The 253,764-nt window shown below is 42.2% G+C and overlaps 1 protein-coding gene and 1 non-coding gene across 4 annotated transcripts; both read left to right on the top strand.

Annotated features, from left to right (window-relative positions):
• Positions 1-10,607: 10,607 nt before the first annotated feature.
• Positions 10,608-10,882, top strand: LOC130868724 (small Cajal body-specific RNA 13). Its single transcript, XR_009056542.1, has one exon. It is a non-coding gene; the product is annotated as a small Cajal body-specific RNA 13 (non-coding RNA).
• Positions 10,883-42,933: 32,051 nt separating this feature from the next.
• Positions 42,934-233,396, top strand: Dock11 (dedicator of cytokinesis 11). 3 transcript variants are annotated; one of them, XM_057759067.1, is made up of 55 exons: positions 42,934-43,220; positions 97,044-97,160; positions 97,245-97,334; positions 98,230-98,312; positions 99,397-99,466; positions 100,021-100,116; positions 115,292-115,426; positions 117,984-118,161; positions 118,539-118,618; positions 119,771-119,854; positions 123,678-123,818; positions 125,261-125,473; positions 129,610-129,732; positions 130,957-131,039; positions 133,604-133,726; positions 133,910-133,986; positions 135,941-136,125; positions 136,213-136,278; positions 138,241-138,333; positions 141,058-141,181; positions 146,539-146,660; positions 147,236-147,322; positions 148,796-148,885; positions 154,774-154,892; positions 157,295-157,364; positions 157,451-157,576; positions 158,601-158,672; positions 160,518-160,664; positions 161,911-161,994; positions 163,192-163,303; positions 163,781-163,819; positions 165,425-165,603; positions 167,092-167,208; positions 169,191-169,266; positions 169,829-169,938; positions 172,092-172,203; positions 178,936-179,002; positions 180,896-180,943; positions 182,904-183,046; positions 185,078-185,193; positions 189,193-189,330; positions 192,922-193,104; positions 196,986-197,099; positions 199,175-199,390; positions 199,474-199,531; positions 204,647-204,753; positions 214,343-214,465; positions 216,040-216,153; positions 217,573-217,719; positions 224,020-224,230; positions 224,588-224,778; positions 225,224-225,324; positions 227,192-227,330; positions 232,766-232,783; positions 232,947-233,075. In XM_057759067.1, the coding sequence occupies exons 1-54, from the start codon at positions 43,119-43,121 to the stop codon at positions 232,769-232,771; spliced, it is 6,147 nt and encodes a 2,048-aa protein (XP_057615050.1). In that variant the 5' UTR covers positions 42,934-43,118; the 3' UTR covers positions 232,772-232,783; positions 232,947-233,075. The 3 variants fall into 3 exon arrangements, with proteins under 3 accessions (XP_057615050.1, XP_057615048.1, XP_057615049.1); XM_057759065.1 differs by lacking the exon at positions 232,766-232,783 and having other exon boundaries at positions 232,947-233,396; XM_057759066.1 differs by lacking the exons at positions 163,781-163,819; positions 232,766-232,783 and having other exon boundaries at positions 232,947-233,396.
• The last annotated feature ends 20,368 nt before the right edge of the window (positions 233,397-253,764 follow it).

The raw sequence follows: 253,764 nt of genomic DNA, 5'->3' as shown, positions 1-253,764 counted from the left end.
CTTGGTCTTCAGCTACGTTGCCCCCTTTCTTTAGAAAGTGCTCTTTCTCCTCCTTCCCTCCTTGTCCTTGCCCACCTCCCCTCTCCCTCTCCCCTTTCTTCTCACGTTTCCTAGCTCTCACACTCTCCTATACTCTAAATGATGAATTGTTATGTCACTGTCTTTCCAACTAATCATAGGGTTTTGATTTGCAGTTTTTTTAGTCTTAAGGTCTGTGTGGCTGATCCAGGGACACTTTTTTAAAATTCAGTCTCCACTCTGAAACTCTGAAGCAGCTTAGTGCTGACTACTTCTTTTCTTCTCCTTTTTCCTCTTTCCTCTTCTTTTTCTCCTCCTCTTCCTCTTCTTCCTTTTCCTTCTCCTCCTTCTTTCTTCTTTATCATCCCCCTCCTCCTTCTTCCTTCTTCTCCTCCTCTTCTTCTATTTTTATTTGTTTGTTTTTTGAGACAGGGTCTGCCTAGTCCTATCAGGGAACTCTATGTAGAGCAGCAGGGCAAGCTGGCCCCAAACTCACAGAGATCCCTCTGCCTCTTCTTCTGCCTCTGCCTTTAAAAGCTAGGATAAAGGCGTGTGTTACCGCACCTGACTTTGCCTGACTTCTTTCAGAGTACTTCTGTCTTGCTGGGTGTTTCAACTACAGATAATCAGGGTGTTGCTATAAGAATACTTCCTGATAGCTGTCACACAGTTGCTTAGAGAAAAGGCTAAACTAGTTGCTTAAGTACATAATGCTGACACCTCCAATTGCTATGTAAATACTCTGAAGTTATAAGTCAGAAGGTGCATTTGCAAAGGAAGCATCAAATACAAAGAAGCTAGGCAGGGTGTGTACACCTATAATCACAGGTCAGGCAGGAGGATCATAGGTTTATGGTTTGTCTGAACTACAGAGCAAGTTAGTTCAACTCCAGTCTGGGAAACTTTGACCCTGATTAAAATGAAAAATAAGAGTGTGGATATAATTCGATGAGTAAGTGCTTCCTTAGCATGTGGAAGACTCTCTGTTCAATCCCACTACTAAAAAAAAAAAAACTAAATAGAACGATGTATATGAAGATCAGTTGAACACCATTCTCCCTAAAATGAGTATTAGAAATTCTCTATTGTGTGATGTGATTTAGGAAAGAGCAGATTCTAGAGTCAGATAAACTTCCATTCCTTGGCCAAGTTATTTATCCGATGTTACTGTGGTTTACCTTGTATGTAATATGGAAATAACTAATGCAAAATCCAAAGATTCAGTGATTAAATTGCATGTGTGAAACATGAGATCTAGCTAGTAGGTGTACTCAGTAAATGTGCATATTTCATTGTTCTTTTCAATTCCCCTTCTAGACCAAACAAAACATTTTTGCACACACTTTTTAAATGCATAGATTCATGGACACGTACACAATCATGCTTTACTTTTCAGTTAGTGCCTTACCGTGTGCCCCTGCATGGTGTCGACCAGGCTGCCTAGAACTGACAGGAGATGCACCTGCCTCTGCCTCCTGAGTGCTCGGATTAAAGGAGGGCACCATCATGCCCAACCAACAAGAGCTTTTCAAGGATTAACATGGGACTTTTTAAAAGGACCAACCCCGATTATGAGTGAGTACATCCCATGTTCCTCTTTTTGAGTCTGGGATACCTCACTCAGGATAGTGTTTTCTATTTCCATCCATTTGCATGCAAAATTCGAGAAGTCATTGTTTTTTACTGCTGAGTAGTACTCTAATATGTATATATTCCACACTTTCTTCATCCATTCCTCCATTGAAGGGCATCTAGGTTGTTTCCAGGTTTTGGCTATTACAAACAATGCTGCTATGAACATAGTTGAACAGATACTTTTGTCATTTGATGTGGCATCTCTTGGGTATATTCCCAATAGTGGTATTACTGGATCTTGGGGTAGGTTGATCCCAAATTTCCTGAGAAATCGCCACACTGATTTCCAAAGTGGTTGCACAAGTTTGCATTCCCACCAGCAATGAATGAGTGTGCCTCTTTCTCCACAACCTCTCCAGCAAAGGCTATCATTGGTGTTCTTGATTTTAGCCATTCTGACATTAAGCATATAATGTGTGATCCTATAGAAGCTAAATAAGAAAGTGAACCCAAAGAAAATCATATAGTCATCCGCATGGAGAGGGGGAAGTAGACAAGATTCCAGGGCAAAAACTGGGAACTTGCGGGTGAGGTGGCATGGGGCAAAGGGGAAATGGGATGAGAAATATGAGAAGGGGAGGATGGGAGGAGCTCGGAGGATTGGGATGGTTGGGATATAGGAAGGATGGATACGGGAGCAGCGAAGTATATATCCTATCTAAGGGAGCCATCTTAGGGTTGGCAAGAGACTTGACTCTTGAGGGGTTCGCAGGGGTCCAGGAATATGTCCCCAGCTGGTACCTTGGGCAACTAAGGAGAGGGAACCTGAAATGACCCTATCCTATACTGATGAATATCTTGCATATCACCTTAGAACCTTCATCTGGCGATGGATCGAGGTAGAGACAGAGTCTCAATTGGGAGCAACGGTCTGAGCTCTTAAGGTCCAAATGAGGAGCAGAAGGAGGGAGAACATGAGCAAAAAATCAGGACCACGAGGGATGCACCCACCCACTGTGACAGTGGAACTGATTTATTGGGAGCCCACCAAGGCCAGCTGGTCTGGGACTGAATAAGCATGGGTTGATTCCGGACTCTCTGAGCATGGCGGTCAATGAAGACTGATGAGAAGCCAAGGACAATGGCACTAGGTTTCGATCCTAATACATGAACTGGCTTTGTGGGAGCTTAGCCTGTTTGGACGCTCACCTTTCTGGACGTAGATAGAAGGACCTTGGTCTTCCCGCAGGGCAGGGAATTTGGACTGCTCTTCAGTATCGAGAGGGAGGGGGAATGGAGTGGGGGGAGGAGAAGAGGAGTGGGGATAGGGGGAGGGAAGTGGGGGGAGGGCAATATTTGGGAGGAGGGGAGGGAAATGGGAAATGGGGAGCAGGTGGAAATTTTAATTAAAAAAGAATAAAAATAAAAAAAAACATATAAAAAAAAAAGATATAAATACAAAAAAAAAAAAAAAAAGGACCAACCCCAAACCCTTTTTATTTTAACTATTATCTTCTTTAAAAAGAAAGAATATTTTGATAGGTGAAAACAAAGTAGAAACAGTGAATAAATCTGGCTTTTGAAAGAAAGTACTTTTATTCCTCTATCCCCCCCCCCCCTTTTTTTTCATGAAAATCTCATTGTGTTCTGCGGCAGGCTGAGAACCACCACGAACAGACTGAGTCTTTCATTCAGGGCTCTTTTATGGAGTTGTATTGAGTCTTCATCTTCATTCTCTTCACCTAAACTGGGATGCAAACTTCACAACATAATTTTACATGCCATTTTCTACTAATCTTCAGATAACACAATTGGGCAGTAACTTTTATCCTTTGAAATGTTTGCTTTGTATTACATATCCATCCCTCAATTTCTGTTCTTAACTTCATGTCTCTCTTTATTGGAATGAAAAATCGAATTATTAAAATATTTTTAATTACTTCAATATAGCAACATATTTGAGATTGTTTCCTCATAGATTTAGTCTTCTTTTTGTTGTTTTATCTTCACTTTGTTCTTTTTTATATTTTCCTTTGTGTGTGTGTGTGTGTGTGTACACATGTTTTGACATGTGTGGGCATTTGTGTGGTGTGGATGTGCATATACCTCTTGATGTGCGCATAAAGCCTGAAGTTGATCAAGAATTATCTTTGCCAGGCATGGTGGAACACGCCTTTAATCCCATCACTTGGGAGGCAGAAACAGGTGGATCTCTGTGAGTTCAAGGCCAGCCTCATCTACAAAGTGGGTTCCAAAACAGCCAGGGCTGTTGTTACACAGAGAAACCCTGTCTCAAAAAAAAGAAAAAAAAGAAAAAAAATCATCTTCTATTACTTTCACCTTATTCTTTGAGGCAGGATCTCCTACATCAAACTCAAAGCCTGCCGATGTGGCTAGTCCTGCTAACCAGCTTTCTCTGGGGATCCCTTGTCTCACCCTTCAGAGGTTGGTATTACTGGCAGGCCACTACATCCACTTAGCAATTTGCATGGCATGGCTTTTAGAAGATCCAAACACCAGTCTTCATGCTTGTGTGGCAAGCACTTCAAATATTGAACTACCTCCCTAACCTGCTTTTAAGACAGGGTCTTATGTAGCTTACTCTCCTAATTGGGGTTTCTGTTGCTGCAATGAAGCACCACTGCCAAAAAGCAAGTTGGGGGAGAAAGGGTGTACTTGTCTTACACTTTCATATCATTGCATCGTCAAAGTAAGTCAGGCCAGGAACTTAAACAGGGCAGGAACCTGGAGGCAGGAGCTAATGTAAATGGCACGAAGGGGTGCTGCTTACTGACTTGCTCCCTATGGCTTGCTCAGCCTGCTTTCTTATAGATCCCAGGACCACCAGCCCAAGGATGGCACCACCCACAATGGGCTGGACCTTCACCCATCAATCACTAAGAAAATGCCCTACAAGCCCAATGTTGTGGAGGCATTTTCTTCATTGAGGTTCCCTCCTCTCAGATGACCTTAGCTTGTGTCAAGTTGACATAACACTGACCAGCAAACCTAGGCTGGATTCAGACTCTCTATGTAGTAAATGATGACTTTGAACCCCTGATCCTCTTTATCTCTAAAGTGTAATGATTACACCTGACTTCACAGAAAAATTTCAAAAGAAAATTTCTGCCAGTCGCACTAGTTTCTGACTTCCCACTTTGCTCATTAATCACACAATGTGTATTAAGTACCTACTGTGTACAGAAAACTGCTAAGTGGAGACAATAAACAGGCAGATTCATGCACCACACGAGCTCTGTCTGGAGAGAAGACGGCTGAGAAACGAGAAGCTTGCAACTATCTTGTGACTGTTGCCTATTCCAATCCCTGTGTGTTTTTTACCCTTAGTAAATTGTGGGGGACACTAGGTTATCAAGCTGAACTTTGCTAATCTCATATAAAGCACTAAGGATGATATAAAGCACCCAAAATGGAGTATCACCCAAGCCGTCAACATTTTCCTTAGTCTCTGGCCCTTCCCCCTTTTCCAGCTGTGAGAACCACTGGCTTCCTTAAGAATCTTAACCATCTCTGTTTTGAGAGAACTCAGTGGTTAATAGATCTCCCAGTTGCTTTTGTCTTTACATCACTTCTTTTTTTTTGTTTTGTTTTTTTTTTTTTGTTTTTCAAGACAGGGTTTCTCTGTAGCTTTGGAGCCTATCCTGGAACTAGCTCTTGTAGACCAGGCTGGCCTCGAACTCACAAAGATCCACCTACCTCTGCCTCCCGAGTGCTGGGATTAAAGGCATGCGCCACCACCGCCCAGCTTTACATCACTTCTGAAAGCTGGCCCCTTTTGGTTTTGTTTTATTCTCTAGTTTTGGGTCATCTAGTTTCCATTGTTCACTGCGGCCACTTTTTTTCCACGTGCACAGGAAATACATTTGCACTGTTCTAACAGGGATATTCTTATGAAGATTCCTATCAAAGGAAAGACTTTACCACAAAGTCCTAATCAAGCCAGGTGCCCTCGTGCGGGCTACCAGAGTGATCCAAGTAGATTTTTTGGTACATTCATCTACCTGCACTACATTAGTTTTGTTTACTTTACAATCACTTTTGATTTATAGAAATGTTGCAAAAAGTCGAGAATTCTCAGAGACATGCTTACCTAGCATGTGTGGAGTCTCAGCATAATCTTCAGCATCATAAAATTATAAAATAATAGAACCGGGGAGATGGCTTAGTAAGAGTACTTGGTGCTGCAGCACTAGAGCCTGAGTTCAGATTCAACAACCCACGTGAAAAGGCCCAGCATGGCCACATATGTGCCTACAACTCCAGTTCTCTAGGGAGCCGGGACAGGAAGATCCATGGGGCTTGCTGGCTGCTGGCCTAGTTCCGGTTCGGTGCTCTACACAGAATAGAGCAGGAGACCGGACGTATTCCTTTGCTCTGTGACTCTGCGGAGGTATTCGTTCCTGCATATATGTGCATTCGCCACAATGCTCATTAGACACATCTGTAATAAAGACAGTAGTTCTCCTTCCCCAGCTTCCCTTAGCGTTTGTCTCATCTCACCAGAATGCGTTAATCGGAAGTAAGAAACACCACCAATACATCATTATTAGGGAAAAGTCAGATTCTATTTGGATTCTACCGGTTTTCCACTGTTCTAAGATCCAGCCTGGATGCCATGTTGCCTTTATAGACATCATGCTTTTTAAAATGTCAAATTTCAGATTTTTATAGAAGTGGAAAACCGTACCTGTGTCCACCTACACCCACTTCCCCCTATTGTTAGGCTTACATTAAGATCGTATTTTCCCCCACAATTAAGAAATTGCGTGGGCCAGCAAGATGGTTCATCGGATAAAGGCACCTGCCACCAAGCACAACCTGGTTTGGTTATTTTGTGAGTATCTCGCACTTTGGTCTCATCTGCTACGTTTCTCATGATGCAGTTAAGGGTTATGGACTTCTGCAAAGAAGACCACGGAGGTAAATATATCACATCACTCAACATGACTTAGCACCTGGCTGAGGTAGTCAGTAATTGTCCTCTCTCTCTTCAATGCAGTTAAAGCTCTTTGGAACTTCTGTCCCTCAGCTTCCGGGCACTGTAACAAGTACCCGAGGCAACCAACTTTAAAAAAGAAAATGTGTTTTACTCACAAGTTTTAGAAGTTCCAGTCCCTGATAACTGGGCCTGTTACTTTGGACCTGTGGTGAGGTAGCTCACTGTAGGAGGAATGCTGTGGCAGAGTGAAGCCTTTTACCTCATGGGAATGGAGCAAAACGGACAGAAGAAAGGGCTCAGGCCATTAGCGTCTTCAGGGGCGTGGCCTCAGTGACTTAACTTTCTCTCACCTGGTCTTGCCTCTTAAAAGTTCCACTGTAGGGTTTGGAGAGATGGCTCAGTGCTTAAGAGTGCTTTCTACTGTTGCCAGCACTCACGGTGGCATACGCCTTTAATGCCAGCACTCGGGAGGTAGAGGCATTTGGATCTCTGAGTTCAAGGCGAGCCTGCTATACAGAGAGTTCCAGGACAGTCAGGGCTACACAGAGAAATCCTGTCTTGAAATATTTTTTTTAAGTGCTTACTGCTCTTGCAGATCTGAGGTTAGTTCCCACCACCACCACAGCAGGTGGCTCACAACTACCTACAACTTCAGTTCCAGGGAATCGGACACCTTCTGCCTTCCGTGGGTACCTACTTGTGCTGGAATATACACATATACATAAAAACAAATCTTTTTATGTTTTGTTTTTTACAAAGTTCCACCATGGACTCTAGGGATTAAACCTCTAACACGTGGGACTTTGGAGGAAAGATAAGATCCAAGCCATAGCGGAAGTGAGTCACTTAATCATTGCCCAATCTCAAGGGCTGGAAGGGGTTTAAGGGCCACTTCCCTTTTTATTTCTACCAAGTTGGCAAGCATTTCTTTTCCATTTTTCCTGTTGACGAACCCCCAAAATAACATACATGGAGTAAAAATCCTTGTTATGCATTTTCTGCACTGTTAATTTTCTCGACCTTGTAGGTATAACTTGGGGTCCAGTTGATCTATTGGTTTGATTTTGTTGTTGTTGCTGTTGTTTTTCGAGACAGGGTTTCTATGTAGCTTTGGAGCCTGTCCTGGAACTAGCTCTTGTAGACCAGGCTGGCCTCGAACTTACAGAGATCCAGCCTTTGCCTCCCGAGTGCTGGAATCAAAGGCGTGCGCCACACCACACACACACCCACGGCTGGGTTGATGTTTTCCAACAGTTTGTACCTCAACCTACCTGATGAACAGTTCCCGTCTTCAAGCGTGGGACTCGCTGCTACTCTGGCAAGAGGACATTAGCATTTGGCTTTGAGACAACTATAAAGCAAAGCAGAGCTTTGGCAATGAAAGCCCTGATTTGTAGCTTTTTTTTTTTTAAAGAGAAAATAAAGTCTTGATCATCCTGAGTTCTACAGTAGTTTGGCCACTAGATGGAGCCATTCACTGCAGTATTCTCCATTGCCGCCTCTTTCCTCTTTTCTGCCTGGGGCTCTGAAGTTCTAAGGCCTGCCTACTTTACTCTTCAGTCTCCCTGGAGATAAGGGACGCAAGTGAAAGGGTCTGGAAGTCTACCTGTCCCATCTAGCGTTTCCAAAATTTGACTGAACTCAGGAGCACAACCAGCGGCATTCTGTGAAATCAAATATATGAGACTCAGTGGAAAGCAGGTCTCACACACGGAGTAAGAACAGGACCTGAGTTCTAATACTGTAGAATAGTAACAGTAAGGCAGCTTGTTCTCCATTCCTATTTTTTCTCCAGCCTTTTGATGCATTCATTTTCACACTTACCTTGTTAGTGGTCATTGCTTTGAAATAAAGCTTGTGAGAAGCTTCCGGGTGGGCTCATGGTTAAGAGTGGGTTGGGTTCCCAGCACCCACAGTGAGTGGCTCACAACTACCTATGACTCCAGCTCCAGGGGTGTGCCACCTCCCTTCAGGCCCTGGGGGCACCTGCACACACTAACATGCAAACACAAATACATTTAAATCTTAAATAAAAATTTAAAATACATCCTTAAAACATGAAAAACCTACAGAATGCAATCCCTTCCAATAGATTTTAAAAGAACAAATTTATAATTAACACTCCGTAAATGATGTAACTATTGTTACATTCATAAATCTCTTGTGTGACATCTTTCTTAAAAAGCAAAACAAAAAAACCACCACGTTTCCCTTTGAAAGAGTTGATCTTACTGTTTTATTACACAGTAAGAAAAAGTTTTTAACTCAGGGGATTAATAGGATAGAAAGGAAAGACATATTTTTTAAAATTCCCATAAATTTATGAGTCTTGTTTTTGGTTCTCTGCTTATTTTGTTTTCTTGAGACACAGCCTCGCTCTAGCCTGTAGCGGCCCAGAGCTATGTAGATAAAGCTAACCTTGAATTCACTGAAACCCGCCTACGTCTTCCTTGTAAGTACCAGGATGGAAATTGCACACTACCTTGCCCAGGACAAGCCTTGTTTAATCATATTAAATGCTGTTTCAATCTTGATCCTTAAGACACAATTGATTCCATGACCTACGATCTGTCTTGGAAGATTAGATGGTTGCAACAGACGTGTGCACAGTCGTTAAGAAGTCTTGTTTGGAGCCAGAGTGATGACCCAGAAGTTAAGAATGCTTACGGCTCGTCCAGAGGATCTGATTTGGTCCCTAGGACCCAGATGACAGTTCACAACAGTTATAACTCCAGCCCCAGGACATAGAACACATTCTGCTGGCTGCTATGGGCACTGCGTGGCCATGGTACCCAGACACAGATGTAGGCAACACATGTACACATCAAAAGTAAGTTAAAAGATAAAATTAAATAGTGTACTAGGTATCAAGATAGCATGTGTGTCTCTCTTTTTAAATATTTATTTATTATGTATATAATATTCTGTCTGCATGTATGACTGCAGGCCAGAAGAGGGCACCAGACATCATTACAGATGGTTGTGAGCCACCATGTGGTTGCCGGGAATTGAACTCAGGACTTTTGGAAGAGCAGGCAATGCTCTTAACCACTGAGCCGTCTCTCCAGGCCCAGCATGTGTGTCTCTTAGGCTATCAAAGTGGGCATGGCAAAGATAGGTGTCCACTAATCTGTGTATATGCACACTAACCTGTATTTTAAACTAATATGTGTATATATGCACATTAATGCACACATGTAAATATTTCTGACCATTTCTATTAGAGTTCTTTGGTGCACTGTATATATACACACTAATATGTGTATATACACATATCAATGCACATCTATAACTATATCTGACCTTTTTTTTTCTTTCTTTCTTTTGGTTTTTCAAGACAGGGTTTTGCTGTTGCTATCAATCCTGTCCTGGAACTAGCTCTTTTTTTTTTCTATTTTTCTTTTTTTTTCTTTTTTATTGAAAAAAATTTCTGCCTCCTCCCAGCCTCCCATTTCCCTCCCCCTCTTCCCACTCCTCTCCCCCTCCCCCCACTCCTTTCCCCCTCCCTCTCCAGTCCGAAGAGCAGTCAAGGTTCCCTGCACTGTGGAAAGTCCAAGGTCCTCCCCCCTCCATCTAGGTCTAGGAAGGTGAGCATCCAAACTGGCTAGGCTCCCACAAAGCCAGAACATGAAGTAGGATCAAAACCCAGTGCCATTGTCCTTGGCTTCTCATCAGCCCTCATTGTCCGCCTGGAACTAGCTCTTGTAGACCAGGCTGACCTTGAACTCACAGAGATTTGCCTGCCTGTGCCTTCTGAGTGCTGAGATTAAAGGCGTGTGTGTGCCACCACCGCCCAGCATATCTGACCATTTCTATTAGAGTTCTTTGGCGCATGAATTACTGTAGCACCCTCTCCTTGCTTATCGGAAACCTCTTCCTCCAGCATTGAAAACCAGCTGACACTCACCATCAAGTTACTTATTTGTTCAATTCCAACACAGCTTATTCACCAGTTTCAAGATCACCAACTTGTACCCTACCCTAATAAGAAACAACTTGGTCACGCAAAAAATCAGTACCTGTTTATTTATATTCCGTTTTAAATATTAGGTTTTATCTGTAGTGTTGGATTCACATTGGGTTGGTGGTAGCCTACAGTACACCAGATTTGTGGGAAAACCATGCTCTAGAGGAAGCTGAGGCACTCCTGCTTGAGAGCCAGTGGTTCCATGTGCAGTTTTCCTCTGATGGGTCCTGAGTACTGTTGCCATGGAGATAACAGCTGTGCTGTGTCATTATCGATCCACCAATAGTCAGAGAAGCTTTGCAGTCAGGATATTGTTTAGCAGGCAGAGTGGTTTCTGATGGACACTAATGACTGCTACAAAACCGTGAGTGGCTAACATTGCAGGAAGTGAACTGTTTGCATCTGGAGAGCAAATGTAAAATCAGAAAGTCCACACAAGCGAGCAATGGAAACTAGGAAGACAGATGGAGACACTGCCCAACTTGCTCCTTTTCTAATGATGAACACCAATTTAAAATCTTTTTATTTTGCCGAATAAATAAATATTCAATTCAATTCAGCTTACTAGTTCCTCTAATGCAACCCTTTGGGAGTCGATCATCTACAAAGTCAGACTATTTTCAATCAGCAGTACTTGGTAAATTAGATTCACAGATCTAACCACTATCCTGCGGCAGTTTGAAAGTACTGAGGTTTTTGTTCATTCAGCCAATAGCAAGCGCTTGCTCTGTGTCAAGACCTTGAACACATCTACCTGGGGAAAGACACTGCCTGGAATATATATTTGCATGATGAAAGGGCTCTTCTGGAATTTTATTTTCTGTGCCATGGCTCAAGTGTCCATGGGGGTGGGAGGGTGCTAAGACTCTGGTTAAATAGGAATCCCGTTCTGTAATTAAGTGTTCAGTCCTCCTGGTGAAAAGATAGAGAGGCAAAGCCACTTGAATGGGTACATTAATCAAAAGTTCAGGATGCAGCATCTCTCACTGTTATACATACTCTAGCCTGGAAGAGCCATAGGTTGGTGGCAATGATTTTGCTATATTCATCTGCCAGGGCTGCCACAACCAAGTATCAGGTGACTCGCTCCTCCTCTGGCAAGAGAATACTCTTTGTTGTCCCTAAACAGACCTCTTCTTGTATGTCTGAGCCCAGTCTCCTCTTTTGGTAAGGACACTATTCAACTTGGACAAGGTAGGGCTCACCCCAGAACGTCATTTTAATTTAGTCTCCTCTTTAAAGACCATTTCCAGTCCATAACACTACCCCAAGTAATCATTACATTCCAAAAAAAAATAATAATAATGAACAGGATGTTGCTCTATTGGTCAGGCTGATCCTGAACTCTGCAGCTAAAATGATCCTTCTCTCTTAGTCCCCCAGATTGCTGGGCCACCACACTCGGCTTTAAAATAAAATCTTAGCGTGTTGAGACTGTAATGACAATGGTAAGCTGGAAAATTGTAAGTGAAATGAAATAGCCTGTGACTGCCATTTTGGCTCAGGGTGTACGGCTGCATATGTAATACATCTGAATCAGACTAAGTTGAGGCAGGTTGACAGCACAGAAGGTCAGGGTTTATGAGGAGCGGAGAAGCATGAGGTTAGACACATACAGATACTGAAAAAAAAAAAATACCTCAAACCCCAGCTCATTCCCCCAGGTGCGTTTAATAAAACCTTTGGTGTTTCTTTATGCACTGCAAAAAAATATGCCTAGTTAAAGTAGACCAATGCACTGGTTCCCGCACATAATCAGATTTGTACCACCATCAGTCCTAACTTTAGAATATCGTCATCGTTCCAAGAAGACACACTGTACCCATTAGCAGCCACTTTTCCTTCTCTCATCCTACTAATAAACGGCTTGTCTCCATGGAAACTTGCTTACCATGGCCATTTTATGGAAGGGGAATGAAACAACATGTAGCCCTCTGTGCTAGCTTTTTCCGTGAGTACAGATTGATACTTAATTCTCCCTAATTGCTAAATAGTGATTCACAGCACATTTCGTTTATCCATTAATCAGCTGGTAAGCAGTTGCTTCCGGTCTTTGGCTATTATGAGTAATATTGTTCAGATCATTTCATGCAAAAGTGTTTCATGTGGACATTTTCTTACATTTCTCCTGAGTATGACCTAGGAGTAGAGTTCCTGGGTCATATTTTTAATTTTTTTGAGGATCTATCAAGATGTTCGTCACAACTCTGACGTTTTGCATTTCTACCAACTGTATAAATAATGACCTAAAATACCATTAGAGATGGTCTTACTATTTTAGAATTTTTAAAGATTATTTATGTGTTTTATATATATATATATATGGTGTCTTGAAATAATTTATTTATTTTTATTTTATGTGCATTGGTATTTGTTCTGCATGGATGTCTGTGTGAAGGTGTCAGATCCCCTAGAAATGGAATTATAGACAGTTGTGAGCTGCCATGTAGGTGCTGGGAATTGGACCTAAGATACCTGCTAGAGCAGCCAGTGCTTGTAACTGCTGAGCCATGTCTCCTGCCCCATGATACTGAATCTTATAGGCATAATTTAGGCAACCTTCTCACATTCAATATCCACCTATCTGTTCCACTGTAACAGTGGAAGATAGAAACAATGAACCAGGATTTATTTATTTATCTTTTTGCTGTTGTTGTTGTTGTTGCTTTTGTTTTGGTTTTTGGTTTTTTCGAGACAGAGTTTCTCTGTGTAGCTCTGACTGTCCTGGAACTCACTCTGTAGACCAGGCTGGCCTCAAACTCACAGAGACCTGCCTGCCTCTGCCTCCCGAGTGCTGGGATTAAAGGTGTGCGCCACCACCGCCCGGCAGTTGTACCAGGATTTCTAACAGTTGACTTGAGGTAGATCTTTAAAATATGAATGTAAAGCAGAACCCCATAGGGAAAAATAGCGCTGCACGGTTATATAAAACTCCTGCGTGTGAGTTGAGACCCCTGGTTTGAAGTCCTGGTTCTTGTAATTGGTGACATTTAGAATCCTTTTTTTTGTTTGTTGTTTGTTTATTTTTAGAGACAGGGTTTCTCTGTATATCTCTGGCTGTCCTGGAACTCACTCTGTAAACCAGGAGGCTGGCTTTGAACTCAGAGATCTGCCTGTGTCTGCCTCCTGAGTGCTGGGATTAAAAGCATGTGCCACCACATCGAGCTATCAATTAGACTCCTTTAGTGCATGTTATTCATTACCTGGATAGTAAGACCAATGGCAGAATGTAAAGTTGCTGCAACAAAATGTCTTCTATGCTCCCCATCCCTGGTTAGAGAAGCAGGAATCCTGGAGTAGATGTTGGTACGTTGCTTCCATTAGGATCACCACCAAACAGAACAGGAGCCAAACAGCAGCAATGAACTGGCCCTGTCTTCTGATGCTCAAAGAGACTGCAAATTAAGTTTCTAGTGAACCATGAAATTAACCCTAGCTATTTAGTCAAGTGTGTAAACTAGAACTGAACACTTCCTAAATGTGTTAAGCATCAGTAAGACTCGACAATTAAAATGATTGCCAAGTGTGTCATAATCGTAGCTCTTCAGGAGGCTGAAGGAGAGATCACAAATCTGAGGCCAGTTTGCACAACATGGCAAGATGCTGTCTCGAGGGGGGGAGGGGAATGTTTGGTCAAAGAAGATTTAAGTAGAACCTAATCTTGTTCAAGTCAGAATCCTTAATCAGAATAGTTTTCCTCAAGGTAAATTTTGGATGCAACCGGAGGGCATGCTTACTTGGTCCTGAAGATGCTCTGTGTATGGTAAGATCAGAAAAGGTAAATGCTGCTGGAGGTGGGGGAGTGGGTGCAGGCAGACTGTAGGAGAAAGAGCAGCAGCTGGGCCAGATGCTGGCAGCAGCGGGCGTGGAAAGTTGTGGAAAGCCTTCAAAACCACTGGGAGTCAAATTGAAAGGAAGAAAGGAGAGAACTGTCTCACACGATTATTGATTTTCTGGATGAACTTCACCCATAGAAAGTATCTGAAAGCCAGTCATCTGGCCTTAGAAGTAGGAGTCACTCCACAAATGTCCAATCCAAAGATTATCTACAGTAGTGCATAGGGAAACAAGAAAAGTTAGAAAAACTGAAGGGATGCCAACAATCCCTCTGTGACTCCATTGGCTTCAATTTTTACCTTGTTGTGGGCATTCACCAAATCAAAAGAATGGGCCATTGGAAGCTGGGGTCAGTCAGATGACCTTTCAAGCTTCTCCATTGGGGAAATAATTTGTTTCAAGCTTATAAATATAAACAACCACATAAAAGTATTTTATTGTCTTGCATTATTGCCAAGAACAGGGCATTTTGTCTTTCCTTTTTTAAGATCCTCTCAGTCTAATGAGCACTTCTCAACTGCTTCTCTCTCTACATTAGCCTTTTAGAATCCTGAGTTGGGGTGGTGTGGGAGGTCCTTCTGTATATGTGTTGCTTTTATTGGTTAATGAATAAAGATGCTGCTTTGCCCTGTGATAGGGCAGAATAAAGCTAGGCAGAAAAACTAAACTGAATGCTAGAAGAAAGAAGGCAGAGTCAGGGAGAAGCCATGTAGCCGCCAGAGGAGAAAGACGTTGAGTCACCAGCCAGAACCTTGCTGGTAGGCTACAAGCTTCATGGTAAAATATAAAATAATAGAAATGGGTTAATTTAAGATATATGAGTGAGCTAGCAATACACTTAAGTTATTGGCCAAGCAGTGATTTAATGAATATAGTTTCTGAGTGATTATTTCAGGTCGGAGTGGCCAGGAATGCACAAACAGCCTCCAACAACATTGGAGGAGGTGGGCTTGTTAGCTTCCTGGAACACAATGAGTCCCAATCTCTGTAGGAAGGGAGGTGGGGATCGGTCTCAACAATTTTCCAGGGAATTGTTTCACACATTCAAACTGAAGAATCTGCAAGCTAGGAACAGGCAGACTGGCCTCTGCATTTCTATTGGAGTGCAAGCTCTCACAGCACAGGCAACCAGTAGATAACCGAGGGAGAAAAGCAGTGTTCAGAATGCAGAGTCCCGGGCCTAATAATAGAGCTCTGGCCTCAGAACCACAGGGAACAGGGTCTGGAATGTGTATCCTTAGCCTCTCCAAGCAAATATGGTCAGCACTCAAATTTAAGAATCCCTGGATTGAAGCAGCTGGAAATGACAAGGACATATTCTTCTGAGGAGGCATGACATCTTTGGGACAACCCACTCTGAAAGAATCAATTTCCAGCTCATTCTTCCATGGTCTCAGATTTTTCTAAAAGCTATCTCCTCAAGAAAGCAAGTAACAATCAGAGTTTCTCTCTCCTTCCCTTTTGTGATTTTTTTTTGTGATCTTCCCTGACAAAAGAAAATCATAGCTCTCAGCCATCCCCACAACTCGCTGTCTGTCTCTGTCTGTCTGTCTCTGTCTGTCTGTCTCTGTCTGTCTATTTCTCTCTGTCTCTGTCTGTCTCTGTCTGTCTGTCTGTCTGTCTCTGTCTCTCTGTCTTTCTCTGTCTCTCTCTGTCTGTCTGTCTCTGTCTGTCTCTCTATCTCTCTCTGTCTGTCTGTCTCTGTCTTTCTCTGTCCTCTCTCTGTCCCTCTGTCTGTCTCTGTTTGTCTCTCTCTGTCTCTCTGTCTGTGTGTCTCTCTCTGTCTATGTGTCTCTCTCTGTCTGTCTGTCTCTGTCTGTCTGTCTCTGCCTCTGTCTGTCTCTGTCTCTGTCTGTCTCTGTTTGTCTCTGTCTATCTCTCTCTGTCTGTCTCTGTCTCTCTCTGTCTGTCTCTCTATCTCTATCTGTGTCTGTCTCTGTCTCTCTGTCTCTCTGTTTCTCTCCATCTCTGTCTCTATCTGTCTCTCTGTTTCTCTCCATCTCTGTCTCTCTCTGTCTCTGTCTCTCTCTCTCTGTCTCTGTCTCTGTGTGTGTGTCTCTGTGTGTATGTGTGTGTGTTTACCAGGCAGGTTTCTTCATTTATTGTTTTCAAACCTAATGACTTCTTTTTTTCTCTACTGTTTATGGGCCACTGCCTAATTCCAGTTCACTTCCACTAGAGGGTAGCCAGGGAAAGCAGAAGAGGCTCAAACCAAATTCTTGTGTTCTTCGCCGTCAGTCTCAGAAAGGGGGAAAAGGAAGCAGAAGAAACTGGTGTTACCTGGAGGACAAAATGAAATTGAGATTTCTGATTTCTGTATTAATCTACGAGCCTGTATTAACCAGAGAAAATATGAGGGACGTGTTTTACATAATTTTCTTTTTAATTAATATATAAAAAGTGTGTGTGTCTGTGTGTGTAATGTTTTCAACCAATAAATCCATAAATCCAATGTTTGTAAGGCTTGACATCCATGAGGACTTCTCATTCTCTTTATTAGAATTTACAACTGCGAATTTCTATCATAAACTTCATGCTTCCCCCATGTGATCAGCTCAGAAATTTCTGGCGCTCCGGACAACTTTCTTATCAACTTTGTTTTCCATTACTCTCTAGAAAAATACCTTGCATTTCCAGGAAAGCAGTTTTACATAAAAATCCAACAAACATAATCTTGGTGCTTGTAAGATTGATATTGAAAATAATCTTACCCAGTAATCTAATAAGGACTTAGAGCTAGCCAGATGGTGGTACACGCCTTTACTCCCAGCACCTGGGAGACAGAGGCAGGCAGATCTCTGGAGGCCAGCGTGGTCTATAGAGCAAGTTCCAGGACTGTCATGTTAGAACAAAGAAACCCTGTCTTAAAAACACAAGCAAGAAAGCAAACAAACAAACAAAAAAAAAAACAGAAACAAAAAACAGAAATAATAAAAGAGAGAAAGAAAGAAAAGAAAAAACCCGTGTGCTGAAGTCCAAAGATGGTATGGCACCAGAAGTAACTAGCTGATTCCACTGCATGGTGATGTAGGCATACGGGGAAAGTATTGTTGGTCCAGAAATTACAAGGTGCACAAAGTAAGTGATGGGGTAAATTACAAGGGCATGAATCAGCTCGAAGGGGGTCATAGGCTAAAACATGGAACACACAGAACTAAAACCAAATGAAGTACAGCAATACACTGGGAAGTATTAAAAATAGAAAATAGGAAGCCATGATTCCATACTAATAATATCCAGATAATAGCTCAACAAATAAAATAAGGTAAGGGGGGAATCTTGCTTACCCGTGTTGAGTATGGAGGAAATGGTAGAACTGGGCAGCCAGAATTCTGTGACCATCGTGGTAAATACTGATTCAAAAAAGAATGATCTTCTTTATAACAATCCTACAACATGGGCCGGGGAGACTGATAAAGCATACAGAGCACACGTGTTCGGAACTCTTGATTCCAGAGCCCAGATCCCATATAAAGTCAGGCTGAAGGGGCTAGAGAGAGGACTTGGCAGCTGGGAGTACTTCTGCTCTGGCAGAGAAACTGGATTCAATTCTAGGAACACACACACACACACACACACACACACACACACACACACACACGGCAGCTCATAAATGTAACTCCACTTCCAGGGGATCTAGTGCCCTCTTCTGGTCTCCATGGTCCCCAGGCATGCACATGGTATGCAGAATATATTCAGGCAAAACAAATACATAAAATAAAATACCTTTTATAAAACCTTAAAAGCCAGGCCAAGTGGTAAGCATCTCCAATCCGATGTTTCTTCTGCCCAATGGCAGGTGGAGCCAAGAATCACCAGAAACCCACAGAGTAGCTAGTCTGGCACAAATAGAAGGCAACGCCCAACCCTCCAAGGTCATCCTCTGACCTCCACATTCACTCCCATGCACACATAAACACATATTTTACAAATATACAACACACACACACACACACATATATATATATTTAAATCAGAGAGGGTAAGACCTTACTTGGAGAGTCAACAAAGTCTGGTATACCAACTTGAGGCAGGACTACCGCCGCCACACCCCCCACTCCCTGCCATCAAGACTGAGCAAGGTATCCCTCTATAGCGAATGGATTCCAAAAGGTCAGTTCATGCACCTAGCATAGGTCCTGGTGCCACTGCCAGGGCCCCTCCCAAAAGATCAAGTCACATAACGGTTACCCACATTAAGAGGATCTAGTTCGGTCCCATGCAGGTTCCCCACCTATCAATCCGTAGTCTCTGAGCTCTTACTAGCTCAGGACAGCTGTCTCCATCATGCTCTTGACCCCTCCCCCCCCTTAGCCCAGGTTGGCTCTGAACTCTGGGACTCACTCTTTTTGTTCCTGTCCAAATACCGCACCACTCTCTGTCTGGAAGACCAGTGCTTCACAGTTCTGTCAGGAATGCCCTGAAATCATTTTGTAGAACAGAGGTCACTGTGGAATTTAAGGTGAAAATGTTAGAAAAGTGTCAAAGCCAGTTTAAGAGACTTTTGAAAGGGGAACCAACAAGCTGGCATTGTCTCTGCGAGCACAGACTGAATCTGGAAAGCCTGGATAAGAAGGAACTTGAAACTACACTTCGTTTCTGTCATCATCAAGTAAAGTCAAATACAAACATGTCTGTCCAAGACCTCCTGACAAAATTGAGAGCGTGGTGATGGGGGAGAAGGGAGGGTGGAAGAAGAGGAGGGGAGAAGGGGAGGGGGAGGAGAACTTGGGGGAATGGGATAGTCGAAATGGAGGAAGGACAGAGATGGAGATCAAGGAAAGAGATATCTTGATTGAGGGAGCCATTGTGGGGCTAGTAAGAAACCTGGCTCTAGAGAAATTCCCAGGAATCCACAAGGATGACCCCAGCTAAGACCCTAAGCAACAGAGGAGAGGGTGCCTGAACTGGCCTTGCCCTGTACTTAGATCTTAAATGTCACCATAGAATCTTCATCCAGCAACTGATGGAAACAGAGGCAGAGATCCACAGTGGAGCATTGGGCTGAGCTCCCAAAGTTCAGTTGAAAAGTGCGAGGAGTGACAATATGAGCAAAGAGGTCAAGACCATGATGGGGGCACCCTCTGAGACAGTTTACCTGAGCTAATGGGAGCTGACCAACTCCAGCCGGACTGGGAAGGAACAAGCATAGGACCAAACTAGTCCCTCTGAATGTGGGTGACAGTTGCATGGCTGGAGCAGACTGAGGGGCCACTGGTAGTGGCACCAGGATTTATCCCTACTGCTTGTACTGGCTTTTTGGGATCTTATTCTCTTTGGATGTATTCCTTGCTCGGCCTAGATATAGTAGGGAGAGCCTCGGACCTTTCTCAAAGCAATGTACCTTACCTTCTCTGAGGAGTGGATGGGGGTTTGGGGGATAGGTGGAGGGAATGGGAGGGGAGGAGAGGGAACTGGGATTGATATGTAAGCTGAAAAAAATAGTTGGTTTTCTTTTTAAAAAAAAATAAAAAAGAAACCTATCTGTCCTTCACAAAAACTCCAGGATACCAACCAACTAGGCAAGGGCGAAAAATCATTGCACAAGTTTTAAGGGGAATAAAGAAATCATGGCTGTTCATTTCCTTAGTTACACTGAATTAATCTTTTTTTTTTTTTTGTCTTTTTTTCAAAGTCAGGATTTCTCTGAATAGTGCTGGCTGTCCTGGAACTAGCTCTGTAGACCAGGATGGTCTCGAACTCACAGAGATTCACCTGCCTCTGCCTCCTGAGTGCTGGGATTAAAGATGTGCGCCATCACTGATGCCGGGCTACTGAATGAATCTTAACTTGATAAATAAATGGCACTCATTCTCTTTGAGCCTCTCAGGGACCCTAAGTAGTCACAGAGAGATGTTTTCATGAAGAAAACTGCTCCGATCCAGGAAGAAAATGAACGCCTGCCTAGGACTTCCCACCGAACTTCCTGAAGACAGATGTACGAGTTCTGCTGCAAGCGCAAAATTTGGTTGAAGTTTTATGTTTTATTTACAAAATCTATGCAATTTTTTGCATTCTCTTCCATTGCACAACCAAGTTTTGGTGGAATTTTGTTTGTTTGTATTTGTGATGATGAGTATTAAGCCCGGAGCGTGACTTGTGTTATAGTCAAACATTCTATCATAGAGCCACACCCCAGTTTCCAAGTTCAATATAAAAAGACTACTTGAAATTAATTGCTGTCTCATAAAGTCAACAGTCCTGAAAGACGTCCCTTACATATGATCATCTCCTTCCCATCCTGATCAGCCCTTTGCAGGCCTCATTTAGTCTCATTTGACAAGCAGACTTTATTTAAAATAACTGTGCTTTTGATATCAACTGGATTAGTGAATTTATATCTTCAAGGATACACCTTATATCAAAGGGTTTCCCAAAAGGGATGCCACAAAGGAACTGAAAGGCACTTTGGCAAGTGGAAACCAAATGTTTACAGTCAATAAGAGCAACATTGCCCTAAGGCTTGGGGTACTCCCCTAAAACCTCATTTCCTTCTGTATTTGCTTGTTTGTCTTGTGTGGGGCTGAGTGTACATGGCGTGCCTGTGGAAGCCAGGGGACACCTTGCAGGAGTCAGTTCCTTCCTTCAACCACGTGAGTCCTGGGCATTGAACTTAGGTCCTCAGACTTGGCAGCAGGTGTCTTTACTGCTGACCCATATCGCAAGCCAAAGAAATTCTTTCGTGAAACAGAAAGGAGCGGAGAGCTATTCTGTGCCCCCGGCCTAGTTGGAGAAATCAGAACAAATCATGCTGTGCTTCTGTCATCGCCGTGTCTGGAGAAGTCACCAAGGGTTTGCACAATGGCAAAGTCTGTTGTGGTATAGGTCACTCTATGTGACTAGAGCAAAGGCTGCTTATTTTCTTGGTGGTGGTAGGAGGGTGTTTGTTTGTTTTTTTTTTTTTGTTTTGGTGGCTACAAGAGTAATTCTTATTCACTAACAAACATATTAGGAGGAAAAACAAGAAAATATAATCTGACAGCCCAAAGCAATCTATTTTGTCAGATTTTCCTCCAGATTTTCCTTTTATTTCATTTATGTGAGGGATCACAAGACACAAATTATTGTAGTTTTATCACTTAACGTTATAGCGTTTTCTCCATGTCCATAAAGAATCCTCTAATGATTCTGATTGATGAATACATCAGTGTCCCAGTATGTAAATGTACCCAAATTTATTCAACCTTCCCTTTAATGTCAGAGGTTTAAATTGATACTAATTGCTCAGTTTTCTAAATTGAAACTTAGGTGAACATCTTGCACACAAAATATTACCACAGTTATGAAGTACACGTTACCATGGAGTCTTAGAACAGGAATCAAAAAGACTTGCATGTTTTAAGGGTCCGATCCATAGTCGTTTTTTTTTTTTTTTTAATTTTATGTGCACTGGTATTTTGCCATGGGTATCTGGTCTCCTGAAGTTAGAGACAGTTGGGAGCTGCCATATAGGTGCGGGAAATTGAATTCTAGTCCTCTGAAAGAGCAGTCAGTTCTCTTAACCACTAAGCCAGCTCTCCAGCCCCCAGTCAGGGTTCTTAGGCACGAATAAGAAGCCTGATTGGGGAACACCGAGCAGAGTAGTTTACTAAAAGATTCCGAGTCTTTCCCAGACTTATGGGGAGGGCTAAACTACCAGAAAGGATGCGCCAACCAAGCCACAGAACTAGCATCTTGAGAAAGCCGTTCTAGCTGGCAAATACCTATAATCTCAGCAGCACTCTGGAGACAGTGACAGGAGGATTGTCAGAAGTTCATGGTCAGTCTTGTGGATGTATTAGTGAGTTCCAGGCTAGCCAGGGCTACAAGGCTACATAGTGAGCCTTTGGGTCAAAACAAAATTGTAGGGGTGTGTCTATCAAAGTCTATGTAAATGACATTCTGTAGACTTGTACCACTGGTGATCTTAAACCTCGTTACGAAAGAGGATCCCCCTGCACTGATGCCACTTTCATCTTGTGAACACCTGGATGAACACAACTGGAAGTCCACGCTGAAGCTGGTTTAACCGTCTGCCTCACTGTGCGGACGTTCTGAAAGCTAAGCTAAAGTCGGCACTTGCAGGCTAACTGCAAAGGACCCTGAGAGTCTCAGAGGATGTCCTTGATACGATACAGAGTGCTAGGTCAGCTGTGACGGCACAAGCCTTTAATTCCAGCACTCAGGAGGCAGAGGCAGATCACTGTAAGTTCCAGGTCAGCCTGGTCTCTATATAGTGATTTCCAATCCAGTCAGAGCTACACAGTGAGTCCTTGTCTCCAAAATAAAGAAAAAAACATGATCCGGGATGCTTGGATTCCTGGAATAAACTAAGAGAAAGCCTTTCTTCAGAGGGAGCAGCACTTTCCAAGGGATGGTCCAGAGAGAAAGAAGTCCAAGGATAAAGCTTCTTTGCCCTCCTAACCTGGACTGAAGATCAGTGGGAGGCTACAGGAATCTTCTAAGCCTTCAGGATCAGAATGGGCCCACTGAGGCATCCAGCTTCATGGGCTGAGAAGCCACCAGGTTCTTGGCTTCTTCATGTATGCAGGTGACCATTTTTGGACTACCCAGTCTCTCTTGGGAAAACTCAACAAACACACACACACACACTCACACACACACACACACTCACACACACAATCAGTTATGTTTTTCTAGAGAAATCTGCCTAACACACTTACCACAAACAAGGTCCTGACTTTGATTCTCAGCACTAAAAATAGAAAGGATACTTAGGTAAATGTGAATTTTAGATAAATAAATCATTTTTAGACATAACCAGACCCAAAATATTTAGAAGCAATTATAATTTATCTATCTTTGTGTATGTGTGTTGTGTGTGTGTGTTGTGTATATGGGGAGGGACACATGTATGGAAGGCAGAGAAGACTTGTAGGAGTTGGTTCTTTTCTCCATGTGTGTATGAGGATTTGAACTCAGATCATCAGGTTTTACAGCAAGTGCCTTTATCCCATGAGCCATCTTGCTAGCCCATAGTTGCCTTTTTGTTTTGTTTGTTTGAGGGTTTTTTTTGTTTGTTTGTTTTTCACGGAGATTTCCCCCAAGGCTTTTCTCCCTGCCCTATCCTTAGAACAGTTTCCCCTGTCTAGAGATCATCTGATATTCACCCATATTTTTCTAGCTTTTTATATTTGATTTTTTCCCTGCTTAATGTATGTGGAGAAAGATGATAAGGAAAAAATTTTTTCTCAACTGTTAACCAATTATCCTGATAGTATTCATTGAACAACCCAAAGAATTTCTTTTCTCAAAATATTTCTTGGTGCCGGGTGGTGGTGGCGCACGCCTTTAATCCCAGCATTTGGGAGGCAGAGGCAGGCGGATCTCTGTGAGTTCAAGACCAGCCTGGTCTACAAGAGCTAGTTCCAGGACAGGCTCCAAAACCACAGAGAAACCCTGTCTCGAAAAAAGCAAAAAAAAAAAAAAAAAAAAAAAAAAATTTCTTGGTGTAGTTGCTTTTTTTCTTCCGTTATCTGACAGCCCGGAGTTCTTTCATTTCCTTCTTTTAGCATTTCAGTGTGCGACTTTAAAACAACATGTGGCAATAATAACAGAAATCTCGCTCTACATCCTTGGGTTTATAAGTCAAGAAGGTAAAATGTTCTCTCTTCAGGACGTGTGTAGCAGGGCATGCCTGTGATCTCCATAGACAGAAAGCTGAAACAGAACGGTGTCATGTTCAAAGCCACCCTGGGCTGGAGACTGAACACATAAACACACAAACAATTAACAACAACAAACCTTCTCTGTACACACTGGAGAATCACACCTGATAAACCCAAACGACGATCAAGTTGTATTTTTTGGTATCAAATGACCTTCCTGGTTGGTAGTCAGGGTCTGAGTCGAGTGTTTCTGGGCTCTTATTAAAGAATGGAATGAAAACGCACACAGATTGCAAAGTCGCTAGGTTCCACCCCAGCAAAGCGAACTGAAGATTGAAAAGATTCTAATGGGTAAGATGTGCTGCGAGAGAGAAGCAGGTGAAGCCAGCCTAGGAGTGGAGATACCGAAGGGGCCCAGTGCTCTGATTATTGCATGTGATGCCTTTTATGGAGTTCAGAGGGAGGAACTTGGATGCTAAAGGCTGTAGTGTGGTGATTTTCTAGTCTGGTTAATAGATTTTCATTATGTAAGACTTTGGTCACCACACACATTACTTCCCATAACGCATATCATTTTAATCATCTCCGTGCCTGGTTGGGCAGAGGCATAAGATGGCAAATGGGAGATTCTCCCTAAAAGTACACCCAGAGGACACAGTTTGACTTACTGTGCATGCAAGTAAAACCAGTGCAGGCCAGATTGCCTCTCTGACACTAGCACCCCCTTAAATGAGCAATAAATTTGCGTAGAAACTGTCAAAGTGTGATAATCTGATCTTTAAGAGAAGGAGGAACTTATTACATTGTTTTAAAAACGTATACACATTCTGATTGCCTTGGTTAGGATTACTATGGCTTCAATGAAACACCATAAACATTGCTGTTCATGCCCTAAGGCTTTCAGGACAGGAACTCAAACAGGGCAGGAACCTGGAGGCAAGAGCTGATGCAGAGGCCATGGAGGAGCTCTACTTATTGCCTTGCTCAGCTGGCTTTCTCACACAGCCTAGGACCACTAGCCCAGGGATGGCAACACCCACAGTGAGCTGAACCCTCCCTGCTGTGGTTTGGAAAAAAAAGTCCCCCACGGGAAGTGGTGCTATTTAGGAGATGTGACTTTGTTGGAGAGGGGTGTGGCCTTGATGGAGGAAGTGTGTCAATGTGGAGGAAGGCTTTGAGGACAAGTCACACCCAGTGTCTCAGTCCACATTCTGCTGCCTTCAACAATCAATATGTAGGACTCCCAACCCCAGCACCATGTCTGCCTGCACGCTGCTGTGTCCCACCATGATGACAAACAAAGCCCCTGAAACTGTAAGCCACTCCATTAAATGTTTTCCTTTCTAAGAGTTGCCACAGCCATGGCGTCTCTTTCCAGCAGCAGAAACCCCAAGATACTCCCCCCCAATCACTAATTAAGAAAATGTGCTACAGGCTTGCCTACAGGCCAATCAAGTGGGGGCATTTTCTCAGCCGAGGTTCCTTCTTTCCAAATGATTTTAACTTATGTAAAGTTGACATACAATTAGCCATCACACTCCATATGCCAAATTTTAAGTCCTATTTAAATATTTTTGGAGGTATAAAAATGGTCTTCTCACTAGATGTAATGGCATGTAATTATAATCGCATGATTGGGGAAACTGAGGCAGGAAGCAATGAGGATATCTTATACCACAAGTCAGCCCAGGATATGTAATCAAACTCTGCCTCAAAGGAAAAAAAATGAAAAGAATATATACTATTTGCTCACCATAAGGTAATTTTCAACCTATCTTCTGACAAAATGTTTAAGGACCACTCATCTTGGCACATTCTCATCTGAACAAACTATAATTTTTTTAAGGTTTATTTACTTATTATGTATACAAACATTCTGCCTCCACGTATGCCTGCAGACCAGAAGAGGGCGCCAGATCTCATTACAGATGGTTGTGAGCCACCATGTAGTTGCTGGGAATTGAACTCATGTCCTCTGGAAGAACAGTCAGTGTTCTTAACCACTGAGCCATCTCTCCAGCCTCAAACTATAAATTTTTAATTTGGTTCCTTATCAACAAGGGACTGTTGTGCCTCATTTTATGTTGTCTCCGTCATTCTGGTAGGAAAAGTATTTGATTCCAGAAAGAGAAACTATTGATCAAGTTAATTGTCAACACTCATGCTGGGCAGAGACCGATCCTGTTACTGTCCATTGGTGTATGAATTGATTGCATAAATTAAGTGCCCATCTTTGACCAATCAGTAGCTACCATTAAGGCCACTTGTTTCAGCAGGGAATTGTGGGAATAGATGAGAACAGTAGCCATAACTGCTGCTGAGGTTCATATGTCTAATAAAAGGGGCTAGAAATTTCTTTTCTCTATCATTGGATACTCTATGCCAGGGCTCTTTCAATTTTTTGTGCTTACAATCAATTTATGCCTTAGATGGAAATGTTTATGGAAGCCCAAATGGTAACTGATAATAAATTGTAAAGAATTTTATCTTAAAACGATTTTGGAATATAATGTATATGTGTATATATAGGTAAGTATATGTGTATATATGGTATATATGTATATATAATTTGACCACTTATTAAAGATAAAAGTGGATTTACATTCTGAGATAAATGTAATTGTTTATTTTTATATAAATAATTAAATCTTGGCTGAACATTTGATTCTGTGGGAATGTTTTACAGAATTGAATGATAGTTTGATTTTATAATCGCCAATGCTGAAGACACTGCTTCATCTAAATATGTAGCGTAAAATGAAAGAAGTATGTTTAGGAACATTCAGAAATTATTGAAGATTCTATCCGAAAACCAAGCCAAAATTAATGATGATATTTTGATGAGATTCAAGTCAGTAACTTAAACAGCAATGTTTAAAATGCAGTACTCTAACACAATGTAATATAAAGATATGCTGATTTGACTTCAACATAATGAGGGATGGCGGTAGGAAAATCCTGAAGGTCTTTGTTTTCTATAATTAAACTATGATGTTTCTTGAAGAGCAGAAAACCTTATGTGCACAGTAAAATGTCATACGCTTTAGTCCACAGCATACAATATTCCCAAATCCAAACCAAGACATTCCAAACTGTCTTCGCTGGTGATTTGTGTCTTGACAGCAGTTACATCACAAACTGCATGGGTCTTATGTTCAGAACCTAGGCTGTAATGAAATCACTAGGTGTGAGGTGTTACCTGGCTGAGTGCGGCCCAAACCATTTTGGATTCATTGTCTGGATCCTGAATAAAATCTTCAGTCACTGCATCTTAGAAACCTTTTGCCTTTGGCAGTTTTCCTTTGCAACACCACCATCCAGATGTGTGACCCCATATGGTTCACAACTCACAGGTCAAGAAGCTGTGTTGTACAGTAACTCTAAATAGACATGTGTGTGCATGAATGCCATAGGCAGGAGTAAAGAGGTCTATCTGCTCTCACAGAGAGAACTTCCAGTCTTACTTTTATCATATATATTCATTGTGCACATCTTGTGTTATATAAGGGTATCTTGTTACAAGTATGTATTGAGCATATCTCTCCCATAATACCCCTCACACTTCTCCCTGCTAACTCCCATTAATCTCCATTGTTCCCCTAGGGTCTAAGTCCTAGACAATTTCAGTTCTACACACCCCAACCATTTTTAGAGTCTCATGTCTGGGAGTTTTCCTCACTTCTTCCTTCTTGGTCCTGACATCCATTCTTCAACAAGTTTTGGCTGGCTTGTGGTAAATGTTAAAAATGCAGGAGACAGACCAGCGATATGGCTTAGAAGTGCCTGCCACCAAGCAAGATAAATGAAGGTCAACCTCGGGGACCCAAATGGTAGCAAAAGCGAATCAGTTCTAAAAATTTGTCCTCCAGCTTACACACACACACACACACACACACGCACGCACGCATACACACACACACACACACACGCACGCACGCATACGCACACACACACAATCGCTTACTATTTAAAAAATTCAGTAATGTTCTATGTACCTATAGTAAGTTACCAAATAATTGAAAAAGATTATATTCACAGTAGAACATACATTATTAAATTATAAGCTTTAAAAGATTTATAAAACCTTTGTGGTATGTATGATTATAATATGATAATTCTAAAAAGAAAAACCAAATATCCAAGTACAGGATGTTCAGTGATAGAAGGAGTAGCATAATAAAAAGATCACCTCCCTTCCAACTGGCATAGAAACTCCCATAATCGGACTCAAATTTCTACAAAGCGTTTGTAAAATTTGGTGAATTAATCTTCCAACAAATATTTAAGAGAAAAAAGTGCCAATTCCAATCCATTTTCAAGACAACATGAGGATGTTTTCTTTATTATAAAAGTATAGCAAGGAAGACACAGTGGCATTGGCATAGGGGTAGATCAGAGAAACCAGGACAGACCTACCCCAAGTTGGAAACTTGCTATATGACAGAGATGGCTTCAATGAGAAGAGAAGACAGGATGGATTCTTTAGGACTGGGGAGATGGCTTAGTTAGAAAGGCATGTACCTTATGGGAACCTCAGTTCGAGAGTCTTGGAACCCATGTGGGGAAAAGCCATATGGCACGCTCTGGAAATCCTGGCACTGAGGGAATTGCTAGAACTCAATGGTCAACAGACCTAGCCTACTTGGAGACTTACCAAGAGGAAAGACACTGTCTCAAAGGGAACAGCGCAATACTTGAGGAATGACAGCCAACATTGTCCTCTAGGTTTCCACATGCACCTACACACATGCGAACGCACACATGTGAACACACATTCACACACACAAACATGAAATGGTAGACTATGATCTGGTGCCAGAACAACTGGTTTTCAGAGGAGATTGATAAGTGAACCTAAGCGTGTGTTGTGCACGCACATACACCCCAGGTTAACTAAACACTTGGATATTTTAAAACGACTTCTAGAAGTCTGGTGATAGCACTTGGGAGAATGAGGATAGGGAGAAATCGGAAATGGAAAGTTTTCAAAATTATACGGTATACTGCCATATCAAGGAACAATTTGACAAGAGATGAGAAAGGTGAGAAAGGGCTACATTATACAAACCCAGAGAGACTCTCAGATATGTGCACAAATATTTAGAGTTCTAGAGAGTGTGTATTTGTGGAATCGTCTAAATGGCTTAGGTATCTTTGTCAATTTGACACAGCCTCGAGTCACTGGGAGGGAAATTGCATAGATCAGATAGGCCTGTTGGCACGTTTGTCTGGATGAATCCTGTTCGCTAATTGCTGTGGGAGGGGCCTAGTCCACTAAGGGCAGCCACCGTTCCCTGGGAAGGTGGCCCTGGGCTATATAAGGAAGCTAGCTAAACAGGAGCTGGGATGAGACAGCAAACAGCATTCCTCCATGATTTCTGCTTCAAATTCCTGTCTGTGTTCCTGGCCTGACTTCTCTCAGTGATGGACTGTGACCTATAAGCTGAAATAAACTTTCCTCCCCTAAATTACTTTTGTTCAAGTTTCTTATCACACTGACAGAAAGGTAACTAGAATGAAATTAAGTTCAACAGAACAAACTAGATGTAAAAGTATTAATTAATTGATTAAGATATTTCCTCTGGAATGAAACATTTCCCCCTGGGAGGGAGGACTAGAGGCTCATAAGACAGGATGCTTATGAAACTTAGGAGACAGGAGATATAAGACACTTAGAGAGCTATATGATTCCCAAGGCCCTTCCCCAAGGTTCTAAAAAGCAGTAAACAGTCTCTTCCAGGACCTGAGGCTCTGGGCTCTGCTGGAGCTGCCTGCGGGTTAGGCAGTTATGTTTGAGTAATGAGTATAACCCCAATAAGTAACCCCAATAAATTCACTGATTCACCAAGCTAACCTTAGAATAAAATTGTTTCTTTGTTCTGTCATTAGAGCCTCGTCTGTGACAATAGGCATATTCTTTCTCTCTCCCCAGAATAAGGAACACCACGTTTTACGAAGCAGTAGGGACTCAGACTCCTTATGAACAGTATGGGCATAGTTCAGAGGGAGAGCTCCAGCACAGCATGCACAAGCCCATTTTTTTCCACTGCCCAAACAAACTACAAGCACAGGTTATAGAATGCTGTGCCCCAAAAGCTATGCAAAATGTAAATACACAGGAAGGGGCTGGAGAGATGGTTCAATGATTAAGAGCAGTTGTTGCTCTTGCAGAGGACCCAGGTTTGACTCCCAGCACGCACGCCATGGCTCCCAACCATAGGTTAACTCCAGCTCCAGGGGATCTGATGCTGCCTTCTGACTTCCCTGGACAACAGGCATAGAGGTAGTACACATTCTTACATACAAGTAGAACACTCACATGCATTAAATAAATCCTTAAATTTTTAAAAAATGTACACACAAAGCAATACTACATGTGCTATATGGATAAATGCACATACAGTTAAAGTATAAAATTTTGCTTGGAAAATATATGCACAGACATGAGATAGTGGTTTCTTCTGAGCCAGGCAATGTGGCATAAGCCAGCACTCAGAAGGTTGAAACAGGAGAAAAATCAAGTTTGGGGCCAACTGGGACTGAGGTGTCTCTTCAAAATAAAGAAAGGAAGGAACTAAGGGGAGAGAGGAGGGACAAAGGAAGGAAGGAAGGAAGGAAGGAAGGAAGGAAGGAAGGAAGGAAGGAAGGAGAGATGTATGAGAAGGAGGGAGGGAGGGAGGGGAAGAGAAAAAGGAGAAAAGAAAAAGAAGCTCAAAATTACTTCCAAAACAGTGGCGAAGAGAAAGGAATTGAGGAAGGCACAGTGAGGTCTGCACATGAACTGAAAATGCTTGTTATGAAAACTGGGTGCTGCCGTACAGGTTTATTCCATCCTTCGTATGTTTGAAATAGTTCATAATTCAAAACATTTTTTAAGAAAGAGTCAACAAGAGGAGATGATTGACAGAGTGTGGGTGTGAAGTCAGGAAGGGAGTCAGGGCTGACTCAGCTTGGATATCTGGTGCTGATGTCAGTGACACAGAGAGAAGTGCAGAAGCTGGCTTCATGAAGGATGCTGAGCTGGAATTCAGACAAGATAAGCGTCAAGAAATAATAGCGCTGAGATGCACGCCAAGGTGTGTCATGCTGGGGGTCGGCACAGGAAACCACCTTGCAAAGATGGAATGACAAATCAGCTCATTCCCCCTGAGCGCCAGTGTCTCATGTGTCCCAAGGGCCAGGCCAGAGAGGAATTTAACAGAAGAGAGATTCCAGAAGGAGAGGAGGAGGAACAGCGATGAGCTCAGACAATGAGGACTGAGGAGTGGTGACTGATTAACAGTTCCAACAGGCCAGGTGACAGAATGCTCCAGGGCATGTGACAGCAGGGGGAAGTGGTGGACCAGTCATTTGAGAAGGTGGGCAATGAAGAGTAGGCATTGTTATATATTGCTTATGAATATGGATATATGTAGTAAAAGTGTAAAAATATTATAGTTCTGGGAAGTATAGACTATGTACAAGAATATACACATGTGTAAGCTACATGAATTGTATATCTGCTTATATATATACATATACATTGTGGAATATGTTTTCATTACTCCAACACTAATTAATATGCCCTCCAAAGTCTCTCACAGTGAACAAATACATACATATGCATGACTGTGTTATACACATGATGATATAGGTCCATGTAAGATGTTTTGCATTTGGGATGCCCTAAGGCCCTATGTTTGCATGCTAGAGAGAGTTAGTCTTGGAAAGCTATTTTCAGAGGTACTGCAAAGAGGACTAGAAGGGAAAAACGCATCGACTCCGAGGCCTGTCCAGCCATTTCAAGAGAAATAGGAAACTGAAGTCAATAGCCACGAGGAATCAGAATCCAAAGAAACAAGTCCTTCGAGAGGGAAAACTTGAAAATGGCGCCCTAACTACCAAAGGAAAGGCCACACCTGGAGTGAGGCCGGCACCAACCAGAAGAACGTGTTGTTAAATGAAGTTAAATGAAGTCCCCTGGGCTAGAGGGAGACAGGCAGCAGAGGGAAGAATAAGCCCAGAATTTAGCAACAATTCTCATAGCTATGTAACCAAGGGGCACTCCCTCACCTCCTCTCAAGATATTAATTTAATTTTTTATCTTTATGTATGTTTGTGACTGGTATATGCATGTACTCCAAATGTGTGCAGAGCTCTGAAGTTAGAAGAGACACCAGATCTCCACCCCCCCATCCCCCCAAACCCAGCAAAGGCAGTAAGCATTTTGATTAAGCTACGCCCCCAATGTCAAGGGAAACTTATTTGCTTTATTACCAATTTTCCTGTCTATTTATTTCTCTGAAGCTGAATGAATTCAGTGGAGGGCAGAGGACGACAACTCGTAGGAGTTAGTTCTCTCCTTCCAACATGTGAGTTCCAGAAAATGAACTTGGGTCGTCAGTCTGGCAGGCACGCACTCTTAGCCGAGGAGTTTTCCTGCCAGGCTGTGCCAGCCAATTGTTCTGATTGTCAGAGACAGGGACTTACCGTGTAGTCCAGGCTGGCCTACTACTCCCTTCTTATATCAAGTTTGCCTAGAACTTAGGATCTTCCTACTTCAGCCGCCATGCACGAGCTGCCACACTTGGCAAGGGACAGTCTTGAAGTTAATATGTACAGCTAGAATAACACCAGGAACTCAAGATATAATGCTCATTTGAATTATAGTAGACAAGCAAGCAGTGTTTAAATGAATACAGTTTATGTGTGGTTATTTCGGGTGTAAAGCTAGCTGTGCGGAGAGCCAGGCGGGACGAAAAGCAGGCCTGCCCACAGATCCGTCAACAACTGAGAATGAATTGTTCTTCAAAATTATTACAGTTTGATCCACTGGCTTTATAATTTTCCTGAGACATCAAAATACATAAGGGAACATATGTAAAATATTGAATGATATTTATAATTTAAAAATGCATTAACTTCCACCATCTTGTGTTTTCAGATTTTTTTTTAAATAAAATATGATAGACAAGAAGAAATGTTTACAAATGGCACCACAGGTTTTTGCATCTTCTCAGCACACATTTTCTAAACATTATAAATAATCGTACTGGGTAGGCATCTTCAGTCCCCCACGTCATCCGACACATGTGCGTGGGGCACTGACGGTGTGCCAGTACTGTACCAGGTGCTGTAGCCACCTTAATGAAGCAGACGAAAGGTCCTGCTAACCCAGAGATTACACTATGCTGCGGGGAAATCAGTTTGCAAACCATTTAAGTAGTGTGTGCTGTGAGGAGTGGAGAGAACAGGTTAGCTGGAAAAAAAAATAGCAAGCCTCAGGGGAGGGAACCGGTTGCCATTTTAAAGGAGGTGTTCAGGGAGAGCATGCTGAGAAAGCGCATTTGAGTACAGGAGAGTGGCCAGAGAGCCTCACAGCTGTTGGATGGGGGTGGGATGGGGGTGGCGGTGGGAGTGACAGCATTCCAGACCAAAGGGGCAATCAATGTAAAGGCCTGAGGCTGGAGCATTCTCCACTGGTTGATGAAAGAGCAAGGAAGCCAGCAGGCCTGACACAATTTGGCCAAGAAGAGATTACTGGGGCAGGAGGCCACAGTGGCCACAGGAGGTGAGGGTACAGAGTCATCCAAAGGATCTGGGGGTTTGCCAAGTGAGAGGAGAATCATGGCAGTTTCTGATATGACTTGCATTTGGTCCTTGTTTTGTGGCCACTCCAAAGGGGCTAGGGCTGCAAGCCACAGAGGCCTTTGGGGCGGCTGGTATTTTCAATGGGAGATACGGCCATCTCAGAAGAGATAACAGAGCTCTGGAGCCTAGCATTAGCAGTGGAGTGAGAACTGCTCTTCCGCTTTGAAAGTAGAGCCACCAGGGTTTCTTGATAGATGAGATGCAACCTGAGGAAGATGAGTACAGAAAGGCCCAAATGGTGATGGAGGTCTCAGTAGCTGAGAAAAGTTTGTGGGTATAAACTGATGTGACTGGCCATGGGCACGTCCACCTGCAATCCTGGCACTCAGCAGGCTGCAGCAGAAGGATTTCTGGGACTTTAAGTCCTGCCTGGGCTGCATAGGGAGCCCCTGTCTCACAAACAAAACTGACAGAGGAAAGGGAGTTGAATTGCTTCTCACATACCTATTATCCGGCTTCAACAACATGTGCTTTTACAAGATTTATTTTATATGCTCAAGTGTTTTGTTTGCAGACACTTACACACGCTACATCCATGCCTGATGACCACTGAGTTCAGAAGAGGCCTCAGATCCCCCGGAAATGGAGTTACTGATGCTGTGAGCCACCACCTGGGTGCGGGAACCAAACCTGGATCCTCTGCAACAGCAATACAGGGTTTTAACCGCCGAGGCGTATCTCCAGTCCCACGTCTTTGGCTTTTTCAATGCAATCCTTAAAGAAGTTCCTCCAGGTTCAGAATATAGTGTGATCATATCTACTTCCCGCTCTCATTCCTTCCAGAGCCACCTCTCAACATGTCCCCTTTCCAATGTCATATGAGCCCTTCTTTAATTGTTTTTTATTTTTAATATTGTATGTGTCTAAGTTTTGCTTCAATATATTTCTGCCTATCACATGTGTACCTTGTGTCTGTGGAGGCCAGGAGTCACAGACAGTGTTTGGGAGCTGCCATGTGGGTGCTGATTATTGAACCCAGGTCCTCTGGGAGAGCAGTCAGTGCTCTTAACAACTGAGCCATCTCTCCTGGCCCTCCCCCTTCTTTTTTAAAACATAATAACCCACGGAGTCTAGTTGGTGCTTCCCTCAGGTATGTGGGCGTAGATTAGTCCACTGGAACATGGACAACCTACCAGTGGCCACACCCCCAAAGAAAAGAGGCCTTCTCTCAGCTGCCAATTGTTCCTCAAGTAAGGGTAAGGCTTTGGGAGGCCCTGTCTGATCCATGCTGGGATTCTGGCTAGCTTGATCTTGTTCAGGCAACCCCGGCTGCTGTGGCATTCTTAAGTACGACTTTGAGGTGTCCAGAAGACAGTATTTCAAAACAGCATTCCCCATCCTCTGCTTCTTATGTTGTTTCAGCCCTCTCTTCCTCAATATTCCCTCCACCTTAGGGGAGGTGTTGATGCAACTGTCCCATTTAGGGCTGAGCGCTCGGTCACTTCTTAGCAGTCTGAGCAGTTCTGGGCCCCTGTACTAACCGCTGCCCGCTGCAGAAAGAGCCTCCCTGAGCAACGGCGAGAGGAGCACAGGTCCACGACTAGAAACATCAGTATTTGGAAGGAGGTTTGAAGGAGTAACTACTTAGCAAAATAACATTAGTAGCTTCCTCTAGCGCCTATGATCTCCCTTGCAGGCTTTCCAACATCAGACATGAAATCCCTCCTCTGGAGTGAGCCTTATAGAGAGTCAAGAGAGAAACTGGTTGCCTTTATAAAGAGCTTTGCCACTATTTTTTTTTTAACCAGTAAGCACATCTGGCTTGGCAGGTTGGCATTGTAGAATTGTAGCCCTGGGTAAGATCATTGATGTCCCCGCCCCCAGCATCCCACAGAGCACCTTTTCTCACTATGGAAGGAAGTTAGCTGGCACGGAGGTGTTCCCAGTCCATTCCAGACTGATTTCCCTGTGTCTTGAGACCCAAGTGTGTGTTGTCTTAAGCATCTTACAGTGGGCAAACAGTCCCAAAGCCTGAGTAATATACAAGCCAAAGAAAAACTGCCATGAGACATACATACGAATACTGCAAGCAAAATAACAGAACCAAAGCACCAAAATAAGACGGCTTCATAGATTGCTGGCACAGCTATGCTGAATTGAAAGATGAAGTTCTCAGACCCGTTCGCTCCCAGCAGGCTGCGTGTGGGGTGGGGTGGTGGGAGGGAGGGGTGAGCTGGTGATTGAGGCTGGAATTGGATACTTGCCAAAGCTGGGCATGCATTGCCTTCACCTCATGTACTCACGAGGGGCTCTCCTTGTGGGTAGTGTCACTCCCTGCATGGTAGACTCGGGAAGGTTAGCTGGGCTGTTTATGTGGCAGCCAAGGGCTCCATCAAAGGTATCCCAAAGAGCACCCAGGTACTAGCCCTCTTTTTCTGTTCTGGTATCAGACTCAGTCACAAGTCCACCAAGGCTCAGAGATAACACAGACCCCTCCTCCCTCTGTTATGGGGGTTACAGGTGTCGCCACCTGTGCCGTCCCATTGGGCTCCTCGCTCACACGATCTGTGCATTTGACTTAATGCTCTCTCACTGTTGTCATGAAATTTGAAATAAACTATGACCATGGGTCCCTGAGTTTTCATTTAACCTTAAGCCTAGCAGATTTTATAACTGATTTTGCCAAGAAAGGAAAAGTGCCACAACCGCATTTTAGCAGAGCCCACGAGATAGGAGGTACTGTTGCCGATATCTTTGGGAAACACAATTTGCCACAGTTCATCCTTAGATGCTTAGTGTGAGCTAGGGTATTTTATCTTATTACGTTTCTATAACCATGTGAGCCAAGTCCTTGTAGTCTAGTAGAGGCTGGAGGAGCAGGATGTGACCCAGTACAGTGCGAGCCTAGCTTCTATTGCTTACCAGTGACATTGCCCTATTCATGTTGATTAACAGCGGCCTCAGTAGGCCCTGACCGTGTGGGTTGTGTCTGTGCTTGGTCTCTAGAGTGGCCGGACAACAGAAATTCTCATATTGCCTGGTGCAGAGTAGAGCTTCAGTAAACTCTTAGTCCCTCCCTTTCCTATGGTATAATCTTGCAGTCTGTGGGGGTCCTTATCTCTAGGGCTTCTCTGGGGTATCAGTTTTGGCCTTCATTAATGAAGGTTCTATACCTCGTGAGAGTCTAGCTAGCTTTTTCTCCTTGTCTGTTGGCTTGTGAGGTGGTCCCACCTTCTGAGTGGTTCATGTTCCTGTATCTAGATGAAACCTAGCTTTGACTTCTGTACAAAAAAACACACTTTGTCCTACCAACTAGTCACCGTATAATGTCTAAGATCTGTTCCAAGGTCTACAAATTCACCTTCTCTGTCTTCTTATTTTTGTTTTGTTTGTATTCTGAGACAGGGTTTCTGTATGTAGTTTTGGAGCCTGTCCTAAAACTCACTTTGTAGACCAGACTGGCCTCAAACTCACAGAGATTCTCTTGCATCTACTTCCCAAGAGCTAGGATTAAAGGCAAGTGCCGCCAATGCCCAGCCCCTGTCCTCTTCTTGCTCTGATCCTAGTTCCTGCAACTATCAGGGAACAATGCAACTGTTCCCAAAAGGTCCCTGGAAGTCCTCCTTGCTCTGGTCAGCTCTGCCCCAGGGTTAGTGCTCTCATTTGTTTTCCGTGGCTGTGAAAACCATGACAACTAAAAGCAGTTTTGGAAGGAAAGGGGTTTATTTTACTAACAGTTCCACGTTCACAGTCCATCATGTGGGAAGTCAGGGCAGGAACTCAGGTAGGGCAGGAACCTGGAAGGAGGAACTGAAGCAGAAGCCGCAGAGAAGTGCTGCTTACTGGTTTGCCCTCCACGGCTTGAGCTGTCATTTAGGAGTTTACGTGTACTTTGGAAAAAGCATTCCCCAATGCTTTCTGTAACATTTGAAACACATAAGAAGCACACATTGACATTTTCTTAGACCTATTACTGAATTCCTGGAAGAGAAAACTTCATCTTTAAATCTACAAAGTACTATGTGTAGAGACTACCTTTATTTTTTTTATGTTTTGGTGTGTGTGTGTGTCAGAGAGAGAGAGATACAGAGACATAGAGACAGAGACGGAGAGAGACAGATAGGACAGGGGTATGTGTCAGTGTGAATGCATGAAGAGGCCAGAGGAATACCTTGAATGCCTTCTTCCATTTTGCTCATAAAGAATATTCATTGCTTTAAGACAGGGTCTTGCTGTGTAACTGAGGGCAGTTCTCCAGCCGCAACCTCTGAGTGTTGGGGTAACTATGGCTCACTGGAGTGTATCTTTACTATGCTCTTTGAAGAAAGTGAATTTAGAAAACATTAAAACATTTGTAACTTTTTCTGGAAAAAAAAATCACCCATTATACCAAACCATACAACCATCCAATAGTAGATACTCAGTAAGGTTCCTATTACTTTAAATGAATGCTATATGATTGCAATGGGGCTTTACATACACATCTTCATACAGTGCATATATTATTAACATCCAGTCTGACACCTCAGTATAAATTAGTAACGATGAGTTCACAACGTCTAAAGTGTAATGGATTTGTTTTCTGGAACAGTTGGATTTCTGGACACTATATGGTATATCTGCAAAAGACCTCAAAGGCCAACTGCTGTGTGATTTATCTTCCTTGATTTCTTCATCCATAAAATGGGGGGAAAATGACCTCAAATTTTCCCACTTCTCACAATTGTTCTGAGGACTGAGAGAGATATGGACATATGGACCTCAGTGATTAAGAGCTCTTGTTGCTCTTGAGGGGGACCCAGGTCCAATTTCCAGCACCCACGTGGCGGCTCAAAACCTTGCGAATCCCAGTTCCATGGGATCCAATGCCCTCCTCTGCCCTCGGCAGGCATCGGCCATGCACATGGTGCATACACATACATTCAGACAGAATGCTCATATTTACTAAATAGATACATAAATCTAAAAAATGAAAAAGAAAGAGATATAGACATGAATGTGTTCTGGAGACTATTTGGCTTACCAGAAAGACCATTCAGTTGTTATAAAGGCCTCAAAAATGCTCAAGAGGTAGACACAGCGTTATGATTGCTTATGCTGTTTCAGTTTTCTCATTCACATAACAATCACTGTGTTTTCATTGGAAAAGGCCCCCCCAATTTTGTCCTGAATAGCTTTTATGCTCTTCTAAGCGTGCCCTGCATTTGGCTGTTGAGCATGCAAAAGGTGGCTCATGTGAAGAAGGAATGGAATTTATAATGTAATTAAATGAAGATATACTTAAACATAAAGCCAGCTGGGTGGAGGTGCACACATTTGAAGTCTCAGCTTGATAATAAAATGTAAAGGCTCATTGGCTCTTACCAGCCTCTTAATTCACATATAAGGACATAAGTATATGCATGAATTATTTTCCATAAGCAAATAGTTATTCAGCCTCTTCCCCCTCCACACCACCACCTCCTCCGCCCGCTTCTGAGACTGACTCCTTTTATGCATTCCAGGCTTGTCTCAAACTGCTATGCCGCTTAAAACTTCGAACTCAATCCTCCTGCCTCAGCCATCTGAGTTCTGAGATTGCAGGCATGCACCACCATGTCTGGTTATGACAGAGTTAATGTGAAAGGTAAATTTGTAAGAAACCGCCAAAACTACTTAACAAATGTAGACACGAACTCAGCAAATGAAATGTCCTCTTGCAGGCTGGAGAGGTGCCACTACAATTTCTTTTTATCATGTGAGTTAGTGAAGTCCTGCCCACATCCACTCATTCTTCAATGTCCAGTTCTAACGGCTCCTTCTTCAGAAGTGCTCCAGAGGTGGGATATCTCCTAAAAGAAAAAAAAAAAACCTTGGCCGAGCTCCTTATCACAGCCTGCCTCGCATCACAAACAACACTCTGAAGAAACTTCAATTCTTCCCATGAAAGAATTGGACAGTGCCATTAATTTCCTCATGCTCTCAGCGGATAGCTCCACTCTCGATGTGTAAGTAATTAAACAGAAGTCCTAAGGCAGAAGATGTAAAGCCTACACCCTCATGAATGAGCGGGGAGACTGCACAATGGCCAGATGGTGTTTGTGCACCATCAGCATGACATATGCTTCCCATGGCTTGCGAGGCTCTGTAGAAACTGCTACTTCTCTGCCTCCACCTCTTAACCGTTTGTCTCACTTCAGTCCTTCGGCCTCCTGGGCCTTTTTAAAAAAAATCTGATCTTCGAATACATTAAGTCTCCCTCCTTCTTCAGGATATTCCCTACATTCTCGCGCCACTCACAGGGCCCACCTCCCTGGGATTCAGCTCAAAGAGGCCGTTCTAGACCAAACTGTCTACACTAGGCGCCTAACTCCAATGACTCTGAAGCATATTGCTTTAAATCTCTGTATGGAATTTCTATTCCTGAAGTAAACACGCTCATTGTTTATAGTGGAATGCCAGCTCCATGAGAAGAGAGACTGTGTCTGTCATGTTCATTGCTGTGTACCTTTTGCGGCTGCAAAGAGTCTTCGGTACTAAGGATGCTTTTGGCTAAAGCTAACAGACTACTTGACTACATAAAAGTAACACAAAAGGCTGGAGATATCACTCATCGAGCATGCACAGAGCCCTAGGCGTGAGCCCCAGCCCTGCATCTACCAGGTGTGAGTTCAAGGCAAGCTGTAGCTACCTGGAGAGTGTCAAAGCAGCCTGGCAGAGAGAGGGAAGAGGCACTGATTGACTCAAGGGTTTATTTTCCCTCCATAAAAAGGAACTCAGAGCTATGTAGTATGAGAGTAGATTTGATAGCTCACCACCGCTGAATTCTGGCTTGGCTTCTTTAAGGCTGTCTTGGACTTCCCTCTTGGTTACAGTACAGCTGTCCAAGGCTGACCCTTCACACACAAAATTATATTGCTCTAGAGAAGAATAAGAGGCAGAGGGCTCTGTCTGTCTGTCTGTTTGTATTTTATGTGTGTTGTACATGACTGTCCATCAAGCTTAACTGTTGCTGTCTTCAGGAGTTCAGCAGGGCCTGTTCTCCAAATATCATCAAAACTGGGCATGTTGACTTGTGGCTCTTGGAAGGAATGGGTGTGGAAGGTCATAGGCCCTCACTCAAGTGTCCAGTACTCCCTCCCAGCCAGTTCTATCCTAATTGCACATGACCTCAGGGGCTCTGGGAAGGACTAGAGGATATGGGTAGGGAAGGATGAGTATGGGAAGGGACATCTGTCTACACTACTGTGTCAGGGACGCTATAAACTGGAGATGTGGACCCTTCATTGTGACTGCTTCCAGGTCACCCACACTCTTGCCAGAACACCTCATCTCTTGCTTTGTACAAAAGCCTAATAAACTCTTTGGTTCTCTAGGTGAACTTTGGTGGAATGGCACCTTTGATTGCCATGGGAACCTTAGTGGGAGGGTTAGATGTTTTAACATCTTGCCCAGAGAAGAACTTTTAGCAACAGCATGAGTGCGTTTGACCCGAATGTGTATGCATGTACGTGTGTGCTTGGTGGCCAAAGAGTTTAGGAGCACTGGACGCCCTGGAGCTGGAGTTGTGAGCTGCTGGGAACTGAGTCTATGTTCTCTGAAAGAGCAACCAGTGCTCTCAACCTCTAAGCTGTCTCTCCAGCCCCAGAGGGGACTAGACTTTGCATGATCTGAGAATTGAACCTATGGGGTAAGAAATGAACACCCTTCTCTTTCTATCAAAGGGGAGAACTTCCCCAGCAGTCCTCCCAGTCTGCTGTCGTACACCCCGTTGCTCCAAACTGAGCAGGAGTCTAGGCCATCCTACTAGTAAAGGAAGGAGGTTAGCATGGGGTCAGTATTCATCAATTATGATTCATCTGCACCTAGAGTGCAACCTCTTTTAAATCCTGTGCCTCTTCCTTGTCCCTAAAGCAGCAAATATGGGCTCTTTTAGCAAGAAAAAATGCTGGAGCATTGTGGAGGTCACCAATCAGGAGTCAGGCATAAAACGTTCTTCATTCATGGAAGACACAGCATGAATTTATGCGGATCCACTTGCAGACAACAGTTACCACATTTCTCTCTCTCCTCTCTCTCTCTCTCTCTCTCTCTCTCTCTCTCTCTCTCTCACACACACACACACACACACACACATCATGCCACACCCTGTGAAGTCAACATTTGTGACCATGCCTGTCCCTTTAGAGGACTTCTACATCCCAGGTCCTGCAGGAACCCTCCGTCTGTGCTTTAATGAGGACCCATGTGAAAGTGGCTGAAAGGACTTTCTGCAAAGTCTTTTCTGGGTTCATGGAGTTCATTCCTATGCCCTTGTTTCTATAACAAAATCCTCCTGTAGGTGTGACTGTCTGCTCTTTGAAGTCAGGAGAAGTGTGGACAGTGCCATATGGGCACTGGTGAGAATCCTCTCAGATGGGCAGCTTGGGTCCCTGGTGATGGACCATTTTCAAACTTTTAAAAAATGAAATGGGCCCTTTCATTTCAGAGTTAAGTCTTGGCAGCTCTTAACTAGCTCTCCAAGATTCTTCTTGTTCACGTTTTAAGTATGCACACTTTACACCTAGTCAGATGTTCTTTGATTCTTTGGAAAAACAATTTCTTAGAAGCTGGAGAAGCTAAGGCAAGGGCGAGGCGGTTGCAGGGCAAATGTAAAAGCTGAAAATTGATAGGTTCTCCAAAGCCAAGGCCATGGCCTTCTCAGCACCAGGGCCACCCATTTCTGGTGGACTCACTCCAGAACTCAACCTGCCACAGACTCTGGTACCCACCACCACCCAGCTCGCCCCGCCTGGGCAAGTCACATTTTCAGAAGCCTGTTCCCTCCTTGGAGTTGCCCTGTGAGGTGGATGCCTGGGCAATGAAATGAAGTGTGTTGGGTGTGAGACCCAGGCAAGTCTGTCTTGCAGCAAACCTGCTCTTCCTTCCTTTGACATAGGCGAGACCCAAGCAGGCTGCATACACAATAGGCGGCATGCAGCTCCATGTTGTTTCCCAGCCTCTAGCCGCCTGGGACCTAGGGGCTTGCTGGGTGGGAGCAAGGGAGACTTCTCCCACCCATTCGCTGGTCCTGCAGTCTTTAGGGAGGCAGAGGAGCCTTGGGGCATGGCACACCCTAGTCTTGGAGACATTTCATCACCCACCTCTGACCCCCTCCCGCCCCGTACACAAGAAAAAGAAGCAGCCTCATCTCGCCTCCCGGATGCGGCTGCACCAGCAACATCAGCTGCGGGCGGAGCCCGGGTGCTTGCCACTTCCCCCCTCTTCCCGCGTGACCCTCGCCCCCACCTCCAGTACTCCCTCCCCCTCCAGCAGACACACCCTCCTTCTTAGGCTGGTGGCTCCTCTGGCGGGGCCCCGGGAGGAGCAGAGGGAGCCGCGGGTTGAGCTAGCAAAAGCTTGAGAGAAAAGGAGGGAAAGAGGGAGGAGCTGCGCGCGGGAGGAGGAGCCGCGGGAGCTGGGCGCGGGGCGGCGAGGCGAGCTGAGATGTGGCCGGCCGGCCGGCGTGTAAACACAAGCAGCGGCACAGGCAGCAGCAGCGGCCTCGGCCGCCCGGGCCCAGGTCACTGAGCGCGCCCGCTGAGACCTGCCCGCCGCCACTGCCATGGCCGAAGTGCGCAAATTCACCAAGCGGCTGAGCAAGCCCGGCACGGCAGCCGAGCTCCGCCAGAGCGTGTCGGAGGCCGTGCGGGGATCCGTGGTGTTGGTAAGTGGCTGAGCGACGGGGAGTCAGTGGGGGGGGTCGGGGGGGGACACGCGCTCGTGCGGAGAGCGGCGCGGTGACTTCCCGCGCGCGCGCTGGGGACGGCGGGCCGGATGGACGCCTGGGCGGCAGCCCGGTGCACTAAGAACTCTCTTTCTCCGTGTTCTAGTTAAGTTTTCTCTCCGGCGACTGGCTGCCTTGGGGTGGGAGTCCCCGGCTCCAGGGGACAGCGCTCTGGCTGTCCCACCAGCATGCGCCGGGCTAGAAGCAGAAGAGAAAAGCGGGTCGCGGACAGCTGCGGATGGAGCGCGGGTTCCCACCCTGGGCGGGGGCGGTTAAGAGCTGCAGAGCGCACCTCCCACTCCCCCGGACCCCGCACAAAGAGCTGGGGGCGAGGACACGAGGAGATCTGAATCTTCTTGGGAGGGCACCTGGGGCAGCCTAGGCGGAAGGATGCGATGAGCCTCTTGCACAGACGCACTCGAGTGCGGATACACATTGAACACACACACACACACACACACAACCCCACCCAAAAAGCCCGGGGCGCCTGAGCCCTGGCGGGTGGTGTGGACAGAGGAAGCACAGTGACTTCCTCCTGCTACTGGGGAGAGGGAGGGCGGTGGTGGATGTTGAGGGGTACTGCCCAAAGACAGAGAGAGGGGATTAGAAACAACGGGGTTCTGCGCCTGAGTGGGCTTTGGGTTGATCGCCTCTGAGAGAGGATAGTCCCTGAGACTTGCGAGAGCTTGGAGGCAAGAGGATGGGGGAAAGGTGGGGTGTGCCTGTGTTAGGATGAAGAACCTAGAACCAGACACCTACCGCAGAGGGCTGGGGTTGTCTTGGCGGCGGGCAGGGCTGGGGGATGGGGATTGGAGCGCATTCTGACCCCCCTGGGAACACTTCCAGCACACCCTCAGCCCTGTTCAGATTGTCTAAATCTGGAGGGAAGCCGTGGGTGGTAAAAGGGCACTTGCTCCTTCGATTTTAAAGACCCTCATTGCCATTTTTTTTTTTTTGGACTAGGGATAAAACCTTTTAAATAAGCTGTGGGCTGGTTCATTAGCGGGCGTTTTGTTACTTCGTTTTGCGGGAGATTTGCTGGCTTTTGTCTCATTCCACTCCTATATTATTTTGTGTCATTTGCTGTGTTTTAAATCTCGCCAGTTAAGAGAGGGCCTTTTTGTTAGCACAACTTATCCTGGGAAGGGAACCTTGCAGCTTTCCCTTGTGATTTTTATGTTGATCTTGTAGAATCAGCAGTAAAACCAACATTAAAGCAAGGCAAGGGGCCTGATCCTAGCAGTGGAGAAAGTTGACATTAGTGGGAGTTCTGGAGGAGGATCAAAGGTAAAATATGTACCTTTGAGATAAAAATCGGATTTCTAATAGCAGCAACTGTGCAGAGCCAAGTGACTTTAAAGAAATCTCTTTGTCGTGGCTGGACCCTTGAAGTTTAATCCTGCTGTTTGGTGAAGCTAAACCCAGACCTTTAATGTTGTTTTAATGGATTTGGCTTATTGTATATTTCACTTGGATTTTGGAGCGAGAACCTGTTGAGGTCAGATGAGACCCTCACTTGTCATCACAGCCAGTTAGAGAGGACCACAAGCTGTGTGCAAGGCATTTATTTCTCCCGGGCCATCTTCTCCGAAGCTTATTAGCAAGTGATCCAGACAGCCTAGCACAAGGATGGCTTTTCTAAAATCGTAAAGAAAGAAAACCTTCCCGGAGCAGTGGTGTCTGGTCACAGACCACAGTACGTGAAAGGAGAGGGCAGACGGACAGATGGTAGCAAGAGAATAAATGGGACACAAGCAACCTCGGCTGGGATTTGACCAGCATTTGACTAGCTTCCTGCAACAGTAGAAAGTTAACATTCTTTCCCAGGTTTTAGGCTTTAAAAAGAATTTCAGTTTTGAGACAGGGTGTCCTGACTGTAGCCCAGGCTGGCCTGGAAGTCTGGCCTTGTGCTTGGTGGTAGTCGTCCTGCTTCAGTTTACTGAGTACTAGGATTAGGGACGTGTGCCTCCAACAATTTTTGTGCAGCCCAGGTGCAGTGGTTTCGCCGTTCTTGACAAAGCTTGGGGGAGTAATTCTATAACAGAGAAAGACTCTTCTTGTTGCTCCAGCCAGGGGCCAGAGTTTCCTGATCAGCTTAGGGTGTGTGTGTGTGTGTGTGTGTAAGGTACTAATCAGTCTTAGGGTTTTCCTAGGGTTCTCAATAGTGCTCTTTGTTAATTAAGAAATAAATAGCTTTAAATAATCCGCGCCGGCTCATGTATTCCTTCTCTTCCTGTGTCTCTCTCTCTCTTTTTTTTTTTGTTGTTGTTTTTTACTTCACAGAACTGTTAGCCAGGGATAGGAAAACCATGGGTGATGGGAGAGCCAAACGGCCATGTTGCAGCTGCTGTCAACTTCTGGTTCAGTTCTGCTGCAAGCCCCAAGTGTTTATTGAGAGACAGCTGAGGTGGGATTTACACTTGCTGCCCTAAACCCAAGACAGCGGCAGGGTTTCAGCATAAGTTGGAGTCATTAGCACAGCGGGTCATGCTTTCCTCTCATGGAAGTCTCGACAGAACTTGGAAGCCCTACCAAGCTGAACAAATATACACTATTTCCTGTTTAGTTTTTTTTTTTCTCTTTTACAGTTACACCCTTGTTGGCATGTCCATAACATCATTGAGTTTTGCTCACTGTTCAAAAAATTGAGAAGGCTTGGGCCTTGGCTGTATATTAGCATGCCATTATTAGTACTTCCATGAATCTATTAACTATGTAGTGAAACAGGCAGAGAAAGAGACTGTTTCATGGCTGCATGTTCCTCTGAGTTCAGCATTTTTATGAAGGTCAATTTTAAATCAGGGAAAGGGATAATTACTGAATTGCCATTGACCAGGATTTCTCAAGAGAGCTTTGGGAGGAGCGTCACGATATCCCACCAGTGAGCACTGGGGCTATTAGACAATGGTCACATACATGCATGTTTAATGTGCCATGTTCCAATTGTCTTTTTGTTATACTTCAGGTTCTAGTAGTCCGTGGTGCCTGGAAGGGACCAAAGACATTTCAGAAACCTGCTGTATCCTTTAGGAGGTGTTTAAATGGTGCTTGCTACTTACCATCAGCAAAAGGTTGTTAGATATTACCACTCATAGCCCCTTGAGGCAAGGAAATTTGGGCAGGTCCTTTGACTGGCATGAAGGGATTTTGGGAGAGGAGCTCTCCAGAGTTGAGAAAGGCTGACAAGGGTCGGCAGCTGTTTACTCCTCCACCCTGCCACTCAGCACTACCTTTGAGCAGAATGGTTGTCATGCTTGCCTTTAGGCAAGCCCTGAGAAACCCAGCAGCTCCTCTGTTCCCTCTTCCCGGGGCAGGTGTGTGTGGGGGGGTGATTTGGAACGTACTTAATATAGGACAAAACTCACAGCTGCATCTGCAAGGAGGTGACAGCTTCCACTGTGGAATAAAGTCTATTTCAACTTGGGCTTTCCCCCTTAGAAGCTGGGAACAGAAGTCAGGACCCTGGATCAGGCTAGGCGTTATTCTACCAACTGGCCACACTCCTAGCCCTGCTTGGGTGTTTGCTTGTTTCTCAAGATTTTAAGTCATGATGCTCCTGCCTCAGCTTCCTGGATGCTAGGGTTTTATACACCTGGCCTCAATTTTGGCTTTTTGAGCATGCCTTTCCAGTTCTAGGCCTTAGCTCATCTCCCACTGAGCTGAGAGTGAGAGAGATGAGCTATACCCTTGGCTCCTGACCACATCCCTTCTCATTCTTCTTTCCGGTAGCTTCTCTTGGTTGGAAGGGTTCTGGGAGACCCATTCCTCTAAGGTTTGTCCAAAACACCAACTCAGTTTGTTATAAAACCAGAGAGGTCACCTCACTAAGCCCTCACTGGAGCAACCGATAGAATCTCCCTGCTCTTTTTGCTGTGCGTGTGGATGCATGTGTACGCAGGCGTCCTCACCTCTGTGCACCCATGCGGAAACCAGAGAACTTTGGTGCCCTGTTCGAGAGGGGACATGCCCCTTAATTCCCTCGAATCCAGGTCTCTCACTGACTGGAACTGGCCATTCTTTGGCCAGACTGATCTGCCTTCCTGTCTCTGCACCCTGTTCCCACCTACTATGCCCACGGCCACACCTGGCTTTTTGACGTGGTGCTGGGAAATCCAAACCCAGGTCCTCCTACTTGCCCAGCAAGTGTTCGTACACTTCGCTGTCTCCCCAGGGCTGGCATTTGGTGTCTAAGCTTGACGTGTCAAACCCATTCTGCAATCTTTCTTTAAACTTTTATTGCTTTACCACTTGAACATGCATAGTCATTACAGCAAAATTTGAAAAGAAAAAGATTGAAGCGTCACCATCTCATTGCTCAGAAGGAACTCTGTTAATAGTCTGCTGTGTGTATTTTACTTCTATATATGAATTTCAGTTTTGTTATCATGTGGTTACGCCAAGCCATCTCACCTGCCCCTAAATAACTTCCTTTACCACTGGCTTATTAACATTCGCTCATGTCCATCAACATCCCCTTAAGCATGCTTAATAAGATTGCCAACAATTATATTAGGAGTTTTTCGTAGATAAATCGATTTTAGATTTAATTTATTGGAGTGTGTGTATTGTGCATGCACGTGCATACGGGCATTTGCATCACAGTGCCTGCATGGGGCGGGGTCAGAGGCCAGTTTTCAGGAGTTGCTTTTCTCCTGATTTGTTAAGGGAGGGCCTCTTTTGTTTCTGCTGAGCTGTACACTCCAGGCTAGCTGGCCCAGGAGCTTCTAGGCAATTCCCTTGTCTCAGCCTCCCATCTCTCAGTGGGGGTGCTGGAATGACAGGTGAAGGCCCCTGCACCTGGCTTCTCCTGTGTGCGGTCCAGGGACAGGTCATCATGCTTCCTCTGCAGGCACATTCACCTGCTCAGCTAGCTCCCTGGCCCGCTGCTTTCTAGTCTTCTGCAGCCATAATCATGAGCTGTCCTCCACTGTCTTAGATACCTTTAGATTTTGACTTCTTTTTATTTATTTATTTATTTATTTTATTTTATTTTTTTTTTTTGAGATAGTGTCTTTCTGTGTAGGTGAGGCTGGGCTTTTAATTTGTAATCCTTGTGCCTTAGCCTCCTGGGATGACAGGTGTGTGCTACTCTGCCTGACACGTCTAAATGTAACTGGGCCGTAGTGGTGCACACCTTTAATCCCAGCACTCACGAGGCAGAGGCAGGCGGATCTCTGTGAGTTCGAGGTCAGCCTGGTACAGAGAGAGTTCCAGGCCAGCCAGGGCTAATACACAGAAAAACCCTTTCTGGAAAAAACAAAAATAATAATAAATAAATAAATAAAAATAAAAAAATAAAAAAATCAATTCCTAAATTGCCCTTGACACAGCTTCTTAGTAGCCACATCCACATGTGACTACCATATTAGACAGTGCTAAACATAGCATTTCCATCACTATAGTCGGTTAGCACTGGGCCAGACATCTTAGAGAGGATCGTTTCAAATGTGCTAGATTTTGCCCATAGATTAAATTTCTGACTATCAAATTGCCTGTTCAAAGTCCATATGCATTTTCAGGGTTGAAAATTTCTCTTAGGGGTGGGGATGCCAGGCCTTGAGGTCCATCTTTAGCACCATAAACAATGCCTGGTAAATAAGCCGAACCAAACCAAACCAAACCAAACCAAACCAAACCAAACCAAACCAAACCAAACCAAATAGCGCTGTAAACGACACTGCAGAAAGTTGCTCCAGCTTCTCCCGCCATAGCCGTTGAGCCTACATTTCTCTGCTCCCATGTTGACGCTGCTTAAGGCTCTTCATCTTGGTAATCTGATAAACTCTTAATTTGTGTGTATCTTTGATTATTGTTGAAACTGAATAAAGAGTGTTTCCTATGTTGATGACCCATCCATATTTCTTCTGTTAAGGCCAGGGAACCTTGACACAGAATCTTCCTTCTTTGGATTCTTGAAATAACCATCTTCACCCTTCCCAGTTCTGTTTGGCTACGGCAAGGGTGGGACCGTGCGTTCATATTCCTTTAGGTCCCCTCCCCGTGATTCTGATGCACCCAGAAATGCTAATCCAGGCCACTCATCTCTTCAAGGCAAGAATGTCCCTTAGATACATCTCTGACAAAGGCTTGTTTGGGTTCTCCTGAGCCCCCTCTTCACGTTAGAAGACTGTGTTGGAAAACTTAAGCCGAAATTAAATTGACTCTCCTGAGTTCTATGCTGGCCTGCACCAAACTCCACTGTTTGGAGCAACATGGAATGTTTGCTTCCTCTTTCACACAACATTCTTTGACATGTGGGGACCACCACTATGCCATTTGAAACTGCACTCTTCTCAAGGCCGGAGAGCCTTCATTGCTTTCCTTCATTTCTCACACGACTTGGTTTCACGATTCTTCACATCGTGGTCATTCTCTTTGACTCTGATCCAAGTGTTCAGTGTACTCCTAAATAGCAGCGGCAGAGTACCAGGACTAGAGGGAGGCCTGGGTCCTGGTCACAAGTCTGCTTTCTGTTGCCACTTGCATTGTGAATGAAGGCAGGTAACCTTGTCTGTGAAATGGGGACAGACAAAAGTAGCTCCATTGTGAGGAGTAAAGAAATAATGTATGGTCGGGTGGTGGTGGCACACGCCTTTATTCCCAGCACTCAGGAGGCAGAGGCAGGCGGATCTCTGTGAGTTCGAGTCCAGCCTGGTCTACAAGAGCTAGTTCCATAGTTCCAGGACAGGCTCCAAAGCTATAGAGAAACCCTGTCTTGAAAAACCAAAAAAAGCCGAGCGGTGGTGGTGCACACCTTTATTCCCAGCACTTGGGAGGCAGAGGCAGGCGGATCTCTGTGAGTTTGAGACCAGCCTGGTCTACAAGAGCTAGTTCCAGGACAGACTCCAAAACCACAGAGAAACCCTGTCTTGAAAAAACCAAAAAAAAAAAAAAAGAAGAAGAACAAATAATGTATGAAAATGGCTGGCGTATACACGTGGTTCATAGGGTTTTAAAATGAAGGTCGAGGGAGAGGCAGTTTTCCTGGTAAGTTGACCACATTCCGGTGGAAAACCACACATTCAAGAACATCTGGGCAGCCCAAAGTGGTCTTAATGGGTTTAAAGTAAAAAGGACACAAAGTTGAGTGGGTAGGGATGGGAGTGTAGATCTGGGAAGAGTTGGGGGAGGGGATGAACATAGTCAAAGAACATTATATGAAACCCTCAAAGAACTAAAAAAAGAAAACTAAGACAAAGTGAAAAATAAATAAAGAGAAGGTTGGGAGGGGGAATGCCTCAGTGTCTGCCACAGAATGTTCCCTACTTATTATGGGTCTGAGTCCATCACATGGCACCTGGAATGCAGTAGGCAGACAGTTTACATTCTGTGTATCTTGGGAGAAGAGCCTGGAAGCAGGAGACTAGTGAAAATATAGAGTCCAGGAGAGTGATAACAGCGGGTTTAACCAACCAAAGCCTTAGCTGAGGCAGTGAGGATGGAGATAGAGACAGTTCAGTGATAACATCTATAGCATTAGGTGATTGTTGAAGGGGGAGTGGGAGCAAGCGGGAAGGGAAACAAAGGGGAGGAAGAGAAGGTGGAGTCAAGCTAAAGTTGAGGTTTTTACAGCTGGGGTGGGGGGGAGCAGAAGGAAGGTGATGGAGGAAGGGCAGAGAAAATGAGCAAGCTCTGTTTGAGAAAACTGTGAGGGCAAGGCCAGGTTTGGTGAGAACATTCTAAGGGGAGGCTGAGCAGGGAGAGTTGTGTTTTGGCAAAAGCCTGGGGTTCTTGAGGGCAGAGAGGAAAGTGTTCCAAGTGGAATCAGGAAAGGGAGGAATAGCCAGGAAAGGACCAGGGCTCACGGACAGAGATGAGATTGTAGGTGTGATTAGCTGGTGGAAGAGGCTTGCCCCTCTGGGGGCGATTGGGAAGGAGAAGGCAGGGTGGGGAAGAATAACCTGGAGGCTAGCTCTAGACTTCCCATTAAAATGATAGTAGAAGTCCACACACACACACACACACACACACACACACACACACACACACACACGTGGGGTGGTGAGAGCTTGTTTTAGTAGTTGGCTTTAGCAGATCATGGGACCAAGGAACTAGTGAGATTTTTCTGGGTGCCCAGAGAGGCTAATGTACTAGTCTACCCTTAAGGGACTCCTGATTCAGACATGAAGATGGGATACCCAGTAATAACTGATGTAGAGAAGAAGGAAAGCAGTGAGGATGCCATGGCTATGGTACTGTCTTCTAGTTTCAGCTGGTTCATCCTGTCCCCCTTGTCCCCCTCACCAGTACTTAATGATTTGTTAAGACCTTAGTAGTAGTCCCTTCTCGTCTTAACAAGGCCAAAGAGGCTTTTACTAATGACCACTGTTAATCTTTGTGGCTTTTCCTGTGGCGTTCCCTTCCCCCATGCTTTCTGGGAAAGAGTTAACAGTGAGAGTTAGCGGTGACCTGAAATGGTGAGAAATTTGCCAAGCTCACCTTGGCATTCCCTGGCTTGACCTCTGTGGCCCCACACAGTGGTTGTTACCACGCAAAAATTCCACACACCTGCTTTTAAATTCATAAATTTAACATATTAAATTTTTTTATTGTGCTGTGTGCAAACGCATGCACACATGATGTGTCTGTGAAGGTCAGTTAGCTTGCTGGAGTTGTTTCTTTCCTCCTACCGTGTGAGTTTCTGGGATTGAACTCAGGTCAGCTGGCTTTCGTGTAGTTTGCCTTAACGTGCTGAGCCATCTTGCTAGCCTACTCTTGCTTTTAGAAAATATTTAACTTTGAAGTCGTTTTGAGAACTTCATACTTGAGCAGTGCAGACACGTAACTCCTATCCCTCTTAACTCTCCAACTCCTCCCACTTCCCCCCCAAATTCTTTACCTCTTCTTTAATTATTGCACACAGACAGACAGACAGACAGACACACACACACACAGACATACAACCTACGGAGTACATTTAGTTTTACAACTTATTACAGAGGATTGATTCACCTGCCGGATTTTTTTCCCTCCTGAGATACAGAATCATCAACAAGATATGCTGAAAAATGTATTCATAGTTTCTAAATTTTATTTACCACTGAAACCGGAAACCACGGGAGGGAGGAAGCTCAAGCAGTTCCTCCTTTCTTGAGGTTTTTGTTTAGTTTTATGATTTGTAAATCTTAAGGGTCCTTTTAGAATAAGTTTCTCCTTGGGATTTAGAGCTCATAATTTCCTATAGATGTTGCCAGGAGGGCGGAAGAATTCCAGGCTAATATTGGTCTGCTATTTGTATCAGCCTGGAGCCAGATGCCCTTTCGATTCTTTGCACAGCCCCACCCCGGAGGCTTCCTGAGCAGAGACTGGAGTGGGGCAAAGGGACCGTCTTGCTAAGCTGCTACTACCTCTAAGCCCATGCCCATTAGAGCTCCTGGTGAGAGCCCAAGTTTTGGGAGCATACCACAGACATGCTCAGAGTTCAGCCCAACTGCTTGCTGGCGGGCTGACATTAGGCCAGTGCGTACAGGATACATCAGTGAGAACATATGATCTGTATGAATGTTGTGTCGGGGAAGATAGCTTGGTCAGTAAAATGCTTAGATGAGGACATGACCTTGATCCCCAGAACCCACGGGAGAAAAGTCAGGTGTGGTGGTGCACCCTTGTCTCGACAGTTCCAGGGAGGTAGAGACAGGTGGCTCATGGCCTACTTAGTTAGCTCCAAGCCAGTGAGAGATAGTTGGGAGGGAGGGAGGGAGGGAGGGAGGGAGGGAAGGAGGGAGGGAGGAGGAAAAGACAGACTATGAAAATGAACCCAAGAAACCACAACCCTGCCTGTTCCCTGCCTCCATATGCATGGGCACGCATGCTCATTCTCACCTTCCTGTATACACCTGTGCATACGCACATACACAGATTCACACAAAGCGTGTCTTGTTGCTTCTCACATCATCCCAGGCTTTACGTCCTTTTCTGCGGTGTCGGAGATAGAAAGGGCCTCACAGATGCTAAACTCGCGTGCTCCCTCTGAGCTACAGCCATCACCCCAATGTCCTGTCCTAGTCTGCTAGTCAGGTTTAGTAATAGCAGGCTGGCTTTGTTAAGGGGGGCTTATTCAGCTTCCCGGTCAAGTCAGCCTGGAAAACACGGCAATCATTCGAGCTCCACGTGGTTTCTCTATTGTTCGTCTGCAACCTTGCACAATCATACCTAACTTTTGCTCTGAATGATTTCCTGTGATTCTTGGCTACTTGAGTTTTTATTGCCCATGGAGTTTATCATCGCCAGGAAGTTTCTCCCTGCTTTCCTGACAGCTCCTGTTGGACCGTAACTGTTTCAAGGCGGTGAAAAGGGTTAGGAGGAGATGTTTAGGGTCTTCGGTGTCCCCACCATATTGTTTTCTCTAGTGACTGGCCAGATTTTACTGGGCAAGATGCAGCTGGAGATACTCTGAAGTCCCTGGACAGAGTATCTTTATCTGAAGCATTTCAGTACTTTGCGACATAAGTCCAGCAAGTTCCTTTGCATGGAATGTTTTTCAGATGATGGCCTTATATTTCCATAGCCCCATTAAAAGTACTGATTTGATTTTATGTGTATGGGTATTCTGCCTACATGCGTATGCATATACCCTGGAACTGGAGTTATGGACAGTTGTGAGCCACTATGGGGTTGCTGGGAATCGAACCCAGGTCCTCTAGAGGAGCAGCCAGCGCTCTTAAGTGCTGAGTGATTTCTCCAGCCCATTTGGGCCCAAGTTTTAAGAAGCGTCCAAAAGACTGTTATATCTGTGATGTCATGAGGTTACAGGTCACTGTTAAACACATTCCATGTTGTCATCACTCTAAATGGAGAAACAGAGGCCTGGTTTCTGGTGAGATAGCCACAGGCCGTCTGTCATTTCCAAGTGACTGGCCAGGTAATGAACTCCAGGTTTCTCTGTGCAGCCATGTGAAAAAGCACCCGTGGCGTGCCTACCGGATTACACAAGCAAGCAGGGGAAAGAAACTTTTCTTGTGTGGCTTGCTGATGGCTTATGGGAAGCCATATTTATTTCCAAACAAGCTTGCTTTCTTTAGTGGGAAGGTAGAACTTAAGGGCAAGATTAGTTTTTGAAATATGGTGAACTGCTTTTAGTTTGCTGTTCTTCATTTCTTTACTATTGGAATAAATATACAGAAAAAGAACACTCTAGAACTTTATCCCTGCAAAGGTACCTGGGATCGTTTTCATGGAACTCCTTTTAGGTTACCACTATCCAAAAATAACATAATATATATTTCTTTCCATGCCTTTTCTATCAGTAGTTTAGTTTTTTCCTTGAGAAATGGCCAGCTTTATACCTTACAAGGCCTGTTGCCGCAGTGTTCCCGCTTTTTTAAAAGGAGAAAGAGTTATCTTGCATATCGAAACCGCTGAATTTATACCAGATGACACAGAGTTATGCAAGATAACTCTTTCTGGTGTTGGCATGACCAGTTTCTTTTCACAGACTAGCGAGTTCCCAGTGCACCAAATGACTACCTAGAGACCTGAAGGAAGGAATGCCACCTTCTGAGGTGTCTACCTGACTATCAAGAAATGGCTGACATCCAAGGAGACTCGGCATCAACTGTTGTGTAAACTGCACTGAATTGTTCTTTAAGATCTCACAGGGGCCAGTGGCTCTCATTTGGGCCCATTGGAGAGCTTATGACACACTCTACCGCTCTGGAAGCGAAGATTGCTCTCCTTTCAAACTTGTCCCCAGGAGACTTGTTCTGTCACTTCTAGTGACTGACCTGACTGCTCACAGAGGAAGTTGGCCACAGTCTGTCCCTTCCAAATACTCTGTCAGAATTCTCACTAATAGTGCCAAAGTGTCGCCAAAGTGAATTCAACAAGTTTTCTAATATATACCCACACGAGCTTTCTCCTTGCTTCTCACTCTCCTTCCTTTCTCTACTTAGAGTCCAGTCTTGCTCCAATACTGGAAGCATCAAGAGTTTCTCACATTCTGTGTTCAGGTCCTAGGTTTCAAGTTGTCGAAGCTGCTGGTTGTACCCTGTATGTTTGTGTGTATTTATTTATTTGCTTCTATTTATTTCTCCATCCATTCACTTGGAAACAGGGTCTCATGTAGCCTAGGCTGACCTCAAACGTAAAAAGAAAATATTATCATCAGGTGGTGGTACACACCTTTAATCCCAGTATTCAGGAGGCAGAGGCAGGTAGATCTTTATGAGTTTAAGGCCAATCTGGTCTGCAGAGTGAGTTCCAGGATAGCCAGGATTGAACAGTGAGGCTTTGTCTCAAAAACAAAACAAAGGTGTGTGTGTGTGTGTGTGTGTGGTGTATGAGACAGAGAGACAGACAGACAGACAGAGACAGAGAGAGTGCATACCCGTTCTACAGTGCTCATAGCGGTCAGAGGACAACCTCTGTCTATCATGCAGGTCTCAGGGGTTGAAATTAGATCATCAGGCTTGTAGCAATTCTTTTAACTCTGCGCCATCTCGCTGACCCTAGTCTCAAACTCGGAGTAGCTAAAGCGACCTTGAATTTCTAATCCTTTGCCTCAGCCTCCCAAGTGCAGAGGTGACAGGTGGACACCGTCACAGCCAGCTCTATTTTACTAGTCATTTATTTTGCTGGTACTAATGACTGAATCTGGGACCCAGGGTATTCTAGGCAAGTGTTCCCCCACTGGACTCCCCAGCTCTAGCTTTACCTTTAAGTTTTAGACAGGATCTTGATAAGTTGCCCAGGCTGGCCTTGAACTCATTCTTTAGTCCTGGCACATCTTGACCTAGCAGCCTTCCTGCTGTTAGCCTTTTGAGCAGCTAGGGTGACAGATCTGTGCTGCCAGACCCAACATCTACCCTGTCTTTAAAATTAACTTCTAGTTATCTAGTTATTGGGTTCTGGTGTTACTTTTTGTCTACCTTGTGTGTGTGTGTGTGTGTTTGTGTGTGTGTTGCCAGATATGAAACCAACAGACTGCCATACATTGAACAGATCATCTACCAAATGTACCAAATTTCTAGTTCCTCTGTCCCTAACCCAGTCCCCTTACCCACCCATATCTGATCCCCTACTTGGTTTCCTGGCAGGTTACCATGATGTTCCTCTACAAGTATGTCATACAAGAAGTATGACTTCTTGTCATACTGCTAGGTCTCCTGAGCAGGATGCTGTGCCTTTACCATGCTTCTTCAGCTGCGCAGCCGTAGCTCTGTACAGTGGAACCGGACTGTGCGCTGAGGGAGGGAGGAGGCTGAGTGACCGACCAGGGGAGGAGCTTCAGCAGATGGGCCTTATTGAGAGCTGGACAGTAGTCCACATGGTGGATGAGTTTCCCATTTCTGCTTTAGTATATTGTCACAAAGTTAGTGTCTTCAAAGTACAGACTTTTTATTAATTTATTGTTGTTTGTTTTTCTGAGACAGGGTTTCTCTGTGTAACCACCCTGGGGCTGTCCTGGAACTCACTCTGTAGACCAGGCTGACCCCAACCTCACTGAGATCCTCCTGTCTCTGCCTCCAGAGTTCTGGGATTGAAGGTGTGTGTCAGGTTATTTATAATAAATTTATTTATTTTGAAAATAAATTTTATCATGCAATATATGCTGATTGAGGTTCCCTTTCCTAACTCCTCCCAGATCCTTCCTACTTTCCCACCCAACCACATCCCAAATCCATATTCTTTCTCTCATTAGAAAACAAGCCTATGATGATGATGATGATGATGATAAACCAAAGCAGAATATGACAATACAAACAAACAGGAAAAAAAGAGCCAAAGAAAAAGTACATAAGAAACTCATATAGATGCAGACACACACACATTCACATATACAGAAAGTCCATAAAAATACAAAACCAAAAACCATAGTATGTAAGCCAAAGACCTATAAGGTAAAAAAGAAAATTTCCAGACAAAGTATTATGAGACAAAAAAAAAAAAAATCTCCAAAAATACCACTGAAGCCGGGAGGTGGTGGCGCATGCCTTTAATCCCAGCACTCAGTAAGTAGAAGCAAGCAGATCTCTGTGAGTTTGAGGCCAGCCTGGTCTACAAGAGCTAGTTCCAGGACAGGCTCCAAAGCTACAGAGAAACCCTGTCTCAAACAAACAAAACAAAAATACCATTGAGTTTTGTGTTAGGCATCAATTGCTTGGCATGAGGCCTGCCCTTAAGTGTGGTTTGTATGCCCAAAGAGACTGTTGTTGGTGAAAACAAATTTTTTCTTTGCGAGTGGTTGTCCATTGGAGATAGCTTCTGAGTTAGGGACGTGGGGGGGGGGGGCGGGAGGGGGGGCGGCTTGTGTCTACTTCCCCTCTCAGGGCTGGCTTCCCATCGGACTTGCAGCTGTGTAGGCCCTGTGCACGCTGCCCCAGGCTCTGGGTGTCCATAGTTGTGTCTGAAGGCCACGGTTCCTCTGTGTCCTCCATCCCCTCTGGCGAAGCCCTGAGGGGAGGAAGTTGTTGGAGACAGCCCAGTTAGGACTGAGTGTTCCAAGGTCTGTCCCTCTGCCCGTTGTCTGGCTGTGGGTGTCTGTGTTTGTTCCTACCGTCCTTACTGTTTCTAATGCAGGGGAAACTCTTATGTGGAGGGCTGAGCACAGCACTTATCAATGAGTATAGCAGAATAGCATTCATGGTCATTGTAGCTCTACGTTCATTTTATTGCTACCTTCCTTTAGCACAGTGCTTCTCAACCTTCCCAATGCTGGAACCCTTTAATACAGTTCCTCATGTTGTGATGAGCCCCCAGCCATAAACTTATTTTGTTGCTACTTCATAATCGTCACGTTGCTACTGTTATGAATCGTAATGTAAATATCTGATCAGCAGGATATCTTCTATGGGACTCTAAGAGGGTTGTGACCCACAAGTTGAGAGCCGCTGCGTTAGCAGAACAATGAGTAGTATTTGGTTTGCCCCTGGATTGATGGCCTCGCTAGTCTTAGGAAGAGCACAGACTTTTTATAGTTCTGGAGGTCACAAGTCTGACACAGGATTCACTGGGATGAAACCAAGGTTTGAGAAATTGGCATGGCCTTCGGGAGCTCTAGAGGAGAGTTCCGTATGTTGCGTTCTTTTCCAGTTTCCAGAAGCTTCCTGCATTCTCTGGCACATAATCTCTGTGTCCATCTTCAACAGAGCAATGGCTGGCCACGTTCCACGCACAGCCCCCTGCTTCTGCATCTATCCTCACACTCTCTTCTCCGCCTCTGATTAGCCGGCCTCCCTCTTTCATCATAAGGCCCCTCGCTTTGTTTTCGTGGTACTGGTGATTGGAAGGCCTCGCATGTGCCATGCTGGACAACTATGCAACACTTTAAGCCACATAGAAGAACCTTTGGGAGGACTTTGGTCCCACCTGGATAACCCAGCATGGTCTTTCCGTTTCAAAATCCTCAACTTCATCACATCTACAGTTTAATGCGGAAAGTCAGTATTCCCCGATTTGAGGGACTGAGATGCAGCCACGTTTGGGGAGCCATTGTGGTTCTTCAACTTCATGAAGCGTTGCTCTAGGTTGATGAATCGGTGGGCTACTGATGAGTTGGTGAGGTCAGGTAGGTTTCTGACTTTATGATGGGAGTGAAAACCGGACATGGATTCGAGAGACTAGTGAACAGTGAACTAGGTGCAGATGCCTTCCCAGCATCCTACTGAAGGAGCATGATCCCTTTCGAGAATCTTAGCTGAAGGAAAGCAATACAGGTTTTGTCGTCTGTGATTTCCATTCGCGCGTTTTATGAAATTCTTCCTGACTAATTATTTTCCCCACAGAGGACTCCATTAGTCTGGAGTTCTTATAGAGGGCACTGCTTTCAGACTTGAGGTGTTTCGGGATACAAGTTGGCCAGACACATGCAGGCACTTAGCCAGTTGAGGCCTATGGAATTTTCCACTCTCGGCTAAGGAAAAGAGGAAAGCAGTAGGAGAATGGAGGTGTGCGGGGAGGGGGTGTGGATGTGTGTGTAGGAGACATGCTGAAGAGAGAAAGGGATGGTTTCACATCACAACGAGTAACTGGCTGGCAAGTCCCAAGATGCTTCTCGTATGTCCTCTGTAAGAGATACTTCACCTAGGCTGAAGGTCACCTTAGATGGACCTGAATTCTTAAGGTAACCACAGGACCCCTTGCAGACAGGTCGGAGAAGGCGGAGGAAAAGACCGGGAAATCTCTGAGTTCCTTCTTGACTTCACGGGGATTTTGCCTGAGACATAAATCGAAACTTCCTCTCCCCACGTAATTCAGTCCCTGCCATTTTAGAGAGCCGCACCACAAAAGCTTCCTGGCTGCTTTGGTTTCAGCCTCCTCGCGCTGCACAGTGCAGTATAATATCCGTGATGGTCTGACGGCGCAGAGCCTCGCAGCTCTGGGGGACACTCTGTCATAGACGGGGGTTGTGCTTGCCGTTTTTACAGCAGCTCCAGTCGGCCACAGCTGTATTTCTCCCTGGCTCAACCGATCCTTTTACAGGTCCTCGGGTAATGGATCTGGTTGTGCATTGAAAAGCCTTATGAGAAGGTCCAGGAAAATCACAGATTTTGTTTCAAAATCTGGAGCAATGAAATGTCCAGAAACTCTCTTCACTTTTTTCTATTCCATGTTTTTTTTTCTTGGGCTCTGCCATGGGAAAATAATTTCCATTCTTTTTTCTAGACAACTTATGATAAATCTTCAGGTATTTTCAGTGGGTTTGTATTAAGTGATCCACTATTCTGTAAGAGTAATCTACCAATTTTTAAATGTGCAGGTGTATTAACTATAGCCCTATTGGGGACATATTTAGAAAGACTTCTAATACGGTATGCATTTTATCTAAGTTATGGGTCCTTTTCCTTCTTATTGGACTTGAATTTTTGGTTTGTTTTCCTGATATACTGGTCTCTGTTGTGGGGGTCTCCCCTTTTCTGCTTGTCTTCCACGGAACTCCATGACTTACAGGTAGTGTTCACTACATCAATGAATTTCAGGACAGACTTGATGCCTTAGACACCTGGAACTTCTTGGCCTGTGGTAGATAGCAGAAGGAAGTCAAAAGCCGTGTATTGATGGAGAGTGTGCTGACTGGTGAAAAAGATACCTTGTGAGGTTGTGATAGCTGCATTGGCTGCTGGTCAATACGGATGCTTTCATTTACTATCTGATGCTAAAGTCCCAAGGGGCGTGCTTTTAGAGCGGTTGCCTGACCTGTACAGAAGCAAAGGTTCTATTTCCACTGGTTTCTTTATAATGGACTAAGTCTATTTAGAGCGAAGGTGTGGACATGAGAGAAGGCAAGAGGAATAATCCGAGGGAACTAAATGATCTTTGGGCACAACAGTGGAGCAAAAGTCCAGAGATTAAAATAGTTGTGCTCTTCGATGGGGGTAACAGCCTAGTTTTAGAGAGGCAGACAGGAAGGAGTGAGAAGCTCTAAAGCTAGGTAGGAGGAATGGCTTGGGGAGTAGGCAGGTGGCCAAGCCTAAAGATGCTGCATCAATTCAAGCCAGCAGAATTCAAGACCCCAAATCAGTTAGCTGAGGAATTTCAAAAGTCCTTGTTCTCCATTGTATATTACAAGTGGAGACCAACTGTCCAGTTCCAATAGAGGTCAGAGTTTACGGACCGGCAGACACTTCCCTGTGCAAGACTTCTGGGAGCCAAGGGTGGAAGGACTCTGGCACAAGGCGTGCCTGTCTCTCTTCCTTCATCCTAGCTTTACTTAGCATCGACTGGCAACCTCTCACACCTATTCCAAACCTGTATTTCTTGAGGCAGCAAACCCTGCTGGACAGGAATGGCAGCAAGTGGAGATGGAACCTCCAAGACATTGGAATTCTGCAGGAGCAGCCCTGCTGGGACTGACTTCCTTTTACTGTTTTCTTTCTCTCCTAAACCACTTTCTTCTCTTTTCTGACTTCTACTTCATGCTCACTGCTCTCCTGTTCTCTCCTCATTACGCCCCCGCCCTGCACCTCAGGTGTTGGCAGCTTGTGTGCGCAGAAAGCATTCCACCACTGAGTTACATTCCCCGCCCTTTCTCGTGTGCACACTCTTCTATTGATGGTCCCCGTATTCCCCTCTCTGCACTGCAAATCTGGATCCTCTCGGCTCCTCCTCATGGCCTCCCTTCTTCACTGCCCATCAAGATATCATTATTCTAGCGTGGGCACATTCCTACTTTATTTCCTCTTCTCTCCTCCTCCTCCTCCTCCTCCTCCTCCTCCTCCTTCTTCTCTCTCTCTCTCTCTCTCTCTCTCTCTCTCTCTCTCTCTCTCTCCCTCCCTCCCTCCCTCCCTCTCTCCCTCCCTCCCACCCTCCTCTCTCCCTCCCTAATGCTAGGAGGACAAATAGGCACCACCACATGCAGATTCCACTTTCCCCTGCCCCATTCTCTCTCTCTCTCCTCTCTCTCTCTCTCTCTCTCTCTCTCTCTCTCTCTCTCTTTCTCTCTCTCTTTCTCTCTCCTCTCTCTCCTTTGGCTTGACTACAAAGTGTTCACCATGGGGCAGAGACATCACTTTGTTTATTTTTTTCTTTAACCTTTTTTTAAAAGCCAAGGGTGGAAAATTCCAAAGGCCTGAGTTAGGGACGGCTAGGTGCCTTTTCTGGAGCTCCAGTAGCTGGAGTGCCAAGGGAATGTCGTGGGGTTGCACATCTGGAGAAGTCGTTCTCTAAAATGTCCTGGATTTGAATTTAGGTCCTTGCGAAAGAAGATGAAATCAATACAGCAACTGAACATCCCAGTTTACATCACTTGCTTTTTTTTTTTTTTTTTTTTTTTTTTTTTTTTTTTTTTTTGCTGCTGGGCTCAATTGGGAAGGAATAGCCTTTGGCTTCTTAGGCTTTTCTAGAGTCCAACCTTTTGCATAAGAAACAAATGCAGCTCTCACAGCCCAACTTAATTGAGGATTTCACTTTGTTGGAGTCATTCTTTGGCAGAGGCCCTCTCCGTTTCAGAACAACCCGAGTGGGTCTCCTGGGGCACAGGAGCATCCTCCCAAATGTTACGAGGTGGAGTTAAGTAGATGAACCCCACCCTCATGTGTCTTGCTGCTTCTCTGGAGAAATAACCTGGGCAGGGTTTTGCTTGCAGAGCCCCTAGGGCTGTAACAAATTAGAGGTGACTAGTTTGACAATTCTCCAAAAAGCAATCTTCTTGAAACGCATAGAGAAGTAGTCTGCCATTCTGCTGCTTCTCGTGAAGGGGGGAGAGATGAAAATTCCCAAGACCAGAGAAATGTCAACTCCCTTTGCTTTGGTTTCACGTGGCTATAAGTCAGACCTTTAACTCAACCACTTCTCTGTAGGTCTTTTTTGCCATGCAGTCACATTAGAAGGTTCCAGGCTTTAGTGAAGGGTATGTATGTCAGAGGTCTTTTTTTTTTTTTTTCAGTTTGCCCTGCTAACTGAACAATGCAGCCAAGTTCTTAGGTTTTAGAGCGCATCGATTTCCTTCTGTCTCATCAGTGTAGCTGCTGATAGCCTGTCTCTTCCATTAGAATGTTGATGTCTTAAGGGACCAGCAGGAGAAAGGCAAGAGCTAATGTCCAGCAGTCAGGGTGCCAGGAGGCCCAGCACCGAGAGTTTGTATTACCTTCGGTAGGCTATTTAACCTTGAGGAATTCCTTGCAGTCATTTGTAAAAGGGAAAGAATAATATTATCTTTGGGACTTGGTAGCATTGTTCACAAGAGCAAAAGAAACACAGATTTAAGTGTTCAGAAATAAGGGTCAAGAGTACATACTGCACTTGCAAAGGACCCATGTAAGGAGACTCACAACCACCTGAAACTCCAGCTCCTGGGGGATCCAGTGCCTCTGGCCTTCAAATTTACACACTCACGTGTGTGCATGCACATACACTCATGCTTGAAAATAATAAAAAAGAAATCTTTTTATGAAGTAAGGGGCTGAACAAATTAACACCCATGCACCAGAAAACCATGCAGTCATTGCCATGACTTCTGCCTACATGATTCACATCAGGAAAAAGCCTTAGTTATAAACTATGAAATTGCATATAAAGTATGAGTCCGTCTTTGGAGAATAATGCAAATCTGTATGAATTTAGTTACTTAATTACTCCCTTCCTCGGTTTCCTCATCTGTAATATCGAGACAGTGCTGGTTATGAGACCACAATGGGATTGCTGTTCAGCTTCATTAAAGCAACACAGTAAATTTCTTACAACCATGCCTTGCACACAAAAAGCACCGAGTTAATGTGGCTCCTGGTAGTATTGATTTCCTCAAAGCATCACTGGGACATTACGTGTTTATAATGGCTATGTGCCTGTGGATATTAAGAGTGCATACTCTGGATGGCGATTTTGTAGATAAGTTGTATTCTTGCTTTATGTCTTTTGGGTTTTGTTTTTGTTTGAGACAAAGTCTCCCTGTGTTGTCCTGGCTGTTCTGGAACTCATGTAGACCAGGCTGACCTGGAACCCAAAGATCCCCCTTCCTCTCCCTCCCAAGTGCTGGGACTACAGGGATGTGCTGCCATGCTAGGATTTTTTTTTTTGAGACTGTTTCACTATTTAGCCTGGAACTTTCTATGTGGAACAACCAGGTGTTGAAGTTACGGTGATCCTCCTGGCTCTGCCTTCTGAGAGCTAGGAGCAAAGGAGTGCACCACTCCCGGCATGCTTTGTGTTTTTAAGACTTTTATTTATTTTTCCATTGATCACAATAACTTCTAAAAGCAGATAAGTAGATTTCAAGGCAAAAACTGTAATTGCTTTTTGGGTGGCTATATTTATACGACAGATACACATATAACACCACCTGTAATTTACTTTGTTTATTTATTTATTTGTTTGTTTATTTATTTATGTTCTTCAAGACAGGGTTTCTCTGTAGCTTTGGAGCCTGTCCTGAAACTCGCTCTGTAGCCTAGGCTGGCCTCAAACTCACAGAGATCCATCTACCTCTGCTTTCCGAGTGCTGGGATTAAAGGAGTATGCCTCCACCGCCTGGCCTATGTTTAATATTAATATTTGCCTATATTCACTATGTGACCCAGTCTGGCTTTAGAACTCAGGGCAATTTTCCTGTCTCAGTGTCTCACGTGATGAACTGTGGGTATATACTACCACAGTTTGAGTTATTATTATTTATTTGTTTGTGCTTGTGTGTGTACGTGTCTGTGATTGCATGCATGTGTTTGTGTGTGTGTGTGTGAGAGCGAGAGAGAGGGTTCACATGGAGGCTGAAAGAGGGTTTTGATTTCCTTGGAGTCTGAGTTACAGGCAGTTGTAAGTTGCCTGATGTGGGTCTGAACTCAGGTCCTCTAGAAGACTAGTAAGTACTCTAAACCACTGAGCTGTTTCCAGCCCCAGTATTGTTACTGATTATTGAGATAGGGTCTCTCTATTATGTAGCTCTGGCTGTCATGGAACTTGAAATGTAGGACCAGGTTGGCCTCAAATTCACAGAGATCCACCTGCCTCTGCATCCTGAGTGCTGGAATTAAAAGCGTGTGATATCACCGCTATGGTGACCCCCCCCCACCAGAAAATTATTTTGTTGTTTTTTCATAACTGTAATTTTGTTACTATTATAAATCATAATATAAATATCTGCGTTTTCCAATCGTCTTAGGTGACCCCTGTAAAAGGGTCATTCAGCCCCTCAAAGAGTCATGACCTACAGATTGAGAACTGCTGCTTTTGAGGCTATCTTTCTTGACAAGGTCTCACTATGTAACTCAGGCTGGCCTTGAACTTGTGCCCATCTAGCCTCTGTCTTCCAGTCACAGAGAATACTGGTTGGTTAACCACATCTATCTTTATAATGTGTTTTTTTTTCTTTTTTTTTTAAAGAGAGAAAAGATTTCACCCTGTAGCCCAGGTTGGTCTAGAACACATTATATATAGATCAGACTGACCTTGAACTTGAAAACTTCCTGCCTCTTTCTTCCAAGTGCTTACATCTGTAAACCACCACATCTTGTGGAGACTTATATTTCAAGCAAAATTAATCAGTACATTACATGCATTGCTATTATAAGGAGTCATGGCAGTGATTTTTTTCCTGAGTTTCAAATAGGAAAGTGTTTTGGTTCTTTTATTTAAATAAAACTTAAAATCTTTTGGCACAGGAGTTTCCCTGTGTTAGAAATTACATGTGACTTTACAAAACCTGCTTTACAGAAGATGTATATTATGAGACGGTCATTTCCATCCCAAAGGAATTATTTTCTTTGCAAAGAATGTCAATAGAGTTTATCTTTTAAAAATGGGTTGAGTTTATGCTTAAATGATTTGATTTTCCCCCAAATTTAACTTCCTTACAGGCTGCATTGTGTAAACACAGCTGTGCCCAAGTGTGCACAGTGATTGACAGCTGTCTGTGCACCATGACTTGGGGCTGTTCACAATCCCATTTTATTGGACCCACTGCCACCTAGGTCACATGGTGAAGAGTAGATGTTCTACTTTCTGACTCATAATCCCTCACTGTGACAATAAAATTGCTTGGCTTTTACCTAGTAGCTTTCATCCAAAACCTTCAAAGTGTTCAATCCACAGTTGCTTCTCCATAATTATACAAATGAGTCAGCAGCAGAACGAAGAATGCAACCCTTCAAACTACCCGCAACTGGGGAAACTAATTCTGTTCTGGCCACTGACGGTAGAAAATACAGTGCAAAGTCATTACAGTTAGCTTATTTTTATGGAGATGAATGTAAGATTTTATGTATCTTTTATGAACTCCGTTTAGAGTAACTGTAATGTTTGGGTCAAAACAGAACCACAAGCATGGCGGTCACTTCTCATATACTGCCGCCTCCATTATGAAAGTGGTTAGTTACAGCAACAACCAAACCCTGAACTGAGTGGTCAGGTGTGCTGACACAGGCCTGTAATCTCACCCTTGGTAGGCTAAGGTATGAGGGTAGTGGGCAGCCTGAGCTACACAGGGAGAGAGCCGGTCTTAAAAATACTGAGGAGACTTCTATAGGAGACTGGAGAGTTGGCTCCGTGGGTAAAGTACTGCTGTGTGAGCATGAGGACCTGAGTTCAGATCCTCCACACCCAAGTGAAAGCCAGGCATGCTTATGCTGAGACCTGCGAGCTCAGTGCTGGGCTGTAGAGGTAGTCACATCTCCAGGTGGTGTGCTAGCTGGCCAGTCTAGTCAAAACAGGGCTCTTTATGCTCAGTGAGAGATCTGTCTCGAAAATTAAGGTGGAAATGGATTGTGGGAGACAGCCAACGTCATCTTTAGTCTCTACACATGCACATAGACTTGAGTGTACCCACAGAAGTACGTGTGGATACATACAGACATCACATACACATATAGCAGATAAATATGAATATAAACTGATGCATTTTACACCTCATTATTAATATCTGGCTAATATTTTTTTTCCGTACTGAGATGAAATCCTGGACTTTACACATGTTATAGATAGCACTCTGCCATTGGTCTCTATTGCCAGACTTTACTTTTTATTTTGAGATGGGCTCTCTAAGTTGCTCTGGTTAGCCTTGAACCTACTCTAGTTCAGGCAGGTCTTGAACTCAGGGATACTTATGCTACTTCAGCCTCTCATATAACCAAGATTATAAGCATGTACAATTAGGCTCAGTTAATGATTTATTTTAACCTTTCTGTAACTAATTGGCTGTTGATTTATTCAATATCTTTATAGTCTGCAGTATTACGACATTTTTTTTTCAGCCCTGGGGATTATACTGTACCACTGAACTCTATCTCCAGTGCTCGCTTTTTAATTAAAACTATTCAACGTGGGTAGTGTTTACTAAAAATAAATAAAAATTAGATTGGGTTGCAACTGGGTTCTAATCCATAGTACAAAAATGTTTTTGAAATATGACGTAGAGGGGTTATCTCAGCAGTAAGTGCTTGCATACACATGGATAAGATCTTGGGCCAAAAATAAGATGGGAATAAAATTTTAGATAAATATAAAATAATGTGTTTCTTTGAGGCTTTATCAAGTATCCTTGGCATTATCTGTTCCTCCTTCCCGCCCTTCCATATTAACTTCCTTACTCTTTCCCATTTAGAGCCCCCTCACCATTTTTCTTATTTCTGTGTTTCTCTGTCTCTCTGTCTCCCTGCCTCTCTGTCAGTCTCCCTTTCTCTCTCACACACATACACACACACAACACATACACGATGAATTATGCTACTTGGACTCACAGTGCTCCCCACAAGAGCCATAGACTAACAAAAGCCCCAGTACTCGTGTTGTGTGTCAAAACTTTTTTTCTGGGGGGAGACACAGTACACGCATCTACTCACCCCAGGTAGGCAGCCCATGACAGACCAAGGTATGGATACCACCAAAGTCCAGCTTGGTGAGCCAGTAAGTTTTATTGGTTTTACTAACAGGACTGTGGGTGAGGGGTTACTTACAGGAGCAGAAATGACTCAAAGACAGATGTGTCACCAAAGCCCACAGCCCAGCATGGGTGACAGACAGCCCACAAGAGCTGGGAAACTGGAGTACACTGCATAGCCTGAGGCAACTTGACAGGTTGGAGAGTGTCCTTTCCAAGTGACTCAGTTGATCTCAAGCCCTTGCAGGCAGCTCAGATGGTTTCTGCTTCTTTCAGGCAGCTGGTCTAGTCTCAGAGTCTTCTTTGCGACTTGACTCTCTGCTCTTCTGAGAGGGACTCTCAGCTTTTATTGCCTACTCTGGAAGGGAGGGGCCTAGTGAATCTGGTCTGTTTCAGCGACTTCCTGAAGCCATTTTGAGTAGTTTACCTTCCTGCTTAAGGAGCTTTTTGCAGGATAGACTGTTTCAGCCTCGGAGGAAACTGACCCAACAGCCAAGCATGAGAAACAGCCATTCAAGTAGTTGGTCAGGGTAGTCCAAGTGATTTCTAAAACAATATAGACTATCACTGTTGCCCTTGGTTGACTCTTAGAGGTTGAGAGTAATTCTCTGTTGCCTAAGACACCATGCACGTCAGACAGAGGACTTCAGTGATCTTATAGGAGTCCAGCTGGACCTCATCTGAAAGTCTTTCTCTTGTAGTCCAGCTCTGTATCAGCTCCTGCCTCCAGGTTCCTGCTCTGACTTCCTTCAGTGGTTGGCTGCGGTGTGGAAGTGTAAGCGAAATAAACCCTTCTTCCCTAACTTGCTTTTGGTCATAATGTTTCACCATAGCAATAGCAACCCTAACTAAGACAAGTGGGGATGGAAAGATTGTAAGAGCCAGAAGACCAGGAAGTCTGCTGTGATTGTGTATCCTAGAAATGGCAGGGAAGCTACACCCATGATACCTCTACAGTATGACTGACTAAACAAGACCTGAACAACGATAATACCACAGCAGACATGCAAATGTGGAAGGGGGAAATCTAGTGGTATTCCTCCCTCTCCCCACAATGAATTACAGGCAACTAATGACTGCTGAGAGAGGGAGAATTAGCCTCTCCCAGGGTTGAACTCCCTAATTGATTGTCCAATAGTGGTGCAGGAGACTTGTCTGTATTCTGTCAATCATATTTTAAATAAAAGCTGATTGGCCAAGCAGGAAGTATAGGCAGGTCAACCAGACAGGAAGTAGAGGTGGGGCGATGAGAACAGGAGAATTCTAGGAAGGAGGAAGCCCATTCCTCCCAGTCCAGCCCAGACCACCAAAGAAGCAATGTGTAACCTACCCCGCTGTGAAAGGTACCGAGCCATGTGGCTAACATAGATAAAACTAATGGGTTAATATAAGCTACAAGAGCTAATAAGAAGACTGAGCTAATGGGCCAATCAGTTTTATAACTTATGGAGATCTCTGATTTTCTTTGGGACTTGCCAGCTGTGGGGTACCGGGCAGGACAGAAACCCCAACAAGCTGGCCCTCATGTCACACAATACAAAGTGGTCAGCTCTGTATTTATATGCAGTTTAAGCAACATTGAGTGGACTCAGAACATTGTATTTATATATCTATACACACACACAAACACACCTGTAGCAATAATAAAAAAGGAATCCATCAATTTGAGAGGGAGTGAAGGAGAAGAGTGGGATTGAAGGAAGGAAAGATAAGGGAAAGTGATGTAATATTAAAAGATTTTAATCTTAAAAAATAGCTGGGCATGGTGTTGCACACCTATAATCCCAGCATTTGGGAGACTTCAGCAGGAAGGTGACTATTTCAAGGCATGCTGTGCTATAAGTCAACTCTGTCTCAAAAGAGAACAAGAAACAAAGCCACACTGACGTGACCTCCAAAGTCTCCAGTGTGTATTAGGGATGACTCTTCATATTAAACACTCTGTGAGTACAAACTTGCACCTGTATTTATCACTCTGGTACTACAATGGTATCACTAGACTAAACATCTTGTGTTCTGGCTATTTACCCCATCCCTCTCTATATTTGAAGTTATGAGGAAATATTCAAAACTCAATTTAAGTACAAGAATTCATTTTTCATGTATATCTTACATTTTGCTGAGAGTAGTGGTTGAAAAGCAGACTTGGATGGGACAGTGCAATGGAAAGAAGCTAAATCAAGAAGAAAGAACAAAATTCAAAGATGTGCATGCTACTGAGGAAGATGGCACACCAGTGCAGAGGGAAAAGGAGCTGCCACTTAGTTCCCAAGACAAGCGCTCTGATCTGAGTGTCTTACATGTCAGAGGCAAGCCCTTCCATTCAAAGCTCCTATGTCATCAGCAATTGACCCATTCATTCTTTTCATTGTGCTGTGTTTTGAGAGTCTTACCACATAATCATGGCTGGAATGAAACTCACTACACAGACCAGGCTAGCCTCACAGTCACAGAAATCTACTCACCTCTGCCTCCTGAGTGATGGGATTAAAGGGGTGTGCTGCTCTGCCTGGCTCCCATCCATTTGTTCTTATGTTATGGGATAGTAAAGATGTACTACATTTATTTATGCTGCATTTGTTTAATTGTGTAAAGATGTGTTGCTGTTTCCACCTTGCCTGCCTAAGGCACCTGATTAGTCTAATAAAAAGCTGAATGGCCAATAGCTCGGCAGGAGAAGGATAGGTAGGGCTGGTGGGCAGAAAGAATAAATAGGAAGAGAAATTTGGGCTTAAGAGAGGAGAACCAGGGAGAAAGAGAGGGACATGCTTGAAGTTAGAAGCCAGGCAGCCACCAGGCAGACAGACATAGATACAGTAAAAAAATAAGATATACAGAAAGAAAGAAGGTAAAAAGTCCCAAGGCAAAATGTAGATAAAGATAAAGAGATTAAAATAAGAGCTAAGATAGGGCTCAGCATTCATAGCCAACAAGAAGTCTCTATGCCATGTTTTGGGAGCTGGTGGGTGACCTAAAAGAAAAGCCTGGTACATTTTTAAGTTCTCAAGTACTATAAGGATTCTTTTTTTTTTTATTTTTATTTTTTTTTTTTTTGGTTTTTCAAGACAGGGTTTCTCTGTGGTTTTGGAGCCTGTCCTGGAACTAGCTCTTGTAGACCAGGCTGGTCTCGAACTCACAGAGATCCGCCTGCCTCTGCCTCCCGAGTGCTGGGATTAAAGGCGTGCACCACCACTGCCCGGCAAGGATTCTTCTTCTTCTTCTTTTTTTTAAAGATTGCAATATAGTTACATCATTTCCCTTTCCTCCCTCCAAACCCTCCCATAAACCCCACCTTCCCCTCTTTCACATTTATGGTCTTTTTTTTCAACTAATTGTTTTATATATATATATATATATATATATATATATATGTGTGTGTGTGTGTGTGTGTGTGTGTGTGTGTGTGTGTGTATACATACATATTCCCAAATATAACTTGCTTGGTCTGTATAATGTTTTTTCTATATATGTTTTCAGGGACGACTATTTGGTATAAATAAGCAGTTGCTGTGCTCTTCCCTAGGGAAGGCTATTTCTTCCACCCTCAGCATTCCTTAGTTGCCTGGAGTTATTTGTATGGGGTTGAGTGGCTTCCCTGTCCACTTTAGCATGCCTGTTGTTGTCCTTGCTCAGATCATGTTTAGTCAGTCATATTGTTGAAGCTTCGTGGGTGTAGCTTTTGACATTCTGAGGAGGCCTAGTCTCACAGAAAACTCTCTGATCCTCCTTCTCTTACAATTTTTCTACCCCATCTTCCAAAATATTCCTTGAGCGTTAGGTGTAGGAATTGTTTAGTAGGTCTATCAGTTGGAACAAACTTCATAATTCTGCGTTTTGGTAGGGTGTGGTTTTCAGTAGTAATCTCTGTCTCAACACAAGGGTTCCTTGATGAGGGGTGAGGGTTACACTTACCTATTGATATAAGGACAAATGTTTAGATTGTAGTTACGGATTATGCTGGTTTAGTAAAGTGGTGTTTGCTTGTAAGGTCTCCTATCTAGGAAGTTTCATTAATTCCTTCTGGCCTGAAGAAACCATATAATCAATTCTCATTTCTGGTAAATAAGTAATATAGTATCAATTCTCATTTCTGGGCACTAAGTAATAGAGTTCTTGCTTATATTGTCTTTTGAAACAGGTTCTTTATTATTATTATTGAAAATAGATTCTTCTCTCACGCAATACATTCTGACATCCCTTCGGTTTCCCCTCCCTCTACTCCTCCCAGACCACCTTCCCTTTGCCCCAGATCCACTCCCCCTCCATTTCCCTCCAGAAAAGAGTAGGTCTCCAAGAGACAACAACCAAATGCAGCAAAACAAGATACAATAAGACAAGACAAAAGCCTTTGCTGAGGCTGGACAAGGCAACCCAACTGGAGAAAAAGAGTCCCAAGAACAGGCAAAAGAGTCAAAGACACACCCGCTCCTACCATTATGAATCCCAAATAAACACCAAGCTAACAGCCACAGCATATATACAGATGACCTGGTGTATCCCCTACGGACCAGTGCTTGCCACTTCAGTCTCCGTGAGCCCATATGTTCCCTGGTTAGTTGGTTTAGTGTGCCATGTTCTCCTGGTGTCCTCCATCCCTTCTCACTCCTACAGTCTTTCCACAACCTCTTTTGAAGGATTCCTTAAACTCTGGGGGGAGAGACCTGATGGAAACTGTCAATTTAGAGACTCTCTCCACATAATGTCTGGCTGTGGGTCTCTGCATCCACTCCCATCTGCTGCCAGAGGAGCCTCCCTGCTGACAGGTGGACAAAGCACCCATCTATGAGTTTAATAGAATATCACTGGAAATCATTTCATTGATTTTTTTTTTAGATCAGTCATGTTTAGTTTTACCCTAGGTCTCTGGGCTATCCAGAGATGGCTATCTGGTTCCTGGCATCTAAGCAGTGTTAGGCAAGGGATCCTCTCGTGGAGTGGGCCTAAAGTTAAATCAGACATTGGTTCGGCGCTCACACACATTCTGCACCACCACTGCCCAGCACATCTTGCACACAGGAGAGATTGTAGGTCAGAGGGTTTTGTGGCTGGGTTGGTGTCCACATTTCTCTTTCTGTAGCCAGCAGAGTGAGTACCTTCCCACACCAGAGAACAGAGGCTTCATGCAGGCACCAGCTTGGCCTCTCCATATTCAGTGAGCCCTGTGGATGTTGTTCTCGGCAATGGGAACCTGCTTTTGGAGGGCAATCCTCTGTCCCAGCATCAGCCTGGGGTGTTTGGAGATCTCCATGGGATCGCCTTGTCCAACAACTCAACAAAATACAAGCCAGTTCCACCACTGGAAGCCTTGCCTAATGTCCAATTGAGACTCCATATTCCCCATTACTAGGAGTCCTCACCAGGGCCACCTTCAAAGATTCCAGAAAACCTCCACTGCACTAGGTTGCCACCCCCTGAGATGTCTCCCAACTCCAGCTGTCTCTCTCCTGAACTCTCTCCCTTCATCCCATCTCCTCCCCCCTCAAACCCACCTAATCTCTCCTGCTCCCAGTCCATCGTAAAATCGATTCCATTTCCCTTTCCTGGGGAGATCTATGTGTCTCCCTAGAGCCTTCCTCTTTTCCTAACCTATGGATTTTTGCTTGGTTGTCATTTACTTAACATTGGGTCTATGGATTGTTGCTTGGTTATCATTTACTTAACTGCTAATATCCACTTATAAGTGACTACATACCAAGTTTGAGACAGGTACTTAAACAGCCCAGGTTGGCATTGAACTCCTTATCTTCTCCCAACAGTTGAGATTACACGGTATGTGCCACCACATTGGTTCTAAAGTGCCTACTAGTTCTGTGAACTCATGGTTTATTCCTTCAATGAAACCTGAAAGGAATCCAAGGGCTAGAAGATGCCAAGAAAAAGATTTACGTTCTGCTTCTAAATATAAATACTAGAAGTGTTAAACATCGGAAAGCTTATGTGATATGGGTTAAAAGTAGGTGGTTGGAGCCACTATATTAATATGTGGCGAAAGAGCAAGGAGTGGACAGGCAGCCATTTGCAGGCTATTCTTTGGGGGAATTATTTTCTGTTTGTTTGTTTTTCAAGACAGGGTTTTTCTGTATAACAGCCCTGGCTGCCCTGGAAGTCACTGTAGACCAGGCTGGCCACAACCTCACAGAGATCCACCTGCCTCCGCCTCCCGAGTGCTAGTATTTAAGGCATGTGCCACCATTGCCCTCTTCCTTTGGGGAATTCTTGCTGACAGTCTCATGGGTCTTGAACCTCGGTTGAGACTGTACTGTGACCTGCCTTCCTCTTTTGTCTAGAGAGCCCGCCCTTATCCCCCACCTCCTGAATTTTGTGTTGTCCTGTTTTCCAGTGTTCCCATAGTGCTGTTCTGCCTTTACTCATGGATGTTTGGATTCAACTTCCATGTGTGGCTAATGAAAGGGAAGGAAGGGTGTCAGTGTATCTTGCATGGGTGCTGGGAGAAAGATTGCGCTCCTGTCCCTTTTAAGACACTTCTTGACGGTCGCGTACAGAGCCGTGAAGGGTGAGCTTCTCCAAGCCTGGGTCAGACTTTGCCTTTCATTGACCTCAGTGAAAGCCAGCTAATGGAAAAATATGATCAGGGTTCACCCTATGGAAGCATTGCTTAATATTGTAGATGACTCATTGGAATTAGTGTGTTAGAAAATCATTTCCAGATGTGTAGCAGAAGCTTTTCCAAAAGGAAGAAATCAGCTGGAAAACTGGGTTAGTTTTCTTTCTTTTAAATGGTCTTAGTGCCAGAGTTAGTCAGTTCTTCTTGTTTGTGGTTAGTCAACAGTTATTTGGAGTTCTCAATGGTAAGAACCTATTTACGTATTCATTAGAGTGACATCCACAAAAGTGGAGCCTGTCCCCAGGCTGCCCCTTTATCCCCTTGCCTTCTGTCCTCTTCAAGCCCCCCCTCATGTATGTTTTCATAATGATGAATGATGCTCCTAAGTGATTCCTAGTCCCCTGGACTCTGGCCTCGTTCCTTATCATTATCAGTGAGCATTTGTTGTGCAATCCTGCGTGAAGGCTTCTTGCTAGGCGCTGCGAAGGATAGGGAGAATACCTTGGCAGCAGAGTAGGAACAGAATGGGTAACACAGTGACTGAGAACTACTGCACTGGAGTCTGGGTTGGAACAGCACTTCTATCTATAGAATATGGGAAAGTTAACTTTAGCATTTCTGTTTGTTTATTTATGCAAGGGGAGCAGTAGTAGTAATAAACTGAATGAGGTCATCCCTTGCAAACACTCCACAGCGTCTTCTCTGATTTGACTGTGTGTGTAGTTTCCTGTGAAGGAGGAGCAGGAGATCTGACTTGCAGATGGCTGCTCTCCAGGAAGCCATCACAGTGTTAGGGTTTTGCAATTCCACCTTTACAATACTTAGCTTCAGGAGGGAATCCCCAGGCTTCTCACATTCGGTGGAGCTTTAGTTGAGCCCTGTGAGAGAGGTACAGTGTTGTGATCTGCTTGCAAGCAGCAGACGACAGATCCTGTAGCGCCTGCCACAGTCAGAAGGAAAGGATGTGCTGGGAGCACAGTCTGGAGCTCCAGCAAAAGCTCTCTAATAAGGTGCTTTTGGTAAATAAAAACTCACATTTCTGTCTTGCCCATTTTCCATGACTTACCTAGTCTCACATTGTATTTCTGCTGAATGCGTGTTCTCACGGGAGATCTTACGTGCTAGGATATGGGCGCCCAAATTTCTGAACTTGAAAAACCTTCATCAGAAAGTGGAAAGATGTTGAGCATTGCTGTTCCATAGACTTACAGATTTCTCTCATTTCCTTCTCTCTTTCTATTTCCACCTCTGTTCTCTCAACCCCTGTGACTGGGGCTGGAGCCCAGGACCTCACACCTGCTGGGCAGATATTCTACAGTGACGGTTCTGCAGCCTCTCTACAGGTTTTGAAGTGCTAAAATGTTTAGGAATTCATACAAATGTTACCGAAACTCATGTATTGGTTAGGAGTGTGCACTCCATGGTTAAGCAGCCCTGGCTTTGACTCCGTACCATGTTACTTTTCTATTACTGCATGGCATAGTGCCACAAATCTAGCAGCTTAAAATAAAGCACACTTCCCAGTTCTCAGTCTCTCTGGGGCAGTAGCATGGACAGGGCTCAGTGGGAGGCGTTCCTCTGTGTCCACAGGTGGTGGGAGCACTGTCTTCTGGAGGCTTAGAGCCTTTTCCGAGCTTGTGCAGGTTGGCTTAATTCAGTCTCAGGATTCAGTGGTTAGTTGTAGGAACTGATCCCATTTGCCGGCTGGTAGCCGGCAGCGTCCACCAACTCCCAAAGAATGGTGTCAGTCCCAGCCTGTTGGCTGTCTTATTACATGGTAGTCTATTGGTCCAAACTCAGCAGGGGAGTCTTCCTCTTCATGATGAGCCCTTTCCGTGCTTCTAGGAGTCATCAAATTCAGTTAGGCCTCCCTTTGATGATCTCAAGGTCAACTGTTCGATAGCTTAATTGGGGGAGCAGTATTTCCTAATAGGCACAGTTCCCTCTTATGTGCAAGAGGCAGATAGAACAGAGAAACAGTCCTAGGGGGCATCTTAGAACTCTGCCCACCACAGCAACTCCGTCCGTCACCTGAGCAAGTTGCCTTAGATCTCTCCTTCTGTTTTCCCGTTGATAAAATATGAGTTGTGGTAGTATTCTCCACCTTTCAAGGTTCTTGGTAGAATTCCGTGAGACGACACACACAACACATCTCCACATAGCCCAGGTGCTAAAGGAGCTTTCCAGAAACACCAGAGTGATAGCACAGAAGCACTTTGTTCTTTCCTTCTCTCCCACCTTGTCTTTACTCCTACCCATAATGAAATGGTTTTAAGGCTGAATGAAGCTTATGCTAACATGCTAAAAATGTTCGGGGGTTTCCCCTAGTGATTTGCGTTACTTCAAAGAGAGAGAGATGACACACACCTGTAATCCCAGCTCCAGGGAGGCTCAAGGGGGATGATTGTGAGTTCCCAGCTTGAGCTATAGAGCGAGACCCTGTGTCAAAACTAAAAAGGAAAAAGTGAAGCAATTTCTTAATATTTAACACTCAGATTTCTCACTCATGTGTATTAGGACGTGCAGGTAATGGCCTCTCTAGAAGTTTCCAGCTTGATTATTTGCTGAGTGAGCACACGTAGTTCATTTGGTTCATGGTTTTCTCCCTGTGCTAGGCCAGAGGTGTGTTTTCTAGATAACGTAACACTTTCGGGTGGTAGTCTGCTTATGTGAACCAGTGTGGAGCCAGGTGCAGTGGCGCACACTTTAAATCCCAGCACTCAGGAGGCAGAAGCAGGTGGATCTGTGTGAGTTCGACAACAGCCAGAGCTGCACAGTGAGACCCTGTCTTAAAAACCAAGAACCAAAAACAAATAAACAAACAAAAAAGAAAATCAGTTTGGTAGGTCAGTGATCTGTAATTGACAGTAACTGGCTATTGTTTTGTTTTGTGTATGGGTATGCGAGCTCGCTCATGCGTGTATGCATGTTTGTATGTGTGTGGGCACACATTTGCAGGTGTGTATGCACTAAGCATGTGGAAGCCCGAGGTTGGTGCCCAGTGTCTTCCCTGATCGTTGTCAGCTTGTGTTTATTGAGGCAGGATCTCTTGGTAAATCCAGAGCTGGCCAATGCTAGTTAGCACCAGTAGCCAGTTCATCCCAGGGATGACCTGTGTCTGACTCCCTAGCTTTTCCGTATGTGCTGAGGAAGCAAACTCTAGTCCTCATGCTGGTCAGAGCTGGGGATTGGGGCTAGAAATATGGCTCAGCAGTCACAGCACAGTCATGGAGACTGGATTTCAGAACCTGGCACCCATGCGGCAATCCAAGCCTCCTCCAAATACTTGTAGCTCCAGCTCTGAGAGTCTGAAATTCTTTTTGGCCTCCGTGCACAGGTGTAACTTCCCACACAAAGACGTGAATCTGTTTTAAGATAGCCATTTTCCAGAGCTGCCCCGTGTTTCTACCCTATCGATGAAAGGCGTTCGAGTTCTGCAGATGTGCCCTGAGTTTGTTCGCATGAGCTACTGAGTCATGGCCATTGTAGGGGATTTGAGAATGAATGAGCACATGGCCGTCTTTAGAAGAAATTGAGTGTAACTTCTTTCTTGTTGCCCAGAGGAGGAATTATGCTTCAATGTACTTAAAAAATAACCTCGCGTATGGCGTATGACACTCGCGTATGGCATATGACACTCGCGTATGGCGTATGACACACACTTGTATAGAAGGGTCCATTCGGCAAGCAAGAGAGGGGATAGGATGGAGAGACAGATATAAAGACAAAAGAGCAGAGCCATGAGAAAAAGGCAGTGCTTAGGGCTCAGGCCGTAGCTCAGTGGGAGAGCACTTGCCTGGCGTGTATGAGTCCTGGGCTCTGAATGACTGATGCCCCAAGGGGTTGCCAGCCCAGTACTTGGAAGGCCAAAGGAAGAAGGTCTTGAACTTGAGGCCAGACCACTCTACATTGTGAGACCCCCCCCCCCCGCATCTCAACAAATAAACCAAAACGAAAGGGGATGCTTGCAATTCAGAAGCTGACCCACTGTTCAAGGGTTTGATTCTTCAAGGCAGAAGTAAACTTCACAATAATGAAAAGTATTATTCTTTCTTAAGTGTTGACAATTCTGAGGGTTTGTGTCTTTAAGGGCTGCTGAGGAAAATGGAGCTGGTGAGACTGAGGAACCATGTAAAATCTCAAGTAATCATCACCTTGCCTGCACTCAGTGGGCTTGCTGCCATAACCAGTATGGGGTCTCTATCTGTGCCTCTCTAATCCACCAGGGTTCAACAGCATCAGCTGCTCCAAAGCGGAACCCAGAGAGAAGAAGTCATGAGTTTGTAATCTTAGTAGAAAGACTTCAGAGATTGCTCCTTTCCCCATGAAACCATAAAGCTTCCATTTCTCATATAGCCTGAAAAGAGTAGAACCAATTTCTTCAGGCTCTCGGTTGGATCTTTGAAAATTTACCCAGGCTTTCTTTAAAAAACAAGATTGAGGCTGAGCACGGTAGTAGACAGTGATCTTAGGTCTCTGGAGTGAGTGTTCAAGGCTAGCCTGGGCTATCTACTAGGTCTACATAGTGGTCAGTCAAGGCTACAAAGCAAGACCATCTTTTTAAAAATAAATAAAAAAGAGACTGGGGTTTTGTGACACACATCTGTAATACACACATCTGTAATCCTAGCACTTAGAGGTGGAAACATTAGGATCACTATCAGTTTAAGGTGAGCTTGGACCAGCCTGTGCTACATAGCAAAACTCTATTTCAAATCAAAACAAAACCCAGCACTTCCATTTACATTAGAGGTCACTAGCCAGAGAATGAAAAGGGAACACTCAAAATGGCTGGAAATATTTGCCACAGTTATATCTGAAAAAGGACTAACATCTAGAACATATGAAGAACTCCTCCAACTCAACAACTGTGGAGAAGACTTGTTTTTAAATAAGCAAAGGAGTTAAACAGATATTTCTCTTAGGGAGATTAAACACATGTCCAAATAAGCACATGAAAAGATGCTCAAGAAATGGAAATCTAAAGCAAAATTCCAGTGAGATACCATCTCCCACATATTGCAGTAATTGTTGCCCACCCCACCAGCCCTCACAAAAGAACCCTGCACAATAGCAAGTGTTAAGTTGTGGAGAAGCTGGAAGCTTCTCTGTTGCTGTGGAGAATTTCAGACTGCTGGGGAAAACAGCTTAGTGGTTCCTCAGAAATTGAAATATAGAACTGCCTCTAGGTAGAATTAGGAACTTCTCACCAAAGAACTGAAACAGAGACTCCAAAAGATATCCGTGTAGCAAGGTCCAGAGATGCGTTACTCACACTCAGCAGAAGTTGGAAACATCGCGGATGAACATAAACCCCAAATGTGATAGATATGTCCAGGGGAATACGACTCAGTTTTACAAAATGAAATTCTAACGTCTATGGCAGGATGGGCAAATCTTGAAAGCCTCGTGCAGGTGGCTCAGGCCAGACGGAAACAGAGCAATTTTGTACAATTCCAATTATGCGAGATATGTTGATGCAGCAAATACATCGAAAAAGAAAACAAAGGTTGCCAGAGACCAGGAGGAACAGAGAGTGGAGAGTTGGTGTTTAATGACTGTGGGGTTTCTGTCTGATTCGATTCAAAGTTTGGAAATTAGTATTGCTGACTTCAGAACAATGACTGTACTCTATTTTGGAAATTTGGTTTTCGAGATAGGGTGTCTCTGTGTAACCCCAGGGGGCTTCAACTTCTCAATGCCCCTGCCTCAGATTCCTGAATGCTGGAATTAGAGATGTGCATCACTGCGCATGGCAATGGGAGTGGACTTACTGCCACTGAAATGCACCCTTAAAAGGGTGAAAGTGGTAGATAAGTAGTATGGAGATTTCCCCCACAACAATAACCTCTTCTCAGATTCAGTCCTTGTATGGTTTTGGACTGTACCAGGAATACTTAGCGTTAGAAGTCTCTGAGGGAAACCCAGACACTGGAAGGGAAAGATCATCATGTCTCCATCCAGCACTCTGAAGAAATATAGTTGATGTTCTCATTTCATCATATTTATTTTTAACCACCTTGCCTTTGTCAGTGAAATTAACAGTCATTCTACCACTTCCTGTGCAAGTGGCACGGTGGCATCTGCTTGTTCCCTAGTGAACCTTCATGGTCTTCATGCACTGTTAGAAGAGAAAGCCAGACAGTGGGGGCACATGCAGGCAGATCTCTGTGAATTCGAGGCCAGCCTGGTCTACAGAGCTAGTTCCAGGATAGCTAGGGCTGTTACAAAGAGAAACCCTGTCTTGAAAAACCAGAGAGAGAGAGAGAGAGAGAGAGAGAGAGAGAGAGAGAGAGAGAGAGAGAGAGAGAGAGAGCATGCTCAGAGTTGAGACAAACCTAGCAGTCATGGCTGGCATTCAGCCACCCAGTTCATCCTCAGCAGCAGTGGTTCTCAGGCTGTGGGGGAGAACAGAGAACCTTGGGTCCACAGGCTGGCTCCCAGCTAGAATAGCATGAACAGTGTATCACAGGGCTGGCAAGTCTGTGGCTATCGTCAGACTACACACAGAGACCTGCAGCTGCGGCACACATTGCGGAGGTTGATTTACAACCTCATTATTCCAAGTGGGGCTCTTGGCTCCAGAGAGATGTTGAGGACTCTTACTAATTAATCCTTTCAGCTCTGAGTCCTGCCCTCCCACACGGCTTTTTCTCCAGGCCTTCCAGTGGATAGACAAGCAAAGGAGAGAGTGCTTCTGAAACCTTACAAGGAGACTGATCGCCTGTTTGTGGCTTGACCCTCTGGAAAGTGGTCACTGTCGGGTCGTGGAGTTCACCAGAAAGCAGGGGCAAGTCCCTAACCCGGCTGGGGGCTGCAGCTCCTACAGTGGATGACAGTGGGTTCCTGGGTGAGTTCTGGACTCTCTTTCCGAGAAAGCTGCACCTGGTAGAATGAGGTTTTGAATCTACCTCTGCAGCGTGCGCCACAGCTGCAGGTCTCTGTGGATCGTCTGAGATAGCCAGACTTCTCAACCCTACTGTAGAAAGGTATTCAGCATCCCCATGGGCACTGCCTGGCTTTTGGAAAGAGCTGTCTTTGCTCCCCTTCTTGAACTAGAGTATTATTGGGCAGTGGACGTAGCTTCGTGACGGGATGCTTGCCTAACAAGCACATGATCCTGGATTTCATCTCCAGCACTACAAACAGGAGGGGAAGGTGATGGGGTGGGAGAGGAAATCTCAGCAAAGAGTAGGCACAAGTGGCAAGAAATCTTTCAGCTGATTCAAGAAAATCAATAATCTTACTCTTTCCAGAATTATCTTGATTATGAAATATATAGGCAGTGTTGGTGAAATAACTGCACCAAATGGATGTTTTTTTAGGAAGCCGCCTACGTAGGAGACCATACACTTATTTCCTAATATTATTATTGATGGAAAGAAGGACTTTACATCACAGTAAGTTTGTGAGAATGTGAGAGAGATGATGAGGGCCTTTACATACAGTGATAGTTCGTGGACTATATATTTTATCACAAGTGCATTTTGGGAGTAAAGGAAAATATATTATTTTTAAAAATTGACTTTTATGGACCAGTGAGATGACTTGACAGGTGAAGCCGCTGGCTGCCTGTCGAGCATGATGAGCTGAGATTGATCCCTGGTACCCACATGGCGAAAGGAGAGAATTGGCTTCTACAAGTTGTCCTCTGATTGCCACACATGTGCCACAAACATATGCATATCACTTGTATCTAAAATATAGGAGCACTGGGTGGGTGGGATGACTCCAGCCGGTAAAGGCATTTGTCACCAAGCCTGATAATCTGAGCTTTATTCCTTGGGACCCAGAGGGTCAAAGGAGAGCTCTGATTTCCGACAGCTCTCCTCTGACCACTGAAAGGGGTAAACTGACTGTCTATCTCTCTCTCTCAATAAATAAAAAATAAGTAAATGTAAAAATTAATAAAAATCCCGACTTATAATGGATTAATTGCTTCTCAAGCCTGTAATTGTATTATTCCTGCCATCTGTCTTTGCCCCCCCCCCGCCAGTTGATGCAAGCCCAGACATTCTAAGTGAAAAGATTCTACTTGATAAACTGGAGTTTGACATAGCCTATCCAAATTCTACCAAGTTTGTTTGTTTGAGACAGGGCTCCTTATGTAGCCCTGGCACCCCTCGCGCTTGCGATGCTTCTGGTTCCTCCTCCCAACTGCTGAGATCACAGGGGATCACTACTATGCCCATCAAAATGCCTAGAGTTTTAAAACTTATATCCTTTATTTGCCTAGCAGTATGACATTTACATAATTCATGGATGTGTCTTAGAAATTAAAGGGAGTTTTTGAACACTCATCCAAAATTCCTTTTATGCTCAAGTTTCTCTGACATCATTTGAGACATTGTGGCTACCAGAAACCAGCTTCACATGCAATCTGAATCCAACTTGAAATCCAAATAGATCTGAGATTGAGGAACAACCGTCAGTAGTGTTCCCGCCCAGGCTATGAGTTTCTAAGTGACTTTTAATTTCTGAGTTGTAGTTTTGGATTCAAAATTCTACTGTGAACATGTATCGTTTTTACAATGATTGATAATTAGAGTTCTCACACAAAATAGTGCACCTTGGGTATAGGAAAGCTAACATGGCAATTGATTTTTTTTATTACTTTATGAATAATTCCAATCAAAATTCCCACTTCCTCCCCTCCTCCCACTTCCCTCCTGCTCTCCCCCACACCCTTCCCCCATCCCCTCCAGTCCTAAGAGAGGGCAGGGTACCCTGTCCTGTGGGAAGTCCAAGGTCCTCCCTCCTACATCCAGGCTTAGGAAGGTGTGCACCCAAACAGACTAGGATCCCCAAAAGCCAGTACATGCAGTAGAGACAAATCCCAGTGCCATTATCATTGGCTTCTCAGTCTGCCCCAATTGTCAGCCACATTCAGAGGGTCCAGTTTGATCCTATGCTCATTCAGTCCCAGTCCAGCTGGCCTTGATGAGCTCCCATTAGAACAGGCACACTGTCTCAGTGGGTGGTGGACCAACCCCTCACGGTCCTGACTTCCTTGCTCATGTTCTCCCTCCTTCTGCTCTTCAACTGGACCTTGGGAGCTCAGTCCAGTGCTCTGATGTGGATCTCTGCCTCTATCTCCATCCATCGCCGGATAGAGGTTCTATGGTGATATTCAAGATAGTCATCAGTCTGACTACGGGACAAGGCCAGTTCAGGCACCCCCTCTTCCACTGTCCAGGGTCCTAGCTGGGGACATCCCCTTGGACACCTGGGAACCCATTTAGAGCCAAGCCTCTATGGCAATTGATCTTATCCTTTCTCGTGTGACACATTCCTTTGAGATTACCAGAAGCTCCAGACTCTTCTAGAAGGATGTAGAGCTGTACACATGGTGTTGTCAATGAATTCTTTCCATTTACGAAACTCAAGTTTCCTATTCTTCCAGGCAAGTGCTCTGTCACCGAGCTGTATCCTCCAGCTCTCTACTGTTTATTCGCAGGCCTGTGACACAGGGGCCTGGAGTACAGGAGGCTTGGAAGGAGTTAAGGCAAAGCCTTCCGGGCAGGGATGGCAGCTCAGCTAAACTTAGAACCTGAATCAGCAAGGAAGCCTATGAGCACCAAACAGGGATTTTCCCCTAGGAACAGGGCACAGCAGAGAAAACAGCGAGGAGGCTGATCTGGGGCTTGGAATGGTGGCAGCGGCGGTAGATGTAGTTTAAAATGACAGGGGGTAAGTGAGAGAACTCTTGACCTTTAGGCTTCAGTTCCCCTGACAGTGGAAGTAGGACCCTAGTGCACTGTCATGCAGAGAGCATGACAATGATGTCCACCGAGCTCAAGAATATATAAGAGAGAAGGTGCGGAGGGTATTTTTAAGGACAGATAGTGTTTTGATATTGGGGTAGTAACTTAGTCAATGCTATAGTGTAGAGGCCCCCCATTCTCATGGTAGAGTTTGCAGGAAGTGGGGTAGGCACTACCAAGTGGGGGTGCTTAGATAAGGGCATGGGGGAGTGCTTGTTGTAGCTAAAGCCTCTCTCGATTTCTGAGCATGTATGACTGTACTTTGGAGTGCTTTTAGCAGCAAATCAGCGAAAGTTCTTGTGGGCACATTCAGTTTACAGGCTAAATGTGAAGTCAACAGTGGGAGAGGGAGGTGAGGGGAGAGGCTGAAAGGCTAATTGACTGTTTGGGAGAAGCCTGTTGAAGAAGAACACCACAACCAGTATGAATGGACTTTTGCTTCCTCTCAGTTTTAACTCAAATGCCCAAACTGACACCATTTTCAACTGCCCAGCCCTGGTATTTCTTTGCGCAGGTATGCCTGTCCTCAGAAAACTTCAGCTAGAGCTCTATGAATGTATCCAAAGAGTAATGGGTGGGTGATGTTCGTGCTATTCACATGTACAGTGCAGGGCTCCTCGGCCCCTCCCTAATGAGTATCTCTCAGTGAGTGCTCATCTTGGAAAGACTACAAGGGGAAGACAATCCTAACGCTAAGGATTAGAAAGACATTGGCAGTTGGGTCTGTAGCTTCCTCATTCACTCTTTCAGGATATAATGTGGGGGCACTGGGGACCCAGCAGTGACTAAGTCCAACAACCTGCCACCTCAAGGCTTTTTTTTCTTTGGTGGGGAGGGTAAGGGAGAAAATTGAAGAACACTGACGCCATCAGCGCCCTTCAGTCGTGGGCTAGGATGGCAAAGGAAGCAAGCTACTGGTTCTAGGCTTCAGGAGGTGAGCACCATTGGATATCAGGGGCTGGCCACATGTACCTGGATAGATCAGGTAGCTTTACAGGACTTTGTGGTGTAGTGGAGGGGAGAACCAAATGGAGGAATCAGGGCCAACAAAAGTGAGATCATATGAGCTACTAGGAGCGATGGCCACTCTAGCTGGAGGGCATAGGCTGGAGAAGGGGATTAGAGGCCAGATCACAAAGTGTCTTAGAGACCTTTCGCAGCAGTTTGGGTCTTATGCAGCAGGTTCTGAGAAGCTGCTGAAGGAATTTAGACAAAGGAATAATGTGAGTTGACTTTCATCTCATGAACAGTTTAACTGATTTGGATCAAATTAGCCAATGAAGAGGTGTTGGGAACAAATTCAATCACAGATTGGCAGCTGATCTTTTCAGAATGAACTGTTCGGGTTAATTTAGTCTGTCACAAGGGAGATAGAGACAGGCATTCTCTTGGTGTCCTTTAAAGAAAGGTTCTTCGTACAAAAGTTCCTGCTTGCTTTCCCTCAAGAGTTTTGTATGCAACTCTAATGAGCAGGTGTTTGTTTTTTTTTTTTTTTTTATAATTTAGTGCATTGCTCCTGGAAAATAGAGACAGTGGGGTACATTTTCAGGCTATGTTGTCATTTTATGGATTAATTTCCATTATTATGGACATTCTGGATTTCAGTGCATAAATATGAGTAAAACATCTGTTCATGTCATTCCCTTGCTTAAAGAAAAAAAACAAAACAACTTCTGCTGGCTCCGCACTCCTACACCAGGAGACAGTCTCAGGCCATTTTCTTGGTACATATGGCCCTCCGTGAATGGACCTCACCAGCTCAGCTGGTCCATCTCCCTTTGCTGCACCCCAGCAGACTCACGAACACCACCCTCTATTCTCTGCTTACTGTTTCTCCCATGCTGCCTTGCTCACCTCGCCTGCTGCAGGATGATGGTCTTCCATTGTCTGGGTAGTAGCCCAACTGCTTCTTTCTCCCTCACCAGCACTGTCTCCCTTACTGGCGGTCCACACAGCACTCTCTGTATACCTTGATCTGTTGTGGAACTCTGAGCTCCAGCCATGGCACGGCCCTTGCTGTATTGAAATTTGAGCAGCTGGAATGACCTGTACGAGGCTGTCAGGAGGCTGAGCTTGCTAACATTCCCTCATTGAGTGAAGGGAGGGCTCTGGTGACACTCCAGGAGAAGTTTGCTAGCCCCCCCCCACTTCCCTCCTCCAGGGTATATAAACAGTTAACAATTACCAGGGATCAGGGAGGGCTGTTTACTGATAAGTTGCCCACACTTCTGTGAGTAACTCCAACTAACCTCATGGGTTCACCAAGCTAGACTTGGGTGAAATCAGTTTCCTGTTCTGTCCTTGGTGCCCTATTTGAAATACATACATGTTTATCTCTACCCAGGATAAGTTAATGTGGTACCATGCCAGTCCTGGCCGTATCTCAGCCTAGCTCTCTGTGGGAAAGCATGGCTGTTTGCCCCTCTAGTTCATGGGCTCACAGAAGGCTCTGTCTGCCTCTTGTTCACCTTTCAACAGTTTGTAACTCACTGCCTCACCCCTGGCTGAAGCTCAGTGTGACTAAGATAAATGGTTTGCATTTTATTCTCTAAGTACCCCGGACGAATCCTGAGGGGACGACTGACTAGGGAGCCTCACTTTTGTAGCAGCTTGGCCAGCAAAAGTTTTGACTGAGGTAGGATCTTCTCACACACCAAAATCTAACTGTGCTATTGAACAGCTGGGTTTCTGTCCTGGGAACCCATCTCTGAGGCGACACTGGAGGTTTTTTATCTTTTTGAACATACAAGGAAGTGAAACTTTTTTATGTTTTAGCTTTTTTCTTAATTATCGCTAAACTTAGCATACAGGGCAATTGGGTTTCACCATTCCTCAGTATACTTTAGGTGTTCAAGAAGCCTTTCATAGGTCTTGACCCCTAATACTTCAAATTCTCTTTCTTTCTATTTTGGTTTGGTTTTGGTTATCTCAACACAAACAGGAGTCCTCCGAGAAGAGGGAACGTTAGACTGGCTTGTAAGAAAGCCTGCGGGGCATGGTCTTGATTAATAAGTGATATGGAAGGGCCTGGCCCACTGTAAACAAGCTTTTCTGAGGTGTGAGAAAGCAAGCTGAGTGAGTCACGGGAAGCAAGCCAATGAGCAGCGTTCCTCCACGGTCTCTGCTTCCGTTCCTGCCCTGACTTCTCCATGATGGACTATTGTAAGATGAAGCAATAGTAAATTGCTATTGGGTGGTCAGTGTTTTATCACAGCAATAGGAAGCAAAAGTAGGGCCCCGGCTCTCTCTCTCTCTCTCTCTCTCTCTCTCTCTCTCTCTCTCTCTCTCTCTCTTTCTCTCTGTGAGTGTGTGTGTGTGTGTGTGCACGCGCGACACACACAGGCACAAACAAGTGTGCTCACTTCTTGGGATCAAACACAAGAACTTGCTCATGTTAGCCAAGCTATTCTACTAGTCAATTAAAGCCCTACCACACCAGGACTCCTTTCAAATACTGTCTCCAGTCATAGGACATTTGTCATAGGAATGAGAATTGGCTTAAAGAAGGATTCAAAGATCATAGTTATGGCAGGCTACCCAAGAGATGGTTACCCAAGGAATGCTGGTCAGATTCCTAAAGACAGATAAAAGCTAAGCCACAGAAGAAGTCCTGATAATGTGGACAGGGGAGTGAGAGATGTGTGTTGGGAAACAAATCAATTGTGTTAATGGGGAGTACATGTTAAGCTTCTTTAAACCAGACTAAAGCAACATGGGTATGATTGTAGATTGGCCACCGAGGAGGCCCATCTGCCCAGGGTGTGTGTGACTTAATAGGGCAGTAAAATAGAGAGCCACACTGAGGCAGGTGTGGCTGTTGAGTTATAGAAGGATAGATAGGATTAACATGGATTGGCTCACTGTGTCCTGGAATATTACTCAAAGAAATAGGAAAGCTCCCAACTTTAAAGAAAAGCCCAAGATGCATTGCCTTTATTTTCTTGAAGTAGCTTTCACAGTAGATTATCTCATATAGTGATGCCAGCTTCCTGGATTGGGAGGGGCTCACAAAAAAGGGACAAAAAGACGGGGGGGAGTCATTTTAGTTAAGGAGTAGACCCAAGATGACCAATTATGGGAAGACTAAAATATTTGTGCAGGAAGTCAAATTTTTGCCCTGTTCACGGTTCATTTTCAAACTGGGGCTTTTCAGTTTTCTTTAGTCCGTTATCAGAAACAAACCAATGAGATGCACAGACCTGTGGGGCAACCCAATGTGGAAAATTATTTGTGGCTGCACGTTCAAAAATGTAAACAGTAGTGTTCTGATGACGCTAAAACGAACTGCAGGTGTTTTGTTTTTCACTGTCTGTACATCTATGGAATATTTGTGTATTTGACTTTTTCTGCTGAGAATACAATGTTATGACTCCGTTTATAAGTATGGAAAAAAGTCAGTGAAGGTTTTTTTGTTTGTTTGTGAAAGGGTTTCTCTATATAGCCCTGACTACCATAGAAGTCACTTTGTAGACCAGGCTGGCCTCAAATTCAGAGACCTACCTGCTTCTGCCTCCAGAATACTTGGAATTCAATGTATGTGTCATCACCACCCTCATAGTGAAAATATTTTTTAAATGTCAAAACTGGCCTTGACGTCCTGGGCTTACATAGTCTCTGTCTCAGCTTCCCCAATAGCTGGGACTGTAGGGGTGGGTGACTGTTCCTAGTGAGAACTTTCTCATCGTTTTTGCAGTTCTATGGTGAACACAAACTTCCAAGGGAGGTTGGAATTAGTTGACAGGCTTGGAACAAATTGTTTGCCATAATTGTGTCTGTCTTGAGAACTTGTTCAAGTCTTTGGTTTTTCTGGAAAGTTGTTATGTTTTACCAAGGTGCAGTTTTTCCCTATCAATAATGGTGTGCTAAGAATAAAAAATAGTATTGTTCTAATTGACATCCTCTCAATTTATTCAAGTTCTTTTGTTAATTTCCCCCTGTTCTTGTCTTCCTTTTGAGTCATTTAAAACTTATCAGCATAAAGTGAATGCCAAGCCAGGAGGCACTGAATCCAAATCTGTTCTTGCTTGAGAGCCAGTGGATTGAGTCAGCTTAGAATCATTGACTACAGCAAAGTTCATCAGAGTTCTCCTTACCCCTTTGGGGAGAATAGGGATTATTTATATAATATCTGAGTTAAAGCAAGCACGGAACCACTCATAAAGCATGTATACAGTCATTTCTTTAAAATAAAATCTTTTTGAGTATTTCAGACTAGTTCTCAAAATAAATAGCAAGTAGACTTGGAAAGGGGAAGTAATTTTGCATTAAAGATGTCCCTGCGAGGGGAGCAGAGAAAAATGCAGAGCTCAATAAAAATCAATAAAAAAATTTCCTGTGCTAAAGTTATCAAACTGGAAGAAAATAGGGAGGGGTAGGTAATGTTATTTTTCCTGGTTATCTTTATGTTTAATTTTAAGTACCTTTTGAAATCTCGTTTTGTTGACTCTTAGAGTTGTAAGTCATTCCTTAAAGTTGGAAACTGAAAATCGGTTCTGAACACTGTTTGCTCTCCTGACCTTCTGGGTGGCCATTTTGGCTTGGAAAACTTGTACACAAGACTGATTCTTTGTATTATGCAGCTGGCTGTCCCCAGGAACCACAAAAGCTGGCTTTGGAGTTTTCAGGGCTCTCTGATAGGTTCTGTGGAGGAGATTGAGATGAATTAGATACGGTCCCTTGACAATATCTTACTTTTCTTTTTTTGTAATTCGATTCTTCCCACTTGAATCTGCCAGCTCCTTTCCTCAAAGTAAAATATCCAAGGTGTTAATCCCTACTCATTGGAGACAAATGCTGAATTGGAAGCAACAGCCGGGAAATGCAAAACTCCTTATCCAATTAAGATACAAGCTCGCCTAGTCAGCCATGCTCAGCATCAGGGTAAGAAAAGAAGGTCTCATTTTGCTTAAAAAAAAAAAAAAAAAAAAAAAAAAAAGATAAGATATCTCCAAGTTTTAGAAAGTGCCAAAATGTAAAGTCCGCAGACGGAAACAAAACATGGTAGGTAGGATCAAGAATGAAGAAATATTGAATTAAGTATCTGTGGAGTTTCGAGTGCACAGGTTTATGGGTACATAGTATGGTTAAGAGCACTGATCCAAACTGGGTGGTGGCGCACGCCTTTAATCCCTGTGCTCGGAAGGCAGAGACAGGAGGATCTTTGTGAGTTTGAGGCCACCCTGGTCTACAGACTGAGTTCCAGGATAGCTAGGGCTATATAGAGAAGCCCTGTTTTGAAAAACAAACAAACAAACAGAGCACCAATACAGCTCCATAAATATGAAGCATTCAATCTGCCTAAACCTCAGTTTCCTTATATGTAAAATGAACATTTAAAAAAATAGAAAAAACCTTGCTTACAGGATTTTTGTCGTGTGTGGAGCTTAACAGTCTGTGTCATGGTGCTGGGTCTATGAGGCCAAGCACAAGGTATTGTTTTTCCTCCCAACCAGGAGTTTAAGGTTCTGCTGAGAAAATTGAACACCACGAAGTAGAGTGCCCTGGCAAAGTAGAGTGCATGCCACAGCCAATGATCAAAACACTGCGGCCTAGAGAAGAGGCACCTTAGGCTATCTTGAGAGTAGTATGAGGCCTGGGGACGTGGCTCGGTGGCTAAAGCACTCACCACACAACCATGAGGACTTGACTCAGGATCCCCAACACCCACATAAAAGCTGGACAGGCATGGTACCTGCTTGCAATTCTAGTCCTCTCAAAGCTAGAGAGCAGAGATCCCCAGGGCCCTGCCTATCCAGACTAGCTGAATTGGTTCAATAAATAAAGCGACTAATCCAGAAAGATACCTGATAGCAACTTGGGGCCTCTACATGCATATGCACGTATACCGTCACACGCATGTGTGTCCACACATGTGAACAGCCATACACGCATGAACTCACGTAGATAAGAATAACAAATTGATAAGAGTCTGATTTTTCTGGGATTGTGTGTCTCTCTGTGTGTGCACGTGCCCGTGTGTTCATGGTCTGATAAGGACTTCCTGTATAGTTCAGCCTGGCCTCGAACTTGTAATCTTCTTGCCTCAGCCTCCTGAGTGCTAGGACACCAGGTGTAGCACCATGTCTGGCTTTCTTCTAGAGTTTATGAACACACAGAAGTGATCTGAGACTGCATATCCTCACACAAGGAAAGCTTCTGATTGAGATAAATGCTAGAAGCAGCACTGGTCATTGGTGTAGGTATGATGGAGACGTAGGAGCCAAGTGTGGCTTCAAGTTAAGACAGCTTCTAGGATCCAGTCTTGTGTCTTGGGTTTATTTGCCTTCTGCACTGTTGGGGTTTCTTAAGGGGCAGGTCTAATTCTTTTTATGTCTGTTTCACCAGGGCTTAAGATGGGGGCTGGACCTTAGTGGGGACCCAATAAATATGCCACATTCTGAACCTGCTCTGTTTGCTCTCCTGCCGGAAATTCCATGCCCCCAGTGGCCATTTTGAGTGCAGAGGGTTATTTTAAGGTATTCCCTGGAGAGAACACTAGAAACTACTGTTGAGTGGCTAAAAGGGGGAGGGGGGCTGAATGACAAGGGGCAGTGCAGAAAGTTCCAAGTGAAGTGGGTGGAGGAGCCACGGGACGGAGTGACTCATCTCTTTTTTCTTCACACTATCAACTTCCATAAAAATGTTCAGCAAGGCATGGTGCCTTTTGCCTGTGATCCCGGCACTTGGGTGGATTGCCATGAGTTTTGGGGCTGGCCTGGGATACCTAGTAAGTCTCCCATTTCTCTCTAAAACAACAGCAAAGGAATAAGACTAAAGAATTCAGATGCCACTGAAAATACATTCCTGTCTCAAAACTACACACATGAAAAGTTGAACCAAGTCATCGTCTTAACCCAGTTGTTGCCTTGCCCGTTACACATTGAAACCTAATGTGGCGGATGGGTTGGGCCAGGTGCTGGAATTGGCCCCATGCCTCGCTGCTAAGCTTTCTGCTCTCCCTCCCAGTGTGATAAAGAAGGGATTCTGTGCAGCCAGTCCTCACTTTAGACTGGCAGAAGACGCATTCTCCGAATTCTTCAGGAGAACTGGTTTCTAAAATAGAAGATTTATTGGTAAACTCATGACCTTTAGTGCAATACCTCAGCAGAAGTAAGTCGGGCTGGGTTTGGTGGTGTTTGTCTGGAAATACGAGGTTATTTGTGGTTTAAGTTTTATTGTTGCTTACCGTGGTTGTATATATACATGGTGTGTGTGTATGTGGCAGGGGTTTGTGCATATGTGCCAGGGTATGCGTGCAGAGGTCAGGGACAGCTTTGTAGAGGTGGTGTGGGTTTCCAGATGTAACTGAGGTGGTCAGGCTTCCGTAACAAGTGCTCCTCATGCCCCTGCACGGTGTTGTCTTAAACAAATGGATCTGTGCTTATGTTTCTAATGATGGTCTACACAGGCTGACTAGCCGTGTGTGCTTTGGGACAGACTCAATGATTGCACTGTCCACACCAGTGGGTACGCCGTCAGCTGTAATGCAAGAATGCACATTTGCTCATGTTTTAGGATTACAGACATGGTTTTGTACTTTGCACATGCATAGTTAAAATGATGAAAGATCCCCACAATGGATGTGTAAGAATTGCCACAAAAGAAGAATGTCCCGGTTTTGATGCTGTGGATAGACCCTCAGTTGGGATCCTTTCTTTCCAGTCATTTTGCCAAGAGGCATCCTGCAGCTGAATCTATACTGATGGTTTTTCTGTTTTCCCATAATAGAAATAGTAAGATGTTCTCAGTTTGTGAAGTATGTGTTTCTTCCTAGTTTTAGAATTTACACCCCAAAGGCTATTGAAAATTGTTACTAAACCTGGGTAAATAATGATTTATTTGCCTTTACAGGAGGTTCAGAAAGCTTGTTTTTTTAAATAAATGCATCTCCATAGAGATGTTTTTAGAGCTGGGATTGAACCCAGGGTCTCCTACGATAGTTCAGGCGAGCCCTCTACCACCGAGTTACATTTCCAGACTCAGAAAACATATTTGATTTGAGGATTGCATGCCCATCCGTTTAGTGTGTGAAACACTGACAAAAGGAACAGGATCAGCAGTTAGAAGATGGAGTTGGGGTCTGCAGTGTAGCTCAGTCCTAGAGTACTCGCCTGCCATGGACCAGATCCTATTTCTCACGTGGCAAAAAGAAGAAAGAATCTGAGCCTGAATGGTCATAGTGGTGCTTCTGCTGATATTGGCAGACAGCTGAATCCCCTGAGCCACTTCCGTCATGTAGAAAGTTAAAAGTGTGTGTACTTGATGGTCCTTCAGTCATAACAGCAGAATGCAGTTGTGAGTGCTTTTTTAATGTTGCAAAGTGATCTTTAAGTGAGCAGAACAGCAAACGCTAAGATTGCTACCAGCAAGTTATACCAAGGGGGTTAGGGCTCAGTGAATGAGAACGTTCAAAGACAGATCGCTTTGTTTTCTTTCCCCGGATGAAAACTGAGTAGGTTCCAGATTTAGGTTGACTGCTTTCTTGTCATTCCTTAGGAAGTCGAGATGGAAACATTTGCTCACTTAACTCCAGATTGCATAAGCGCCTTTGCCTTTTGCCTAACGCTGTTATGAACTCGTGAAGCTACGCTGGGGCCTTGCGATTAGTAAAATCTGGTTTATTATGATACAGTTTTCTGGGGTTATGAAAACAGTCTTTGTAGGCTAATCATTGCACAAACTAAAAGGATAAATAACAAATATGGAAGAAAATCCATATTCTCTCTCTCTCTCTCTCTCGACAGGGTTTCTCTATGTAGCCATTGTTGGATCTCATTATGGATCAGGCTGGCCTTGAACTCATAGAAACCCACCTCCCAAGTGCTAGGATTAAGGAATGCTCAGCTTTCTGTTTTTAATTTAAAATATTTTATTGAACATTCATATGTGTATATAATATGTTTTGATCACTCCCCCCCTCGAAAAATCTGTAAGTGTGGTAAGAACTTTCTGTTTGGTAATCATAGAAGACAAACAAAATGACCAAAAAACTCCCAAACTCAATAAAGGTTATGGTGTAGGAAGAACCCCTGTTAAATCTATTAAATCATGAAGTTCCATATGTAAGTCCAACCTTTTCCTTGTCTCTGATAATTTAATCCATTTGGAAGGGAAATATAGGGTTTCAGGCCTCTTTTTTCTTCATATGGTGAAGCCTGGTTCGCAGGTCTAGCTAGATTTTCTGTTAAGAGTGGTTCACAACCTTCCTAATGCTGGAACCCTTTAATACTGTTCCTCATGTTGTGATGACCCCAACCGTAAAACTATTTTCATTGTTACTTCATAACTGTAACTTTGGTATAATTTTGAATCATAATCTAAATATCTGCTGTGCAGGATATCTGCTATGCGACCCCTGTGCAAGGGTCATTCGATCCCAAAGGGATTGTGATCCATGGGTTGAGAATCACAATCTTAGGCGGGAGCATTGTGATCCACAGAGTAGTTACTCTAATTCTTCTCGCATCTTGCCATCTGCGACAGAGGAATAGAAATGAAGACCTAGAACATTAGGTTGAATCTGTTTGAAATGAAAAACAAACTCTTTTTTATGTGGCATGCATATATGAGTTTTAAAACATAGGGAAAACGTTTATTTCACTTTTAGAAGGCATATAGTTTACATCTAAACAGATGATCCTTTGTACCATAGGCTTATTTTATACTAATGTGCTATTAGAAAGCCAAAAGAGGAATTTCTTTTTGTCATTTTACTGAGTTACTTGAAGCAGATATATGTGGGCTTCCTGTACAGCCTAGTTAATGGATGCTAATTCATTTAGTTAGGCCTTGACTCTGAGGACTATATTTAATGTATCTTATTTTTCTAACTCTTTGGTATTGAGGGTTGAATCCAGGGCCTTTTGCATACTAGGTAAATGTTCTACTATTGAGATACACCTAAACCCTGTTTTTTTTCAATTTTTTTTTTTTGAAACAGGGTCTCAGTGTGTACCCCTTGGCTGACCTGGAATTCAGTATGTAGACCAGGCTGGCCATGAACTCAGAGCTCTGCCTGCTTCTGCCTTCTGTGTTCTGGAGTTAAAGGCATGCATCACCATGCCCAGCTTATTTTTCAACATTTAAGCGACACATAAAACCATAAAAATTCTACATACTAATGAGTACCAAGTAATGCTAAAAATATGTATATATCATGCAATGTTAAATCATGTTAAATATATATCTCTTTAAACATGTATTATGTTTTTGTGATGAAGGTTTAATATGTCTTCTTAATTTTTTTCCAAGACAGGGTTTCTCTGTGTAACAGCTCTGGCTGTCCTAGAACTTGATTAATAGACCAGGCTGACCTCAAACTCACAGAGATTCACTTGTCTCTGCCTCCTGAGTGATGTGATTAAAGGTGTGTGCCACCACTGCCTGACTGTCTTTTTGATTTTTTTTTAGATTCATTTTATTATTAGTTTTTGTGTATAAGTGTTTTGCAGCTGATGCATGCCTGGTACCAAGAAAATGGGGAGCCTCTATGTGGGTGTTGGGTCCTTTGTAAGAACAAGTATTCTTAACCACCAAGCCACCTCTCCAGACCCAATGTAATATATCTTAAATGTGGAATTTCCTTATTCAGCTTCTATTGATACAACTGAAATAATTTCATTTAAATAAAACATCCTGATTAGAAATTATTGACATATATTGTTTAAACAATTAACATGTAATTGTTTGAAATTAGCCTGTAGAGACATGGTTTTAACTGAGTTTGGATATCTCAAAGTTCATTCCATAATTAACACTTGAATGTCTACTGGGCATGGGTATTTTAGGTGCTATTGTTATGACAGTGACCAAATAAAAGCTTTTCCTTGCCTCCAAGGCTAGCGGTTCACAACCGAATCTCACTGGAAGGGGAAGGTGGGGCCTTCATCCTTTCTCCCTTTCTACTCATAGAGAAGTTTAGCTTGGTTTTCTATTGTGGGAAGTTCCATGCCTTCAAATAGGCAGAGAGGAAAAAATAGAACATGGTATGTTCAGTGAAAGAAAATGACAGGCGGGTAGGTAGTGGAATAATCCAAGTTCAAGACCTTGCACAGTAATATCTTTGTGTATTTCTGAGTGAGGGGGAGACTGCAGGAAAGAGCACCTATGAATCTTTTCAGGTACAGACCTAGTGTTGACTTTTGACTCTGAAGATAGGCAAATGATTTAACCTAGTTAAATCCAGGGCTTTCCCAACTGTAATGTGTTGGAGTCGATTATACCTGTTTCGTAGGTTGTTAGGAGCATTGCACTGGAAATAGACAGAAAACATTTCCCTGCTCATAGAGAGCACTCTGTTGGCAATTGATGACTGCTGAGCGAGGCTCAGATTTCTTCAAGGACATGAACCCATGCTCTAGTAGATGGTCCCACACCCATGCACATATAGGAAGCACTAATGGACTCAGTGGCATTGTAAGCAACATGTTGAGAGAGGAAAGTGGAGGGAAGTAGGAGAAAAATTGGAAGGGAGAGTATGGGTGTGGACTTCATCAAAGCACATTATGGATACTAAATACAATGTTTCTAAAGGAATCCAGTTGGTGCTTTTATTATTATTACCCCTCTTCCTATGTCATATTATAATTTCTCAGCTTTTATTGACCCAGTCCTTGTAACAAGAACCTCAGACTGGTACTCTACTATCGCTTAGCTGTCTGACAGGAGTCCGTAGCCTTTGCCTCCTGAAACCTCACCCTTTCAGGCCCCGTCAGCAGGATTAAGCATCTCCAGGTCTCGCGCTTGCCCTAGCAAAGCTGGAATGTAATGCACTCTTTGGCTTGTGTATCTGGTGCAGAGAGGGAGCTTGGATGTTGAGATTTTTTTCCCTCTTAGTTACCCAGCAAACAGTGCACATTTGCGAAATGACTCATAGGCTTTTAAATATACCATTTCTGTTTGACTTCACATTCAGGGAATTTTTGGAAGACATACAGATATATAGAATATGGTGTTATTTCTTTAGAATTCTTATCTATAGTAAGGAGGAGTTTGTTTATGCATGTTCTTGTGTTCACTTGTGTTTGCTATGTGTATCGATGCACTTTTGGAGGTTTCTCTTTTTAAAGTAGCTTTATGTACTTGGTATCAACAATTACCTATTTGCGGAATAGCGTATCTTTGCTACAGAGAGAGGAATTTCCCTCTTCAGGGAGTCTGACAGTAACAATTTATGTCTTTCATCTCTTACAAAGGAAAAGGCCAAGGTAGTTGAACCCCTGGACTATGAGAATGTTATCATCCAACGGAAAACGCAGATTTACAGCGATCCCCTCAGAGACCTGCTTATGTTCCCCATGGAAGACATATCTGTGAGTTCATAAGTACTTTTTAAAAGAATAAGCATTTTATTTTCGAAACCAGTTCTTAAAGCAAGAGTGCGATTTGTTCTCTAGATCTCAGTGATTGGTCGTCAGCGGAGAACAGTGCAGTCTACTGTACCAGAAGATGCTGAAAAGAGGGCCCAGAGCTTATTTGTCAAAGAGGTAAGGGGATCAATGGCCAGCCAAAGAACTTATTTTTTGTGTTTATTTTATTCATTTGTTATGGGTGCGTGCACGCACGTACATGTGGACAGACCCATGCGTGTCTGAGTGAGTTTATGTGCACCGTGTGCGTGCAGGTGGCTATACAGGCCAGAAAAGACTCTTGGATGCTCTGCAACTAGAGTTAGACACTGTAAATCACCTGATCCTGGTGCTGGGAGCTGAACCCAGGTCCTCTGCCAGAGCAGTGTATGCAGCCAGGCAGTGATGGTGCATGCTTTTAATCCCAGCACTCGGGAGGCAGAGGCAGGTGGATCTCTGTGAATTTGAGGCCAGCCTCGTCTACAAGAGCTAGTTCCAGGACAGGCTCCAAAACCACAGAGAAACCCTGTCTCGAAAAACCAAAAAAAAAAAAAAAAAAAAAAAAAAAGAGCAGTGTCTGCTCTTACGCTCTGAGCCATCTCTCTGGCAACCCGCCATATGTTCTTAGTATTAAAAAAAATAGTTACATATCTGTGAATTTCAAATTTATATTACAAACTGTTGAAAGTACCTCTTCCTTTATGATAAATGGGAAATAAAATTCCTAAGCTCAATTAACTTATGTAACAGGTCCGTGTGCTGTGAGGGCAAAGCAATATCCCCATACCTACATTTCTCAACTCAGTTCAAAAAGTCTGTTAGTATTTCGCCAGACTTTGGTTTGTGTGTTTGAGACAGGGACTTGCTATACAGCCAAGGCTGGCTTTAAGTTCATTATCCTCCTTCCTCAGGTCTCTGGTTACTGGCGACTCCAGGTGTGTGCCACCATCGTCAGCTCTGCCAGACTTCAAAAAAAATGCTTCTTTTTATTCTTTTCCAATGTCTAAAATGAACAATTCCTATTTTCTTATAGTGTATTAAGACCTACAGCACAGATTGGCATGTGGTCAACTATAAGTACGAAGACTTCTCTGGAGACTTTCGGATGTTGCCATGGTAAGTTTTGAAGACAAGGGAAGCAGGAGAGTTATTATTATAATTGTTATCACTGTTATTATCATTGTTATTATTTGGCTTTTTAGAAACCTCTTTTGAAACCCCTGCTATAGTCTATAATAAATCAAACTTGAAACAACAGCATATTTGGCTTCTGCAATATTTTGACTAGTCGAATGTGTTTTATCTTTGCTTAGTGACACTCTTCCCAATAAGTGTGGGCTCACATGCTTTGGTGTACCCATAGAGATCACAGAATAATCTTTAGTTTGTTCTGGAAAACACAGGGAACCTTTTTCCAGTGGTGTCAGTGAAGCAGTTAGACGCTGTTTGATCAGTTCGACACCTGCTGCTGTCCCTGGGGGAGGACCTCTGTCAGTGAAGTTGAAGGAATGGCTTGAGAAGGCTGATCCAGGAGTCATGGTTAAAGTCATCCTTCTGCTATTTAATAACTGACTAGGTCTGACCCGCCCACCCATTCCACCTCTTTGAGCCCTCCCATCTCCCCCATTTCTCCACTGTATGACTGCTGGTCCCACACCATTTCATCTAGGAAACATGGGGAAAAAAACAAAGGAGAAGCAGGACATTTGTACAACCCTGTATAGCACTCAAAAACATTTTTCCAGGAAAGAGACTAAAATTAACAGTCCGGGTTCCCAAAGCAAACAAAAGGGAGAGCCAGATTGACACTGTGTTGCTTTCTGAGATAAGTTCTGCCACTGCTAGCAGCCCTGGTATACGTTCCTTAGCAACTTGTGCTCTCCTTGACTCCTATCTGGTCTCTGTTTTATCTTCGCAGCTGGCCGCATATGTGGGAGTCCATATTTGCAAATAATGCGGGGTCCGGGGGGTAGCTTAGTCAGGAGTTCTCGCTTAGCAAAAGTCAAACAAGCGAACAGAAGCTGTGCGTGTTTACTTAGGAATAAGGTCTACATTTGGGAAGAGGAGAGTACTTTTCCATCTCCCCGCTTGCATTTTCTTGTTTTCTCCAAAGAATGAAGTCAACTTATTTTGCCTTTGTTTGTTGGTGACGGTTGTGGATTGTGTTCCGTGTTGAGAGTAATTTTCTTTGGATTTTCAGCAAATCTCTGAGACCGGAAAAGATTCCTAACCATGTGTTTGAGATTGATGAAGACTGCGAGAAAGATGAGGTAATGCCAGGCCTTTCTTCAAGGCCACTTATGCTGAAACCAGTGCCTATGAGTAGCTGTGGCCAGTTTTTCTAACCAATGGGTGGTTTTTAATAAATAAAGGTTACATTTCCATATGAGTTTTAGAAAATCTCCAATGAAATGGGCAGAGTATATAAATGTGTTCTCTTGCCTGTGTGATGGGATGGTAGAGTTACTTCTCTTGTTGGGCATGTGGGATGGTGACTTCATGTGGATTTGCCTCCTTGCTACATCCCTCCTGGGACAGAGGGACTCGATGTCTGTGACATTTCAAAGTATAGTTTTGACTGTTTGCATGACAAGGAGGCTTTCTTAGTAGGCGACTTGGACACATTAGCAACTATTGAGTGCCTGCTATGTTATGCCACTGGGCCTTTCATGCTGTAGACAATAATTTCAAGTATTTATGGAGAGCAATACCTTTATGTTTAACTAGGAAATGGGAATAGGGCTAGCTCTGTGTCTGCTAAGTGTTGATTACTAACTAAATGGTTGACTGACTAGTACTTACTGATGATTTTCTTCTATTTCAGGATTCATCCTCTTTATGTTCTCAGAAAGGTGGTGTGATAAAACAAGGTTGGTTGCATAAAGCAAATGTAAATAGCACCATCACAGTAACCATGAAGGTAGGGAGTAGTCACTATATTATTTCATCATTTGACGTCTATTGACATATATAATGAATCTGGAGAAAGGTTTATTTTCTAATGAGCCCTCATGATGAAGGCATAAATCACAAACAATCCCACACCAGTTTGGAATTGTGATTAATAGGGTGGTATTTATTTAAAGGGGAAAAAACTTATAGATTACGGCCCCAGACAACAGCCCTCTGTGCAATCAGGAAGGAGTCTTGTTGCCGGAAGCGGAGCAGGAAGCAAAAAGAGCAAGGAGGGAAGTAGCTGCTTTTTTAAAGAGAGAGACCACGCCCCAATGGACTGGTATCTCAGCAGCTATTGGCTGGAGGAGTGGAAGGACCTCCCACAACACCCTCACAAAAATCTTTTGTTTCAAGTTAACATGTAGAGTAATGGGTTTTATTATGGCTTTTAAAAAATACATGTACCATTATATTTTGTTCTCATTCATTCCCCTACCCCACCCCAAAAACCTTTAATGAAAGAATTTTTACAATGTGTGGAATTTTAAAGCGCCATCCTGAGAACAATGTTAACTCAGAAATGTTAATTTTTTAAAGACATATTATGAAGTTCTTATTATCTGATTAAGGGAGCTTAAGAAGGAAGTTGGTAGTTGAATGAAGAAAATGGCTTTTCAGAAACAGGCATCAGAGGTTCCTATGTGGAAATGAATTTAATGAATAAATTTGGCTCTTATTAAATATAAGCGAGTGTGGGGAAGCATAGATAGCTAAGATGGAGAATCCCTTGTGTCCAGCAGCTTCACAATTTTGTCAGAAACACACCACCATACGTCCTACATGAAGCGATGTCCGAGGGTGGCCAGGAGAGTCTCGTTAGAAAATGGAGTAGTTTGACAACAGTGAATTAATTTGTGTAAGGGACTCGTGGGAGACAAAACCAAAAACACTGAAAGGGACAAAGTACCACATAGAGCCTTCGATGCCTTGGACACGAGCTTGACTTTTGTTTATGAGGCAGTGGAGAGCCATTAAAATCCAGAGGAAGAACAAATGAGCTTCTTAAAGATTCTCAGCAGAGAAACACATTATTCCATGGTACCAAATATAACTGTTCTTTCAGATATTCAATATAAGATCATGTGATTTACTGAGGATGAGTCACAGTCCCATTAAGCACTGAAGGTCATTCTAGCTTTCCGATAGCCTGAAAGCAGAAACCATGGGTATCTACCAAAGGAAGACTCAAATTCGGTCTTAATTTAATATTTTGCCTGCTGCTTCCCTTTAGTGGCCATGTCCTGTTCTCACTTTCATTTTCCGGCCCCAAGATAATGAATCCACGTTGTAGGATGCTTCCTGTGTATCTGTTGTATCTGAGCATGGGATTTTTTTCTAACGTGAGATAGTAAGAGAACCCTTTTACTGGGGGCTCAAAGTGTGCCAAGAACCATACCAAGTTTATTTTGCATTTCATTTTTATATTCAGCATTTGATCTGCATGGCAACCTATGAAATAGGCACTGTTATTATAGAGATATGGTAAGTTATAGAGATATGGTAAGTTAGGCACAGATAAGTCTGATGGCTAAGCCGATCTCCAGCCCTGGGGATATGACTTACTGGGTAAGGTGCTTGCTGGGCAAGCATGGGGGCCTGGGTTTAGAATCCTAGTATCCACATAAACAAAAAAGCTGAGAAACATTACATTCAGCTGTAATCACAACACTTGGTGATGCTGAGACAAGGTGGATCATGGGCTGGCAGGCCAGCCAGTCAAATGAATCAGTGAGCTCCAGCTCGGGGGGCAGGGGAAGGTGAAGGACGCCATTCCATGTGGACTGCTAGCCTCTGTATGTGAATGCACAGGTGACTATACCAGAACACACATGTGCATATGTGTGTGTATACCACATACACAAGTCTACCAAAAGCAAACCAGAGCCCCAAGTACTCAGAAGGAGGATTTGAGCCTCTGCAGGTCTATCCTCTTGGCCAGTACACTGTCATCGTCAGTGCCTGAGTACCATAGTACAGGTCCTATCAGTTATTAAGTTCAGATGCACATGAGTGGAGGTTATAACTCTGTGCAGATTGTCAGAAAGTGCTTCTAGGATTTTACACTTTTAAAAAGATACATAATATACACACTTATGGGTTACGATGTAAACTTTGGATAGACGTATCATGCATAAGGAGCAATGAATAGATCAGGGGAAATAGCACATGCATTAGCCTAAATATTCATCACTGTTGCATGTGTGTCTGTGTGTGTGTGTGTGTGTGTGCGAGTGTGTGCATGTGTGTGCATGTGTGCTTGTTTATGTATGTGTGTTAGAAACATTTGAAATCATCTTTACTTGCTTTTTGGAATTACCTGATTAATTGCTGCCAGCTGTACTCCACTGATCTGTAGAAATCATTCCCCTCATCTGATTATACTCTTGTGTGCTATAGCTTAGACTCCATGCCCCTCCCCTAACATTCTCCAAATGTTAGCCTGCTTTACCTGCACCTTAGGTTTAGCACAGCACTAAGGCTATATGCTGCATAGAAAGCTAGATTCATAAGACATTGGTAAGAAATTAATATTTATTAATCAATTCACCTCAAGACTGTTTTCAATTGTTCCTCAAATACCATCGAATTACATTTTGCTTTATGGACAACTTTTTAACTTCTTAAGAAGATAATGTTTTAGGTAAAAAGAACCTGTTGCCTGTAAAAAAGTTCATGGTTTATACCTTCTTTCCTGATCTTTAAAATACACGTCGATGTAGTAGTCAGGCTAATGAATCCCTAAAGATGTCCTAATCCCTGGGACCTGTAAGTGTTTGCTTACACGACAAAAGGGAATTCAAGCTGCTAATAAGCCAATAGGGAGACCATTTTGATTTATCCAGGCAGGCCCAGAATAAGCACAAAGATCCTGATATGTGAAAGAAAGAGGGAGACAGGAAAGGAGAGTCAGAAGAAGAAGATGTGAGCAGAAGCTGGGGCAGGAGATGCTATGTGGCTAACTTTGAAGATGGAGAAAGGAATCACAAGCCCAAAGATGGTGGGCATCCTCTTGAAGGTACAAAGGAGCAAGAGAGTGGAAATGGACCCTCCCCTACCTAGGGACCAGTTAGACTTCTAACCTACAGAATGACAGTGTAATAAATCTGTGTTGTTTCAAGCCATCCTGTTTGGGGTAATTTATTGTAGCGGTAGAAAACTAATACAGTCAGCCAAAGATTGATTGTTCAGCTTGGCTGTTATCTATCTCTGAGGTTGAAAACTCCCATGCTTACAGTGGCCCAGGAGGAGCCATACATTCACGGAGTGGATGGTAGATCTTAGGTAACCTGGTGACCTCATGGGTGAGGCGAAGATGTCACTTGCTACTTGGTTGCCATTGCGCTGTCCTCTTGAGCTAGGTTCTTTGCTTTGTCTCTTTTTATTCCCAGATGCTCATATTTCCCCTCTCTTTTCTTGCTTTTCTCCTCTTTCTCTTTCTCTCCCCCTCCCATTGTCTTTTCCTTCCTCAATCCTTCCCATCTGCCCCCTCTCCCCCACCCCTATCTCTGTGGGAAACAATTTTCATCGAATTCTTTTATTTCTATCTGTTATTTTTGAGATAGGGTCTCCTGTATCCCAGGCTAGCCTCAGACTTGCTTTGTAGCTGAGGATGAACTTGAATTTCTGGTTCTCCTACCTGTTGTAATACGAGCGGAGGGGCTGCGTCCCCGGCACCCGGCCGCCCGCATGGCTAGCTTATGCCCCGAAATAATTACACGGAAACTGTATTCTTTTAATCACTGCCTGGCCCATTAGTTCCGGCCTCTTATTGGCTAGCTCTTACATATTGATCTAACCCATTTTTAATATTCTGTGTAGTACCACGAGCTGGCTTACCAGAAAAGATCTTAACCTGCGTCTGTCTGGAGTGGGAGAATCATGGCGACTCCTGACTCAGCTTCTTTCTCCCAGCATTCTGTTCTGTCTACTCCGCCTACCTAATTTTCTGTCCTATTAAAGGGGCCAAGGCAGTTTCTTTATTACTTAACCAATAAAACAACAGATAGAAAGATGACCCACCTCCATCACCTACCTCCATCTCCAGGTTGGAACCCAGGGCTTCATGTATGCTAGGTATACTCGATCAAATGAGTTGCACCCCGGCTTGTTGTTTCTTCTTAAACCCTCTATGAAATGGTAGACAGAGGAAGCAAAAAAACCCAAAAAAAACAAATTGGTCATATGAGGCTACATAGGTTTTAACAAAATCGTTTGCAACATAACATGGTGAGTTTGGCAGTTATTTCTGGTTAGTACCCTCATCTACTATGCATTGGGGATGTCTATTTGGAATTTTTGTTATTATTGTTGTTTGTTTTTTGAGACAGGGTTTCTGTGTGTAGCCCTAGCTGTCCTGAAACTCACTCTGTAGACCAGGCTGGCCTCAAACTAACAGAGATCCACTTGTCCCTGCCTTCCAAGTGATGGGATTAAGGGCGTATGCCACCGCCATGGAATTTTGGAAGTTAATCATGTGTCCTGTACTCTTTGCCTTCTTCTCTTAAGCCAAAGCAGTACTGTTGTATTTGGGGTATCTGCCAAACCTACAATGGGCATGTGAGAGGAAATATCAATCAGAGCTTTCTGATATACTTTACCAAAGGTTCTCTCTCCTATATAGACTAAAGTATTTTAATTATTGTTCCATTATGCACTTCATGCACAGGCTTAGTTCCCCCTGGAGTGTTTACCCTTAGAGTTTGACTCTGCTCGCTTTGTCTGTGAACAGAGGGATTATCAGGGTGGGAAGCAAACGGCTGGAAATGGTAGTGGTCTTAAAGTTGCTAAACAAGGGGTCCTGTCCTGTGAAGCAAGGCATACTAAGGGCGTAGAGCTCGCAACCTTAGGTGCCGTATCTCGGGATGGGGAGACGTTCTTCCGAAGTTTGCACTGGTTCAGGCTTAATAAGAAGCTAAGTGCCCAGTGGGGCGGAGCAGCCAAGACAGAGGTTGACAGAATTGGAGGTGTGCTGGAAGGATATTTTGTTTGTTTCTATTAGGTGACTCTTCCAAATAAAGACTGTTAATCAATCTCATAGGCAAACGGGAAGATGATTCAGGTGTGCCGTTATCTGAGCAATTTCCCCAGCACTTGAGGCAGCTTTATCCTGGGTGCAGCCAGAGTTCCCTGCCCGATGGGGCCTCCTTCTGCACTAGTGCGATGCAGTAGGAGCCTTAGCAAACAACCACAGTGCCCGAGCTCCAGAACTGACCCCAGAGAATCTTTCCTTATCGGCAAATTCATGATTTAGTCTCTGCTAACTCCCAGCAGGCAGGAAACTGCCTCAGAAGTGTGTAGGTATTAATCATGACTCATTGGCAAAGAACAGCCCGCGGAAGCCAAGCTTCTTTCTTCGTAGTTTTATTTGAGTCTCCGTGAGGGGCTGGAGCTTGACACCAACCTGCATTTCCCTTTGTGACTGGCAATTGCACTTCTTCAAGCAAGTTATGTATTCAGAAGTGTTTTAAGAAATCATTTTAAAACACACAAACCCCAAAATTAAAAAAATTCTGTTGGAGTAACTGGGCCCGGTAGCACAGGTTTGTAGTCTCAGCACTCATAAGACTGCAGCAGGGGGGTAGAATTAAGGGCAGCCTGGGTTATACAGTGAAATGATGTCTCAGACAACCAAACCAAGACGCCGTGTGGAAGCGGGTCCCTTAAGATGTTTGAAATTATGCACAGGAACTGCAGGTTTTGTTCTGTTGTTGTTTTTTGATAAACAAGTCCAAGTCTTTTCCCTAGACATTTGGGCTGTCCAGAGTAAAAGGATCAAAGAGCAAGGAAAGAAAAAATAAAACTAGAATCACAAGTGAAGATGTAAAAGTAAAATGAAAAAGGATCAGAAGTTGCCCAGTTGATTTAGAAGAGAAACCAGAAGACTGTTAATTTGTGTGATCATTTGAGCAAGCAGTCATGTGGCCGAATGCAATATCAGCGACATGGCCAATGCAATTTCTGCAGGGACTGCTTTCAAAAATCAAACCTCCTCTGGTGCCTGCCAGAATTCTGCCAGGGCATTCAAGTTGCTAGTGCCGGTCCTTATAGGAAAGAAGGGCGAGCATGTGAGCCACACTGAGTTCTTGATGCTGGAATAAAAATTATATTTTCCCCAGTGGATTGTGCCCGCCACCCGGAACAGTTAAGTTATATTCAGTATCGTTCTATTCACTGCAATCGTCACTATCTTCCTCAAAGTGCTTTCTGGGTACCCTCATTATCCCCCAACAAAGTATCACTGAGACACCAGGCGGTGGGAGAGCTGCTAATGATATATCTAGCTTCAAAGTGAGACAGTCACTCCGCAGCAGCCGTCACAGTGCCCAAGCACTTCCTCTCCCTGAAGAGGATGCTGGCCTTGTGCAGCTCTTGCCAAGGCGCTGATTGTTGTCTGGGCACAGTGACTGTTTTTCACCCAGCACTTGTAAATTGCCTTGTTGTCAGCAGTCATGTTAAGACAGGACAAGCTTTATTACAGTGAGCCACTTCCTCAATTCATGCTTTCTAGCTAATGGGAACCCGTCCCACGACCCCATTTCAATTCCTGGAAAAGGACTGAAGCGAAGCTGAAGATAATCATAGAGATTAGACGATCACTTAGGCAGAAACTGTAGTTCTAAGAGGAGCCTATTCGGTTGCACTCTCTTTCCTAATTTGCTGCTAGAGACATTTGCTTTATTCAACTTGTTCTTTAGCACTGAGAAAAAAATTAATGCGGACTAGATAGCTGTGCTATCGGGTATGACCTTCCCCTGGTATTTAGAACTATTTTTTTCTAAGGACTATGATGATATATGGACTAAGGAACATTTTTGATCTTGAGGGTGATTTCTGGTTTCGAAGAGTTGCACATTCTTGGCTAACCCGTGGCACACCTACCTTTGTGGATCTTCTTGGCTCAGTTTGATCGCATTCCTTAGACTCTCGACTCCCCATTTGCAGCAATTAAATGTTGAAGGGCCTCACTGTGTTATTGCGGTTGCGAGGTCAACTGTCTGATGTATGACTCACTTCTCGTGCCCTTTTTACCCCCACAAAAGAGAGCCGTTTGTTATACATTCAGAGTCCAAAAGTCCTTATTACTCTTTGACTACTGAAGGAGAATTCTCTTCTTGGTAGGGGGAGAGCAGCAAATCAAAAGAGGATTTCATTCAAGAAAGTATATATAATATGAAAGAAATTGCTGGGAGATCAGGTCACTGGGTGCATCGGAACAAGAGGAAGATACATTGGTTTCTAGCCATAAATAAAGGACATTGAGCATATAATTTGTGATCCTAGAGAAGCTAAATAAGAAAGTGAACCCAAAGAAAATCGTATAGTCATCCGCCTGGATAGGGGAAGTAGACAAGATTGCCGGGCAAAAACTGGGAACTTGCGGAACCTTCATCTGGTGATGGATCGAGATAGAGACAGAGACTCAATTTGGAGCAACGGTCTGAGCTCTTAAGGTCCGAATGAGGAGCAGAAGGAGGGAGAACATGAGCAAGGAAGTCAGGACCACGAGGGGTGCACCCACCCACTGTGACATTGGAACTGATTTATTGGGAGCCCATCAAGGCCAGCTGGACTGGGACTGAATAAGCATGGGTTGAAACTGGACTCTCTGAACATGGCGGACAATGAAGGCTGATGAGAAGCCAAGGACAATGGCACTAGGTTTCGGTCCTAATACATGAACTGGCTTTGTGGGAGCTTAGCCTGTTTGGACGATCACCTTCCTGGACCTAGATAGAAGTGGGAGGACCTTGGTCTTCCCGCAAGGCAGGGAATTTGTACTGCGCTTCAGTATCGAGAGGGAGGGGGAATGGAGTGGGGGGAGGAGAAGAGGAGTGGGGATAGGGAAAGGGGAGTGGGGGGAGGGGACAATATTTGGGAGGAGGGGGAGGGAAATGGGAAACGGGGACAGGTGGAAATTTTAATTAAAAAAGAATAAAAATAAAAAAAAATCTATTGTTTTGATTTTTTTCTCCATATGCTCCAACTTACTAGACAGCATCTTACAGTAAATAATATGGATTGATACGTGTTTATCATAGGCAGGGGCTTTCTCACTAACTTGTTTTTCTGTTTTGATTCCCTTCATTTGGTGACTGCGTCTCAAAACCTGCTTATTAGGTACTTACTATATGCCAGGCACTCCTAGGAGTCATCAAATCCATCACCAGATATACAAGCAATACTTGATTAGTCTATGAAATTAGTATTCGGGAAGGTAGACAGAAGTATCACATGTGTCCCTTCTGACTTATGACCTCTTTGGAGATATGAGACACACAATAAAAATAATTAATTGTTTAATAGTTGTTCAGGTACCAACTGCATGAACATGGGGTCTGAGATGGCCAGACCTTGAAGGAAGGGTGTCCCAGAAGAGAATATGAGTGTGGACACAGTACATAGAGAACCCGTACTAAAGGAAGTCTGGTAGGTTAAGTTGATTTGCTCCCCGGTGTCCTTCTATGCCTCAGTTTCTCTTTTGTGATGTGGCAACGAAGATCGTGGTGACCGCACAGTGTTGCTTATAAGGATGAGCTGACATGAACAGAACACTTAGTCAGGGCCAGGAAGACAGAAAGCACACCAGTCATTATTATTTTCTGTTATGAGAATGACGAGAGGTTAGGTCCTGACACGTGAGCCTGATTATGCAAGAAATGTGATTCTACCAATAGTTTAAGCAAGGAAAAAAGTTGGGTGTGCTGGGTCTTGCTTGCTTGGGGACTGGGGCAGGAATTTCACCTTGAGATTGAGGCTAGTCTGGGCTAAAGAGTGAGACCCTGTCTCAAAAACAATAGCTGGAGGAGGAGGAAGAAACAAATTCAGAGGAAGAAGAAACAGGAGGGAAGGACAGAGGAAGTTGAGCAAGGCTGTCTTTGTTGAAATAAGTCTGAGAAAATAATGTGTCTGCAATGATAAGGGAGATTGTAGATATCCTCTTTTATGGTTTCTTTCAAATGAGTTTTAGAAATTTCCAGTGCTTGGCTATGATAGAATTATTCAAGAAAAACGAACATGTTTCCCCTCCAAGATTCACATAGTGTAGCATTATGATATATGTTAAAACGTGATAGGAGTATAAAATGATATGGAGACAGATGAGAGGTAGGTAGCTGACCTTCTGGAGGGGCTTCTCCAGAAAGAACAAGTCCTTGCCATTCTAGTACAATTAAGTGTAAGTCAGTTTTCGTATAAACTCTTGGGGGTTTTCTTTCCTACTGTTCCTTCCATGCTTGCTTACAACAGTTCTGAGACTCCATATGACTCTTGTTCCCCCCCACCACCCCCTTTTCCTTTGAGGCAAGAGTTTCATAATGCAGCCTCAGGCTGGTCCTGAATCTCTAATCCTCTTACCTCTGTCTCATGAGGGCTGGGATCCTGCTCTCTTCCTTTCACTGCTATCCTGGCTGTTCTGTTAAGTTTAACACAGTTAAGTAGATCCCCTGCCTCACTTCTGCATTGCTGCTATTCTGCATTCCTCCTATTCTGTCCTTATCCTTTAGAGCATCCTTTCTTGGGACTTCTGGTTACTATAATGTAGATGAAGTTTCCACACTCTAGGCAATACGCATACCAGGCACCCTTGAGGTTTGTTATATAAGATGATCAAATGATTTCCTAATTGGAAGGCAGGGTAGTAGTTACTCTACCTTTCTTGCTTGCCTTCTATCTTTGATGCAACTGAGTGACAAATGGCCTTTGTGACTGGTCCAGAAGAGGTCCAAAAGATTACTATCCCAACATCTCAGGGCCTTGAAAGGACTTGGCATGACCTGATCCCTGAGAATCAACTCTTCCAACTTGTTGTCATCCTTATTCTCCTAAATGAACCACTCTTTGGGATCCATGTTTCTCATAAAGATAGAGAATAGTCATCTGTGCTTATTCTTTAAGACAAATAGTAAAGGCAAGGAGGATGAGAAGAATGTTGGTATTACAGAGAAACATCGTTCTATTGAATGAATCCTTTGAAAATATGTTGGTGGACAAATTCTTTTTTCCTTTTGAGAAACTTTAATGAGTTTTAAGCATTATACTAGACTTAAAACAATAGTGTACCTTAATAGTCTAGAAGGAAACAGTATATTTTAAAGAAGAGATAGATGAATGAGGTAGATTTGGATAGGGTTCACACTGCAGAAAAATGCTATAATGTTTTTAGGTACTTGTAGAAAAACAGTTCCAGGAGATGAGGCTCAAGGACAGTCCTGAAAGAAAGCAGAGGGAATTGGGTGATTATTCAGGCAAGAGGATCCCAGGCTAAAGGCAGGAAGAGAAAAGACTTAAAGGAGTTTCTTTGGGGTTCTTCAGTATTGTACATAAACCAGTGTAGCCTGAGCGGTGGGATTAGATATGCAGATGCAGGCTCGGGAGATGGCCCAGTTGCTAAAGTGCTTGTTCTTCATGGGGAGTTTGATCCCTCAGGACCAGGGTATAAAAGCCAAGTGCTGAACTCCTTGTAATTTCAGCAGCAGAATGGCAGAGATACAAAGATCTTCGTACCAACTCTGGGAGATTGAGGTTCATGGAGAGACCCTGCCTCTAAAAACAAGATGGAGAGATCAATTAAATACACACACATTCTCTCTCTCTCTCCCTCTCTCTCTCTTTAGATATTTTATTTAAAATTTATTTTTGTTATTGCTATTATTTTTTTTTTTGTTATTGTTAAGACAGGATTTCATGTATCCAGGACTGACATCAGACGTTTGATCCTCCAGCCTCCACATCTCAAGTGCTAGGACTACAGTTGTGTTCCACCATTCCTGGAAATTTTAACTATTTCATAACACACATATAAATTATATGTTCATGGTATCATAGCACGAGTTTTGGAAACATGCATACATGTTATCATGTTTAAATTAGAGTCAACATGTGTTCTCATTTATCATTTTTTACTGTGAAAGCTTTGCCTTCCTTTTTTGAAGCGGACAGTGCATTGCTCTGTGTGAGTGCCTGGTTACGCTGTAGCATCCCAGAGCGGCTTCTTTCCTCCAGCTGCCACTGATAAAGCCTTGCCCACCTCCCTCTTCTCTGCACCCTCCATAGATGAGATTTTGATTTACCACTAGTGAGAAGCCACTGCAGGGTTTGAGAGAGACTCTCTCTGTGGGTGTCACAAGAATGTGACTCCAGTTTAAGTAGTGACCACTGTGAATTTAAATACATCTTTATTATCTCTGTTAGGGAAGATGTGAGTGGATATATATCCTCAGGTAAAATAGTTATCTGTTGATTTCAAAGGACTAGAGGCCTTTCGATGAAAACTGTGATGTAGAATTATTATTTTAGCATCTATTTTCTTTCTGAAGTGAAAAAAAATATTTACCTGTATCCTAAATTTCTGCATCTTGGATATTTTGAAAATTTCTTCTTGGTTCTATAGGATTGATTTCAGATGCTCCTTTCTTCTTTGACAGAGGGACCTACAACTTCCCAGAAGTTCAAACCTAACCTAGCAGTGCTAGAAAGATGGCTCAGAGGGAGAGAGGTGGCACAGAGGTTAAAGGTACTTGCTGCTCTTGCAGAGGACCAGGTTTGATTCCCAGCACCCATATGACAGCTCACAACCATCTGTAACCCAGATTCCAGGGCAGTCTGAGGCCCTCCATTGGCCTCCATGGGCACTAAGCATTCAAGTTGTGCATATACATAAATGGAGGCAAAACACCCCTACACATAAAAAATAATTTAAAAATTATTTAAATAATAGATACATCATTGGCTCTTAGAATGAAAAGAGAGTACAGCCATCTCCCGATCTGTCGTTCATTCACAAACCAATTTCTATACAGGGGTGGCTTAAAAACAATTTCTAAGCCACACACACAGAATCATATCCATGTAGTCCCAGCTATTCTGGTGTCTGAGGCAAGAGGATCAACTGAACCAGGGATAAAAAGTCATCCTGAGCAATGGAGTGCGACCTCCATTGCCAAAAAGAACAAACAAAGCAATTCTTTGCTATACAAACGGTGCGCTTCTAATGTATAAGCCAACTCACGTGTGAGTGTGTTTTTGTGTGTGTGTGTTGGGGTAACTGTCAGTCTAGGAAAGCTAATGTGTAACTTGTTCAGTGAACATCTAATATAGGGGCCATCTCACCCGTAAGTGTGTGTTTGTGTGTGGAGACTAAATGTTAGTCCAGGAAGGGGAATGTGTAACTTGTTCAATGAGCAACTAATTTCTGGGCCGTCTCACGCGTAAGTGTATTTGAGTGTGTGTATATGTTGGGGGGGAACGGTACTGTCAGCCTAGGAAGGCTAATGTGTAACTTGTTCATGTTCAGGGAAAGGGTTTGTAGAGTCTGATGACAAAATGACCTCCTAGCTCACCTGGTCCAATCCAACAGGTGAGGAGACTGACAGAAGCAGCAGCCTCAAATGTCACAGGGGCTCTTGGATGAGGGTCAGGATCCTCAGCCTTCGTGACATCTGCTCCTTCCAAGTGCCCTTTTAGGCAAATGCTCTCTCTCTGATTTCTGAACTACCTAGCAATTACACCTCGCGGTGACACTGTGTTATAGGGGGGTGATTGCCTATAATTTCCCTTCCCTAATCTTGGAAGTGGTGGCTGCTGCAGAATGCCGTTACTTGGTGAGACAGCTGCACACGAAGGCATTTGTGCAGATGGTAATTGGACTCTAGGCCACAAGTGTTTTGCTCCGTGCCTTTCCTTCTCTGCCCTCGCTTTGTGGCTGACTGTGGGCTTTTCACACAGATTTGGCCAGCTGCCTCACTGAATCTGTACCCTTTGAGTTGTAGATTTGTTCACAATTAAATTTTTAGTTGAGTTTCGGGCTTTTAAATCATACTAATTTTTGCCTAGAAGATCTATTGATTTTTGTCATGTAATAACTGTTGTAACTTTTAAGAAGTCATAGATGCACAGTCTCAACGCTCAGTAAATTATTCATTTAAAATAAGCTCAGTATGTCATTTTAGGTTTTCTGGTTGCATTATTTTATTAAGAGATGTGAACCATTGTCACGAAAAATACATAAATAGAAATGATATGATCACCAACGTTGTTGTTTGTTTTTGAGATAGGATGTCATATAGCTCCTACTGACCTTGAATTCACTGTATAGTCAAGGACAGCCTTAACCTTCTGATCCTTCTTCCTCCTGAGTACTGGTATTACAGGCATGTGCCAACATGCCTGGATATAACAGTCATTTTGTTTAACATTTTTTGCATATTTATATAGACTTCTTTCTATAAACATAAATATGTTTTAATTAAATATGCATTTTAGGCATTATATTATATTACATTGGTATAATTATATTATATTAATTACATATAATTATATTATAATTACATTGCTATAATTATACATATTAAATATGTTTTCATATCTATGAAATACTTGAATACCTCCAATTTGAAGAATCCCAAATTCACTGATTTCAGATTCTCAGTTTAAGGATGTAATCTAAAATGCTTCTCTGACCCCAGGCACTTTAGTTAAAGGCTATTCAACTTGTATATCAATAAACAAAAGACATAAATACACATAGGAGCACACTCTCTGTATTTCTGTGTCTCGGTAAACTAACATTTACTTGAGGCTCTACAAACAAGCTGGTGTTTCCTGCTTGTTCTCCCTTCTCTTGATGCCATATAGCCCATATGCTCTAGCGTTTACCCGTCTGACTTGGCAAGGAGTCCCTCATACTAGTACATTTTTGTATTCATTCACAAATAGATGATACTTAAACAAGTCCAAAATGGTTGTCAGCATTATTATTATTTTACTTTTTTTTCTAAAAAGAAACACCCCATAATATAGCTATATAATTTAACTTGTTCATGCTATGGAGAAATAAATTGTTGATGTTTTAAGATGCTTTGGCAGAGAATTTAAGTAGTTGGCAGGAATGATCGGGCCCAATAATGCTCTTTTCATGATATTTAAGTCCTTTAAATATCAGATCACAGATCATATTGGATTGTCAGATGGGTGATCGCAAATGGCGAGCTTGAATCTTCCACTTTTGTGAGTAAGACATGATGCATAGGCGTGTATTTCCTCACTAATCACTTGGAGTCTGTTTTTCTGGCTCGTTACTATTCTCATTCTGGAGTGCTTTCAGACCCACGATTCTGGGGAATTATAACTGGAGTAAGTTTTACTTTCGTTATGACAAACGCTTGACACAGCCTATAGTTTCTGACTCATTGAAAAAAAAGCACAGAAACATCAAAGGGTTTGTAGTCCCCTCCGCTCACTCTATTCATTGTCCTCTCTGGGAGAAACAGAGGGGAAACATAAAGGCATTTGGGTAGTCTTCCTCTCTTCCTCATTCCTGTAAGCAACAGCCTACTCCCATCTCTGATCACATGGCCCAGGCCCCTTGGGCCCTATTGATTCAAACTTCATCACTGAGGCCATTGGTGATTCTCTCTGCTTCTCTGGGAGAAAGCTGTAAGTGGGGTTTTCAGGAGCAAGAGTTCCGGTTCACTGTAACTGTTCTGTGATATGAAGGTGATATAAATGTGCATGCCTTTTAATACTTGGATTTGTGGAAATGAGACATAATTGGAAAAGATCTACTTGCTCCTTGCTGTTAGACAGAAAAGGATGATACTGGGTGAAGAGGCCAGTGATTCAGATGTAAAAGTGCTTTATACATTTTCAAGTGTTAAATATTCACTATTATCAATATATTTGATTAGCTAAGGGTAAATTGCTTGACATCATAGTATCTCTAAAGAAATAAGGAACAAAGCTAAGCGTAATTCTTTCTTATTTATTTATGTATTTATGTATGTATGCATTTTGTGTGTGTGTATGCATGTATATGTGTGTGTATGTGTGTACCTAAGTGTATATGTATGGATACATGCTTGCACATGTATGGAGGTCAGAGGAAACTTTCAGGAGTTGGTTTTAGCCTTTCACCATGTGAGCCCTGCATATCAAACTCAGGTCAATGGGCATGGTATCAGGTGTCTTAACCTGCCAAGCCTTTCCACCAGCCCAGAAACCTGATTCATAACAATGTCTGGAGATTGTCTGACAGTTGTTCAGATACCATGGCTGCCAAGATGTTGAAGGTTTTTGGTTCAGATAAACAGACCTTCTGCCGTGAGTATATGTTATAGTGGATCTTGGCTGCATTCTCCTTCCAGGTGTTCAAGAGACGGTACTTTTACTTGACTCAGCTGCCTGATGGTTCATATATTCTCAATTCTTATAAAGATGAGAAAAATTCCAAAGAGTCTAAAGGTTGCATCTACTTGGACGCGTGCATTGATGTTGTTCAGGTAAGGCTATGGCAGTAATCATTCTTCTCCTTCTCCAAGTGGGTTGTTGATGAGCTATTAAAAACCTCGGCATTTCCCCTCTTGGTTGATGGCATCTACATGCCCCTAAACGCCTGTATTAGTAAACTCTAAACCTCCTTACACCACTTCCATTCAGGGCCAGTATTTAAAAGTTTATCAAATCCTTTGAGTCTTACTCCAAAGTGCTTCTTGATTCACATTTTCTCTGAATTTTCCCTGATTTTTCTCTGGGTATCCCTTGTATACTGCCTACTCTAGAATTTTGCTTTTTTTTCCCATTGAAGATTTCTTTTTTATCATTACTTCTTATTATGTGTATTTGTGTAGATAGGTATGTGCACATGCATGCAGGTGCCTGAGGAAGCCAGAAGAGGGCACTGGATTCCCCTGGAGCTGGAGTTAGAGGCAATTATCCATGTCTAAAGTGGGTGCTGAGAACTGGATTCAGGTCCTCTGTATGAACAGTAGATACTCCTAAACACTGAGCCATCTTTCTACCCCCAAATCTTGCCTTCCTAACTCCCAGTTTACTGTTTTACTTTACTCCATGTCCCTGAGACAAAGATTGGATCCCTCACTTGTCTCTTTAAAACCTTCGGGTCTTAATTTCCTATCTCACAGAGGAAAATCGAAAGCTCTTACCAAGGGATTCAAAGCCCATGGTGATATGCCCTTAACCTGTTGTCTAGTTTCATTCCTGTGCATCTGTGCTCTAATCACAAGCTGTGTATTCCATGGATTTCAGACATATTTGTGGCTTCCCTATTTCTTATTTCTTTATTTTCCTGATGCTGGGAATGGAACCTAGGCTTTTGTGCATGCTACTCAATATCCCTAACCCATGTTTTATTTTGACACAAAGCCTTGTTAAATTACTCTTAGCTTTTAAAACTCAGTTTAAATTCCCTTTCAACCTTGAAGTGCTTTCTGTTTCCTTCCTCACTATCATTTCCACTGAGTCAAATCCAGCTCCCAGTCCTCTGGGCTATCCTTCGGCTGTTTCTTTTATCAAAAGCACACTTTAAATTGTGTTTTGTTCGTTCCTTTTTAGGGTTAGATTGCAAAGACCCCCTCTCGCTCATTCCTGAAACTCCTATAATAATTAACAAAGCTGCCCACACCTTAGGGAGTTAGTTAGTGTATATTGATTTGAATTCCTGGTGATATAGAGAAAGGTCAGGTGGAAAGGAGAAGGCAGAGAAATGACTCGAATAGTGAAGTGATTGACCAGGAGAGGAACATTGTTAGGTGCTGCAGCACTGTAATTCAAAATAGGAACATCGAGCTAATGAAGAGGCAAGGGTGACTGGTTCAGTAACTTCAATTTATTTGATATTTTCAAAGCTATAATGTCAGATTAATAATATCTTCATACTCCATCCAGTAAGATTGCTGTGAGGTTCAAGTGAAAAAAAATTAAAACTGTAGCCATCTTTGTAAACTCTACATGCTTTTCATTAGGTCTGGTTTGGTGTGCACAGTGCTGAGGCCCAAAGTTCATGTCTTGAGCACACCCAGCGCGAGCTCTACCGCTCAGCATCAGCCCCAGCCTGAAGGTTTTTTTGAAATAAATAATAATCGCACGTTTTAATTTTACTGGAAGAAAAGAAAGGCAGACATGATTGCGGAGCTTTTTCAATCAGCCCTCTTCCAGTGACCTTTCTTGTTGTCCTCCTACAATGTCTCTTTATGATTCCCTCTCCTAGTGTTTTCAAATGAAGAAATCATTATGGCTTGCTACGTGGTTTAATTTCACCCCTTTCTGTTCTTTGAAGATGAAAAGGTCCAGGAAAGTCGTTGGTTTCTTCTTAAATAATGACCGTGCAGTGGAGAGTTATTGATTTATCACCCTTTCTTGAAATGATTGCTGAGGCACAGGAGAGGGGCAGCATGCCATTTCTTTTGTCAGGACAGAGAGGGTGGTAAAATGTGTTATTAGGTTTGAAGACAGGAAGGGGTCTTTTTTCCTTTTCTTTCTGTTCGAATATTCAGTGTGGGCCACTTCACGTCTTATTGAAAGTCGCAATTTGATGTGAAACAGTTAGGGCCTTCCTTCCCCAGTGATACTGCTTGACCCTGTGCATGCTGCACCCAGTCACACCCCTGTGCTCATAAGGAGAGGGAAAGGAAGCATTGCATTTGCTTCTGTCACATTTTAACTGGCTTCTAACATCTAGTTTTGAAAAGTCTATAAAATAACGCAAGGGAGATTTTTGGACGAAGAGAGGAAAATGTGTTCTTGTTTTAATGGTGGTGGTTTGGTTTTCTAAATGTGAAGGGTCGCAAAGGCCTTAAATGATTGATGTCTGGCCGCTTTGTCCTTATTGCAGTTTGCTCAGGCCGGGGAGGAGCACCAAAGATAGGTTTGGTATGCTCTGGAATGTCTATATCTTATCGAAAGAATTAATGGTTTTGTGAAATTGTTGGCGTACATATAGGCTGAGCTGAGGGAAAAAAATAAACAAGAGAACACAATTAATATCAAAAGGGCAGCTAATCTAATTGAACAGGTGTTTTCTTTTTTCCCCTTCTCTAGTGCCCCAAAATGCGCCGCCATGCTTTTGAACTCAAGATGTTAGACAAGTATAGCCATTATCTGGCGGCTGAAACTGAGCAGGAAATGGAGGAATGGTTGATAACGTTGAAAAAGATCATTCAGATCAATACTGACAGTTTAGTGCAAGAGAAAAAGGAGACAGCAGAAGCAATACAAGGTAAGAACCATGAAATGACTCATTCTTAAAGGAGGCCCTCATCTGTAATCCCTGGGAATGTCCTTCGGGCTAGGTGAAGATAGAACCTCCACAATGAAGGCCAACCTGCTTCTTCCTGAAGGATGGGCTGCAGGACAGGCTTTTCAAAGAGCCGGGACTGCATGGGCCCTGACACTTGAAATACAACCATGCTGAAATGGATAAGAAATTCATGGCAGATTTTCAAAAGTCCATTAAAGTTTCCCCGGTGCTTTCATAATCACAGTTCTTTGCCATAAATCTAGCAGGAGAGGATGGGGTGGGAGAGAGGATAGTTCTCTTAGGTGATTAGCAATGCTCTGTATGGTTTGGAACATCTGCTTTCCATGAATCTGCAGATGATGAAACGAGCAGCCAAGGGAAAGGCGAGAACATCATGGCCAGCTTGGAGAGGAGCATGCATCCGGAACTGATGAAGGTATATCTTTCTTCTGGCAGCTCACCTTCCACGACATGATACAGGGCAAACTTCACGACATGATGCAGGGCAAGCTTCAGTGCTGCGTTACATTTGGAAATGTCATTTTCGAGTTCAGACACCTCCCAAAATTGATTAAACAGGCATAAAAAGGATGGTGCATTCCAGATGAAGGACTTGGAAGTGTCCTCTCTCAGCATGGAAAATTCTTTTTTTCCCCTTAGACCCTAAAAAGGGAAAAAGAAGCACACCAAACTTCTAAGCTTTTATAGCCTTATTAATTTGATCTACTAGTATTCAATTTCATTGATATATATGGTTAAATAAATATTCTGCAGTGGGTTCATGATGCAGCTTCTGCAAATGGCATTCAGTCCAATGACACATGCTAATTTCTTCTGTCAACTATGTGAATAATTTACTCAGATAAAGACTTTGGTGAACAGCCACTGTTTGTGCTACTTCTTCTTATTTGTGGAGTTTGAAATAAAAAAGGAATGTGGAAGTAGACAGTTCTTGCCATGTGTATCTTAGTGGGATGTACATTCCCTCTGTTATAGTGAATTAGAGCTTATAAACCGTTTGTTACTTTTGCTTATTTCCCTGGACTAGTGATACAAACGTCGTTCTGGTTTTCTGTTTTAAATTCACCCTCTCTGAGAATGTAAAAACATCTTTAAAGGATCGCAACCTGCTCATGACCCCATGGTCTGTGATTTCTGAGTTTGTGGGTTTAAGCTGAATCCTTCTTGTGGTTTTTAGTCCTGCGAGATGTATAGTCATTATCTCCCCGAAGTCAATAGAGTCCAAATTGTGTATGTAGCTTACAGCCAGCAGTATGGAGATGTCAAATATGGTACTGTTCTCTTTTATTTCTTGCTTGCATCCCAAGTCTTTTGGATTTATTGTTTTATAATGAGCACAAAACGTAGAATATTTAGGTCTTATGGAAATGTATAATAATCAGATCTTAGTATTAATCTCAATGATGGTGCTGCACGCCCCAGCCAATCAAGCCTTTTAAAGCCATATTACATGCATGGCAGCAAACATGGCACATGGTGTCACTGATCTGTATAAACGATAGAATTGCCTGGCATTTAGTCTTGTTTTGAAGGAAATGTAACAGTATTATGTATCTTTAAATTTTAGTATGGCAGAGAAACAGAACAGCTGAACAAACTCAGTAGAGGAGACGGAAGACAGAATCTCTTTTCTTTCGACTCGGAGGTGCAGGTATTGATATGTTTCTAATTCAGATATGCGTGAGTGAGGTGGAGCAGGTTGGTGGTGGTGGTGTATGTTTTTTGAGTTGACTCCCCGTTCAAGAGGACTGTTAACAGCATGGCACAGAATGTATATCTTCTCCTCGGTCTGCTAGATCCTTGCATCATGCTGCTTCCCATGGATGGTTTACATAATGCCTAGAGATGATTAAATACAACTTGATCTAGTGGCATTAAATATCTACAATATAGAGAGTACTGAATTCAAGGAAAGGTGGATTTTCTCCATTTGATATTGGTATATAGAACAGGAGAAGTATGCAATATATGACTAGACAGTTTCTAAACTAAGAATATTTCGCAAAATTATCTGGGGGAGTGAATTTTTGTTTTCTTCTCCCCCTTTCTATATGAAATCTTTTTTCTAACAGTTTATTGTTGTTGTTGTTGTGTGTGTGTGTATGTGTGTCATTTGTGTAGGCTAACTATCATGGTGCACATGTGGAGGTCAGAAGACAACTTTGTGGAGTCTGTCTTCTTCTCCTTTACTCCTTAATGGGTGCTGGGGATTGAACTTAGGTAGTCAGGCTTGCATGGTAGTGCCTTTACCCACTGAGCCAACTCGCTTCTCTTTTAAATAAAAATATTACATGAACATGGCAGTTTTTAGTCCAGTAAAAACATATGCGGGATATATAAAATAATTTGAGGAAAACTAATTTTGTTATTTCCTTTTCCTTTATGCTTGAAGAGTTCTTGAATCGAGTTCTAGGTGTGACTTGAAATTGAAAACGTGTGTATGCATGATGCATACAGGAATGAAATTACCATGTAAAATTGATACTGTGGGGTGTGCATGTGTGGCATATGAATGTGTACAAGTAAGCATATGTGTGCGCCTTTCTGTGCACCTGTGACAGCCTGAATTTAGCTTGGCGCGTCTTCCCCCCATCACTCCCCGCCTTCTGTTTGGAAATGGATCTCTCCCTGAACCTGGAGCTCACTGATTTAGCCAGACTAGCCAGCAAGCCCCTGGGATCCACCTGTCTCGTGTCTCCATGCTGCCCCCCAGCTCTGGGCTTACAGGTGAACAGTGTTGTGACAGTTTTTTATGTGCATAGCCAGGTTCCCACCTCAGGTCCTCAGGCTCACACAGTAGGTGCTTTACCCACTGATTCTAGCCCCAGCAAATTAATTTAAAAAAAATTCTATTTCTCATAGCAGTTTTATGTATTGTTTTAATGTCAGTTATGTGATAGATAGATAGATAGATAGATAGATACATACATACATACATACATACATACATACATGCAAGCAAGCATGCATACATACACACACACTGGTGAGATGTTCCAGTTGGTAAAAGTGCCTGATGACTTAAATTCCTGGGACACACTCAAAAGTGGAAGGAGACAATCAACTCCAGAAAATTTTCCTCTGACCTTCACACATGTGTTATTGTACACACACACACACACACACAGAGAGAGAGAGAGAGAGAGAGAGAGAGAGAGAGAGAGAGAGAGAGAGAGAGAACAAATGTAAAACAAAATAGAATAGCAAGTTTCAGAGATGGTTGCCCTGGGACACTCTTCAGAAATGTACTTGTTGCAAGCATGACTGAGCCTTTGCTTGCCCTGGGTGATTGGGCTCTAATTGGACACGTCAGGCTCTTTGCCTGAGTACAAAGGAGGCAATTGACAGTGGTTGAAACTGAATCCAGTAGCTTTAAAAACTTATGGCGTAGTGTTTTTGTGGTCGGGAAATTGAACTGATTCTGTATTTATCGGGGAGCTATAAATGAGAGAAAACCCATAGTTGTGGGTGAATCTTTAAGCACAACCAACGTGAATTTACCAATGACTGTGGAAGGTCACCTCACACAGAGTAACTCCTGTTGTGTCAAGTAAAAGGTGAAATGCTCACCCAGAATTTCAACTTCCTCTTCTGGTCACATTTCAGTGTGGAGAGATAAGATTTTTGTCTGTGCCCTTACGGAATAATGAAATGTTCCTTTGACTGAAGGGGTGTGGCTTCAACTCTGAGCTGCTGGGCAAGGCCATAGGTCTATAGGTTTATTTTTAGGTGCCTCAGAAAGGAAAGGATTTGGGAGCTGGGGGCACTTTGGCCCAGGTACTCCACATTCCGCTGTCTGAGTAAGACAGAAAAGAAAGCAGATAAATGGGCAGAAATTAGAACTGATCTCCATGGCAATGACTTGCTTCAGCTGGCTCCATAGCTAGGTGTTTAAAGGGGGCTCCCCAGTCCCCCATGTACATGCTTTTTGTAGATAGAGAGGGAAACCACACATTCCGATACAAGTTTTATGCATTAGGCTCCTTTAAGGGAAGTTTTGTTAGAGACCCAGGCTGGGTCAAAGCCGTTATAATATCTAAGAGTCTTCAGGTATACCTGGCTTGGCTTGGGCTGCTCAGGTAGCTGAGAATAATTCTGTCTCTTGGCTTGACTGTTCCTTATTGGCAATAGTCTGTGATCAAGTTAATTGGGAGTCATTTCTCCCCTACTGTGTCTATGGCTTTAATGAAAGTTAAGTTGTCATATAATCCATAATTGGCTTCCTGTTTGCAAAGAAAATGGACAGAGGTACTTAGACTGTGTGAGCCTTGGGAGCTGGGGAGTTTATTCGAGAGTTTTCTTTGAGGAGACACAGATGCCTGCCCTATTAGAGGAACTGACTCCCGGTATCTTGTGTTTAAATGTTGTGTTTACCTTGAAGTACAAGCACTTTTCAAGAAATCTATCTTTGTGGCAGTTAGAGCACACCCCTCGGTTCTGTTAGAAGCTGAGCTCATATTTATCTGTCTCCTAGGCAGGCCCTTTCTCTCTCTGCTCATCATTCAAATGTAGGCGGTTTCCCTGGGCTCCAGCCTTGGCTGCCTTTCACCCTAGATGTCCATCACTTTCAAATCCTTCTCCCCAACGCAGACCCCTCCTAGTTTTCCAGTCGCTCCAGTCGCTCGCTAATCACCTCAAGCTCAGAACACTCTAACTGAATCGCTCCTGTCTCCTCCCCCCATCCGTCATTCATTTGTATGTCACAACGAATGAAGACTTTTAACATCGCTGTCTGTGTGATCTCCTGTGTCTGACACCGCTGTGTGATTCTTGTAGGCTTTCCTGCCTCTTCCTGTCCATCTGTCCTGAAGGGCTTGTGAAGGAAACAGATTCTACCATCTCTGAGGATGTATTCTAGGAAGAAGAAGAAAAGAGCCAAATAAATGGAGGCTAAAAGTAATGCAAGATCCATCCGAGAAAGGAAGTTTAGACTGTCTGTACGCAGTTTTGTTTACAGGGAGTTGGGGAAATACTTCCCTTCACAAGTGAACGTTGATGAGACAGACGAGAAGGAAATGAGAGGGCAAGCCCCACAGCTCCCTGAGGGCAGGGTTCCTGATAGAGCAGCAAGCGCACAGACCCTGTGGTGAGGAAGGCGCTAGATGGGCTAGAAAAATAACCAAGGAAGGATGTGGGACTTGGAGCAGTAACCTGAGGGGGAAAGGCAAAAATAGTAAAAGACAAGGTCACTGATATGGGAAATGAGAGTCAAGGGAGTCACGCCTTGTAGGGTAGGGGTTTGTAGGTCAAGGCCTGGATTCTGACATGTTCATTGCCTTAGGCCAGATTCTCCTCATCTCCCTCCAGGAGTTCTCTACGGGCTTGTTGAGTGGAAGCCTTAGAAAGGGTGCAAATCCAGACTGGACAGAGCTGCTGGATTCTGCCGCCATCTCTAACATACTGATCTGAATCTCTATCAATCGCGTCACTGTGAACCCTGTCTCTTTAAATAACTCACACTGTCTGTTTTGTAGAGGTTGGACTTTTCAGGAATTGAGCCTGATGTAAAGCCATTTGAAGAAAAGTGCAACAAGCGTTTCCTGGTGAATTGCCATGATTTAACGTTCAATATCGTTGGTCACATTGGAGACAATGCAAAAGGACCCCCCACAAATGTACGTATGACCCTTCCTTCTCCTCCCCTGCATCCAGCATATTGAAGAATCGCTTTTCTTTTTATGACTAAGGGCTAATTGACAGGCCAAAAATTCCAGTGTTACATGTTATGATTAATTTGACATGAAGAATTTCATATCTTTCTTTGGCCAAAGTACAAATGTGTTCTCATCCTGCAAGTCCTATCTACTTGGATGGCAGATGGGAAAGGTGCTATACTTTTCAGGAGTACCGTGTCCCCAGAATCTGAAGGAAATATCCCTCACATTGCATTTGACTAAGGAATAGGAATTCTTCTGGAAAATTGGTTCATGGCAATGAATTAGTGTCCCCAAGCCCTAGTGTGACATAGATGCTATGCATTCTGCTAGGCTTACTTACTGTTCTATAGAATGAAATTCACTTTTGGTCTGTATAGATATTAGGTATCCTGAATCGAGAAGGTCAGAAATACTTACTTCTGTAAATGTCAAATCTTTAAAGACACTGTATTTGATGTTCTTTATTTTGGGTTTCTAGTTTCAGAACTATCAAGTAACAATGAATTCTTTCACAAAGTAGCTAAAATCTACTGGAGCACTTTTCTGCCAGTAAAGGGTTAATCTTCCTGTCACCTGGTATGAGATTTCTCTTTGTGACAAGTTTTTGAATGCCATCTGTAGGGAGGAATCATGTCTTCTAGATTTGCTGATGGGGGCAAAGCATTTTTCGAGTAATTTACTGTTGACTGACATTAGCTCAGTCCAGTGCTCCGATGTGGGTCTCTGTTTCTATCTCCATCCATTGCCAGACAAAGGTTCTATGGTGATATTCAAGATATTCATCAGTGTGGCTATGGGAGAAGGCCAGTTCAGGCACCCCCTCCTCTGCTGCCCAAGGACCTAGCTGGGGACATCTCCATGGACACCTGGGAACACCTGTAGAGCCAAGTCTCTTGCCAACCCTAAAATGGCTCCCTTAGTTAAGATATCTTCTTCCCTGTTCCCATATCCACCCTTCCTCCATCTCAACCATCCCACTTCCCCAAGCTCTCCCCAATCCTCCCCTCCTCCCTTTTCTCCTCATCTCTTCCACCAGACAAGGATTTTTAAAATGATCTATAAGGTAGCATTGTTTTAGGAGTCGTCAGTAAATGTATAGCGATTTAAATTGTATTTATAGATTAATGTTTCTTTAGATGAAACTTTTGAATTCTGCACATCTTTTAAAACATTGTGACTTGCAAATTTTTGGGAATTTATAACTTGAGAATTTGCACTTGAAGAAATGACTAGCCTTTTCTTTCTCAATGCCTTTCATTCGATGCAGAATAACAATAGTGCAATTTTAGCTAAATAATGAACTGGGACAATAACATAATAACTCAAACTTAAAGAAAAAACACTCATTTTGCAATCTATCTCCCAAAGAATTTTAAAATGTCAACTGTCTTCATTCCTAGGTTGAGCCCTTTTTCATCAACCTTGCCTTATTTGATGTAAAGAACAATTGTAAAATTTCAGCTGACTTTCACGTAGACTTGAACCCGCCCTCTGTCCGTGAAATGCTTTGGAGCACCTCCACCCAGCTGACCAATGATGGGAGCGTAAAGGGCGGTTCACCAGAGTCTCTGGTCCACGGAATTGCCGAGTCTCAGTTATGCTACATAAAGCAGGTGATTGTTGCTCCTGGACTCTTGCAGCACACTCACAACAAGAAAGAGAAACATCTTTGCCTTCCTTCATGGTTTCAGGCACTTTTCTTAGAGGATCTGGGGTAAAGGCAGGATTCGAACCTAGACCTGAAAGATCTCAATCAACAGTAGTAGATAGAGTGCATTGTAGCTAAGTTCTACGATACATACCACCTCCACAAGCACTACCAGATCCTGGGGGTTGTAAATACAAGGAGTGGGCTGGGAGTGGGGCTAAGTGCTTCAGAAGAAAGGGGCAGGGAAGGGGGTTAGAGTCACCCTGGGGAAGAGGACATATCCACTCTTCATTGGTGAGGAAGGATTAGATAAGAGCCCTTGTCACAAAGAGACTAAACTCCCAGTGGCTTTCTTTAGCCACTTTCTATATCAGAAGACAGGAGATACTAGAAAGTTTTGGGGGCAAAGATGGAAGAACCTCAAAGATTGTACCCTTCCTCTACTTGGAGCCCTTGTCAGTAAAGGGCTTCTAGGAGCTAAGCAGATGGCTCACCACATAAAGTACTTGCTGCTCATGTGTGAGAACCAGAGTGTATCTCTAAGAACAACAGAATCCAGGTGGGCATAGTGGCCTTTCTGTGATCCCAGCCCAGAGACAAATGATCCCAGAGACAGAGACGAGATATTCCGGAGCAAGGTGACTCTTCAGAATAATCAACATGGTGGGCTCTGGGTTCAGTTAGAGGCCCTACCTCAGGGTTTAAAATGGAGAGCCATCGAGGAAGACACCTGGTGTCAACTTTGGGCTCCTATATGCACAAACACATGTACCACATATGCATGGGGACACACAACTCTTCACACACCACAAGGCATGCACACAAGAAATGAGCTTCTCTAGGCCTCTAGACTTTCTCTAGTGTGGAAGCAGTGATAACTTCTGCTTCCTAGGGCCCTTATGGGGATCAGTCAGGTTGCAGCATCCCCAGAAAGCACCTTGCTTGGTGCAACACATGTTCTCAGTGCGGTGTGCCTGCTATGGGTAGCACCGATAACAGTGACCTTAGATAAAGGAGAGAGAATATTGCTTTTATAAATTGCCAGATAGTATAAAAGTATGATATTCATTACTGGCATCAGTGTGGAAAAATGCCAAGATGGCTGAAATGGGGAATGGTAGGTCCTCAACAAATGCTTGCAATACTTGGTTATTCTAGCTGCCCACATCATGTGATATACTGGAAGCCCAGGGTGTCTGCTCTTCCTTGCCATCTCCTATAAAAATATCTCTGAACCCCTGTTTCCGAATCCTTTAAACATATACATAACTAGTGCCTTTAATTTAAAAAATGAAGGTAGAATGAGATCAAGCATACAGAGAGCTAGGCATAAGTTATTTAGCATGAATAATACTTATTCAGGCCCAGTAGTATACACCACCTGCTTGGGAAGCTTGAGGCAATGGGATTACTTGAACTTGGGAAGTCCAGGCTAGCTTGGCCAACATAACAAGATGGGTGGGTGGAAGGGAGCGAGGTAGGAACGGGGGAAGTCAGGCAAGAAGGAAGGAATGACCTGGGTGGTGGTGGTGGCAGCGCTCACACCTTTAATCCCACCACTCGGCAGGCAAAAGCAGGTGGATCTCTGAATTTGAGGCCAGCCTGGTCTACAGAGTGAGTTCCAGGACAGCCAGGGCTGTTACAACACAGAGAAACCTTGCTTCGAAAAACCAAAAACAAACAAGAAGAAGAAAGAGGAAGAGGGAAGGAAGAGAGGGAGAAGGCAAGGAAGGGTAAGGGGAGGGGAAAGGAAGGTGGAAAATGGGAAGGAGAGAAAATGGGAAAAAATGGGAATGGAAGAAAAATTTAAGGGAAGCATTCATAAAAGCAAATAAATGCAAACAGGAAACCACTATAGACATGGAAGACCTGAATGCTTTTTGGAATTTATTAACAGACCATGGCTTCCACCAACCAAAAGGCTAAGGATGTCGTCAGATAGCATCTGAGGCCACCACATTGGTTCTTTGACACCGCTGTAATTCACCTACCTGGTGGCCCCACCAATGGATTTGAAATATGTATTACTTTATGACTTCCTTTGTTCCATTTCTATAAAAACTTCACAACATTGTCACCACACTGAAACATGGAATTTTGGGTAACCTGGATCTTTGTTACCAGCCCTTATTGGCAGACATAATAACAGAACGAACTGTCTCCTATCCCCTTAAGAATAATTTAAAAATTACAAATCTACTGGGCTCAGAGTCCACTGATGAGCAGACCTCCTGCAAGGGCAGCTTGGATGGTCTGTTAGCCCAGCTCACAGTTCAGGCAGCATGTTTCCAGCAATACCAGAAGCCAAGTTCTGTGACCTTGATACAGTTTTGATGGGCCACCCTGGTGTTGACCAGACATCTAGTGTATTTTATTACATTTAATCCATATAAGATGATTTTGATAGCACTGTTATTCTTAGTACCATCATTTTATGGCTTAGAAACCTGAAGTATAAAAAAGATAAGAATTGCTTAAGCTGATGAATGGGCAAGCCAGAATATGAGCCCAGGCTGTCTAGCTCCTCACCCATATTTTAAATACCTTGTTCTATGTTTTCTCGTGCTTGCTGCTTGGAAATTCACCACCCAGTCTTTCTAGAAGCTCTTTGAAGGGAAGGGACATTGCTAACCTTGCGACCTGTCTTCTGTTGTGCCATGTCAAACTTAGAAGCTCCAATTTGGATCTAATGAGATGATGTGTCTGAAGGACCTCGAAAGCTAGAAAGCAATATATTAATACACAAAACAGGAAAATAAAACATGGTAAAGACCTAGTGATGGAGTATTCTACTCAAATTCCTTTGCTTATTGAAGTGAGAGACAAAACCACTAAAACACACGTTCAAAGAAAATGGTGTGACTTTGGCTGCAGCTGCTTTCCCCATTTCCATCAAGAGCACCAAGCTTTGAAAACACAGAGTTTTCCATAATGTAGTTTAGGACGTGTGTGTGTGTGTTGTGTGTGTGTGTGTGTTGTGTGTGTGTGTGTTCCTGTATATGTCCATCAGGGGGTGTGTGTGTATGTGTGCATGCGGATGTGGAGGTCAAAGGTCAATGATGGTGTCGTCTTCAATCATTCACTACCTTATTTTTTCTTTTTAAAAGAGACTTTAATTTGTTGTTTTTAACCATGTGTATATGTTGCAGTGTGCATATATGGGTAAATACATGAGTGTCCATGTAGGCTCTTGGAGCTGGAGATACAGGCAGTTGTGACCCCCCACTCTCAACATGGGTCTTAGGAACTGAACTCTTGGCCCTTGCAAGAAGAGCTTCAAGCAGCTATCTATCCCTCCACTTTATTTTCTGAGTCAGCATCTCTTGGTGAAGCTGGGAACTCTTCCATTCATCTGGACTAGCTAGCCAGTGAACTCCAGGAATCTCCTCATCTCCTCCCCAGCATCAGGACTACAGATCTTCTCTGGGCTTGATGTGACAAATTCAGGTGCTCCTGGGCTGATGTGACAAACACTTTACCCCTGGGCTACCTTCTCAGCCCCAGCTGGTGAGCTTTCCCATTAGTCAGAGCAGTGAAGTGGGATCTTCCTTCTTCACCGCGTTGAGTGTGAATTGTGAGTGCCCTGCTTGGTAGGTATAGCTCCTTGCATGACTCACACTATCGTTAGCACAAAGCAATGAAACCAGCGCAATGTGTATTGTATTCATTAGGTCTAAGAACACATCCTGCCAAAGAGCCAAACAGAAGGAGCTCGGCAGCATAGTGAGACTTGTATGTCAGGGACTGAACCCAGGTGCAGCTAGTAAGGAACTAGGAACTACATTTGGGAAGATACATTGGAAGCAGCCAGTATTACCCTCTGGACATGGTGGCGCAGGCCTGGGATACTAGTGCTGCAGCATTCAAATGGCAGGGGCAAGAGGGTTGTTTCAAGTTCAAACCTAGCTGGGCTATAACATAGCTAGACCCTGTGTCAAAAAGTTCCCCAAATGACAAACTGTTCTACCTATCCCTAGAATCCTGGCCGTGATCCTATGTTGAATATCAACATTCTGTACTCGCCACACTACAAGCTAGCAGTTGCCAAACAGCCATATGTATGTTGCATAAAAATATCTAACAGAAGTCATTCTTCCCCAGGGAATCTTCTCAGTGACGAATCCACATCCTGAGATTTTTCTGGTTGTGAGAATTGAGAAGGTGCTGCAGGGGAACATCACACACTGTGCAGAACCCTACATCAAAAACTCAGATCCAATAAAGGTATTCTAAAGCACCATTGCTAAATACTCCTGCTTAATAGCGAATGTACCTTTTCCCAGTATTTTTAAATGGCATTGTCTGTGACTTTTTTTTTTATAAAAAACCATATTCTCTGAGTACTTGTCACATGATGCCACGAGGCTAGACAATGAGCACTTACTTCATCAATGTATTGACTCCCAAGGGATGCCCTCCACTGCGGTCCATTTCATCCTTTATACTTTCTCAGTGCTATTCCTTTCGTGCATGATGTGTTGACATATTACATGGTGGGGATTTTTCATTGTTTTTCTTTTTTTTTCTGAATGATCTTAAATGGCCATTTTTGTCATCAAAATCTCTAGCTCCCGGCATCTGATTGTTTCGAAACCGTTTGATTGAATCATGTCCTCTCATGCTATAAATAAGAAATCTGAGCCCTTGGGAGGAGAAGTGTTTGTGGAACGATTCATTCATAGCAGCACAGTTATTGTGTGTTTAAGAGCCCATCAATCTACTGTATGTTACATTTTGTTGTATTCCACTAATATTTATTAAGAAGAAGATGCTGAGGAGACATGAGTAATTTGTGGGTGAAAGACTTTGCAATGTACACAAAAGCCTCTAGCATTTTGCATCCCTAGGGATAAGCATCCAGTCTATTTAGGCCTTATAGACAGCTTATCACCTTTGCCATCTCTCATTGCTTGTTCAAACAGTGGCTGCTGCCCACAGGAGACTAATTGCATTGACTCTTGTCACTTGTGCCTTATCTTGGGAGTAGAAAGGTCAACTGTATCTAGAACAAACTTCTTCCATGAATAATGAGGATCTGCCGGCAGCGAGGAAGGAAATACTTGTTAATACTGCCCAAGGTGCTGCCTGCAGAGGGCCGTGGTGCAGAGGATTCCCGCATCTTTTCACGTCTATGTTCTGTGGAGAAAACAACAAAAGCCAAAAAGAATTACTTTTTGGTTAGGGATTTGGCTCAGTCACAGAGTGAAAGGCTCTGGGTTTGATTTCCAGTTACTGGCTGCCCCCCACTACCACCAACAGAATTTTAAAAGAGATACTTTAGTCTTAGAAAATGGGTAGCAGGAATATGTTATATTTTAATATTTTATTTCTTTATAGATGTTTCTTTCTAGATTTTGGTGTTTTATAACGATGACTTAAGGGAGGTTTTGGGGTGAATCCATGACAGATTGAACAAATCCACACTCATCTTCTTCTTTCTACTTGTAGACAGCCCAGAAGGTACACAGGACGGCTAAGCAAGTGTGTAGTCGCCTCGGACAATACAGAATGCCCTTTGCTTGGGCTGCCAGGTTCGTGAAAAACAAATCTTGACCCTTCTATTTTCCGTTGTCTGTGAAGTTGGGGACCAGTGCCCTTACCAATGGTCTATTTCTGGCAGGCTGGTTGTAGCTTGGGGTACTTGGGATGTAAAGCCTCTTTCTTTAGAATTTCCCATGCCTTCAAGAATCCTTCCAAACCCCTCTTGCGTTTATGCACTATTGCTTTAGGGAATTGTTTTTGGCTTGGGTTAATCCGATGGATACTACTTACTCTTATATTTTCATACGACTCATTGCTAAAATGGTAGAGTGTTCCCCCAGAGAACTGAAATGTATAATGAATTGTGTACAATATGTTCAGTTTTTCAGTGTTGACTGAGTTTACGGCTTTACAAATTATCATAGAATCATTCCAGGATATGTGCTGAATATTCGATGACAAAGAATGCAGCCATGATGTGAGAGCTTATCATTAATAGATGTCTCTGTTTGCTGGTGACAAGGTCAGCCAACCCTTTGGCAACAGTGGACTTAGAAACATACATCCTCTGTGATTCTTACGTTACTGTTGTTTATGAAGGTCGTTCATCCAAATCTTGCAAATCTTCAGGCAATGAGGACTTGAAGCCTGTTTTTTTGCTTGTCCCCACTTCAAAGTGTAAATTCATCAGCTTGTTTGTGGTACAGCCTGTACAACTGACTGGGAGTTCTTGGGAAAGGGCACCATGTTCTAAATAATTCAATCAGTTATGTTCCCTGTGTGCTGGGGAGGACACGAGGTAGGAGATTCCAAGTGAATCAACTCTTCTCTCACTATTTATAACCATTTCATTTGGGGGAAAGGATCTCGAAATGTTTTGTGTGCTCACAGATGAGGAGGCACTATTTTCCTTGTTTTACATACTGGTTGAAACAAATGATTGCCAAGGATAGGCGAATGGCAAAAACTAATGGATGTTGCCGTCCTTGAAGTAAAGTACGGCTTATAAATATAGACATACAATTACTTGTAATGTTTCTACCTTAAAAGTCCATAGCTGTTGCTACTACTGTTTATTATTAATAATACTCCTTAAGCGTTAATTCTGTTCAGAACACACAAATCTAAGAACTTAATTCATATTTTGTTTATTTATTTATTTTTGGAAATACAGTTTTGCAGTGTAACTCTGCTTAGCCTAGAGCTCACTACTGTGTTGACCAGACTGGCCTTGAACTTGCAGCCATCTTTATGCCTCTGACTTCTGGACAAAGGGGACTGTATGCATACACCACCATGCCTGGCCTAATGTTTATTTTTTTAAGAGACAAGTTCCATTCCCCGATCTCTGAGATAAGGACATAGAGACCCAGAAGGAAAGGAAAAAGCAAAGGAAACCCGTGCCTAAGTCCTACAGCTTGTGCCAGAGCAGAGATCAGGCTATGGGGCTACCCAGTGTTAGCACTAACCCCAGACCACTGTGGCATTCTCCTGCTCCCAGACAGTTAGAGGGACTGCTTGATGCTGCTTGGCCACTTGAGAAAACTAATTCTGAAAACTTCAGAGAGAAACCCCAATACCCAGTTCCGGTGAGGAATTCTGCTATTTTCTCCTTCCTGGAATGTTTCCATCAGCAGCAGTAGCAGGGATTTCCTCTGAAGGTTTGTCTGGAGCATTTAAAAAGTGTATGACAAACCCTTGTTACCAGAAAGAAATGCTTGAAAGTGGGAGCAGTGGGCTCTGCTGAGGAGAATTGGGGTTCTGGCTATTGCTATGTCCTACTTCCTATATTACTAACAGTGCATTAGGTGCTTGTATATTACTTTCCGTTGTAGTAGGAAAACAGCTACTTAAAATGGTAGAAGAGGTGAGGTGTGGTGATGCACGCCTTTAATCCCAGCACTCAGGAGGTGGAGGGAGGCAGGCAGATCTCTGTGAGTTCGGGGCCAGCCTGGTCTACAAGAACTCGTTGCCAGGACAGGCTTCAAGCTACAGAGAAACCCTGTCTCAAATAAACAAAGAAAAAAAACCGAAAAAATCCACCTTAATAAATGTTCACAAATGTAAGGACCACTTTAATCATGACTGATAAGGTATATAAGGAATTTTTCTCCCCAGAAAGGTTCCTCATGAACCTGTCCAGTCACCATTGCACCCCCACCACCCAGGCAACCACCCATCTGATTGTCATGGTAGATAAAATTTTATCTGTCCTGAGCTCATCATAAAAGTGGAATTCTGCAGCATGTACTCTTGGAGTTGATTCCTTATGCTCGGTGCATTTTGGGGGTTCCTCCATGTTGTGTGGAATTCATTTTAGGTATTTAGGGTGGCATTCCACTGTGTAATATGCCAGTTTGTTCCCTCCTTTACTAGTTGATGTATTTCTGATTCATTACCAGTGTGGAGCTGCAGCCAGTAAATTTGCTGGGCACATCCAGGAACCACATGGACCCATGCCTGGAAGCCGAACAGCATTGCTGTAGAGTCGGTGCTGGGTGCTTCACTTGGTGAGAGCCACCAAAGCTCTCACAGTTTTGCGTTCTCGCTAGTACTCATTGAATTTATTGGCACTTCAGACTTTGTCTAAAAAGCTGTTCTACTGCTGTTCTAGACCCATTTTCAAAGACATTCAGGGCTCTCTGGATCTGGACGGGAGATTTTCCCCTTTGTACAAGCAAGACAGTAGCAAGCTTTCAAATGAAGACATTCTCAAGTTGCTATCAGAATACAGAAAGTAAGTGTGTGATATTAGTATGCTAAATGAATAGAATGCATAAGTTATTGATTCCTTAAAGGAATGAATGCAAGTTATATATGGGGAGAACGGAATGCTTAATAATTTGAGTTGGATCCCATATAGCTAGTGCATTTAGCAATCATCATTTTTAGCCCTAAAATATTCTTGCTTTATACCTAGGCCAGAAAAGACGAAATTGCAGATTATCCCTGGACAGCTGAACATCACCGTCGAATGTGTTCCTGTAGATTTACCAAGTAAGAATGCACCACAAATAAACATTGACAGTTGGAATTGGAGCTTGAGTATTTATCAATAGTTTACTGCGGGTTTGCAGTGTCTTAATTTCCTAGGGCTGCCCTAACCCACAAGGGAAGCAGCTTGCTAGCAGAGGATGTTTGGGGTCACACATTGCAAACTGAGGGCATCCTATATATTGTAAAGGTCCATACAAAACTTGATTTGTATGAATAGGGAGGAAGCCGGTGCGACTCTGTGGTAGGATGTGGTGGAAACAATGGAACAGGAAGTGGACGTAGAAAAGAATACGGAGAATTGTATAGATTGTGGCAACACCTTAGATTTGCATTTTATTTTAAGTACACTGAGAAATCACTAAAGGATTGTACACAAGGAGCAATAGTCAGTGTGCGTTTTAAAGCATGAAACAGTGAAATAGATTATTTTTCATTAAAAAATCGTTGAGGGGAATGGAGAGATGGCCCAGTAGTTAAGAGCACTTGCTACTCTTGCAGAGGACCCCACGTTAGGTCCCAGCATCTACATCTGACTGCTCACAACCACTTGTAACTCCAGCTTCAGGAAATCTGACAGCTTGGCTTCTCTGGGCACCTGAATACATGTGTATACGTGTGTACACACAGATGCATGCACACATGCATGCGTACACATACACAAATAAATAATGAGACAAGTCTTCAATTATTGGAATATGGGCAGGAGTTTATGTATATGCATATAGATGTTCTTTGCAACATTCTTTACATTAGAGGGAACTTGGAAATTAATAGCATCAAGATTGTCAGTGTGCTTCAAGCATTTATGGCACACCAGTACCATAAAACTTGATGCAATGTTTCAAATTGGTGCTCATAGTTTGTAAAATGGGATGTCGGATAAAATCTAGGTACTCAAGATTTAGTTGTCCACATCCCATAGGGGTTTCATTTTGCTATGTAGAATGTGCACAGAAAGAAGAGTAGAGGGCTCCACACTCACATAGCCACGCTAGTTGTCTGTGGGTGGTGGAATGACCGATTGCTATTGTAGACTTCTGTTCTGTGCCTCCAGAAGTTCTGTTATTAGTATGTATTGCCTTAGTAATCAGAACAAAAAGTGCAACCAGAATGCTGTCTTAGGCTCACTTTAGCCTGGGCCTTTGTCCATCCACATGGCTCTCTATCTACAATAAAGACAGTGTCGCAGCCCTATGCATTGCTCATAACCTTTACTACATGGCCGGGTCACAAACACATGTGGCTAAGCTGCACAAACACTCTGTGGCTTTTATTTTATTATTGGTAGCACATCGTAAGGTCTAGAATTTCAAAAGGCTCCCATTATTTCCTTAGTGAAACTTTGCACCTGCACCGAGTTAGCTTTTTAAAAGCGTCTCTCCATGAGCTAATTGGAAGCATAAAATTTACTCTCATTGCTTTCCCCCATACCAATAAAAACTTGCAGCGAAAGCTAAAACTGCAGCCGCAGGAGGGAAAACGCAGTGAGTGTCTTTGCAGAGTTTAAATTTATCAAAATTATGATGTGTTATATTTGGCAAGTCATTAGATGTTGAGAGTGAAGTAGCAAGCCATGGCTGGCGTGAAGGTCCTCTCAAACTCAGCACTCTACTCTGTCCTCTTCTGCATCTTACAGTTGGTTGACTTTTAGTCACCAACTAGGAATTCTGTTTTGAAATCGTTTTTTGCTGCCGGGCGGTGGTGGCGCATGCCTTTAATCCCAGCACTCGGGAGGCAGACGCAGGCGGATCTCTGGGAGTTTGAGGCCAGCCTGGTCTACAAGAGCTAGTTCCAGGGCAGGTCCCAAAGCTATGGAGAAACCCTGTCTCGAAAAACCAAAAAAAAAAAAAAAAAAAAATCTTTTTTGCAAACACGTATATTTTCACAAATGCGGGACTGTGTTAGTGACTGTTGAATTACATGTCCTCTGCCTGCTTATTTTTTCCTACCGTAGATTGTATTACCTCTTCATATGTGCCCCTGAAGCCCTTTGAAAAGAACTGTCAAAATATTACCGTGGAGGTTGAAGAGTTTGTGCCAGAAATGACAAAATACTGCTATCCGTTCACTATTTACAAAAACCATCTGTATGTCTATCCCTTACAATTGAAGTACGACAGCCAGAAATCGTTTGCCAAGGTAAGGACACCATACATTCTTGGCACCTGCAGTGCTGTTTGTCATCGACTCGCTGTGTGACTCACTTTGGCTGCTTCACGGTTGTAGGCCAGGAACATTGCTGTCTGTGTGGAGTTCCGGGATTCAGATGACAGTGACGCATCGGCACTAAAGGTTTGTTTCTGCTGCTGAGCAGTGTGCCTTTCGGGAGGCGATTGTAGAGGTGAAAATCTGAGTGTGTGATGGTTTTGTGCTATGGGTTTCATGTCTGTAGATTTCAACAAGGACGTGTGCTAGCGTGACAAAGGTAATATTGCATGTTCTACTATTACGTGTGCATTAAAGAGTTTGTTGAAATGGTCAGATATCACAAAGCGGGGAGGATGTGCAACTGGGAAGATGGGTAACTTTGGGCTGCGGACGTTTATCTATATGCTGGTATTGCTCTGTAGTAGGGTGCTGGCTTAGCATGCACAAGGCCCTGGATTGCGCCTTGAGAAGGGGAGAGTAGACAAGTTGACTTATTCAGTTATGACATTTGCTTCCCTTGACTTTTCATTGCTCTGTGGCCTAATCACAAGGTCATTTTTAAAAATGACTCGATAGGTTCTAATGGTCCCTTTAGGGGACCTTATAGTGCCACCATCAGGAGACCTTTAACACCTTTCTCTTTGGAGCCTGAAGAGGCTTTTTGAGCTGACAGACGCACAGCATGATGGCTTTGATTTGAGAGCTAGGACTTCTGCTCCACGATTGGCCAAACAGTTACTTCCAGATTTAGATCTGTGATCTCTGTAAGGCAGAGTCTCAGTGGCATTCAGTGCAGCCCTGGATGCCCAGCATCAGGCAATGCCTCTGTGGTTTTGCTAGGAACTTTTTCTTTTCAAACCTGGTGATCAGAAACTCGAGACACAACCCCAAAAGCGTGTAGTCATCAGCAAATGTGTGTCTGCTTCCTCACTTCTAACCTCAGTCAGCCACTAGAGAAAACTACCCATGTACTCCCAATTACATTGCTGATTACTGTATTGTCCCTATGTTTGAAAGGAGCCCCCCTTCTCAAAGAGGTCATTAAATACAATGAACGATTAGCTGGCTCAAACACAGCAGATTCTTTTCTCCCTCTGCTTGTCTCTTCACTAGAAATGAGCACGTCCAGTTCCCTTCCCTTCCAGCAGCATCTTTGATGTACTTTAGAAACCCTTTTGTTACTTCTTGGTAGTTCTTAGAAAATGCCCTGATAACTTGTATTTTGGGAGAACTGGCTGTGTACTCATGGAGTCTCAATTTCATTTCCTATCTGGCCTAGAGGCTCACTCCAGAGTAATGGTAAAGCAGTTAGTAGCTTGGCATGCTGGCTCGATATTCATCCTTCGGCTTATTGGGTCAGTGGGGGTAAAAGAAAAATCAGAGTAACATGAAATGGGAACATGCCAAGGAACCGTAGAAAGCCTTACGTCTAATACCAGAAAATGAGTGAGTTTGAAAACAAAAACTGCACCGCATAAAATGTCACCTTAAAAAGTGTAAAAAGAAGCTGAGCACACCTTTCATTCCAGCATTGAGAGCCGGAGGCAGGGATGCATGCAGATCACTGTGAGTTGGTGATATGTCTGTGAGTTCCAGGCCAGCCAGTGAAACCTTGCCTCCAAAGGAAGGCTTTAGAATGTAAGAGAACAGTAAGCTTGTCTGAAGCTTAATAGATATTTGACTCTCTTATTTTTAGGTTTTTGAGTTTTAAAAACACCTTTTTACCCCTGAACAAAGAGTGTCCAGAAACTCTTGCTGACTAAGGTTCACCTGTCTGTCATATTACGCTCTTTAAGCGAAGAACCAGAAACGCTACAAAGAAGGTCTCTCTTCTAAAGGAAGAGAGCTATGTGGCTTATCACTGTCGGCTAGTTGCAAGTACATTTCTCTGATGGCCAGACATTGAAAGCATTCCGTAGCTGAGTTGAGCACTGTCTGGGGTGTATCTGAAGTGATCACATAAATGCTGGAACACTTACAAGTTCAGGACGGCAGCTGAGTAAACTTGGCCATGGCCCCTACTCGTACTGTCTCTAATGTATGTGGGTCTGTAGCACCTTGTTTAAAGACCTGGCTTAGGAGTGACTCTGTTTCCTTCGTTTGCAGTGCATTTATGGAAAACCCGCGGGATCTGTTTTTACCACAAATGCTTATGCTGTGGTCTCGCATCACAACCAAAATCCAGAGTTCTATGATGAGGTAAAAACATCATTTCAGTATTTACGGCAGCCCTTTCTAATGATTTTTTCTTAAAAAAATATTTCAAGTCATTCATCTGCCCATGCCATCCCTGAATGAAAATAGAAAATGTTACATCCAAAGGCGGAGGGTTGGGGGGGGGGGGCTCCTGCCTTCATGGTGTCCTATGATGACAATGAAAGATTTATGAAAAAAAAATGGGACATAAATCTCAAAGTGGAGTTGGCATTCTGGCCCTCCATACTGTCATCAGACTGGCTCTATGCCAACTCTTTCTCTTTGGGGCTCTTCATTTCCTCAGTTTCCAAATAAGAAGTCCAGAGCCAGGCCTGGCGCTGTAGGCCTGTAATCCTGGATAATCTGGAGTATTGCAAGTTTGAGGCTTGCCTGAGCATCTTAATGGGAGTGTATCTCAAAATAAACATTAAAGGGTAAATATAAGCCAAGCATGGCTACTTACCTGTAATCCCAACATTCAAGAGGCTGAAGCAGGAGGATCAGAAACTCAGGGTCATTCTCAGTAACGTAGCAAGTTTGAGGCGGCCTGGGCTGCATGAAAATGTATCTAGAACATTAGTGAAAAGAGATCTGGAGGTGTGGTTCTCAGGTTGAGAACTTGCCTAGTATGCACACGGCTCTGGGTTCAAACCCCAGGGCCAGAAATTAAGAAATTACTTAACTAAATAAATGTGGGTGCAGACCATGAAACCAGAAATGAGACCACCGGGAGAGAGGAAAGGTGTTGAGGGAAAGGGAAGGGGGAGGGGCAATAGAGAAGCCTGTCCCTGGAGTAGAAATGAGGCTTAGGGGGTGTGGGGGGGAAGGGTAGGGGGCAGCAGGGACTCTGTGGAGGCAGGAGAAACTGTAGAAAAATTGTCTTTGAAAATGCCATAACAAAACTTAATACTTCAAGTGCTCTAAGCTAAATAGATAAATTAGCTAAATCCAGGCTGGCTTTTCTGAGGGCACGTCTGGCTCTTTCCTTATAGTTTTGAGTGGTAAGGGGCAGCTTGCCTGTATGTGAAGCGTTGGATGGGCAAAGCTGCACAGCTGGGTACCACAGTCCCACTGGCTGCTCTGCCTACCTCTCTGGAATAAAGGGGAGTGTTGCGATATTCCCTTCTAATTTCTCTGGCTCTTTCTTGCTTGCTGCTTCTCTGCCTCTGTATCTCTTTCAATTGCCCAGGGTGCCTCTCTCGCAGCCTCTATGTATTTGCTTATCCAAACCTGCAGACTGCTTCTGATTCCTAGTGTTTTCATGTGACCTGAATGAGCATCCTGGGCCGGATGCTCCTGTCTGCCTGGGCCTTAGAGTCTCCATTCTTGGCCTGGTCTGAATTGTCCCTTCTGCTGTCAGGATTTCTCCCTATCCACCTGCTCCTGTATGAATGCTCCTGCCCCAGCTTTGGACGTCACTCATTCTTTTCTCAATGTACTTTCTCTGGTTCCTTTGGGGGTGGGGAAGGAATTAGTAGTGCCTTGCATTTTGCTACCCAGGGGGAGATTATGTCCATGTTTATGTGCAGTAGAGCATTAGATGCCCAGATGGCCCGAGTACTGTGAATAGGCATGTTCTGTAATGAAGTATATGTGTAACAGACCGTGGTGATAATACTCCACGCCATGCCTTGTATGTACTATCATTGGAGCAAATGTCTAGCAACATGCTGTTTCTTATACATAGCTCTATAGTCAGTGAAAAGAGCTAGGTCACATAGTAAATTAGATATGTTTTTAGAATGTCTAAAACCATAGACTTTTTCATTCATTCATTAGATATTGACTAGGAAAGACAGAGAACATTTCCTTTCATGTGTACAGGTTTGGTTACAGGCATGTGTGCCAAATCATTTAAATTTTTAATTTGTCTCTTAACTGCTAATAGGAGGTTGAAGCATGAAATTGGTTTCTAATTAGAAACTCAGTTTCTTATAAGCATCTTTGGACCTAAATTTTTGAGTCATATTGACTTCTTTTTGTTTTTTTCAAGAATAAAGTTACTAGCGAGGTGGTGGTGGCACACGCCTTTAATTCCAGCACTCAGGAAGCAGAGGCAGGTGGATCTCTGTGAGTTCGAGTCCAGCCTGATCTACACAGCATGTTCCAGGACAGTCAGGGCTTTTACACAGAGAAACCCCATCCTGAAAACCAAGAAAAAAAGGACAAAAAGAAACAAAAAGAAAAAAAAAGGAAAGAAAGAAAAATATTTTTTTTTCTAGAGAATTTTTTTGTGAACTTTGATTTGTGGGTACTCTAATGCCATGGTATTGGCACATTATTTGTAAGGTTTCTTTTTCCATGAACAGAAGAACAATGACTTAGGCAAATGTAGCTTTGCTAATTTAGAACTCATTTGAAATGGATTGTACTGGGTTACAGCATCCCTGGGTGTAAGGACTTTTTTTTTCAATCTAGTGCTTTAGAAAAAATCATGCTGTAAAGTTGAAACTGGGAGACTCCAGTGAACTATGCAGAAATAAAGTATTATGTCAACAAAAGTATTAAATCCCCACAACGCAGGAAGAGTCCTGCTGTCAAACTGAAACCAACCAGAAAAATATTTGAAATATATTGAAATGATACCCGCTATTTGGCCACTGGGCTCATCCTTCAGGAAGTGTTTTGGAACAGTATGGTGAAACTGGCCTACATGTCTGCCAGCCCAACATGACAAGTAAGGCAAAGCAAAGCAAAATGTCCTATGTCATTTCTTTCTCTTTTCAGATCAAAATTGAGCTTCCCATTCACCTGCATCAAAAACATCATTTGCTTTTTACTTTTTATCATGTAAGCTGTGAAATCAACACCAAAGGAACAACCAAAAAGCAGGACACAGTGGAAACTCCAGGTATGTGTGCTGCTATTTATTTGTTTGCTCACTGTGGTGTTGGGGAGCAAACCCAGGGTCATATGTTCTTTCTGTAGGATATAAATCTTCTCATCAAGCTGTCGACTACTGCACTCCTTGACCAAAAAGTATATTTCTGAGTTATAAAGTTTGTTACCAAGCCGTGTACATTGTAGTCTCATCTGCTCAAGAGGCTAAGAGTAGAGGATCACTTGAGCCCAGGAGTTCAAGGCCAACCAGGGCAGCATCACAGGCTCAATCTGAAAACAGTTCATTGGCAAAAGACAAATTATATGTTGATTTTATTATCATGTGTATTAAATAGCTTTGTCCAAATGCTCATCAGCACAGCCAAACTCCATTAAGCAACATAAAGTGATAACGCTGCTCTCAGGGAGAAACACATATTATGATACAGTGTTGTTATTTGTTTTATGCAGAATTGCCCTGCAACTAGAATTTTCCAGTTATGCTTGTTGTGAAAGAGAAAAGAGAGCCCAGAGCCAGGGACATCTGTGAGCTGGAGGGAGATTGGGGACTGCCTGTTGCTAATGAGAACAGATTTAATGAAGTTAAATAAGCTTTAGCACCGAGGCACCAGTTCTGGTCCCATGTCACAAGGGCTTTAAATAAGCCAGTGGAAGACAGCTTTAGAAGAACATCCAAGGACTATGAGCATAGCCGGTGCCACTTCTGCTTTATCAATGTCAGTGTGCTTCGGGATGCATCCATTCACCAAATATTTCTGCATATAGTAAACACTATAGAGAATGTAGTAAAAAAATCTAATCTAGAGCTAGTGTTCAGGTTTGTATTGATATGAAAACACTATAATCACAAAGCAACTCGAGGAGCAAAGGGTTTATTTCAGTTTTGCAACTTGTAGTCTGTTATGAAGGGAAGTCAGGACAAGAACTCAGAATAAGAATCTGGGCACAGGAACCAAAGCAGAGACCATACGGGAGTGCTGCTTACTGGCTGGCTCCTTGTGGCTTGCTCAGCCTGCTTTCTTATATAACTCAGGACCGTCTGCCCAGGGATGGGATGGTCCACAATAAGCTGGCACTCTTCCCTAACAATCATTAATCAAGAAAAAGCCCAATAGCCTTGCCTAACGGTCAGTCTTGCGGAGGTGTTTTTACAATTGAGGGTCTTTCTTTCCAAATGTCTCTTTCCTATGTTGATAGAGAAACCAACCAGGTCAGAGCATCTCTTCATCGAGCATATCATCTACCTAACTACATGTGTTTTATGTAGACAGATCAATCTAGTATAAGACAGATAGCAGTGAGCACCAGGAACGTTGTGAGACGGGAGACAGAAGAGTGAGTGGAAGGACAAGTGGCTGCGACTAAGGGGAGGCTTTTAGGAGGCAGTATGTGAACGCAGTCTTAAAGGATGGGATTGAGCTTGGCAATGCTATGATGGCCGGAAGGTGGGGCAGTCTGGGATCAAGGGACAGCTTTGACAGAGTCACAGTAATAAAGTATGGACAGAAAATTACACGGTAAGTACTTGACAAACATAAGAGCCCAGGATGCTGAGTGGGTGACCACAGAATGCCTGACTGAAAAGCATTGTGGAAAGCATTGAAGGCCAGGCTGTGAATTTGACTTTCTTTTGTAACAGGCGTGGGATTATGGAAGAGCTATTTAAACCAGTCTGAGCTGTTTTGGAGGAAAATGGGCCAGGAAGCAAAGTGAAGGGCAGTGTGAGTTAGAGCAGAAAGAGGGAAGGAAGGATAGAAGGACACAGTTGGGGACCTATTTAAAAGGTCATGGAAAGAAAGAGGATACACTATGACCATATCAGGAAGGAAGAATAAAGAAGAGTTAAAGAAAAGGAATGTCAAGTGTGTAGGTTCATATCTGTAATTGCAGCACTCAGGAGGCTGAGGCAGGAAGACTGCCATAAGTTTAATCCTAACCTATGCTATAGAGTGTGTTCCTGTCTTTAAAGAAATAAAAAGGAAGAAAAAGTTTAAATCCTTGCAGTCAGAATCTCTGTGGGTTCCTTATGAATACGTTCAACCACCTGTGGATTAAAAATATTACTTTACATGTGCATATATTTTCATTGTGCATACATGCATACATACATGCATGACCAGGCCAGAAGACAGTCTTCACTGTTGTTCCGTAGGTGCCACCCAGGCTTTATTGAGACACGGTCTCTCACTGGCCTGCAAGCCCTAGGGATCCACCTCCTTACAGTACCATCAGGGGCTGGGAATTATCCATCACCACACTTGGCTTTTTTCAATGTTCATTCTAAGGACCGAACTCATGTCTTCATGTTCGCATAGCAAACCCTTTACCTATTGAGCTGTCTCCCCATCCCTGTAAATGCTATTTTTAAAAAATTGCATCTGAAAGCTGGGCGGTGGTGGAGCACGCCTTTAAGCCCAGCACTCAAGAGGTAGAGGCAGGCGGATCTCTTTGAGTTCGAGGCCAGCCTGGTCTACAGAGTGAGTTCCAGGACAGCCAGGGCTGCACAGAGAAACCCTTTCTCGAAAAACAAAAACCAAAAACAGAATTGCATCTGAAGCTGGATGTGGTGGCGTACGCCTTTAATCCCAACACTTAGGAGGCAGAGGCAGGTGGATCACTGTGAGTCTGAGGCCAGCTTAGTTTACATAGATAGTTTCAGGATAGCCAGGACTATATATAGAGAGACCCTGTCTCAAAATTCCAAAAATAGTGAATTTATACTAAATGCATATAGGCTTCCCCCTCCCTTATTTTTTGTTCACTAATCAGGGGAATAAAACGATTATTTACATAGTATTTACATTCCAGTCGATATTATATGTAATCAAGCAGTGCTTTGACATATACAGGAGGATGTGTGTAGGGACATAAATACTATGCTATTTTACATAGCGGAATCAAACATGCACGAATTTTAGTATTTCTAGGGTGATCTTTGGCCAGTCAGCCTCCTGCAGATTCCAAGGGATGACTGTGTATTTATTGTACCTGGCAACTATCTGAACTTTCAATATTATGTAATCGAAAAGAAGATACACCAGTATCTGGGGGGCAAGTGAGCTTCCTGAGGGATACCATCAGGCAGCGGGACTGACTACTAGGGATCCTCACTGAAGCCACACTTAGTTTAGAGCAGAAGCCTAGAGAAATGACGTGAAAGCAGAACTATGAGAATCCATGCAAGTACCCTCCTCCAGAGTAATAAATTGGAGTTTCCTCATCCAAATTCTAAACAGAAATGGGCAAGCCGTTCAGCGAAGCATGAGGTAATTCTTCATGCCACTCATCAATTCTAACCGTCCCCCTTTAAGTGGCTCCCTACCTCTGTGCCAGATGGCATGCTTGATAGTATCTTTACAGCTTCCAAATGCTGCCTATGAGTTTCAAGCAAGGGACTGGCCATGCTCTGATAATTCACACCGCAAAGCTCTCACCTAAGCAGATTCATGCAGGCAGAGAGTGGATTGATGGTTTCTAGGGATGGGGGATGCAGGGGACTTGGGGGTGCTTGCGGAGGTCGGCCGAGTTTCTCTTCTGAGTACTGAAAAATGTCTGCAGTTCCTGTTAATGAAGCGACTGCAAATTCACTAAAACAATTATACCATTAAAACCTGCGTGAGGAAAAATGTTGTCTAAAAGCAAGAAATGTGTTTTCCCAGTTTCTAGTTTGGAATTTTTCCCCTGTTGGTCAGAATTTCAGAGTATTGGTCAAAGTTTCAGAGCGTCAACAGTGTCATTTCTTTCCCTCTTTTTTATTTGCCTTTTCTTCTATTTTTGAGATTATAATTACATCATTTTCCTCTTCCCTTTTTCCCTCCAAATCTTTCCATATATCTCTCGTTGCTTACTTTCAAATTCAAATTCATGCCCTTTTTAAATTAATTGATACTACATGCATATATATATATATATATATATATATATATATACATATACACATTCCTAAATACGACCTGTTCAGTCTGTATAATGTAACGTGTGTTTTTAGGGCTAACCATTTGGTATTGGATAACCAGTTGGTTTATTCTTCCCTGGAGAAGACTATTTCTTCCATTCTCACTCAGCATTCCTTAGTCTCTGTAGATCTTTGTATAGGGTTGAGGCCTTGTAGGCTTCCTGACATTGTCGTTTCTAGTGGTCCTTCTGCACATGTCCCTTGCCTACTTTTTGTGAGAGCAGACTTCTGGGGGAAGCATGCTTGAAGCAGCACTGGAGAAGATGCTCAGAAGCAATGGCACAGCATCTGTGAAAGACCTCGGTCTACTGAGAGAAAGCCATGTGTTGGCTGGCTTGTAAGAGTAAAAGCATTTGCCAGATTAAACATGTACACGAAGGCATTATAACCAGATTTGTGTTGACTTCTGTGTTCACAGTATAAACACACACATGCACACACATGCACACACGTGCAAAGGCATTCATGCAAAGAATTTTAAAGACTTGGAAAGCAGTGGATTTGCAAATGCTCTTCATCCAACACCCCTGATCATTTGCCAGAAGTCCATCCAGAGCAAGCTTGGGTTGTTTCTCTTTTCTTTTTACCAGCTGAGTTATAAACACTCGAAGCCCAGAGTAATCTGTATGATGGAAACACTGACACTACGCAATTTGAGCAACCCAGATGGTTCTGGTTAGTATAGCAGACATGAGGAGTTTTCTAATAGAAAGCCAAGGTTTCCCTTTGGGGGTAGAAGTGTTAAGAAATGTAGAGATGACAGTGGACTGAAGTCATAAACACTGTCGCCCGACTGCATTTTCCCTCTGCACCTTCTCTACCTACCTCCAGTCAGGAAAACTCTGCCTGTCTAAATGATTGACACTTTTATTACCTTGGATCAATGTATACCATAGCCTTGACTTACGATCTTAATTTTCCATACTCCATATGCCAGGGTTACCATAAGAGATTTTGGAACACATGGTTGCTGACTGAGATGGTGTCAACAGTGAAACTTTGAACTCGGAGTAGAAGGGTAGATAAGAGGGACCCGAACCTTCTAAAACACGAAGCTACCCAAACAGCCCTCAGCACAGAGAGAAAGTGGTATCAGGGCACATTCTAAACTTCAATATATTCATGTATTATCTGAAACCAGCCCCTCAATTCTTTGAACTGCAAAAGGCTGCGTTACTCCCATTTTCATTGCCAAAGATATAGAGCCAATAATCTTTTAGTAGCTAGGCTGTCATTAGGAAATGATCCAAATGCATTGTTCCTTCCCTGCCCCACAGTTGCCTGTCACCTGGGCTCCAGCATACAGATCCCTGGAGCCATCACCATCTTCCTTTCTGCCCTAACTTGCAGACGCTTGCATAACTAATTGTATTGGTGATGTCCTTTATCACGGTTGATCATTGTCTCTGCAGTTGGATTTGCCTGGGTACCCTTGCTGAAGGATGGGAGAGTTATCACGTGTGAACAGCAGCTGCCTGTCTCAGCCAATCTTCCCCCAGGCTACTTGAATGTGAACGATGCAGAGTCAAGAAGGGTAGGGGCGTGTCTGCATCTGTGCGAGTGATTGCATTTTAGATGTTTCAAAGGAGAACTTTGTTGGCGTGGGTAGGAATACCCAAATATGGTCCAAAGGCTGGTCCTCCTTCACAAGGAAAGTCTGTGCTCTTTGTTTACAGATGATAATTCTACTAACTTTTAAAACTGCATTTGGAGCATGACTTATAAGAACCCTCATGGATCTAAATAGGAAGGAGAAAAAGGAAGGTCTCCTGAGTAAATTGGGAGCATGGTGGGGGGGGGGTCATGGAAGACTGTAGGAAGTGAGGGGAGCGAGTGAAAATGTATAGCACAATAAAACAATAAAAAGGAAAAAACCCCGCATTTATTTAATTCATTTTTGGGGTGGTAGTTTATATACGTCAGCGGAGGACTGGAAATCTTAAATGATTTAGGACACATTTATCCTAAAGGGCACTTACGTTCTCCAGTAGATCTTTGGATGAGCCTAACACTTTCTGAAATCTGTGAAAATGGACAGGTAGTATTGTAGGTTGTTCATGCATTTTTTTTGCTATAAAATAGATGCTCACGACTGAATTTTCTGTGCAGCAATCGAATGCAGATATCAAATGGGTAGATAGTGCGAAGCCTTTGCTGAAGATTAAGAGCCACTTAGAATCAACCATTTATACACAGGTAAATTGAAGCACCCAAATTTCTCAACCTGAGTACTGGAATCTGTTTCCTTATTAAACTCGATCATTTTTAATCTCCCACTGCTTGGAGAAATTGAACTCTAGATGGCATGTAGAGGCTATCGTCACGTCACCATTTTTTTATTTTTCCTTTCAAAAATTTACATTTCCTCCCCTCCTCCCATTCCCCTCATGCTCCCCCACTCACCCTCCTCCCTCCCCCTCCTTGCTTGAGAGAGGGCAGGGAACCCTGCCCTGTGAGAAGTCCAAGGCCCTCCCCGCTACATCCAGGCCTGGGAAGGTATGCATTCAGATAGACTAGGATCCCAAAAAGCCAGTACATGCAGTAGAGACAAGTCCCAGTGCCTTTCTCAATGGCTTCTCTGTCAGCCCCCATTGTCAGCCACATTCAGAAAGTCCGGTTTGATCCCATGCTGGTCCAGCTGGCCTTGGTGAGCTCCCATTAGAACAGGCACACTGTCTCAGTGGGTGGACCAACCCCTCGTGGTCCTGACTTCCTTGCTCATCTTCTCCCTCCTTCTGCTCTTCAACTGGACCTTGGGAGCTCAGTCCGTTGCTCTGATGAGGGTCTCTGTCTCTATCTCCATCCATCGCCGGATGAAGATTCTATGTTGATATTCGAGATAAACATCAGTGTGATAGTGGGGCAAGGACAGTTCAGGCACCCTCTCCTCTGCTGCCCAAGGACCTAGCTGGGGACATCCCCGTGGACACCTGGGATCCTCTGTAGAGCCAGGTCTCTTTCCAACCTTAAAATGGCTCTCTTAATGTAGATATCTTCTTCCCTGCTCCTATATCCGCCCTTCCTCCATCTCCACCCTCCCACTCCCTCAAGCTCTCCCCAGTCTTTTCCCTTCTCTCTTCCCTCTCTCCCTCTCCCCGTCATGAGAAAAACTGAGGCTAAGTCAAAAGAGGCAGTTTTCCCTGAGGTACAAAAAAACAATCAGGAATTCCAGTTGAAAACGCATATTACATTTTTCTACCTCCTGCTGTGACCCCACTGTCCAGAAAATTAAGATGTACAGACTTCATAGGGGATAACTGGACTCGCCAGCAAAGCTGAGTACTGAATGCTAGGAACGATTGATCTGGGAACTTGCTTCACCTGCCGTTTCAAACCTCTGTTCCTGCTCATTTCATTAAAATAGAGAAACAGCTCAATTTGATAGAGCACACTCTTTTTAGGGCTTAAATAAGTGTCAAGCTGGTTGGGCATGCTGAACAACTTCCTGCGTGCTCAGGTACACACCAGTTTCATCTGCTTGTGCTTATTTACGTGACGGTCCAAAGGGTTTCAGGCACATAGCACATATTAGCAGAGATGGCTCCTGGGTCCTGGCATTAGAACACCCAGAGAGATAGGCCATCAAGATGCCGGATCAGGGAGAACTGGAAGGGTGTGCTTGGGGGTAATGAATCCAACCTCATATGGCTGTTTCCATCTGTGTTCCAGGATCTGCATGTGCACAAATTCTTCCATCATTGCCAGCTGATACAGTCGGGCTCGAAAGAAGTTCCAGGGGAGCTCATTAAATATTTAAAGGTAAAGGGGCAGCAGCTTGCCGCAAAAGGTTTGCTTTTCGTGCCTTTCTGCCGCTGCATTTTGACATGGAGTAAAGGACCAGACAAACAGTTGAAAATCCCATGGGCCCCAGGAGGACACTTTCTTTTTTGTCCTTTTCCAGCAAGTGGCCGCTTAGAAGCAGACAACAGCATGGCTATGTTAGGGAGAATATATTAGAGCCCACATTTGACATTATCGCTTAGAAACCTTATGATTTTAGTTGCACAAATGGCTTTTGGGGTCTCGGCTCTTCCTGCTAACTCTCACGGAAAGAACTTGCTGTGGTGGGGGAAGGGCCAGAAAGAGCGAAAACACTTTTTCTTGGCATGAAGTATGAGATGGTTCTGTACCCGCTAGGGGGAGACTACCATGAGGGTCCGCTGAAGATAGAAACATTGTCTGATCGTGGCACAGGGGAGGGAGTCTTTAGGATACCACACTGTAGCAGACAGAGAACCTAACACTTGACTTAATCACTCCGTACTGCTGCGGTGCGCAACCGAGGACCCGACTAGCAGCGGTTGCTTGCTTTCGTTGCTACCTTAGTAGGTTAGCTGCGGAAAATCTGCGCCATTTTGAGCTGAAGAATCTCCAGGGTTTCCCTAACAGTGGTCTCAGGAAACCCTTCCTTTCAGACAGATAGGATGACGTGAGACAATGTATGGGTCTGGAATCGTAAGCTGATCTCCTGTCACAGAGCCGTCATTTACTAGGTCTGTGATTAACCTTGACCAGGTCGCCGAGCTTCTCTTAGTAGTCCATGGGGAGAAGAGTAATATCCATTGGTCACGAGTCTTAAACGAGGCAGTTCATCTACTGGGTTGTAATTGTTCACGACACACGCCTTCTGGAAATCAGGCATCAGGGGTCTAGCAAATAAAACTGTATGTCTTGTCAAGGAGCTTCATGTCTTGTGGAGGGAATGAGCATAGAAATGAGCAGGTAGAGGTGTCATGTGACAATAGAGAGAGGCTGTAGAGTTCTCAACCTCTGGGTCACAGCCCCACAGGGGTCGCATATCAGATATCCTGCATATCGGATATTTACGTGGTAGCTTACAACAGTAGGAAAATTACAATTATGAAGTAGCAATGACAATGTTAGGATTGGGGGTCACCATAACACGAGGAACTATATTAAAGGGTCGCAGCACTGGGAAGGCTGAGAGCCACTGTCCTAGAGAAAATAGAAGCAGTGAAACTGAACAAGGAAATGAGAGGAGGCCTCTGGTAATAGGATATTTAAGCAGCAGCTTAAAGAAAGATGGCAGCCAAGTGCATGGCTGGGGAAGAGCTGGGAACAGCCGGCAGCAGAGTCCCTGAGGAACTTGGCTTGGTGGAGCAGGATGGGCTGGCGCACAGAGCGGTAAAGCCTGACCTTGAGGCAGCTGGGAGCCTCAGAGTCTGGAGTGAGGGCTTTGTTATATATATACAATTCCCATAGGAAGCCTTGCAGGCGTTTGACAAGTGTAATGGCAATGCTTTGCCTTTCATTCTTTTGCTATTGTTGTACTGGAACTTGAACCCAGGGCCTCACACATACCATGTCACTGTCGCCCCACTTTCTGGTATTTTGTATGTGTGCACGCTTATGCGTGCGGGTACCTCTTTGTGTAAGGGTGTGTAGACACATGTGTGTGCAAACCAGAGGTCAGCTTGGTTTTGTTTCTCAGGAGCTATCTTCCTTGTCTCTTAAGACAGAGTCTCTCACTGGCCTTGGGCTTACTAAGTCAGCTAGGCAGGCCAGAGAACCCTCATCCCTTACCAGGAATCACAAGCTGGCAACACCATGTCCGGATTTTTATGTTGTTACTGGAGATCAGAATCAGGTCCTCATGCTTGGCTGGCAAGCGATTTACCCACTGAGCTATCTCCTCAATCCTATATTTTATTTTCTAATTTCAAGACATCCTTACTAAGTTGTCCAGGCTGACCTTTAAACTCACTATATAGCCCAGGTAGGCCTTGAACTGCCGGTACTCGTGTCTTATCCTCCCATACTGGACTGGGTCTAAAGAATCAGAGCTTCTAGGTCAGGCTTGACTTTAGTTGTTGTAGTACTATTCTGCCTGCCGTATAAGGATGTTCAGTTTTTGTTCAATCAGTAGTGGCTTTTGGCCTTAAGCCGTATACCAGTCATGTAACTTTTAAATCCAGTCCTGAGTACTATCTCAGAAGAGTCCAACCATATGGATGAATGGCTTATCTATTAAGGTCATTGCTTTGCCTTCTGGGGGGAACTTTGTGAGAATTTTCACAGAGCTGTGTGGGAAGCAGCAGCATCTTCAAATACTGGTATTCTTCAAATTTGACAAAATGTACCCTGGTATTTGTTTTTAAGGGTGTGGAAGGGCTGATCTCTGTACAGCGTGTACACGCCCTCTGGTGGTAGTAAGTGAAATGGCATGCGATTGCAAAAATGGTGTGGAAATGATTGTGCAGAGGTTTCTCTTTGAGGATGAGAAAACAGAAGTCTAAGGAGAACTGATGTGCCTGCAGTGCTCAAGCTGATTGGTGGCTGAGCCGAGCCTGTGACATATCTCTTGATTCCTGGTCCCATGAGCATCCCCACAAACCTTCCTATCTGTTGTCCCTGTACGTGGCAGTTTCATGAGTTGATTTATTCTTTGAGTTTTGGTGTGTATTTAGTACCTCTGTGTGTGCTATGGGCCTTGCAGTGCAGAATAGCTTAGAAACATCGTCAGTATGGAGATTACAGCCTTATAGCCTCACCAAAGACACAGCAAAAATGTTAGCTAGCAACTTCCTCATAATCCACAGGATCATGGAAAGACATATGCGATGAGCTGTTCCATGTCTGGTGCAGACTACAGGTCTGAAATAGTCAGGTCATTGAGAAGGCACTGTAGAATAGGGACTTCCATTTTGCCTTGCCCTCTGTTGCCTTTTATTTAGTCAACCATTTACTAGATACTTATTAAGCCCCTGGTGTGGTATTGTTCCGGGTGCTGGGAATATAACTTGGAGAAATTCAGACAGGCCTAGTTTTGTTGAGGGATGGAAATTATAGCTAAACTACAGGGAAGTTGAGTACTATGAAGAAAAGAGTAGATTAATGGGAATTAGGGCAACCAGAAGTACATTCATTCTAAGTAGGAAAGGTCTGTCTGAAAATGGGCCAGTTTCAGGCTGAAAAGACTATGAAGTGAGGCAGACAGTCACAGGTGACGACAGACTCTTACAGCAGCTGCGCAGGCCCTCTGCAGGCACGTTTGCAGGAAAGCAAGAAGACAGCGTAGCTAGAACACCCAGGAACAGCTAGTGGGGAGCGAGGCTACAGAGAAGCAGAGTGTTTCGAGTGTGGAGGGTCCACGATGGCCTTTGCTTACTTTGTTTGCTTTGTTCTTAACAAGAGAGCGATGGCATATTCTAGTTGGCATTTCAAAAAGAATACTCTGGCTGCTGTTCAGAAAAAATAACAGAAGAACTGTCTAGCGGTAGCAGGGAGCTCCAGCCTGCATGGAAGGGCTTATCTCGTCTGCCTGCTGTTTCCCTTCTGTTTATCTCATGTTCTCTACCCCTCGCAGCCCAGACCGCTTCTTTTGTACATGTTGTACACGTGCCTGTCCTCCTATTTGCTGGTTGTACTGCAGTGACTCAGTTTTGTGTCTTTACCCCCCTTTAGACAGTGAACTGCTTAATGGTAGGAGTTGTGTTCAGGGCATTTTGGTCTCCCCCTGCTGTTTGGCTGTTGTAAGTACACTCGGTACCCCTCTATTGAGTGAGAAAATGAAATGGCTTCGCTGAACTGAGGATTTTGATTTGCCTTGGATGAGTAATTAGGATGTGGGTAAAGTCGTGAAGAAGGACAAAAGGAAGGAAAGCAGATGTTATATTTCAAGACCAGCACTGATATCTCGATTGGCTTTCCAAAGAACAGTAATCAGCTTTAAGGTTCAAAATGTAGACTAGGTCTTCAATGCATTCAACTTAATTCCGTTGATCAGGATTTCCCAGGTTCAGCACTCTTTTGTTTTGTTTTGTTTTTTTGTTTTTCGAGACAGGGTTTCTCTGTAGCTTTAGTGCCTGTTCCGGAACTAGCTATTGTAGACCAGGCTGGCCTCGAACTCCTAGAGATCCGCCTGCCTCTGCCTCCCGAGTGCTGGGATTAAAGGCGTGCGCCACCACCGCCCGGCCAGGTTCAGCACTCTTGACATGTCGGGGATGATAGGTCTTTGTTGTAGAATGTTTAGCAGAACTATAGGCCTGTACCCAGTAGAAACCAGCAGCACAGATGCACCCAAGTTGTGATAGCCAAAAATATCCCCAGATATCACTAAACCTTCCACAGAGACCGTGTGACTCCCGAAAAAGAGCTATTGCTCCACAGTAATGGGAAGACATCCCAACTGTTCTAGAGGGCTGAAGATGTAGGACAGCAGGACAGTGCTTACCTAGCATGTGGGAAGCTGTGCTACATCTTCAGCACCCAGAGGAAAAAGAAAAAGAAAAAGATCTTGGTAGAAGGTAGTCTAATGTCATCCGTGCTTCAGGGGAGTGGACAATCACTTTGGAAATGTGTGCTGGATATCCTGAGAACGCCAAGAAACTGTAGAAGAACTAGAAAATGTCCAGGGCGTAGCCTGAAAGGGGGCAGCAGTAGGGAGGGAGGGAGGGAGGGAGGGAGAGAGAGAGAGAGAGAGAGAGAGAGAGAGAGAGAGAGAGAGAGAGAGAGAGAGAGCACAAATGAAGGAAAACCTTGGAAGGATAACCCTGTGTGCCTGGGGCTTGTCAACCTGCCCCGTGAGCCTGATGGGAGAGAAGTTACATAGAAGCTTAAAGTCCTTGTGGGACTAATTGAGATACAGATGATAGGGGCCTGAAAGGGAGAGAGGCATGTGAGCATATAAAGACAGAACAAAAGTAAAGGAGACCAAGAAAGAGAAGCGATGAGTTCCCTTAAGTAGGGTGACTTGGCTTCTTCATCATTGTGTTTCTCGAAGCACTTCATACAGAACTGATGTCAAAAATTCTCAGCAAAGTTGAATTTTCTTTTTGCTCGACTGATAGAGTGAATGTCATGGAAAGAAGAAAGAAATGTAGCAAACGGTTGCTGTAACATTTCTATGTATACATGGACATACAGCATATAGCAACGCTTCACTTGGATGTTTGTAACACCCATCAGCAGAGATAGGGTGCAAGCCTATGAAATAAATACACGGATTAGAAGAATGTCAGAGGCCTGGCCGGATGGCTCAGTGGGAAAAGGTAGCAAGCCTGACCGCCTGAGTTTGATTTCTGGGATCCATATAATAGAAGAGAGAACTGACTCCTGCAAGTTCTCCTCTGATCACATCCATGCCCTGTGGCACATAAGTTCCTATGTGCACACACACGCACAAACACTCACTAAGGAAAATGTAATAAAAATTGCAAAGAATGTTCAGGTGCAAAACTGTTTCATAGCTGATGTGGGATAAAGCAAATTGCATATACATATGTTCTTGTCTGAGGCTCATTTAACTTCCCATCAGGTTACCTGGAGGCCACGGTTGTCTTAGAAAGCATATAGAATGCAGGAGACTTGCTTGGAGCCAGATCTTGCCAACCCCCACCCACCCTGATTTAGCCTAAGTCATTTGTCTTCTCTTCAAAGCCCATAAGTAATTTGTACTTGCTAGCTTTATAGTTGAGTATTCATGTCAAATAAGGTCATGGAATCCGAATAGCAAAATAAAGGGGAGCATTAAGTCATTATCAGGTCCCCTGTCTCAGAAGCTCGCGTTGCCGCAAGCTGCTAGTCTAGTCGATATATCGCTCATTACTTAATTTTTTTATTGTTTCACATTTGCAAATTAGATCATATTTCTGTTTGCTTCCATAACTAATAATGACTTATTTTAGTGTTTGCATGCCATGGAGATCCAAGTCATGATACAGTTTCTACCTGTAATTCTTATGCAACTCTTCCGAGTTCTCACAAACATGACCCATGAAGATGACGTTCCCATCAACTGCACCATGTGAGTTCCGGTGTTACAATGAAAGAAGCTATCTGCTTCAGGTCTTTCTGCTTTTTCTCGTGGCTATGAACTTCCCTCTTAGAACTGTGTTTGTTGATTCCCATTGGTTTGGTCATGTTTTCCCATTGTCACTTGTCTGAAAGATTTTTCTTTTAATTTTCCTTTTTCTTTCTTTCTTTCTTTGGAAAGTTTTTAAATTAACTGCATTATAAAAGCTTACAAATAAAATAAACAATACGTGATTAAATCAACTAGACCCAAAGTCTGTACATCTTGGCAAACTTCTATGCAGTCATACTAGCCGTACATAAGGGAAGCTGTGGAACTTCCCATTGGATTTTACACTTTCACCATTTATTATATTTTTATGCACTCAATGATCAACAAAACCAAAAACTCCATGACAAAATTAGAACTAGAAAAACATTTAGCCCTATACCTGCTTTCAGAACTTGTGTTTATTTCCTGCGTTAAGTCCTTTCTAACCCTCTAATAGTCTTGTTATACTGAGCCCACAGGCATATTCGGTTACATACATACACATGCTATTGCCTAGGTTCCACATATGATAAGAGATCATGTGTGTGTTTCCTGAGATTGTGTGACCTCACTTAATATTATACATTCTAAGTCCATTCATTTTTCCTGCAATTTTACTTCTTTCTTTCTTTCTTTCTTTCTTTCTTTCTTTCTTTCTTTCTTTCTCTTCTCTTTGTTTTTTTTTTGTTTTTTTTTTTTTTTGGCTGATTGTTCAGAACATGATGTTTACTTTCCAGGTGTTTCCATTTTCCACACTTTCTTCTCACGTTGATTTATTTTGACATAGTGTGGTTGAAAACTATACTTGGCATGATTGCAATCTTCTTAAATCTTGTTAAGACTTTTTGAATAGCCTAATATATACTCTATCCTGGAAGTTATTCTGTGGGCATGTAAGAAGAATGTGTCTTTTTTTTTGCTGTTGAATGAAATTTGTTCTGTTTATGTCTTTTAGATACATTTGGTTTAAGTATAGTTCGACTCAAATATTTACTTCTCAGTTTTCTATCTGGCTGACCCATCCATGTTGAAAATAAGATATTGAAACCCTACACTATTGCATGCACTCTTATTTCCTGCTCCATGCCTGTTTATAAGACAAAGAAATTTCAATTGACCTTTCTCTAGCCACGTTCTCTACCTGTGTTGTTCAATAAAGCAGTCACTCACCACATTTGGTACTAGAAGTGTGGCTAGATCTTCTGAGGAAGGACTAGTTAATTGTAGTTCATTTTAGTCTTAACCAATATAGCCATACATGGCCAGTGTTTCTCCTACTGGACATAGCGTGTCACTAAGCCATGAATTTTGACTTGGAAGAATAAGTTATTTCTGTCTGAAAACAAATAAGGATACATTGTAAGGTAGGGGGTAAAAACACACTTGCATTTCAATGAAAATAGGAGGGAGACTTTTTTTAAAAAAAAATGCTGAGCTCAGTGCTGGATGTCCCTGGCTTTGTTGCTTCTTCAGTTGCCATAGCCTCTTTCCCTAGACCCTAGGCTACAAACACCTGTGTGCTATGTGCCCAACTCTGCGGCCAGGAACGGTCCAGTTGAAGATGTAAGAAGCGTTATTCTAATATAATGGTTCTCAGCATGCACTCCCCAGTTCAGCAGCCAGCAGTGGTATCCTCAGGAAGCTTATCAAAATGCTAAACACTGAACTCTACCTCAGCCCCGCAAAGTCAGAAACACCAGGCAAGGAGCCAGGCAATCTATGAAGATGCCTTCCCTGTGACACTGATATTTGCTGAAGTGCACAAGGCACAGCTAGTCTCTTAACCTCACCTCTAACTACCATATTATTTTACCTCCTCTGTCCCTCCGTTCCCCCTTGACAGTTTTCATGTTGTCTTTTTGTTCGTTTCTTTGTTTTTTCTTTGTTCTTGTTGTTGTTGTTGAGACAGTAGCCCAGCCAGGACCCAGACTCATGGCGATCCTCCTGCCTTAGCCTCTCAATTGCTACAAGATTACAGGTATACATCACCTCTCCCAGCCACTTGATCTTTCTTTTCTGTTCCTTTTATCCTCACTGGAAGGGATTTTAGTATTTACTTTGCCTGAGCTCTTTCACAACATAAGGCTATGCCCATGTTTTAAGTGACTACCCGGATTTAGAAAGGAGACTAAACATCCGGGCTGCTTTTGAACCAGGAAAGTGCATTTTACAAGACTCTGAGTGCATTAGGCACCAGACTCTTGTGGCTCTAAGCTAGCGAGCGTCACCTCTTCTGTTACCCCCCTGCTGTCTGGGCATCTTGTTGTTTTGATTTGGTTCTTTTCTGTGTTAGACTTGCCCTTATCTGATTGTCGCACTATAGAAATTAGTTGACCCGCTGAGTTTCTCGAATGTCGTTTCAGGGTTCTCTTACACACTGTGTCCACGTGCCATGAAGAAGGCTTGGATAGCTATTTAAGATCCTTCATAAAGGTTTGTGGAGTAAAGCCCTCTTGCTGGATGTTTTGCCTGTTTCCCAGGATAGTCGTATTTGATAGTTCATTTGGTTCTGTTTGCAGTATAGCTTCAGACCTGAAAAACCAAACACTCCTCAGGCCCAGCTGATACACGAAACCCTGGCTACTACCATGATTGCAATATTGAAACAGTCTGCAGATTTCTTATCCATAAATAAACTTCTAAAGGTAAGGATGGAAGACACATTGGAAATACATCAGCCACCACATACTTGCTGGTGACCTTCTGTTTCAATGTTCATTTATCCTTTTCGTACTGGACACACCTTCATACTATTACATTGCGCATGTACCCTTTGCAGCCTTCTTCCTCCTCCATATACACCCATTGCCCTCAATTGAATGTGTAAAAGATCATTTCAGATGAGGCAGAATCTTGTATCCGTTACAGTGGACCTGTTTCTGCACCTGGGGCTACCTATATCCCAGCTCTGGGCCACTATTCATGTCTGAGTTGAAATATTTGACAATATTGAAGGCAGGGAGTAGGCACTCTATAAATAGTAGCTATTGATCTCATTATTTTTACTCTCTCTTTAATTGGTGATGGAATTATGGGCCTTTGGGGATGTATTGGCTAGAAATTTGATGCTAGCTTTCAAATTACATGATATAGGAAACCATATAGGTCATGTAAGCTGTGCCAGTACTGTACCACAGCCCAAAATGTTTATCCAAACCAAGTGAAGGCAGCAGTAAGATTTATTATTTGATGTATTTGGGAAAGAGGGGCAAGAGAGAAGGGGGACACGAGAGGTCAATGGGGGTGAATATGATCAAAATACATTATATACATGTATGAAAATGTCATTAAACCCATCTAATATATGATTAATACATGCTAATAAAAACTTTAAACATTAACTGTAGAGGATTTAAAAGAAGTAATAAAGATAATTAAAAGGTAGTTTGCTTTTATCCCCACCATGGCTGTCTAAAACAATGTCGGGGTAAAATAATCCCGTCCTGCGAAGCAAACCATTCAATTCTCCCACTGGACGTAGCTAGTTGGCCTTGCAATTTCAGTACTTTTTTTTTTGTCTGAAAAAGTATTCTATGAGACCTTGATAGTGAACTAAGATCACTTGAAAGTGTTATCAAACTTCAGAGACAAGATTTCTACTGATCTGTCAAAATTTTCAAAGCTTTGAGTATTTGGGTAACAGTTAAGGTTTGTGTATTTGTTTTCCAGTACTCATGGTTTTTCTTTGAAATAATTGCAAAATCCATGGCCACATACTTGTTGGAAGAGAATAAAATTAAGGTAAGTAAGCTCAACAACAACTTCTTGATTAATTAAAATTAATTATCTTTGAGACAGCCTATAGTCCAAGCTGGCCTGAAACCCGTGCTCAACCTGCCAAGTGCTTGGGTTATAGACCTGAGTCACCACATTAGGCTTATTTTAATTTTAATTTATAAATGATAATTTTTACATATTTATGAGGCTAACATGTAACAAGTAGAAAGATAACTTTACACATAGTAATAATATACAAATTCTCTTTTATTCTAAATAGTTCTTTCCCTCACTTCTCCAGTGTTGGTTATTAAAAACAATGGACACTTTGCATTTCTTTGTGATTTCAAAATGCCAATGTTGAGGAGCTGGAGAGATGGCTTAGTGCCTGCTGCTCTTCCCGAAGACCCACGTGTAGTTCCTAGCCCCCATGTCGGGCAGGTCCTAACCACCTGGTACTCCAGCTTCAGAGAATAAGATACTTCCTTTGGCCTTGGCAGGCACCCCCTTCCCCGCGAAATGTACACATATAAGTATCGCGCGCTAACCGATTGCGCCACTGGAGCTCCCAAAATGTACACATAAGTACAATAAAATATTTAAAAAAAATAAAAGTTGGATGAAAAGATTCAACTAGAAAAAGTAGCAAATCAGACACATTCTTTCTATTAGAAAGGAATAAAGTACATATAAAGTTTCAAAAGAACTTCAGGCAATTAGATATATTTCCGAAGCATGGTAACATGGTATGTCCATTTACTTATTTTGTGTACTTTAATCATCATCATCTTTATCTTCTTTTCCTCCCCCTCCTTCTTCCCCCTCCTCCTCTTTCTTCTTCCCTCTCCTTCTCCTCCCCCTGCCCTCTTCTCCTTCTTTGTTGTTGTTATGTATGATGTGTGGGTGGGACCCCATATGAGCTGCAGTGCATGTGTGGAGGTCAGAGGTCAACTTCGTGGAGCTGGTCCTCTCTTTCACTACATGTGGGTTCTGTGTATCAAATGCAGATCACCAGGTCTGCCGAGCAAGCGCTTAACCACTGAGCAGTCTCACGGGCTCCTCTTGTGTTTCAGTTTTGTTTTAAAGGTACATGTTGAGACCTCCTGATCGGAAATGCTTAGAACCAGAAGGGTTTCAGACTTCAGACATTTTCAAATTTTGGAATATTTGCATATACATAATGAGATAGGCATCTTTGGTACAGGACACATGCCTAAACATGAGACTCATACATGTGTCATGGATACTTTATACACATAGCCTGAGGATAATTTTATGCTTTATTTTATATTTGCATTTGTGCCTTGACTTCAGCCAGGCACACAACATCAGGTGTGGAATTTTCCATTTGTAGTGTTGAGTCAAGTCTCAAAACATTTCAGGCTTGAGAGCACTTCGGATTTGAGATGTTTCAATTAGAAATACCCAACTCGTACAAAGAAGTTTCTTAGTTACAGAAATCATAATGGTCAGGCATTCGAAATGGCTAGGCATGCAAAATAAAATAAAAAGTCATCTCATAGAACTTTCATAGAGTAAGTTGACTGAAACCATGACAACACACTGAAAGTGTGTCCCAGAAAATAAAATAAAAATGGAGATGTGCCTACATCTACAGTTGGGCTATATCTACCCATACTATACTTAATGATAATTTCAGACACTTATATTATTAGAGAATCAAATAGCTCTTATAACTTTAGGGTCAAGAATAAAGTATACTTTCAACAAGTAGTGAAGTCATTTTTAGTCGAGAGAAAAATTGTACTTCCGTTTAAAGCCGCTTCCATGATGGTACATGTTGGAAAGTAAAATGGCGGTTGATTTAGTCTGACCTTTTCAAACTCTCCTTTTCTATTTGTATTTAAGCTTCCCAGGGGCCAGAGATTTCCTGAAGCATATCACCACATCTTACATTCACTGCTTCTTGCAATAATTCCCCATGTGACCATTCGCTATGCAGAGATTCCTGATGAGTCCCGAAATGTGAATTATAGCTTGGCCAGCTTCCTAAAGGTAAGTTGAAGGCAGCCAAAACATGTTAAGAATCTCCTCTTCACTGATAGGGTCTGGAAAGCCAAAGGAACAACTTTTCCTTTTTTTTTTTTCCTGAAAAAGGTGGATGCTTTAGGTTATTTTTTTCCATCGCTGAGGATTAAACATAAGCTGTCTGCATGCTGGGCAAATGCTACAGTGCTTATCTGTATCCGCAGCCCCCAGCTAGGTCTTTGCAAGGCTGTTGAAATAACTCTTTGGATTGACTGATGGATCAGCTCAGTCAGGTGTGCTCACCCTCGCACTGAAGTTAAACAAGAGGCTGACTGAGCCAGAAGCCAGCTCATGCTTATTTCACAGATGTTTAAAAAAATACAATAAATTTTAAATGGACTGTGTTAGGTGGGGCGATCGCTGTCGCCCCAGTCAGGCCCCACCAGCCTTCATCATATCCCTGACTTTTAAAGATATTTAAATCACTTTTCTGGTTCAATTGACTTTTGGGTTCGAGATTTTCTCTGACGTACGTACATACGTACGTACGTATGTGTATGTGTGTGTGTGTGTCTACACGCTATACGTGTACAGGTGCAGGCACTGAAGCTGGAGCAGCACATCTATCAGTACTGCCCTGTTCCTTTGCAACAATATCTCTCAGTGAACCTGGAGCTAACTAGGTGGACCATCTCAAGCCCAAACTAGCTTCCTGTCTCCTGCACCCACCATGGCTAAGGTTACAGGGCTGCCCATGCCCAGCTTTTTATGTAGGTGCATGGATTCTAACTCAAGTCCTCATATTTGTGCTGCAAGCACTCTTACCCACTGAGCAGTTTCTCCTGCCCAAAATGTTCAACTTTTGAAATAAAGGTACCTGTTGGCTGTTGTCAACACAGGGTACATGTCACTAATGCATATGCATAAAAATTGCTTTGCTTAGTGAGGTTCTTTTGTTTGAGAGATGTCAGAAATTCCTATATTTACAAAGGATGATAATGTTTACTTTTTGTTATTATCGTAGATGGGGTATGTATTTATGTACATATCTTATTTTGAAAATGATGAAGTTGAGGACCTTAAATCTTGAGTCCATTGATAATTTACTTTACTCTTTTTCTTTAAGGTCAACCAAAACTCTGACAGCTATTCTCATATTGTCTGTAAAAATGACATTCCGTTTGTGTAGAAGAAATTTCAAAATTGTTTAAAGTCATTATAAGAGACATGTAAAATGGCAAATCTAACCTTCCCTCCTTTTTTTTTTTAATAGCGCTGCTTGACGCTCATGGATAGAGGATTTGTTTTTAATTTGATAAATGACTATATATCGGGATTTAGCCCCAAAGATCCTAAGGTAAGTTCTAAGGACATAATTGTAGTACTTATTGAACATTAGATCTTGAGGTCAAAGATGAAACTTATACTCTCTTCTGGAAGATTCAGAACTGCTCTTTTGTGTACTTTGAGTGTTGTCAAAAGCAAGGACTACTGTTGGACAGTGTTAGGGGGGTCCCCAAGATCACCCACAGGTTCAACAGTTTACTAACAGGATTCAACATATAGTTGTAATTCTGACGAACGCTCATTGCGGTGATATATATGGCTACTCAGCAGGGTCAAGAAAGGCAAAGGCATCAAGTGGCGTGTGCAATGATCCCATAAAGCCCATCCTCCCTCCCTCTTGCAAAGGCATACTTCCCATAGGGGCGAGAATGCAATTAGAAGACTATAGCACTTCTCTTTAGAGTTGAGGGTTCTTTGAGATTGACCCAGCTGTGCTGATGGGGAATGAAGAAACCACAGACACAACTACAGAAAACATGGGATTGGGTGAGCCATGCACTCTGATAGAAACACACCAGAAGTCTGGAAGCTCAGTATATTATTATATACAGCTGAATGGGGAGGCAGGTTATTGTATACAACTGATGGAGGAAGTGGGGTGGTCACTGAAGGGGGCCAATCTCAAGGGTCAATCATGCAGGTTGTATCTGTAGGGGAATATGAATCTGTCATTGATACTTCTGCACACATCTCTGTACTATGGCCAGGGAAAGGTCTTGCCATTCCCCCAGCCTGGCCCAGGAAAGCCTCTGCTATTCCTATGGGTCTGCATCCCTGGGGTCTTTTGACATGCTGTGCGTATGCCATGAATGCTCATACATGCAGGGGTACACTCACTTCCCACAGTTCTTTACCGGGGAGCTGTTTTTGTATTGAAGCACACAAGAATTCTAGACTAGCAGAAAGGAAAACAAAACAGGGGTTCACCATAAACCACATTGTTTGTAAAAGGGCCTGGCAGACTGGCACCAAGAATACAACCTTATCTCATAGGGAAAATTTCAAAATCCCTTTTCTCAGATGCCAGCCAACATCAGTGTTGCAACAGGCCTTTTCAAATCTGCCACTCTTGTTAACCCTTTCCTGGACAGATTGCACCTGCCTGTATACTTTGAAAGATAAACACATTGGGAAATTAAAGATCTTTTTTTATTCATCAAGAAAATAAATGCCTATAAAATGACATGATATATAATTTACCATATAGGTTCTTGCTGAATACAAGTTTGAATTTCTCCAAACAATCTGCAATCATGAACATTACATTCCTCTGAACTTGCCAATGGCATTTGCAAAACCAAAGCTACAGAGAGTTCAAGGTATGTATTTGTATTTTCCATTATTTGGAATTGTTTTTCTTCTGTGATAGTTACTAGTGTAGCATAATGTTTTCTGATGAAACCAGATAACTTGACGGTAATTAGAATTGCTACTCTATGAGGATAGCTTCATTGATGGCATTCTGCATTTCCTTCACTGTAACTGTATGAAAAAATTGGATGTTACATACATTGTTGCTAAAACACAAATGTCAGACACTAGTAAAATTTCTTTTTATAATAATAGTATATTGAATTTTATTTAAGACTAAGTAAAAAAGTATGTCAATGCATTTCGGCCAAAAGCATCAAAAATAAATATAAAAAGTAAAATGATAACTCGCATGTACTAAATTTATGAAATGCCTTAGTTTTAATCTCCATTGCTAGTTTTATTGAATGCTTCTTTGTTGTGTAGCACTATTCTTATGTTATTATGTTTTTTATTTGTCCCTTTTCTTTTCATATATTAATTAGATTTTTTTTCATTTGCGGTGGACCGTTTGACTTCAGTAGGTAGGTTTAACTCGGTTCACTCTAAAGTAGTATGCTGTGTTTAAACACAATTGATTTGATGAATGGCCAAGATGAATGGGGGCTTTGTTTGTTTTTCAAATCCTCCCTAGCCAAAGTGAGCCTTTAATTTCTTGTACCCAAAAAATCTTAAAAGCTTGTTAGTCTCAAAATAAGCTTCAGTGTTGTCTGGAGTGAGTTTTCAAATGTCTGCCCGCAGAAAGCAGCTTCCTGCTGCATAGCAGCTTGGAGGCGGGATGAGCTGAGTACCTGCTTTAAGTGTTTTTCACCTCTCTCCGCCTTGCTGCTTTCTCTGTCACCCTGTTGGCCACAGTCTTGAAGGTGTGGTTGAAAACACCAAATTGGATTTATTCGAGTCACTGAAGCATAAAATCAATTGCTATTTGCAAAATCCACCCAGAGAAGTCCACCTTGGTTATTCAGTGCTATCCTTGACTCTAGAACGTGATTGGAATTCACAAAAGAGCATGACAGTGCAGGAGAATCATGTTCCTTGGTCTTTAGAGAAGTCTCTACTCAGACTTAGTGGTTGTAGAAGTGGTGAAATGATAGCCAGTAAAACTGGAGAAACATCTCAAGACCACAGTACCACCATCTAACTCCCCCATTACTAGGTTGAGCATGCGTGGCTCAATACTCCACCCATATTTTTGATAATGACAAGGAAGTTAGGGGGAAGAATTGGACAGGGCATCGGGATTTGGAGTTAAATTGGACAATGTACAACAATTCAAAATCCTAACTGGATATACTGCATTACATTAATTCTGAATCAACCAAAAGGAAAAAAAAGAAATGAAAGGCAGTTTCTTAAGCTTTTTGCTTTATCTAAAATAAAAGAAAATATAATCTACTATAGAAATTACTAAATTTGATCCTAGCCTCCTCTGAGTTATGATAAGGCAAGTCTCAAGCATAGAATTAATGTGTAGGATTTAACAGAGATAAAACGACCTAAAATGGAGGGAAAGATACAGTTTGTAGTGGTGATTTTATAAAATGGAAGGTCTGTATTTGTGAGTGTGATGAAGAATTGATGTGAGTGTGGTGATGAATTGATGTGAAATGTGGCTCTTTGTATTATCATTGTGTCTACTATGGATGTTCAGGCTGATATGTAATGATCACTGCAACAATCAATAATACTGTTGGGATGATGGGGTTGTCTGGTTTGTCTTCTTTTCCCACTTTATAAATATACATAGATAAGGAAATCAAGCATTAGTCTAGAAAGTTGAGCCTATAGTCAAAATGAGAAATGTGTTAAAATATTGCAAACCACAGAATTATTTCATTCTAGTTTCCATTGTAGGAGTATCAAGACTTCAAACAATTTAGGGGAGAAAGTATCTTCATGACCATCTTGCTGACTGAAATAATCATTAAAACAATCATCTATCCCTAATTAGGAATGTTCTTATTTAGTAAAAATTTTGCATGCTCATTTTATACTATAGAGGAAGTGTAGATTAATAATAAAGTTTTTGACAGCATGGCCACATAATTAAATGATAATTATAGTATTTTAATTGTCTAATAACAAATTTTGTATATTTATTAAAAGTTACAAATTTTATTGTACTGCAGATTCCAATCTTGAATACAGTTTATCAGATGAGTATTGCAAGCATCACTTCTTGGTTGGTCTACTTCTGCGGGAAACCTCCATTGCTCTTCAAGACAATTATGAGATCAGATATACAGCTATCTCTGTCATAAAAAATCTTTTGATAAAACATGCATTTGATACTAGATACCAGCACAAGGTGAGGATGTCTATACAGTTCTTGGGAGCACACTAGTAAATTTTTTCTAAGAGTTTTGATTCAAGATGATGTTTACAGTGGGGAAAAAGGTATGAATATCAATGAAAAGGTATTTGTATAAATAAGTTATTTTTCCATTTCAGGCCATTAAATTTTTTAAAATACCGTGCAATAACTTGAAGAAAAACATTTTCTCAAATCATTTTTTAATATTTTGATGATGGGTAGGGAACAAGCCGTGGTTCTGCATATAGTGACATATATTCTACCATTCGAATCATAATTTAAATTAACATATATAAAGGTCCCTGTTTATGTGACAATGAAATGAGTTAGATTGCTTATTTTTCTTATATTTACTATAAATATTAGAACCAGTCAAACTCTTTCATGATTTACTCCATAAATTAAATAGGATGTTTGTAAGGTCATACAGGGACTAGAGAGATAGGTCAGGAGTTAAGAATGCTTGTCGCTCTTGCAGAGAAATGCAGGTTGGTTCCCAGTACCCACATCTGGCAGCTTACACCACCTGTAACTTCAGTTACATGGAGATCACACACTTCTAGCCTCCAAACGTACCTGTGTTCACGTGAACATACACACACATACCTCAAAAACATCATACAGAGTTGTACCGTGAATATACTGTCAAATACCATAATGTACCTAAATAAATATGATATTGATGTGTTTAATAAGACATTAAGTTATCATGTATAAAATATATAATATGAATTTTTCTTTATACTAAAAAGATTTGTTATGATAGTATTTTACTGTCAATAGCCACAGATGTGGCTGTAAATCTTACATACACTTAACATCGACCATAGCACTGTCTGAACTACTTTAAATGTGTCTTTAAATGTCATTAATATTGCAATTTAAGGGCATGGAAAATGAAACTACAGACTGAGTGAATCTGGATTAACCCTAAGTTATTTCTTTGGTATTGAGTGACTCAAAGAAATATAATATTTCATGTTTGATAATACATCCTTTACTTTTTAACATTCAAATGTAAATTTGAATATAAATTGTTACTGTAATGAATTTGAAAAGCTGATTTGTAGGTCGAATTGTTTCTACAATATTCTCATCTGTTGTGTTTTTTTACTTACCAAGATTTTTTTTTTATTTGGAAATATTGCCTTTCTTTTCATGGTTCTATCTGAAAGTAAACTGACTCCTTCATTTTGTGATATAAATTATTTTACTGTAGGTGGTGATATCTTTTCAAATTATAAATAGCATAGGAATACTGATATTGCAAAGAACCTTTTCCTTTATGTTTGAAAGCTCTCACTGGACTCCATATTATGAATAAGTCCAAACAGCAACAAAGTTCACGGACAATTAGTTATAAGATTCATGCCTCTAAATTTTGAAGCTGACCTTTACTCTTTTAATCTGACAGATGGGGCCAATTCCATTCATGTGAATCATATACATATTAGTTACCCATGAAGTTTGAATATTTTTCAGAATCAGCAAGCCAAAATAGCACAGTTGTACCTCCCATTTGTTGGACTGCTCTTGGAAAATATACAGCGACTGGCAGGCCGAGATACTTTGTATTCCTGCGCAGCCATGCCTAATTCTGTAAGTGTTAATACAAATCTGTTCTGAGTTACATCTTGTTTTACCTAATGCATTTGGAGTCCAGGCCATCTGCTATAGGATCTCAACTGTAAGCACGGACTTTTCAGTATACTTCTACATTTCTCCTGCTTTTCCTAGAGCAGTGCTTCTCAAATGATATGGTGGGGATGTGCTAGACCACAGATCTTAATTCAGTAGGCCCTAGGCTGAGAGAGTCTCTGTGTCTAACAAGCTTTGGCTGCCTCTGTCTAGTCCAAAGGCTACATTTTGAATAACAAGGTCCAAAAGAATACCACAAATGCCTTGTTTCTAGTTTGATCCTTAAAATTTGCTGCTAATTAATACACTTCAGTGTTTTCATTTTTCTGGAGAACAAGATGAAAGCATTTTCACTTGCAGAGCTGATATCAGACTCTGGGTTCCAGATCCCTTTGCTTCTCCTTATCCTTGGTAGTCTCTGGTTAGTATTTCTTGGTAAGTCTCTTTTAGTTTATTACAGTCGGGCGAGCTTTCTTTCTCTTTCCCTTAGTGCCTGAGACTTATTTCAGGCACTTAAAGGTGACTAGGTTTCTGTTTGTCCTGACAACCTTTGCCCTTGCAATAGTTAAGCTGTTCTTCCTCGACCTTAGACCTGGAAGGGTTTCTGTTCATTGTTCCTAGTTCTGCCCTCTGGAGACCTATAAACCATTAGTTTCCACCTTCACAGTTTCTCCCTACCACATATGCCTTCTAACTTTTTCTCCAGGCCAAAATATCATTATTTTGTCATTTCTTGTTCCAAACCATTTGTTTTCTTGATTAATGCTTTTGGATACTCTCCTATTTGCCAGTGGCCCTCCTGAGTCAATGGTGTCAGGCCAGGTGCCAGCACTTGAAAGACTGGGGCAAGATGATGCAAATTTGAGGCAAGCCTGGACTACACAGTAAGACACACCCTCAAAAAAAATGGTGCCCAAATTGTATGTTTTGTATTTGTTGGCCCAGTATAAGCGTTAACTCCTATCCCTCTTCATATTCTGAATGGTCGTAGATCATCTGTGGACTTTGCATCATCACTTCATATAGTTGCATGACAGCTTAAACTCTGCTTTATAATATAATCTGCAAAAATTTTCCCTGTAAAATGTCCCTGATAATTTTGAAAACCACTCCTAAGTTCCTGAGAAAGAGCTTTTTAAAGACCAGTTAAGGGCACATTTTATTTTCATTTTTAAATTGTATGTTTATGCATATGTCAGAGTGTGGATTTGTACATGAGGACAGGTGCCTATGGAGACGAGAAAAGTGTCAGATGTCCTGGAGCTGGAGTTATGGGCAGTCACCATGGGTGCTGGGAACTGAATTCTGGTCAAGAGCAATTAGGCACTCATAATTGCTGAGCCATCTCTCCAGTCCCATTTGTTTGTTTTCTGAGACAGGGTCTCACTGTGACTATAGTCTAGGCTGACTTGGAACTTGGAACAATTCAGCTGATTAAGTGTCCTGAATGCTAGGCTTACTGGCACGCACCACCATCACCAGATGGAAACGCCACTTTTCAGCTTGCCTCGTGGCACTTGATGGGGTTAATGAGTGGAGTGTGGATGTAATGTCACTGGCTGTCCCTTTGGTCTTTCTTCACACAGCAGTCATGTTCACTGCACACATTCGACAGTGATATTTGGAAAGGTTTCACTCTCTGTTCTTTCTTTTGCCGCTCATGTTCACTTAGAGACTTCATTACACTTCAACTTCTAGCACTGTCCCTAGTTCCAAGGAACAGTTTATACCAGTTGCAGCCATCTGATTATATCATTTGGTCAGCGGTTGTGATTACTACAGTAGGCTAGCAGCCATTTTTTTTAAATATGCCACTTAAATACTAAGAGCACCTCTGTAATTTCCCAGTGAGCTGTGTTTAAAAGCAGGGTGCAGTCTAATTCAGATGTCTTGCCCCAGTTTAAAAACTGGTTAAATGACTCAGGCATCACATTCTGTTACAGGCGTCCAGGGATGAGTTTCCATGTGGCTTTGTTTCACCGACAAGCAGAGGGAGCCTGACCACTGACAAAGACACAGGTAATTTATCTCTTTAGAGATTATGCATAACATGAGGATTTAGAAATGTACCTCCGCTCTTTTTGAAAGATTTCATGATAAAACTATCCATAGCCTGATCTTTCCTGAAGTTTAGTTAAAATATGATTCACACAGGTAGCCACATTTTCTAGTTTGTCTTAGCATGATCAAAAAGGTAAGTGTAGTGGAAAACTAGGAGATAAAAACAACAAAACAAAAACAGTGGTTTCCTATCCTCTTAACTTTCATCAATATTGGGTAACACACTTCCTTTTCTAGGTTTGTGTTTGTTTACCTGTAATACAGATAAGCTGTCTTGTGAATTACCTGGATTTATTATATGACTTCCAAGGAACTGAATTGCATAGCAAATTGTTTTGAGAGGGGAAGATCACTTCACCTTTATTTGTTTTCTTGTGGTGTTTTGATATATGAATTTCACAGTAGAGGACCAGGATCTATTTGCTGTACTACATATTTACTTAAAATAATGTAGCACTTAGTTTTAAAATTATCTTGATGGTTCTTCCTGTTGCTAACAAGAACTTGAACTTTTTTCCAGCCTATGGATCTTTTCAAAATGGTCATGGAATTAAGAGGGAGGATTCAAGAGGTTCCCTCATCCCGGAAGGAGTAACAGGATTCCCAGATCCTAGCAACACTGGTGAAAATGTAAGAACCGAAACCTATAGGATAACCTCATGACTATACTACCAAAATCTTTCAAAATAAGCATACAGCTATCTGGTCTCCTATAGTCTATTTTGGATCTGTAAATTGCATTCCACAATTCTTGAATGCTTTAGTAGTACCTTCCTATCCCTGCCTCAAGCTCCTTATGTCACCTAGCCTAGTCTTGAACTCACAGTCTCCTGCTTCCACCACCAATTTACTGCTTTTCAACTGGGGTCTTATTATGTTGCTCAGGCTGATCTCAAATTTCTGGCCTCAAGCAATCTTCCTGTCTCATCCTCTTGAGTAATTACAACGACAGGCAAATACCATAATGCCCAGTTTACCTATAGGGAGTAAGGCAATTATTCTCAAGCAGTCTAACTCTTTATTGTAACCTAGAGGGTAGGTTCCAGTTTAAAATTTCTCAACTGCCTTGCATTTTAATCACAACATATCAGCGTAGGGCTGATTCAATCTTGCCTTTTAGAAAATAACATTTTTTATTAATTAAAAATTTTCATTTATTTTACATATCGACTAGTTTCCCCTACCTCCTCTCATTCCATCCCCCCACCTCCCATCTACTTCCCCCTCCCATCTACTCCTCCCCATCCACCTCTCCATCTGTTCAGAAGGGGCAGACCTCCCATGGGCACAAAGCATGGCACACCAAGCTGAGACAGGACCAAGTTCCTCCCCCGTATCAAGGCTGGGCAAGGCAACCCAGCATGGGGAATAAGTTCCCAAAATGAAAATAATATTTAACTTGAGAGAAACTTTAGGTCTTCGAGTTGATAGTTTCAGAGTTCCAGCATTACTTAAGGTCTTAGAGACCTCTAACTCTTACATCATATTGTTTTAAGTCTAAGATTAAAATGTAAAATGTGTCTGCCTTGAGGCCCAAATACCACATTTTAGACAGTAAACTTCTGTGACACTATGTAAAATCATATATTACTTAGAAGGATCTGTAAAATATTTTTTTAAAATATTAAACTCCCATTCCCGTTTTTAAGTGAAACTGGGATTTTGACGTAAGCCAGTCACACCTGACCCCATGTTTAGACATCAGCAATTTTCCTATTCTGTGGTATGTTCGGTGTGCATCAGAGTCACCTGGGGGAACAAAAAACGAATGGCTGCGCCTCACCATAGAAAGGTTCAGTAGGTCTGAAACAGGGCCTGCTAACTTGTATTCTAAGTCCTGAGGTGATGTCGCTTCTGCTGGTTGGGAAGCACCCCTTAACCACTGGACTATACATCTTTGTGACTTTGGGTAAAGAGGCATTTATTCCCAAAGGCTCCCATCTCATGCTATTTTGAATTTTGATGATACTGTCACAGATAAGGTCAGAGCAATTAAATACTTTACTGGAAGTGATATGACTGACAAGTAATTAGAACTGAGGTTTGTTTCACTCCAATTCAAAGTTCTTAGTAAGTCCTACCTTAATTCTATGTACCCTGTTAGCTCAGCTCACAGTAGCTACTCAGTACTCTGATCTGAGCTAAGTAAGGCTTTGCATTGTTGTTATTCTATTTATAAAGAACCTCAAATAAATGACATCTTGCCATGATTTGGTCTTAAACAGACCTCATTAAGTAATAGGAACATCGCTACTTTGATATAATTAGGAAATATTACCTGGCCCTCCTTATTTTAATTATTGTATAATTTGTCCATTTAAAATAGATAATTTGATGGTTGGGGATTGGGTATTATTAATACATTCTAAGTAGGGATTCAAATTTCAAAGTGTAATTTTGAGACCACAATGGTTCCCCAGGAAGTTGTATATGATAGGCAAGTGATCTACTTCTGAGCTTTCAAATACCTTAAACCCTCCTCCACATAAAAACTATTCTTTCTGAAAGTTTTATGTGAGTAGTTTAAATTTTTGCTATTACAACACAAGCATATGGGAGTAAACATAAATACATAATTAATGGCTATGTTTTATGAAGACCCCAAAGTCATTTCCAGTGATATTACTAGGTACTGTAGCAATGAAGACTCAGCCCATTTATCTGTCAAATACACCATAAAATTTGTATTTATAGTTTTCCCAAATAGGAAAAATAGTTAAAAAATTGAATTTAAGGTCGTGTAAAATTGTGATATCATTCCCTAAATCTCCTCTATCTTACAGACCCGACAGAGTTCTTCAAGGAGTAGTGTATCCCAGTATAATCGTCTGGATCAGTATGAAATCAGAAACCTCTTGATGTGCTACTTATATATTGTAAAGATGATTTCTGAAGGTGAGAAATAAGCATATTCAGCAGGAATTCTATTAGACACTCCCCCCTCATAGGGTCAGGCCTGTAAATCAAGAACATGCATGTTAGAAACAGATCTTTAAAGATTTAAGTCATAAAATATCCTTTAAGATGAACAATAAAATAAGTTCCTGTGGATTTGAGTATTTGATATAATTTAAAAATAACTATTGATTAATTTATAAAAATTATGCAACAATTTTAAAGGATTTTTATGCAAAGCATAAAATATGTTAAGTAGTTAATATACCAGGAAGGAAATAATCACAATACAAAATTAACCTTTCAGCTTTTATTTGAAAAACATAAAAACAGAAACAAAAAACAGGGTTTTCTGAAGGTAGAGGATGCCACCATTGTCCGGAGTCAGTCATTGTCTCTGCAGCAACGCTGGCATTGTCTGGAGTCACTGTCTCCACAGCATCATTGGCATTGTCTGGAGTCAGTCATTGTCTCCACAGCAACGCTGGCATTGTCTGGAGTCACTGTCTCTGCAACATTACTGGTATTGTTTGGAGTCAGTGTCTCCACAGCATCACTGGTTTAGCTGGAGTCAGGCTGTCAGACTGCTTTTCTTCTTGGAAAAGAATGGTATTATCTGCTAACATTACTAGTTTCTCATGTCCTCAGAAGTTAAAATAAAATTACTTTTCTCTCAAATGCCACAACTATTATACAATTCCCACCCTCTTCTTCCATTTCTCAATATTTTGCTCAAATAATGTACAAGTCTAAAGAACATAAAATCCACGTTAAGTGGTCATTATACAGAGTTCACAGGTTACATCTTCCTCATAAATATGTACAACTAGCAAAGTAAATATAAACTAGAGGAGGGCTCAATGGTAGAACACATGGCTAGCATATTTGAGACCCTGGGTTCAATTCCTAGCACTATAAAAAAGAAAAAAAATGTGTCAGCACTTCAAAAATCAGTAAGTAAATTTAAAATAAATTCAAAAGATACCTGGGTTCTAATCATCATAATCATATAACTAATTTGTAATTAAAATTTCTTATATTTTTAATTTTTAATTTTTTTTGCTTCTTATTTATTTATTTTTGTTTTTTCAAACAGTCTCATTTTGTAACCCTAAGTGACCTCAAACTTGCCATGTAGACCAGGCTATCCTCTGTCTCTCAAGTGCTGGGATTAAAAGCATGCGCCACCATGCCCTGCTTTTTTTTTGTGTGTGTGTGGGTATGGGTACCACATGTTTGCCTGGTGCCTGCAGAGGTCAAAAGAGAGCATGAGTTCCCATGGAACTGGAGTTACAGATGGCTATAAGCCACTATGTGGGTGCTGGGAATTGAACACAGGTCCTCTGCAAGAGCAATGAGTACTCTCACCTGTTGAGTCATCTTTCCAGCCCCAATTTATGTAATTTTTGGAGACAGTGTCTCACTATTTATTCAAAGATGGCATCTCCTGATCCTCTTGCTTTAGGCTCTTGAGTGCTAGAATTACAAGGGTACACACCACACTTGGCTGTTTCACTTTTTTCCCATCGCACTTGGCTGTTCCATTTATCTCCCTGGTGTCAGATGGCAAACCCAGGGTCTTGTCCATTCGTATGCAAGTGCTTCCCTGCCACGATAAATACGTTGGCCATATTTTTTAACTTTTTCTTTGTTACTGGAGTTATGAACCCAGGGTCTAGGACATGAGCTATATGCCTCCAGCCTATTTTATCCATTTTATTAACTATTACATACTTTATTTTTGTGACAAATAAACATTAAAACAGATTAGTCAGATATGGATAACAAATTCGATAGTACACCAATACAACAGTCATTTTTCATAGTCAAGGATGGTCTTCTTGTCTATCTTCCAGATGTTGGTACTAGAGACACATGTGAGCATGCTCAACTATTTTTCATTTTAATTTTTTTTTCTGGTGCTGGGATGAAATCTAGAGCTCGGCACATGAGCTCTACCCTCAGAATATCTTTATCAAATTTTAGTAAGCATTACTTGCTTTTTTGTGATAGTACAAAGTAATATAAATAATATAGATAATACAAATTATACAAATAATACTACAATTAATATAAAATTATTCAATATAATGCAAATAATACAGATTAACAGATAAGTTGATAGCCAATTAACTGTAGAAATATTAAAACCTTTAGCCACATATGAATAAAAGCTGTGAAGATATATTAATACAACTCAAAAAATAGCTTTTTTTTTCTTTTTGAGATGGAATCACATTATTTAGCCTAGCTTGGCCTGGAACTGACTATGTAGCACAGGCTAATAAGCTTCCTAAGGGCTGGGACTCTACCATTGCATACCGAGAAACAATACAAATAATTCTGCAATCTACTGGTTTCAGGAATATACAACTTAAGAGTAAACTGTCAAAATTAGATTGAAGCTCTCTGATGGGCCTCCATGTTTTGGAAAAGAAGTAAAATAATTTTTAAAACCAGAGGTTCAATTCAGGAAATAATAGATTACCTAATAACAACCACAATTCATGCTTTTTACCTTCCCACAAAGATAAAAATGGGATAATATGGAAACTGACTGTATTGTTTACGGGGTTTCTTAGTTAGAGCCATGGATATTCTAAAACATTTCATCATAATTATAATAGTTTTTATAATATTAAAAGAAATACTGTATTGTTAGTTCTTGGAATGAAAATTTTTGTTATGACCTTAGTAAATTTAATGTAAACTTCTGTTCTACTTGTACACATTGTTGTTTGGGGGGCAGGGGTGTTCTGAAGTGTTTCCTTCTCTGTCCTCTACATTTTACTAACCGCAGTTCACTATATTAGGGTCCTAAAGGGCATTTGTCGAAGAGTTTCAAGTCACTGTGTTATTCATTATTAGTTCCATAGTCTCAATTTACAGCAACACTATCTTACTGAAAAAAAAAATACCCATGTTTTCCTTATAAGAAAAAGCTGCGACTTCTTCCCTTCTATTTGGTGGTTCTTCTTTTCAACACAGACAGCAGAGGAGCTCCCTCAGAACTACTCTTAGGCCTCTTTTCACACGTTGTTACACTCTTAGACTGACTGGCACTCTCGTTTACCTTGGAAGGTAAGGGAGCACTACAAGATTTCACTGAATTGTCTTTTTTGTAACTGAACCCATGGAGTGCTGATTTCATTTGCAGAATATATTTGGAACTATAGTCCACAGGAAACCGAGTACTATTTAATTGATTTTTCTTTGTCAAAGGTGGCAAAACCTTGCCAGAATTACAAGGCATGTTTTCCTCTGAGGTTTCAGATATTATTATAGGTTCTCCAGAGGAAATGCTGGAAACACTCCAAATAAGGGTATCTTTTCCCTGTTTTTGTGTGGAGGACTTTTGGGTTGAGATACTAATCACGCTATCTTTCTTTGGGGTTTCCAATGTAGTTGGTAAAGAATAAGCTATACATGAGGGTAAGACATTGGCCTCTTTAGCAAGATTATCCTTAACAGCGACAGAGTCCACAAGAGAGGTCTCTGGCACCTGGACGGTTGCTCCCTGACTGCTGAGTAGAACTAGATCCTCATCTGGACTTGGTTCTATGTCCAGAATAGATAAAGATCTTGTCAGTTCCCTACGTGGTTCCATAACCTGTCTAGCAGGCAACTGTACTGGATAGGAAGGGTCCTTTACTGTATAAACCTGGCGCCTCTCAAACTCAATACCAGGCATGAAATCATCATCATCACTATCCAAAAAACACAGAGGAATACGTGGCCGCTTTGCTTTGAGTTTATCAGAAAGCTTTCTATTTTCTTCTTTTAATTTGTTATTTTCTACAGTGAGCTCAGCAATCTGCACTAGACTTTTTTGGTGCACGTTACTAAATTCTTGCTGTAGCATATTGCTGTATGTTTTGTTTATTAAACAGCGCTCACACAATTCTGAATCAGGGGCATTCTGTGTCTCTGTCACTCGTTTATTCTTTGCTACAGGGTCATGCCGCCTTCCCTCCGTCAACCTGGCTTTCCTCATACTGCCCAATTTCATCTGTAAACGGTGAAGCTCTTTATCGTGGATGTCTTTCAGTGATAACCACGCCTTTTTAAAATCATCAGACATCACATCTCTTACACCAAGCTTAGCTTTGTCGGCCCTTGAGGCTCTCCTACCACCTCCCCCGTCTTCGCTGCCGCTACTGACAGCCTGCATCTCCTTTCATTGACTGGGAACCAAGCGAGAAGGCTTTGGGCTTGGCGGTGCCACGGACAGATTGGCCAAAGAGGGAACACTTATCACTGCCTAGCGACCCGCAGCCCCACTGGCCGATCTCTTACTACGGGGGGGGGGGGGGGGGGGGGGGACCAGTGGCCTGGCGGTGCCGCTGACTAAGTGGCCGAGGAGCCAGGCTCTGAGAGGACAGGTCCACTGACCAGAACACTAGCTCCCGCGGCCCTGCCCAGAGGCGACAGGCGCGGCCGGCCTGAAAGGCTTCGACCGGCCTGCCCCTTTACAGACCTGCCCAGAAGTCCAGAGGAGCCAGGAGCCGGTGGAGTGGAGGACCAACAGAACGGCCTAATTTCTTTTTCCTAGAAAAAAGTCAAAACATCTTTGTTAGGGGTGAAAGAAAAACAGAGCGTGACGGCCACCGCTTTCCAAAATGGCGCCACCACGCTCTGAGGACAGGCCGAAAAGCCCGCGCCTGCTGAGGAAGTCTGCCCATGCGCGACCACGCCCCTGCTGGCTTAAAAAGCCTGCACATGCGCGACCACGCCCCCTACAGGTTCAGGAGGTTTGCGCGTGCGCAACCACGCCCCCTACTGGTTTACTTTTTTTTTTTCCAGGAGATACCAAAAGGCCAGGCACAGCAGGGGAGGACAGAAATTGCTGTCAGCTTAATCTTTTAAAACAAATGGTATTTGAGAACAAATGATAACAAAATCATTTTGATTATTGATGATTTATATTTGAGAATCATTGAAACTGTTAATATTTGTGCTTTTATAAAAATATTTGGGAGTAAGCTGAGGGCACTGACCCATGCTGTATTCCCAGTTACTCCGGAAGACTGACATAAGAAGATTGTGGGTTCGAGACCTACTATTAAAATTTCCTGAGACGCTAGACCCCAGTTTAAAAATAAAATTTAGAAAATGCTTTATAACCTCAGCAATTGGGAGGCAGAGGCGGGGAAATGGAGAGCTTAAGGCCAACTTGGGCTACATACCAGCACTACACCTTCACCCTGGGCCAGAGAGCTAGCTGGCAATGGCAATGACAGCTGTGTAATTCTAATTCCATCCCCGAGGCCCATATGTGGAAAGAGAGCACTGGACTTGTAAATTGTCCTCAAATTTCTACAAGCGTTGCAGCTCAAATATGCTCCCACACCATAAATGTGATAATAAATATAATTGTAAAAAATACTTTTCAAAAGAACTGATAATATAGCTCCATGACAGAGCACTTTCCTAGCACATATAGAGTACTAGGTTTGATTCCAGGATCAGAAAAAAAAAATGTATTAAAAATGGGAGAAGCGACATCAAAACCCCTTCATTCTGTCTCACACCATCATAAAATCGGCAGTGGCTCCTCAATCACTGTCTACCAAAGGCTGTGGCTTGGGTGGAGAGGGAGACACATATCTACTTTTTAATGATAAAAGATTTTGTCATTTACAATAGGGATAGCCAATACTGATAGCTATATCAGAGGAATATCCAAAGAAATTATATACTAACAAAATTTTAATAATTTATTATTATTATTATTTAGTCAGAGCTGGACAAGGGTGGTACCTTTCCTTTGTCTCATCACTTGGGAGGTAAAGGCAAGAGGATCAGGAATTCAAAGCCAATCTGGACTATGAGACCCTGTCTCAAACTAACAAAATAAACCCTATAAGTAGGGAGGGAGGGAGAAAGGGAGGGAGTGGCAGAGGTAAATCAGAAAAGATATATTGGAGAAATGAAAGAAATAGTTTAAAGAGACATGAGCTACATTTTAAACATTCTTTTGTCTGAAGTAGTAGGAAGCAGATAGAATATCAGCCTTATTATAAAAAGAGGAAAATGGAAGAAAATAATTTGTCTCCTCTAAAGTTGTTAATTGTTTTGGTTAAGAGAACCTTTTGAGAAGCAGAAAAAGGTACCCACCTCTTCAGAAAAACACCCATAATCCTACCATTGTTTGTGAAATGTTAGTAGAGTTGACTAAGTCTTGGGTATAAAGGATCAACAAACTTTTCTTATTTTGTCTTCAATCACGATAGGAAGATTGGAGCAAAGGACATTTACAAAGTAAATAAAAAGGTTATAAACTAAAATAAAGATTGCTTGATACATTTGAAACCAATGTGAAAAGTGTGTGTGTGTGTGTGTGTGTGTGTGTATGTTATTTTGAGCACAGTATGATGAAACATACTGTAATCCCAGCACTCAAGAGGTAGGGCATGAAGCAGAAAGTCTGGGCACTTGTAAGTTTAAGGCCAATCTGGGTATTGAAATCCTGTCTAAAGAAAGGGAAAGGGGAAGGCCCCTTGGTGCTGCAGACCTTTTCATTCCAGCACTCTGAAGGGGAGGCAGGAGGATTAGGAATCATCCTTTGCTCCTTAGCTCCATAGTGGATCTGAGGCCAGCCTGGAATGTTTACTATCCTGTGTGGGTGTTAGGCAGTAGGAAGAAAAAAGGGATGAAGTGTATGGTGTTGGTTGATGCTAGGTCACTCAGTTTTTGTTCTCAAATCTAACCCCTTATTTCTCCTATTTTCAGATACTCTCTTGACTTACTGGAATAAAGTGTCTCCCCAGGAGCTCATAAACATTCTTGTACTTCTAGAGTAAGTTGCAGTATTTTCCTAAATGTTCCACTTATTTGGAAAAACTGAGTTGAAGGACTTTAGATGTTACAGTTTTTCTGTTTTCAGCCGCCCATTGGCTAATGTGATAGAAAATGTTAAATTTTCTTAATAATCTAGAGTCTGGCATTCTTCACCCAGTGATAAAAGAAAAGCAAGGAAATGGAATACTTATGAGGCCATACAAAACTCCTATCCAATAATCTTACAGATGCGTGGGCGTCTTAGTATGCCCTTGAAAGCTAGGAAATTAGAGTGCTGGTACCTGGCCTGAATTGTTCAACTGAAACAGATCACGAATTAATAAGCAGCTCAAATTTAAAGTTTGAACTCTTAAATAGAGCTGAATAATTCTAAATACTACCCCCTTTAGGAGCAGAGAGATGTAGTTTATTGGATATATATAGAAATATACATCTACAAGTATTTTAAAACACATGGGGAAACCAACTATTGTGATTGAAAGGAGTTATATATGTTATCATTATCAAAAGCTCATTATCTATACAGTTGATACAAGTTTTTTTAAAAAAATACAAAAAATCTGCTGACTAGCTGTTAAGATTTCGGGTGGATTCTACTATATATGAATTTATTAGTTTGTTTTAAGTTAATATAAAAAGAATGAGATTTCCATAATCTCATTCATTACTACATAATCTCATGTAGTAAGAGGTGTGGGCTCCTTGTTCCGTCCTGCCTCGCTAGTTTATACCTGAAATAGCTGCACAGAAATTGTATTCATTTAAACACTGCCTAGCTAATTAGCTCTAGCCTCTTATTAGCTAATTCTTACATCTCCATTAAGCCCATTTCTAATAATCTGTGTAGAACCACAAGGTCGTGGCTTACCGGGAAAGATTTAGCATGTCTGACCTGGTGGCTGGCTCCGTGGCGGCTCTCCTTGCTTGCCTTCTTCCTCCCAGAATTCTGTTCTGTCTACTACACCCACCTAAGGGCTGGCCCATCAAAAGGCCAAGGCAGCTTCTTTATTTAACCAATGAAAGTAATACATAGACAGAAGACCCTCCTTCACCACATAATGGCATTTTCATCCGAATTGTTTCTGTTGTTCTCTCGGCTCATCTTCTAACTGCCTCCCACTCTGGCTGGACCCCTTCTTCCCTCTGTTAGCCCCATTTCTGCTTTCAAGTAATGTAGCTTCATTTTTTTTTCCTTTTTTTTTCTTTTGCTAACCCTCCCCGAAGACCTATTTCTCCTTTTCATGGTCCTCTTTCTAATTTCCTGACCTGTCCCCCCAGCTGTAGTAAACACTGTAAATATGCTGGGACATATTTCCCATTGAAGACAACCGATGTTGAGAATTTGCTTGAAAAGAGACAGGAGGAAGGGGAGGATGGAGGAAGATTAGCCTGCTTTTCATGGAACTTAAACAAGACTGTTCATGACAGCTGTTGAAGCTGTGAGCACATAGGGATTTAAATGTTATTTTTCCTAACTTCATGTGTTTATAGTTATTGATAATAGAGAGAATTTTAATAGCATTGTGCAAAAATATAGCATTTGTCCACATTTCTGTAATTAAGAAAGATGTTTTGTCTTAATGAGTGCTAGAGACCTTTGCTATGGCATGGTATAGCACACAAAGGATGTTTGACATGGGCAAGATTTTTTTTTTTTAAATCTGTCATTATAGTTATGTATATTGACATGGGACTTTTAATGCTGATATAACTATAGCAGATATATATGGAAAGATAGGATATGGCCTTTAAGTAGTTATCTGGGCCTTTATTTTTGTGGAAATCTATGTTCTTGTAAATTGATCTCCGGAACATATGACGTCTACTCAATAGTTATTAGGTTGTACCAGGTAGCACTATATTACTAACATGTTGTCATTTTCTTTTCTAGAGTATGTTTGTTCCACTTCCGCTATATGGGGAAAAGAAACATAGCAAGGTAATGCCTGCAGCTTGCCATTTTCCCTCTTTCTTTCCCAACAGAGAGCAGTCCCACCCATGGTATATAAAATCTAAGATACTGATGGTAGGTTAACCTGAAGGTGGCCATGATTCATTCAACGGATCCCAATTCAAGGTTAAAAGTAATATGAACCAATACTACATTTTCAAAAAGACAATGTCTAGAATAATATAGAAGGTTTCTTCCTCTGAGATCCCCCTAAATTTCGAGCAGATTCTTGTATTTCCTGGAGGACTTAAGTAACAGCTAAGTAGAAGGGTAGGCATCAAATCAAAAAGTCAGGGTAGCCAACTACTAAGGGGAATAGAAACATTCAACAGTAAGTAGGACATAAATTATATATTATCTATTTGTTCTTTTGCATCTTAAATCTTTATGAAGAAATATGTGAGGATCTCAGGGGCGTAGCTCAGTGATAAAGCATTTGTTTAGCATGCACAATGCCCTGGATTCAATTCTTGATAAACAGCAATAAGAAGAAGAAGAAGAAAAGGAAAATAAATTTGTGCTTAGAATATAGCTTAGCAGTGGATTGCTTTCTTAGCTTGTGAAGCCCTGTGTTCAATACCCAACACTGGAAAAAAATCAGGGATGATCAAAGGGCCCTAAGGCAAAGGAAGGTCTTGCTTATTTCAGCTATGAATGTGTGTGTATATTAAGTAGAACTACTCATTAAAGGAAATCAAACATAGTCTTTTAGAAATGTATTTTTTTCATGCTTGGACAGCTGCCTACCATGGCAAATGTATGAAAGTCAGAGGACAATTTGTGGGAGTGGGTTCTCTCCTTTGACCATGTGGGTCCCAGGGATCCGACTCAGGTTGTTAGATTTGGTGGTGAGCACCTTTTACCACTGTCTCCAAATAGTGTAGTTTCAATTTTAAAATCCAGAGCAGTTTCTTTTTCTTTTTTCGCTTTTGATTTTGGTGACAGAATCTCATGGAGCCCAAGTTTGCCTTGACCTTGCAACATCTCAAGGAAGGACCCTGATCCTCTTTCCTCAACTTCTCAAGGGCTGGGATTATAAAATGTGTGACCACACTTGGCTTAGTTCCACAAATTGAAGCCTTTGGATGGGGTTTATTGCTGTCTCTCTGGAATGGCCTAGTGATGCATCTTGAGTGATAAGAGTTCCAGCCACCTTTCCCTGTGTCTCTGACCATAGACCTTAGCATCTCAGCTTCTGTTGCTCCAACCTCACGCTTATAAGAGAACAAACTTTTTCATCCTCAGTTTACGTATGACCCAGTTGTAAGCAGTCCAGGAGACTGGATTGATACTCATTCTAGACTATCTGATGCCAGCCCCTTCCCATTTTCAGTGTCTGTCTTCTCTCTTCTTTCTCACTTCCTGCCAAAAGACTGGCTATTGTTGGAGTGTTGTCTACTTAACCCCAATGGTTTTGAGTAGTATAGAAGTGGGAAGCTCTTTCTAGATGCACAAGTTCTATTATGATAGCATAAGCTCTGTTTAAAATCCTATTAAAACTTTGTACAATTTAGGGGATGGAGAGATGGCTCACAGTTTCCTATAGGCCTCATTTAATTCAAGTAATATTTAACAGAATCTTGAGTAGAGTATTAAATTTATCTGGAATAGAATATATTCATGAAATTATATTTTATATAAAATTATGTAAGTTATATTTATCTGGAATAACACATCAACTAAAACCACATTTTAGTTAAAAATATGCAAACGATGAAATATTTTATCAGAGCACTTCAGATTTTTGTTTGTTTGTTTGTTGTTATTGTTGTTTGTTTTTTCTCTGTGCAACAGCCTTGGCTGTCCTAGAACTTGCTTTGTAGAACAGGCTGGCCCTGCTCACAGAGACCCATACGCCTCTACTTCTACTTCCCGAGTGCCAGGACTAAAGATATGCACCACCACTACCTGACTTTATTTCAGTTCTTGATTTAAAATTTTATTTTAGGGTGCATGATGCCTGGCTATCAAAGCACTTTGGAATAGACCGAAAATCTCAAACTATGCCAGCTCTTCGAAACAGGTCAGGAGTGATGCAGGCTCGGCTACAGCATCTCAGTAGCTTAGAAAGCTCATTCACACTTAATCACAGTAAGTAAACATGGGAGAGGGGACCCATATGAAAGAGCCTGGTAATGCTGTGTAATCTTTTTTTTTTAAAAAAAAATATTCATGTGTTTGTGTATGTGGTGTGTACACATGTATATTCATGTGTGTGGGTGCAAGTCTGTGTGCAGGTGTGTGTGGAAGCCCAGGGTTGATAACAGGGATCTTTCTTAATTATATGCCTACCTTAGTCTTTGAGGCAGGATCTCTCAGTCAGTCCCAGGTACGAGTAGTCTTAGTCGCCAGCTTACACCAGGGATTCCCCTCTCTGCCTTCTTACAGGCAACAGTCCAAACCCACCCAGCATTTAGTTGGCTTCTAGGGATCAAACTCTGGTCTTCATGCTGATATGGCAAGGGCTTGTACCACTGAGTCCTCACCAAAGCCCATTTCAATCCTAAATCCTGGCTTAAATCAAAATTTCTCTTGCATAGAGAAATTCTCTGCACAAATCTGCTATGTATTCATTTATATACTATAATTTCATCATTCATGACTATTTAATAACATGTGTGATTTTTTTCAACAACTGTGATTTAAATCTTTTTCTTAGTATTAAGGAATTTTTCTATGAAATTGCTGTTAATATATTTTTATACTAGATATCCTTTGTTGCGACTTTCAAATTTTATTTTTCAATAACTTTAAATTTATTTATTTTATATTATGTTTATCAATGTTTTGCCTGACTGTATATGTATTGCACTGTATGTGTTCCTGGTGCCTGCTAAGGCCAGAAGAGGGCCTTTGATCTTCTGGAACTGGAATTACAGATGAGTGTGAGTCACTATGCGGGTGCTGGGAATTGAATCCAGGTCCTCTGGAAGAAAAAGAAGTGCTCCAAACTACTGAGCCATCTCTTTAGTTCCATTAAATTTTAATAGAAAGTACTAATATCCTAATAAGATAGCATAATATAATATTCATTTAGAGTTGCTATTTTTTATTTAATGACTAATGGCATAGATGTCCCCTCCTGGCTGCAGAAGTAATTCAACTCTAGCTGGGCTTGCTAGTACAGACCTGTAATCTCAGCTACCGAGGAGGTGAGGCAGGAAGTTCACAAGTTCAAGGTCTTCCTGAGCAAATTTGATCTCGACTCATATAAAGAAAAGGAAAAAAGAAGAACAAGAACCACCAGGAACCTCGCTCAGTGCTAGGGTGCTTACCTAGCATGCATGAGATCTGATGTTCTATCCCCCGTAGCAGCAAATAATGAGTACTAGATCCTATTGGTTGAAAGTGTATTTAAAAGGGTAAAGCATTGAGAAGGCATTGAGGACAAGGAGAGACGTCTTCCCTAACTGGGGATGTCAGAGGACTAGATAAAGAGAAAGTGCCCTCTCGAAAGCAAATACTAATCAAAACTCTGAGAACACTTTTGTTTTCATACGGTCTTCCGGAGGCCACAGAAAAAAGAAGCCGGGAAAATTGGCTTTGTGGAGCCCAATGATAGTAAACGAGGTCTTGTGCAGGTAGACCCTGACCTAGAAGACTGAGGACTTTTTACACATTGTCATTGCAAATGTTAAAGGTTCCTGCTTCTTGAACAAGTATGATGAGCCCGCTTCTCTCAGCCCATAAAGAGTCTGGGCTTTAGAAACAAGCCTCATGTCACTGGCAGAACTGAAGACCTCTGGTCAGAGGACAGTGGATTTGTGTGGCTCTCTCATTTCTCCATCCATGTTGGCAGCATGGCCTAAGATGCCTCCCACATGATTTCCTAGTTACATCACCGTAGCTCATCTCTGAGACCACATCACCTCAGTCCATGCTGCAGAGCTGCTGACGATGCTAATACTGAAGATCACTTAGCACTGATAATAGGAGTGGAAGATAGGCGGCAGTGACCAGACCAGACCCTGGCTCAGTAAGGAATAGCTGCAGTGAAGCTCATTAGCTGCGGGCTCCTTCTAAGAAGGCAAGACTCTCTCCATGAGGTTTCTGGAGGAGATCATTCAGTGCCCTTGTGGGACTCTACTTTGAACGTGGCTTAATTTGCTTCTCTTACCCTAGGTTCTGCCACAACAGAAGCAGACATTTTCCACCAGGCACTTCTGGAAGGCAATACGGCCACTGAGGTTTCCCTGACAGTACTAGACACCATATCGTTTTTCACCCAGTGCTTCAAGGTAAAGATGAGTGAGTTCAGCTGGTGGTGTTGCGAGGAAAACATTTTACAGTGTCTGTGTGCCAAAGGCAGGGCAGTTGATTTGAGATAACCTGGTAGGAGCAATTAGGAAACGCTGGTGGCAAGCCAAGTTTGTGCTCTGGTAAAACCTTGGGAAATGACTGAAAGTCAGTCATCCATAGAGTGAAGTGTTCAGACTAAAATGCTCTTAATCCTCCTCTGCCTCTCAGATTCTATTGTTTTATATTTGTCTTTAGAATCAGTTTTCTGTCAGGCATGGTGACACATGTCCATAATGTCAGAACTCCGGCAACACAGGCGGGAGGGTAGTCACAAATCTGAGGGTAGCCTGATCTATATAAAAAGTTCCAGATCAGCCAAGGCTGTGTAGACAAAGAAAGGATATGGGTGGGGGGGAGGAAGAACTGGGAGAAAGAAGGAAGGGCGGGAGGGTTTTCTTTTATGTTTTTATTAAAATAACTAGTAAACTTTCCTGGAAATCATGAGAAAATCAGCCAGCCAAAATACCCATCGTAACAAGATAGCTTATAGGGGTGATGTCCAGGCAAACTGACTGGCTGCTCAGGATTTTCTTGGATGTTTTCTCTCATCCCAAATCATTATTCCTTTATTTGTAAAATAAAGTAAAAGCAAGTTCGCTTGCAGGCTCATTGGAAGGGTAAACTAAGATAATAGACATGGGAGCGCTTTGAAAGTAAAAACTACATGAGCATAATGTAAACAGCCTCGGTGAGAACCCAAATGCGGAAGTCACACCTGCTCTCTCTTCACTTACAGATTATTTCAGGCTGTTTTGGTTGGGTTGTTTGTTTTGCTCTCCTCCCCTTTCATTTTTTAAATGTATTTTATTTATTTTACATCCCAACCAAATTTTCCATTCCCTCCTCTCCTTCCATTCCCCCACCCCACCTCGTTCTCCCCTCTACCCCCTGCTCCCCACAATCCACCCTTCCCCTGTTTCTGTTCAGAAAGGGTCAGGCCTCCCATGGGTATCTACAAAGCATGGCATATCAAGCTGCGGTAGGACTAAGCACTGGCTCTTGTATTACGTCTGGGCAAGGCAATCCAGTATGTTTGCTCCCCTTTCTTACATAATATAGTTAATTGTTTTAGGCTTCCAGATATAGTATGGAAACTTGCCCCATGCTTCTCAAAGACATTATAAGGAAGAATCGAATAACATACTAATAAGGAGGTGTAAGCTGGGCAGTGGTGACACACGCCTTTAATTCCAGCATTTAGGAGGCAGAGGCAGGCGGATCTCTGTGAGTTCGAGACCAGCCTGGTCTACAAGAGCTAGTTCCAGGACAGACTCCAAAGCTACAGAGAAACCCTGTCCCCCCCCAAAAAAAAAGCAATAACAAAAAAAAAAGAAGTTGTAGGAGGCGACCTTGCAAAAAACTTAGGTTTGTTTTGATTAAAATAACACACACATCTATTTTTCATTGTGTCAGTAGATAGGACATCACATCTCATGACTAGGCTTTTATTCCTAACTGCCTTTTTGATATGTTTTGATTTATTTAATAGAGATTTATGTATTTCTTGATAAAAGTCAATCTCACTCTCAAGCACTTTACCAATATTAACTTACTGTTTTGCATGCAAAGCACATACTGTGTTGCTGAGTACCTTACTCTTTATTTTGAAGGCTGGGGTAGTAAATGGTGCTGATGACATAGGAGAATGTGTGATTTTTATGACGTCACTGGGATTCCAGATGCTTGTGTCTGATTTTACATGGATTCTGAGAATCTGAACTAAGTTTCTCATGCTTTCATGCCAAGCACTTTTACCCACAGAGCCATCACTCCAGCCCCAATGTTTTTCTTTTAATTTTTTTCTTTGCAGTGCTGGGGATTTGAAGGCATAAGTCACAAACAATCCCACACCAGTTTGGAATTATTATTAATAAAAGGATTATTTATTTAAAGGAAAAACTTACAGATCACTGTCCCTGACAACAGTCCTCTGTGCGATCAGGAAAGGAGTCTAGTAGCCAGAAGCAGAGCCAGAAGCAAGAGAGCAAGCACATGGCTACCGCTGCTTTTTAAAGCAAACGAGACCATGCCCAAGTGGGCTGGTATCTTAAAGTCTATTGACGGAAGGAGTGGAAGGAGCTCCCGCAGCACCTCCCCCTTTTGTTTAAGTAAGATAGTTGTAAACCCAATACAAAACAATATGCATTAGGAACAGATATTAAGTATAAGATTAGAATTACAATCACCATAAACAATATTAAGCAAGGAACATATGCTAAATGTTTTAATAAACATTATATCCTATGGAATCTAAGTCTTGTATAGGAAATGGCTTGGCTAGATCATAAGAGGACAGTAACTATGACTATCTAATCTTCAACCCTATCAAAGGCCTGAGAAGGGAGATAATTGAGCACCAGATGAAGGCATAAGTCACAAACAGTCCCACACCAGTTTGGAATTATGATTAATAGATGGTTATTTACTTAAAGAGAAAAAACTTACAGATCACCATCCCAGACAATAGCCCTCTGCGTGATCAAGAAAGGAGTCTAGTAGCCGGAAGAGGCACCAGAAGCAAGAGAGAGAGAGAGAGAGAGAGAGAGAGAGAGAGAGAGAGAGAGAGAGAGAGAGAGGAAGGCTGCCACTGCTTTTTTAAAGGGGGGGGGGGCTGGAGAGATGGCTCAGAGGTTAAGAGCACCAGCTGTTCTTCCTGAGGTCCTGAGTTCAATTCCCAGCAACCACATGGTGGCTCACAACCATCTGTAATGAGATCTAGCGCCCTCTTCTGGCCTGCAGTCATACATGAAAAAACAGAACACTGTATACATAATAAATAAATAAATCTTAAAAAAAATAGAGAGAGAGAGAGAGAGAGACCACTCCCCAGTGGGCTGGTATCTCAGTGGCTATTGGCTGAAGGAGCAGAAAGACCTCCCACAACACCGATTGAACCCCAGACCTTCACATAAGAGACAATTTACCTCTGAACTATATGTTGGAGCCCCTTGATGATTTATTTTAAAGCAAAGTTCATAAACTAACTGATATCTCTGTACAAATGTACTATTATTTTAGGCCCATTTACAAGAGGTATTTAATAGCCAGTTGCCATATCTGTTTTCTGAATTCATGGAAGGTTCAGTTTGTTAATAGTGCATAAATATATCTTATATAGAATGCACTTCCAAAGGTAAATTAAATAGCAGAACTTTTAAAAGAATTGTTACTGGTTCTTAAGTGTCTAAAAGTGTAAGTTAATAAAAAAGTATTACTCCCAGCCAGTCATAACTGGACATGTGCATAATCTCAGTAAGAGGATCGTGTCTTTGAGACAACCTGGTCTATGCATGTAGCAAGTTCTAGATCACCCTGAGCTACATAGAGAGAACTGTAAGAAAAAAAGAAAATGAAGAAAACAGAAAGGAAGGTGGGATGGGATATGAAATATTCTTTCTATATTCATTTTGTATTTTGATATGTTCCATTAAAGAGTATTTTAGCTATTCTAAATGTTAACATTTCTCTCTCTTTCTCTCCTTCCTTCCTTCCTTCCTTCCTTCCTTCCTTCCTTCCTTCCTTCCTGTCCATCTGTCAGTCTGTCTGTCTTTTTCATTTTTTCAAGATAGGATTCAGCCCTGACTGTCCTGGAACTCACTCTGTAGACCAGGCTGGCCTCAAACTCAGAGATCCACCTGCCTCTGCCTCCCAAGTGCTGGGATTAAAGGTATGTGCCAACTCTCCCAGCTTAAGAGTTTCAATATTCTAGATGTAGTTTATATGGTATTTCAAGATTTCCAATGTAAGTTGAAGATCCCATGAATATTCTTAGCTAAGATACTCAAAATAGTCTAAAAAAAACTTCCAAAAGTCAAACAGCATATTCATAAGCAGATATTGGTCATGCAGTAAAATTAGTTCTCTTGTATGTGGGCAAGAGGGATAAACTAAATGCTTCTGTAAACTGGGTGTTTTGTTTTGTTTTTCATGTTTTGTAGAGCCAACTTTTAAATAATGATGGACACAACCCTTTAATGAAAAAAGTGTTTGATATTCATCTTGCTTTTCTTAAAAATGGACAATCTGAAGCATCACTCAAGCATGTCTTTGCCTCACTGAGATCTTTCATCAGTAAGGTAAGACCAACTTTAACCTGCTAGGAGCTCACGGGAAGATAGAAGAATGGGAATCACTGTGATGACATACATAAACAGCCATTAACTACCACTGACTTTGAACATACAAGCACCGCATAGCAAAATCTATATTGAGGACCTGGCAAAGAATCCTCTAAAATCAGAACGTGCTTTTGCTTTTATCATTGTACCATTACGTTTTCAGTAGGCCCTTCCCAAGAGTCTCTATCTCCCTCTGGATCTTCTTTGTCTCTCAAGATTCAACCTGGGGTACTACATTCCCAGCCCCAATGTCATTTTTAAATCACCAGCTTTGCCAGTTTTTCTTTGTCTTGTTTATCATATGATAAGACTAACACCATCTACTGCACCAGTCTTGCTTATTTTTTTTTTAAAAAATTGTGCATAAGCACTTTGATAATCGAAATTAACTTTTAGAACTCTGGGATCCTGCATAATAACTTGCCAATGAACAAGTCCTAACTTTCATTGTATGTAAAATAAGAAATTAGGTAAATGTGAAGCTTTAAAAAAATTTTCCATTCTTTAATATGCTTTAAGAGTAAAGGAAGCTATGGAAAGGTGAGTTCTCTGCAAACATGAAAGAATAAATGACTGGAAATACATTTAGAAATAATCCATTTAATAGGTACTAGTTAGGTAGTTATTGCTTATAATCCTGAGGGCTTACTGTACAGTATATAAAAAGTATACACATAAAGATACATATATGCACACACATGTACATCAACAAATGTCATCATGATATGAAGTTTGTACAGAGAATCCCGAGGGCTTACTGTGTAATAGATAAAAACACACATAAAGATACCTATGTGCGCACATACAAGTATATCAGCAAATGCTATCATGGTATGAAATTTGTACTGAGAACTGGGTATGCCCAGGAGAAGATAAAAAATGCTGTAGCTTAGCAAAAGTTTCTCTTCAGCAGGAGTACTGTGGAGGGTTTAGTGTGCATTCAGGAGATAAAACTGAAAGTAAAAATGGCAAGTAGGAAAGTGTGTAGTCAGTCATCGTAAGAGCTAGGCTTCATCTTTTAAGAATCAAATAGGCACGGAAAGGTTTTAAGCAGGGAACTAGCACGATTAGCTATGTATTAAGAGAGCATCGGTGTGACCAGGGAAGAGTAAACCTCTTGAAAGAAGTATAAAAAATGTATCAGGTGGGAGGCTGAGGCAAGCAGATCTCTTTGAATTCAAGGGCAGCCTAGTTTACATACAAGTTCCAGGCTAGCCAGAACTGCATAGTGAAACATGGATGGATGGACAAAAGAAGGAAGGGAGGAACAGAAGAACAGAGATTGGTGATAGTACCTGGAGAAAAGTCACTGGTGTGTGGATATGGTGGTAGGATATATATTAAAGAGAATTATTAGACTTGATCACCACCAATAAAATGGTGGGACAAGCTATAATTAAGATAAAAAATAGTGAATACTGTTTTGTATTGAATTTAAGTTGCCTCTGTAACACTGAAATACATGGATTTAGACAGAGCTCTGGGTTGGAGTTATCTCTGTTCATTTGTATTGAGTGAGCACAGTCTCAAGTGCTGTACTAGCTGTTGGAGATATGATTATGGAGATACAAAACAAGAATAGTCTCCAACCTAAGGCTTTTCAGTCTTAGGGATGGGGTAAGAGAGCAAAAATGAACAGCGAACAATTTGTAATCATGTTCAGTTCTAGGGTAGAAACAAGCAAAATGCCTTAGCATTTTGTATTAGCATTGGTTCAAATTCTCTTTAACTTATGATGGGGCAACCGTCCAATTAACCCCTTTTAAGTGGAAAATTGTTTAAGTGTGTTCAAATGGCCTTCAACAGAATTTATTGAACATCATGCTTCAGCAGCTAGCACACTGAAGGCGTTTGTTGTTTTCCCTCATGATCTCACCACCCAGGAATATGAGTTTCATTCTTCATGTTACACCCAGAAAGAGAACAGAGCTCAGAATTTGACATTAAAATTTCTACTCAGCACATACTGTTTTCGCCCCACTGTAATTTTTTAAATTCTTCATTTGACCATCATAATTTGGGGACTGCCTCAAGCTGATATAAGATCTAATAAGAAATGAGGTATGTAAAAGGCCCAGCCACACAAACGGTTCAAGGAAGAACATCCTAGGGAGAAGTACATGCGTTTGCCAGTCTTGCATCAGGAAAGTATCTGGGATATTTCATAATATATAGGACTATTATAACTGGAGCATGGTTGGGGGACAATCAGCATATAAGGGAACGTCCCAGAATGGCTGAATTTCCCCCTGGAAGAATATAATCGAAAAGCCATTATCAGAGGAGAGGAAGCTAACACAGAAAGGGTTGACAGAGAACTCTGTAAACGAGAAAGAGGAAACAGTGGTAGAGGTAGCAAATAAAGGCAAGAGTGGAAGATGTCATGGAAGCCAAAGGGGAAAAGAGCATCAGTAAACTCATGAGGTGGAGTGGTCAAGTGAGAGGAAAGGGGCGCATTGGAGCTCGTGTGGAGGAAGTTATTCGTAATTTTGACCATTGCTCATGTCTCAAGTGCTGTGGGCAGACTTACTGTAGGGATTAACTGCACGTAGCTATGCCCACTCTTAAATCTTTTTTATACCGGGGAATCTTGTCTAGTAAGAGTTGATCTAATTCTATGAAATGTTATGTGATTTCCCAATTTTCCCATCAGAAAGCATTTATTAAACATCCATTGCCTGCCTAACACTGCACTTGCTACAAAGGCTTTAAAAAAAAAACACAGATAAATTCCTAAAGTGTGGATTAAAATTCAAAGTTTCCAAGAAAGCATGTTGAGTGGGTGACATTGAAACTATAGAATCCCCGCGGAAATGGTCATTACGCATTCTGAAGCAGCTTGCTCGCCTCAACTTGCAAGCATAGGGAATTCTCATAAGCCCACCTTAGCTCTACAGTTTATCTTCCACAAAGCGGCAAGCTGAATGCATTCTCAAAGCAGCAGGCCTCTTGGGAATTTTGAGAAGTTGGTGCCCACATGGGCACTCTTTTTCTATGACAAAATGTGTCTTAATTGGCCCCGCTCATGGAGGAGAAAATGGACAGGCGTAGATGAGCACTTAACCTATCTCTATTTTGTTAAAAATAAAAAGATCAATTCACTCCTAATGGCTTTCAGTTCTAATTTTTCTCAGCACATGGAACATTGAACACAGCGTTTAGATATAAGGCAAACACTACATAATGCAGACTGGTCTTCCCATTCTAAGACTCCATTTTAGAGCCATCATGCATTTATTCAGTATGTCATTGAAACTCTGTCCCTCATATGTTTTGCGCTATCTTGGGCTCTTCTCAGATTGACAACATTTATGACAAATGCTTTTATGTTTTTGGAGTAACTACAATACTGACTTTACTTGTCCTGTCATTGCCATATGCTTGTCTGTATGGTCAAGCCCAGACTATCCTGAGAACAGAGCTCTGACTAGTATTAATTTGTTATCCCCTAAAGCACCCGGTATAGTTTTAGGTGAGACACAGTCGACACTTGATAACTGGTGAACTTTAAGAGATTTTCAGATTCTCACTTCCGTTTCCCTTGTTTAGTTTCCCTCGGCCTTTTTCAAAGGGAGAGTAAACATGTGCGCTGCATTTTGCTATGAGGTTTTAAAGTGCTGTACTTCAAAGATTAGCTCAACCAGGAATGAGGCATCTGCGCTTTTGTATCTTTTGATGAGAAACAACTTTGAGTATACCAAAAGGAAGACCTTCCTGAGGACACACTTGCAGGTGAGTAGCAATCAATGCTCCTCTTGATGGTTTCCTCTTCAGTCGCTGGCCTCTATCAAAACCAACATCTATAGCTAGAAAGGTAGCTCACTTGGTAAAGTACATGTCCTGCAAGCAGGAGTACCTGAGTTTGAACCCCAGAACCCACAGAAAAAAAGCTGGCCAGGTACTGGATTGATGGCTCAGTAGTTAAGAGCACTGGCTGTTCGCCCAGAGAATCTAGGTTTGGTTTCCAGCACCTATATGGTGACTCACAACCCTCTGCCACTCCAGCCCAGGAGATTTGTTGTCCTCTTCTGCCCTCTTTGGGTACCAGGCATGTAAGTGGTGGTACACACAGGGACACAGACATACATGCAGGCAAAGTACCTGTATCACTCATACATTTTTTAAAGTCAGGCATGTGGTATGCACTTGTAATCCGAAGACTGAGGAAGCAGGGACAGGCAAATCCCTGGGGCTCACTGAGCAACCAGGCTAACCTTACTTGACAAGTTCTAAGCCATGTTGCCCCCCAAAATTAAAATAGACAGCTTCTGAAGAATGGTACCCAACATTGTCCTCTGATCTCCATACACAGACACACATATGCACCTACAAACATGTGCCCACTCCCACCTCATGCCTCTCAAAGATCAACATCTACAGGTACTTGGGAGGCTAAGGCAGGAAGATATTAACTTCAAGTCCTACCTTGTCTGTATAGTGAGGGCAATGCCAGCCTGGGTAACATGAAGGATACTATCTCAAAACAAAAAGTTAACACAGGGCTGAGGCTATAGCGCAGTGGTAGAGTGCTTGCCCAACATGCACAAGGCTCTGGGTTCCAGTCTCAGCACTACAAAAGAAATCAATATCTGGCTTTCCCTTCCTGTGCTGCAGTTCTCGGACCATGTGACCATCTTGAAATGTGACTGGTCCAGACTGACATGTGCTGAAAGTTCAAAGAATAAGTACATAAAAAAATAGAGCATCTAAGTTGTCTTACATTGTTTTTATACTAAAATGATTTGTTGACTTGGGAAGGTTATTAAAATACATCAAAATAAATTTGTCAAATTTGGGAGTTAATTAAAATACATCAAAGTAAATTTCAGATCAGCAAATGGCTCAGTGCATAAAAGTGTTTGCTGCCAGGCCTGATGACCTGAGTTTGATCACCAAAACACACATGGTGAAATGAGAAAACAAGCCAAATCAGTTCTTCTCTGAACTTCATGTGTGTGCTCGCATGCACGCGTGCACACACAGACACACAGACACACACACAAAGTAAATATGAGAAAAAAAAGTAAGTTTCACTTCCATCTCTCTTTCTTTGTAGCTACATAGATATGAGACTCACAAGACTACTCTAAAGTCTAAGTTTGGAGTGCATGCTGAGGTTCAGATTCCATGGCAGTCTGCCCTGGAGCAGGCTGCTTCCTCGGCCTCGCTGGTACTTCAGCTTCTTCAAAGATAAATCAGGAGAAACTCTACCTCACAGTTTTTGCGAGGCTCAATTAAGATGATTAAGTAAGACGGTTAGATAATACACGGCAGGTGATGCCAAGCATGATGGCACACACCTAAAATTCAAACACACTGGAGACTAAGGCAGGAGGTTTGCACGTTTGAGCCAGCCTGGGCTACAGGACAAGACCCTGCCTCAAAAAGCAAAAATTAAAAAAAAAAATGACCTGGGGGTGCTGGCATGCACCATTTACTTGAAAGGCCAAGGCAAGAGGATCACTTGAGCCCACAAGTTCAAGATCAATCTGGCTAACATGGCAAGACCCTGTCTCAACAGATAATGGATTAGTCTCAAGATTTTATGGAAATCACAGAACTTATAGAGATGACTATCTGTTTAACGCATAGCTCAACTACTTACGTGCTGTGTGACCCTAGGCAAGTTGCTCAATCTGACTGAACCAGTTTGCTCATCTGTAAAATGAGGCCAAGTATTGGCCACCTTGCGTGGTTAGTATGAGGGTGACAAATGAAATACATTGAGCAGCTGGCACCATGCACAGCACAGAGAATACACTGTGCGGTAATTATTATTCCACATCTCCATAGCGTTGTTGTTATTTGCTGAAACATCTCAGAATCTAAGCCCAGCTGGGACTTCTTGGCTCAGTAGGCTACTGATAATATAGATAGTCTCTAGTTACAGATCTTCCTTGGTTAGAGCAATTTACTAGAGAAAAGGTTATTTATAGGAAAACAGCCATTGGCTGCTTTTTTGAAAATGCTATCAATAAAGTACAATTCTAATAGAAAATAATACTCCCTTAAAAATCTGCTATAAAGGAGCTGGAGAGATGGCTCAGTGGTTAAAAACACTGGCTGCTTTTCCAAAGGACCCAGGTTCAATTCCTAGCACCTGCATGGTAGCGCATAACGGCGTATAATTCCAGTTCCAGGGGACCCGATGCCCCCACATACAGACATACATGTAGGCAAAATACCAATGCAAATGAAATATTTAAAAATATTTTTAAAAAAGAACAACACATGTAAAGACCCTGACTTAAGAGTCCCATCTGCCTTGCAGGAGGACATCCTCCAAGAAAACAAGTCTCTAAGTCTAGAGAGTGATGGTTGCAAACTAGAGCCAGCCAGCACTAGCTCTCAGCCCTTTACCGTTTGCTTTTGTGTGAAGTCAGTTGAATACCCACCACCCCTAAAATATGGCTTTGATTAATTTACCAGGGTGCCTGAAATGTTCTATTAGAGTCCACTCTCTGGCCCTACTATCAGCTCTGTCAGTACTTCATTTAATATAGATGAGTTAATAAATATAAAGACTTAGAACAGCATCTAGAATACAGAACGTGCTCAGTGAAGAGTTAAGTACAGGCTAGAGAAATGGCCTATAGAGAAAGTGTTTGCTATCAAGCCTGATAGCCAGAATCTGATACCTGGGCCCTTCATGGTAGAAGGCGAAAAATAAATCCCACAAGTTGTCTTCTGATCCATACATGCATGCTGTGGCATCACACACCCCCACACGCAAGGAAGCAAATAAAATAAAATAAGCAAATGTAAGAGAAATGTAAAGCCTTAACTAGCCACTAAAGTCAGAATTTGGATGTCAGGCACTTTGACTCCAGAGCCTGCGCTCATAGTCATTACCGTATCTTGTCTTCTTGGATCGAGAGGAAGGCATCGAGCCGTTAATGTCTAAGCATGACTTATTTTGACATTCACACAAGGCTGTAGACTAGCGCATCATATAAACTAGACAAGTAATACAGAATGAGAAACTGTCAGAGAGAAAGGTCGGTCACGCCCAAACTCATCCTAACCACCAGCGTGCGAGCACATTCAGAAGGAGGACCTGATTGCCACCACTATCAGGTGTGTGGTGGAGAATCTCTAGCTCTTTGTCCTTTTCATCACTCTTAATTTTTTTTTTTTTTTTTTTTTTTTTGGTTTTTCGAGACAGGGTTTCTCTGTGGTTTTGGAGCCTGTCCTGGCAAGCCTTTAATCCCAGCACTTGGGAGGCAGAGGCAGGCGGATCTCTGTGAGTTCGAGACCAGCCTGGTCTACAAGAGCTAGTTCCATCACTCTTTATTTTTAAAGACAGGGTTTCACCATATAATCCTGGCGCCCTGAAACTCACAGTGATCCTATTGTTGCATCTGCTTCTACACCTCTCTGCCTCTGCCTCCTGAGTACAGGGATTACAAACACACACCACAACCCATGACTTTGCAAAATCTTTCAAAGGAGCATTTGAAAGCTAGGCATGGCAGCAAAAGTCTGAAGGAAGACAAAGAAGTAAGATGCTAGCCTGGACACAGTGTAATGATTCCCCTCGCCACCTCCCAAAGCAGGATTTAAAAAAAAAAAACATTTGAAAAAAAAAAAACAACCTTTATTTCTTCCCACAGATAATAATTGCTGTAAGTCAGCTGATAGCTGATGTTGCACTAAGTGGAGGATCAAGATTTCAGGAGTCTTTATTCATTATCAATAATTTTGCAAACAGCGACAGACCTATGAAGGTACGGAGTAAACTGAAGCCACTTTGGCCGGGATTGTGAGTCACTGGTAGAATGTGTGCTTACCTTGTACGGTGAATGCCCTGGGTTTGATCCCCAACACCAAAATAATGAATAAGAACCCCTTATGCCATGGAACCGTGATGGAATTCACAGTTATTGTTAGTGTGGACGGTATAGGATGTGAGCTTTATGAGCTGCTGGCTTTTACATGCCACCGGCTTTCCAGCAGTTATATTCGGCATTAACTGAGTAGATTAAACAAATGAGCATCTGGTAGTAATCGAATCGGTGTCATTTTCTCTGCTTGACTTCTAAACTTACTCAGAAGATACAAGTATTTTTCATTCTTAACAATTGTTACCATTTGTAATGCTGGCTAATTAAATCTTGTGATTGAAATGTAAGAAAAATCTCAGAATGGCTAACAGATCCATGGACAGTGGAGGAGAAATGGCACAAAAGGGTTTCATTGTTTGTCAGTTCTGTGACTTTCGAAAGTTATGGTGACTGACTATGTGGCTTGCTGGAACAATCCGAAGCTGTCAGTCTTCAGCACCAGTTCATCCGAATCAGACTTAAGATTCTGACCACCATGGCTCTTCACACATGCCTAAAAACTAGAGCGGTGTAAAAATGCACCTCTTGTTGCCTGGACAGGTCCTGATATCCTCCCAGGGAGATAAATTGTCCTCATTCTTGGGAAAGGTCATATGCTAGTATATTTGACAATACTGTATAAAATCTGAAAAAAAATTGAAATCTCTCAGTCACAACTTGATGCTTGGGACGTGTAGAATCTGTCTACCAAAACCCCATTCCCGTAGGAATGCTGCTTACAGGGAGAAAAACACGGAGCTGTGCCAGCTGCTCACAGGCTGGGAAAGTTTGCTTTTCAAGCAGCGATGCTGGTTTCCCAGGGGATCAGTATACACTCCAACTAATCCCATGAGCACAGAAGCAATGTATACTATTTCTGCTATTTTACTCACGCTCCAATAATTCATGTCCCACCCAGTTGTTAGCATGCTCAATGCCATATTATACAGGTAGCTAGTGACGTTTTCCAAACGAATAGGGCTGGTGTTGGTTCTCCTTGAGAAGAACTATCTCCTTTGCTTTCCCTTGATTCATTTGTGAATGACTTGGTTGCATCTGCTAAGGCCACCATTACCAACAAACCCTGGTAAATTAAGGTAAGCCTTTCCTTCAGGAAGTAGTGTTTCTGTTAATAAGCAGAAAGGGCTAAGATGCATGTGTATTAATTATTGAACTAATTATTTTTAAAGCAGACAGAAAGGCAGAACCGTATATTATATTCATATTAAGTCCCATCACCATGTACTTGCCTCATCCATGTCTTAAGGTCAGAAACACTTTCAGAGTTGAATCTCTCTGGAGTGTGATGTAACTCACAACATCTCATTTGTGGAAATGGAAAATGGCAGCAGGGTTTTCACTGCGGTGTGCATTGTAGTCGGTGGGCAAGATGGACACACTTAGCAGTACGGAAAATTGCCTGTCAAGCACTAGTTCTGGAGCCAGATCGCCTGGATAGAAGTTCTGTCTCCATGACTTACCAACCGGGGCACATTGGCTGAACCTCTCAACTGTTCTGTGCCTCGGTTTTCCCGTTGATAGAAATGCATGGAAAGACTACTTAATATATAGGATTCTTGTAGAAATTAAAACATATAATGTATCCATCTTAGTACCTGGTACTGATGTGCTGTCAATAACTGTCAGTTACTGTTACAAGTAAACCATAAACATCCAGCATATACGTTGGAGGAGCCAGCATCTAAAGCCAGATAGTGTGGATCCAAAGGTCATGTTTTTCTGTGTGCTTTAAGTATATTGCCCTCAAGTTCAAAAGCCTTTGAAGCCTAGCTGGTTACATATATTTTAAAATAACTAATTAAAGCCCCTTTAGACTTGCCACATTCAATGCAGTACCATGAACAGTTAACAAGGAATAGAAACCATAGTATGTTCCCCAGGATTGGATGATCACGCTTAGACCTTATTGATAAGGCTGCTAAATATATGGGTCTTGTTTTGTTTTGTTTTGAAATTAGGCAACTGCTTTTCCCACAGAAGTCAAAGATTTGACCAAGAGAATCCGAACTGTTCTTATGGCCACTGCCCAAATGAAGGAGCATGAGAAAGACCCGGAAATGCTGATTGACCTCCAGTATAGCTTAGCTAAATCTTATGCCAGCACACCAGAGCTGAGAAAAACCTGGCTCGACAGCATGGCCAAAATTCATATAAAAAATGGAGATTTTTCTGAGGTGACTACTTAAAATCGTGTTCCCCTGGGACTCCTCAAACTCCTTTGAACACGCTCTGACACTTCTTTGTCATCTGTTTCCAGGCTGCAATGTGCTATGTCCATGTCGCGGCTCTCGTGGCAGAATTTCTTCACCGAAAGAGTAAGACCTTCCTGTTTTGAGATGGGAGGACTCTCAGCTGACAAAATAATTTTTATCTTTGCAGCTTCCAATTGTGAATGGACTAGAATGGGGCTTTTTGAAATATGTTTACCTTCAGCCTCATTGAGTGCTGAACAGACGTTGTTATAAAAGAAAGCTGGGTTGCTCATTTTTGGCTTCGGTTTCTGTAGGAGGTTACAAGAATAAGTTAAATAGTACATGGCTGGGCCTGATGCCCAGTGTTTATTTCCCAAGACTATCTCCCTGGATGACTGCCACAAATTAAATTCTTCTTAGGGCTCATGAGAAGCTCTGTGTAATACAGGCGATCACTTCGTTCCCCCTCCTCATCTTTCACCAACATCTGTCCCTGGACTAGGTATCTAGAGCCATTTTTATGCAGTGACACCTAATGGGCATCAGGCCCTCGGAGGATATCAGTGGCTCTGCATTCCTCATTCAAGATTTACAATTCAGGGATCAGCCTCCATGCTTCTCTGTCCCAAATAATCTTACTGCGTGTTATAACGCCTCGGATAGCAAAACAATTGAGTAAGGTTTAAAAGTTAACTTGCAGTGGCGATTGCAATCAAGACATCTGCTGTGAATCACAGTGCTTTAGCTGCTGCTTCCTTCAAGCCAGTCAACCAAATAACATGAGGGCAAAACGAAAGCAGCTTAAGGGAGTCCTGTTACTCAGGCTTTGACTATGAGGACACAGCCTTGTTTTTTAACTCTGGATTTTCTGTTTTTTATTTCACATCTAAGGTTCAGTGTTCTATTGCCTCCTGTAAAATAATGGCCATTGTGGAGATTCTTCCCAAACGCGACAATAAAGATTAAATTATGCATTCCTTTCATTTAAATTTGGGGCCGGGGTAGGATCACATGTAGCCCAAGCAGGCCTCAAACTTGCTATGTAGCCAAGGATGGCCTTGGACTTCTTCTCTTGCCTCTTGCTCCCAAGTGCTGGTATTACAGGCTTGCACCCCCATACCCACCCAGTTCATACAGCATTGGGTATCAAACCCAGAGCTGTGTGAATGTTGAGAAAGCAAGCATACTACCTACCATCTGAGCAATATCTCCAGCATTCTACTTGTATTTTAAATTATTATTTTGATACTGTAATAGTTCTGAACAATCTAGCTTTTCAAATTGGTAGACTCAGCTAGGGGTTATAGGGCTCTGTAATTCCAACACACTGAGACTAAGGCAGGAAGATTGCCAAAACCTCAAGGTAGCCTGAACTACATGGTGAGTTCCAAATCAGAGTGGATTACAGAGTATGAACCTGAAATAGAATTCCAGACTCACTAAGAATTATTAAGAATAACTCTATAGATTTTGAAAATAGGTAATTATATTAGAAATTCTTCCTGAGAATCTTGTTTTACTCACAAATACAAAGACTTTAAATTAAACAAAAATTAAGAATGATTTACTTAAAAAAAAAAACAAAGCATTAGTGTATTCCAATTTTCTCCTTTTAGTGCATATATTTCTTGCATTTTTTTTCTTTTTTTCTGGTTCTAGGGATTGATCAGATCTACAGGCATGGTTAGCATGTACTCTGGCACCAAGCTATACACCCAGTCTCTGCGAGTAGCTCTAAAATGGAGAAAGGATTTATGAAAATAAGACTCATTTCATCTTTTTAAAATTATAACACTGATGTGTTTGTCAAGTTACCCTAAAAACAAAACTTGATGTCGTACACCCACAATTCCCAATCCATTGACATGAAGACCTTAAACACAGTACTGTGACTTTAAATGCTTTCCAAAGAAACTGGCTTCTGGCTAGCCCAGTTTTCTAGTTAGCGTTGAAGTGAGGGGTCCAGGCCCATCAAGAACAAACCCTTTAGATTTTGAAAATAGGTAACTATATTAGAAATTCTTCCCAAGAACCTTGTTTTGTTCACAGGTAAAAGACCTTTAGTCTAAGTAAAACCAAGAATGACTTTTCCATTAGCCCATCCTTAACTTTAGAAAGATCTTTTTTTTTGCTCTAGTTGTTTAAACATTAAGCAGCTACCTTCATCACCAATCTGACCTGTCTTAACAAGTGGATGCAGCCCAAACTTGTCACTGAAGTATTTCATAATACCCTTAAGGTACTTACTAATCCTTCACTAAAATCACAGAGCTAAGGAGGAAAAATGATGTTTTTCAGTTTAAACAAAGAGATGTTAAATTTGAATGCTGTTTATATATTTATTTACGGGTGCTGTCTATTTTTGAGCCTGGAAAATTTTACTTCCTAAAACTAGAGAACCTTATTCTAAAAGAGTAGCAGTAGTAGAAACTCCTCGGGGTTTTTTCCACCTCAGCTTCAGGGATTCAAAAAAAAAAAAAAAAAATCTCCCAAACAGCTTCTTTCTTCAATTAGCTGCTTAAACTGAGAAGGATATCAAGATAGATGGCTAATCTAAAACAGTTAAGTGCACTATAAAAATATTCTTAATCAAGATGAACTAAAATGCTGCCTAGCTGACACATTGGAAGCATGTAGACTTTTTTTTTTTTTAATAATTAAGTTTGTTCGCTCTGGCAGTTTCCTGGCCCCAAGGGATAGCTGCTATCCATTGTGAGAACTCTGCAACCCAGCACTATTAGAAAAGTCTAGAAAAGACCCCAATATTTAAGCAAAATATGCTTTAAATATCATTCAGTGGTGACCATGAAAATACTCTGGAGTTCTTTATTTTCAATTAATTGTCCATTGATACGGAAGATAAAAGGTGTGTTTACATTGTAAATCCCTGACAGGTGTCTAGCACAAATGTCTAAACACTGTACTTGTAGGTCATTTCCCCTCCCCCCTTTCTCTCCCTCCCTCTGGGATGGAAATCAGGGTGGCATATGTAGGGCACAAGTCCTCCATTGTTGAGTTATGCCCTCGGCTGGCCCTTAAGCCATTTCTCTTGAAGTGAGCTACAAAAAAATATTCTTAATCGCAATGGAATAGAACGCCAATGAGCTGATACATTGGAAGCAAATGTTCTATCATTTAGACTTCTTTAAAAAATAAAAACAAAGTTTGTTCTATCCAGTTGTTTCCTGGCCCCGAGGGGTATCTGCGTAAGTGAAAGACCACTGCTGGAACCTTCCATTCCTTGTTTCAGGCACTGAAGTGCCAGGAAAAGGGGGAAGAAGGAAGCCAAGAATGGTGGATCATGCCTGTAATTGCAGCATTCAGGAGTGGGAAGGTTAGAAGTTTGAGGCTAGCCTGGGCCACTTAGGGAGTCCTGGCTACAGTGGGAGACCTTGTCTCATTCTTGCCACTCCCTGTGAGAAGAAAGAACAAAAAAAAAAGAAAATGAAAATGGAAGGAGGGTACAGTTGACCCTGACCCCACCCCAGCCTCCCCACCCCACCCTCAAACAGCCAGCCTTCCACTTGCTCTTTGTACCAGAGGCACCTTACAGACAGATTCTCATGCCCTTCCCTTTAGCCAAGTCAAGTGGAAAGAGTGACGACGGGGCTTTGTTGTTACTCTTTCTTGTCCCCAAATATAACCTTCAAGATAAGTCAGACTGTCTTCCATTTTGTCTGAGAACCTCAGCATTTTTGGATCTCCCTCTCTAAGAGACTTTGGCATTCTTCGCTCTTTTCCTGAGAGAGGGCACAACTCTTTCCCCCAGGGAAGACAAGAGTCAAGTTTTCTGCATTCTTGAACCACCACATAGCATCCTCTTTAAGCAAAGCTTCAGGAGTTTGGATTCCCTCGGAAGCCCATAAGATGTAATGTCCTTCCCCATAGCATCTCTTCTCATTCCTTATAGGGTAATGCCGCTTCCATTCCCAAGTCTTTGTTCTCAGTGTCATATAGCTAAAATGCCACAAAGCACTTCATTTCCTTGTTTGTCCCTAGTCATCCCCCTTTCTGCTCTCACCTCAAGGTCTTACCACTTACTCTTATGGCTGGCACTCATATTTCATTAAGAATTGGCACTACTACCCCCTCCTCCAAAATCCTACCCACTCTTTTCGTGGGGTCACTTGAACTCCAACTGGTTGTACCTTTAGAATGGCACGGGGGCAGTAGCTATGAAGCGTTAAGATCAAGAATCCAAGTCAAAGCTAGGTGGAGGGTACCTCACCCATAATCTCAGCACTTGGGAGGCAGAGATAGGAAGACGAATGTAAGTTTGGTATTAGGTGCATCTAAAGTGTGCTTTGTTCTCCTCTAAATCACAAGATCCCAGAAAACCCAGGCTCTAGGAAGACACGGAGCTCTCTCCATCTATCTTCTCACTCTACAATAACAATTGGGGCCATAGTTGTAAAAAGTTGTTTTCAGGTGGAGTTTACTCCCCCCCTTCTCAGGACTCCAGCTGACAGCAGTTGTTTATCTTGAGAAATCGGCTTTAAGATATTGATGGGCTTATTTAGCAATAATAATGCATTCAGTCCTTTTTACATGCTAGGCTCTTTCCAAACATGTGTTCATGTAATTCTCACAAACTAACCTTTATTATTATTCTTGTTATAGTAGTGGCGGTCACTGATGATGATGAAGAAACCTTATAAATATTAGGGAAACAAACATTCAAAGTGAAGCAGTGGTAGTGTCGGGTCTGTCTAACTTTCCAATCTATGGGGCTTTTTCATGCTTCAGTCCCCCCAAGGGTGTTTTCTCTCCGCCATGTGTTTCACTTCCTGCCTGTCATGTAAATCCTAGGACAGAGTCTTCCAATAGCTGACTGACTTCCCTTCCAACTCTCAGTGAAATTTAAACACTAGAGATGATTACCAGAGGTCATTCAGTTGTTACCCCCAAAGTGTTTGCCTTCTTGTCTAGATGATAGACAATACGTACAAATGATAAGTATTTTATATTATTTTTATACTAGGAAATCATCTACACTAGCTATTAAAGATGGTGAACCAAAAACACAACTTACAATGAATTTGGGCTCTTTGGGGGCAGGGAGGAGAGCGATAGTATTTCTGAGTAATACATGAAATTATTTTTATGGCTGAAATTTGTTCTTATGACTTTGACCCAAAGTCATTTGTGTTATAAAAATAGTGTATCCTTTTAAGGGTGTCTGTCACTTACCAAACATTTTTTGTAATAAATATGCTCCCTTTCTGATTTTCCACACAGAATTATTCCCTAGTGGCTGCTCAGCCTTCAAGAAAATTACTCCCAATATAGATGAAGAAGGAGCCATGAAAGAAGATGCTGGAATGATGGATGTTCATTACAGTGAAGTAAGATCCCAGGCCTGCATTGCTTGTCATTTATAGAAATTTCCCGTTTCAGGATTGGTTTGTATTAAAAGTTACTAGATCTGACTTAACTTCAAAAGTGACTAAGAATCGGTGAACTTTAAGTCATAAAACTTCCTAAGCAAAGGAATTCCTTTTGACAGGGTAGAATCTTGTCTCTGCGACTCTCCTCATTGTCTTGTTTTAAAAGGCAACATTTAAAGGCCTGGAAAGATGACTTAGCAGTTAGCAGCATTTGTTGATCTTTCTGGGGACCCAGGTTTGATTCCCAGTACTCACATGGTGATTCATAACCACCTGTAATTCCAGTTTCAGGGTCTCTGATACCCTCTTCTGGCCTTCTTGGACACCAGGCACTCATATAGTATACATAAATACATGCAGTAAAACACCCGTAAGATAAAATAGATAGAACTAATTTTTAAAATGCAGTATCTGTGACAAGAACCCATTCAGCACATGAAAAAGGACTCCACCACCCAGAGTTAACATTGTCTTCTAATTCAAATAGGCAAAACATATGTAACAAAGTAGTACAAATGGAAATATCCGGCTCCCTGCTTCAGATGAATAGAAAACAGCTTTAGTTGTCCATCAGTGAAGATCTATTAAGCAGTAACATAGGAGCAAGTCTACAGACTTGCTAATAGAAGGGCTATAAAATGATTAACTATGATCTCCAATGACTCTGGAGATCGTCATTGAAATAATAAAAGTACGTGCCTTGCAGAGTCAGAGGTGTAAAGCAAGGACGGTTAACATGTTGTGACATGAGAGGTGGGTTACAGGAGGCTGGATAGGGACTGGAGGCAGAGTCCGGGAGAAGGCTAGTCTAATTAGTTGTTCCAGGTGTGGGACTATTTTGGCCTAAGCCAGAATAGCAAAAGATCCAGGTTAGACATGTAGCTCAGCTGGCAAAGTACTTACCTTGCATGCATAAGTCCTGAGTTTGCTACTCAGCTTCACATAAACTGGTTTGGATGGTGCACACCTATACTTCAGTACTTAGAAGGTAGAAGCAGGGGGATCAGAAGTTTCCTTTCAAGCCCACCTTAAGTTACATAAAGTATGGGAGGCCAGCCTGAGCTGCATGAAACCCTGCCAAAACAAAAAACCAAAACCAAAAAATAACTTAGGAAATACCATTAGGAATGGAAGAAGAAAAAATGCTGCTTTGGAGAGGTTTGGGAATTGTGGGAAAACAATAGTTGCTTTTTGCAGGAAACGTGATGAATACTTATTTTTTAACTGTAAAAAAGTTTGAATTATATATTTACATGGAAGATACATACAGACAATAAATAATGCAATGAGTAAATAGTGTTGTACTTATACACCAACAATTATCTTTAAAAGCGTTATTTAAGCCGGGAGGTGGTGGCGCATGCCTTTAATCCCAGCACTCGGGAGGCAGAGGCAGGCGGATCTCTATAAGTTCGAGGCCAGCCTGGTCTACAAAGGGAGTTCCAGGACAAGCTTCAAAGCTACAGAGAAACCCTGTCTCGAAAAACCAAAAAAAAATAATAATAATAATAATAAAATAAAAGTGTTATATAATTGAACTATCCAAAGTTTGTATTTGTGTGCTAGAGGATAAGAAACTGTCTTCCATGAAGAAATAAAAATATTTTAAAATGGAAGGTATTGCTTATAAAATAAAATTCCAAATGCCAAGCTTGTTTGTTTGTTTTGTTTTGGTTCAAGACAGGATTTCCCTGTATAGCCTTGGAGCCTGTCCTGGAATTCACTCTGTAGACTAGGCTGGCCTTAAACTCAGAGAGATCTGCCTGCCTCTGCCTCCCGAGTGCTGGGGTTAAAGACGTGTGTCACCACCGACCGGCTATTTATGTATATATTTTAAGAAGCTTCTACTGTGTTAGGTTTCAATATACAACCCTCAAATGGCCCCCTTCCTTCCCCTTCCTTCTTGATCCTCTTATTTCAGTAACCCCATCCACTCATAAATCCATAACTATTCTATTTCCCCTTCCTAAGGTGATCCAATCCTACGCCTAGTCTCTTACATAATCTCTGTGGTTATGTGGATTGTAGCCTGCTTATCACACATGACAGCTAATACAACAAACAAGCAAACAGATGCCATATTTGTCTTTTGAGGTTTGGGTTACTGATGAGTGCTATTTTAGAAAAAAAGTGGAACTTGAAGTGAAAGGTTATCAAAATGGAAATAATCAGACTGCTTGAAATGCAGAATTCTATGTAAAGGGACCTTGGGTTGGAAATAAACATCTGGAAGATATAACAGCAAGTGAAGACCAGAGCAACACAGATAGAAAATGGTCAGTAGTTCACGAAGACTGGAAGCATGAGCAAAGGAAAGAATCACACAGAAGCAGAGACTGAAGAAGTGTACCATCCCATAAAATTCTATTTTTATAGCAGTCGCACTGAGCCTGGCATGGCAGCAAATGCTTTAATCCCAATTCTTAGAAGGCAGAGGGAGAAAGGATCTCAAGTTCTAGGCTACCCTGAGTAGCAGAAGGAGATTCTGCCTCCAAAGAAATTGTAGGAAATATGCCAGGCACTGTGGCTCAGACCTGTAATCCAAGCACTCAGAGGACTGAGGCAGGAATATAGCCATGAGAACTTTCTAGGGTACTTAGTTCCTGAATAGAACAAGCCTCTGTCTCAAGGGGGAAAGGGGGAAGGAGAAGAGAGGAAACAATTTCCCTTTTCTCTATCTTAGGCTTCAATGTCCCTTAGAATTTTGGTTTTTTAATATGTGGCAACAGAGTCAAACATATATATATATATATATATATATTCTTCAGCTTAGCCTTGTCTTCCAAATGGCAGCATCAAGTTACTCTAAGAAATGGCCTTGTTTTTTGGAATTTTTTGCAATAATCTATATATGCTTTTATTTGATTAGAAGTTAGAGTTTGTCTGGGCTCATGTAGTAGGGCTTCCTCCTCACGCTCTCACCTTTGGAAAAGGTGACATTGATTTAGAAGTCACATTAAAATGAGCCATATTTGGCAGTACACATCTGTTATCCCAATAGTCTGCAGGGAGAGGAAAGGAGATGGTTGTGTGTTCCGGGTCAGCCTAGGCTATAAAGCAAGACCTTCTCTTACAAAAACACAGCTAAGTTCTGGGGCTGGAGAGATCATTCAATGGGTGTTTGCTACATAGACATAAGGACTGGATAAGTTAGCTTAGAGCCCTAGCACCAAGAGGAAAAGTAGGTGCATCTCTTTGTAGCTGTAACCCCTGGCACTGGCTGAGAGAGACAGCTAGATCCCCAGAGCTTGCTGGCCTGACAGTCTAGCCAAAAGCTGTTAGCGCCATGTTTCATAGGAGACCTCATATCAATGTGTTAGCATTGAGAGTGATACAACATGATATTGTGTATGCTCCTCTGGTCTCTGAATTCACATATGCACATGCAAACACACACACACACACACACACACACAGAGAGAGAGAGAGAGAGAGAGAGAGAGAGAGAGAGAATTACACTGAAGTGAAAACCAAAGTAGTTCTCCATTTAGTCCTTGTATTTAAGTGTGAGTTAAACTACTAATATGAATCTCCTTTTTCTAAATTTATTTCTGTATTGATTTTTAACAGCTTAAATATAGAACATATAATATATCACATGTTAAGGGAATGGTTTGATGAATTTTGACAATTATATACACCAATGTAGTCTATGACCAGAAATAAGAAATAGAACACATACTTTCCTGCAGATAAAATTCTCTTGTGCCCCTTAAAAGCACTCTCTGGTCTGGCGGGATAGCTCATGCCAGTAATCACAGCCAGCACTCTGGGGTCTGAAGCAAGGGGATTGACGTAAGTTCGAGGCTGCCCTGGGCTATAACGTAAGTTCCAATCCTGTCTGGACTGTAGTATGAAACGCTAGAAGAGCTTCTCTTTGCCACTGACATACAGTTCTCATCATCATAGATTAGCTTTCACGTCATTAAAGTGAAATTATTGAGCCGGAGAGATAGGCCAGTGGTTAAGAGCCCTGGCTGCTCTTTCAGAGGACACAGGTTTAATTTGTTCCCAGCACCCACATGGTGGCTCACAACTTTCTGTGACTCCAATCCTAGATGATCTAAAATCCTCTTCTGACCTCAACAGGCATCGGGCATGCACGTGGTGCACAGACTTACATGTAAGCAAAATACCCATTTACATAAAATATAAATAAATAAACAAACCCTGTTAAAAATAATACAGAAAAATGGAACTATTCAGTGTGTATCCTAATGTGTGTGTGTGTTTCTTTCCTCAGTTTAATGTTGAGATTCCTCCATAATGTAGAGTATATTGAAAGTTTGTTTTAATTACTAAATAATATTCCACCATAATAATAATTTTTCGACCCATTTTCCAGTTGATAAACATTGAATTGTTTTCAGTTTAGAGATGTTCTTCTTTTGTTGACACATATCCTCATTGCTCTTCAGTAATACTCGAAAGTGAAGCAGAATACCCAGATCGAATTTACTTCGCTTTTTTACGGGATTCCAATGTGTTTCTCAAAGTAGTTAAACCATTTTCGGTGAATGACTTGTTCCATATCTTCATTAACATCTGATGTTCCTAGTCTTTTTAAACCATTATATTAGGCATGAATTAGAATCTGTCACATCGTGACTTTTTATTAGACATCCTTAATGCACTTTTTCATGTTTCCCCTGGCCTCTTGTGTATCTTCTCTGTTGACATGTCTTCTAGCTATTAAAAGTGGCACCGTCTATTCTTATGACTGATTTGTAGGAATCCTTTTTATATCCTGACCCTTAACTCTTTATAGCATATGCATGTCTATGGGTGTTTATTTACCAGTCTTGGCTTGTCTATTTCATTTTCTTAATTTAATCCAGTTAAACAGAAAGGTCTTTTTTTTCTTTTTGGAGGCATGATCTCACTCCAGGATGGTCTTCCTGCCTCAACCTTTCAATCGCTAGGACTGCAGGTGCATACCACTATGTGTGCCAGGAACTCTGTGTGTGTGTGTGTGTATGTGTGTGTGTGTGTGAAGTCTAACTTTAAGTTTTTAATGATTTTTCTTTCTGTCTATAGTTTAAAAATGTCTTTACCTCAAGAATATGATAGCATTAACCCTCTGTTTTCTAAAACTATGTTTTGAGCTTGGAATAAGATAGCAGTCAAAGTTGAAGGGAGGGGTTCATTTTTTTTTTTAGTGCCGGAATTTGAACTCATGACCTTGCCCATGCTAGGCTGGTGCCCACCCAGGCCTACAATTCACTTTTTATAGACATAGCTTAAGCAGTCCATGTCGTTTAGAGAAAAATTGAAGCTTCCTTTAGCGTCTTTGAATTTACTTTGGCACAGTGGTCAAAACCTCACCTCTTTACATATATGGTCTATTTCTAGTCCTGTCTCTACCACTCAGCTAGTTGTACAAGTCAATGTCAATATCATACTTTTTTCTTTTCTTTTTAATTAATATAGCAATCATTCCCCTTTTCTCTTTCCTCCCTCCATAGAACCTCTTTCATATATCCCCCGCTCCCTGTACTCCCTCTCAACTTCATGGCCTCTTTTTATTTAATTATTATTGTTATATACATAGATGCATAAGAATACATTAATGTAACCTGCTGACTCTGTTCAGAGTTGTGTGTATGCCTGTGTGCTTAGTTCTGACCATTTAGGATTGGATAACCAATTAGGGAGCTCATCCCTGGAGAAGACTGAGTCTCCCTTTCAGCGGGCATTAATTAGTCAGAACTAGGGATGGAGTCCTATGAGATTTCCTCCATCCACAGTTGGGATTTCCTTTTGTCCAGTTCTTCTTTAGGCAGCCATGTTGCTGAGCTTTCATGGGTGCAGCTTCACTGTCGTAGCTGGAAGACACAATCTCACAGTACACTTCTTGGTCCTCTGGCTCTTACAGTCTTTCTGCCCCCTCTTCTTTGATGTTTCCAGAGCATTGGGTATAGTTGTATCACTTGGGGCTGAGTATCCCACCATCACTCATTCTCTGCCAGTTGTGGCTTTCTAGAATAGTGTATCTGTTACAAAAATAAGCTTCTTTGATGAGGGATGGTAGCTACACCCCTCAGTTTGAGCTGGAGTACAGGGGCCATACTTTTTTAATACCATGGCTTTATGAGACATTGTAAGCTCAGGGAGTGTTAGCTCTCTAACTTTATTCTTTCTCAGTGCTGTAGAATTTGAATTGCCATATAAAATGTATAGGCATGTTTTCTCAAAAATGACCTTTTGGAAATTGAAGGTGTGGCTGGAATGTTAAAATTATGTTACTATATAGAGAACAGAGCAGGTAACAACACTATGACACCCAATCAGTAAACATTTAGGCTATTTTTAATTTATCTCAGCATTATTTTGCAGTTTTCAGGGTAAATTTTTATTGTTAGGTTTATTATGAGATATTATCAGATATTATAATGATATATCAGGTGCTTTAATGCTGTCATAAATACTACTGCTTACTTTTTATGAGGGGTTGGGGAAGAATTGAACCCAGGACCTCACACATACTAGGCAAGTGTTGAACTATATCCCCAGCCTTTTTCACTTTTTAAGATAGAATCCCACTTACATAAACTTCCCTTGAACTCACTCTGGAGTTCAGACAGGTCTTAAACTTGTAAGCCTTGTTTCTTATTCTTCTGAGCAGCTGGAATTATAAGCCTTTACGTACTAGATATTGCTCTATTTTATTCTCCAATATGTATTGTTGCTAGTATATAGAAATCTCACTGGAATTCTATTTTCTAACAAACAGAAGTCAGCCTTACTATAATCATCTGCGTATTCTCTATGATTTAGGGCATAGGCAATCATGCCATGTACACAGAAGCACAATTTTACTTTTGTCAGTCTGTATGCCTTTTCCCTTTTGATTGCCATATTTCACTAGCTCAGACCTCTAGGGTGGTGCTGAGCAGAAATGGTGAGAGTGTACATCTTTGCATTGTTCCCAGGTTTGGAATAACAGTGTTTGGCCTTCAGTGTGTAGTGGATGTTCTTTGAGATCAAGAAACGTCCCTTCTATTCATTTCCATCCGGAGTTTATTTTTACTATCATTCATGAACAGATGCTGATTTTTTTTTAAAAAAAGATATATAATAATTTTAAAGATTTATTTTTAATATTTTTGAGATTATAATATATTTACATCACTTCCCCCTTTTCTTTCCTCCTTTCAAACCTTCCCATGTTCCCCCCACTCTTTTTCAAATTCACGGCCTCATTTCTTTTCATTGTTGTTATGTGTGTGTATTTCTAAATGCATATATAATCCATTCAAGTTGTATAATATTACTTGTATGTATCAGATTAAATACCGTTTTCTGCACTTGTTAATCTATTAGGCTTATGTAGTGGTATATCCCTTATCTTTTTTTTTATCATTCTTAGACAACTATCACTTTTTGAAACACCATTAGTTTGTAACTGAGTTTTTGGTATTTTGAGACAGGATCTCACTATGTAGCTGTGGCTGGACTGAAACTTGCCATGTAGACCAGGCTGGCTTTGAACTCACAGAGATTGATCGGCCTCTGCCTCTGGCTCTAAGATTAGAGGTATGTGCCACCATGCCCAGCCTGCTGAAATTCTCAATATAGCCATTGAATGTTACTATGCTAGCCATAGTAACATACTTATCCAAGTAGTCACATTGATAATGAGTTACAAAAGAAGGCAGTGAATGAAATAAGGTTGTTCCCACCCTTAAAGAGTCACAGCTTATTGGGAATGTCAGTTACTACCTAGACAGTGTGTAAATATTGTAGAACAATAAATATTTACACCATTGATTGGTAGAGTGGGGAACAAAGCATTTGTACCTAGTCTTCCTTATCTGGACCAGGAAAAACATCGAGAAGGATATAGTACCTAAGCTATTCTAAAGAGGGGCTTGAAGGGTAGAGGGTTTTTCAGGAGAATTGCTAGTAAGCCCTCCTGTTATTGGAGCTCTTGGCTTGTTGAATAAAGAATCATAGAAGCACTAATCATATCATGCAAGCCATGTGTGCCACATGAAGGAGCTTGCCCCTTGTTCTGTGAGTGATGGCATGTTTTCAGATTCTCAGTGGCATGATCAGAACCTTGTGATGTATCCGTAGAGGATGTATTGGGAAGTGCCAAGGCCGGAGTCAGGAAGATCAGTTAGGAAAAAAAAAGTAGTGAAATCTTAAGCCTTAGCAGTAAATGCAGAAATAGAGGGAAAGGGTTATTTTTGAGAAATACTTGGAAAGTAAAAGTGGCAGGGCTAAAATGGTTTGAAATGGATTTGTCTAAAAGCTATTTTAACACCCAATTGCTATAACATAATACCATAGACTAGACAGGTGATTAATAGCAGAAATGAATTTCTCAGAGTTCTAAAGAATGAGCAGTCCAAAATCAAAGCACCATCAGGTAATGTGTCTAGGGAGGGCAAATTTCTCAGTTTGTAGATGACCCCTGCTTGCTGTGCCCTTACATGACAGAAGGTATTTCCTATGGTATTTTCCCTGCAGTGTCCTATAAGATTGCCAGCCATATTGGCTTGAGGACTCACTTTGTATCAGTATATTCAACTTAATCAATTATATCTATAACAATTTCCCCAAATCAGGTCACGTTCTGAGGCAGCTTCCCATTTAGGGGAATACAGTTCAACACATAACAGGATAAAGTCCAAACTGCACCTATTTTTCCAGCTAGGAATTCATAGATTATTGCCACCAGCTACATAGGAATAAGAGCTAGGCAATGAGTTTGGTTGTCTAAGAGACAAATAGACCATTTTGCCAATCAGTTCCCTAGATCTGAAGGAAAACACATTCCTAACACTTGTAATAGCTTGAGAAGTTGTCACATTCGATTTAGACTAATGTTCTATGCAAATATAGTTTCAATAGGAAAGAAAAGTAACTTAGTAAAATTTACCTTGTTAGGCATTTATACATTCTCTACTTAGTTACATATTTTTATTAAAACATAATACATATATGAGATTCATTATGATACTTCTGTGTATGCATACAGCATTCATTGATGATAGCTAACTGCCCTTCTACCTTCACCTCTCACCCAGTCCCACCCTGGCATGCTTTCCATCTCCAGTAAATCACTCTTCGACTTTCAGGTCAACTTAGTCCATAATTTGGAACAACCAAAAGATTCAATTCAACATGATGTTATCGGCAAGTCTCTATTTTCACTTAAACAAAACATTTAAAAATATATAATTTACTGTTGCTATTGATTTCATATTTTAGAAGTTGTTCTGGTTTTCCAGTACTCGTAGAATTTGATTCAGAAAATCCTGTTATGCAGCTCTGTATATGTTGGCACATGCCCAGAATCCCAGCATTCAGTGAGGCTGAAGTAGAAAGCTCACCAGTTGGAGGACAGACAGCCTGGGCTTCATAGCTAGGTCCTGTTTCCAAAGACAGAATTGGAGGGGGGAAAGATGTGGTCTTACAAATATACTTCTGTGTGCTTGCTTGAACTCAGCCCATTCTGTTTGTTCTTTAGTAAGTTAAAGTGATTTGAAGTTGATTTGACGCTATTTTAATACCCAGCTGAATATTTCTCTGAATGCAGGAGGTTTTGCTGGAACTGCTAGAACAGTGTGTAGATGGCTTGTGGAAAGCAGAACGTTATGAAGTAATTTCTGAGATTTCCAAGTTGATTATTCCAATTTATGAGAAACGCCGTGAGTTTGAGGTAAGCAATGGACACGTTAGCATCATTACCTGGTATACTTATTTTCAGTCTTGACAAAAGCACTAATATATAGCGTCGTTCCTACCTCTTTTACTCTGATGTCTTCTGAAGAAAATAGGTGATTCATTATATTATGACATTGGAATTTTCTCATAGAATAAATATCCTTTTAGCTTGTGGTGCCAGGGATGAACCCCAGGATCTTGGGCATGCTAGGCACATGCCCTGTTGCCAAGATACTCCCCAGGTCTAGATTTGAAGTTTCCCCTTGGATTGTAAAAACTATCAAACCTCCGTATTGCCCAAGAAAGCCCTGGAAACATGATTGTATTCTTTGAACTTGAGTGCAGTGACTAAAATTGCTGGCTGACCATGATGATGAAACATAGCGTGATACCAGGAAAAGCTTTGTTTATTGATTTGGCCTGCCGGGAAGAGTGTTGGTAAATCCTACAGGAGAGTAGTGAAAAGCTGCTGCCATGTACATGCGACAGAGGTTTTTTTGGACTCAAGTCTTTGATTCCGTATCATAATCTCTACTGCAGTTGTACAAAAAGGAGACGAGGATGGCTTGGAATTCGTATTTTGAGAGTCGGAACAAGATGAGTGTGCTGATGTACAGCTATAATCCCGCCACTTTAAGGAGCTGGGACAGGATAACAGCCTCAAATTTGGGGCCAGCCTAGATGGCCTGGCAAGGCCCTGTGTCAAAGAAAAAAAAAAAAACCATTTGAAGCTCAAAAGCTTCAGGAAGTCCCTGGAACTAACCAGAGGTGCTAATCCCCTCCTTCTCCAATGTAAATGATCAGACCATCTGAGCTGCCCAGAAGAGTCTCAGATGAAGGGAGCTGCCTGAAACAGATGCTCTTCAACTTGTTGAGCCGCCTGCAAATTGTGCAGGATGCTCCAGCGTTTAAGCATCCACGCAAGGGTGGGCTTTGGTGACACAGGTGTCTTTGAGTCATTTTTGCTACTGTAAGGGGTTATCTCACCCATACTCTTGTCAACAAGCCCCATAAAGCTCATTGATTCACCAGAAAATAAGTTTGAAAGAATTTAAAAATCAGTCCAGAGAAATAGCTCAGCAAGTAAGAGCACTTGTTGCTCTTGCGGAGGACCTGGGTTCAGTTTCCAGCAAGCAACTATAAAGCCAATTCTAGGGGATCTGATGCCCTTTTCTGACCTCTGTGGTGTATAGGCATACATGCAGGCAAAACACTCACACACATAAAAATTAAATAAAAAATAAAATTATAATCTTTAGATAAATAGGTAAAACTCATATTCACCTAATGTAATATGTTTTGCACTTTGGGGATTGAACCCAGGCCATCAAAACTTTTGTGATGAGGTCTTGCTAATGGCCTAAGATGGTCTGGTAATAAAGTGAGTACATAGTGAGTACCAGGCCATCCTGGCCTATATAGCAAGACCCTGTCTCAAAAATAAAATAAAATAAACAAGCAAAAAAGAATCCACATTAAAAAATCTAAACATTGGTGGTTTTTTACTCTTGCATGTTGGTTGTGATACAGTGACTGACAAAAACACAAATGTATATTCTCATTTTTCAGAAACTGACTCAAGTCTATAGGACTCTTCATGGCGCTTACACAAAAATTTTGGAGGTTATGCACACCAAAAAACGACTTTTAGGTACTTTCTTCAGAGTTGCCTTTTATGGCCAGGTAAGTGTGCTTTAGTGAAGTTCATTCTTCAAGCTGTTTGGCTTTTTAAATGTTCTTCTTTGACTTATTAAATGGCCTCTGTATAGTTGTTGCTTCTGGAATTCTGTCTTGCTTTTCGCACAGCGGAAAGTCCCTTTCATAATGTTCTCGTTCACTTTGGTTCTGCTGTCTAATTTGGTTGGGGATGCAAACTGTGGATTCCTCCCTCAGTTTGATTCTCTGTTAAGCTTCTGAAGTATACATTAAGTATCTAGTAGTTAAAGCTTTGTAATATGAAACAGATTAAGCACACATGGAAGGGGACTGGAGAGATGACTCAGCAGTTAAGAGTGCTGGCTGCTCTTCTAGGAGATCTGGGTTCAATTCTTAGCACCCACATGGCAGCTCACCACTGTCTGTAATTGCAGCTCCACTTCTGACAACCTTCACACAGGCACACGTGCTGGCAAAAACAAATGCACATAAAATAAAATAATTAATTAAAAAATTTAAAAAACAAAATCTGTTAAAATAAACAAGACATTATATATGGGAACCACTCTTAATAAAATCCACAAAAATAAAAAATATCCTTCTTAGTTTCTGCCTTCTACCAATAATATGTTCATATATTTGTGAATTTGAGTATACACAGAAGAAAGAAAATCTAACCTGGGAATACTTAATAAAAATAAGAAATATTTCCTAATGACACCTTCCTCTTTCAGACAATATGTTTGTATACTTGTACATTTGACAGTTCTCACTTATTTGAAGTTAGAAGGTTGAATATGTGCTTGTGTATTTAATATGTTATTATATTATTAATAATATGAATTTTATAATATAATATAAATATATTATAAACATTAATATTTAATATGCTAAAATTAAAATATTAATATTGTCTTAGAGTTTCTATTGCTATAATGGGACACCATGACAAAAGACAACTTCTGGAGGGAAGGGTTGATTTCAGCTTACAGCTCTTTAAGCATGCTCCATTACCAAGGGAAGTCGGAGCAGGAGCTCAAGGCAGGAACCTGGAGGCAGGAGCTGATGCAGAGGCTATAGAGGAATGTTAGTTACTACTGGTTTGCTCCCCAAGGCTTGCTCAGCCTGCTTTCTTACAGACCCCAGGCCCACCTGTCCAGGGTTGGTACCATTTCTCAGTGAGTTGGGCCCTCACACATCAATCATTACTTAAGAAAATGCCCTACGGGCCTATCTGATAAGGCATTTTCTCTATTGAGGTTACAACTTCCCAAATTATTCTAGCTATGTCAAGGTGACGTAAAACTAGCCAGCATAAATATGTTAAAACTAATATTAATAGGTATTAAGTGCATTCCAATATATTGTCACTAACTATGCAGATTTTTCTTGAATGCTTTTTATATATACTATTTGTAAACTATTATTCGTTTACCTTTCTAATAGTCCTTTTTTGAAGAAGAAGATGGAAAAGAATACATCTATAAAGAACCCAAGCTCACAGGCCTTTCAGAGATTTCCTTGAGACTTGTGAAACTTTATGGTGAAAAATTTGGTACTGAAAATGTCAAAATAATTCAAGATTCAGACAAGGTAACCTGTGCCATGCATTTGGAAATCGTTGTTAATTTATTTCAGGCCCAGTGTGTTGCTCTTGATATATGGGATAGACGCATGGAAGTAGAATCTATCAGATGACAGAAAGAATGGAGGCTTTGAAATCAGGGAGGCAAGGGCTCAAATCTCCATTCTCTATTAACGGTGTGATGACAGGAAAGTCACTTAACCCCTCTGTGTTTGATTTTTGTCAATAGTACCTTCCTCATGAGGTTGTTACGCACATAAAATGAGTTACTACGTAGAAAGTGACTATACAGTTACATTAAAAGCGTTCATTAATAATAATAGAAGAGACGGGTTTTAATACAGTTCAGCTGCTGAACATTCAGCTCTACAGCATGGCTTTGTTTCTTCTTTTATACATCACATCCCAAAGGCAGTTTCCCTTCCCGACCACCCTTCTCAGTTCTCCCCTCCACCTCCCATCTCCTCCAGATCCACTTCTCCCGTTCCCCCCCCCCAAAAAAAGAGCAGACCTCCCAAAGATACCAAGCGAACACAGCATAATAAGCTACAACAAGACTAGAAAGAAACCCTCATATTAAGTACAGCATGATTCTTAGTTGGCTACTGTATGGCTAAAATCATCCGGAGACACAGAGGGCTGTTATATCGCGCTAAAATAGGCCTAATTCAATGAGAGTGGCCATGCTTACATTTTATTGTTGTTCTTATTTGGCTTGTGAGCACATGCATGTGGAAGGTAGACGTCACTGTTGAATGTCTTTAGCCACTCTCCACCTGAACCTGGAACTCTCTAAATTAGCTGGCTGGCTGGCCAGCAAACCCAGGGATCCTGTTGTCTCTGTCTCCCTGGGACTAGGATTACAGGTGTGCGGTGCCACACCCAGCTTTTTCATATGGTTCTGGTGCTCAAATTCGGGTCCTCATGCCTGGATTCTCAAGGGTTTTACTGCAGTTCCCAACCCCCAATGTTTTGCTTTGGTTTTTGGCTGATCTCAGACTCAACAACTACGCTCCCCTTTAACTTCCTTAGTGCTGGGATTACAAGCATGGGTTGTGGCTTCATTTCCAATGAAGTCGGTTTCCAGAGAGATATTTTTGGTCTTGCCCCAAATAGTATCCATCCCATTAGGCCCTACCATAATGAGGTGTGAAAAATTCTAGCAGGAGAGGCTATTTTGTAGGGAATGTACCGCTGCTTCTAGACAGCCTTTGGGAACTCAAAATGCCTGCGACCTAACAGTTGCCAGGATGAGAGTTCATTGCTGAGGTAGAAGAGAAAGGGCTTCCCCTGTGTAGAGTTTGTGGCTACATTTACTCAGCAACTTCCAACAAAGCACCTGAAATCAAGTGGACAGCATTGATGGAGAGAAAAACCTCACCTATCTCACCTTTTCACTTCCTAGACATGCCTGTATCCCCTGGGAATGGTGTTATCTTGAACACAGGCTTAAAACCTTTCAAAGTAGATGTGATGAAAGGGTCCAAATGAATATTTGGCAATGCTCTCTGCTGCTCCATAAGTTTCCCTAGTTTTTGTGGTTTGTCATTGAGTGGATAACAGGAAATTCCAGACCAGCCTGAGCCCCAAAGTAAGAGCTTGTCTCACAACAAAGTCAGAGTCTCATGGCGCATGCCCATGATGACCACTGTAGAAGTGACGGGTGAGCCAGACTCTAGCCCATAGGCTCTTTCTCTTTCATTCTGCCTCTGGAAACCTAGCCCAATTGTGCTGCTGCAGAACCACTGTCGGGACTCCTCACATGATGCTGCACTCGCACAGGTGGAATACAAGTGGTCGTTCCTAGTTGTATAAAAACTACAGTCATCCCTTCGAAGCTGGGGGTTCTATAGCCGTGGAATCAACCAACCACGGGTCTGAAGTGTTCAGAAAATACTGCATCTGTACTGCGCACGTGCAGACCTTTGGGTTTTGTTGTTTCGTTTTACTTTGTTGTGAGACAAGCTCTTACTTTGGGGATCAGGCTGGTCTGGAATCCCCTAAGAAGCCCAGTGTTGTATGTCACTGTTCCCAGGGAGATAAGAACAAACATCTACTCATCCCAGGTGGAAAATCAATGAGAAGCCAAAGTAAGGATGCCACCAAAGTTTAGTTTGTTAAACCAGTGAGTTTGATCAGAGTGATTTATAGGACTATAGGTAAGAGGTTAGTTAGTAGACTAGACATGACTCCAAGACAGCTGTATCACCCAAAGGCCACCCTAACATGAATGACTACTCCCAAAAGGAGGCAGCTCCATGAACTAGAAAGTGTCCCTTTCAGGCAGCTACTTGTCTGTGAATGTCTCTCAGCGGTCCTTATGTATGCTTGGCAAAGGACAGACCTAGTGAATATGGTCAGTTTCGGGAACCCTACAAGGCTGTTGAGTTCCTTATTTCCTCCAGGAAGCTTTCCTGTAAGATGAAGTTTTTATGTCCTAGAATATTGTGTCTCTTGATGAGCCACCTTGAAGAATGGACTATTCAGAATCCCTTTAGAATAGCCTCTATCTTAGGGACCAAGATGGGGGGCTTTAACCTGTAGGAAACTGTCACACAACACTCAAGCTGGCCAAGCATTTTTAGACAGGATCTGACATAGGTAGGCCTAAAATGCAGGATCTGCCTCTACCTCCTGAGTGCTCAAACTATAGGTCTTCATTACCAAAGCCAGAGGACATTTTCCTTCTAACTGTTCCCTAACTAACAGAGCATAACAAACAATTGCCTAGCATTTATGTTGTATTTTCTGTCGCAAGTCATCTGGCGATGGTTTAAAAGCTGCAGAAGGGTAATTCCTTGGTTCTGTGCAACTATTTTGCCACTTTCTATAAGGAATTCGATTTTTAATATTTAAAAGTAAAATTGAAAACATTGTTTTGCATGTGTGGTTTTTGTTGGGAGGACGGGGAGGCAGATTATGAGCCTGAGCTACCATGCCAAGCAAAACAAAACCCAAAACAAACCATTCTTCTGTGCTTGCCAAAGAACAAAATCTGCTTGAAGGCACAGGCAACTTGAGTGAAGTTTAGCAATGTCTTCCACTATCTTAAATGTGTGTGTCCTTTGGGCCAAAAATATCATGTTTAAAGTTTTCTGTTATATTTCTGTTTATTTTAAAAGTTTATTTGTTTAAAGAAGTTTAGCGCTATATAAGCCTGGAAAGAGCCTGATACTCATATAGCTACCTTCATGGGAGGAATAAAGTATAATAGTAATATTTTTTTCAAGACAGGATTTCTTTGTAGCTTTGGAGCCTGTCTTGGAACTTGCTCTGTAGATCAGGCTGGCCTCGAACTCACAGAGAGCCACCTGTCTCTGTCTGCCAACTGCTGGGATTAAAGGCATGTGCCACCACTGCCTGACTAATAATTTTAATGTATAGTTTGCTAGGAATGAAAAGAGTGATGTATTTTTATTGTTGCTTTTTTGGTGGGGGAAGGTGTTGAGACACTCTCACTTTGCAGCTCAGGCAGGCTAAAACTCCCTGTGTAGTCCAGGTTGACTTCACACTATTTGCTCTTCACGGTGCTAGGAGTATAGGTGTTGTTAGCCACCATGTCTGGCAGCACAAAGGGTTTATCATCAGTATGACAATATCAAAATATGTCATTAAAGAATAGAAAGCAAGATGCAGGACAGTAGGGTTAATAAGTACATTTATATCAAAACTGGAAATCCACATAAACTTATCTCTATACGTTTAGGAAATATATAGAGTCAAAGATAGAAAAAAATGTTGTTTATGATTATCCCTGAGAAATGGACCTAGGGACTCTGCTAGGAAGGATTTTTTTTTTTTTGGCTATTCATATATACCCTGTGTACTACTTGACCTTTTATTTCCTATTTATGTTTCTTCTTAGCTAAATAATTACTTTGACTGAGGTTTTTCTAGAAAATTCCAGCTTTTAAATGTGAGAGAATTATTTCTGAGCCTTTTGGCTAAGATAAGTGTAACAGGAAAGAAAGGTTAATGTTTCCCAGTGAGCCAAGTAAATAGAAGGGGTTTAAAGAGGTTACCCCTGCAAATATGGAGAGGAAAAAGATACAGAGACTGTGTGCAGGGAGATGTGTATTGATTTTGTTTGTTTCTTTTATTTTTTAACTAAACACAGACAGGCGTGACTGATAAATGACAAAGATAGTAAGGAAGTCACAAGCACCTAGGACACAAGGCTGGTTTCATTGGGAAACACTGAAAGCAGATTTTGAGTTTTGTCTCGAATTAAGGAGAAAGGGTAGAATTCGCGAATCGGCAGGGGACCCTTCAGCAAGGACAGCAGCAGCACTGCTTGGCATGGAATTGAGATGCCTCACGAAATGACCAGTAGCTGTGCTAGGCTTTTGTGTTTGGTGGTGGTGGTGGTGGTGGTGGTGGTGGTGGTGGTTACTGGCAACTGAACCAAGTACCTTGTACATGCTAGGCAAGCATTCTACCAGTTGAATATATCCCCAGTCCCACAGCTAAACTCTTATGTCTTCCACATAAAATCGCTGTATGTCCTTGTGTTCTGTTCCTCTGCTGGCTAGGATTAAACTGATGTAGGCGAAAATACTGCTCTTGGAGTGTCGCGCCCATCTCGTCCAGCAAGGAAGACGCAACACCGGAGCTCTTCTTGCAAGCAGTTTATTCAGGACCTTATTTACAGCTTCTTTCTCTTTCCCTTTCTCTCTCTCCCTCCCTCCCTCCCTCCCTCCCTCCCTCCCTCTCTCTCTCTCTCTCTCTCTCTCTCTCTCTCTCCCCCCGGGCAAACCTCTCCCAGCCCTTAAATAGGCACGGGCCGCCAACCCCGGATTGCCACCTGGGCACTGTCCATAGGTTCACGCATATGCAAGCAGCTGACGATCATTGCGTGATAATAGCATAAGTCAGGCCTTAGCCATATAAGGAGTTGATTATTATAGAGAGCACTCACTTTCGGGATAGCGGAGGGCAGAAGCCAGCACCATCAGGTGCAGCTCCACACAGCTCTCTACACATCGCCATCAGGTGCAGCTCCACGCAGCTCTCTACATTGGAGGCTGAAGAGATATCTCAGTGGTTGTGTGCACTTGCCGTTCTTGCAAAGAACCCAGGCTCAGTTCTCGGCACCCACATAATGACTCACAACCATCTTTAACTCCAGTTCCAGTGATTTTGATGTTCACTCTGACCATGGCGAGCATTGCATGCACACGGTGCACATACATGCGTGTAGGCAAACTCTCATACACATAAAATAAAAATAAAACCTTTTTTAAAAATATCTACTCATGATATCAAACATTGCTTGTGGACATCCAAATTGATAGGCTACTTTGTGGCATAATCAGGTAATTTGTTAAAATCCTTAAAGCTATATAAATCTTTGAACTAAACAATATTTTTCTACAAAACGTGTATCCTAAGGCAAACAATCAGAAAAAAAAGAACACATAAATTCAAGGATGTTCACCAAAGTATGACTTGCAATAGCAAAATGTTAGAAAATTACCAAATTGTCTGTTAGTAAGGGAATGAACCAGTAACTCATATATTCATCCAGCCATTAAAAGTCATATCAAGCCACGTGTGAATTCACACCCGTAATTCACCCACTGAAGAGGCTAAAGGAAGAGGACAGCTGTAAAGTCAAAGTTGCTGTGGGTTCCTACTGAATTCCAGGCCAGCCTGAAATACAGCGTGAAACCCTGTCTCAAATAATGTAAATAAATTGTGTTAATGCTCCAGTGTAAATTATAATAGTTATAAATAATATCTTCTTATTGAAGTAGATTTATATATTTAATAAATATTTAAGGAATCGGGTTGTAAAACTGTTCATTGTGATCTCAGTTTTCAGAATATATGTGTGTCTAGAAACAAATGGAGCCAGGTAATGGCACACGCCTTTAATCCCAGCACTCGGGAGGCAGAGGCAGGCAGATCTCTGTGAGTTCGAGACCAGCCTGGTCTACAAAAGCTAGTTCCAGGACAGGCTCCAAAGCTACAGAGAAACCCTGTCTCAGGAAATAAAAGAAAAAAAAAAGAAGGGAAAGAAATATGTGAAATGTGGATGTGGATCATGCTAATTGCAGAGGGCTAAGATGTGTTTTTTGTTCTTCCGATATTTCTATAATCTCTCTGGGTTTTGTATACCTTCCTTATAGTCATAAATAAGCTGTCTGTAAAACACAGCCACGATCTCCCCCAGGTAGTTTTCCAGTCAATCAGGAGCACAATTGCAATGCCAGTGTTTCTCGTGTGGTTTCAAAGCAGTAAGGTATACTTCCATTTTCTTTCCATTAATTTTGGTTTAAAAAAAAGACAAACAACTTTCTTTATAGGTAAATGCCAAGGAACTTGATCCAAAATTTGCTCATATACAAGTCACCTATGTGAAGCCCTATTTTGATGACAAAGAACTCACAGAAAGGAAGACAGAGTTTGAAAGAAATCATAATATCAACAGATTTGTTTTTGAGGCCCCTTATACCTTATCGGGCAAAAAGCAAGGCTGCATAGAAGAGCAGTGTAAACGCCGGAGCATCTTGACCAGTGAGTCGGAGTCTTTATGTTGCTTTTGTGTCTGCCTTGGTACTTTCTCATACACACAGCTACCAGTTGGCCAGCAGAAACACGTAACTGAAATTTTAATCATTGTTATTTTACAAGTTTATACAATCATGGCCTTGTAATAAACCGTCGTTTCCCCATATGTCACTCCTAATTGCTTAGAGGTGTCTCATAAAGATAATTTATCTTTTCAACCCAAAGCAGAAGGAACTATTTGGCACCCTAAGGAATTTTTTTTTTCTAGAAAAAGCAGAAGGTGTAAACAAGGCGATTGTGTTGTTTTTCCTTGGATTCCACCAATTAAATGATTTTCTAAAATTGGTCTTTGCCTTTTCATAGCTTCCAACTCATTTCCATATGTGAAAAAGAGGATTCCTATCCACTGTGAGCAGCAGGTGAATCTAAAACCAATTGATGTTGCTACTGATGAAATAAAAGATAGAACTGCAGAGCTGCACAAACTTTGCTCCTCGGCTGATGTGGACATGATTCAGCTTCAGCTGAAACTGCAGGGCTGCGTCTCTGTGCAGGTATGGTGCTCGCCCAATAAGGGCTCAGAGCAAGCACTGAGTACAGTTGTGTGATATGTTCTTATATTGGCTGTGGAAAAAAAAAAATTTGTGTTCTTTTTTCACGTAAGAAATAAATCACATTCAGTTTATATGAATGGTGTATTATGTCAGAGGACTTTAACATAAACCTCTGAGACCAGCCAAGTCCTGTAACTCATACATCAGAAATCATTAACTAATTTATTGGTGTATCATTTTATCAGACTAATCCCTTTAGTTAATGATTTTTCACACAAACGTCTCAGAAACGTAAGTCGATAGTGAGGTCTGGGTTTCTTCTGTATCTTATTGTGTATCTGCTCTCCCCTCAGCCCTTGGAGGTTTTAGTGAGAAGAAAAAATGCAAAATTTCCTCCTGCTTACATGCTGGCCACACTGTCATTTTTTTCTCTTCTGTAATTTAGGTCAATGCTGGTCCATTAGCCTATGCGAGGGCCTTCTTAAATGAAAGTCAAGCTACCAAGTATCCACCTAAGAAAGTGAATGAGTTGAAAGACATGTTTAGGTAAGTGTTAGTTTTCAGATCATACCTCTATTTTTTTTTCTTCCAGTTTCTTTAGGGAAAAAAAGACAGCAGTAGAAATGCTTGCCAAGTAAGGGCATTCTCTGAGTTCTGCATTTGCACTGATTAATTGACCTCCAAATGGCACTTTAAGTAGTCAGGAGCCATATGATCTGTTTCATGCTCTGAGGTACTAACACTGCTCCTGTGACCCAAGGGATTAGATATGCCAGCTTACTTTATTGCTTTGGATATTTTAGGTGACACAAACACAGCCCTACATTCATTACATGATTTCCTTCTTTGCCCGATTGACCTTGCATTATAGCATTTCAGACCATCTAGGGCAGGAGTGAAGTGGAACTGGAAAGGTTGCACAGACTTCCTTCTGGTCTCTGTGTTCTCACTTCCACTGGGACTCCACAGGTCTGAGGAATGCCTTAGCTTGTTTGCAGTGAGTAGCCCTGTGAGTTAAGGCATGTCTGAATCATCAGGAGAAAAGTCTGATTTATATGGAAACAGAATTAAACTATGGAACATGAGGACAAGTAGAGTAAAATAGACTAAGGAGAAAGATGGTAACCTATACAGATGCAGAGTAGCCAGTACTCAGCCATGCATCAATATTTATGAGTAGGATTTGCCTGGCATGTGCAAGAGACTCCACTAGTTGCTACGGCTTGAATACAAAACATGCATGCAATGGGATGCTTTTTCCCCTTATGCATCCATTCTTAAATGTATGCACATGAAAATGAATGAAGGCTGGGTGGTGGCGGCGCTCGCCTTTAATCCCAGCACTCAGGAGACAGAGGCAAGCGGATATCTCTGAGTTCAAGGCCAGCCTGGTTTACAAGAGCTAGTTACAGGACAGCTAGGTCTGTTACACAGAGAAACCCTGTCTCCAAAAACCAAAAAAATAAAATAGAGAGAGATAAACATTAATATAAACATAAGAAATAACCAAGGGAAAGACTTTTATGGTATTTCCTCTACTCATTGTCCATATTCCTACCAACCCAAGTACTTTGCACCTGTAATATACAACACTACTGACCTGCTAGTAAGCCCCAAATGAATTCTGTTTGAAGCTTGACAGTAAATAATTCCATTAAACTTCCCTGGGGTGTTGTAGGAGGTCCTTCTGTTCATGTGTTGCTTTCATTGGTTAATGAATAAAGAAACTGCCTTGGCCTAGTTGATAGGGCAGAACTTAGGTAGGCAGGGAAGACAGAACTGAATTCTGGGAGGGAGAAAGCAGAGTCAGAGAGAGACACCATGGAGCAGCCAGAGACAGACGTGCCGAATCTTTGCCCATAAGCCACTGCCACGTGGCAATACATAGATTAATAGAAATGGGCTAAATCAAGGTATAAGAGCTAGCCAATAAGATGTTAGAGCTAATAGGCCAAGCAGTGATTTAATGAACACAGTTTTTGTGTGGTTATTTCCGGGCTAAGCTAAGTGGGTGGCCTGGACGAACAAGCGGCCCTCTCCCTTGCAACACCGGGGGCATATGTTTTTGTTTTGTATCAAGACAGGCTCTGTCTCGATAGCCTTAGCCAGCCCACAGCTTGCTATGTAGACCAGACTGACCTCAAACTCACACAGACTCACCTACTGAATAATGGTATTAAAGGTATGCACCTGGTCCCAAGCCAGGTCTTAAAAGCAGATCAGAAACTAAAGAAGAAAGATAAAATGTGTTTCAGACTTAAGAAGTGACCGTAGCTAATAATGAGAAAGTGGAATATTCCAATATTTCTTTAAGAAAGTAATAGTCAAAGTTAACTGTCAAACTGATGGCTGGTGACACTTTGTAAGAATCAGTAACGAAAGTTTAATCTTCTGTTTTCATGTTCACCCACAGGAAATTTATACAAGCATGTAGCATTGCACTTGAACTAAATGAGCGGCTAATTAAAGAAGATCAAATTGAGTACCATGAAGGGCTAAAATCAAATTTCAGAGACATGGTAAAGGAATTGTCTGATATTATCCATGAGCAGGCAAGTATTAACATTTTTAAAAATAAGGACAGCATCTGGGGTCCCTAAAGTACTACTTAGCAAACTACGTTAGTTTGAAATGTATTACCCTTAAATTATTTAGTTTATGTTAAATTTTTAAATTTAAATTTTTATTGAAACTTTAAAATTACACTTTAATTTATTTACCACGTATGCATGTGTGGATTGTAGGTGTGTGTTGCATATAAGCTACAGTGTGCATGTAATATGGCACATGTGTGTCATGGTGTGTATGTGGAGATGAGAGAAAACTTGCAGAACTCAGTCCTTTCCTTCCATCATGTGGGGGCCAGGGACTGACTTTAGACTTGACTGCAAGCATTTTTAACTAGTGAGTCATTTTACTGGCCCATTAGCTGATACTTTAAAATTTGCTTATCTCATATCTTCAGCCATTTTAGTCTTGTAGTGTGACTGTACCTTGGAGCAGTTACCTAAAACTGCTGTAGAAGGAGTGATCAGTAAGAGATCATTTTATTCTTTGTGCTGTGGCATTAAAGCCAACTGTCTAAGCACATCCAAATTAATCTTCTGTAAGCATTGAAAAGAGTCTCTCAAGAAGCTGCCCAAAGAGGTGAAAAGACTGTGCCAGTAGCCAAGTTTCTATGTGAAGTTATCTTGGTTAGAAGAAGGTAGACCCGGGCACTTGGGGAGATGGCTAAGTCAGTAAAGTGCCTGCTGCACGAGCATGTGGACCTGTGTTCAGATCCCTAGCACCTACATAAAGCAGAGCCATGGCAGTACACGCCTACAATCCCAGTGCTAGGGGTGGAGTGGAGACAGGAGGACCTGGGGCTCATTGATCAGCCTGTCTCGCCAAGTCTATGAGATCCAGGTTCAGTAAGAGACCTTGTTTCCAAAAACAAAGTGGAGCCCAATAGAGGACACCCAATGTCATCCTTTGGACTTCCGCAGACGAGCACACACACATCCAGTGCACCTGTGTGAACCCATGCACACTCCTGAGCCTGTACATGCACCCATATAAACAAAGACACACATATATATACAATAAGAGTTTTCCAACTAGATTATGTGACATAGGGATAGGCCAAATCACTGAGTGTTAGGAACAATTAGAACTACCTGAGGAAAACAGCCTGAAAATCTTAAAGTGAGCGCCAATCCTCGCTCAGAGCCAAACTCTGTCATCCCTAAGTACTTATCACATTTCATATCCACTGACCCTTCTAAAGAAATCCTGACTCGTGTTGCTAGACTATCTGCTGAGGCCCTGGAATTTGTGTTTACATCCACTTTGCATATGGATTGTCAGTAAAACATCTTTATCATGTTGTAAAAGTTGTGGCATAGTGATCTGCTTCCTCCCTGACAGAGTATTTGAGCTTATCATAAAGCCTTCTTTATTTTCTCTTCAATGAAAACACGGAACAGAATCTTTTTTTTTTTCCTCTGAGACAAGGTTTCCTCTAGCCCAGACGGGCCTCAAACTTACATACAACCAAAGCTAGTTGTGAATTCCTGCTCTTCCTGCCTGTCCCTGCCTTCTGAGTGCGGGAATTATAGGCATGAGCCACCATGCCAGGCTCAGACAATATATTCTGAAAGTGGACCCTTAAAGTCTAGCATGGTGGTATACATTTGTAATTCCAGGATAGTGAGTTCAAGGCCAACCTGGACTACATATGGAGTTTCTAGGCCAGCTTGGTATGTATAAACAAGACAGGAGGGATAAAGAAACGTAGACTAGTCTTGCAAAGAGAGAAGTTCATTTATTTATTTGAGAATCTAGATTGGAGTGTTTGAAGGCAGCCACTCCCTGTGGAAGACTCTCACGTAGCTTGCCTCATAGCTCGGCCCAGTGCTTGGTAGAAAGACTTGTCAGACAACAAAAGCTAGCTGACTCTCAGTTAAACCTCCTAGGTCCCCACATTTCTTCGGGATGGTTTGACTTAAAGAGCTATGAGAAATCTCACCACTGGGTGTAACCATGAGTTTACTTTTCTAATCATTGCCATCTGCTCATTATGGAGAACCAGGGTGGGCCAGAATTAAGTGGTTAATGAGATCAAGTCCAGTCTCCTAAGCATCCATTCTTTGTAGTTGGAACCTCAGAGCCTTGAGGAACTTCCAGCGTTCTTCGGCTTCTTTTTCACCTTATTGACCTATCTAGGACTGAATGTACATACCAAGACATCTCTGCTGGGCATGCAGAGATCTCTTTCTCCTTCCTCCCCAGAGCAGTCAAGGGAGAAGACTCAGAAGGCAGGGAAGCTTTTTGTTCCCCTTACCATCTGCATCTCACCCTCGCCTGCTAGCACAACAGGAGCATAGCTCTCTGCAGCATCATTGTCCTGGGTGCATTCTGTTATTAAATAGTGTACATAGCTCGTTCTTAGAAGCTGTCTGAGCTGGGCAGTGGTGGCGCACGCCTTTAATCTCAAGCACTCGGGAGGCAGAGGCAGGTGGATCTCTGTGAGTTCGAGGCCAGCCTGGTCTACAAGAGCTAGTTCCAAGACAGGCTCCAAAGCTATAGAGAAACCCTGGGGGGTGGGGGCTGTCTGCTTAATAACCTCATTGCTCGTAATACATGAGGAAAAAAAGAACAATGACTCCTTCATGAAAGATAGAAAACAATTACACATGCTGTTTTAAACCCGTGTATACTGTCTGACAGTTACTTCATTTGCATGCAGCTGCATTGCCTAGTCTATTCAAATTCAAGACAAATTATCCAGTTTCTTATTGCTGCTATGATCAAGATATTTAGAATGGTCATTTTGCCATTTCCCCCCTTTTAAAGGCATGAATTTTTCAGATCAGCTAGCTTACCCACCTGCCTATATCAATTACTCCATTAAGCCATCCCTATTTTTCTTAGCTGGAGACCATAATTTTAGACAAACATGAGCTAACATTAGCTAACTAAGAAAAGTCTTCATTTCTATATATTCACGTTTATGAAAACCATTAAACGTATAGTGATTTTTATAAGTCAATTGATATCTTCCATTAGATATTAGGCTAAAAGAATTTTTTTTTCAGTCATATATGTTAAGATTAATAATACCCCCATAAAATAAGACATAGTGTAAGTACATACTAAAATAGGAGCTGTTCCATTGAGCCCCATAAATTATTCCTTGAAAAAAGAAATGGCCTGAATATTTCTTGGTTGTTTTCAATGTAATTTGTTATAGTATACCAAATTAAGTTTTCATACTTATAGACAGTAAATATATTTAAGTTTTGTTTTACTTCTGACCATAAAAATTTAAAAGAATAATTTAAGGTTTTTTGTTGTTGTCTGTATTTTTGTTTGTTTGTTTGTTTGTTTTGAGACAGGGTTTCTCTGTGTAACAATCCTAGCTGTCCTGGAGCTAGCTCTTATAGACCAGGCTGGCCTCGACCTCTGGTCTCTGCCTCCCAAGTGCTGGGACTAAAGGTGTGAGCCACCCCCCCCCAAACATTTTTGCTGGTTTTTTTTTTGAAGATTATTTTTTATTAATTAAAATTTTTAATTTATTTTACATCCCAATTGCAGTTCCCCTCCCTCCTCTCCTTCCATTCCCTCCTCACACCTCCCCTCTGCCCTCCCTTGCAATCCACCCCTCCCCTGTTTCTGTTCAAAAAGGGGTAGGCTTCCCATGGGTATCAACAAAACATAGCATACCAAGTTGAGGTAGGACTAAGCTCCTCCCCTTGTATTAAGTCTGGGCAAGGCAATCCAGCATAATTTAAGATTATTAATTGCAGATTTCTTATTTAGATAGAGCTGGCAGCGGCCGCTGTAGCATATGGTAGGGTTTTAGCCACAGTCTCAATAAGCACCCCATTTGTCACATCTGACAGGCATGAGTAACTCATTAGTCATCAGTTAAATCTGTAGCATGCTTTCAAATTAGTGCCATGAGTTAAGATTTTTGTAAAATGAAATTCCTTTATTATAAGATTTAAGTCTAAGACTTATGACGACACAAATGATAAGATCCAGGGAACTGTCATTGTAGACCAGGGCTTAATGCTAAAGCCTCGAAGCCAACTTAAAAACCTGATGTCCTGGTTTGCTTTCTGTTGCTGTGATAAAAAACATTCTGACCAAAAGCAACATGGGAAGGAAACGGTTTATTTGACTGACAGGTCCCTATCCCAGTCTATTGGTGAGGGAAGTCAGGAAAGAAACCATAGCCGAGTGCTGCCTAATGGCAGGCTCCCCACGGCTTGCTCAGCCTACTTTTTTTGTTTGTTTTGTTTGTGTTTTTCGGGACAGGGTTTTTCCGTGTAGCTTTGGAGCCTGTCTTAGAACTCACTCTGTAGACCAGGCTGGTCTCGAACTCACACAAAGATCTACCTGCCTCTGCCTCCTAGGTGCTGGGATTAAAGATGTGCACCACCACCCAGTTTGGGTCTACTTTCTTAATACAAACTAGGCCCGCTTGCCCAATGGGCCAGACCCACCCCCCCATCAATCATTAATCATGAAAACGCCCCACAGGCTTGTCTCCAGGCCAGTCTAGTGGGGACATTTCTCAGTTGAGGTTCTCTCTTCACAAATGACTAGCCTGTGTTCAATTTACAAAAAAAAAAAAAAAAAAAAAAAACTAACCAGCACACCCATTTTTTAAGATTTTTCTTTTCACTTGTGTATGTTTTCATGTGTTCATTCTGTGTCTGTGTGTGTGTGTGTGTGCGCGTGCGCACAGGCGCACATGCCTGCATGTCTGCATGCAGTAAGATGACAAGAAAGGGGAGGGTGTGGGATCCTCTGGAGCTGGAGTTAGAGGCAGTGTGAGCCTCCCAATCAGAGCACTAGGAGCCCAACTCAGGTCCTTTGAAAGAACAGGAGTGCTCTTAACCACTCAACATCTTTCCAGTCTCGAAAACCCAATACTAAAAAAAACCAAACTGAGCCAAACAAAAACTCAAGACCTGAGTTAGGACTCAGAGAGGCAATGTAATAAGTGTTCTATTCCTTTCCTCTAATTCATTTAAGCATAAAACCTTTGTTGCTTTGACTTTTGATCACATTAACAGACTAACTTTTAAGGTATGCATGCCAACATGGATGTATATCTTTATATACATAGAAAATATAACCTTTGGATCTTATATTTAGTTCATTTTTATATCAGTTAGCTCATGTCATGGTAATTTTTTCAAATAGGCACTTTGATTTTTATCTTGACTCAGTATTATCTCAAGTCTGCAGGAAAGACTATTTGAAAAGTCCCTGGGTGATTCGGAAAATGGCTGTTAGAAAGTGGATAGGTGATCCATAAACCCTGGCCCAAGGGGGATCCATGCTTGAAGCTTTTGTGATGACATATTAAAATGGAATTCAAAGGTCGAACCCTGTCTAGTTTAATTGAATTTTGCATTTCCTGACCTTTTGTTTTTCCTAATGAGTAACCAGATCTTTTCTGCTTTTTTGATACGCTGCCTTTGTAACTCAGCTGTGAAGACTGAAGCTGGTAATGTTATTCTTTGCTCTTTCTGCTTCCTGTCATTTTAAATAGCCCAGTGTCAGTGATAAATTAAAGCATGCCTGTAATTTCATACACACAGGCTTTTTTAGGCAGTAGCCGCTTCGGCTGATGATAATTGTGCAGTTTTCTTGGTTTGTTTTTCCTTCAGATATTACAAGAAGACACAATGCATTCTCCCTGGATGAACAACACGTTGCATGTGTTTTGTGCAATTAGTGGTACATCGAGTGACAGAGGTTATGGTTCCCCAAGATATGCTGAAGTGTGAAGAGATTTGCAGAGAATCGACAAGGAGACTGACTTTTCTCAGGAATATTCGGAGCTGTGCAAATGTTAAAATTTAGACATTTCATATGTAGGGAGTGTTTCCTCCTGACACCAAAATCGTCATGCTTTCATACAGGGTGCTTACGTATTTGTAAATATTTAAGCAACTTGGAAGTGCCTGGAAAATTGCACCACTGTGCTTGGTTTGTACTTTTTTAGGTAAAATCTATATGCTGAAAAGTAGAGCTCAAAACCATTCATTCAATGTGCTTAACGACTGCTTCATAATCACGAGACTCTGTACAATTGTATAATGGAACCCAATAAAAGGTAGAACTTATTTGTAACTTGAAGTGAAGGAAATAATACTTGGAGTTTAGCATTGTTCTTGATAAGAACTTGAAGTCATTATCATATAAATTCATGGGGAAGAAAACATTTTTAAAAACCCACACAGGACATGGATAAATTGGGGAGAGAATTTGAATCACTGCCTGCTAGTAGGTAAGGCCAGGGTGAAAAAAGAACCAAGCCCATACTTTAAAAGGAAAAGTTGGGAAAGGATGCCCTGGAAACACCAGGCTTCCTGCTTGCCATTTGATCTAAGGGAGTTCCACAACTAGCTCCTTCTAGCTCAAACAGCGGGAGGGATTTCTGGGGATGTCCATGAAGCCAAATAAAACATCCTTGGGAATCTGGAATCTTTAGATCCTATGGGGCTTCAAAACTGTTGAGGGTTCCCTGGGGGTGGCTTTAGTGATGACTCTTTTCTCCAGTTGCGAGATTAGCTAGCACTGTGAGGGAACTTGGTGGTTGCGTGAGCATGGCTTGGGTCAGCGCAGAAGCACAGATTTAACAACGGCAAGTTTGGAACTACATTTCTGTCTACAAAGGACTCTCAGATCCCTTCAGTGATTCGGGATAACTGGGGGTATAAAGGACTTTCTTAGCTGGGGAAATGGCATAGATAAAGTAGCCCATTTCATGGAAAATTTCATAGTAGCACATCACAAATGGCATCATGCCCATATATGGAATTGTTATTGTTACATTATTTATATGCTTTGGCTCCCTCTACAAGTAGCATAAACATCTTTTTTTTAAAAAAAAAATGAGATAGAAAGCAGTGTTAGCAACGGCCTTTGAACCGTGACCAACATATCATAGAACTGAAGATGAAGCACTAGTTGATAAACTACACAAGTCATCATAATAAGACCTTGGGCTTGTTAGTATAAATACTGGTTTACCTGAGATGAATGACCGGGATGATTGATTTAATATCTCTTGCTCCCTTCCCTTCCCCATCTCTCTCCTTCCCAGTGTGTATGTGTCTGTGTCTGTGTGTGTATCTGTGTGTGCCCTGAACCTTGGGCTTCGGTCTGGTGAGCATGAAGTTTACCACTGAGCATTAACCCAGACTATCTTGGTCTAACAGCATAGCGCTTCAACTATGGCCAGACAAAGGAAGGGAACTGAACAGAACAACAGATGGGGGGAGTAAGTCCGTGCACAGGCTCCACTCCTGCCCTGGGAGCTGGCCAGCAAGAGTCCACTTTGTTTATCTAGTGGGTTTTTCGAGTTCCTAAACACGAAAAGGTCACTCTGGGAAGAGGTATGTCTGTTTACCCAAATCCTAATGGAAATCGAGGCTAAATTCTTCAAAGACTTTGCCTCTGTGTGTGTCATTTGAAAACTTCTCCGGCATGCTCTGCTTTCCCCGTCTGAGTTGTCCTCTTTATCAAGATACAATTCACGTAGCTGGGCAGTGGTGGCGCACGTCTTTAATCCCGCACTTGGGAGGCAGAGGCAGGCGGATCTCTGTGAGTTCGAGACCAGCCTGCCTACAAGAGCTAGTTCCAGGACAGTCTCCAAAGCTATACAGAGAAACCCTGTCTCAAAAAACCAAAAAAAAAAAAAAAATGCAATTCACGTACCATATACATTCATTTGTTTGAGTGCACAGTTCAGTTGTTGTCTGAGTACATTCACAGGCTTGTACAAGCATCATCTCATAAGACATTCTCTCACCCACAAGAGACCCACATGAATTAGCAGTCACTCCCCCGTCCCCACCATTCAGCCCTCAGCACCAAGCAACCATTAATCTCCCCTCCTCCGCACATTTGTCTCTTGTAAGCCTGTGTCTATTTGTGCCTGTCTTATTTCACATAGCACAATATGTCCATAGCTTATCCATATAGCATATTATCAGTCATTAATCCATCCTTTTCCATGTCTCAATAATATTCTTTCATAGACATACACTGTCTTTTAGCCATCCTTGGACATTTGGACTATTTACATTACAGAATGAATGTAATATGCATGCTGTTAATATGAACTTGAGTTGATGTGTGCTTGAATAGACATATTTTCAGTTCTCCTTGGCATAGATATGGAATGACCAGGACTGGTTCACAATGTAACTCGAACCTTTGAAGGAGTGTCCAAACTTTCCCACAGAGGCAGCCACAGCACTTTGCATTCCCATTGGCAGTACACATGAGTTCCAAGTTCTCCTAATTTCCCCAGCACTATTATCTGTCGCTTTGATTATTGTCATCCCAGGAGGAGTATCTAACTGTGGCTTGTATTTGAATTCCCCTGGCGGCTGACAAAGTTGAGGATTCTCGCTCGTACATATCGACCATTTTTTCCATTCTCTCTGGGAAGATGTCAGTTTACCTCATTAGTCGGGTAAAATTAGGTTGTTCATCTTTTCATTGTTGTGTTGCAAAGCTGTTTGGTTTTGTTTGAAATATGCTTTCTAGTAGGGCGTTCCATCTCACATATACTATTTGGATGTATAGCTCCTGTTGCTAGTCCTCTTGGGCCGGCCCTAAATGTGTTGAAGCACTCTTCCTGTCTCAGCCTGTCGGTGGCAGTTGGGGAGACAGCTGAAGACTAACAGCTACAGAATGCTCTACTCAGGTGTGGCCCATATCTTGATTTCCATGGCAAGACAGAATTTCAGGATGAGTCAGTATGAAACAAAGTTGGTGTTTATTTTTTTGAAAGATAGTCTCTGTGTGTGTGTGTCTGTCTGTCTGTCTGTCTCTCTCAAGCGCTGTGTGTATCTTAATTCCTTTCTCTTTGTTGCAAGTTTCGAAAATGGGAAATATGAGCTCTCCACATTTGTTCATGTTCAAGGTTTCAAAGGCTATTTACTCTGGTCCTGCTGTATGAATGTTAGGATAAGCTTATTGATTTCTATAAGAAGAAAAAAGGCAGCTGAAATTTGTGTAGCAATTGCTGTGAATTTTATGCAAATATTGCAATCTTAAAATATTAAGGGTACATGAAGACTTAATATTTAAGATGTTTTTCCATGTATTCATCTTCTTTTTAATGTCTTTCAACAAAGTTATATCATTTTTTAAGTTTAGATGTATTTATTTTATATGTAAGACTGTTTTGCCCACGTGTATGTCTATGGACCATGTGCCTCCTGGTGCCCTGAAGCTTTAGAAGGTAGCATTTGATTCCCAGGATCTGAAGTTAAAGATGGTTGTGAGCCACCTTGTCGGCAGTGAGAATCGAACTCAGGTCCTCTGCAAGAGCCATTAATGTCCTCTTAATTCTTATGTAGTTTTGAAGTCAAAGTCTTGCATTTATATTTTTATTTTATTTCATTCCTTAATTGTTTTTAATTTTTGATGCTGTTGAAAAGGAAATTATTTTCTTAATTTCACTTTTAGATTGTTCATTGTGAGTTTATAGAAACAATTGATTCTTTTTTTTTAAATTTTTATGGTTTATTTAACTTTATTTTATGTGCATTGGTGTGAAGGTGTCAGATACCCTGGAACTGGATTTTCAGACAGTTGTGAGCTGCCATGTGGGTGCTGGGAATTGAACCCCGGTCCTTGAGAAGAGCAGTCAGTGCTCTTAACTGCTGAGCCATCTCTCCAGCCCCCAATTGATTCTTTTGTATGTGTGGTATATGCGTGAAGGCCAAAGGTCAATGTTGGCCTCAATTACTTATCCACCTTGGTTTTTTATTATATATATATAATATTTAGGTATGAGTGCTCTGTCTGCACATATACCTGCATGCCAGAAGAGGGCATCAGACCCCATTATAGATGGTTGTGAGTCACCAGGTGGTTGCTGGAATTGAACCCAGGACCTCTCTGCAAGAGCAGTCAGTGCTCTTAACTATTGAGTCATCTCTCCAGTCCCCTGCAGAGACAAGGTCTCTTCAAAGCTAGAGCTGGTTAATTCTGCTAGACTGGCTTGGGCTGACCAGCAAGTCCCAAGGTATTCTGCTGTCTCTGCCTCCCCAGTGCTGGGATTTTAGGCGTGTTCCACCATGCCTGAGTCTTTTTAAATATTGGCACTGGCTATCCAAGGCCATTCCTCGTGCATTCACAATGAGCACTTTACCAGTTGAGCCATCTCCTCAGGCTTGATGCTTGTGCATCGAGCTTATATCTTATTGAGTTATGTGCTATATTCAGCTGAAACCTTGGTGGGTTTTTTTTTGAATGAACTTTAATAGGATTCTATGCATACTTTTGGATTTTCTCCACTTAATATCCTATCATTTTCCTGCCTCCTTTATCTTCTTGATGCCTTCGGTTTTATATTCTTATCCAGCACCTTGCTAGAGCTTCCTGTCCAATTTAAATGACAATAGTGAGAGCGGACATTTTCTGCCTCATCTTTTAGAGCAGGGTGTGAATCATTTACTTTCTTGTTTGGTGTTAGTTGTGGGGTTTTAGTAGGTCTCTTTAAATGCAGCTTAGGAAGTTTCCTCCCAAGTGGTTTGCTTCTGTTTCCTAATCTGTTTTAATTATTCATAGGGTCCCTATAGGTCACATAGAAATTTACGCACAAATTATCAGGAAATAGAATCCAGTTATATGTAATCAAATATGACACCAGGGTATCTGCTTCCATGTTTTTGACTATTCTATACTTCTTCCTGTGGCGTCCTGCTTCAACACTCTGTAACCTTCCAGGGAAACCCAGAACAAGCCCATCTTCTACTTTTTCACCAGCATGAAATTTGTGCCTGTAAGTTTCATCTGTTTACCCAACACCTGGCACAGAAGAGGCACTGGAGTAGTCTCAAGAGAAGAAGGCTAATTTATAGGAACTGGTCTCTGGAGGCGTTTGCAATGAGCAAAATTATGTGGACAGACAACCTAGCCCTCAGAGAGGTTGTAGTTCAAGGAGATAGGAAATATTTGCATACAAAAGATAATGCATCGCGGTCTGATGAAATCGTAAATCAGTGGCATGGTAAGTACTTGACAACGCAGAGCCAATCTAGAGCGAAAGCATAGACTTCACGGCAGACGGGACAGAGCTCTGAGCACTGGGAAAGAACTAGCTTTTTCTTGTTGTTGTTGTTGTTTTAGAACTAGCTTGTTTGAACCAAATAAACCTTAGGCAGAACTTTAAATGGGAAATGGAAAATTCTTTAGCTTCACTTTATGTGAGGTCTTGTTATTAAATTCAATCACCACTACACAGGATGGAGAGAGAGAGAGAGAGAGAGAGAGAGAGAGAGAGAGAGAGAGAGAGATTCTCTAGAGTTTTAGCCCTGGAAACACAGTATTTGGGAGGAAAAAAAAAATCCACCTCTCCCGGTAGGTTGAACCATCTTGTAATTCTTCTCATTTCTAATTAGAACTGTCACCCACTGCAATAGCATCTGGGTGGGTTTCATTAAACCCTGTGATTCCAGATGACACAGTTTGTCTGGTGTGGAGCACCCTTACGGATTAGATCCCCCAACTTCCCATCCCCACCACGGCCTCCACTAGGGGCTTTGGCTGGCCTCTGAGGGTTCTGGTATTCTGGGGAGCAGAGCTAGTATGTGCACTGATTGAAGCCAGGCTGTGTCAGAATTCCCAACGCTCCATTGAGCACATTCTTCAATCCTTTTATGCCTACATTTCCTCACCTGGACAATGGAGATATTCATCATACCTAGACCCCTAAAAGCTCAATAAGTTAACATGTATAATCCATAAAAAATAATGTCTAAAGGCGCTAGGGCAATGAATGGCTCAGTCGCTAAAGCCTTTGCAAGCACAACAACCTGAGTGTGGAACCCCAGGACCCACGTAGAAAGCCAGGCAGGGTGGTGTGTGCTTGTAATTCCAGGAATGCTGAGATAAAGTGCTAAAGCCAGATCCCTAGAGCTCACTGGTTACCCCAAATACCCTTCTTGGAAACTTTCAAAGCCAACAAGAGACCCCAATCTCAAAAGGTGGAAGGTATCGAAGGAACTGACACCTACATATCCTGGTTATATTCTGGCCTTCACAGTAACTGATGTAATAGGTATACCTACCCACATAGGAACATTGCATGGACACACAGAGGCATGATGCTTGCTACATCTACATAATCATTGCATTATATGTTAGCTGTAACTCTAATCTTGTCCCCAAAGCTAAAGAAAAATTTGCCATCCATCACACCCTCTCTGTGTGGTTCTAGCCGCTGCATTCTAGGTCAAGGTAAGGCTGTTCTGATTTTTAATATTCCATAGGTCCCCTGTGGCTTCCCTCACTCTCACCGGATGAGGGAACATGTTTTGCCACCATTTTAGGCACGTAATTTCATGTGTGTATGGGCACCGGCTGTTACCAACCAGCACGGCCACACTGCACATTCTAGCTGACGAGCAGTCCGGTGCCTCTCGCTGTCAGGAATCTTTCATTTGCTCTGACACGCTTCTACCTGCCTCACTGCTTCCTGGAACCTATGCTGGCTTCCTTCCACTGGGAGGAAGATACGGCAGCTGTTTGGGATAGAAAACTGTCACGGACAGTCGCGACTTGAATGTATGCCTCTCGTTTAGATTACCGTGCCAAGACCCACACAGTTAACTGGTCTGTGGCTCCCTTGAATTGAATCGGAAGGGTTTTCAGACTTCCCCTTCCCCCCCACCCCCGCCTACCCATTCCGCTTTGTGCTTGTTTCGTTTTATTGTTGTTGTTTTGTTTAGGGGGTTGGGAGTCTTTTTTTGTCTTTTTTGTTTGTTTGTTTGTTTGCTTGTTTTGAGAAGGGTCTCATTGTGTAGCCAATGCTGGCGACAAAGTCACAGCAATCCTCCTGCCTCAGGCATGAGCGACCACACCCGGTTCATTTCTCTGTATAACAGGCACTTTGGAAGCAACTCAGTCTAACAATGTGGTTCGCAGATGTGTAGTACCAGCCTTAGGTGCTGTGCACAGGGTTGGGGTCTGCCCCTTCCCTTTCTGGTGAAGCGCTAGCTCCTGTCTCCCGGAACATTGCTGAACTGCATTTCCCCCTTCACTCCCATTCTTCTCCCCAGGGCCACTCCCACATTCCCATGCCATGTGTGTTCTTCTCAACCTACACTGTCCAGATGAACCCAGGCCCACAACGATATTCCATTACTCCAAGTCAATTACACCTAATGGCATTTGAGCAAGTCCCCAAAGCTGCTGCAGCTAGGACCACCTAACAGGATTGGGGTAGAGGTCTTGAGGTGGTTCTGACTATAATGTCCCCCTTCAGCAAAGATTTAGTTTCTCTAAGAGCAATACCCCTACCTGCCCCATGCTTTGCAGGAAGCATTTCTTTCACATGGCTTTGAGCAAATTAGGCGCCTGGTCTATTTCTTTCCCCTCCTGCTGTGATCATGACACATCCCTAGGACACCAGATATGTCACCACCCACTGGGCTACCAGGATGTGGCTGAGTAGGGGGTGGGGTACCTTGCACTTCCTCTTTCCAGGAAGCCAACTGACTGTAAAATTGCTCCATCCTTCCCACCAACGTCCTGCTAGTTGATGTGGAGTGCTCACTTTCATGGGTTTTCCTCAGTAATGATTGTTACTTTAGATTAGTGGTTCTCAACTTTGGGGGGGGGGGAGGGTCAAATGACCCTTTCACAGGCGTCACCTAAGTCCATCGGAAAAACACAGATGTTTACGATTTGTAACAGTGGCAAAATTAAAGTTACGAAGTAGCAATGAAAATCATTTTATGCATGAGGAACTAACCGTATTAGAGAGTCACAGCATTATAAAGGTTGAGAACCACCGCTTTAGAGCTTGGAACAGCTGGGCGCCGTGGTGGCACACGCCTTTAATCCCAGCACTTGGGAGGCAGAAGCAGGCGGATCTCTGTGAGTTTGAGACCAGCCTGGTCTACAAGAGCTAGTTCCAGGACAGGCTCCAAAACCACAGAGAAACCCTGTCTCAAAAAACCAAAATAAATAAATAAATAAATAAATAAATAAATAAATAAATAAATATAAAAAAAAAAGAGCTTGGAACAGTGGTACTTAACTACCAGTCACTAGGCATTTGGCAATACCCAGAGACATTTTCTGTTGCCATAACTCAGCAGAGGAGTTGCTACCAACATCTAACAGGCAATGGCTAGGAACACTATTAAACGTCCTACTATATTTAACAGGCAGTCCCCCTCAACAACAACAAAAACATGGACTTGGGCCTGGAGAGATGGCACAGTGGATTAGAGCACTGGCTGCTCTCCTAGGGGATACAAGTTAAGTTCTCAGCATCCCCAACAGGTGGCTCACAACCATCTAACTCCAATTCTAGAGGACCTGAGACCTCTGGCCTCTGTAGGCACCTTCACTCAACGTGAACATATCACACACACACACACACACACACACACACCTACACATAATTTAAAATAATAAATCTTTAGAATAATTGATGGTGTAAACAGTACAGAAGATGAGAAACACTGTCTAGGAAGGACTGCCTACCTCACTGGACTTTAAAGACCCTTTTGTTGGTCATTCATCAGTAAGTCAATGCAAGGCCCCACTTGCCCATTAATTGCTGTTCCTGACTCTTGTTCCAGCTATCTATCCCATCACATGCTTGCATCTCACAAGCAATAATGCTCTGCTTGACCTTTCTTCTTAACTCAGTACTTCAGTTTCAAGTTAGCCAAACTTGGGGACCAGAGGCTCCTAAAGATTAGCTTCATAGACTCTATGGCTGTCCCTTCCACTCTCTAGGAAAGTGAAGTCTTTCTCACTACTAGTAACCATTATTGCAATAACTAGGCCAACCAACTCCAATTCCTTGTTGCCACCTGAGGAGCAGTTCTTTAATAAAAATAATAAAAACACAAAACCGGACCTCTAAGATTATTAATCGTAAACCAAGCATGGTGATGTATGTCTTTAATTCCAGTACTCAGGAGGCAGAGGCAGGAGGATCTCTGTGGGTTCCAGACCAGCCTGGTCTACAGAGTGAGTTCCAAGACAGTCAGGGCTACACAGAGAAATCCTGTCCCAGAAAAGGAAAAAGAAAACCAAGATTTTTAATCCTGAACAAAAAGCAGTAGGTAGGGGTAGGGTAAAGAGCTATGTACTAAAAACTAAGAAAACATAAAGTCTAACGGCAGTGGTGGCACATGCCTGAGGTCCTAGCACTCGGGAAGCAGAAGCAGAGGCAGGCAGAGAACTGAGTTAGAGGTCAGCCTGGTCTACAGAGTGAGTTCCAGGACAGCCATGGCTACACAGAGAAACTCTGTCTTGAAAAAAAAATAAAAATAAAAGAAAGAAAGAAAGAAAGAAAGAAAGAAAGAAAGAAAGAAAGAAAAAGAAAGGAAGGAAGGAAGAAACAAAAAGCACAGAGTCTGGAATCAAGAGATATGTAAACCCTTTGGATGTCAGTCATAGGGTGAAATTTCTCCCCCAAATGTCTATGATTTCAAGATTATCCCAATAAAAGTTCCAGAATAAAAATTTGGACTTGACAAAGTGATTTAAAGTTATATATATATATATATATATATATATATATATATATATATATGAATGAATGATGTTAGGTATGGTGGTGCATAACTTTATTCTACTCAAAAGGCTGAGGCAAGAGGAAGCCAAATTCTGGGCCAGCCTGTGCTTTAGAACAAGACTCTTTTAATAAATTATTAGAAATGCTGAGTAGGTAACATTAGAACAACTATGTATTTGCACAAAATCTGAGGATTTAATTAATCACAGATTTAAAAAAACTTAGATGAACTATAAATACAAGGATCCTTACAAATCAATCAGATGACACCTCTCAATAAGAAAACAGGTAACATGTAGCTGGATATACAGTTCAGGGGTACAGTGCTCACGTAGCCTATGTGAGACCCCAGCTTCCATCCACAAGAAAGAAAATAAGTGGGGGCTGGAGTTTTGACTCAGTTGATAGGGTGCTTAAGCCCTGAGTTTTATCCCCAGTACCACATGAGGCCAGTTATTGTGGTACACACCTGTAATCTCGGCACTTGGCAATTAGAGGCAGTAGGATCCAAACTGCAAAGTCATCCTGAGCTACAATATGAGTTTGCAGACACATAAGTCACAGTCTCAGTAAAAGGAAAAGATGAATAGGCAATTTGCAGGAGGACAGTACACATGGCCACTGAACTGATGAACAGATGTTTAACTTTATTATTAAAGAAATACGGGGCTGGAGAGAGCTCAGCCATTAAAGGCTAAGCCTCATAGGCAAACTATAAGAAATGAAGAAATGTAATTAAAACATTAGTGTTGCGAGACTGAGACATATTTATTACACTCTAAGAAAAACCCAGGGGCTGGAGAGATGGCTCAGAGGTTAAGAGCGTTGCCTGCTCTGCCAAAGGTCCTGAGTTCAATTCCCAGCAACCACATGGTGGCTCACAACCATCTGTAATGGGGTCTGGTGCCCTCTTCTGGCCAGCAGGCATACACACAAGACAGAATATTGTATATGTAATAAATAAATAAATATAAAAAAAAGAAAATTAAGATTTGCCGGGCGGTGGTGGCGCACGCCTTTAATCCCAGCACTTGGGAGGCAGAGGCAGGCGGATCTCTGGGAGTTCGAGACCAGCCTGGTCTACAAGAGCTATTTCCAGGACAGGCTCCAAAACCACAGAGAAACCCTGTCTCGAAAAAGCAAAAGAAAAAAAAAAAAACCAAATGCAAATAAACGTTGAGTCACCTAACCTTTTAAGAGATGGGTACAGCCTTCATCACCTCCCTTGCTTTCTTGCTTTCTCTTCCTCTTAGGCTTCTTGACGTCTTGATAAACTAGGTCAGAGTCTCACTAGACATGCCAAGAAAGGTTTTCCCTCCCATTACAAATCTGTTCAAATGTTGTTGTTGTTTCATAGGTTGGCTTTTGTTGTTGGTGGTTTGTTTTTGACTGGTCGATTAGTTGGTTGCTTTCCTGTTCTGATTTGAGAGACAGACCTTTTTACCAAGATGACTAATGCCAAGATTGAACTTGTCCAGGTGAGGACTCACTCCTGAGTCACAAAGGTTCTACATTTCTATTGGCTCCCAACCGATTAATATCTGAACAAAACACAAGCCCAGCACTCGGGAGGGAGGACTCAGGCTGAGGCAGCAATACACACGGGAGTGCTGCAGATGGGTAAGGAAGGAGGGAAGAAGAAAAGGGCGTGGAAAGAAATGATGTCACCAGAAATACACATAGTACCTGACCCTGTCTTAAGTTCGAGTAAAGCATCTGATTCAGTGTTTAATATCACTTTGTAAGGTAACTTATTAATCGTTCCTTTGTTATTAATGGAGAACCTAAGAGGCCGTGACAGTTGCTAACTTGTTTGAGATTAATTACCGAGTAGCAGAGCTGGGGTCTGGGTCTAGGCAAGCTGATGGGACAATTTCACTCAGGTTCCTTCTGAGGCAAATCAAAGAGAAAAGAGAGCTAAGAAAGAACAAGCAGAAGGAAGGTGGAGGAAGTCTCAAGTTCTCAATCACTGGAAAGCCGTTGTCAGAGGGTGCCTCTTCTCCTTAGCAGTACTAACCCAAGCCCTTGCAAGGTTCCACCTTGGTCTCTGTAACCAAAACTTCCTGAAACCATCTGGCCAGAGGGCTTCAGTCTAGGGAAATAGATGTTGCATACAGAAATAAACCCTGTTTCCACACCAGGAAAAACTGTTGTTTTCAGAAGGCATTCCTTTGAGTTTAGTAACACGAAAGTGCTGGCTTTGGGTCCTTTTTCCTCCTGTTTGCCTAGGCAGAACCTAGACAAGGACCATTGAAAAGATCTCCTGTGCCCTACTCCCCAGCATTTAGCTGACATTTAACAAAGAAGGATAAAATTGCAGCTTTGTCATTTGGTTGACTCTTTGAGACAGAATCCTTTGTAGTCCAGGATGGCCTAAAACTCTCTGTGTGCTGGAATTACACGTGGCAACACCATGGCTAAACTGCAGATTTGGAGCTGTAAGAAACCATTACATCTTAGTAAACTGAAGATGTGTTCAGTTTCTTTACTCCATTCTGTTTGTTTATCCCCACGGTGTTGACAAGGGAACCCAGGCCTATACATGCTAAGTAAGTGCTCTACCCCTGAAGCTACACTCCCAGACAGAACCTTACACAAAAATTTTCAACAGTGTTATTGCCTATAAGGCCTATCCTATTCTTTCTGTTGCTGTGAGAACACACTCAGCAAAAGCAATTTAGGAGAGGAAAGGGGTTATTTGACTACACTTACAGATCACAGTCCATCACTGAGACAAGTCAAAGCAGAACCGTGAAGCAGAAACTCTAGAAAAATGATGCTTGCTGGGTCACACACAGACTAAAGCTTAGCTAGGTTTTTATACAACCCAGGACCACCTGCCCAGGAAAGGTGTGGTCCACAATGGTCTGGGCTTTTTATATCAGTTAACAATCAAGTAAATCCCCACAGACATGCCCACAGGTCAATCTTATGTCTCCAGTTTTCTTTGCTTTCTGTTTTTGTTTTATTTTTGTCGCTTTTTTGAGACAGGGTCTCCTTGTGTGGCACTGGCTATCTGGAATTCCTTTGTAGGCCAAGCTGATCTGGAATTCACAGAGATCTGCCTGCCTCTGCCTCCCTAGTTCTGGGATTGAAGCATGAAGCATGTCCACCACTGCCCGGTTTATACAGTTTTTCCATTGAGATATTTGTTTCTCTTTTCAAATGATTTTGTGATGTGTCACCTGCTATTTAAAGCTAACTAGGACATTGGCTGATTTAATTCTTCTGAACATATATGTATTTTTTTTTAATTTCCAACTAACAAAAGTTACACATGCTTTGTGGTACAGTGCGATGTTTATATATATATATATATAAAACATATATATATGTTATTGCAGCTGAATAAAAAATTAGCTTACCTATCATTCCACATACTCATCATTTCTTTGTGATAAGATTGATTAATAGTCACTTGTTCAGTAATTTTGAAATACATAATGCATTAATCTATGATCACTGTCAGGAAGATTGACAGGCTCTATTCTTCCCGTCTAGCCACAACGTTGTTCCACTTGACTAACACTTCCCCTCCCCCAACAGAATTCACATAATTAATACAAACCAATTTAGATTTATTCCAGACCCTACTAGACCTATCTTTTCTTTTTTTGTCCCCAGCCCCTTAAATAAATCCTTAAGAGACCTCTAGTCTTCATTCGCTTTGTATCTAAAACTTAGGATTTATATTAATTCTTTTACTTGTTGCTAGGACCAAACACCCAAGAAGAAGCAAGTTAAGAGAGCTTGGGTTTATTTTTGCCCAACAGTTGGAGACCACAACTCTCTGCTATGGCAACAGGAGGGTGAGGCAGCTGGTCACATTGTATCCTCAGAAGCAGAAAGAAGCAAATGCCAGTGATCAGCTCACTTTTTCCTTTTTCCCTTTTTATTTTAAGACTGCAGCCAATGTAAAGGTGCCACCCCCATTTAGGGTGAGTATTCCATCCTCAGTTAAACTTCTCTGGAAACTCCCCAGAGATATTCCCAGAGCTGCCTCCTAGGTGACTCCAAATCCAGTTAAGTAGACCACCAAGATTAACCATCATGGAATTCTGTAGACATCAAACCTTTATTTCTAAGTCAAATCAAAGCTTAAGATGTAAGTGGACCTTTCATGCAGTTAGTGGGAAGATACTCTGGATGTTTATGTTCTTATTTCTGGAGAAGGAGAAGTGTGTCAATATTCACTATCTCCGTCTCCAGCTAGGTCCAGTCTCATGAGCCCCAAAGCCACATACCCAACTGTTTTCTGAGTTGTTTTCCTCAGGTGGCCCAGGGACATTTGCCAATGACATGCCCTCACAAACTTCCCCCTCTTCTTTCTTTAAAATGATATTTTTATTTATTCTTTGAAATTTTCATGTAGATTGCATTTTGATTGTATATATCATTACCTCCCTCCAACTCTCCTTAATGCTCCCTTCCCATCTTCTACCCAACTTCATGTTCTCCACTTTGTTGTTGTTATTATTTACCCCCAAGTCAAATTAGCACTGCCCATATGGGCGTGGATGGAGAGCTATCCACTGCGGTGTGAACAACTTACTAGCAGACATGTCCTCAAAGGAAAGTGACTCAACAGCATCTCTGCCAAGGGTGAGACATTATTCCCATGATTCCTGTCGGAATATCCACTGGCTTTCTACTATGCAGGTCACCATATTTGCTCTGAGTTAAGGTGTGCAACAGTAATATCCATTCCAGAAATAAGCATTTCACAGATCTCCACTCATCTGCCAGTTTGTACATTCTTTCTGCCCACTCTTCCAAGATGTTCCCTGAGCCTTGGATTGGGATAAGATAATACAGATGATTAATTCACCAAAGTTCTTCACACTTTGACCAGTTATCAGTCTCTGCATTGTCACCCATTCCAAATAGAGGCTTCTCTCACCAAAACTAGGAACAACATAAATCTATAGCTGCAAAAATAAATGTTTAGAATGTAATTTGACAGAATAACCATTTAGCAAAACAATTGTTGTAGAATATTAGTTTAAGATGTGTTATATTTGTTTATACTGTGAAATATTTGTTTAACAATGCAAAGATGTGTTACATTCTTTTATATTGCATTTGTTTAACTCTGTAAAGCTTTGTTATTTTGCCTGCCTAAAACACCTGATTGGTCTAATAAAGAGCTGAATGGACTAGGCCAATAGCAGGGCAGGAGAAAGGTTAGGTGGGGCAGGCAGGCAGAGAAAATAAATAAGAGGTAAAATCTAGGCTAAAGAGGAGAGGGGCAAGAAAAGAAGGAGAGAAAGATGCTGGGGCCAGCCACATAGCTGAACAACCAGCCCTAGAGTAAGAAGGAAGAAATATATATGGAATAAAATAAGGTAAAAAGTCCAAAGACAAAATGTAGTTAAAGAGAAATAGAATAACTTAAGTTAGAAAAGCTAACTAGAAACAAGCCAAGCTTCCCAACACTTGGGAGGCCGAAGCAGGTGGAGCTCTGTGAGTTCAAGGCCAGTCTGGTCTACAAAGTGAGTTCCAGGACAGTTAAGGCTACACAGAGAAACCCTATCTTGAAAAGGAAAGAAAGACAGAAAGGCAGAAAGACGAAAGACAGAAAGACAAAATTAAGAAAGAAAGAAAGAAAGAAAGAAAGAAAGAAAGAAAGAAAGAAAGAAAGAAAGAAAGAAGAAAGGTAGAAAGGAAGAAAAGTAGAAAGGAAAGAAGGTAGAAAGGAAAGAAGGAAGGAAGGAAGGAAGGAAGGAAGGAAGGAAGGAAGGAAGGAAGGAAGGAAGGAAGGAGAAGGAAGGAAGGAAAGAAAGAAAGAAAGAAAGAAAGAAAGAAAGAAAGAAAGAAAGAAAAAGAAAGAAAGAAAGAAAAAAAGAAAAAAAGAAGCTAAGGCTGGACATTCATAAGCAAGAATAAGCCTTTGTGTAGTATTTATTTGGGAACTGGGTGGTGGGCCTCCAAAGAGGAAAGAGAAAACCAACTACGAATAACAACAGTAGGTTCCTCTTAGGGGCTATGATCTCCCAAGTCATGAACTTTTGACCAGGTTTACAATGCCATGCACGAAATTCCCTCCTATGGAGCAGGTCTTATAGTCAATCAGAAAGCAGTTGGTTCTCCCAATAAGTGTCATGCCAGAATTGCAGGAGTGGGTACATCTTACCAGGAAGGGCATTCAGGACAGTAGCATTCAAAGTATAGTGCTGGTTGAAAACATTGCTGTCTATTCTCCCCCAGCAACCTGAAGAACATCTTCCAGCACTGTGTAAGCTAGCTAGATGGGATTTCCTAATCGAATGAGGTTGATTTCTCTGTCCTGTATCCAAAATGACTGGAATAAAATGTTTATTCCAGAATAATAACTGTTTGAGTAATGTTAATAAATAACAATAATAGTAATGGCTTTCTTAGCATGCCTAGTGAGACTCTGATCTACTCTATCAAGATGGCAAGAAGTCTAGGAGGGGCCTGCTGTTGGGAGAAGTAGTTACCTGTGCTAAGAAGCAACGAGAAGAAAAACAGGAAACCAGGGGAAGGTGGTACAAGTTGTCCTCATCTTTTATTAGACTAGGTGGCTCAGTGTTTATCTGCCTTTTGCAATAAATACTTATTTATTAAGTAATAGCAATCATTAATAATAATTAATTATTAAGAATAGTTATTCATAATTTATTCATTAGATATTGGGGGAGGGTACAAGCAGGAGCAATGGCAATACCTTTAATTGTTTTGGGTGACTCTGCAGCCTCCCTGATGAATAACTTGTAGCAATGCATCCCAGGCCTGGCGCCGAATTTTTCATTTAATGACCAATGACTTCTGGGAGCCTTGTTGACTGCCAAATGCAGGGTATTTCCATAAACCACATATATAGAGAGATACATAGATATAGATATAGATAAAGATATAGATAGACTACATAGATATCGATTTTAGCATATAAGCTAGTATATTTCCATAAAGCTTCTTCACACATCCTTAGTTTTGGTTACCCCACCCGCCCACTGTTCTATTCTCCCTCTCTATCCCCATCCCCACTTATGCCTCAAAGTCTCTTGTTTTTTTTTAAATATTTATTTATTTATTATGTATACAATATTCTGTCTGTGTGTATGCCTGCTGGCCAGAAGAGGGCACCAGACCCCATTACAGATGGTTGTGAGCCACCATGTGGTTGCTGGGAATTGAACTCAGGACCTTTGGTAGAGCAGGCAATGCTCTTAACCTCTGAGCCATCTCTCCATCCCCTCAAAGTCTCTTGTTTTTCACATGCTTTCCCTCCTGTGCTCTCCAGCTCAGTGGCCACAATGCTTCCCATGCAGCTCTGTAGACCGTAAGCCAACAAGTGCTTTAGAATAGCAGTTCATGTCCTTTCTTCCTGAAGGGTCTGCTGTGGCTTGAACTTAGTTTGTGTTCCAGCATAAATTTATGTGTTGGGAACAAAGTGATGGAGTTGGGAGGCAGTGTGGGCCTTCAAGAGATAGAGTCCAGAGGGAGGTCATTGGGTCATTAGGTCATTGGGGCATGAAGCAGTTCTCTGGTGATCCCTTGGTACTTTTCAGGAGAGGCGCATTATAAAAGACCTGTCTCCTCGGCTTTTGGACTAAAGGGAAATCTGGCTCTTGTTCAAATGGGCTTCTGCCATTGCTAGCTGTACCATGAGGTGATCAGCCAAGGGTTAGCCCTACACTACAGAGCCTGCTAGGTACTGTTTAGACTTTGGACCAAGTAAACCTCTTCTTCACAAGTAGATGATGTCAGGTATTGCATTTATAGTAACAAAAACCTAATATAAGGTCAAATATAAAAGTATAGTGGTTCTTTCAGTATCCACACAAAATGGGTTCCAGAACTTCCTACAGATATCTGGGGAAGCTCAATGTCCTTATTTAAAATTTTGTATTATTTGCATATAAACTACATATGCCCTCACATATTTTCTTCAATCAATTATTTATTTATTTATATTAGTGTTTTGTCTGCATATATGTCTGTGTACTATGTGCATGCCTGGTGCCCACAGACACTATAAGAGGGTGCCAGATCACCTAGAGCTGGAGTTACATACAGTTGTTAGCTACCATGTGAGCACTAGAAACTACACTCCAGGTCTTCTACAAGAATAAGTGCTCTTAACCACCGAGAAATGTCTTCATACCCCATATATATTTCAAATCATCTCTAAATTACCTATAATGAAAAACTATATAAATGGTTGCTTTACTTCATTCTTTAGTGAATAATGAGAGAAATCTGTCACAAATATTCAGTTCTGCTATGGCAGGATGAGAGTTGCCATCAATGATATCTAACAAATGGCTGAGCAATGGTGGCGCACACCTTTAATCTCCACACTCGGGAGGCAGAGGCAGGAGGATCTCTGTGAGTTCAAGGCCAACTGGTCTACAGAGTGAGTTCCAGGACAGGCAAGACTACATAGACGGACCCCGTATCAAAAACAAACAACAACAAACAAACAATATGTAACAAATAAATGGGGCTGTGCTCCAATAAGGGGCAATGTGAGGAGGGTGTCATGGGGTAGTCCAGTAATTCCAGTATTTGGGATACAGAAGCAAGATGATCAAGAGTTGAGGGTCATGCCTGGCTATGTATTATATTTGTGGCCAACCTGGGCTACATAAGGCTCTCTCTCAAATAAACAGTGATGGCCCAGATTTGGCACATGAACCACTGCCTTAGAATTCTCATTCACCTTCCTTCCTTAGATCTAGTCAAGCAAACCCTAGGTACACATTTCCTACATGGTTCTTATATCTGCCCCCATCTTCTCCCCCCCTCCCGTTTATACCATTTTAGTACATGTCTTTGTTTGTTTTTCTTTCTGACGTGGACAAGCTAAGCAAAGATACAGACGGCAAGGAAAGATCCACACAGATCATGTCCTTCCCAGCTTTTCATTTTGCTTCTGTTTCTTGGATTTGTGAGATTGTATCTGGCTATGCAGCCCCAGGCTGTGGTTTAGGGCAGTAAGCAGTGCTGTATCATCCTCAGTGACATGACACAACATTTCCCAAAAGCAATCAGAAGAAGGAAGAGTTTCCATTGCTTCCCAGTATGAAGGTGCTGAGGAAATACCAAAGGAGCCGCCTTCTTCTTCCTCTTCCTTCTTGTGTTTTATTTTTGAGACAAGGCTTTACTAAGTTTCCCACGGTGGCCTTAAAGTCACTCTCTAGCCCATTGTAGCCTGCAAATTTTGATCCTCCTCTAGCTAGGATGTAGCCTTCCAAGAAGCTAGGATTACAGGCCTGTGCAGCCAAGTCCAGCGCAGCCAAGCCCAGCTCAAACTTCAGTTTCTGTTTCCCAGGCAGATTGTTTGCCAAGAGTTCCTAGGAGAAGTGGCACCATCACACAAACAGGTCCGTAGACCAGAAATGTAGATGTCTCATGTGTGACCTCTCCCTCCGTTTTGAACCTTCTGATCCTTTAGTAAATGTTTTGGTCTCCATCTTTAAATTCTCCATGCCTAACCTGCCCGTTTTCATGCTACCATCCTAGCTGAAACAGCTCTCATCTCATGCCTGTCAAATCACAATGGCCTTAAACATCCACCCTTTACCGCCCTGAGTCAATTTGGCAGTTAAATAATCTGTTTATTTTATTTTAAACCTTTGAACATGTGTATATATGCGTGTATAAATTATTCATATGTGAGAGTGTATTTGTACACGCATGTGGAGGCCACAGGTAAGCCTCAGATATTGTTCCCGGGAGCTGTCAACTGTATTTTTTCACCTTATTTGATTTTAAGTGTATGAGTATTTGCCTGAATGCCTAGGGAAACCAAAGAAGGTATGGAGCCCCTGGTACTCTAGTGACATGCAGTTGTGATCCACTACATCTGTTTTCTAGGCCTTTTTTTTTTTTTTTTTTTTTTTTTGGTATTTCAAGACAGGATTTTCTTGTGTAGCCCTGGCTGTCCTGGAACTCCCTCTGTAGACCAGGCTGGATTCAAACTCACAGAGATCCATCTGCCTCCCAAATACTGGGAATAAGGCTTGTACCACCATCGCTCAGTGGATTGAATTTTTTTTTTTTTTTTTTTTTTTTTTTTTGGTTTTTCGAGACAGGCTTTCTCTGTGGCTTTGGAGCCTGTCCTGGAACTAGCTCTGTAGACCAGGCTGGTCTTGAACTCACAGAGATCCACCTGCCTCTGCCTCCCGAGTGCTGGGATTAAAGGCGTGCGCCACCATCGCCCGGCTGAATTTTTTAAATTTAGTTTTGAGAGAGGGATCTCATGTAACCCAGGTTGTTTTCAAACTTGTTACAACTGAGGAGGCTAGTCTTGAACTCCTTATCCTCCTGCCTCCAACTCCTGCATGCTAGGATTATAATAATGGACCCACCCAGCCAGCTCATGTCGCGTTTTGACAAACACTACTCATCTTTTTAATCCACTTCATTTTTCTCCATAGCCTTGGATTTTTTTGGTGTCTGATCTGTCTCCCTGAAATAAATATAAAATATGAGGGCAAGGCATTTTTCTTGTTAGCTGCTGGATCTTCTCCTAAAGAAATTTCTAGCACATAGTAAATGCTCAATAAATACTTGCAAAATAAATAGATGTATAAAAGGCACAGGTGACACTACAGGAATTAAGGTCAGAAATAAAGAGGAAACTTTTCAAACCTTGGAGTAATAAGTAAGTGACTTGTGGTTCAGTGGTGGGAGATTCAAATTCAATGCAAAACTTGGTTATTTTTCAATGGCTATTCCTGTCTGCCAAACTAGTAGATTACTCATTGTTGACTGGACACAAGACCACTCAGAGTAACAACTAGCATGACTAATTTCTAACCAAAGGACTATAAAAGCAAATGCCACGTGAAAGCCTCTTGGGCTCTTCGTTAAGAGCCAGCTGCCAGGCAGACAATTTGCAGTCTCGATACTCAGGAGTTCAAAGAGTGAGCATTACCATGAGTTGGAGA

The sequence above is a fragment of the Chionomys nivalis genome, chromosome X, assembly GCF_950005125.1.
Source record: "Chionomys nivalis chromosome X, mChiNiv1.1, whole genome shotgun sequence".
In the NCBI taxonomy this organism is placed as follows: domain Eukaryota; kingdom Metazoa; phylum Chordata; class Mammalia; order Rodentia; family Cricetidae; genus Chionomys; species Chionomys nivalis.
Note: the sequence above shows the minus strand (reverse complement) of the source record. Positions and strands in the feature narration are given on the sequence as shown.

What these genes read in the sequence shown, in the direction of transcription:
- Dock11 (XM_057759065.1), top strand. Translation starts at nt 43,119, where the DNA reads ATGGCCGAAGTGCGCAAATTCACCAAGCGGCTGAGCAAGCCCGGCACG. An exon ending in CAAAAGGACCCCCCACAAAT is followed by an intron (nt 123,819 to 125,260) that starts GTACGTATGACC and finishes CTTCATTCCTAG; the next exon opens with GTTGAGCCCTTTTTCATCAA. An exon ending in ACGCCGGAGCATCTTGACCA is followed by an intron (nt 224,231 to 224,587) that starts GTGAGTCGGAGT and finishes GCCTTTTCATAG; the next exon opens with CTTCCAACTCATTTCCATAT.